Here is a 288,358-nt window from a genome sequence, read left to right as displayed (position 1 = left end):
GATGTTGCAGATGTACAAACATGTAATCCTTCCATATGTCACCCCTCACAACAAGGCTCTCTACAAAACACTGCTCTAACAGCTTTTCGTGGCAGATCAGCTTTTCTTTGCAGACAATATTGTCTACTTTATATCTATCCGAGCTGAATGCCTTACTGTGATGTAAAAGAAAACATTTAGATAACGTCTATTTGTGTACTCCGCAGCATTTCAAATGGGCCATTAAACCCCATCTGCGTTCCCCCTAGACTAAGGCTTGATTGTGACCGCAGTCATCTCAGGCCTCTATGTTCAGAATGTGCAACAGTTTGTGATGACTGTGATTGTTAGTGATGTGCACACACATGCACCATTAGTTGCCTGCAGATGTGTGGGATCAAAGTGATCACAATGTACACACACAAGTGCACATTCTCTAGGAGTCACATAGCTCTGCATGTCATTTCCCTGCTGTCAAGCCCCAGGGAAATCGGACTTAAGCCGAGCGTCCCATGACCAAAAGGCTGACGCAGCCATGCCATGGTAATACAGACGCTGCCGTCAGTCTGAGCCCTAGTACATGACACGACCCAAAGGGAGGCAGCAGAGAGGAGGACTCCAGCTGTCCGAGAGATCCAGCTAATGTATGTCTTATCGTGTCTGACCGGGGCTGTCTTGAAGGAAGAAGGGGAGTGTCTCAAACAGAGAGGACTGATGAGAATGGTCACTTCAGTAGTGATGTACTGATCACCCATTCCCTGAGCAACAAATAAGACCTGCCAGTACTTAGCGGTGGATTCCCAGTCCATCCTCATTCTGAGTGGATCCCCCACCGCTGCTCAATGTCAGTAGTTGTGTAAGTACTTATTATTGGAAACAGTATGCACGTTATCCTTAGCTGTCAGTTTTCAAAACGAAAGTTTAAAAGTGCTGAGACACAGGCAAAGCTTTTCCAGTGGACACTCGGTTGATGTTTGATGCATTTTCTCTTCAGTCCAAGTTTGTGACACAAGGCACAAGTAGCAGGAGAAAATCAAAAAAAAACTAACAATGAAGATGTATTTTGTAAAGGAAAAGAATATACTGTTACTGTAAAATGCACTTTAGAAAGTAAAATAAATTTTTAAGACAAAATTGGCAAAATGTCTTTAAGTCTGTGTGCGGACATTCGTTTTCAGGTAATGTAAAGGGTTTAAATGGGTTATACCGGTATATAGTTAGGTTTGTATTGAGTTATCAATGCCAAGTCAATGTACAAATGTAATTATTCATTCATTTAACCTGTTCCAATGTTTTAACTTCCAATTTTATTTTGCAGTCTTTGAAAAACAAAGTAATTACATATATAAAATGATTAACAAGAGTTGCACATTCTGTATATGTAATTGGTATTTAAATAACTTATTTTTTGGGGGCTTTTCATATCAATTGTAATTATTAACTGTACTATACAAATAGCAATACCTTCCTGCATATTGCTTTAGCTAGTGAAAAGCTACAGTGTGTATTGTAAAATAAGTGTACAAATGATTTTATTTGGTTTCAACTTGCTAATGATTGTCTATAAAGATTTGCTTGAGTATTGAAACATCTATAGCTATTTGTCATTCTGATATATAATAAAACCTTTTTCTTGCCATCCTTTGTGTGTGCTGAAACGACAGATTTTTTTAGTTTAAATTTAATTATCTTAGCAAATGGTCTTATTCATGTGAGTGCTTATTTTTCTACTGCCACAAACACATACATGCCTCCTTTGTTTGATGTAAGGGATGGGCAGTGAGTGTTACTGGACTGTTTATTGTGGCTAACACTTAAAATCTACCCACACATTATCCAATGCCAGCCAAATATCTTCATTATATTAGACCTAATTTTATGTGCAGATGATACATCTCAACATACAAAAAACATTATATTACCGGGCTTGAGTTCATTAGCACTATGGATTCAAACAACGAGGCTATTGAATTAGAGGCTGATTTAATTTCTCTGTGGTTTTGTATGGAGGAAAATGCATTTACTTTTTGACCTGTCTGGAATTGGGGTTTGTCTTGCAAGTTGAGTTCACGCCAGCCTGGGGACCAGACTTTTTACATAATATTATCATGGTGTATCATTTTATACTTTTGTGTCAATGTATTTAGCACAGAGTACAAGTAGTGTAAGATTAGCCAAAATGTGCTACATTTCCAATCTGGCCAACTAATAATAAACAGCTTGAATTGTTCCCATTCATTACCTCATCTCACTTTTGTAACTACAATGAATTGAATCACTGCTGGATAAGTGTCTAATAAATGACAATATGGTAAATATAAGAAAGTTAACTCCTTACAGGTTACATCAAGTGTGACCCATTTAGCTTCTAGCCAGAGGTGACCACTATACAGTTTCGGGGGAAAGGTGAAAAGCTAAAAAAATATATGGAATCTTCGAAACGTCTGTTTTTGTGCGTTCAAATAAACTCACCATGGGAGCATACCATAGGGGCGGACATGATTTTCTTGTTTACTTTACAATGTCTACCATAAGAAAATGTAAGAGGTCTTTTATACAATGTTTGTGTCAAGCTGCTGTGGTGGGTTACTGTATTGCCTACTGTCCAAATCTGGCTCCAGCTGTTGTATGATTACCATGAATTCTTGCAGTCAGGTCACGTGCTCAAGAGAAAGCTGGTGTCAGTTAGTCGGAGATGGTCACTACAGGTTGCGGTGGATGTTTCTACTGAGTCTTTAGTCCAACCCTGAGAGAGAAAGTACACTGAACAAAATTATAAATGCAACACTTTTTGTTTTGCCCCCATTTATCTTAGAAAGTCTTAGAACTCAAAGATCTAAGACTTTCTCTATGTACACAAAAGGCCTATTTCTCTCAAATATTGTTTTCAAATCTGTCTACATCTGTGTTAGTGAGCACTTCTCCTTTGCGGAGATAATCCATCCAACTCACAGGTGTGGCATTTCAAGATGCTTATTAGACAGCATGATTATTGCACAGGTGTGCCTTAGGCTGGCCACAATAAAAGGCCACTCTAAAATGTGCAGTTTTACTGTATTGGGGGAGTCCAAAAACCTTTCAGTATCTGGTGTGACTACCATTTGCCTCACACAGTGCAACACATCTCCTTCGCATAGAGTTCATCAGGTTGTTAATTGTGGCCTGTGGAATGTTGGTCCACTCTTCAATGGCTGTGCGAAGTTGCTGGAACACAATAGCGTATACCCCAACCCAGAGCATCCCAAACACGTTCAATGGGTGACATATCCGGTGAGTATGCTGGCCATGCAAGAACTGGGATGTTTTCAGCTTACAGGAATTGTGTACAGATCTATGCAACATGGGGCCATGCATTATCATGCTACAACATGAGGTGATGGTTGTGGATGAATGGCACAACAATGGGCCTCAGGATCTCGTCACGGTATCTCTGTGCATTCAAAACGCCATCAATAAAATACACCTGTGTTCGTTTTCCATAACACACACCTGCCCATACCATAACCCCACCGCCACCATGAGCCACTCGATCCACAACGTTGACATCAGCAAACCGCTCACCCACACATCGCCATACACGCTGTCTGCCATCTCCCCTGTACAGTGAAAACCGGGATTCATCCATGAAGAGAACACCTCTCCAAAGTGTCAGACGCCATCGAATGGGAGCATTTGCCCACTCAAGTCGGTTATGACGATGAACTGCAGTCAGGTCAAGACCCCGATGAGGACGATGAGCATGCAGATGAGCTTCCCTGAGACGGTTTCTGACAGTTTGTGCAGAAATTCTTTGGTTATGCAAACCGATTGTTGCAGCAGCTGTCCTTGTGGCTGGTCTCAGACAATCTTGGAGGTGAAGATGCTGGATGTGGAGGTCCTGGGCTGGTGTGGTTACACGTGGTCTGCAGTTGTGAGGCCGGTTGGATGTACTGCCAAATACTCTGAAATACCTTTGGAGACAGCTTATGGTACAGAAATGAACATTCAATTCACGGACAACAGCTCTGGTGGACATTCCTGCAGTCAGCATGCCAATTGCACGCTCCCTCAAAACTTGCGACATCTGTGGCATTGTGCTGTGGGATGAAACTGCACATTTTAGAGTGGCCTTTTATTGTGGCCAGCCTAAGGCACACCTGTGCAATAATCCCCCTCAGGTAATTCACATGTAAGGTCTAATTAGCATCTGTGCATCCTTACTGAAATTTAAGCTTGTTCGAGGTAGTCCAATCAATCACCATTTCCAAAGAATGTGATTCTGTAAACACAGTGAGGTACACAGTGTGAGCAAAAACTTTGTCTTGCCAGCAGAGGGAGAATAATTTTCTAATTCACGAGAAGTAGATGTACTAATTTATTGTTTAATCTAAAATGTTTTAGCGACAGTATATTTCGTGTTATTTGACTAATACTGCTCATGCACAACTTTTAAAATCCTACACTGTGTAGTAGCCTATTCTAGCCTACTTCGAGAACAAACCTCCTTAGCCTACAAGTTGCCTTATATAAATAAATGCCAGCAATGTATGATGTGTATGTGATAGTTCGTATTTAATTGTTAATTTATATGCAAATATGAGTGTAAATATGTTAAATAAATGAGCAAGCCTAAAATTGTAGTCTGTGTCTGTCTGTACACACGGTGACGCTGTTTTGCACCTAGACTCACTGCAATTAAAACAACCCTTATGTGCTGAACTTTTTCTTCCACGTTAAGTAATCTGACACCGTCGCTGGCTCACAAAAATCTCAGTTGAAGGATGGACGCGCAACTTCATTCGCAGAAATAGTCCGTCGAGAACGGGCGAGAGGGACCGAACGCAGGCGAAAACCAAGCAAAGAACTCGTGGCGGCGGCGGGTGGATGCGTTTCCGAATAGTGTCGGCTTCAAATGATATCAAAGCAAGAAGTGTCACTGTCCACAGGCGGATGGGTGACTACCGCTCTCGGCGGCGCTTTGTGAGGAGGAGATGATGAAGAATATCAGCAACAGTCCCTTTCACAACAACCAGACTCCGAACCACATTAGAGATCGGAACCACAAAAAGTTAGGCTTTCTCTCCGCGGTTCCGTTCCGTTTTTCATTGCGAGGTTATGGTTTCTGCATGGCTGCTCTTTTCCTCTTCTGTTTTGGGTCTCTGTTCTACCAGTTAAACGGAGGACCCCCGAAAATTCTGCTGGACATCCGACAGTATCTCGGTAAGATAACTTGCGCAGTTTTACATTTTGGTTTGGTTAATTCTGGTGTAGCCGATACTATTCAGCATGAAACGTGTAGGCTGTAATATGCCCCAGTATACATTTTAAGTTGCTTCGCGGGTCAAGACGGCCACACTCTTGGAGGACGTGTTACGGCAAGTTAACGGCAAGGTTAGTTAGTATGTTGTTAGCAGCCCTCACCTCTGGCAATGCATAGGCCTATTCTAACAATTTTATTTTGATACAGTCTGGTTCGCCAATGGGCAAACAGGGCTGTGTCAAACACACACAGACAGAGCCACATTCTTGCCAATTACTGAATTACGTAATTTCATATTTGTAACCTAATCTGGAAGTACATATTTGATTTAATAGGGAGGGAGATGTTGTAACCTAAAACAGACAACTTCAAATATTAATATGCTTCACTGTGCCAGAGAGACGAGCCACATGTATTCCAACAAGTATTGGGTTGTGCCGACTGATACGGCGACGGGTGCTTCTTTCAGTAAGCTCTTGTGGGATATGGTTACTTGACCCCGACAACTGATAGGCTACATTGTTTACCTTGGTGTTTATCTGGCAAGATGCGCACTTCCGACTGTCAGAGATCGCTGACGGGATGTATCAGGTCACACGCTGTATTCAAACACGAAGTCTCCGGACACTTTAATCAGTCAATCATTAGCGATCTGCTTAGTAGCCTATTCATCGTTGAGCAATTTCTTTCCAACAAAATTCGTTGTCAACAGACCACTGTGAAACAAACATTGGCACTTTACCCATGATGTGTGTGTTTATGTGTCTGGAGTGTTACATAAATGTTCAGCTTCCCATGGTCAGACTTGTGACTTGTTCGTTCTGTTGGCCAACAGCACCAGCCTCCAGAGGTGATTTAATATAATCCGGTAACATTCAAGCCTAGCACAGCAGCTGCCTGGAAGTGCCTGCTTGCCTGCGTTTGTGCAGAAGTGTAAAATGTACTGGAGTATTAGGCTGTGTTCCCCAGATTAAGGACGTTTATAATTAAGACCTAAATGACCAAGTTAAGGGAGTTCAGAACTAACCAGTTAAATAAATAAAAAGGGCAACTGTTGGTTATCTTTCCTGGTAATTTTGGTCTTATTTAGCAACTTCCCTAAACTGGTGAACACAGCATAGTGCTTCATCATTTACAAACATTTACAGCTCTGATTGAAAAACCTGAGAAAAGTAGTTTTTAACGTTTTTTTGGGCAGGTCCCCAATAGGAAAAATGTGATTTTCAGCTTCAGGGGTTAGGTGTATGGAAAATTGTACGATTTGGCATAGTGTTGGATTTGGGGTTACGCTCAGATTTAGGCATTACCAGTTAGTGTGAGATGTTAGGGCTTGGTTCAGTTTGGGCAAAAATTTGGCTATTGTGGTTAGGGTTTGGCTAAGGTTAGGTTTAGGGCTAGAGAATATGGCAAATTGATTTCAGGGTTAAGTCTGAGGTCCCCACAAGGATAGGAAAAACAATTGTGTGTGTGTGTGTATGTTCTGTACTACACTTGTGTTCATACAGAGAGACTGCCTGTTCTCTATGACGTTATGAACTGATAAACATCTGGAAACAGAACCAGAGTCACTCACCACACAGTCACTAATTCTTCTGGGTAGGATTGGTTTTCCTACATGTGTACACACACACACGAATACACAGACACAAAAACACACACTCAAAGACCAATGAACACAGCCACAAGGTCTTTCTTTGCACCCTTATAATCTGCAGACAGAAACATGGGAAAATTCTAAGGGCAACCTTATGAGAAAAGTCATGGTACTGAGCGTCTGCATGTATGTAGTTGTACCTAGGGGCTTGTCAAACACTGGAGCTAGTGTAAACGGAGAACATTATGTAATAGTGACATATCTACAGTATTATTACTCTAGGGGAATGAGTAATCACTTACTGGAAATCTGGATCATTCCTCTTAGTTGCAGGTGAGGAGTGTATTTACTGTTAATGCCTGCAGAGCGGTGGTCGAGGTGGGCCTCTACATGGATAGGAGAGAGTGGTGAACTCAGAGAAGGGAGTCGAGGAGAGAATGAGCATGAAGCGAATGTGTTAATTGTTTGATTTCTCTCCCCTGTCTCAATCTCTTTAGCTGCCTCTCTCCCTCACTCTTCCTAAGAGGAATGTGGAGCATGTTTTTCACTAGTAGATTGTTGGTACAGCCCATTTGATTTGTTGTTGTGGTAGTCACTTCTTCTAGTTACTCAGCTAAAAAGGATAGTGGAACCTAAAAAGCTCTTTCTGCTCTCAGTCCCCTTTTCTGTTTCTCCCCCTCTGTTATCTTCTTTCCTATTATTGTCTCTCCTTCTCTACCCAAATCACACTTGGTCTCTGTCTATTTCCCTGTCTCTCTCTTCTTTCCTTCCCTGTCTCTCTCCTCTTTCCTTCCCTGTCTTTCTTCTTTCCTTCCCTGTCTCTCTCCCAAATTGCTTTATTTAATGAGGATCATGTGTAAATAAAAAGAGCCAGAGCAGACAGTAATAAAACATACATTGATAATAATAATGAAATAATAAATACTAAACAAAAACTTACAATGAGAAAGCAAATTAGAAAATTATAGAACTAATCACTGTAGATTCTCTATATCCCTTTATGTTGGACAGATGCAATGAACTGAATCAGTTATGGTGAGCCAGGGAACCTATACTCCCAACCACCCAGGAGGGTATTCACGGTAAAAGCAGGAAATCTCTGGCAACAATGCATTCTTGTCTGGTTGTACCTCAGGATCCCGGAGTGACAGGCTGCCCAGCCGGCTTTTATGGGAGTCAAGCGATCCGGACGATTTATTTAGCTTCAGACACCCGTGTTACTTTTGGCCGTGCCATGCCGAGAGAATGAGGATTCCTGGTGGTATGTGGGTCTGTGTGTCTCCCTCACGTGGAGGTACTGTTGAAGGAACAGGCCCTGTTTTGTTTGGGCCAGTCATGGAGTTAGTGTTTGAGGGCGTCATTCAGCATATTGTGTACAGGTAGGCCCCCCGAACTCAGATTTACTGCCCTCTCTCCTCTCGTTTCCTTATATTAACATACACACTCACACACAAACACACACACACTCACACACACACTGAACATGGCCTCAAAATCCCCCTCGAATTGAATTATTTCCATGGAACATGACAAGGAGCCACCACAGATCCGCCCATTCTAAGGTATGTACGCCGAGGGCAGGAATACCTGTCAGGACATTTAGAAATGAAAATGAAGATGCAGATTAGATTCAGTTGTCCTTTTTTATAGACGATAATTAGGAAACATTTACCAAAGTACTGTTCATTTCACTCAGCAGAAGACAAATGTCAAACAAATGTGGGTTGTAATTAGAAAACATTTCAGGGATCAGAAGCAGAGTATCAGGGCCAGTGTTTGAACATTAGACTGCTCTTCATCCATCCCACTTATCACACAGAATTTTACCTGGCCTTTGTTCATATAGTCTCACTATACTGCTAAATAATATTTTAAAAGCAAGGCTAGTTTTCGCACTGCATGATCTCAGCATCTGTGAATCTGGTTACCCACATTTTTATAAAAAAATATGCCTTGATGTTGTTGGTCGTCAGACGGGATGCTGAGATCACACACACGTTCATTCACGTTCATTCACGTTCATTAGTGCAGTCAGATTGGGGTCACATGTCAGGGATGGCTACACATGCAAGCACACATACTGTAGACAGACTCAAGCAAAGAGCCTTGTTGGGCCAGCTGGTCACGTAAGTGTGATTTCTGGCACTGACATGGCCCTCTGCTTTCCACATATACACAAACTAACAGTCCCATTCCACACTTCCTGTCTAAAGATATGAAAACAATAAGGTGATTTAAAAATATATATATAATTAAAACTCATTTTATTCCCAGCAGACTGACACATTTAGTGTTAGAGCCTCTTAAAGTAGAGGGATGGTGTGCCATCCTGTTGGACCAGTATCTAAATGTTGGAAATGTAGAAATGGATTAGCCTAGTGGGTCACTGGTTAGGTCAGTTGCCACTGCTAGGTGTGGACGAGTATAGATTCTGTAAATGAGGATTGCCAATTAATATTTTCTTAATGTCCAAAGCAGGTACAAGAGACACAATACTGTGCCTTTTGGCATCTGCCTGTTCTTCTATTGTTTAAGCAGCAGCCCAGGCAATGTTGTTTATAAGGGAAAAGTAGAGTAGGGATTTGGCTACGGTTAGGTTCAGTCCGGAGGAAGTGTATTAAATATTGATTATAGCAGTACTGTACTTAAGGATTGTCTCTAATTTAGGAATGTGTGTATTTTAAACGTGTTTCTGTATCAGTTTCTGTGGCAAGCATCATTTTCAACACTTCGCAGAGCTACACTCAAGTCCATGGTCTGACAAAAATGCTACGCAATGCCCACCAACCTTAGTTTGTTCTCTGCTTTTGAATCCAAACAGACTTTCCATTTGAAAAAATTTATGTCTGATTGGTCACCAAAACTGAAAAGATTTGTCTGATTGGGTCCAGTAACAGATAAGTTGGGCCAGAGCATGTGTGTGTGTGTGTGTATACACAGTATATGTATATATATATATATATATATATATATATATATATATATATATATATATATATATATATATAGCAATATAGCTCCGGAAAAAATGAAGAGACCACTGCACCTTTTTCTTTCCTTTCCAAAAAAGTCAAAAAGGAAGGTTTTGAGTGAGGAACAGAAGGATTAAAATTTATTTCTACCCTGGCAGAAATGTTGGCATTGATTTTGAAAATATGACTGATCATGCATCATATGAAGCCATTATTATCACATAGTAGTTTGGCTTCTTTTTAAATCATTTTGATAATAGAAATCACCCAAATGGCCCTGATCAAAAGTATACATACCCTTTAATGTTTGGCCTTGTTACATACACACAAGTTGACACACACAGGTGAAAATGGCAATTAATGGTGAATTTCCCACACCTGTGGCTTTTAAATTGCAATTAGTGTCTGTGTATAAATAATCAATGAGTTTGTTAGCTCTCACGTGGATGCACTGAGCAGACTAGATACTGAGCCATGGGGAGCGGAAAAGAACTGTCGAAAGACCTGCGTAACAAGGTAATTAAACTTAATAAAGATGGAATATAAAAAGACATCCAAAGCCTTGCAAATGCCAGTCAGTTCTGTTCAATCACTTATTAAGAAGTGGAACATTTGGGGATCTCTTGATACCAATCCAAGGTCAAGTAGACCAAGAAAGATTTCAGCCAAAACTGCCAGAAGAATTGTTCAGCATACAAAGAAAAACACACCGGTAACCTCAGGAGAAATACAGTCTGCTCTGGAAAAAGACAACGCCGTTGTTTCAAGGTGCACAAAAATTAGCTGCATGGTCGACTTTCCAGAAAGAAGCCTTTACTGCACCAATGCCACAAAAAAGCCCGGTTACAATATGCCCGACAACACCTTGACACGCCTCAGAGCTTCTGGCAAACTGTAATTTGGCGTGACTAGACCGAAATAGAGCTTTATGGTCACAACCATAAGCGCTATGTTTTGAGAGGGCTAAACAAGGCCTATAGTGAACAGAATACCATCCCCACTGTGAAGCATGGTGGTGCTTCCCTGATGTTTTGGGGGTGTGTGAGCTCTAAAGGTAACATTTTGAAAATTCACCTTTGGTGTCAGTACTCTGGTTAGAAATTATCCAGTTGCTTGTTTACAGTTGTTTTGTGCACACTTTGATGTTAGCTGAACAATTACTGTAGAAGGTGTCTCTGGCTGAAACATGTATGTAGCAAATGACCTAATCTACATTAATGTTGTAGGTGAAACTAAGTACAATCAACTTTTTCCACATTTTGATATGTTACAGCCTCATACTAAAACGTATTATATTTTTTCCCCTCATCAATCGACACACAATACCTCATGAAGACCCAGCAAAAACTGGAATATTAACAAAATGTTAGCAAATGTATTATTACATATGTTTATAAAATGCAAATGTATTTTTTGTTTGTTTCCACAACTCTTTGGTAAATTCTTTGTTCAATTCAATTGACTGGACATGATTTGGAAAGGCACACTTTTGTGTTTATAAGGTTCCACAGTTGACAGTGCATGTCAGGTCAAAAACCAAGCAATGAGGTCGAAGGAATTGTCTGTAGAGCTCCGAGGCAGGATTGTGTCGGGACACAGATCTGGGAAAGGCTACTTCAAAATGTCCATAGCATTCAAGGTCTCAAAGAACACAGTGACCTCAAGCTGGAAGATGTTTGCAATCACCAACACTTTTCTTAGAGTTGGCTACCTGGCTAAATTTGAGAAATAGAGGAGAAGAACCTTGGTCAGGGAGATGACCAAGAACACAATGGCCACCCCAGCAGAGCTCCAGACTTCCTGTGTTGATAGGAGGACCTACTAGAATGACATCCATATCTGCAGCATTCCACCAGTCAGGCTGTAATGGAAGGAGTGGCCAGACTGAAGTTACTCCTCAGTAAAAGGCAGATGACAGCCCACTTGGAGTTTGTCCGAAGGCTCCTAAAAGACTCTCAGACCTTGAGAAACAAGATGGGGTATTGTGTGTAGATTGATGAAGAAAATGATTTAATCCATTTCAGAATAAGGCTGTATAGTCAAATGAGGGGAAAGTGAAGCGGTGTGAATACTTTCAGACTGCTAGGTTCTGCTGCAGTTTTTAGGCAGTTTTATGAATAAAATAGATCAAGGCATCAACCTGTGAAACCCCAAAGACTGCCAGATTTCCGATAAAGAAAAGTACCTGCTACCTGTAATAAAAACAAAGTTAGCTAACTCATTGAAAGTCTTTTTAAGACTGCTGTAAGAGAAAAATCTTAAAAGAAGTTGGTTTTAACTACATTCTGTGGCAACTTCTTCAGCTTGGGAAAACAACAAGCATCCCTCCCTACTGTGCAGCCATGCTGTTGTTTGTTTACAGGTTATTTAATGTACACGCTGCCTTGTTAACTGTGGTTAGGGGTCATCACAAAGGGAATGTGTTTCAAATCACTTGCTCTGGGCTGTGGGAGCTCCCGGTGCCCCTGCCAGAGACTAAGCGAGCCAGGTGTCAGTCTGGAAACCTACTTTCCAGTAATGGCCCACCCATTAGGCATTGTGGGCTGTGATTTTATATACATGTACACACACACACACCCTACCGTTCAAGAGTTTGGGGTCACTTGTTTTTGAAAGAAAAGCAAAAAAAAATGTCCATTAAAATACAACCTTGTTTCCAAAAAAGTTGGGACGCTGTGTAAAATGCAAATAAAAACAGAATGCAATGATGTGCAGATAATGTATCTCTTTATGTAATTGAAAATAGTACAAAGACAACATATCAAATGTTGAAACTGAGAAACACGTTTAAAAAATGTTGGGATCGGGGCGTAATATACCACTTCTTTTAAAATATTATGTAAGCATTTGGGAACTTATTATGTAAGTTTTTATGTGTTCAGCATTAATGGTGCCTTCACACATGTGCAAGTCACCCATGGCATGTGCCCTAATGCACCACCATACCATCACGGATGCTGGCTTTCGAACTGTGTACTGATAAGAAGCCGGATTGTCCCTTTCCTCTTTAACACGGAGGACACGGCGTCCATGATTCCAAAAAAATATTTCCACATTTTGATTCGTCAGACCACAGGACAGTTTTCCATTTTGCCTCAGTCCATCATAAATGAGCTCAGGCCCAGAGAAGGTAGCAGCGTTTCTGGATCTTGTTTATATATGCATGGTAGAATTTTAACTTGCATTTGTGGATGCACCGATGCAGTGATGTACTGTGTTCACAGACAATGGTTTTCGGGGATATCATTCATCTACGATAGGTTTCTCAAAGTGTTGGGTTATGGTTAGTGATGTCTACTACAGAATCATGTCTGTTTTAAATGCATCACCACCTGAGGGCCTGAAGATCACGTCCATCCAATATTGATTTACGCCTCATCCCTTGCGTAGGGAGATTTTTCCAGATTCTCTGAATATTGAAATTATATAATGTACTGTAGATGAATGATATCCCCAAACTATTTGCAGTTTTACATTGATCTTAAATCGTTGCACTGTTTGCCCGCATAGTCTTTCACAGAGTGGGGAACCCTATACTTCTCTATACTTCTGAAAGACTCATTATCTCTGGGATGCTCTTTTTATACCCAATCATATTACTGACTGGTTGCCAATTAACCTAATTAGTAAATTTTTTGTTTAGCATTACACAACATTTTCAGTCTTTTGTTGCCCCTGCGCCTGCTTTTCTGAAGCGTGTTGCTGGCATCAAATTCAAAGTGGGCATCTTTTTCCAAGAAACAATAAAATGTATAATTTTATAAGGCTGATTGATCATTAGAAAACCCTTTTTGTGGTTATGTTAGCAAAGCTGAAAACTGGTGTGCTGATTAAAGAAGCAATAAAACTGGCATTCTTTAGTCTGTATAGTCCCGGGATGCTGGCCTTCTTGGCAGATTTGCAAAGAAAAAGGCATATAACTAGCCAATAAAAAGACGAGATTAAGATGGATAAAAGAACACGAGGCTGCTCTCATTTTTGTGTAACGTTTCTCCCTGTATGCAATGCTTAGAATTGGAAACAGACATAGCTTTCTTAGCTTTTCTAAGGGGATGTCAGACTCAGCGAACACAGCCACGAAGTAGTGAATACATTCTCGTCTTGAATCTGCTTATGTGCTTGCACTAGTAATGGACGTTTGAAGAGGCGTGCTCTGGCTAACACAGTGCTTTTCCTTGTTCTTCACAAGGGCTTTATACTTAAGTGGTTGTCATATTTTCATGGGTCCAATCAATAGTATATTGACAGAATTTGCAAAGCAGCTTATTGCCTTACTCATAATACTCCTTTGGGTATTGCTCAGCTATAAATTTAGCTTAGGTATTTTTGACGACTTGGCTATCTTAAGCGGTGTCTTCGACATGTTTCTCAAAATGAAAGTTGTGCTGTGACATCAGAGTCCCACGCACGACACCTCCGCACTCCCCAAGCGAAAACAAAAATATTGATCTTGGCCTACTCATCTGTTATTTCACAATTATGAAATCATTTAGGTTACTACAACAATTAGGCCTACTTTTGATAATTTTTTATCAATTTTAGACAGATTCTGCTGAATCTGAAAATGTTGAGGTATTCCACATCTTGCGATTCCATCTTTTTTCCGCATCGTGGCAATCGTAGGGCCCTACTATTACTTTGCCGACATCAGCTCTGGCCCCTGGCATATTATTGACACTTTGATGTTAATACTTAAGGGAGTAATTAGGCTAGTATAGTTAACAGGACAACAGGGAATAGTCAAAGGCTTGGAAAGGAATGGTCAAAGGCTTGATAGTACCCAAGCTACTACTGTTAAAAGGGCTTTATACTGTAAACTAATTGATTGATACTAGTGGATGCATATCTGTTGATATAAATATAAAATTCTGCTACTGCTGTAACTGCCCCTAGCTCTCAGCCAATCAGTCAGGAGCCGCCATTGCTTCTTTGCCCAGAAGGATAGCAGAAGTCAGTTTTGTGCTTGTTTCCCCAAAAATTTATCTGACAGGTGTGAGAGTTTAGATGATAATAGCGCTGTGTCAAATTTTTCTGACTCAAAGAAAAGACAAAAAGAGTTTTAATCTAGATTGAGTATGACTAGGTTTCAGCATTTCACTACTAAGATCTTCCAATTCTTTCAGTGAAACTGACCTAAGCGTGGAAGCAGAATGTTATTTTTATCTGTCCACTGTTGTGTATGCCCTCATATAGGACTGGCCAGCTACTGGTCGAGCATGATGCTAACAAAACCTTGGTTGTGGATTTGATTCCCTGGGGAGACTAGTAGGACTATACTTGCACTGACTACCTTGTCTAGTCAATTTTGGTTTTGGGTATATGCTAAATGACTAAAATGGAAAAATTATGTTTTCCCTTCATAATCACATGAGCAAAATGATTTGTTGCTGCATGCCTCAACACCATTAGATAATTGGCATAATTATTTCACCCAATTAATGATTCTGCTCCCTGGAGGTTACTAATGCGCTCAGTGGGAATGTCATGGACCACTGGATCAACATGGTGATAACGTAGTAATAACACTCTCTTTTTTTATCCTTTCTGTACATTATGTTAATGGCTTGCATTGGAAAAGCTTCAGCCTCAGGTGTTATTGCTGTATGTTTTGATTTGACTGTGACTGACAGATCTATGTGGAACTGTGTGACTGGTTACCGCTTGAGTTGTAGTCCTCTAGTAAACATAAAACTAGTTTTCAAATTTGACAGTGCATAAATGTACGGTTGTTGAAAGTTAGACAAATTAAAGTTCTCTCAGTCTTGGCAGCATATTCCCCCAAAGTTGAAATGTAGTGCTCTACTCTGCTTCAGAGTGGCTTCCATTCAGCCAAGGTATGCCAACAAATTCTTTTTGGGGGTGATGAGACTATTTGGTGTGGTATTTTACGACCGCCAGATTCAAAACTCTCCGCTGACTATTCCTCAAGAAAAGGCTCCACACATGAAAAAGCTGGAAAATATTTTGGCCAAGGCAATAATCAGAAGTCACACCATGAAAAGGTATTTTTCCAAGGGTGTTTCATTCTGAAAACACCTCTTCTTACACCCTCAAGTCTATACCAGACAATGTAAACTTCCTCCCTCATTCTGGAACAGCAAGTTTTTTCACAATGTTTTTATGAAGGAAAGATTATGTGAATTAAACCATGAACATTTTCTTTTTTCTCTATCTCAGTTAAAACAACCTGAAACCCTTTGTAGAGGACACAGTGGTGGAGCGCAGATGGAAGTGTGGCTACGAATCAGAGCTTTGCTTGCTTACTGTGTGCTGGATTCTGGGGTTGCCAGGGCACTGATGACGCCTGGTTGTGGTGGCTTTAATAGGGGTGGTGGGTTATAGGGTGGGTGGCGACAGGCCTGCGGTGTCAGGGTGGGACCTGGCTGGCTGTGCCATCATCATTCATCACTTTACGGAAACAGCTGGGGTTCTGCTGCTTTACTGAAAAGGCCTTGACTGGCTTTATAAAAAAGGCTGTCGACATGTACATTCAAACATCCAGTATGGAATCCTTGACCGTGAGCTTGACAGCACTTCAGCAATGTTTTTTTTTTATCAAGGTCATTCACATCAAAATGACCCCCTAGCATTCAAAAGCACTTGTGTAGTAGTAACAAAACCTATTTGGGAAGTGTTGTTTACTCTGGCTGCCGTTTAAATGCTGTACATTCTTCTGTTTATAGCCATGAAACGACCACAACATTTGGAACTGATGTGTACTCTGTAGAACGCCACAGAGCAAGTTGTCAAACACTAGGTTCATGTCCAAACGTTTATCATTGCTGCCCGTTTCATTTCAACTTAAACATCGCATTCTGGATGTTTCGCCCTGGTCATCTATTTTTTAGAGGTTTTTAAAGGTTTTCCGAAACATAGCATTTGTCAGTTATATGACTTGTTAGAGCATTGTCGTTTTACTTTGTTCTAGGGTCTCTGCCTATCTTGGAGGCCTGGCATGATAACCGCAAACCCGGCTGCTACACTCGTTTTAATGCCCATGAAAAAAAAGTCTAAAATAGCAACTTTAAATATACAGCAGGGAAGATAGAATAGCAATGCCCAACCCATGTAGTTAAACCACTAGTTGCTAGTTTGGGAAAATGTTAAGCTAGGCACTTTTTATGTTTTATTTAGCCTGTCCAATCCGCTGTCTGTTTCTCTGTGAGATAGCCAGCCATGTTGATGTCCAGTATTCTTTGAACAAGTTGGGTGACATTTTATGTATAAATATTGATTTTTCTTGTGAGGAAACCCCTGTGAAATCATTCCATATTATGGCCAGTTCTGACAACTGTGGTGTTAATAGCATTGAACCATATCTGGAAAAGTCTCTATTTTAGTCTTCTATTTAAGTCTATATATGTTCAGGAACTTTCATGTTTTATTTGACTGGAAAATTCAGAGTTTTTGCGAAAAGAGCAATGGGGTAGATTTGAACTCATACATATTTTTTTTGTCACATTCAGTAGCAGGTCCACCATATCTACTCCAATTATTTATTCATCGGTAGAGCAATGGATTAATAGCCTATATTCTGTATATGTTCTTTTCTTGAAATGTCCATTAGCATTTTCTGGAGAACTAAGCATTTCACTGTTCGCTACAGCTACAACTGTTGTGAACAAAGGAATGTGACAAATCCAGCTTGATTTTGATTTGTTATGGCTGGAGCTCACTAGGCTGCATTTGTTGTATTATGCTCAATACAAGGCAGTTGAATGGGTCTTCGAAGCCATTATAGCAAAATCTCCCACATATTTTAGCCATTATTTTCATTTTCCTCAACATTCTCAACAGCAAATGTAAAGCATGTAAGATGCGTGCGGTTGCGTGCGTGTGGTTGCGTGCGTGTGGTTGCGTGCGTGCGGTTTCCTGTGTGGAGTTGCGTGCAGGAGTATTGGGAATGCATGTTTGAATAGTGTGTGTGTGTGTAATCCAAGTCACTCACTAATGAAGCAAAACTCTCTGCTGAGATTAAGGAAACATTGTTTAATGTTATTATGCAATGTTTCCATGAATCAGGAATGTTAGGAAATTGGGGAAAATGTGCAGCTCTAGACAGTTTGCCATTCCCTCCTTCCCTCCTCTGAAGACCAAACTGACTCTTTCAAACTGCAAACCAGTTCACCTTGCACAGTATACATTTTTTTTGTCAACTAGACACGTATCGCTTATTAGAAATGTTTGAAATGCACATGGAAAAAGTCTTTTTTTGCCAGACCCCATAAACGGAGCTGGCCAAGATGAGTGAATGTCACTGACTGACTGACCCTTGTTAAATAGCGTGGTGGTTAGAGACACAGTCCTGCAAAAAAACATGTCCCATGTTCAAATCTTGTCACAGTCAAAACAAATTATGCATTAGGATTAGTTCCAGATGCAAAAATAACTGTTTACAGTTATATTGCGACTAATTCTGGTGGATTTTCGAAGTACATATCCATGCATGCTTTTTGGGTCAGGATGGACAAAAACTTTGCTGGCAACAACCTTCAGTAGCTATGTTATAGTAAGCCTATACTAAAACGTTTTTTACCATGAAATGAAATAGCTTTGTCAGTGTATAGTTCATCTTCAGTCGCGCTAGCAATTGCTCACTTCTCATGACTATTTGAAGGTAGTAAGTTAGTAGATACTAATAAGCCTATTACTGGTTAATAAGCTGTTACAACGGCCAGTGGCAGAAGCTATATATTTTATAGATGCTATTTGCGGTGGAGATACTTTAATAAGAAAAGTTAGTCAGTTTAACACAGTGCTTAATGGTGTGTAGCGAAGTATTCAAACTTGGTGTGATGTTAATGCGTGATAAAGTTATCTAATGTCGAGATGCTATACCGACACACTCTCAATTGTCTCGCACCATGACGTAGTGGTTAAGGGCACAGCCTCTCACGTAGAAGACCTGGGTTCGAGTCCAGTGAGGGCAACAACAATTTTCGCTTTTAATTGTGGGCCGGCTGAACTAGGCTTGCCTGGTTCCTTTTCTGGTAAATCTACAGGACACAATTTCCTTTTGGAGTTTCTTTTGGAGAGATGTGATTGGTTGACTCAAATCCTAACCCTCACCTAACTCTAAACTTAACCAACTCAAAAAAAAAAAGGTGTTGTGTTTTCTTCCTTCAGTGCAGATCTGAAAAACATTATTTCATGCGCACACAATAATGCATTTTCCCATGTGAATGCTATTCTTTTCTAATAAGCAAAACCTTGAAAAGTGTATTGGTTCACCAGCCCAGAGAGACTTTCAGCTTGTTCTTTGTGACTGGGATATGTTTACAGTAGTATTATTCTTTGTAGACGCTCAGGTGCAGCCTTTCAATGTGATGTAGTTCTTTCTTCCTCTGTAACAGGCTCTAGCCAAGAGAGATTGCTGGCTGAGATTCTGGGTGGATTTAGCAGCAGACTAGTTCCTTGGCCACTGGCAGTGCCCCGGTGTTTAGTCTGAAAGCTCTTCTCTCCATACGCAGTGTGTTTCTGGCTCAATGCTTGGTGGTGTAGAGATGACTGCTTGTCCACTTACCTTTCTCTTTTACTTTGCCTCTCTTACTGTCTCTCACTAGATCTTTCTGGAATATTTCTGTGTCTCACTCGTTCAGTGTTTTTCTTTATGTCAACTTATTTTTAATTAGATTTTATTGGCATGATGTTTTAAAAAACATTGCCAAAGAACACTGTTACAATAGACAGTAGTTATTATCAATTGGAAATGACGAAATTTCAATCTCTCTTTCATATTCTATCTTTCCCTCTTTCCCTGACACACACACACACACACACTCTTACTCTCTCATTATTTCAATTCCATTTCAAAACATATTGCAGAGGTTATTACCAATAAAAAAAATTGCTCTAACACTCTGTCTTTCTATTTGTCTATTAGTACTGTTTTACCACTGTGTGCCAAATGTATTCCCCTTCTTGATCTCCAGCTGTTGGGCTGTTGGCATGACCAATTTCTTTGGCTGCTAGAAGACATAACATACCCCTAGGTTCTCTGTTTCAGTGCAGACTTTTCTAAGTCTCCTTTGTCAAGGTTTACTATCACATCATTTTTGAAAACATAATTTGTTTTGATTACGACTGTAAAATGTGTCTTAAGCCAAGCACTCTTACTAAACGCACGTGCAGCAGTCACACACGCAAGTATATACACACCACACACACACACATTACTCAGTCTTCCTCGTTTATCAGCAGAGAGAAACACAAACATTTTGTTGCTGAGTAGCTCGGTCAGACTGAACTATACTAACGACAGCTCTTGTAATCTATTGTGTAGTCTGAGAACCTCGTTGTGTAGTCACTTGGGTCATGTCACCCAGGCAAAGTCAGACCACGGGCAAAACTAAATGAAGAGGAATGTCAGAGAAATATTTAACATACCTATGGTGCAGCTCTACAACAGCCTTATGTAACTTTCTTTTAGCCTGTCAGTCATATAGCAAGCTTAATAACTGTTACTGTACAGGGCCCAAGGCATGGATCCCTTTATAAATTGGGCCAGAGGTCTTTTCCGGCTCCTAGAGCATCAAGGGTGAACCAGAGGGTTTGTTGACATCCCTTCACGGTTGAGAGAAGATAAAGATTGCTTTTGAGGATTTCTTGGAAAATCCTTGTGGGCCCACTGGTTGCTCAGACATCGAACTTTGGCACACATTAACCGCTTCTTCTTTCTTACACCCATGGCACTGACAAAACACGTCTCTGGGTTCCTGATCTTCATGGGTCGGCACTCTCATCTCAAGCTTAACCTTGACAAGACAGAGCTGCTCTTCTTTTACAGGAAGGCCCGTTCACTCCAAGACATGTCCTTCATGGTTGATAACTGCACAGATCGTGAAGAACCTTGCGTGACCTTCAACAACATGCTGTTGTTGTCTGCCAACATGAAGGCAGTGTCTTGCTCAAGGTGGTTCATGTCCTACAACATTTGTAGAATACAACCTTACCTCACTCAGGAAGAGCAGCACAGGTAATTGTCCAGTTTCTTGTCATTTCACGTTGCGATTATTACAACTCAGTCTTGGTGAGGCTCCCGGCGTATGCAACCAAACCCCTGCAACTCATTCAGAATGCAACACCCTGTCTGGTATTCAAGTTCTCCCATGTCACGCCGCTCCTTCCCACTCTACAATGGTTTCCACTTTAAGCTCAAATCCACTTCAAGGCTATGGTTCTTGGCTACGGTGCAACAAGAGGAGCTTCTCCCTAGGCAATGCTCAAACCCTACACTACCGATTCACTCTTCTCAAACTTTTCTCTGTCCTGGCTCTAACTGTATTCAATAAACATCAGAAAACGTACCTTTTCATAGAGTAATTACTTAAAGTTACACTGCCACCACCTCTGTTGTCTTTTGTTACGTTTTTGTTTAATGTTTATTATTTTTATGGTCTTCAGTGATTCCCTTTTATTGTAATCAGAGTGGCACTCCGCTGCTGCTAAATTGTGATGCACCACCACAGAAAAACAAAATAAATTGTAGCCATCGTCTGATCGACAACCAAATGTAAGAAGGTAGCTAGCTAGCTAACTGTCACATCTCAATAGTTACAATCGCCTACAAGAGATTAGCGTCATGCAGGCACCATTAGAGATTCTGAAGCAACAATAAGACCTCTGGTTTTCGTATTCTGCCTTCAAACTAAAAGTCTCTGGTGAAACGTTATATAGGCTACATTCAACAGCAACAATAGCACTTCCGATTTTCGTATTTTGCCTTCAAAATAAAAGTGTGCAGTGTATATGTAGTGTGATTTGTGTACGTTTTCTATGGAAAAAATATAAATGAAACCAAATTACTATTTAACCTTTTGGCGCGTACGATCACACCGGTGTGATCAATCTAGAGTGGTCCCTGAAGCGTACGCTCACACTGGTGTGATTAGAACGTCAAGTAACGTAACAATGGCTGGTCAGACCGCACTGTTATTTACTCACATTTAGCTCAAACAGTGTTTATAACTTTATTTCCTGATTGTAATTGTTTCAAGACCATACTCTGATATTAACCAGGTAGAAAGCATTCAAATCGGGACAAGAAGTGTTACTTACGTACCAACAGACAGCCAACACTAATACACAAAAATGAATTATATTAGCGACTACTACCGATCAAAACCATTGCAAAAACTTTCTAGAAGTCATGTTACCCGTTGTATGCATTTTATATAGTTTATTCATTTTCACTGCACTGAATTACTGGTCACGATTTGTTAGCTAGCGGGCAGCTGACGTTTGCTAGCAGTTAGCTGACGTTTTCTAGCTAGCTACAGTTATAAATCAACCAACTTTTGCAGCTCTTAGAATTCGAGTCAACGAGAGAAGCTTGCAATACAATGCATGTAGTGTTCCTTACCTAGCAAGGTGACTGTTCAAATGCTGGCGTGAGTTCAAATGCTGGAGAGAGTACTGAAGTCACATGCAAAAAAACGCACGCTGGGGGGTCGTTAAGGAATATTTGAAACTCACGCATGAAACGGTTAAGTAAAAGATATTTCAAGGTGGAGCACACTGAGAAATGATTAGAGCTTAAGTAAGTTAATGTAGAGAACATGTCTAATACAACCCCGTTTCCAAAAAAGTTTGGACGCTGCGTAAAATTCTAATCATTTATCCATATATTTAATTGAAAATAGTACAAAGACAGCATATGAAATGTTGAAACTTAGAGAGGTTATTGTTTTTGTAAATATACATGCCCATTTTGAATTTTATGTCAGCAACACATTTTAAAACTGTAACGCCAATTGTATCATATTTGCTGCATGAGATTCTGAGACCTCTACGTTGTCAAGCAATCATTTGTGAAAAGGTTCGCCAGTGGAAACGTTTCAAAATAAAAAATAAACTTGTGTATTAGCCGCACCCAAGAAATTTTTCTCTAAATCCTTTTATAAGCCGTGGTTTATAAATGGGAAATTACAGTAACATGTTTATAATGCTTAGAATTTCTTTACAAGCTCATCTTTCTTGTCTTATTTACAAATGCTTGCACGTTGTGTGCCAGAAATGAAGACCAAATGTTCAAAATCTTAAATACAGTACAACGCCTCTACTTCTACGACAACAGCACTTTAAAATCTGATAAGCAATTTTGAAAGAACAGATAATTGAAACACTGAGAAATTGCTGATTTACTATAAGTTTTCAACATACTGACACTCAACCAAAATATGTAGAGTGGTCTACTCTAAAAATGAAAGTGAATTATCAAAAATAATGCATTACATAATGTCTTGTATTCAGATAGAATTGAAACATGAAAAGTAATGCAGTTCTAGAAATAGCCATTAGCTGTTAGTGTTTTGAAATATGCTCCTCTTGGATAGAAAACATTAGCTAGTATTTCAACAGAATGATGAGATATTTAGTCAGGTTTGCTGTGTTTTGATAGTTAGTATATGTACATAAAGTTTTTTTTTCATTTTGAAATGAGATTTTGAGCAGAAAATTTACTATTTGGTTTGATGTGTGATGTAGGTGTGTTGCTATGTTAAGAGTTAAAAAAAATCTTAATTATACATAAATGCTTGTTAACATTGAAAAATAAAACTGTGTTTACTTACTGTATATCACACTGGATAAGGCCCACTGCTAAATAACTGAAATGTAAAAAATGTTAATATAACATTTGTTATACGTAGATTTGTTTTTAGTCTGTACTATTCGATTCTCTATTCCGAATAATAGTTTATTCATGACAGTTGGGTGTTAATCATCCTCCTTCCAGCTGCTAAATCCAAAGTGTGTATTTGCCTGGCACAGTGAGTGTCAACTTCTTAAAACTAGTCAGATTTAGGTACCCACTTCAGTACCACTTCAGTGCTGGGGCAAACAACTTATCTGGGTTAGGATTAGCTGTAGCATAACAAATCCAAATAAAATATGACTTGGCTGAGGGTGGATGATGATGTAATCAACGCTGCAGAAATGCAATATTTATCCAGCTTAATGGTAAATGGACAGTACCTTCTTGTTCTGGGAGGGAGCACGGAGACCTGGGGGGATTCTAGGTCATTTCTTATGGAATGTGGTCCTTCCCTGCGGAAAGCAAACTTCACATCTTAAACTGCCATCTCAGTCAGAAAATGTGCTCACAGCAGGCACACACGTGTGCACACCTGTGCTTACAGGCAAGCACACACACACACATACAGTTGCATTTGCGCGCAGTTGCAACGCAACACACACACACATCCAACACAGAAAATCCACCACTGTAAGTCGACTGAGAATGCACACATACAGGCTACAATCCTCACCCATTATCACCTCGGCCTGAAAACGTTCTGCTCTGTTGTTAACTCAGCTAGTCTCCGGTATCAGAGGGATGACATAACAATGCCTTGTTATGCCTTTCCTTCTCTAAGAATCTCTCCGAAACAGTTTCAAATGTAGAACTGATCAATTTAATTACAGTATGACAAACCTGTTTAGCACACTGCTCAAAAAATTAAGGGAACACTTAAATCACACATTGGGTCTCGATTCATTATATGTAAAAGATCAAAATCTTTACTGTACATTATGTAATTAATTGAGAACAAAATTATGTAACAACAGTCAGTGGAAACTAAAATCACCAACTGATTTGGGGCTGGATTCAAACTCACACCGAACATCTAAGTAAAAAATTGCACAGGCTGTTACAACTTGCGTGACTTTCATCATGTCAACTCATAATGTGACTCAGTAGTGTGTATGGCCCCCACGTGCCTGTATGCACTACCAACAACATCTGGGCATGCTCCTGATTAGACGGCGGATGGTGTCCTGGGGGATCTCCTCTCAGACCTGGATCAAGGCATGTGTGAGCTGTTGGACAGTCTGCAGGTTATTGTGAGTTTTTTATTTTTCCCCTCAAAGATTTCAGTTTGTTTTTTAATTAGATTGTTCATGTTATAGGTCACATTAAAGGGTGAAAAGGTTCTGACATGACTTATCTTTGTCTCATTCTTTTACATCACAAGAACATGGCATTTTAACAGGGATGTGTAGACTTTTTATTTCCACTGTAGATACATATGAGTGTAATATGCTTATGTACATGTAAAGGAATTTTCTTATGCCCATTAAATGTACTTGAAAGGACATTAGAGCACCTGGAATTTGTGATCAGTATGGTTACATATTCATGTGTGATCTGTATGATCGTGGATCAGTGTTGGTTGAGCCTTATGGCCTGAGGTGTTGGTTGAGTCTGGAAGTGCATTCTCCGATGCTCTGGTAGTGGAGCAGCTGCCATACCTGGCAGTAATGCAGCCTGTGATTGTGCAATGGTGCACCTGTAGAAGAGTTTTACAGACATGCCAGGAACTGTCTACTCAGGAACTAAAGTAATTTTTGGGTAGTTTTCAATGCTGAGTTCACTTGTCAGGACCAAGTGAGGTCACACACCGAGAAACTTGAAGTTCACGATCATCCGTTTAGTCTTACAGACGTTGAGGGAGTGGTTGTTGTCCTGGCACCAGGTCTCTGTAAGCAGTCTCATCATTGATGGAGATGAGACCCAGGATGTTGTGTCGTCTGCAAATTTGAGGATGCTGTTGGAGCTGTGTGTGACCACGCAGTCGTGCGTGAACAGGGCGTACAGGAGGGGACTAACTACGCAGCCCTGTGGGGCTCCAGTGCTCAGGGTCAGTGCAGAGGATGTGAGGTTACCTATCTTACCACCTGGGGTCTGCCCATCAGGAATTCTAGGATCTACACTAGCAAAACGCAAAACTAGAGATGAATCAGTCAGGAAGGATTAGGAGAGAGCAATTGTCTGTGGCCCCCACCTGCAAAACTTTTCCCTTTTTGGGGGTTGTCTTGTTGCCTCTCCAGGGCACCTGTTGTCACTTTCATTTGCACCAAAACAGGTGACAAGGATTCAAAATTGCTCATGCTTCCTAACTGGGACAGATTGATATCCCTGAAGTTTAATTGACTTGGTGTTATACTGTGACGATTACACTCCCTTAATTTTTTTAGCGTTGTATTTTCTGTTCTGTCTAGTAACATTTGTAAATAAATCCCAATTTTAACCTTCCTCCATAATACAGAACATCCAAGCCCTTGTTTCATGCCAAATAAAGCCACGTTTCTCCAGTTGTTTTCACCAGGACATTTTGAGTGCTGCTAAACTCTCATCCAAAGATAACACTGCTTTCTCCAAAGATGCACAAACGTCCCTGCTTCTAAGAAGCCACTTGCAGTGTGTTTGTAGGACAGAAGGTCGTGTCCCTATACTCACCCAATTGTTCAAGAGAGGGACCTGGGGTGTGTCTGGCACTAACTCAATCTAATAAATTTTTCAATCCAATGTATTTTATAAAGCCCTTTTTTACATCAGCAGTTGTACAAAGTACTTAAACAGATACTGCTTTGTAGGGTCAGAACCTAGGAAGAAACCTAGATAGGTGCCATACTCTGAGGGGTTGTGCCTGATGAAGATAATAAGAGTACATTACCTTGCTGGGTCGCATCAGTATTTTTGCATGTTCACAGGACCAGAGTCTGTAATTACAGGTGGGCTTTGTCCAGAGTCTTTAGAATCCAGATCACCACAACTAGATGGATAAAGACTGGAAAGACCAGTTGGGCAGTGATTGCAGGAATCGTCACATAAAATCTATGTGTTTCAGTAGTGCTCAACACTGAGTGCAGCACCTGTACTTGGCTGTTTGACTTGCAAAAGAAGCAAATTGGGGGGAGTTTGAAGGTGTGTGGGGGGTGTTTCAGTAGTGCTCAACACTGAGTGCAGCACCTGTACTTGGCTGTTTGACTTGCAAAAGAAGCATATTTGGGGGAGTTTGAAGGTGTGTGGGGGTTGTAATTAGGGGTCGTATTTTTACGACCCCTAATGTTATTTATTTTAAATTAGTCAGCAGAATGAACTCTTCACAAACTGTGGCATGAGCTTCTAGGCAACAACTAGGTTTGTCGCAATGATTACATAATTGCCTCATGTTTCCAATCTGAATAATGGATTTTGAAGCCAATGTTAGAAACATCTCAACAATACCATGCAAATTATGTCAGTTTGCATAGGATGTCTAGGCCAGGGGTGCAGAAGAGCGTTTGACAGCTCTGCGTGAAGTTATCGGCGGAGATCATTTACTGAAACTCGTTTGCTTCTGAATTTCAATATGTTTAAACTTAGTTTAGAATTGTTTTGCAGTGCACCATAATGTAGCATATATTTTCAAACAGTATTATTTAATAGAAAACGCATTTCAGTCTCTTATTTGTCGGATCAACTCTGATCTACTAAAGGGGGGAAAAAAACTCAAGCCTGTGTAAAATATTTTGACTAATATTGTAAGTCGAATTCTGTCATTTCCAACAGTAATATTTCCTAATAAGATAATGCACATGAAAGGCTATTTCAAATAGCTATTTCAAATATCACTTTTCTGTGGTCTTGCTGGCCCAGGGATGTCTGGTTCGCCTTGGACTTTTCGGAGTCTTATTTTGGTGTTGCTGCCGGAGTGTGCGGCTTTCGATTAGTCACATGCCACACTTAGTCACATGACCAAACACTCAGTAATGTCTTACTGAAACAACTGAGGCTCGCAGTTTTTTTGGCAACAGATCATATAGGTCACACAATATTAAGCTATTTAATATGCTATTAATCTATTTATTTGGCGTTTTTCCCACCGGACATTTTGGCCGTTGATATTTTCATCTGACCAGACAACTACATGTGACACCAGCGAAAAGCCGACATTTGCCAGCTAACGTAAACCCTGAGCTAAAGTTTTTTTTTTTATTATTCCCAATTAAATCAGTTATTTCAGTTGAGAAGTCTGAAATTTTATTGGAGGAAACAGCTTGTCGGCATTCTCTCCAGAAGGGCGGCTTCTCTTATATACGTTGGTAACGGAACATCCCGAAGTGTGATTTGGTGGATTACATCGTTGGAAAGAATTATGTTCTACAATGGGCAATGCTGTTCTGTGATTTATCATTGGCCAGGAAGGATTACTTCTGTTGCGCGTCCCCTTATATTGTAATGCCACTTTTACAAATTATTAATGTTCGTGCATATTTCCGGGGTAAGGATGATCCTAAAGTGTGCAGTTTAATTTAATGAACGGATAGTTACGTGCTGGAGTATTTGGAAGAGAGAATGCTACATTGGTAAGTAAAGTAAAAGTTGCTTTTCCTCCCTGTCTGCCTGTCTTCTATTGTGAATAAGGAACTGACAGTGTTGAGTTATATACAGCTCTGGAAACAATTAAGAGACCACTGCAAAATGATCAGTTTCTCTGGTTCTACTATTCATAGGTATGTGTGTGAGTAAATTGAACAGTTTTGTTTTATTCTATAAACTACTGACAGCATTACTTTCAAATTCCAAATATTTATTTGTAGAAAATAACAACTGGTCAAAATAACCCCCCAAAAAATCATTGTTTTCAGACCTCAAATAATGCAAAGAAAACATATTCATATTCATTTTTCAATAACAAAATACTAATGTTTTAACTTATGAAGTTCAGAAATAAATATTTTGTGGAAACACCTGATTTTCAATCACAGTTTTCATGTGTCTTGGCATGCTCTCCACCAGTCTGTCACATTGATGTTGGGTGACTTTATGCCACGCCTGGCATAATAATTCTAGCAGCTGGGCTTTGTTTGATGGCTTGTGACCATCCGTCTTCCTCTTGATCAAATTCCAGAGGTTTTCAATGGGGTTCAGGTCTGGAGATTGGGCTGGCCATGACAGGGTCTTGAACTGGTGGTCCTCCATCCACGCCTTGATTGACCTGGCTGTGTGGCATGGAGCATTGTCCTGCTGGAAAAAACAATTCTCAGAGTTGAGTTGGCGTCATCTCGGTCAGTGGACAGTCGTTTTCACTCTCTGCCAGTCTGTAGCTTTGTTGTCCTTATGTACTGACGTCTTAGACATTTTCAGGATGGAAGCAACCTGTATCCCTCTTCCAGTAAAGCCAGAATTGAACCCTTCTTTTCCGCACTCAAAGCTTTTCTTTTCAACTCTTTTGTCATGCTGCATAGTTTTATTCAAATTACTTTTGAGGTACTACTTATTGCAAGAGGATAGTGATGACCACAGCAGTGGTTTTTATACTTTTTCTTGTTAAATTAGATTTGGTTCTATGTAATCACCTAATCAGTACCTCATTAAGTAAAATGAGGTGTGCCTGTGTTGGAATTTAACAGACACTGAAAAGGAATGGCTGCCATACATGTAGAGATGCTAGTTTAAGAAGAATTAGGAGTCTCTTTTAATTTTATGGAGAGCTGTATAATATCAAAAGGGTACTTTTGTGGGGAGAAATATACTGAAAATTGATACTACTTGAAGGCCACTTGTGAGCTTTGCAGTACAATCTGCTTTTCCAACCTTTTCCCCAGGACCGCAAGGTTTAGCCCACGTTTTCTAACCCTACTGCCAGATTAGTGCGTTTAAGGTTTTTCCATGGAATGAAGAATTGCTTTCAGAGAAAAATATCTCTGATGTAGTCTACATTGAAAAACATAGTTTAAAGTCTGTCATGCATTTATGGCAGCCCCTGTCCAGCATACTGAGTGCCAGTGCTCATGTCTCAAGGATGAAAGAGGGCCATTATATGGGTCATTAACAGTTGTTTCGATTATTATCAGGGGTTAATCACATGCACACATTCTCAGCAAAAGTGGCCCCAAAATGATCAGATATGGCCATTTGCCCATAGTTGTGCTAGGCTTGCACTTACAGCTAGTCAAACAACCATGCCTGTTAGCAAAACAGAGACCGTCAGAGCAGCAGTTATCTTCTGTCTAATACATGAATGATGTCAGTCTATAACCAACAACCTTATCATGCTCATGAAAATGAATAATGCTGTTTTAACGTTAACTTTCATTTAAATCTAAATCATCTCAGGTACACAGTGACCATGTATGGAGTGTCACGCTCATCGCAAGGTGACATAAGTCGCAAGTCACCAGTAGAAGCTGCTCATCTATAGGCCACTATCGGAGCCAAGTTCTGCCGATAGCAATAGTTTGTAAAACGTCCTATAGGTGCCGATTTATTGGCCAAAGGGATCATCGGTCAACCTCTAGTTGTAATACCTGACAGGTGAGAAAGTGCATATGTCTGAGCCATAGACCTCCCCTTATGAACCACCTTCTTTCAGTCAGAAATATTGGCTCTTAACCACAGATCTGAGATCTGATTATTTTACTTCTCACATCTGTAGCTACAAGTACAGTATGAAGACATTTTTCCCCGTTTCAGTGTTTTGTGTAGAAAATATGCAAAAGACGTAATTTCACTGTGTATACCTCTTAAGTGTAATGTCTACCCTGTTCTGTTACAAACACTGAAAATTGCCTTTCATAAAAGTATTTTGAATGTACAGGAATGTTAGCTGAATTGAGTTGAATCTGTCCATTCGGCTCACACTGGGTGTGTAAGAACATTCATTGAGGTTTTACATTGTGGTATAACAAGAGGTTAAAGGTCATCCAAGGTGGTTTGGTGAACTTGTTGACCTCTTCACTCTGAACAATAAGCCATTATCTTGTCTGGCTAATATTGATCTGTATGACATGCTTTACTTGCTCACACCCATAGTCACATGCGCACACACACACACACAAACGCTCCCACAGCATTGCCACAAGTCTTGAAAAGCCATCAACATTTGTTTGGCTGAGTTTACTGGCTCTGATCCAGATTATGTAGCGTTTCCACTTGCCTCGTCCAGACGGGCCTGGCCAGGAATCACAGTCCACATTAGTACTATATTGACCGGCATGCATGCGTGGGCTAGACCAGGGACTATAACACTGGCTCTGGTGCCAGCTGGATTTCTCTTGCCTGTAAATTCCTTTATCCTTCTACAGCAAGTTATGTGAAAATACTTTGTGCTCTGTGCTTAACAGATCGTTTGCTTGTGTTTGCTATTCATCTCTGCTAAACAAATAGTTTGCTTGTATTTGCTATTCATCTGTGCTAAACAAATAGTTTGCTTGTATTTACTATTCTTCTCCAGTTATTAACTGTTTACAATGCTTACAAAGAAGAATCTTACCATTTTGCAGCCTTGTTTACAATATTTGCACATAAAAATATATATTTACTTTTAAAAAAGAACTTGGTTTTAGGGATGCGTCTTTACCCACATTTAATCAGCTGCTGACCAAATGTACATACCAGACATATTCATATATTTCCTAACATACAGTTGTGCTGATAAGTTTGCATACCCTGGCAGAAATTTGGATATTTTGGCATTGATTTTGAAAATATGACAGATCATGCAAGAAAACTGTCTTTTATATAAGGATAGTGATCATTTGAGGCCATTTATTATCACATAGTTATTTGGCTCCTTTTTAAATCATCATGATAACAGAAATCACCCAAATGGCCCTGATCAAAAGTTTACATACCCTTGAATGTTTGGCCTTGTTACAGACACACAAGGTGACACACAGGAAAATGGCAATTAAAGGCGAATTTCCCATACCTGTGGCTTTTTAAATTGCAATTAGTGTGTTTGTATAAATACTCAATGAGATTGTTAGCTCAGACATGCAGGCTAGATACTGAGCTATGGGGGGCAGAAAAGATCTGTCAAAAGACCTATGTAACAAGGTAATGGAATTTTATAAAGATGGAAAAGGATATAAAAAGCTATCCAAAAGCCTTGCAAATGCCAATGTCAGAACTGTTCAATCACTTATTAAGAAGTGGACCATTTGTGGATCTCTTGATGCCAAGGTCAGGTAGACCAAGAAAGATTTCAGCCAAAACTGCCAGAAGAATTGTTAGGGATACAAAGAAAAACCCACAGGTAACCTCAGTAGAAATACAGGCTGCTCTGGAAAAAGACAGTGTGGTTGTTTCAAGGAGCACAATATAACAGTACTTGAACAAAAATTTGCTGTATGGTCAAGTTGGCAGAAAGAAGCCTTTACAATGCCAATGCCACAAAAAACATGGTTTCAATATGCCCGACAACACCTTGACACACCTCAGCTTCTGGCACACTGTATTTTGGAGTGACGAGACCAAAATAGAGCTTTATGTCCACAACCATAAGCGCTTTGTTTGGTGAGGGGTCAACAAGGCCTATAGTGAATAAAATACTGTGAAGCATGGTGGTGGCTCACTGATGTTTTGGGGGTTTGTGAGTTCTAAAGGCACAGGGAACCTTGCGAAAACTGATGTTAAGATGAATGAAGCATGTTACCAGAAAATACTGGCAGACAATTTGCATTCTTCTGTATGAAAGATGTGCATGGGACATATTTGGACTTTCCAGGACGACAGTGACCCTGTGCACAAGGCCAAGTTGACCCTCCAGTGGTTACAGCAGAAAAAGGTGACATTTCCGGAGTGGTCATCCCAGTCTCCTGACCTTAATATCATTTAGCCACTCTGGGGAGATCTCAAATGTGCTGTTCATGCAAGATGACCAAAGACTTTGCATGACCTGGAGGCATTTTGCCAAGACAAATGGGCAGCGATACCATCTGCAAGAATTCAGAGCCTCATAGAAAACTATTACAAAAGACTGCATGCTGTCATTGATGCTAAAGGGGGCAATACACAGTATTAATGACTATGAGTATGCAGACTTTTGAACAGGGGTCAGTTCATTTTTTGTTTGTTGCCATGTTTTGTTTTATGAATGTGCCATTCTGTTATGACCTACAGTTGAATATGAATCCCATAAGAAAAAAAAGACATGTGTTTTGCCTGATCACTCATGTTTTCTTTATAAATGGAACATACAGCTCTGGAAAAAATTTAGAGACCATTGCACCTTTATCTTTCCAAAAAAGTTGAAAAGGAAAGTTTTGAGTGAGGAACAGAAGCGTTCAATTTGCAGTGGTTTCTTAATTTTAACTCTACTGTCACTTACTCAAAACCTTTCTTTCCGTAGCTGTATATTACCAATTCTCCAAGGGTGTGCAAATCTTTGAGCACAACTGTATTAACCCATGCCAGATTATAGCAGCACACTTTCCAATTCTCTGTAAATGTCCATGTATGGTAATCACTGGTGAGAAATTATAACCATATTGTCAAAACAGTGAGTGAAGTAACCTTGAACAGAGTTACATGTTTTGGTCTCCATATCCATTATTTACTTACTGAATATGTCATAAGGGTTCAATATCATTTTTCACGTATGTAGTGAAGAGCAGACAACTAATACCTATTCTGCGTGACTGAGCAGCGGTGGTGCTTAAACTGTTGGTGGTGGTTTCAAACTAGTGTGTGCAGTATTTAAGGTTCCCACTGGGAAACCCAAGGGTGAAATCATTACTCATAAACTGTTGGTTTTAGCATCTCCTTTTTATTACTTCATTGTAATAGAAGACCTAACGGGACAATGTGACAATCCAAGAGGACCTGACCTGAGCTTCCAAATGCAAATATCTCCTTAAAATAATATCTCACTTTTAGTGATATTACTAGTCAAACCACTCAAATCCATACAAGTCAAATTCATTCTTTGTTGAAAACATGATACAAACTTGCTGGCGTTAAAAATGTCAGTGAGAATAAAACCTTTGTTTCAGATTCACTTTTGTGTCTTCCAGGTGAGTTATTTCACAGACAGGACTTTGCAGTAGACCTTGGGGTTCAGGTTTTAGAGCCAGTCATCCAAATTGCAGTCAGTTTACCACTGACCATGCTGGAGTGTGATTAACACGGGCAAACAATGAAAAGAGAGAGAATAATGGAAACGCCACATGCAGAAGGACTGTTAATTTGACATAACTAAATTACAATTCCAAACTCAGCTGCAGAGTTCACATTAGGTTTGATTGACAGTTAGCAGTACATATGTGTCAGCCATAAAATTGGTCTGACAATTAGCGCTTTGATATTTGAGTTTTCAAAGCAACATGCGAGGTAACTAACAGAGTTCCATAGAGGCCAAATAGTTGGTGCCTGAATTGCAGGTGCTTTTCACAAAAACTGTGTTATTATTCAATGTGTCAGACGAACAGTCTCAAAAATACAGACGGAATATGCCAAACATGGACAAATTCCATCGGTAAAGAGGCTGTGGTTGCTAGTCATAGCTGATCAACAGGAATAGGAATGGATACTCAACAGGATAGTTGCTCAATGCCCCAGAAGTATCATAAAATTACCACTGAGTTGAATCAGCAAAACAAAAACTGTATGCTATGATCTTCACATTGGAATTTATGGTAGCGTTGGCAATCGGAAACTGCTTGTATCCATGGCCAACACAGAAAGATGTGTAAGTTGCTCAAATTCAAGAGTGGTTTTATGAACAGCAGGATGACCTGAAATGGCCCCAATAACCAGATCTGAGCCTTTATGGGAAACATTTGAAGGCATTTCTTAAAGATTGGTGCTGAATCCCCCTACACACGTTTCCGTACTTGTATGACAGAATTCCAAGTAGAAATGGAGCTGCTATGAAGGCAAAGGGTGGCCCTACTTCTTATTAGGTCTTTCATATTAATATATCGTTATGTTTTTCCATTATGTTGTCCACTCCCTGTAATAGCATGCATTTCAATGGATGTAGCTACGCTGTTCTTTTAGAAGGCCAATCTCTTCAAAACACACACACACACACACATGCTAACACACACTAACACACACGCACTGTACTCTGGTTGACTTGGCTGTTACTGCTGCATTAGATCTTCAGCATCTGGTATGCGTGTGTTTGTAAGGGAGTACATTTTTATTGTTGCACATTGTAGGTGTCAGTTTTATTTGCACGTTAGTTCAAATATGGTAACTTGTCTAGACCTCGCAATCCAAATCCAGCACTAATCTGTGTATAGACGGGTTGGTAATTACAGTTTATGCTATCTACGAGTGCGTATAATTAGTCTTAATGACAGTATGAAGTGTCTATGAGCTGTCCATTTTGTGACTGTTTGTTTGAATGGTAGATGTCTTGTCAAGTGGGGGAGGGAAGGAGGCCATATTGTGGTAACTTTGAGTGTCTGCTTACAGACTATACTCTGTGGAGTATAGATGGAATGATTGAAAACAACATACTTCACATTTTAGCACTTTAGTAGACACTCTTATCCATAGCGGCTTAAAGTTAGTTCATACATTTTAAGATGGCTATGTCAGAAAACCAAACACCTCTTTACTAGTAAGTACTCCTTATTCCAGGGCTGCCCAAACTTAGGGTAGAACAGTTCTCCAAACCCAGTTGTGACTAACCTGATGTAGCTTCTCAGCCAGCTAATTATTAGACTCTGGTGTACTAAATTTAGTTCTGAATAGGCTGCTTTGATGTGCCACCAAGAAGTGCATATAATGAAGGGGCTGTGCCCTCAGGCTTTAAAGCACCACCCTATGTTGGTTGGAAATACCCAGTTTTGGAATTTAATGTATCATGCAGTTTTGTGGAACGTCCTACTCAACTGTTGTCATCAATGTTCAGATTCTTCTTCTTGATTGGTGAAAATATCACCGTTAGACTCAATTTGTTCATTTATGTCAGTAAGTCCCAGAACACGCAGGACCTAGCTACCACAACTACAGTAGCTATTCTATGGCTAACCTGAAGTTGCGAAATGTTGGGGAGTCTTAATAAGTGTACAAGTTAATTACTTCTACACTCATTTATTGTCAACAAAAGCATGTGTACAATCTTTATGACCGCTACTTACAATCTGGGGGGGTTAAATGTGTTCCTTGCTATAAAAAAATATTATTTTTTTTCTCAGCTGGTGCGACCTGAGTGATCCAAGAAAACAGAATTATCCATCTTTTTTTGTACTTTGTGAATCCGTGAAACAAAAAAATGTACAAGATTAATTGAATTGCAAGCAGTATCAGCACTAGTATTATGTTCTTAGTATTATATTACATTAAGTACCCATTTATATGGGTGAGGCTGTGAGGGAGTCCATGTGTGCCCAGTATTCATCATGCAAATGTACTTATGCATTCAATAAATATATGGAGACGACACATAGCTTAAATGTTGTCCACACTCTAAGTAAATCGTGTCTGTTCTGCCCCAGTGTTTATTTGTTTATTCAGATTCCCATTTGCTCCTGTGGAAGCAGCAGCTACTCTTCCTGGAATCCATGTTATGCATGTGTCAGTTTTGTTAGGAGAGGGACCATTTGCAGTAGTTCATTGTTTTCCTATGTGATACCACACCCTAAATGGACAGATATAGTGTTGTCCTTTTAGTTGATTAAGAGCTCAGTTCAGAGAGATTGTACTACATTACGATGAGAGTTGACTAATGAAGTTAAACTGTCTACATTTTAATGTTACTATAAAGTGTATGTCAATAGTCTTGCCTTGAATGATTATATAATTTCTAACCTTTATTTTCTTTATTTCTCCCTGTGACAGGGCCATTTCTCTGTCTCTTTCTAATTGTTTCTACCTCCACTCTGTCTAGGGCTTCACAATTTTGAAATTTCCCGGTGCCACTTGCTAGCTTGAAACTCTTTTTTCTTTGCTAGTTGTTGCAGTTTGAACTCAAACCAAGACCGACACACCATCAAGCATTTGAACAAATTTAAATAGCCAAGAAACTGAAACACTTCCTGGTGGCCTATGTGGCTGATGTTTGCGTCATTGCATACAATTCAGGGATTAGTCCAGGAATTAAGGTAATGAGCAAAAAAACGTAGAAAACTGCTAAAACCGATTTCTGTCAAGAAAAACCGTACCCTACTAATATAACTCTTACCATACAACCAACACCTAAGCCAAAATCATACTTTTTGTCATCATGTGGACCGGCAAAATGTTACCATCGTTGTGGGGATTTTGGTACCGACCGGGATTGTAAAACATGTAGCTGCGCATACACAGACAAAACACACAAAGGTCAGTAAGTCCATGATTCTACTACCCACACACTCTGTGGGAATTAAATGAACTAGGTTAATCAAACATACACACACACACACACACACACACACACAAACAAGCCAAAGTGATAGGGTGTGTTTTGCTGCTTGTCTAAAAATATGTTTAAAAGATCTTAGTTGGCCAGCAAAATTAGGGTGTTGGAAGCTTGTGTGTGGGTTCCTCTTCCCGAACATTTCCTGCATAGCATTTCCGCCTGCAATGTTTTGTGAACTCTAAAAGCTTATAAGTATTCACGCTGAAAAGGTTTTTAGTTTTTTTTTTGCTCTTGTGTTTGTGAGAGATGGTCCCGGAAACCGGTTAACATGGCATGCCTTGCTGATTGCATCATTTTCTTTACCAAAATGATTTAAAGCACTTTTTTCCTCACCCTTCTCACAGCCGAAATGGTCTATTATTTTACCCTCATGAGCCTCAAGGAGTGTTCTTTCTATAATAAAAAAACAATCAATTCCTAACCTTTAATAGTGGCAATGACACCATACCAGGCCTTAAAGATTCCTTAGGTCAGGCAAAGGTCTAGTCTTTTTAAGAAAACCTCTTGTTAACTATAGTTAGTTTACTCTTTGATATGTCTGCTGGCTGGCCAGTTGTGCTTTGATTCTGAATCTATTCTTTCGACCACTACCGCAAAGTGTACCCTATCATCCTAATAGCTGGCAACATTGTAGAATTGTCACAATATGCTGGCAATAGTCAATCTTACAGCTGTATTATTATCACATTCCATAGTGTTCTCAGGGGAATATGTAAAGCCTCTCATTGAATTCTAAATTGTGATCATTCGAGTAAAGGTCTGCCCCTAACGGCTGGTATGTACTCTGACGTTACATGTGTAATGTCTCATAACCTTTGAAGACTTTCAAATGTGTCTGTTGTAAAAGATTAGTATCTTTGACATATAATTGACATATTCCCAATGTGACCTGTTTGCACATTCAAACAGGTGCTTATGGCCACGAGAAAACATTGTTGCAAAATGTATGCAGTCTAACAACTGCATAGCAATGCAGGGATGTATCAATGGGCACATTCGATTAGTAGAAAATTGCCAGAAAAGCTGCTCAACAGCTGTTTACAATATACATGCAAGTAATTTAGTAGATACTTATTAAGATAAACTTAATTTTTGTTTTCATGCCGATCATGAAAAGCCAAGTAATTTGTAAAAACAAATTAAAGTCTTTCAGCATCTAGATCTCACATTCATTACTCTGTTTGACAGAGCCTAGGGAGAGGAACCCAAACATGCTCTGAAAACACTTAACAACAATAATAATAGCAACAATAGTTGCAGTGAGCACTTCAAACATACAGCCATAATCAGACCAGTGAGCATGAGTCTACCAGCTGTTTAAAGTAATGCCCACAGTAATGCCACAGCTTCTGAAATAATTTTATGTATACATTTTTGCTAGCAATCTCTATTGAAGGTATATTTCTACAACTTTCTGGTGGTAAATCAATGGCCTTTGTTCATAACGTCAATATCTTGATTTGCAGTGGTCTCTTAATTTTAACCCTTCTGTTCCTCACTCAAAAGCTTCCTTTTTGACTTTTTTGGAAAGTAAATAAAAAGGTGCAGTTGTCTCTTATTTCTTTCCGGAGCTGTATATTATTTGTAAAAATCTGTTGAACTTCATGAAGATTTTCAAGAACTTTTCTGAAATTTTGGTTGATTGGAAGGAACCTTTGCCTGTTACCTTTAAATAACATCCTGTCTTGAATGCAGACAATGAATACGTGGAGGCGGATATATGAGGAGAAAATTATAGTTCAAAACTATTTCCAGTTGCACTAATTTCAAACAGTTTTTCTGTAGTTGTACTTTAAAACATTGCGGGTTTCCTGTCAGGACTAATTGTAGTTTTGTTCTCAACAACAACAAAAAAAAGCTATTGTCCTTTTGTAACTACAGTATGCTATCTGCTATTGTAGGCCAGTAAATATAGTGGAGAGATGCACAATAGCGAAGTAGATGATTATGGTAATTTCTGTGAAGGAGACAATTTTAAATACAGTCGTTTCCAGAAATACTTCTTCAAATAGCTCTCTAGAAATAAGTAAAACAATTTATGTATTTGGTCACACAATTCTTTTTTTCACTGTTAGTATTACAGAATATTTGTTGCTTGATTCAGAACTTAATGTATTTTAAATCAGAAAATAAAGAAAAATTGCATTGCCAAAATGTTAACACCCTAGACTCAATGTTTGGTAACACAACCAAAGTAGCTGTAATCACTCTTATTATCAGGCATAGTCCCAGGATTCTTTCTCTCCCAGTGCTGAGGGGGAGTCTGACCTATATGTGGGGGAGCTAAGAAAATAGCGGGTTATTAACGATTACATTTTTCTTTCTTTGTAAATAAAAAATACTTAAAAGCTTGATGGGGCTTAACTGGGGCTATGCATTTTAGTAACTTGGCTATAGCACTCTCTAGCCCCTGTGTAGCGCCATCCCTGCTTATTATGCAAACTTCTCCAGGTCTCCAAGTTTTGAAGTGTACCTCCCAACAGCAGTTTTCAGATACAATAGGGTTAAGATCTTGAATAATTGCCTGCCACAGAACAGTTCTTGAACCATTCCTGGGTGCTTTTCTAACAATGGGTTCGACATTGTGCTCCAAAGTGCCTTGTACCTGATTTAATGATTTCAGGCACACGTTCCAGCACCCAGTGCCAGAGACAGCAAAGCAACACCAAAACATCACTGAACCTTCCCCATATTTGACCAAAATACTTTTGAATTTCAGCAGTTTTCAAAGAATTGGTGCATTATTTTAATGAAGTGCAAGGATGCCAATACTTTTGCCACAACTTATATTATTAACCTACAATCATACCAATTTGTCAATTTCTTAATTGTCTTTTGTCAAGAATGGAGCACCAATCTAAATACCTGCTAGGGCATGAACATGTCAGTTATTTTTTTGTGGTTGCTGAATGGGGAGGTTATATTAGAGCTTGCTAGACCACATGTCTGGTATGATTAAGAACCAGATTTGCCTGAGGCTGAATTCTGAATACAGGGTATAAAAGCTACAGAACTTTGTAAATATAATTGTATAGTAGGCTGCATTTGACACGTTAATTACCAGTGCTTTTGAAATACATTAATCCATTATTTACAAGACTAGCATGTCTCCTGCTGAAACTTTGACCTTAGAACAGCTACAAGCTCCCAAAAGCTTTAGCCTACATTACAATAGCAATCTCTAGTTGAATGTTCTGCTCAGTCTTACTAATGTGTAAACTAGACTTATGGTTATGAACACTCACTTCAAATGAACAAATATTTCCCAATCTTAGCTTATGTACAGGTTATTCAAAAATATATCATCAAGATATGTTTCTGTGCATGCTTTAACTCAGTAGGATTGAACTGTGTATATTAAAATAATGTAGAAATGTACTTGACCAAACATAGATATTGCTTAATATTTCTGAAAACATTTGTAAGACTTTGGGATTCAAAGGGCAGATGTATCTACTCATACCAAGTCAGATGACATAAGATTTTTTTTTGGCCATCAGGCTTAGTACTTTGAGTCAACAATTGGATTCAACTGGCTTCATTCTCCACAGTAATTCCCCAGCAACACCATAACAAGGATCTTTTTTTTATGTACTCTCAAGGTTACAGGCCTTGTCTATTGCAGTTTTTTATAGATAGTTGGTAGGTTCAAAATGTATAAAAATGTTGTTCAAGCGCCCCAGAACCTAAATAATCACCAATTTGGGGAGATATTATTTTACCCTTCTATAATTGTAATGTATACTTATTGTTTAACAACCATGTGTAATTGCATGGACAAATGTATCTGCTATTTCCCAATGACTACACTTGCTTAACTGCATGAAAACTTGTCAGCTTATTTTACAACTTGGTAAAATAACTATGGTAGAATTGTGAAGACAGTATGACATACATTAAATAGTCAATAAAAATATAAGGTTCATGAAACAGTACATCAAATGAATTTCGTTGGTCAGACTGTGACCGTATGATGACGATGAATGCTGCTTTTATATTGTCCCTTTCCATTAGTGGTTAGTGCTGGGTCTCTTTCTTTTGGCCATTACCAAAGTACAGAAATCATTTTAAAAAAGTGTATTCATTTAAGTGTTTATCAATCATGAATTGAACACAACTGTCGTTCATTGCATTCAGTGGTTGAGTGGAAACTGTATGCAGGTACACGTTATACCTACTTTTTCATCTGCAAGCATTACATAAAGTTCTTCCCCATTGATGCCTATCAAAGTAGTTTAGTGAAGCCATACGCTTCACTAAACATTGCATATAGCTTACAATGTTGATTAACAAAAGTTTTAAGCACAGCTTTATGCACGGGGGTAGGGATATGCACAAATGTTCCAAAATGTAATTGGCAGCAAATGCGTACAGCATATTCTAGTGGTTGTATGAGAGAAATTCTATAAACAAAAGATGGAAATATCAGTTTGAAGTGTAACGAAGAGAGTATAACTGAAGATGTAAAACAATCACGAATTGCTAATATGACTACAAAAGTGCCTTTGGCTGCTTGACAATTAAATGTTTATTTTAAAATCGAAAGAACAGCATACTGCTCATAGGTGCTAAGAAAGTGTTTAGAAAATGTCCCTCTATATATGGTTGGATTATGGCATGTCATCCAATAAAACACAATCCTCAAAAAGGTCAGCTTTGCATGTCGACTGCGATGACCTCAGTCTCAAGGCACTTTAAAAGATGGGCAGAATGGCTGAGTTCACAACTGGGGCAAAACTTCTTGTAATTGAAGCCTTCTATACCAGGAGGAAGGTCCTAAAATAGTGAATGACCTAAGCCACTCAAACCTTAAACTATTTTCTGTACCACTGAATAGCTTGCACGGTATGATCCTACATCTTTTAAGCTTCAGGTGACGGACTTGTCCCCTGGTATACCCCTTTAGAGTTTCCTCATTAATGTGCATTTATTGTACACTCAATGATTGCAAGCCCTCCAGGCCTTGAGGCAGCAAAGCAGACAGAAACCATGTTCCTTCCTTCCACCATGCTTCACGATTTGGATGCAGTTTTAGTATGCTATGTTTTTCCTTCTCCAAAACAGTGTTATGCTTTTTATCTTTTTAGACCATTGTTCCAGTAGTTTTGTGGGACAACCAAGTGTTTTTTGGCAAACCTGAAACAGGCAGCAATGCAGTCTTGTTGTGGACTAAAGGAAACATTCTAGAAACTGGAAAGGATGGCTGTAGACCCTTACTTCTTATGTCTGGGTTCCTCTTCCATTATAGAACCTGTCCTTGCTGTGATCTTTGTTGGACTCTCACTCCTAAGGAGTAGCAGTGTTCCTGACTTTTCTCTATTTGTTTCACATCTCTATAATTGTTAACTGATGGGGGCCCAAGTCTTTGGAAATGCTTTTGTAGCCTTTTCTGGCCTTCTAAGCTCTATAGACCAAAAAGCTCAATTTTTGTCTCATCGGACCATATGACCTTCTCCCATTCCTCCTCTGGATCATCCAGATGGTCATTGGCAAACTTCAGACGGGCCTGGACATGCGCTGGCTTGAGCAGGGGGACCTTCCGTGCACTGCAGGATTTTAATCCATGACGGCGTAGTGTGTTACTAATGGTTTTTTATGAGATTGTGGTCCCAGCTCTCTTCAGGTCATTGACCAGGTCCTGCCGTGTAGTTCTGGGCTGATCCCTCACCTTCCTCATGATCATTGATGCCCCTCAAGGTGAGATCTTGCATGGAGCCCCAGACCGAGGGAGATTGACAGTCATCTTGAACCTCTTCCATTTTCTAATTATTGCGTTCTCACCAAGCTGCTTGCCTATTGTCCTGTAGCCCATCCCAGCCTTGTGCAGGTCTACAATTTTATCCCTGATGTCCTTACACAGCTCTCTGGTCTTGGCCATTGTGGAGAGGTTGGAGTCTGTTTGATTGAGTGTGTGGACAGGTGTCTGTTATACAGGTAACAAGTTCAAACAGGTGCAGTTAATACAGGTAATGAGTGGAGAACAGGAGGGCTTCTCAAAGAAAAACGAACAGGTCTGTGAGAGCCGGAATTCTTACTGGTTGGTAGGTGATCAAATACTTATGTCATGCAATAAAATGCAAATTAATTATTAAAAAATCATACAATGTGATTTTCTGGATTTTTTATTTAGATTCGGCCTATCACAGTTGAAGTGTACCTATGATACAGACCTCTACATGCTTTGTAAGTAGGAAAACCTGCAAAATTAGCAGTGTATCAAATACTTGTTCTCCCCACTGTAGTTGGAGTATTTGGAATACCACAATATGTTTTATGACTTACTATTCAATAAATTGAAGTGCCTGTGGGTCAAGTTGGATTTGCGGATGCTCCTTGTAGTCCTGTTGTCCTAGATGATTCTCCAGATTTAGAGGACCCCCTGAGAGGAGAGTGAAAACCAGTCAAATAGACAGAGTGAAAAGGAGTCTTACTGAAGTGACCCCCCCCCCCCCCCATTTCATAATTGTATCATATCAAATGGTTGAAAAGCAACTCAAATATTTCAAACAATACTTATTTTATTGAAAGGGTCAAAATCACCCCTCAAAATTATTATCTTCCACACAGTGGATATTTTAGACCCATATAAATGAAACAGATATTATATAATGGGTTAATTTTGACCTGGCATAGGTGTTCTTGGGGTGTAATGTTTACTATGCATCCTAAGGTTTAAGCTAATTGGTGTTACAGGCAGGATCAGACAGAGTTTGAAGATGTCAACACACCTACCAGCTGGACCCCACATGCTCTGTTTACATGCCTGGTTTTACATTCCCTACTTCATCCCTAGTTTGTGATGCATCCCCTGGAACATCTGACAAGCATCAGAGTCGGCATAGTAGGATTTGGTCTTAGTCCCGTTTTGACGCTTTCCATGTTTTATAGCTCATCGAACGTGGTGTTGTAACGTTTTGCTGTCAACGGATGGATTTGAGTTCTGCACGTTGAAAGCAGCAATTCTGACATTTAGCTGAACATTTAGCCTTTTACAAGTCAGTGGTGAGGATGTGTGCATATGATCAGTGTGGAGGAATGATACCAGCTGCTCTGTGTCCGTTATGTACACATGCTAGGGTGGGGTATCCCCTGCTCTCTGCCTCTCTCTGTCTCTAACTCTCTTTATCAGCAAATAGAGAGTTTGGCTTCGTATTTCTGCCTATATATTTTAAGACGAGGCAAAATCCATTTCTCCCAGCCTGAACACCAGACTGTCCAGACATCCTCATGGACGCCTCACTGACACACACACTGATTACAGAGCGGTGCCGGCTGACTGAATGACCGCGGCCCGTTGACCGTGAGCAACCGCTGTTGACTTTTAATGAGCACCGTTGACTGTGAATGAATACCGTTGATCCTGAAAGAAGCTTGCTGACCGTGAATGACCACGGTTGACCTCATCAACCAGTATAATGCATAGTAAATGGATGCTTTTGACCGTGAAGTTTCACAGAGAAATAAGGAAGTTCTGGGCTAGGGAGGCTTCTCGCTCTAACACTATGGCAGCCAGAGAAGTGTGCGCTTGTGCAAGTTTGCGTGCATGCGTGTGTTTGCGAGAGTCCACAGCGGAGTGTTTTCTAGGCCAATCTTATTAAAGAGAGTCAGTGTGCTTCACTAATGCCAGTCGTCTCTAAGGACCGTATTAAAACCCTGGTCGAAGAGAGACAGATTTAGCACCCTCTCTCCGCTGCTTCTGACCCACTACTCTTCCTCCCATTCCTTTGCTCTGGCCCAGAAGGGGAATGAATCTACTCTGTAGCCATGTTTTCTACTAGCTTTGGCGAGACGTGTAGCTAATCAGTTTCCTGTGTTTCAGCTGCTGGAGCCTGGCACCTTCAACCCCAGCGTTGTAGGTTTGACTCCCATGGTAGTCCAATGTGATAATGTTTGCTTTCACTGCTGTTGGCCATTTTGGATAAGAGTGCCTGTTGAAGGATGTCAATGCTAGAGATTAATATTTGCTGAGTATTTGGCTTTATTTTAGACCTCTCTAAGTGTCTTTTTCTCACTGTTTCTCAGTGCCTGTGTGTGAGAGCGGCAAGCATTTGAGTTTGTCTGGTAATTTTGTTAGATTATTATATATAAGTATGAATGGCAGTGACTGGACATGACTGTTGCAGTTTTATCTCTGCTTTCCCAACGTCGCTGTTTTTTCACTCACCACTTGCTGGAGTCCTGCTGGCCACCCTAAGGAAGAGGCTCCCTCTGTGAAAGGGACAGGAATGTGAGATTGAGAAATAGACGAGAGGAATAACAGAACAGGAACGGCACACTGAAGCAGAGGGATGAGCTGAGGGATGAGAAATGTTTTCCTTGAGGTTGTATTGGCTCAGGTGCGCATGTGAGAGAGAGAGAGATGGAGAGAATTACAATGTGGTCACATCTCTCTGCTGACGAATACAGCAGACTTTTAGATAGCTCCTGTTGACTGCAGCACTGGGATTTCTCTTCTTTTAAACACAACTTCATGCCTTACCCTGAGAGTATCTGTATGTTTCTGTAATGGCATTTCATACAATTCTCCTTTAAACATTAATGCTTAAAGTCCTATACTTTTGCTCCTACACCAACATGATTTACCAGCTTAGCGTTAAATGTTTTCATAAGTGCCCCACAGTACTGCTGCGTCATTGCGCCTAGGACTTTAAATCCTGGTCACGGTGTACCATAACAGTGCCGGGGGTCCCACAAAAGGTGGTACAATTTGGCTTAGTGTGGCCTGAGGTGGATGGGTGGAATGTCGGACAGGGCGGATTTGTTGCATCGAGCTCTAGTGAGTCATTGTGGTAAGCACTTGCAAGCTCAATTGTGGTGGTTGGTGGGGAGAAGAACGTCAGCTAATTACTAAAATGTAATTCTCATGATATTTACGGCCCTTTACAAAAAGACCAATATTGAAAGCTTGGATTCGGATCTTTTAACTGAAATGTCTTAACTTGATTCTACTCACTTAGACCCATACCTGAATCTCCAACTGGTTCCTTCATCCAGTGAACATTAAACTGGCAGATTTCATTCAAAGGGGTAGCCTTTTTTTTTTGCTCAAGAAATGGTCTCTCAGAGTAATGGTATTTCCTGTGTGGAACAGTTATGCAGGCTGGGGGTGTCTGTTGGTTACCTAGGAGATAAGAGGGCATTGTGGGAGCTGGAGTCATGAAGTTCAGAAGGATTTGTGGTTCTAACTCTACTATTCTGTTTATTCTGAGAGACTGAATAAACTGGTTTATCATATACACCGGCCTCTCTGAGTGCATTCTGTGGTAGTAGATACATTTGACATTTCTTCACCCTGTTGGTGTTTTAAACAGCATTTTAAACCTGCAGTTTAAAATTCTGTCTATTGTCTCTGAAAGTACGCAATCTCTCTTTGGTGCTCCTCTCTAAATGCTTCCATATGAAACATATGTCTCTATGAATATACATCTTCTTCTTCTTCCGCTTCATCCGGGGCCGGGTCGCGGGGGCAGCAGTCTAAGCAGAGATGCCCAGACACCGAGGCGTTCCCAGGCCAGCCGGGAGACATAGTCCCTCCAGCGTGTCCTAGGTCTTCCCCGGGGTCTCCTCCCGGTGGGACGGGACCGGAACACCTTCCCAGGAAGGCGTTCCGGAGGCATCCGAAACAGATGCCCAAGCCACCTCAGCTGACCCCTCTCGATGTGGAGGAGCAGCGGCTCTACTCTGAGCTCCTCCCGGGTGACCGAGCTTCTCACCCTATCTCTAAGGGATCGCCCAGCCACCCTGCGGAGAAAGCTCATTTCGGCCGCCTGTATCCGGGAGCTTGTCCTTTCGGTCATGACCCAAAGCTCATGACCATAGGTGAGAGTAGGAACGTAGATTGACCGGTAAATCGAGAGCTTCGCCTTGCGGCTCAGCTCTTTCTTCACCACGACAGACCGATACATCGACCGCATTACTGCAGAAGCTGCACCGATCCGTCTGTCAATCTCCCGTTCCATCCTTCCCTCACTCGTGAACAAGACCCCTAGATACTTAAACTCCTCCACTTGAGGCAGGCACTCTCCACCAACCTGAAGTGAGCAAGCCACCCTTTTCCGACTGAGGACCATGGCCTCGGATTTGGAGGTACTGATTCTCATCCCCACCACTTCACACTCGGCTGCAAACCGTCCCAGCGCATGCTGAAGGTCCTGGCTTGAAGAGGCCAACACGACAACATCATCCGCAAAGAGTAGAGACGAGATTGTGTGGTCCCCAAACCTGACACCCTCCGGCCCCTGGCTGCGCCTAGAAATTCTGTCCATAAAAATTATGAACAGAACCGGTGACAAAGGGCAGCCCTGCCGGAGTCCAACATGCACTGGGAACTGGGTGTCATGGCACCTGGACACCCTAGGCCGCAGGTCGATGATCGACTTTGTTGTCGTTTCATCTGACCTGCGGCCGTATGTCTTGGACACTCGGGTGAAGAGAGGGACGGAGCTGTCAACTGATCACCACCTGGTGGTGAGTTGGATCCGATGGCGGGGGAGGAAGCTGGACAGACTCGGCAGCCCCAAGCGTACTGTAAGGGTCTGCTGGGAACGTCTGGCCAAGTCTCCTGTCAGAGAGATCTTTAACTCCCACCTCCGACAGAGCTTCGACTGGATCCCGAGGGAGGCTGGAGATATTGAGTCCGAGTGGACCATGTTCTCCACCGCCATTGTCGAAGCGGCCGTTCGGAGCTGTGGCCGTAAGGTCTCCGGTGCCTGTCGAGGCAGCAATCCCCGAACCCGGTGGTGGACACCGGAAGTAAGGGATGCCGTCAAGCTGAAGAAGGAGTCCTATCCGGCCTGGTTGGCTTGTGGGACTCCTGAGGCAGCTGACGGGTACCGACAGGCCAAGCGGACTGCAGCCCGGGTGGTTGTGGAGGCAAAAACTCGGGCCTGGGAGGAGTTCGGTGAGGCCATGGAGAAGGACTATCGGCTGGCCTCGAAGAGATTCTGGCAAACCGTCCGGCGCCTCAGGAGAGGGAAACAGTGCCCTACCAACGCTGTTTACAGTAGAGGTGGGCAGCTGTTGACCTCAACTGGGGATGTCGTCGGGCGGTGGAAGGAGTACTTCGAGGATCTCCTCAATCCTGCCGTCACATCTTCCATTGAGGAAGCAGAGGATGAGGGCTCAGAGGTGGACTCGTCCATCACCCGGGCTGAAGTCACTGAGGTGGTCAAGAAACTCCTCGGTGGCAAGGCACCGGGGGTGGATGAGATCCGCCCTGAGTACTTCAAGTCTCTGGATGTTGTGGGGCTGTCTTGGTTGACACGCCTGTGCAACATCGCGTGGCGGTCGGCGACAGTGCCTTTGGGATGGCAGACCGGGGTGGTGGTCCCTCTTTTTAAGAAGGGGGACCGGAGGGTGTGTTCCAACTATAGGGGGATCACACTTCTCAGCCTCCCCGGGAAAGTCTATGCCAGGGTTCTGGAGAGGAGAATACGGCCGATAGTAGAACCTCGGATTCAGGAGGAACAGTGTGGTTTTCGTCCGGGCCATGGGACACATGTGTTTTGTGGATTTGGAGAAGGCATTCGACTGTGTCCCTCGTGGCATCCTGTGGAGAGTGCTTCGGGAATATGGGGTCCTGGGTCCTTTGCTAAGGGCTGTCAGGTCCCTGTACGACCGAAGCAGGAGCTTGGTCCGCATTGCCGGCAGTAAGTCAGACTTGTTCTATGAATATAGTTACTTGTATAGCATCCTGGATTTCAGTATGTCACCGCTTGACCTACAGTCTTCATTGCGTCAGTAAGCTTGTTGTGAGGTAACTAGGTGTTGAGGAACCTAACACCGTTTGGACTCACTGAATACATATTTAGGCTAGGCTTAGATGGCACAGACCCACTGATATCTGTGAGTAAAGCTATGAGAATCAGGAGCCAAGGCTAGTTCATGTACATACAGATAGCTAACCTGTTACTTAGATAAGTAATCATTCAATAATAGGATATGATATACATTCTACACATTTTCATTCTAGAAATAGGAATACAGGATACAGTACGAGAACATACATGGTGAAGGGTCAAAGATTCTCCTCTTTTGTCCCACGAATATAGGACACTAAATATTTCAAGACAGACATGTACCTAGAAAGCTATAATTCATCATCTGATAGAGGTTTGTAATGCATGCACAGTGTATTGCAAATGTTTCCACTTGATCTTTAAAAGTGGAAAACAACATAGGTATTGGACTAAGGTGGTCTTTTAATTGTGACCAGCTCTTCATAAAAAAAATTAAAAAAGTAACAAAACTGAAAACGTGTACAACACATGGCCTTTGAAGTGCACTGGAAACCCATAGTGGAGAGGAATGAGGAAAGCTCTGACCTTGTGTGTTTGGGTCACGGCGTGTGTGTGTGTCTTGTGAGGCCTTAGAAGGCTTTGCAATGCTGTAATTCAGCTACCCAGTCAACTTCAGTACATACGTATGATATCTTCTGGTATGTACTGTAAGAGACCTTCACACACATGCACACTCATGCCAACCCACTGTCCCTTCACTAAAACGTAGTGACCACGAAACATAGGAGTGCCTTACGGTCCAATTATGGTTTAACCTGGCACTGACCATCTGTCCTCACCAGAACCATGGTAACCGTGACAGTTGCTTCCGTCAGACCACTATTTATGTAAGACATGATGCATGCTGGGTAGCCAAGTGCCGGCTCTGCCCAGATCCACTGTGTAATTAGGAAGAGGCTTGGGGTTTCTGTGACTCAAACAACACATGCACACGTACATACGCATACACGCAAATGCTCTTACACTGGCACACCCAACATCACCCAACAGCTATGGGGTGTCCATTACTGGAATGATAACACTGGTGTCAGTGAGTCACAGTTTCAGGGTCTGACATTTGTAGTTATGGTTGGTGTCCAACATTTTACAATTTCGATTAATCAATCTGAACTGATGCAGCAGTTCTTGGTCGATATTAAACATTCGTCCAGTTCCCCAAAAGGTTGATCTGTGCCTGTGAAAACACTGAAAGTGCCACAGAATTTGCCACAGTACACATTTTGCCACAAAGGTGCCTCAGTACACCTGCATCTTAATGTCCAGGACTTTGGATTCTGGATGCAGCATAGCATACCAGCTCCTGGGACTCTATTAGACGGCAATGCAAATTGGGTTAGCGCCACCAAGGTTTTATGCTTGGAATTTTGGACAGACTGATTTGCCATGGTGCTTGGTGCATTCTAGCAACTCCTTGTGGTAGGTTGGGTGCCTGCAAGCTCAGACACGGTGGTTGGAGGAGAATTCGCTCTCCTGCCAACGCATATGTGCCAGGCTAATATTTCCTGGTTGAGCAAGCAGTGTGATTGGAAGCCAAATAGCACAATGTGCATTGGAGGACACATCTCAATCTTCATCCCATACCTTCTTTGGAGTTGTTGCAACGAGGCAAGGCCGTAACTGCAAATTGGAAATCACAGAATTAGACAAGCTATATTAGTAAGCTATATTATTGTAAAGTTGTCTTGCAGCATGCTAGGGGGTTGTGGATGGAGATAGTCAGAGCTGGCTCCAGGCATAAGTGACTGCTAGGCAGTCAAATTTTGCTTAGCGCCCCCAAATAGCTAGAGCCGGCATTGGAGATAGTGGATTGGTGTGAAAAGTAGGCTCAGAATCTGATGGTTTCATGTGTTAGACAAGTGCAAACCAAAACCAAAGTCAAACCCATCTTTATTTTTAAAGAATTTCACAAATTTTAGCCCCTATGAAAGAAAACCTAAACTTAACCCTATCCTATAGCTTATAACGTCTAACCATTTGGAGACTTAAAAGTAAAGTCACAGTTTGACAGATAAAATACTACAGATGAGATTTAGAAACATACAGATGTCCGATGAGTCTTTATTTTGCCTGTGTTGAGCCCCTTTTTCCACTGTGATATACCTGGGTAGATGTGGCACTAATATCTTAAATGGATTTACCTAGTATTTAAAAACATGTCTGTACAGCAGACTCAATAAATACTATGACAATAAGTGTATTTGCCATTCATGGGCCTATTTGAAGACTATAACACGTTCCAAAAGCTCAGGCACACATTGAATACAGTATATATTTTTCCTGTGGAAATATTCTACAATTTCTGCTCAGTTTTGATAAGACTGACAGAATTCCAATGGCTTGACTTTTTGGACTCTAGCTCTATAATTCCATGCTGTCTATTTATCTATCTGCCTCACACTTGATTTTTTTTGGAGGGGATTTCTTGTTTTATTACTCCTCTTTTCACTCTTGATTCTGTGCTCCTGATCTCTTCTCTTTAACATTGTCTTCTTTTTTTCAACCAAGATCCATATTTGGGTGAAATTCTGCTTACCTTGTGTTGTTTTTAAGGCCCATTGAGTCATTTTACACAACAAGCTGTTATTTACCTCTGTCCCAACTTGGAATTAGCATTATGATCATCGTCCAAATCTATGCGTCTGAGCAACAAAAGATGCATTGCAAGGAGAAATTAACTAAGAAAACACTGCCAATATATTTAGGTGACGTTTAGATGGATTTCTGGGTTAGGGATAGGTCTCAGGTCCCCAAGGATAGAAAAACAAACATGTGTGTGGGTGTCAACAACCCCACCTCCCCTTATGGAAGGACCCCTTTAGGGTGGATCAGGTTCTGGCTATATGTAGGCCAAGTCTTTTATTTGTCAAATGCACCGAATTACATAGCGACATTCTAAACAGTGAAATTCTTGTGACATGGCACACGATATCTACACTGTAAACGTTTAGAAAGATATAAAGCAACAATAATAGCAAAAATACATATGACAACAGAAACAGAAGTTCCACTTGGTCCAACTCCCTGTTTCCATATTGGGAGGTGAAAAATTAAAAGCCTCCATTATTGTACTGCATCCACCACATGAAGACACATGTAAGACTCAAACTCATGTACACCCACACACAAACCTTCGTCCTGATCACAACCTGCTGTAATGTATTTTTTTTCACATTTTCTTAAGGGGTCCAGGAGTGTGAACCATGCACTCTGTCTGGAAACTTTAAAAGCTACCAGTGTCATATACCACCCTCTTCATCATTCCACTGAAGTGTGTTATAGTGCTTTTGGCTGCATTACCCACAATACTAAGTGTCCTATATACAGAAGTATTGGTCCCTTTCATGAAATTGATCGAAAGTGAATGCAAAAAATAAACACAAGCAATACAAGTCATATTTTGGTCTGAAACATCAGGAATTTTATTTTGATCTGAAACAAACAGGAATTTCTCAAACAAAAAGTATTCAAAGTATTCAAAGTATTGGCACCCCTAATAAATATTTAAAATAAAATCTGAGTGGAATCTGAAATTCTGTACTTTTTAGTTGGTCTTAGACTCCAGGAACGATATTGATGTCATTTACTTGTTCCTGTTTCTTTGGGGTATAAATATCAAGCCCAACACATGGTCAACCATCACTAAGATGGACCCCTTTAGGTAAAACCAAAGAGTTGATCACTAACCACAGTCAGGGCAGTAATCAACATTTTTTTGAAGTCTGAAACTAATTTGTCAAGAAGAGCCCGTATGCGTATTGCCCCCACGCATGGTGAGGAAGATGGTGAGGGAGATGAAGAAGAATCCAAGGATCACAGTCTCAGAACTGCACAGTCTATTGCAAATTTGGGGCAATTAAAGACTAAAAATCTAATGTTAGATGCCACCTCCATGTTAACAGTCTGTTTGGAAAGGTTGCACAAACAAACACCTTACTGAGCCCAACCTAAAAATTTGCTAGCATTAATGGAACTACAATTGAATTGTGCATTGTGGACAGATGAGACAAAATGTTACTTTTTGGCCATGCACAGCAATAGCAAGTTTGGTGACAAATGGTACTGAATACAACAAAAAAAATGTGATGCCCTCAGTAAAATATGGTGGTAGATCATTGATGCTTGTTCGGGCTGTTTTGCTACTTGTGGTCCAGGATCTGTTTTTACACAATGGCATAATACATTCTCAGGATATTTTTGCCCAAAACCTGGTTGCCTCTGCCAGGAGGATTGAGATTTGGCTGTGGCTGGACCTTTCTACAAGACAATATATCAACATACATCAAAATCAACACTGAAAAGTTACAGGACCACAAAATCAAAGTTTTACAATAGCTCAGTCTCATTTGGGGTCTGAATTGAAGAGGGAAAAACTACAGTATATTGCCAATTTGCCAAGGGTATGCAAACTTTGAGCACAACTGTATATGTCTCCCACTCATGTTTTAGCCCAAAATACAACTCATTGTTTGTGTTATTTATTTTTTGCATTTACCTTTCTCAATTTCATGAAGGATGCCAATAACTGTTGAGTTGACTATAGCTCTACATCAAATTCTAGTGGAGTGAGAAGTATTGTGCTACTGTATCATATTGGCTAAAGAATTCCCTTTTACACTGGTAAAGATTATTATTCACTGATGGTCCTTAGTTGGCTTGGGACACAGAGTGGTATACGCTGCAGTTGTGTTTGTTTATCTGGTGCATGGCTGAGCACGTTTTGTTTTTGTGTTAACCCCTACTGTGTTTGGCAATCATGCCCAGCTTCAACATTCTTGATGAGAACTAACTCCGCAAAATATTTCCACACCCCTTTCAATAATTCTGTCTTTCTGTATGTGTGTGTGTGACTGTGTATGAAAACAATGTAATAGAATAATTTGGTTGTCTAGCAAGATATCTGTGTCCTCATTTGCACTGCATGATACTTTTGCAGGGCCACATGCCTACAAGAAGAATTTGAGAATTTCAATTAATTGCTTGTTCTCAATTTTTCTTTTTTCTCTTTCTTTCTCTCTTTCTCAATCTCCCTTTCTGTGTGTCCACTCATGCTGCGTTTCCAAGTTTTTTTTTTCTATTTCCATTGACACGGGCCAGGGCCAGTCGGCCACTACGCCATGGCCGAGTAACCCGGCTCTCACTTGGAGCCAAGCCCCAGACTTTAGGACTTAGGGCGGGGTTTGCGGATTGACGCTTTACGTGGTGTGAAAACGCGACATGTTGTTCTGTTCGAATGGCAATGTGTATTGTTTGCTTTAGGCTTCTCGTAATGTTTTCATCCGATCTAAGAAACAGATCTCTGATAAAATAAAATAAATAAAGGAACAGTACAGGGAAGCAAATACTCAGAATGGAAAGTGTTGGAATGACCGAAGGTGATACGATGCCATTGAATCAATAGAAAAACAGAACCTGCAGAACCTATAACAACACAAAATTACCTCAGAATTCTCACAAAACGAGTGTAGGTTGAGAAGGAGATGGTCGCAGGATTTTGAGGAAGAAATGTGTTTTATTACTTAAGTTCAAACGCCATATTGTAAACAAACTGATCATGGCGTTATTGTTTATTTTACTACCAGAAAAATATTGCCTTTTATTTTTTGTAACTGGAAAACCAAATTGCGTTGATAGTTCACTCCTCTCTCCCCAGGTGAGCCCTCCTTAAGTCCTTGGTACCAAATGTACATTAGCATAAATCACCGACCTGATACCGGCGTAAACACCAGTGGAAACCGGCATCAGTCTTTCTAAATACTACTTTATCTAATATCCAGAATTTTATTTGGTGAAATGGAGCTGTTGTAGTAAACATAATTTCCTGCTAAGCCTTGGAATTGCCATGTACATCACCGTTTTTGCAATACTTTAGTGCCAGTAGGATGTTTCCTGTCATGTTCAAAATGTTGCCTGTATAGTGGTTCTGAACTGGGAAATGAATATGATTGATTTAATGTAAAAAAATTGCTTACCATATGTCTGATTCAAAGGGACAAGAGGGAGCTAGTTTTGATCAGTCATGGATGTAATTTCTGGAATCAAATGAATAGCTTTTTTTAAAAGGAAGATTGAGAACATGTTTTGAAAAAATACAGAATAGAAGCCTAAATATTTGTGATATATTGTTCATACTATATAAAGTCACTAATTTAATTACAATTTCACAATTATAATTTCATTACATTTAACTGAATTAATATTTTCCTCCATCCCTAGCGACTGCAGAGCAGGAAAGCAAGTTTATTTATACACTGCGTGCACAATTATTATGCAAGTGAGTATTCTGATTGTATCATTATTTCTATGCACTTTTTCCAACTCCAAACCATATAAACCTGAATGCTCATTGGATTGAATAATTTTCAGGTGATATGTATTTGTGTAATGGAGGGAGGGTGTGGCAAGGTGTGCATAATTATTTGGTGTGCATAATTATTTGGCAGCTTCATGACCTCAGGTAAAATGGACCAAAAAAGAGATTTAACTGACACTGTAAGTCAACATTTTTAAAATGCTTTACAGGCGGGTGCAACACTCTTGAAATAGCTAACCTATTGAGGCGTGACAACTGGACAATCAAAGGTTTTGTTGCAAATAGTCAACAAAGTTGTAAAAAAGACAAATTTACTGCAAAAGGCTTGAGAATAATTAAATGTGAAGCTACCAGGAACCCATTATTCTCCAGTGCCATCATATTCCAGAACTGCAACCTACCTGGAGTGTCCAGAAGTACAAGGTGTCAAGTGCTCAGAGACATGGCCAAGTTCAAGAAGGCTGAAACACGACCACCACTGAATAAGATTTGAAATGTACTTTGTAATGAACTTCTCAAATGAGATTTACAGTCAGGGAAGACAATACACCTCTTTGAACAGCGTTTGGGAGGCTGTGGTTGCTGCTTCAGTGAAAGTTGATTGTGAACAGATCAAGAAACGGACAGACTCCATGGATGGAAGGCTCCATGGCAGTTATTGAAAGAAGGGTGGGTATATCGGTCACTGAATATTTTTGAAAGGACAAACATTTTAATTGTCTTTTTGTGTTACTTATTTGTTAAACCTGCTTTAAAAATTGAGAATAAACTCGTGAGTTGGGAGATTATTACTCTTTTTTAATTAGCTGCCTAATAATTCTGCACTCTTAAATATTCCCCTGAAAAAGATCAAAACTCACTTTTCCTTTGTTAAACATTCAGGTTTGAGGTTCAATTATATTTTGGATTGACTGAGAGCATTTTGTTTGTTCAACAATAAAACGAATCTTGAGGAATACGATTTGCCTAATAATTGTACACGCAGTGTATAGCACAATTCATACATAGAATACATTCAATATGCTTTACAAAGAAAAAGAAAAACATTTAACAATACAATTACATAAAAACAAATACTCAAATGAAAACATTAAAACAACATTATAATATAAAACACAGAATAAGAACAGAAGTAGAATAAAAACTGAAATAAAAACATAGGAAGCAGTAAAAGCTGTAAGACTAAACAGTGAGGTAATGTTTAATTGCTCAGTCAAAAGGCATGTGAAAAGAGAAGTGTTTTTAACCTGGATTTAAAAATGTATATGTTTGGGGCACGTTTAAGATCTTCTGGTAGTATATTCCAGTTGTGTGCAGCATAACTGCTAAACGCAGCTTCTCCATGTTTGGTTTGGACCTGACCTGTGTTCATGGATCTAAGAGCCCTACTCGGTTTATATTCTTCAGACATATCAGAAATGTATTCAGGGTTTAAACCATTCAGTGCTTTATACACTAAAAGCACCACTTTAAAGCTATTCTGTAACTGACTGGAAGCCAATGCAAAGATTTAAGAACCGGAGTGATGTGCTCTGTTCTCTTGGTCCCGGTTAACATTCTAGCAGCAGCATTCTGAATGCTGCAGCTGTTATACAGTCTTTTTGGGGAGTCCAGTTATGAGGCCATTAAAGTAGTCAACCCTACTAGAGATAAAAGCATGGATGACCAACTTCTTTTGGTCTTTTTGGGATTCTGGTTATATTTTTATCATAGAATGCTGTTTTGGTGACCGCTTTGATATGACTGTTAAATGTGAGGTCTGTGTCTATCAGAACACCAAGATAACGAACTTGGTCCCTGGTTTTTAGGGCCTGAGAATACAGCTGTTTACCCAATACTAGTTCTTTTATTTTTGTTGCCAAACACAATAATCTGTTTTATCTTGGTTTAATTGTGGACAATTTTGTTCAGCCAGGTATTTATGTGCTCTATACTGTGACATAGTGAGTCTATTGAATCAAAACTGTTATTTTATCCGAATCAGTATTCAGCCGTATATCGTTTAAATTTGTCTAAGAGACTGCTTGAGCTCACAGAATTGCTGAGTTGATTGAAGACAACCTTCTCAATGATCGTGGCTATGGGAAAGGGAGATTTGGTACAGGTCTATAGTTGTCCAGTATAGATGCATCCAGTATTCTCTTTTTTAATAGAGGCTTAATGGCAGCTGTTTTTTGAGACGTTGGGAAAATGCCTGATTGCAGAGAGCTAATAACAATTTGCTGTAGGTCCATTGTTATAGAGTTAAAAAAAAAAAAGAGGAAGAAGCACCTCTTCCTTTCTCTAACTCCCTTCCTCTATCTCTCTCTATCACTTCATCTTATTTTCGTTTAATTTCCTCCCAGCGCTGTATGTATAGCAGCTGTTTCTCCTCACTGTGTTATGTGTCACATGATGACCCCAAAGGGATTATGGGAGATCTGTGGTTATTCAGTAGTCATCTCTGATCCAGTCCGCATTTAAAACTATTCCCTCCATCCCCACATTCATTCTTTTCTTTTCCTTCAATTAGTGTAAACACAGACCTGGAACATCCCGTGAGGTAAGGTCAGGGAAGTGGGTTAAGGAGTTGTGGCTGGTAATGCACATAACATGCCACTGAAATATTGTGTATGTGTGTGTGTGTGTGTGTGTGAGAGAGAGAGAAGTGTTGTATGGCTCCTCTCTTTCCCCCTCTTCACTCTGGAGTTTTCCTGCCCAGTGCGAATCAGACTGAACCGACTGCTTGCAACAGATGGCGATGATGAACCAATGATTTATGAATGTTTATATACATCCCCAGCATGGCCTCATTTTCACTGTCACCAGAGGACATTTTCTTGAGTTGAAGTTATCGTGGAGAGGTTGTGAACCGCATGAGTCTGTATGTGTGAGCGTGTCATTATGTGGGTGTTAAGTGTTGAAGTCCGTTTGGGTCACCAACTAGTCTTTTTGTTATTTGACGTGTCAATTAACAAGATTTCTAGCTTCAACTAAGCTAATTAACCGGTCTGGACTGTAATGTTGCTGCACATCCCAATAATTCAACAATAATTCAGCACTTGGTCATTTTAACATTTAATTTCTAATAAATCCTTTCTAATAATTTGTATGTTAATAATTTCTAATAATTTCTTTAAATCCATATTTTGGAGAACTTACTTAATAGGCTAAACATGTGCACAGTAGGACCAGAATATGTCCGTCCCCTCATTCCCCTCCAATACACATTGTGAGACAGTTACATCTCAAAAGCCATGGGGTGTATCTGTCAGGACGTGTACCACTTCACATCAGAAAGGTTGAGGACAAAAATCAAGATTCTTGCCTGTTTACAAGATGTACAAATAATAGAAAATCTGGCCAAAAGTCTCTTTCATCTAGACAACTATTTTACGGTAAAAATGGTCTTTGATTAAATCAACTGTTGTGACAACAATTTAATTTCAGTAACATTAATATAATATCTAAATAAAATGTTCTATTCACATTAGCAACAAGAAACACTAAGGGTGTATGTATAGTAAAAGTGTCCGACGTTACCTTTACTTTTCGGTAATCTAAATAAAACGATCCCAGTTTAAAAAAAGCTTATAGGTACTCCCAGAAGAACAAAATTCAGTTGGTGGTACAGAAATCTAAAAAGCTTGGGAACCACTATGCTAAGGGGTCCTATAGAAACACATTTAATTTTTGCTTAGTTTGTACATTCTGCAAAACATTTACCAGGTAATCTGGCTTACAAATATAAAGTCCATAATCCTGTTATCCTCCATGTACATTATTTTATATGTAGTTTTTACAGTTTCACTCGTAATGCATTAAATTACATTAAAGTTTAGTTAACATGCAAAGACACAAACAGCCATGGTAACAGTTTTTAACTGCTTAAGAGAAAGAGTCTGTGTATTTTATTCTATTAAATACACATGCAACTTTGATTGAATGCATTTTGCTCAGAATTCAGTGTTTTTAGCAGTAGTGGCTGTTTGGCTAGGGTGCTCCAACAGTTTAACGCTGCATGTGTGACAATCTTACCAATAACAGAAAGCTGTCAGACCACAGAAGGTTATAAAACATAGCTTTTCAGCAATAGATGATGGGATATATATCTGAAAATTACTTTAAAAAATATGTTACTTTTTGTTCTTACATAAGCTCAAGCAAATAAATCTAATTATAAGCATCAGAAATACATGTTAAATAATCAAGATTGTATGAATCTTTGGCAAGTTCCATTGCTTGGTCACAGAGTTGCAGCTAGCATGCAGTATTTAGATGGGTTTTCCCGGTACATTTATCTTGATTGTACATTCAGTTTGACATGCTGCTCCGTGGGCAGTGGGCGCAAACACTGCAGGAATGGATGGAGCCAAACACGACCATTAACAAAATCAGTCTTGTTCCTATTATGGGTATTGATATGTTTTTTGGGGGGAACACTGTTTGAATCCATTATCTTACCTTTTATCCAGCCAGCTATTGAGGAAGGGAGACTGGGATGTTTTGGTAAATAGAATTTCTATATTTCAGAACATACCTGCTGTACAAGTTTGTAAAGAAAAGCTACTACAGGACATACTCTTCTAGCATAAGATGTCCAGCCCTATCTGTCAATGGATCACTGACTTCCTGACAAACAGGACACGACACGTCAAGATGGACTTTCTTCTGAATCCCTCAACACTGGAGCCTCGCAAAGATGTGGGTTCTAATCCCTCTTCTGCTCACTTTATGCCAACGACTGGACATCTAGCAATGCAAACTTGTTAAGGCCAAACATGTTCACAAATATCACCACTTTGATTGGTGTTGTCATGAGTTCATTGGGCTGGTGCCCTGGTGCAAAGAAAAGCATAGTTAATGTTAGACAACGTGTGGTTCAGAATTCACATTTCTATAGCCTAACCTGCACATGGTATAACTAGGACTGAGCAATGTAATCTTGCTCAGTTATATGTAATCTTTCCCCATGATGTAATCAATGAACTTTTATTTTGTAATCGAGAAATATTTTTCATTGGGAATATTATTTTTTTACTAATTGTCTTGGGAGTACTTTTATTAAGTAAAAACTTTCTTTAGAAGCCTTTTAAGTATTAAGGTGTTGGCCAGTTACTGGTACAGTAAGTCACCTTTGTATGTCAGCAGTTGGATTAGACCTTATATTTTGGGGTGAACTACAGATTGAAATGGCTTTTGAGGAAATGAGATTCCAGGATGGACTGAATAAACAGTCCAAGATCTAGGCATCGTGCAAATCCTGTCCTGGGGATGCAGACCAAAAGCAGAGGTCAACTAAACCAGGGTTTTGTTTACTGGCCCGTGGGCTAAGATTGTATGTGGTGGGGACTATGGATAGCGCAAATATGTAAGCCCCCCTTGTGTGCATTGTGTTCCAGATTCTGAAGGGAAAGTGTAGGACTTTTCATTGGTATGAACTATGGCAAGGTGATGGGGGAAAGGTTTATTTAAACTCAAATACATTTGAAGGCATCAAATTGGCCGTTCTCCAGTTTAGTCTTTCAGTCACAAGCTTTGTGAGGGAAGGTAGGGCAAGTGTGAATAGAAGGTTTTGCCATAATATGAATTACTATATTTAATATTATTTTGAATTGACTCATTGTTCTAATCCATAAACAGCTCTTTATACAATTTCCAAACATACATTTTTACATTGTGGCTTATTTAGAATTGAGCAGTTGAGTATTTTATTTTGAAAAGGTGTCTGCCAGTGGTTGATTGTTTTAGCCCTCAGCCTAGGGCAAATTACTTTAACTACATTTCTCCCGGACCGCATAAGAAGCCAAGAAGAATGCCTCCAGAATGCCTCCTACTGAGTGGGTGAGTGAGCAACTGACTGACTACCCACCCTTTGTTAAATCGCGTAGTGGTTAGAGATGTGGACTGACATGTAGGCGATCAGTGTTCAATCTTTGCCATGGACAAAACATTATGCATTAGGATTTGTTAAGGATAGACAAACTTGGCTGGCTACAACCTTCAGTAGCTACATTATAGTAAGCCTATGTTAAGTTCATCTTCAGTCTTGCTAGAAATTGCTCAATTCTTTTGACTCTTCCAAGTAGTAAGTAGATACTAGTAGGCCTAATTATGGCTTATAAGCTATTAAAACCAGTGGCAAAAGCCATAATGTTCATAGATGCTATTTGTGGTGGAAGTAAACTTAAAGGAAAGGTTCGCTATTTTTTCTGATTATCTACCATAATCCTGGACTGTGGATAATGTACACAATTCCTGAAGCTGAAAACATCCCAGTTCTTGCATGGACTGCATACTCACCAGACATGTCAACCATATTGTGAACAATATTTGAGAGAAATAGGCCTTTTGTATACATAGAGGAAGTCTTAGATCTTTGAGCTCAGCTCATGAATTTATGGGGGTGTTGCGTTTATAATTTTGTTCAGTGTAGGTTCTCGATGGCATTAGGTAGCAATAAATTTAACACAATGCTTAATTGTGTCTAGCTAAATATTCAAACTTGTGTGATGTTAATGCGCGGCAAAATGATCTAATGTCGAGAGACAAAGTTAAGAAGAGGTAGTATGTCCCAATCGGTCCCACTACTGGCATATTGGCTTACTATATACAAAACAATAGGGGAGAGCGGGGTATGTTGTCACACTGTGTAACGTTTACAGGGCACAATACATCACATTGCTATAAATGTTATTCCAAATGAAAGAAGGAAGTCTTGGGCACATATTTTCTATTCATTACCTTCCCCATATCTTCTTTCAATAGGGAGTTGTAAACCATTAATTACAAATGTTGCACTTGTGACAATTTGCCCCACCAGCAGGTAAGTTGTCCCACTATGTAGGGTAAGTTGTCACATTGGATTATCAACAAATAAGAACACAACTAATTCATTGTGAATATTGATTTCAAATTCAAATCAAATTAAACTTCATTAAAGAACTCAAAATGAAAACAATCTTGCCTAGAGAATCTGGCAAATCATGCCTGTCAATCAAAACAATAATGCTGGCATATCAACTGCAACTTCACCTGCCTCACAAGCTTTAACATTGTCAGGTGGTGTGCTGTCATTATCAGTCTTTCTTTTATAATTTCTTACAATCTTTCATCCTTCCCCTCTTTTTTTAATTCCTTCCTTTCTTCTTTCCTTCCAAAACACATTTCCTCATTGCAATTGCATATCCATTACAGTTTTATTACGCCCTCCTCCCTGTCTACTATCCTTATTTCCACAATGCAATTCATAACACCACACTAAATTAATGACACTGTATGAACTAATGTATGAGTGGATATTCTGTCTCATACAGTAGGCAAGTAGTGTGTTAGTAGACACACACATGCCAGAGCCTGACTTGTGTAGGCTAGTCCAGGGATATGTCAGCTGCTTTAAACTATATGTACAGTGGGGAGAACAAGTATTTGATACACAGCCGATTTTGCAGGTTTTCCCACTTACAAAGCATGTAGAAGTCTGTCATTTTTATCATAGGTACTCTTCAACTGTGAGTGACAGAATCTAAAACAAAAATCCAGAAAATCACATTGTATGATTTGTAACTAATTAATTTTCATTTTATTGAATGACATAAGTATTTGATACACCAGAAAAGAAGAACTTAATATTTGGTACACAAACCTTTGTTTGCAATTACAGAAATCATACGTTTCCTGTAGTTCTTGACCAGGTTTGCACACACTGCAGCAGGGATTTTGGCCCACTCCTCCATACAGACCTTCTCCAGATCCTTCAGGTTTCGGGGCTGTCGCTGGGCAATACGGACTTTCAGCTCCCTCCAAAGATTTTCTATTGGGTTCAGGTCTGGAGACTGGCTAGGCCACTCCAGGACCTTGAGATGCTTCTTACGGAGCCACTCCTTAGTTGCCCTGGCTGTGTGTTTCAGGTCGTTGTCATGCTGGAAGACCCAGCCACGACCCATCTTCAATGCTCTTACTGAGGGAAGGAGGTTGTTGGCCGAGATCTTGCGATACATGGCCCCATCCATCCTCCCCTCAATACCGTGCAGTCGTCCTGTCCCCTTTGACGAAAAGCATCCTCAAAGAATGATGTTTCCACCTCCATGCTTCATGGTTGGGATGGCGTTCTTGGGGTTGTACTCATCCTTCTTTTTCCTCCAAACACGAGTTGAGTGGAGTTTAGACCAAAAAGCTCAAAAAAGCTTGCCTATTGTCCTGTAGCCCATCCCAGCCTTGTGCAGGTCTACAATTGTATCCCTGATGTCCTTACACAGCTCTCTGTTCAGTTAATACAGGTAATGAGTGGAGAACAGGAGGGCTTTTTAAAGAAAAACGAACAGGTCTGTGAGAGCCGGAAATCCTACTGGTTGGTAGGTGATCAAATACTTATGTCATGCAATAAAATGCAAATTTATTATTAAAAATCATACAATGGGATATTCTGGGTTTTTGTTTTAGATTCCGTCTCTTCCAGATTAAGTTTACCTATGATAAAAATGACAGACCTCTACATGCTTTGTAAGTAGGAAAACCTGCAAAATCGGCAGTGAATCAAATACTTGTTCTCCCCACTGTATATATAATAATCAATTTACAGTAACATTTAATAATATTATCAGAGCTGATTAAAACGTATCACAAAGTTTTTTGAGCATGTTATATGTGTCTTATACCGGGGTAAGTTGTCACATGTGAAAACTTAACCCAAGGACATTAAGAGAACTTGCCCCAAACTGACATGTGTGTTAATGTTGGCTAAATCTAACGTTTAGCTCAATATAGGACTGCAGATAAAGCAGTCCTATCTTGATCACTTGTGAACAGGAAGTTGACCATAGAACTTGTAGTCACACAAAGTAGATATTTGATTTTTGAGAGAGCAGCTTTAGTGTTTGAGGTATGAGCAGTGTGACCACAAACCCGTGTGAAAGTTTAACCTGCTCTCCCCTACGTACTTCACCATCATCCGCGAAGTACTTGTACTATGGGATTTGAGATTCAGACATTGCTTTTGATTTACATAGTAGTTCACATAGTGTAGTGGTTGGCTATTCAACTGTCATTGTTTTCTAAAGAAACGAACCAGCCATGGAGTGATTGGTGTTATTGTTTTCATTACTGTATAGTTATTAGCTACAGTAATCTCTTTCTAATTTGTTGAATGTAGGGATGGAACGATTGACGATTTTAGTATTAATCGCGGTGGAAAATACTCATGATTTTGAAATTGTGGAGAAATTCCATTGTCGGGATTATCTTGAAAAAGTTCTGCCAGTCGCTGACTATTCCCTGACTGCTTGTTTTATTTTACAAGTAATCTCATGTTATACTATGCCACTGAACATCCTCTGCAATCGAAATTAAATTCTTAAATGTTGTTATGAGTTGGGTTTGTATAATGATATAAAGAATAAATTAGTTTTCCAAATCTTTTACAACAGTGCAAACCACTAAACTTAAAAAATAAGCTTCTGATCACGTCTCTACTTCCCTCCACATACAACCTGTCCATTCCATTACCACGGAAAATAAGCAGTTGAAACAATGTTGAGCTCAAACAAACCAATGATATCTTAGAAGACATGCAGCTACGATGCATACAGAAAAAAACCTGTTAACAAACTGCAAATTGTAGAAAATATACGCGTCTTTCGATTATACACATCTTTCGATTTTCTAATTATAATTGTGTTTCTATTGTAGGCTTATTGTTAAAGGTTTCCTACTGAAAGTGACAGGAGAAGACAAATAGAATATAATGTGTGCGGGCCAAAATTACATTGTCAACCTGCATTATCTGCACAATACATGATGCGCACAACGTAACTGGGAGTTGTTATAATGAATTATAAAATTATTATAAAGAATCGAGACATCAAATAGGACTATCCTTAGCTAGTAATGCACATAAAATGAGCACGGAAGTGCTATCAAAAATCTTCTATAGACTCTGTCATCCATTCCTTGATGCATAATCATTTTGTTTGGGTCTTGTTTTAGAAAAAAACAAATGTTTTATGGGAACACATTTTGTTTTCAAAGTCCTCAGTAAGGTGTGTGTCTGTTTAGGATCAGAGTTTAGTAACTGGGGCCAAAATGTTTCAAGTAAAGACCTGGTTGTGGGCTGTGTTAATAGGTTGGGTTGTAGTTGCTCAGGCTGAACTGCTGTTGTTGTACTCAGGCCAACCGTGTTTATATTAATATGTCTATTCTGGCATTTCTATCAAAGCCTGTTTGTTGGGTTTATTGTGCTGCGTGTGCTTACTGACATTAGTTCCAATTAAAATACTCCTTTCTTATTCAAACCATTTGCTATGTTATGCCTGAATAAACCTTAATTTGGTATCCTACACTCCTTTAAAAAATGCTTACAGGAAATTGGCTGACAGAGCTTGTTTATTATTGTATTTCATGGACATCTGTCTCTGATAGTCTAGCTGAACAGTGTTACTTTAGTCCAAAGAAAAGAAGGCAATTATTTTTTTTCAGTTTTAATTAGTTTTGTTCTGTTTTTGTGATGTCCATTTCACAATAATGGCCTTTTCCTGATTGCAGAACAACTCTCTGGTAGGTTTGAGAGAGTTTGAAAGATCCAGATTTCACACGTGCCTTGCACAACCAGAAAGTATATGCCTCCACTGGAAGGATGGCGTGTTCCCTGCATTCAGGAGTTTTTTTTGCTTTGCAGTTTCCTGGGGGCTGTCTCAATTGATTGGGTGGAGATGGCATTTCAAACAGGTTGAAGTGTCTATGACGACATTTGACTAGGGTTAGTGCTTATCCCAACCCTGAGCCTTAACCTTAACTGCAACCCTAACCCTTACCCTAACTGTTTTAAATTTGTACTTCAGTCGAGTAACTTCTAACTTGAGCTCCTACCTTAACTCTGCATTTCCTGGACAACAACCACTATTGTGCTTGCAGGTGCCCCGAGCTACCACAAGGAGACACTACTGTGCATGATGAGACAATACATGGTGTTGAGACTATTTAAACCTTCCTTCCAACCCCTGGCTGCCTATGTGTGATTTTGTGTTTGTTTTGTGTATTGGTGATTTTCACCTATTTGTGTGTCAATGACGGCATGTCAATGACAACCTGCATATCCAGTTGAACTGTTTGTCCAATTCTGTGCTCCACGGCTTTATGGCTAGATGTGAACATTCCCAAACTAGTTAGGTGCAAAGAAGCAGTCACCAGTCTACAAGTCCATGACAGATAGCAGGATTGGTCATATTCCCATGGCTCAACGTCCTCCCCTGTTTCTAAGCGAGATACAGGGAAAAAAAGGAATAGCACAAAAGCATGTCTTTGTGTACCTTTACTTTAATGGATAAGGGAAGTACACACACGTAATTCAGCCTTTGATAAAACCCCTCTAGGCTCCAGAATACGTCAACGGGCTGAACAGACCAGTGCTCTGTATCCTCCATATCCAGGAGTCACTTTTTCAAACTGCGGAATGCTTTCCTTTTTCCCTCTGATTTTAGCTCTGGAAACACCACTGCCATCACCTCCGGGCAGCAGGAGGGAGTGATAGAGTTCAAATACAGACCTTGTGTAGTTTGGTATTCAGTAAGACTTGATTCAGTTGTTTCAACTAAGTTGCCTTGACTTGTTTCATTTGACTCAAATTTATTCATTTCTGTTGACTTGTATGTTAAAATCTGGTCTGTGTGTCATCCTTCTTGGATGTTTTTTCTCTACAGCACCTCACATGACACTCTAAGTAATACATTTTGGCTATATCTCTCATTTCATCACCTCATACAGCTTACTGCCAAACATCATATTCATTATTAGTGCAGACTGTCTCGAGAAATTCCTTGCCTTTCAGCTCTACCTCATCGGTATTGATATTTCCCACCGGCCAGAAAAAGCAACAGGAGAGTGTCCAAGTCTGATTATATCTCCTCACTATCATTCCCCGTGTGCCTTGATCTGTCTTCCTCACCCCAAGTCTGTTTAAGCCTCTCAGTTCCTCAGAGATACACTTGATACGTCATTGATGTCCCTCTGTGTTACTCTGAGTTACTGACGCAATGGTTTATTTAGATCCTTACAATTCAGGGAACGTGGATTTTCCTTTAAAGCCACCAAAATCAACAACACGTTGCCATATCAGTCCTCATAAACCTAGCCAAACTCTGTCTATCTGTGTGCGCACGCGTGTGCGTGCATGGGACTCCATGGCAATCACTGGTATACACAAATGAGGTGAAGTGTTCTGAACGTGTGTGTGTGTGTGTACTGTGTAGCAATAGCCTCTTAAGCCAAACTCTCAGGATGATGATGTATGCTTCAGAAAAGGCACCTGAAATAACAAATTGTCCTTTCAGCCTAAAGAGACCACGGCTTCTAACACTGGATACCAGAGCAGCACAAAGTGGGTGGAGCACCAAATCCTTACCCTAACCACCCCCCCATAATTAGAGAGGTCAGATTGAGAGAAAGGTCTTATTGGGGGGCCACTCCCACGCATCAAATCAAAGGACTGGGTGGCTACACAGGCGTATATGCATTAATACACACAGAGGCAACCACGGATACACCACGCCACACACATATTGCTATATTTGTACTCTTTAAAAAAAGATTTTTTGGATGTATAGCTATCAACTTGCAATACACAGATGTTCGCTAAGGGTTATAACATTTAAGCATCTGTGTGTTTAACTAGTTGTATTTTATACTGACCACGCTGACTGCTTCGATGCATTGCTGTAAAATGTGTAATGCGTACACATTGAGTCTGACTGCTGCTGAACTCTGTATGAGGTAACAGGCGTGTGTGTGGAGGGGGGGCTGTGAAAGTGATATGACAGGTACAGCCTTCTATCAACCATTGCCGGCACTCACGCACACATGTAAATACACACACAGTGTTTGGTTTCGCTATCTTTGTGGGAAAAAACTTATGGAAATGTCAAGCTTTTTTGCATGTGGCCGCATGTTTTCAGTGTTAGTGTTTTTAGTTCCCCAAACGTATTGCCTTGCAAAGAATGTTGGAAAGGACAGGTTTTGCACTAACATATTGTTTGATAAACAATGGACTAGTTGCAAGATTTGCGTCGGGTGAACATTTTCACAGTGTAAATGGGGGGGAAATGTAAAGTGGCCCTCTTTACTTTCAAGTACTTACCCTCTTGGACTTTCAAGTACTTACCCTCTTGGACGTTTCCAAATTTCATTTTGTTCCAACATGACATCAGAGTTGATTTAATTTGTGTTTTTTGCCACTGGTCAACAAAAAAGTCCAAAATATGGAAGTGGAAAATGAAATCTGAAAATGTTTCTGAATTAACTGCATATGTAAAACAGAAAATAATTGATAGCGTAAGTATTCATCCCCCTTAATCAATGTGTGGTAGAGGCACCTTTGACAGCAATTACAGCCATGAGTCTACTTGGATAGGTTTCTGCCATATTTGCACATCTGGACTCATCAATGTTTGCCCATTGTTCTTTGCAAAGTTGCTCAGTCAAGTTGTATGGGGGTCTTTGGGGGTTCAACTATTTCCACATATCAGTGTTTCTTTTCTAGTTCGAAATTAGGCAAAGGCAGTACGCCGACCCCCAACACCCCGCTCCACTGGACGCCCCTCTGTGATATACTTTATATCTGGCTATACACTTTATAGTGTTAAATATGCCTTGTTGTCCATGTCTACTCATGCAGCAAATGCATTCTACAGTGTGCACCTTAATAGCAACCAAAATATACAAGCAATATATATATTTATTTATTTTAATATTAATTAATATTAATAAATGTTACAAATGTGATCTTTTTTTATAACGTATGTAGGTCTTCACCCTAATGTGTTTCTTTTTGTATTCTTCTGTCCAGGACTAGTAGACAGTTTGTTGGATTTAAGTTAATCCATCCTATAGTTTATGCTTGGGTGTTCAATAAGCACCCAAACACATTGGCTCTGCAATACGTTGGGTATCCTTCTCTCTTTTTATGTCCGAGCCACCCGAAAACATTTAGCCATTCAGCGTCAAAACCATGTTTACTAGTATATCTCTAGGAATCAAATAAAAAAGATTGAATCACGCAAAATTATTGTTGTCTATTTTCCTTGTTTTACTATGTTAATTTGACTTGCACAAAAAAACAACAGAGTTGTACAGTGTATGTTACAGCCTTGTCTCACTATTTTAGGATATTCCATCCTTGCCTTGACACCACATAATTGGCATATATAATGTTTTTGGGGACAGTACATACTCTTTCTCTTGAAAATAATCTATAATTCTACCAGAAGTCACCTGAAATGTTGCAGATTGGATGTAGTTTAGATATTTTGTTTTATTGAAATATTTTGACATGCTTGGGTGTAAAAGAACTAGGATCCACTTGTTTATCCGACATTACTCATCTCTTTGATATCAGGACCGGTGTGGTCCGATATGCAAGGTTGCCAGATTATTGACACTAAACCGCGAAACCTCCAATGGTCACATTCGCTGCAATATTTTGCTAGTGTTTAACACAGGACCACAACATTTTTACCATGCCAATTTCATTTCCAACCATATTTACTAATTATATAATGCACATTTAAATGTATGGATAAAAATATATGTTGTTCCATTGCATATTAAACGTTGAAACACGTTTTGCTATGTAAGGAAGGCTATTTCAAAAACCTAGGCTATTTTCAATAACAACGCTTTTCTGTGGTCTTGTTGGCCTCAGTCGCCACCATTTCTTCGGTTTTGTCTTCGCCTCGGAATCGTATGCTGGGGTTGCTGCCGGAGTGTGCGTCTTTTGAATCTGGCCACACTTAGTCACATGACCAAACACTTAGTAATGTCTTACTGTAAGAGAGAGTGGAGGTTCGCTGTTTTCTTGGCAACAGATTATATAGGTCACACAATATTGGGCAATTTAATATGCTATTAATCTATTTATTTATTCATTTGGCATATTTCCCACCAGACATTTTGGCCTTTCATATTTTCATCTACCTGACAACTCCACCTGATACCGGTGAAAAGCCAGCATTTGCCGGCAAACATAGACCCTTTCACCTTGTGTAATAGACTTCATTTGTAATGGATTAAATGTTTTGTCATTAATGTACAGAATACTCCATAATGACAAAGCAAAAACATGTTTTCAGACATTTGTGGCAATTTATTGAAAATAAAAAAAACTGAAATGACTCATGAACATAAGTAGTCAGATCCGATCTGACTACTTTGTCAGCCCATTTATTCAGATCAGAGCATCAAGTCCTCTTCAATGTGTCTCTACCAGCTTTGCACACCAGTATTTGGGTAGTTTCTCAAATTTTTCCTTGTAAATCCTCTTAAACTCTGTCAGATTAAATTGGTCTGGTTATTCTTATCAGACCAGAGAATCCTTTTCCTCATGAGTGGCATGTCATATGCCTTTTACTCAGGAGTTGCTTTCATCTAGGCACTCTACCATGAATGCCTGATTGATGGATTACTGCATAGATGGTTGGTACTTTTGATGGGTTCTTTAATCTTTGCAGAGAAACTAAAGCTTTGTTACAGAGGCCATTGTGTTCTTGGTCACCTACCTGACCAAGGCCCTTCTTGCCCTGTTAATTAGTTTGGATGGCCAGCTCCAGGAAGAGTCTTTGTGGTTATAAACTTCCATTCCATTTCACAGTGATGGAACCCACAGTGGTCCTGGGAATTTTCATTTATATAAAAAAAATGTATAACCTTTCCCAGATCTATGCCTCAACACAGATCTATGCCTAATCACAGTTCTGTCTCGGAGGTCTATGGAAATTACTTTGACATCATAGGTTGGTTTTTACTCTGACATGCACTGTACGTTTTATCGATATATACATCTCCGGAACACAATGTGGAGATAGTGAAGGGGTCCAAATACTGTCCGATGGCACGGTACATAATTATGTAAATGTTATTTAATTGGAATGGGCGTGACAAGAATTGTTGAAAATATGCTCCCAAACACCCCAAATCAACTCATATTAAATTTTAATGTCATTATTCATGATTTATCTGCGCTCAGTAATTGCTAAAATTAGCTTTAGATCAGATAACAGGTCCATTTAACTGATTACATTAAAATGTTTTCAGGCAACAACAAAAAAAGCCTTATTCTTCATGGGGACTGGCATAATGTTTCTTGCTTCACTATCCTTGTGAGATTCATGGGCTACACATTGTGTCTGTTTTGAATCCTTTCTAGCTGTGTTGTGGTTTCAACATTGCAAGGATCCAGCAAACAGTGCAGCATGCTTCTAGAGGGTTCCATGGCGGCAGTGTTCTGGAATGTTCTGCCACGCAACACTACAGACAGTGTCCGCAGATTGGATCATAAAGTAACGGTTGTTACCCTCTGTTCTATTTTTTTTTATCTCTAGTTAGCCTGTTTCCTGGCTTCTATTGCATTTGTCTCCCGCTTTGGTCTATTTCAGAATACCTTCCTTCCTAAGCCATACTTAGCTAAATCCTCATTTCCATAAAGCAAATGAAATGGTTTGTCGTTAAGTACATGTTTATGAAATTCCAGAACTCACTGAAGCATTCCTGACTGGGGACAGTAACACCAAAGGGAGAATTCCAGAACCCAGACGGATTGTTCGCAACTGTATCCGCAAATCTATTATTTTGCAGTGCTATGATTTAGATATGAACTTGTTTTGAAGTCTCAAAGGACATGCCTCTTTTTACTTGGTGATACCTGGTTATCTTGAGGCATGGAAAGGTTTGAAACCTATACAATCTCAACAGTTTGTCTTCTTTATCACCTTTTGTGTATCTCTGCTGAATTAGCACTCTCTAACATTTCACTCACTCTTTATTTATTTTTCTCGTTCTCTCAATTCCCCACTCTTTTCTCCTCTCACTTGAGTCTCTTCTGAACCATGCTAAACCTGTTTTTGACTGAAACCCATTACTCCAGAGTCTGTCTCACAGCAAACACACTACTTCTGCATGTTGAATTTTGCTCCTGTGTTGCTTTCATTTCCAATTATTTAGCAATTCCGTGGCACATTTCTGGGCTGCACACGACTCTCCCAAAGTCTGGGAATCTGATCTTTTGTCCCAGCCAGAAACCAGCTGTAGGAGAAGCTGATTAGTAGAGGTGTTAATTTGCTTTTACTAGGCACTAAGCTACAGGACCCAGGGACACGGGCCTGAAACCAAGCCAGTAATGGGTTGTTGCTGGCCGGGGAAGGATTGGCTGGGCACTAGGCCTTGTGAAGCCATGCTGGATCACTTTGACTTCTACCTATCTGTATGGATGACTGTGATGAACAGGGATCCATGTTGTTTGAAGCGCTCTCAAGCCCCTAATTGAGAAAGATATATACAGTAGGGAGAACAAGTATTTGATACACTGCCGATTTTGCAGGTTTTCCCACTTACAAAGCATGTAGAAGTCTGTAAGTCTTTTATCATAGGTACTCTTCAACTGTGAGTGACGGAATCTAAAACAAAAATCCAGAAAATCACATTGTATGATTTTTAAGTAATGAATTTGCATTTTATTGCATGACATAAGTATTTGATACATCATAAAAGCAGAACTTAATATTTGGTACAGAAACCTTTGTTTGCAATTACAGAGATCATACATTTCCTGTAGTTCTTGACCTGGTTTGCACACACTGCAGCAGGGATTTTGGCCCACTCCTCCATACAGACCTTCTCCAGATCCTTCAGGTTTCGGGACTGTCGCTGGGCAATACGGACTTTCAGCTTTTCTATTGGGTTCAGATCTGGAGACTGGCTAGGCCACTCCAGGACCTTGAGATGCTTCTTACGGAGCCAGTCCTTAGTTGCCCTGGCTGTGGGTTTCAGGTCGTTGTCATGCTGGAAGACCCAGCCACGACCCATCTTCAATGCTCTTACTGAGGGAAGGAGGTTGTTGGCCAAGATCTTGCGATACATGGCCCCATCCATCCTCCCCTCAATATGGTACAGTCGTCCTGTCCCCTTTGCAGAAAAGCATCCCCAAAGAATGATGTTTCCACCTCCATGCTTCACGGTTGGGATGGTGTTCTTGGGGTTGTACTCATCCTTCTTCTTCCTCCAAACACGGCAAGTGGAGTTTAGACCAAAAAGCTCAATTTTTGCCTCATCAGACCACATGACCTTCTCCCATTCCTCCTCTGGATCATCCAGATGGTCATGGGCAAACTTCAGACAGGCCTGGACATGCGCTGGCTTGAACAAGGGGACCTTGCGTGTGCTGCAGGATTTTAATCCATGACAGCGTAGTGTGTTACTAATGGTTTTCTTTGAGACTGTGGTCCCAGCTCTCTTCGGGTCATTGACCAGGTCCTGCCGTGTATTTCTGGGCTGATCCCTCACCTTCCTCATGATCACGAGGTGAGATCTTACATGGAGCCCCAGACCGAGGGAGATTGACCGTCATCTTGAACTTCTTCCATATTCTAATTATTGCGCCAACAGTTTTTGCCTTCTCATCAAGCTGCTTGCCTATTGTCCTGTAGCCCATCCCAGCCTTGTGCAGGTATACAATTCTATCCCTGATGTCCTTACATAGCTCTCTGGTCTTGGCCATTGTGGAGAGGTTGGAGTCTGTTTGATTGAGTGTGTGGACAGGTGTCTTTTATACAGGTAACAAGTTCAAACAGGTGCCGTTAATACAGGTAATGAGTGGAGAACAGGAGGGCTTCTTAAAGAAAAACGAACAGGTCTGTGAGAGCCGGAATTCTTACTGGTTTGTAGGTGATCAAATACTTATGTCATCAATAAAATGCAAATTAATTATTAAAAAATCATACAATGTGATGTTCTGGATTTTTGTTTTAGATTCCGTCTCTCAAAGTTGAAGTGTACCTATGATAAAAATTACAGACCTGTACAAGCTTTGTAAGTAAGAAAACCTGCAAAATCGGCAGTGTATCAAATACTTGTTCTCCCCACTGTATATATGCACACACTGAACAAAATTATAAACGCAACACTTTTGTTTTTGCCCCCATTTAACACTTTCTCTATATACACAAAAGGCCTATTTCTCTCAAATATAGTTAACAATCTGTCTAAAACTGTGTTAGTGAGCACTTCTCCTTTGCCAAGATAATCCATCCACCTCACAGGTGTGGCATATCAAGATGCTGATTAGACAGCATGATTATTGCACAGGTGTGCCTTAGGCTGGCCACAATAAAAGGCCACTCTAAAATGTGCAGTTCCATCACACAATGCCACAGACGTTGCAAGTTTTGAAGGAGCATACAGTTGCTGCAGTAGCATGCTGACTGCAGGAATGTCTACCAGAGCTGTTGCCTGTGAATTTAATGTTCATTTCTCTACCACAAGCCGAGAATTTGGCAGTACATCCAACCGGCCTCACAACCGCAGACCACGTGTAACCACACCAGCCCAGGACCTCCACATCAGCATCTTCACCTCCAAGATCGTCTGAGACCAGCCATCCAACAATCGGTTTGCATAACCAAAGCAGTTTGTCTTAACCGACTTGAGTGGGCAAATGCTCATATTCGATGTTGTCTGGCACTTTGGAGAAGTGTTCTCTTCATGGATGAATCCCGGTTTTCACTGTTCAAGGCAGATTTGAACAGTGTGCAATAATCATGCTGTCTAATCAGTATCTTGATATGACACACCTGTGAGTTGGATGGATTATCTCCGCAAGGGAGATGTGCTCACTAACAGATTTACACAGATTTGTGAACAATATTTGAGAGCATTTGGCCTTTTGTGTACATAGAGAAAGTCTTAGATCTTTGAGTTAAGCTCATGATAAATGGGGGCAAAAACAGAAGTGTTGCGTTTATAATTTTGTTCAGTGTATATACGTAACATTCAAACATTTTAGGTCACTTTGCTTTTTCCAGAGCGGATTTTCTGTCCATTAAAATATCTGGAGCATCAGCAATTGTGGACCAGAGCTGTATATATATAGATTTATTTAGCTGAAACGGGACCATTGCTGCATTTTGCATTTATAGTTTTTATTTGTTGTTATTAGAAAACCTATTGTGACTGTGGAAATTTGTCTGCTGAGAGCTGTATTTGGTGATTGAATTTTCCAAATGATGTAAATTGTTAATGTATTCTTACAATTTTTTCTTTTCTAAACACTTGTTTATCTTGGTCTTTTCTCATGTCTCAACAATTCTGGAAGAAAATTGACATTAAGGTTTGTTCGCAACTCATAACAAGTTACCCTTTATCTGTAGCTCAGCAAGTAACGCCAACGTGTATCTCATGACACTAATCCTAATAACACGTTGGCTACACACAGACACACACACACACACAGAAAAAGACACACACTCAACTCTTTGTAACCCCTGGTAGTGAGTCAGAGTTGAAGGAGTTATCTGACGGTCAAAAAACAACTGCTGTGTGAACCTTTGTCCTTACCCATTTTCTATCTCTGAATTCCTCCCCTAACTCTTCCTTCCTTCTCCCTCATCAAGTACAATAAAGGGTGAGAGGATGAATACCATAGATGTTTCTACTCCAGACAACCCTAGAACTTAGAATTTTGATGGAAGCATGGAACCACACACTCCCAACAGCATCCAATTAGGGTGCGTGGGCTGGTTTTAGTTGTGAATGTAGCCAGCATTGCTTATATTAAGGAGACATGAGTGTAGAATGAGCTCCTTTGGGTGCCGTGAAGATTCCACCGCTCCTGACGTTGTGGGTGGACGGCAGCTGTCAGATTCAAATGAGCTTGCGCACAGAAACAAATGAGATCTAATCCACGACGGCAAAGTGCAAAAGAGAAACGCGTTGGATAGCGGGGTTCCGCCCTGAGAATGAATGACAGGGAAGTGGCTGTCTGCCTGTCCTCTCCTTGAGACGACCTCAGATGACTCGGTACCGCCCGCCACCTACTTGGTTAGAACCCATATCCCGTTGTTTGTGTGGGCTTGTATGTGTCTTTTTGTGTATGTAGGGTGGCCACCTGAGTGTATGTGTGTTCAGTGCAGCTGTCTCTATATTCGCAGCTGATGAATGAATGTAAAAACTATGTAACTCTGACTCAGAAGCCGGCAAGGAAACTTGATGGGCTGTGTGTGTGTTTGTATGATTCTGACATCAGGTCACTCCTCAGAGAACTAATTGCCCCGATTTCAAACACCACGATCAGAAAGTGTAAACAGTGCACGTCATACAGCATACTTCCTATGCAAGTCTAGAACTAATGAGTCAACGTGCTGAAGCCAAAAGCAAAGGCTGTGGTAAACACAGCTCAGAGCAATGACTAACGAGCCTGTTCCTCTCTGCATTAGAAGCTGGTCTCAACTATTGCGCTCTCTGCTGTGTCGTCACTGTGTTATCACCAGAGTCTCAAGAAGCGGTCCTGACTTGTTTTTATATTTGAGACCAACCAAACATTCTATCCCTCTCTTTGTCCTTCTCCCCTCTATTTATTTCTATCAATATACACTCACCTAAAGGATTATTAGGAACACCATACTAATACTGTGTTTGACCCCCTTTCGCCTTCAGAACTGCCTTAATTCTACGTGTCATTGATTCAACAAGGTGCTGAAAGCATTCTTTAGAAATGTTGGCCCATATTGATAGGATAGCATCTTGCAGTTGATGGAGATTTGTGGGATGCACATCCAGGGCACGAAGCTCCCGTTCCAACACATCCCAAAGATGCTCTATTGGGTTGAGATCTGGTTACTGTGGGGGCCATTTCAGTACAGTGAACTCATTGTCATGTTCAAGAAACCAATTTGAAATGACTCAAGCTTTGTGACATGGTGCATTATCCTGCTGGAAGTAGCCATCAGAGGATGGGTACATGGTGGTCATAAAGGGATGGACATGGTCAGCAACAATGCTCAGGTAGGCCGTTGCATTTAAACGATGCCCATTTGGAACTAAGGGGCCTAAAGTGTGCCAAGAAAACATCCCCCACACCATTACACCACCACCACCAGCCTGCACAGTGGTAAAAAGGCATGATGGATCCATGTTCTCATTCTGTTTATGCCAAATTCTGACTCTACCATCTGAATGTCTCAACAGAAATCGAGACTTATCAGACCAGGCAACATTCTTCCAGTCTTCAACTGTCCAATTTTGGTGACCTCTTTTTCCTATTTGTAGTGGAGATGAGTGGTACCCGGTGGGGTCTTCTGCTGTTGTAGCCCATCCGCCTCAAGGTTGTGCGTGTTGTGGCTTCACAAATGTTTTGTTGCATACCTCGGTTGTAACGAGTGGTTATTTCAGTCAAAGTTGCTCTTGTATCAGCTTGAATCAGTCGGCCCATTCTCCTCTGACCTCTAGCATCAACAAGGCATTTTCACCCACAGGACTGCCGCATACTGGATGTTTTTCCCTTTTCACACCATTCTTTGTAAACCCTAGAATTGGTTGTGCGTCAAAATCCCAGTAACTGAGCAGATTGTGAAATACTCAGACCAGCCCGTCTGGCACCAACAACCATGCCACGCTCAAAATTGCTTAAATCACCTTTCTTTCCCATTCTGACATTCAGTTTGGAGTTCAGGAGATTGTCTTGACCAGGACCACACCCCTGAATGCATTGAAGCAACTGCCATGTGATTGGTTGATTAGATAATTGCATTAATGAGGAATTGAACAGGTGTTCCTAATAATCCTTTAGGTGAGTGTATTTGCACATTGTTGAATTGCTGGAAAGTAGAGCATCTCTGGACATGCTCTGCATGCAAATTGGAGAAGAAAAGGCCGCTGTCTGGAGCCTGGGCCTGGATTTCGAGTCCAGGCTGAAAGGAGTGCATAGATCCTCTGTGTGAAGCGACTTTAAAAGAGTCCCTTTGTCCGGGGATGAAACATTTACACACTGGCAGACTATATAAACTGGCCTTATGATGGCATTTCCACACTTGGTGTTTCTTAGGGGGATAGTGACCAGCCAGGGCGGGTTTTTGCTTTCACAGGGCTGCGTCAATCCTACTAAGCGATTCCATTTCTGTCCCCAAGAAAATAGAGGGTAAAATATATTCCAAAAATATTTAATTATGAGGGCAGCTAAACCCAAAAATATTTTAAAAAGGGAATTATATATATTTTGAAAACTTTTTTTCAATGAAATTAAGTTATTTTGTCATGTTTCAATGTGTTACGCATCCACTGAAAAATTTTAGGTGCAAAATATTAAATGTCTTCTCTCATACTTTTTTTTATAGCACTTTTCATACACAGAGCAATTCAAAGTGCTTTACATTAGAAAAAATAATTTATCTAATAATAGTTGTAGCATAAAAGACAAAGCAAACAAATAAAACATTTTATTTGTATGCTTTGTCTTTAGCCATTTTAGATGGCTTAAAGACTATTATAAGTTTAATAAAAGGCAGAAGAATACCAAGATTTAAGCCTAGACTTAAAAGTGGTCAATGTTGGACCAACTTTTTTCAGACAGTTTGTTCCCACTGTCTGCAGCATAATGACAAAACGTTGCCGCACCAGCCTTTATCCATACTCTTGGAATGGTTGCAGGCTAGACCCTGTTGACCCTGGGGGTTCTAGAGGGTTCATACTGAGAAATTATTTGGGCTTTAGTCTTAAGGGACAGTGTGTCAAGGTAATTACTGATTGTCAGCCTCTTGCCTTTGGCACCAAATACATTTATTTTAGTTTTATCTTTATTTAGTTGCAGAATGTTCTGGCACATCCAATCATTGATTTGGTCAAGGCACTGGCAGAGTGAGTCTATTGGACCATGGTCACTATATGTCTTCTGCATAATTATGATAATCAATTTTGTTGATTTTCATGATTTGGGCTAGCAGTAGCATATAAATGTTGATTAGAGCTTTGCAGAATTTGTCATGCATGTTCTCTCTGATACATAGTAGACAAAGAATTTCTGTCTTGTAAATAAGACTTGAATGCACTCGAATGCCGCACTAAGGTCAGATAACACCACGATTGACATTTTAACAGAATCAGTGTATAGACAAATGTCGTTTTAACTTAATAAGGGCAGTTTCAGTGCTCTGGTGGGTCCAAAATCCTGATTGGACAGTGTCAAAGTAGCCATTTGGGTTCAAGAAATAGCTTATTTGTTTGAAAATATTTTGTTCCATGATTTTACCTATGAAGGCTGCATTTTACAGCTCCGGAAAAAATTAAGAGACCACTGCAAATTGTACGCTTATGTTCCTCACTCAAAACTTTCCTTTTCAACTTTTTTGGAAAGGAAAGAAAAAGGTTTCAGTGGTCTCTTAATTTTTTCCAAAGCTGTTTATAGCTCTGTAGTTGCGGACTTCACAAGGATCTAGGCTTTTTTAACAGAGGTATAATGACTGATGCTTTCAGGGTCTTTGGAAAGAGCATCCAGGCAGCAGCTAGACAGCTTAAGATGTTGTACAGTTTACATAAGTGTTGTATTGTCAATTGAATTACGGCCCCTGATGTTTTGTTTTTTACCATTTGCGCTCAGCTTTTTGGCACTCTCTTCTTGGTTTTTACCACCGTAAAACTTTCTTTTTGCTTGCCATTAATAATGTTGTCCCTAGCAGATGCAATTGCATCAGAAACATTACAAATTGTAGAACAGAAGGTGTTTATAGAATGTAATTAACTTGGGCTGAAGTGCAGTTGTCACATGAGTTTGGTGACTATGAGATTGCCTTGATAAACAGTGTTTTAGTGTTCTCATCGATACAGTTTTTAACAGTATCTGATCTAATATGAATGTCAGGAATAATATACATGTCAAAGAATACAACAAAATCATTAAGTAAGACAGGATTAATCACAGCAACATTTGAAATATTAAGACCTTTAGAAATAACTACATCCAGGGAGTGTCCTCGATTATGCGAGGGCCCTTTCACATGCTGAGACAGTCCAAAAGTTTCTAAAGTGGTATAAAGTTCTTCAGAAATACAGTTGTGATGTCACTATATTTCTGTGCATTCAAAATGCCATCAATAAAATGCACCTGTGTTCGTTGTCTATAACACATGCCTGCCCACACCATAACCCCACCGCCGATCCATAACGTTGACATCAGCAAACCGCTCACCCACACAACGCCAAACACACTGTCTGCCATCTGCCCTGTACAATGAAAACCAGGATTCATCCGTGAAGAGAACACCTCTTCAAAGTGCCAGACGGCATCGAATGTGAGCATTTGCCCACTCAAGTCGGTTACGATGACGAACTGCAGTCAAGTCGAGACTTCGATGAGGACGACGAGCATGCAGATTAGCTTCCCTGAGACGGTTTCTGACAGTTTGTGCAGAAATTCTTTGGTTATGCTAATCAATTGTTGCAGCAGCTGTCTGGGTGGCTGGTCTCAAGTTTCTTGGAGGTGAAGATGCTGGATGTGGAGGTCCTGGGCTGGTGTGGTTATATGTGGTCTACGGTTGTGAGGCCGGTTGGTTGTACTGCCAAATTCTGTGAAAAGCCTTTGGAGACAGCTAATGGTAGAGAAATGAACATTAAATTCACAGACAACAGCTCTGGTGGACATTCCTGCAGTCAGCATGCCAATTGCACGCTCCCTCAAAACTTGCGACATCTTTGGCATTGTGCTGTGTGATGGAACTGCACATTTTAGAGTGGCCTTTTATTGTGACCAGCCTAAGGCACACCTGTGCAATAATCATGCTGTCTAATCAGCATCTTGATATGCCACACCTGTGAGGTGGATGGATTATCTTGGCAAAGGAGAAGTGCTCTCTAACACAGATTTAGACAGATTGTGAACAATATTTGAGAGAAACAAGCCTTTTGTGTACATAAAGAAAGTCTTGGATCTTTGAGTTCAGCTCATGATAAATGGGAACAATAATAAAGCGTTGCGTTATAATTTTGTTCAGTGTAGCTCACTATTGCTAACTCACAGAGATATTAGCACTTAGCTTTGACATTTTATTGAAATGTCCACCCTATTAAAAATATGTACATGGTGTAACATTTTCTTTGAAAATACAGTGGCTCTCCACATTATTCATCCCCTTAGACAACATAAGATTAAAATTGATTTAATACAGGTTTTTTTCTCCACCAGGTTTGCACATCTGTACAATATTCTCCCAGGTCTCTTGGAGACTTCAATAGGTTTTCTTCCAGGTTTTCTCTGTACTTTGCTGCATCCATTTTGCCCTCTATCTTCACAAGTTTTCCTGGCCTTGATGCAGAGAAGCACCTCCATAGAATGATGCTCCCACCACTATGCTTCACAGTAGGGATGGTGTTCTTAGGATGATGTGCGATGTTACGCCAAACATAGCACTTAGCATTGAGGACAAAAAGCAGTTTTTTGACATGACAGATTCACAATTGTGCCATATATTCACTCTATTTCTTAACAATGGATTTCACTGTACTCCAGGGGATATACAGTGACTTTCTTTTATCCTACCCCTGATTGGTGCTTTTGAAAAAACCCAAATGTGTAAAAATCAAAGAAGAGTGAATACTTTTGAGAGCCACAGTATATTCAATAAATGACTAATGTTCATATGTATTGCAATTAACATAATATATAAGTGTTTTTAAGAATGTTCTTTTCAGTTTTTTTTTATGGTTGGTTGTTGAGGAAAGACCTGGCTATTGATAATAGTTGCCTTTGGATATAGGTGTCTGTTACAGCTGGAGCCTGCCTGTTTTTTGTGATATGTTCTAGCAATGCCATTACCTTTGACAATGAACATGTTTAAGCACCAAGGCATTAAGACCTAATATACCATTTCTAAAGGCTGTTGCACAACCCAACATGGAGTGCCTGGACACAGCCCTTAGATGTGGTGTACTGGCCATATACCACAGATCCCAGAGGTGCCTTAGCAGAGGCTCTTATCCAAAGCGACTCAGTGTTTGCATTTTCATACTACCCCCCCCCCCCCCCCGCCCACATGGGAATGAAACCCACAATCCAGACATTGCAAGTGCGATGCTTTGACCAAGTGCGCTGCACGTTATTGCTGTAATAAACAAGTTACCTACAAAGTTATGACAGTAACAGTGGTATACCATCAAATATACCAGGTGTTTCTGCTAATCAGCACTCATGGTTTGAATCACCTTCGACAAAATTCAACATTAACCCTAATCTTTGTTCCTTCGCAGGGGAATCCACATACCTTGATGACCACGGACCCCCAACTCCCAGGGTAAAACTGTTACTGCAGCCATCTTTCCCCATCACTCTGTTTCTCTAAGTTCAACTCCGTTTGATCTCTCTCTTCCCTCTGTCTCCCTCTTTAGTTTTCTTTCTCTCCCACACCACAATTCTCTATGCCATCGGTCTGATGTGCTGCCCTGTGTGAGTGAGTTTGCCTGTCTAGATCAGCCAGGATGAGAGTGAAGTCTGTCTGGAAGGCACGTGCACACACACAGACACAGGGGCCTTGTGCTTGGCCAGCTGCATTTGTCTGCCTCTTGATCTCACTCTCATTCATTCTCACACTAATTTTTGTGTACATGTGAAAAATTTTCAGAATGAATTTTCTTTTACGGATTTTGAAATGGATTTTATGTGTGGCATGCATTTCTAAATGGCAGGGTTTATTAGACACTGTCTACACTATCCATTCTTCTACTCATGTAGGACATCTTTTAGATTTACTTCTCTGTCCTACATTCCTCCTCTCCTGTCTCTCTTCAGTGACAGGTCTAGTCCAACTCACATGTGATGATTACAGATTGGTTGCACCTTGAGACACATTTCTGTGGCATTCATAAACGTGGCTAGACTATCTAGCATTGCCTGTGTAATCAGAGTTTTATGTTTTTGTGTTTTTATGTGTACAGTGAATGTATGTAATTTAAATGTTGGTGTGTTAGACAAAAAGTTCCAGTTAGGGTTAGGGTTTTGAGTTAGATTTAGGGTTAGACATTAGGATGAGTTTGTATGTTAAAGTTAGGTTTTCGGGATTCTGGTTAAGTCATGATTAGGATTTTTTTAGGGGAATCCACTTTAATCTTCCCATTTACATTGCAAAGTTACTGTATATATGAGTGTGCTTATATGTGTGTCTAAACCACATGTCTGATAAGGAGCTAATCTGAAGGTCTGGCTTTTCTGATTAAGTCTGGAAACACTCCCCCATGTTAATGTCTTGACATGATCAGATCTGATGTAACTTTGCAAGCCCGGTTATTTTCTGTCTAGGTAGGGGCTAGCCTCAACTGTAGTTAAACATGCTGGACTGGGGCCATGAGTTGTGTTTAGTTCGGCCAATTGTTTTTCCTCACCACTTAATATGGTCACATGGACCGGGTGGCTAAGTTCATAGTGTTCCTTATACCCTTGTTAGCTTATACTGCATTGCTGTTAGCCACGTCGACCATTGCACCATTCTCTTAGATAAACGATGCTAATGCAATGTTGTCATCTCCAGTTGACCGACAACATAGCATGAATGTAATTTCATCCACTGCAAACCTTAATTCAACCTGCAAATTCTGCTGATTTAGTTTGGCTGTGAGTTACATTGCTCCAAGTTACTGTGCATTCAGAGTGTTACAGCTACTAGCTAATTAAAATCTTTGAGTTTGAACAAGTTGGCTTACTTCCACATTCGTAATACAATTTTAACCACATAAACCGTAAAAACTGCCATTCCTGGCCCTTCGGGGAACTGTGGTTCTTCAGCTCATCCCTGTGGTGCTGACAGAAACGTAAAACTGTAAATCCAGTCAAACATACAAAACTGGATGATGAGGCCATTGGGGATCTAAAGGACTGGCTTGACACCACATTTTGGGACATTGACAGAAATACAATGAAAACATCCTCAGCTAACACTGACAGGTTCACATCCTACGTTAACTTGTTAGGGTTTGATTCACAACGGATCAGCAGACTTGTTTAGGTTTTCCAGAATCCCTCCAGCCACAGATTATATCAGTCACTAGTGCAATGCAGTGTTGTTGCTGTTTCAAGTAACTTCTATCATGTTTCCACTTCCAAAAAACAGGTGTCCCTGCCTGAATGTCTACAGGACTGTAACTTTCATCTCGGTCATCATAAAATTGTTATTGTGCCTAGTCATGTCTGATGTCAAAACAATCAATAACAGATCTCTTGAACCATATGAGATTCAGTAAATAAAAACACAGACAAAACTGCAGTGGTAGTGTTAGGTTAGTTAATGGTTAAGAGTAAGAGAATGCAATGTATCCTGTCACGTCACTGCTATATTTATCAAAACTACTGAGAAGATGATAATGAAACCAATTTCTGCTAACAGAACTGAGAATGTTTAGGAAGAAGTAAGTACTGAACATGGTTGTGCTGTTTTGAAACCACAAAAAGCAAACCCATAATTTGACACCTTTGTGTTGCTGTGTATGCTCACATTGTTATTAGTAACTGACCTTGTAATAAAGGGAGCACTGTTAGGATAGTGGATAGTTAACATAATGAACTGAGGATTAAAATAAATCCTGTCATGTTGCTGCTATTTGTTTTAAAGCTGAAGTAGGTTAGAGTGTGTTTTGACTGTGTGACTAAGAAAAACTTCATTTCCTCTTTCTCTGTTGTGTACATTTATCATATTTTCTATACATTACTTTTGTAACAGGGTGAGGAGAGGGGAATGTATAAAACCCTGTGCCGGTGAAGGCTCCTAACCTCCCAAATAGGGGCTGCTGAGCTCAGCTGTTAGTTTGGCTGAGTTATTTTGGGTGCGGACACAGATTGCGAGGACATCTCCTGTGCACAGCCCTCTTCCGATCACCCCACAGATTTTCAATTTGATTCAGATCAGGGCTCTGGCTGGGCCATTCCAAAACGTTAATCTTCTTCTGGTGAAGCCATGCTTTTGTGGATTTGGATGTGTGCTTTGGATTGTTGTCGTGCTAAAAGGTGAACTTCATCTTCAGCTTTCTAACGGGCGCCTGAAGGTTTTGTGCCAAAATTGCCTGGTATTTGGAACTGTTCATAATTCCCTCCACCGTGACTAAGGCCCCGGTTCCAGCTGAAGAAAAACAGCCCCAAAGCATGATGCTGCCACCACCATGCTTCACTGTGGGTACAGTGTTCTGTGGGTGATTTGCAGTGTTGTTTCTGCGCCAAACATACCTTTTGCAATTATGACCAAAAGGTTAAACCTTGGTTTCATTGGAGGAAGTGTCTGGGGAGAGGGAAGTCTGGGCATCTCTGCTTAGACTGCTGCCCCCGCGACCTGGCCCCGGATGAAGCGGAAGAAGATGAATGAACATAACACATTTCCCCATGTGCTTTTGGGAGTTTTTGCAAACTTCAGCCGGGCTTGGATGTTTTTCCTTGTAAGAAAAGGCTTCTGTCTTGCCACCCTACCCCATAGCCCAATCATATAAAGAATATGGGAGATTTTTTGTCACATGTGGCACACAGCCAGTACAGCAACCAGATTATTGTTTATAGATTATAAGGTTTTTATTTTTCATTTTCCCACCTTGAAGATTTCAGTTTGTTTTTCAATTGATTGTTCACATTATAGGTCACATTAAAAGTAGAAAACGTTCTGACATGATTTATCTTTTTCTCATTCTTTTACATCACAGAAACCTGGCATTTTAACAGGGGTGTGTAGACTTTTTATATCCACTAGATTTTGGTTGTTATTTAGTCCAGGCCTAATCTGTGTCTGTGAAACTGGCCCTTAAAGTCTTAGGTCCTAGTCCAAAATCTATCCCAATCTCAGATGGAAGAACATCACAGTGATCAGTATGAAGCCTCACCAGTGGAAGAACCATTCGCAGCAGCTGAAAAGCTAAACAATGGGAGCATCTTTATTTCCATCTTGATCCAGCTTTACAGAAGTCATCCTCTATTTTCATCTGGTTTGGGTCTACCTCTGCCCTCTGCAGTGGTAAACTTCAAAGCTTTGTACAGTTTGCAGAAGGGGTCATTGGGTGCAAACCTCTGTCACAATGTTTCAAATTTCTCCTCTTCCAGTCAGTGAGCATGCCAAAATATTCCACCAACTTAATAGTTTCATTCATAGTGCTTTGGCACTCAACAACTGACCACCTGTCCCACATAGACTAATAAGACTATGCACTGTTCTTCTCCTTTTATTATACTTCAACTGTATATGGGTCCTTCATACTTTCCTTTGAAACATGGATGGTGGAAATCATGAGACCAGAGGCAAGAGTAAAGTTTGACCATCCATTGAACAAAGTGGTTGTTTTGCTTTCGTTTTGACAAAAAGGGATAATCCAAAACAAACTGCAAAAATCTGAAGAACAAGCAAATATTGTATGAACAAAATCTTCCAGTCCTGGACCATGTAAAAGTGCCAAAGTAACGGGTGGTTATTTCCAGGCGGTCGTAATGCACAATATCCAGTGGGATACAAAGAACCGCTAATCCTAGCGCTAGTGAATGAATGCACTGCTCATTCATTTGCAACAGTTCAGAGTTAGTTGGCATTTTGTTGGCAAGGTAGGCGTTGTGTTCACTCTCGACCTTGAGAGTAAGGTGTTTCACTCGCCCCAGAGAGGCTGAGTCAAGTGTATGCTCAACCAAAGTAGAGGGAGACACAAAGCAACCAGTTAACACAGCTGTAGTAAATTAGGAGAACCCTGGGCACCCATCCACTGGAGAGGTCACTGTTGAGCTGTTTACCTCCGGCTGGCCTCTGAAATCTAACACCATGTACAGTACATTATATACTCACTTCTTATGTTTTATTATCTTATAGAACCACCAACCATTGTATTTAATTGTATGTGAAATTAGTTTAATCAATCACAAGACTGCCTCTTTGGATTTTTGGGCACATGTATCAACGTGGCCATAATTGGCAGGAGCAAGACAAATAATAAGAAAAATAACCCTATGTGAAACCGAGCTGTGTTGACAGTTTTCGTGAATCACAATACCTTTTATTCCCCGCTGGCCGGTGCTGCATCAGCTTTACACATTTACTGCTCAAACATTCTCTGATGTGAGACGATGTACCATTATATCCGTGGAGTTCAGTGAATCCGTTCCACTCTGGGTGGGAGGATTGATAAGGAAGTCAGGCAGAGACAGACTGAGAGAAAGAGACCCTGACAAAGCCAGACAGGACACTAACAACAGGAAGTGTAGAGTATATCCAGCTTGTTCTGCCTGAGACCTTGACATTGGGAGCAGCCAGCAGTGATGTGAACACAGCACAGCCACACTTACTCAAAACAGAAATGTTGTACACTGTTTCCATTGTAAGTTTATGGACCTGCACATTACGTGTACACTCGGTCATAGTCAATCTGCTATTAATCTTCATCTGTTTTTTCTAGATTGTATCTCAGTCAAAAATTATGTTAATGTTGGACCTTTAGGAGTGTCCAGACTGACAGGCAGCACTGCTAAACATGTTCAACACAACACAACACAACCGTAAAATGAGTTCTCATATGGTTAGTCTCACTATAGTCAGATATTGGCAGAATCTGATTGCGAGGGCTTGCCAGCAACACTTATGGAAAGAAAGCCCCCTGTCAATGTTTTTGCAAAATAGAGGATTGTCGTAATAATAAATTTAGTTTGCACCGTTGATTAATTCAGGTATATTGTTTTATATAACTCATGCATATATAACTTACATAACAAAAAAATATACAAACCCTATTCCAAAAAAGTTGGGACACTGTACAAATTGTGAGTAAAAAAGGAATGGAATCATTTACAAATCTTATAAGCTTATATTTAATTCACAATAGAATAGAACATTTTGTAATGTCATGCCAAATATTGGCTCATTTTGGATGTCATGAGAGCTACACATTCCAAAAGAGTTGGGACAGGTAGTCGGAAATGTTTAATGTACAGATAAGGAACAGCTGGAGGACCAATTTGCAACTTATTATGTCAATTGGCAACATGATTGGGTATAAAAAGAGCCTCTCAGAGTGGCAGTGTCTCTCAGAAGTCAAGATGGGCAGAGGATCACCAATTCCCCCAAAGCTGCGGCGAAAAATAATGGAACAATATCAGAAAGGAGTTTCTCAGAGAAAAATTGCAAAGAGTTTGAAGTTATCATCATCTACAGTGCATAATATCATCCAAAGAATTAGAGAATCTGGAACAATCTCTGTGCGTAAGGGTCAAGGCCGGAAAACCATACTGGATGCCCATGATCTTCGGGCCCTCAGACGGCACTGCATCACATACAGGAATGATACTGTAATGGAAATCACAACATGGGCTCAGGAATACTTCCAGAAAACATTGTCGGTTAACACAATCCACCGTGCCATTCACCGTGCCATCCAGATGTCGTCTCTTTCAGGGAAGACCTTGCATTTTCCAACATGACAATGCCAGACCACATACTGCATCAATTACAATGTCATGGCTGCATAGAAGAAGGATCCGGGTACTGAAATGGCCAGCCTGCAGTCCTGATCTTTCACCCATAGAAAACATTTGGCGCATCATAAAGAGGAAGGTGCGACAAAGAAGACCTAAGACAGTTGAGCAACTAGAAGCCTGTATTAGACAAGAATGGGACAACATTCCTATTCATAAACTTGAGCAACTTGTCTCCTCAGTCCCCAGACGTTTGCAGTCTGTTATAAAAAGAAGAGGGTATGCCACACAGTGGTAAACATGACCTTGTCCCATCTTTTTTGAGATGTGTTGATGCCATGAAATTTAAAATCAACTTATTTTTCCCTTGAAGTGATCCATTTTCTCATTTTAAACATTTGATATGTCATCTATGTTGTATTCTGAATAAAATATAGAAATTTGAAACTTCCACATAATTTCATTCTGTTTTTATTCTCAATTGTACAGTGTCCCAACTTTTTTGGAATCGGGTTTGTATAAATACAATGTTTGTTTCATTTTTTCCATCCGGAATGTGTACAAACACAGCAACCATTAATGTCATTTGATTGGGATAGGCTGAAATGTCTGGTATAACAAATACAAAATGTTATGGGCTGTTCAAGAGGAAACTTTTGTCTTGCATTGACCCCTTACAACCTAATGTATTTTTATGCTCCAAGAATAAATACATGGCATTTGCATGGCATTTTTTATGTCTTATTTGTTTTTTGGGATCTAATTCCACTGTTGGGTGAGGAGTTTTGTTTCTTTTAGCACCAGACTCTTGTAGGCAGGCTTTGAGTGAAAACAGTATTATTGTCATACCTTTTTTTCTGTTAAATAAATTGACGTTAAATTGACCTCTTAATATAGCTGTGTGTTGAGGATAAGTGTGTCAACTCTGTGACATGACACAGACAAATGAATGTTAGTCAACACAAGTTGTCCAAACAAAGATATTCTAGGGGATTTTTCATTATCCTGTCCTCCTTCAAGTCAAAACCAAGCACATTTTTCTTGCCAACCATTGCCAAAGTTTTTCCTTCTCTGATGATTTCCTGTAACTCCAGTAATCTGTGCAAACAGGAAATACATAATTGATAAAGTGAAAGGTTGTCCTCATCGCCCCTTCGTGTCTTCCCTTAGCACAACCCTACTTCTCTTCCTCCATCCGGTTTCTATTTTCATTCTGCTCTGGCATACATTCAAAGAGTTTCTGTTTTTATTGTGCTCCTGGGAATAGGTGGAGATGCAGTTCAGGGTAAAGGAGGGAAATCTGTGTGTGTGTATGTGTGGATGTGTGAGTGGGTGGGTGTGTGTGTGTGGGTGTGTATGTTGGCCCTAACTGATGGGATTCGTCATACAAAACGCAGTTTTTATTTTATTTCAGTCCCCATTAGCTCTTGACGAATCAGCTGCTACTCTTCCTCAGATCCACAGAAAGGACAAAACATCACAATTGAAAACATTTTTTATACATTATTACGTTGATATACCAGGACAATTCTACATATTGAAAAACTGTATAGTGTGTTGTATCTGTTTAGGTTGTATTTGGCTCTGTTAAAATTGTATTTTTTTACAAAAAAACTAGCAGAGAAGTAGTCCACCATCTGCCAACCCTCAGCTAATGATGAGAAGTAAGCATGTCGTTAAAGCTAGCTTTACCTATGTAGTTAAAAGCAATGTGTGCTACTTTGTTTTGATTTAAATTGCTTCACTAGTTCCTTGGCACAACAGAGCGTAGTACTGGCCAGTAAATTAGAATATCGTGGAAAAGTTAGTTTTTCTGTAATTCAAATCAAAAACTGACACCTTCATATATTCTGGATTCATTACATATAAAGTGAAACATAAGCCTTTTTGTTTCAATCTTGATGATTACGGCTTTCAGCTCATTGAAATTAAAAACCCAGTATCTCAAAATATTAGAATAAAACATTTACAATACAGAAATGTCGACCTGAGAAGAGCTTTAATCAGCTAATAAAATCCCTGAGCCTTCAGTACACACAACCACAATCATGGGGAAGACTGCTGACTTGACAGTTGTCCAGAAGATACTCATTGACACCCTCCACGAGGAGGGGAAGCCACAGAAAGTAATTGCTGAAAAGGCTGGCTGTTCGCAGAGTGGTGTATCAAAGCATATTCATGGAAAGTTGACTGGAAGGGAAAAGTGTGGTAGGAAAAGGTACACAAGCAACAGGGATGAACGCAGCCTTGAGGGGATTGTCAAGCAAAGCCGATTCAAGAACTTGGGGGTGCTTCACAAGGAGTGGACTGAGGCTGGAGTCAGTGCATCAAGAGCCACCACGCACAGACGTGTCCAGGAAATGGGTTACAAGTGTCACATTCCTAGTGTCAAGCCACTTCTGAACCAGAGACAACGTCAGAAGCGTCTTACCTGGGTGAAGAAGAAAAATAACTGGAGTGTTGCTCAGTGGTCCAAAGTCTTCTTTTCCTTTCAAGTATAATTTGCATTTCATTTGGAAATCAAGGTCCCAGAGTCTGGAAGAAGAGTGGAGTGAATCCAAGTTGCTTGAAGTCCAGTGTGAAGTTTCCAGTCAGTGATGATTTGGGGTGCCATGTCATCTGCTGGTGTTGGTCCACTGTGTTTTATTAAGTCTAGAGTCGATGCAGCCGTCTACCAGGAGATTTTAGAACACTTCATGCCTCCATCTGCTGACAAGCTTTATGGAGATGCTGATTTCCTTTTCCGGCAGGATTTGGCACCTGCCCACAGTACCAAAATGACTGGTAACTGGTTTGCTGCCCATGGTATTACTGCGCTTTATTGGCCAGCCAACTCGCCTCACCTGAACCCTACAGAGAATCTATGGAGATTTGAGAGGTTTTGAGTGAGGAACAGAAGGGTTAAAATTAAGAGACCACTGCAAATTGAACGCTTCTGTTCCTCACTCAAAACTTTCCTTTTCAACTTTTCAACAGTTGCAGCAGACAGTGCAGGTAGTACCACACAATGTTCTAATGACTTCCAATGACTACATGCACTGTTGAGTGACTCTTTTCCAGTGTATAAAGACAACTGGTAGGAGCTCCATGCTCACAGGGCGTCTGAACTCACTGTGTCTGTAGACATTTGACATTCAGAACTTACAGACAGCTTAAGTTATGATGAGGTTATAGACATTTTTAAAACACCCTAGTCTACTAGCAAAGATGTCCTGGGCCCATAACAGGCAAGCAGTAACACAAAAAACAGAGAGTTACAAAAGAATTCAAGTTTATTGTCTGATTCAATAGAGATTATCTGGTTCAGTGGATAGAGATTATCTGGACAAATTGGCTTCCAGTGTCTCAAATCAAACTATTCAAAAACAACCATATTCCTTGACCACAACAGAATTATTCTCCCTTACAAAAACAGTGGCAAACATCTACAGTATACAGCCACCCCGTATATAGTCACTACTCACATCCTCAACACCTCAGCCAGTGGACAGGAACACTAGATTTGTAACTTGGATCTGGTCCTACCCAGCCTGTTTTCCCACACACTACCATCTGAACTCAGCCATCCACCTATTATCGCATCATACAGAACAATGAAAATGGTTTTATCAGGGCCGAAATGGAAGAGGCTAAATCATCTGCCCGTGCCACACAGAAACCGTTCCCACCAATACCGTATCCCCCACATTGGTTCCACCCACTTGGCTATAGTAAGCCTAATAATATTGTAAAAATTCCTGTGGTGGATCCGCTGAGGATTCTTCAGATTTGTGGTGTTTGCGCTTTTGAGCGCTACCTTTCTGGAGCAAATCCAGCAATTTGCCTCCTCCAGATTATTGGGCTCACTTCTTTCAATAGTCAAATGCGTCCCGAGCTTTGGAACTAGCCTACCACTAAATAAATGTTGTTTAACGACAGCTGTTCACAAAACGCAACTGCAAATAATGACAATAGCATTTCACTGTGCATCGTGACATTTCACATCTCGCTTCACAAATATTATAGTCAACACTTCCCATTTAAGTGAGGTTTTCAAAATCTCTCATCTCATCTTCATCCACTTATCCGTATTGGGTCGTGGGGGCAGCAGCTCCAGCAGGGAACCCCAAACTTCCCTTTCCCGAGCCACATTTGCCAGCTCTGACTGGGGGATCCCGAGGCGTTCCCAGGCCAGTGTATAATCTGTCCACCTGGTCCTGGGCCTACCCCGAGGTCTCCTCCCAGCTGGACGTGCCTGGAACACCTCCCTAGGGAGACGTCCTGGGGGTATCCTTACAAGATGCCCGAACCACCTCAACTGGCTCCTTTCGACGCAAAGGAGCAGTGGCTCTACTCAAAGTTCCTCACGGATGGCTGAGCTTCTCACCCTATCCCTAAGGGAGAAGCCAGACACCCTTATGAGAAAACCCATTTCAGCCGCTTGTACTCTTGTTCTTTCGGTCATGACCCAGCCTTCATGACCATAGGTGAGGGTAGGATGGAAAATTGACCGGTATATCGAGAGCTTTGCCTTCCGGCTCAGCTCTCTTTTCGTCACAATGGTGCGGTAAAGCAAATGCAATACTGCCCCTGCTGCTCCGATTCTCCGGCCAATCTCCCGCTCCATTGTCCCCAACACGCGAACAAGACCCCGAGATACTTGAACTCCTTAACTTGGGGTAACGCCTCATTCCCTACCCGGAGAAGGTACTCCGTAGGTTTCCTGCTGAGAACCATGGCCTCAGATTTAGAGGTGCTAATCCTCATCCCAAACGCTTCGCACTCGGTTTTCAAAATGTAAAAGTTAATTAGTTATTATGATTCATGTTATGATTAGTTACCATGACCTATGTCCACATATTGCGTAAACCATAGAGAGAATTTAGTGAATTGAATATTTTTTTAAGTGAACATTAAAACTGTTGTTATTCAGTATTCATTTTGTTTATCAATGGCATAGTGTTTTGAAACCATGTGTGTTCAGTGCTGCCTATTGCCTTCACTTATGTACTTTTAGCCTTTTAGCCATTTTTTGCACTCAGGAAAGCAGGTCAATTATCAGTATAGCAAAATTCTGATAGCGATAAATATTAGATTGATTTTGCAGCCCTAGATGCTTTTTATATCTATATATATATATGTGTGTGTTTCGGTTAGTGGTCCATGGGCCTTAGGTTTTGTTTCGTCTTTTTGCCGGACCACGTAAGCAGAGCCAGCTAAGAATTGCGAATGTCTCTTACTTAGTGACTGACTCACTGACTACCCCTTGTTAAATAGCGTAGTGGTTAGAGAAGTGGACTTGTGAACTATAGGTCCCGAGTTCTTATCTCCTCGCAGGCGAAGTGGAGTATAAATTTTTCCGTATAGACGTATACTTTGCTGGATAAAACCATTAGTATCATCATTATAGTAAGCCTGAAATAAAACAGTTTACGGTTATATTATGACTGTTTCTGGTGGATTTTCAAAGTATGCATCCGTGCATGTGTTTTGGGTCAGGATAGACAAACACATTTGCCGGTTACAACATACTGTAGTTACATTATAGTATGTCTTAACTGAAACTGTATACGGTTATATTGCGACTGTTTTTGGGATGGAAAAGTTCATCTTCAGTCTTGCTAGAAATTGCTCAAATCTTATGATTATTCCTAAGAAGTTAGTAGATAAGAGTTAACCTATTACTGGCTAATCAGCTGTTAAAACAGTTCATAGATGCTGTGGTGGAGGTAAACTTACAGTTTTTTACAGTCACTAGGACACATTTCCCAATACTTAGGTCACTTTTTCAAAAGTCTTTCACACAGTTCTCCAAACCAACTTTCAGCCACTCTTCTTCCTCTTTCAGCCACTTGTCTATTTCTGGCTGGGTCCATGTTTACATCACAATGCAAAACTCCTCAGCAGTTGTCTTCTTGTGTAATGAAATTGAAAGAGTAACACCTGTGTAGATGTTCATCTACAATGAGAATCAGCTGTGGTTGGTCCAATTGTTTTTATAGCATCTAATTTTAAGATTTAAAATATGTTTCATTGAAATATTCCTGTAGAATTGTAGCAAATTGCTGTCTTATTCAGTTTTGTATTATGTTATTGTTTTGAACTTAAGTTTAACAGTTTTGAAAACAGTATGTAAGCATGTGCAAATTGGCCTGTAAGTACACAGACTTTTGGCGGTTGTTGTGTCGAAGTGAGAAAATAATTAATGTAATTTGAAAGATGTAGTCATTGAATGCATTTTGTGCCAAAGCAATGATAATTGATCCTCAGTTTAGCCCAGTTATACTTCTGTTGTGCTCACTGTGTGAAGAGTTTTGAAAAAGTGACCTAAGTATTGGGAAATGTGTCCTAGCGACTTTAAAAAACTGTAATAAGAAACATTAGTCAGTTTAACACAATCCTCAATGGAGTCTAGTGACTACTGAAACGTGTAATGCAGTGGCGTAGTGGTTAAAGACAGTACCTCTCTTGTGGAAGATCTAAGTTCGAATCTATTGAGAGCAATGACATTTATTAATTATCTCTGGTAGATTCCACGATGATCTCGTCTTTTCACTTGATGAAAATGTTTGTTATCGTCACCTTTATTGATAGTTACTGTATAAATATCATTCATGAATGAAAGAAAAAAGTATGTTGTTTTGCCATGAAAGAAAAAAATATGTTCTTATGCCATGTAATGAAATAGCTTTGGCAGACTCACTAGCAATTGCTCAATTCTTATGAATTGTAAGTTAGTAGCTACCGGCAAAGCTTATTACTGGCTAATACGCTGTTAAAACGCTATTTGTGTTGGAGGTAAACTTAGTAAGAAACGTTAGTCAGTTTAACTGTATCAATGTCATTCATGAATGACCAATTAACTATTAAAATGGCCAGTGGCAAAAGAGGATTTATTCAGGATATACAGATGCCGGGTGTCAGTATAGACCAGAGGCTATACTGACAGCCAGAAAATGTATTGCTCCGTGATCTAGTGGTTAACGGCACAGCCTTTAATGTGGGCGACCCAGGTTCGAATCTCAAGATGGCAACACGTTCTATTGTGGGCCAGCTGAACTAGGTTTGCCTGGTTTCTTGTTTTGCCCATCAGTGATTTTGTCCTGCCCGGTCAATATTCAAATCCTGGAGCCGCCACTGGTTATGCATCATCCCGTTAACCTTAGTTATCTTGCAGTAGAAAAGTATTTCCTTAGGATTCATAGAATTCCATCCCCACGGGAATCTCCGCTGCCATTGTAGTCAGAGAATGCAGACAAATGTATCACTACTACAGTTTTCATTGGTAATAAAGCGACTTTTCCCTCTTCTTATTTCTCTGTATTTCAGAAGGATTTTCCTCACTCCTCAGGGGCTCCTGTAAAGGTTGCGATAGTTCTCAGGCTCTGGAATGTTTTTGTAAACATGTAAACATGCCATCTTCACACACAAATGTGTGCACAACTTTTTCCATAGATATTTTTGGTTGAAGATTTAGAAAACTGTCTTCTATCAGATGGTTTGTATGTTTAAGTGTGTGGGTGCATGGGACGGTAGTGGCCAGGCATCTGAGATCGAAGGAATAGAGCTCTTGGAAAGATGGAGACAAGAGGTAGGTTAAAGGTCTAATAGGAAATAGAAAATAGTTGAAGGAAAGGAAGGGTCAACCCTGTTGCATTTCCCTTTACTTATCTTCTTTTGTTTCATCATCTTAATTTTAAATATATCTTACTTTTTATCTGTTTTAACCTTCCAAAGGACAAAAAATTTTTTTCATGACCTTGTAGCTTATTGTGCTTGTTTTTTCCATTTCACTTACAGAAGCATGTGTTCTCTGTTGCTTCCCTCAATGCAGGTGCTTCCATTCCCCAGCCAGGTAGTTTATAACCGCGTGGGGAAGTGTGGCAGCCGGACGGTGGTCATCCTACTGAGGTTACTGGCTGAGAGACATCAATTCAACCTGGTCTCTTCGGACATCCACAACAAGACACGCCTCACTAAACATGAACAGGTAATCTAAGACACGTGTGGGGCTGCAGGGCTCCATAATAACCGTGGTCCCATGGCCCCGGGCCAGTAAAAAGTCAAGTCGGGACTAATCAAACTAGCAAGTCACTGTCCTGATCGGGCAACCGCAAAAAAAAATGAGATTGTAAAATAATTATCACATTATAAACTCGACATCCTCCAGTTGTTTCGTAATCTGGCACACGCATCAAAACTACCTTGCAGATCTTTTCACGTGGTGTTGACCAGTCAAGAGTTGAGCAGTGATTTGACATGTGGCTGTCTGGTATTGTTTTTCAGTAAAACATTAAAAAACTCACGCGAGTCACTCAACTGAAGAAGGATAACTATGAGCTCAAATGAAAGCAAAAAATTTTACCTTAGTGCAAAAAATAATTTACCTGTTTCAATGGAACTCAGATGCACTGTCGTCTCTCCTAATTTCCCGGCTAGAGCGGACAAATCTGGCTCCTTTTACAATGGTACTTGACAACATTCGCAAACAATCCCCGACCAGCCATTCCAATAGCAAACAGCACCTGGTCTGCATGACAGCCAAGCGGGTGGCTGGCAATCCGTCTTCAGGGCCCTTGGTTGTATCAGGAATTTAAATGCAACGGCATACCTAGTAACTCGGACCAGCCTGTCGCCTTGTTCCCTGGGGTGAATGAGTTAGTGTTTTGTTTGAAAGTAAAATTAGTTTTTGAATTATCTTTTTATTCATTTTTATAATAAGAAAGGTTATGAAAGAAATGAGTTGCGATCAGGTGCATCATAAACATCATCACAGAGAGGGGCATTGCGCCTGGTAAAGATGTTGTGCAGGACAATACAGGCAAGTGCTATATTGCACGCAAGTTCAACTTGCAAGTAGTTAAGGCATGCAAATCATCTCTTCAGAACTCCATTTAAACGCTTGATTGCACATCTTGTATTGCAATGAGCAGTGTTGAAACGTGCCTGCTCAGGTGTGGTTGCTGAAAGAAAAGGGGTCATCAGCCATGGTAGGAGTGGATAAGCACTGTCTCCTAATATTATGCCATCCGGTTGGTTGGTTTGGAGCTCTCTGTATAGAGCACACTCCCTCAGAATATGTGCATCATGAACAGATCCAGGCCACTTCACAACGCAGTTTGTGATATTGATGCTATGCCTCCCCTTTTGGTTAACATACTCCAACTCCCTCTCATGAGGTGCTTGTACATGCACATGAGTGCAGTCTATAACCCCAGTAGTATTGGGCATGTTCCCTAAAAGAAAAAACCTGCTCTTGGTCTGGGCAATCTGGTCATCCTTTGGAAATGAAACAAATTGATTGACCAGGCTGGCCAATGGGATTGACACATCTTTCACCTCATTCACTCAAAGTTGAATTGTCCACTCCTATATTGTCACCAACAACTTGGTAGAAAGTCCCAGATGCATAGAAGCGCAGAGCAACGAGGCACTGTTCATCCATAGACAAACTGTGACTCTTTCGGGTTCTGCATGGAAGTTGTGGCCTGACATGGCCTGCAAGGTACTTAATATCAGCATTCCCAAAGTGAAACCGAGCATACAGTTCCTCAGTGGTGTATTGCCTCAGTGGTTTTGTACGTTCAATGTTCACTCTTTGACGGTATCCTCTCCTACCAAAATAGTGATGGTGATGGACAGTACCTGCCATGTCAGTGCCTCTCTGTAAGTCCTCTGAGAAAGGCTGAATAAGATGGCTGTGTAATTGGTCTTTTCCAACACACCCACTGAACATCACTTAGCTGATTGGCTGCATGGCTTGTTTTCAATTAAATCAATCATGCGCAAGGCCTATAAAATCTATGTTCACTACACCAAAGAGGTATACATGGACTCAAAAGGACATAATTTCACTGTTGCAGAAACCCACGCACTGCTAGAGGGTGTTAGGTGCCACCATGCCTCAATAGTAGGACGTTTTAATTCAACTAAGGGTGGAGAAGTGACTAACCAACAGAAAAAAGACATTTGGGTTGAAATCACCCAGAATGTGAATGCCATGGGGTCTGGCCAGAAGAGCACCACAGAGCAAGTTACATTTAGATGGAAGAATCTGAAGGCCGGGGCAACAAAGGGCCATGCTGAAGCAAAAAATACCCAAACGGACAACATGCCCTTTAGGAGAGGTGATTGCATAGATGTGGTTCTTGACATTATTGGAGGTGAAAACTCACAAGCTCTGCGCGGGATTCAAGGTGTTGTAGGGGACAGTGAACCCACAATTGTAAAGGAAAGTGAGCCAGTTTCTCCTAATGCAGAGGAACCATTTATTGTGGATCTCAGCCCTGTTATTGAGGAAAAAGGTGGATCATCACAAGCTCAGAAAATAGGCTGGAAGCGTTCTTTGCCAAACAAAGAAGATTATGCCTATAATTCACTTCTTAAACGAGAAACTGAAAGAGCAGAAGCCCAGATTCATCTGGCAGAGGAAAAAATCACCCTTACCCAACTACAGCAAACCAAAGCCAGACTTCAGATCCGCCTCCTAAAAGAAGGGCTTCGAAAAAGCTGGTATTTCCACAAATGTAGAAGAACTCTGAATGATCTTTATTTTGTTCACTGTTGAACATTTAGCCTTCTTATGGTTTAAAACATGTGTTCCAAATATCCACAATGTATTTGTGAATAATGTACATTTCTTAGTTTTTTTCTATTTATTTGTTGTGTGTCAGAATGTTTATTAAAATAAATTGAAAATGGAAGGTGATGTTTTATTGTTTTATTGTGTTGTTTTCTGTCTCTTCAAATAAAAACACCTAAAGTTGCCCAACGCTGGCTATTCTACCTGTTGTTTTTATATAGCTAGTAGTGTACATTATCATATGTACAGGTGCTGGTCAAAAATTTGAATGTCATCAAAAAGTTGATTTATTTCAGTAATTCCATTCAAAAAGTGAAACTTGTATATTATATTCATTCATTACACACAGACTGATATATTTCAAATGTTTATTTCTTTTAATTGTGATCATTATAACTGACAACTAATAAAAATCCCAAATTCAGTATCTGAGAAAATTAGAATATTTCTGAAGACCAATACAAAAAAAATATTTATAGAAATGTTGGCCAACTGAAAAGTATGAACATGAAAAGTATGAACATGTACAGCACTCAATACTTAGTTGGGGCTCCTTTTGCCTGAATTCCTGCAGCAATGCGACGTGGCATGGAGTCAATCAGTCTGTGGCACTGCTCAGGTGTTATGAGAGCCCAGGTTGCTCTGATAGTGGCCTTCAGCTCTTCTGCATTGTTGGGTCTGGTGTATCGCATCTTCCTCTTCATGATACCCCATAGATTTTCTATAGGGTTAAGGTCAGGCGAGTTTGCTGGCACTGTGTGCAGGTGTCAAGTCCTGTTGGAAAATGAAATCTGCATCTCCATAAAGTTGGTCAGCAGCAGGAAGCATGAAGTGCAAGACGCTTCTGACGCTGTGTCTTGTTCAAGAGTGGCTTGACAAAAGGAATGCGACAGCTGAAACCCATGTCTTGCATACGTCTGTGCGTGGTGGTTCTTGAAGCACTGACTCCAGCTGCAGTCCACTCTTTGTGAATCTCCCCCACATTTTTGAATGGGTTTGGTTTCACAATCCTCTCCAGGGTACGGTTATCCCTATTGCTTGTACACTTCTTTCTACCACATCTTTTCCTTCCCTTCGCCTCTCTATTAATGTGCTTGGACACAGAGCTCTGTGAACAGCCAGCCTCTTTGGCTATGACCTTTTGTGTTTTGCCCTCCTTGTGCAAAGTGTCAATGGTTGTCTTTTGGACAGCTGTCAAGTCAGCAGTCTTCCCCATGATTGTGTTGCCTACAGAAATAGACTGAGAGACCATTTAAAGGCCTTTGCAGGTGTTTTGGATTAATTAGCTGATTAGAGTGTGGCACCAGGTGTCTTCAATATTGAACCTTTTCACAATATTCAAATTTTGTGAGATACTGAATTTGTGGTTTTCATTAGTTGTCAGTTATAATCATCAAAATTAAAAGAAATAAACACTTGAAATATATCCGTCTGTGTGGAATGAATGTATACATTATACAAGTTTCACTTTTTGAATGGAATTACTGAAATAAATAAACTTTTTGATGATATTCTAATTTTATGACCAGCACCTGTAGTCAAATTTAGAGTGCGGATAATTCAGATTTGGTAATCTTGAAAGTTTCGTATCTGGATAATGGTGATCCAATCCTATTTTGCTTTGAAAAACTGGCACAAAAGTTAGATGAATTTCCTGATCCTGGATAGAAAATGTTTTGAACAACTGCACCAGCGTAAGTTCTTATGATGGGTTTGAGGATTTCATCCCAGTACCTAACAGCAGTCAGGGTACCGTTGGCTAGCATATGGAGGTCTGTGCGACCCTCCAAGGATATGCCAACCCAGGCCATCACTGACTCACCACCAAACCAGTCATGCTGGATAATGTTGCAGGCAGCATAATGTTCACCACGGCATCTCCAGACTCTTTCACGTCAGTCACGTGCTCCATGTGAATCTGCTCTCATCTGTGAATTGAAAAGGGCGCAAATGGCAGCTCTGCCAATTCTGGTGTTCTCTGGCGGATGCCTGTTGAGCTGCACGGTGCTGGACTGTGAGCACAGGTCCCACTAGAGGACGTTGGGCCCTCATGCCACCCTCATGGAGTCTGACAGTTTGGTCAGAAACATCGGCACCAGTAGCCCGCTGGAGGTCATTTTGTAGGGCTCTGGCTGTGCTCCTCCTGTTCCTCCTCGCAGAAAGGCGCAGCTACTGGTCCTGCTGCTACGGCTCTGTCCCCCTCTCCTCGTGTAATGGCCCGTCTCCTGTTATCTCTACCATGCTCTTGAGACTGTACTGGAAGACACACCAAAATTCTTTGCGATAACACTTATGGATGTGCCATCCTGGAGGAGCTGGACTACCTGTGCAACCTGAATGAGATGCAGGTACCACCTCATTGTACCAGTAGTGAAATGGTTGATTCTTCTCTAGTTTGGCAAAAACGCAAAGATAGAGAAGAATCAGTTAGGAATGATAAAGGAGTGTGCAATTGTCTTTGGCCACCACCTGCAAAACCATTCCCTTTTTGGGGGTTGCCTTTCCAGTGCACCTGTTGTCACTTTAATTTGCTCCAAATAGTGACACTGATTCACAATTACTTATGCTTCCTAACTGGACAGATTGATATCCCTGAAGTTTAATTGATTTGGTGTTATACTGTGATGATTACATGTTCCCGAGCTCTAAAGGCACGGGGAATCTTGTGAAAATGTATGGCAAGATGAATGCAGCATGTTATCAGAAAATATTGGCAGACAAATATCATTCTTCTGTACAAAAGCGGCGCATGGGACGCTCTTGGACTTTACAGCACGACAATGATCCTAATGACAAGGCCAAGTTGACCCTCCAGTGGTTACAGCAGAAAAAAGGTGAAGGTTCTGGATTGGCCATCACAGTCTCCTAACCTTTAATATCATCGAGCCACTCTGGGGAGATCGCAAACATGCGGTTCATACAAGACGACCAATGACTTTGCATGATCTGGAGGCATTTTGCCAAGACAAATGGGCAGCTATACCACCTTCAAGAGTTTGGGGTCTCATAGACAACTATTACAAAAGACTGCACCCTGTCATTGATGCTAAAGGGGGCAATACACAGTTTTAAGAACGAAGGGTATGCAGAATTTAAACAGGGATCAGTTAATTTTCTTCTGTGTTGCCATGTTTTGTTTTATGATTGTGACATTCTGTTATGACCTACAGTTGAATGTGAATCCCATAAGAACTAAAATACATGTGTTTTGCCTGCTCACTCGTTTTTCTTTACAAATGGTACATTTATTACCAATTCTCCAAGGGTATGCAAACTTTTGAGCACAACTGTATTTGTATGAGTTCCGAGCGCAACTTAAGGAAATCCACTCAGCATTTATAGAGGAAGTGCTGCATGTGTTTAAAGCTGCATCCCTCAGGGACATGTTGAAATGCCAGGCTGTGCCAGGGAAAATGCCCAGACGATTGCCAGCATCAAATAAAACATGACTTAATGGCAGTCATTCGGAAGGAAGACTTCCTCTTATTTTCTCTCCATATTTCTCTGTCCCTCTCCTATTTAGTTTTATTTCATTGCACAAAAGAAAAGATGAACACTGCAGAACTGGCTGGAAATCCAAATGGGCTTATACTACACCAAAATGAAAAACATTTTAATAATAAAACAATGTAATAGTATTTCCCTTTATCTTTATAGCAATATTTTGAGTCTAGCAAGTGATGGCCATCACAGCCAATCTCCCAGACATTTCCAGCTAGCTGTTTTTACACAGTGCTTGGTATCGCCGGTGTCTGACCTGTACCAAAAAACATGTTTTATTTTTGTGCCTCAACAACTTTATCTTGCTTTCTAATCTGTAAGGGATTCTCACCAACCACAGGACACACAAAGTCACCGCTTCCAGATGGATGATGAGCTGTAAGGCCTTACATACCTCTCTCTTTGCGCCATCCACCAGCCCTACTCTGGGCGAACTCAGTGTTTAGGAAGTGGTCAGGAAGTTAGGAGCTGCTCAGGGACTATGAGGACTCACCTGGCAGAGTGTACTGTAGGTATAGATATTGCAGGTTTCCTGCGTTTTGGGCTGGCCAAATATTTACTGAGCCCACGTTAGGCAGAGTTTTTTGTCTCTCCATTAGTAAAGTAGTTTTACGGCCCTCCTGGAAGTCAAGAGTTTAGTCCACAGTTACCTGCCTTACCAGTAGGCCCACTCTATCCAAACAAGCCTGAGTGTGTATCACTACTAAGGCCTACCTTCCCACTAGGTCCACAGTTACCTGCCTTACCAGTAGGCCCACTCTATCCAAACAAGCCTGAGTGTGTATCACTACTAAGGCCTACCTTCCCACTAGGTCCACAGTTACCTGCCTTACCAGTAGGTCCACTCTATCCAAACAAGCCTGAGTGTGTATCACTACTAAGGCCTACCTTCCCACTAGGTCCACAGTTACCTGCCTTACCAGTAAGCCCACTCTATCCAAACAAGCCTGAGTGTGTATCACTACTAAGGCCTACCTTCCCACTAGGTCCACAGTTGCCTGCCTTACCAGTAGGCCCACTCTATCCAAACAAGCCTGAGTGTGTATCACTACTAAGGTGTTCCATGGAGCATCCAAAGACTGCTTTGTCTTATCACCTCCCTTTGCTCCCCCTCAAGTGTGTATGGAAATATATCATACAGTGGGATATACTGGGATGTACAGTATGTATTAGCATGAGACTTTAGAGCATCCTAAAGAAATTAACTTCATATTTATAAAGGAAGTGCTACATGTGTCTAAAGTGTCTAATGGCCCATTTTGTAGAGACATGTGGAAATGCCTAGCTGTGCCAGGTGAAATGCCAAGACATACATTTAAACATTACTGAATATCAGTCAATCTGAAAGATAGTGTATTTCTTTTTTTCACTTATTTTCTCTCCATATCTGTTCCTGTTCTTCTCCCGTTTAGATTTAGTTTTATTTATTTGCACAAAAGACAGATGGATAACAAGGCAGTGCAGGAGTGGTGGAAAACCTCTGAGGGCTTGTATGAGAAACTAGAGCAATGTCTGCTTTTCATGTTCGCATGTTGGTGTTTTTGTGACGTTTTGAATTAGAATGCTTCCATTTCAGTAGGTTGTATTGTCATAAATTGTCTACAGGTTCAGAGTTCAAAATTTGCTTTTTTGTTCTAAATAAAAGAGAAATCAATCAGCAATTGCTAAAATGTCAATGAATGAATAAAAAATGCTTCAATATGATTTATTTTCAACTTAATGATGTATACATGCTAGTTTAAATGTCTTAGTTTAAATGTCCTACCCCACTGCACCAAACATAATTTTTTTACTCTATAGCTGTCTATCCTCAAAACATGGTTAAAACTATCATTTTGTTAAATGCATGGTCGGTCATGGCATCCATAGAGTCATTGCATTTCTTCAGGCTACTCCCTCAGTTTCTAACCAAAACAGTGGTGGAGACCACTTTGTTATTATTTCAGCTGCTGATTGGCCCTTCAATTTAAGGGTTTAGGCATTTTTAACCTTTAGTGGTGAGGTTAAGGTTTAAGGTTAGAATGAGGCTTAAAAGCCCATTTTAAGAAGAGCATTTGTAGAAATGGGTGGGGTTGAGCCACATCTTGTGACTTTGTGGCAAAAGAACCCTGGATAGCTGACTGTACTGAACTGAGTTAACGAGGACCACCTGTCTCGTGGTTGGACCCCTTTTGGGCATCCTCCATCTATACCAGACCAATGAAATATGCCCTGAAATGCACTTTTATAAATTACACTTCCCGCAATCAGAAACCAGTCTGTGATTGATGGTGTATTGTTTCATATCCTCATAGGACCTTTCCATCCGTTTTGAAGCGCACTGGTAAATCTGTTCTGAAAGATAGACCTCTATTTCTGCATTTTAGTCATCAGAAGATGCAAAATATTGCAAAGCTGTTACTGACCCCTCGTATGTAAATACTATAATATTTAGCTAATATTAAAATAGGTAATTCTTCAACCCTAAAGTCTTGGCAGTACACAGTGTCTGAAACCCACTGAATCATGAAGCCATTGGGATAGAGAAAGAGACTGGGTCCACTAACACGGCCTCAGAGTTAATGTCTGTGTGTGTGTGTGTGTGTGTGTGTGTGCATGCATACCTGTGTGCTTCTATGGGTTCACTTATGCAGATCCAGATGCACTCTAAGTTAAATAGCTTAATAGCTCCATTCTGGCTGGGGATTGGAGATTTGGACCATTATCCATTGGCTCAGCCTGCGGCCTGCTAATGCATTTGCCCAGAACCAATGCTCTCAGCCAGGGTAACCAGTGTCCACTAGCCTCTAGAGCGCACACTGCATAGTGACACTGCATAGTGATACTGCATAGTGACACTGCATAGTGACACTGCATAGTGATACTGCATAGTGACCTGTCTGTCTTGCTCTCTAAGCGTGGTCACAGGCCCAAAGGGTGTGAAGTCTCTTTCCGTGTGCTCAGTAATGGCAACCCACCTTTTCTTTGAGTTTCTGTGTTGCTCTGTGATGCTGGATTCCATCTGTCAACAAAGATGTTTGAAAGCAGACAAATTCAGCGTACCTCGTGTACATGAATTCTAGCCCCATGGATTTACCCGGCTTCGAAGTTGTTTAAAATAGATTTTATTGGTTTACACTACCCGGAAAGTAACAAATGTGGGTTATCGGGCTGAGTTTTTAAAACCAATGTCAACATAATGCTGGGATTAGATGTTCTCCAAATGAAGTATTAAAAAAATAATATACAATCCATAATTTTGGGTGAGGTGGAAAGATGCTGGTGTGGAGCGGCGGGGTGGAAAAGGTTTGAAGGGAATGGGGTGTCAAAGGCTGTATGGAGTAGCGTTCTGTCTGTTTAGACTAGGTCAGTCGTCTGCTGAGCCCATCCAAGAGGCCTTCAAAGGTAAAGGGGTATAACCTTTCCCACTAATTAGTCTGGATTCATTTTAGCAGAACTAAGCTTATTAGGTGTGCTTGCCAAATGCAAAACACGACTCTGTTCTCTTAAACTCTTATTAGGTGTGCTTGCCAAAGGCAAAGCACAACTAAAGATTTCTGTCATAGTCTTATTATTATTATTCAAATTATTTTAGCCGCTTTAGAGCCTTGTGATTGCCGTAATTAGCATTAATTAACCCTAAATCAGTACCGTTCAAGCTAGAGATACCAATCCAACATTGCAGTATGGTTGCCACTGTGTGCTGTTGAACAAAGTAAAACCCAGCTATTAAACAAATTATTTGAAAACAGCTATGTCAGATTGTGTGTGTGTGCCAGAACTGCAACGTGCATACTCATATTTCAGGCAAGCTTTTGATGAATGAATAACGTTAGCCATCTCCAGCTCTAGGAATACGGGGGGGCAAGAAAGAGAGAGTAGAAAGTGGAAATGTACTGGGTTAAGACAGAATTGGCAGCCAAGCTCATGTGACTGGAGCCTCAGATGGTTAGTTTGTGTGCTTAAAAATGTTGATATCAGAGCTTATTGTAAACACTCCAATTCCATCTCAACATACAGTGAGACCAAAGATGCAACGTTATTGTAAACACTTTAATTCCATCTCAACATACAGTGAGACCAAAGATCCAACGTTATTGTAAACACTCATATTCCATCTCAACATACAGTGAGACCAAAGATCCAACGTTATTGTAAACACTCATATTCCATCTCAACATACAGTGAGACCAAAGATCCAACGTTATTGTAAACACTCATATTCCATCTCAACATACAGTGAGACCAAAGATGCAACGAAAGATGTACAGCTAGTATTTATTTTGTAGTTCTATAACCCATAACACTAACAAGGGATTTGATAAGAATTCACACTAGATAGCATGGCCTAATGTCTGTGATGTCATCCAAAGTTATGATGGGGTCAGAGCACAGTAGTTGCCAAAGGGTTGTTTGTTCTTGCCCCAATTGTTCCCTGGTCACACTTCCTCCCCCAAAGGGGCAGGGTTGAGTTCAACTTACAGTTAATGAATTCACCTTAAAGCGATAATCCACCCAAAACATCAAATTCATGTGATGTTACATAATGCAAATATATGATAACAGCATATGGTGTGTTAATGAGGGTTTTTTTCTGCATCAAGTTATGAGTTGTATGTTTGTAAGCAACAAGTGAAATTTGTGCCTAGGTAGCATAAAATCGGGAAAATAATACCAAAGTCAATATCAACATGATAATTATTTCTATACTCTCTAGAAAGTTAAGGTTAAAGAAACAAAAAAGGTTTTCACTGGGTTAAGCAGGAGCTGCCCTCCTATTGAATGTATGTGTGTGTGTGGGATGGCCAAGACACACTCAGGTAGTGGTGTAGGGTTTGAGCATTGCCTGAAGGGGGCGTCAGGGGTAAAGGTCTCTCGCTCCCCCAGGCTAGGACATGAAAGATAGTACTCGGAATGTTGATTCTTGAGATTATGGTTATGAACAGTACAACAAACGTGCCGTTGTTCCGATCAATTTTCTCCTCCCAGGGATTCACAGAATGAGTTTTTGGGTAATGTTTATTATTCAGACAACCCTACTGATAGCTAACATAAAGTGTGGTTTAATTTAAATTCTCTTGTTAATCTAATATTGGAATTTTAAGGGATCAGGGATTTCTGTCCAGCCTGCATGATATGAAATTCTGGCTGTGGTACGGGTGTCTCTAGAATAATCAATGTGGAATTAATGACAGATATTCCATCATCGCCAATAGAAATACACAAGGGCATACTCAGTGTTTGGTTCTGGTTCCATCCTAGAGAGAAAAGCTGTCAATCACTAAAGGTTGATGTGTATTTCAGGTGGACCTTATGAGGAACATCAGCAACATGCCTCAGCCCTTCCTGTACACTAGGCATGTCCACTTCCTCAACTTCACAAGGTAATTACAATGGAGCACTGCATGTACAACCACTAACCATCCATCCAGGGATGACAAGATGTCAGTGGCACACACAGCATTTACATTTGGAGCAAAGTTCTAATCAAAAGCACCCTTATAATTGACATTTTCACAAATGCCTTGACTGATGATTGTCAAGAGAGAATATTTTGTGTTTTATCTTGATCAATGTCAATGTAAGTCGGCTGTCCATCTCTGTATCAACTCGGTCTGGACTATTCGTCACTCTGAAAAAGGTGTGGACATGATGATTAGTTGACCGGAAGGATTCCACGTTAATAATTCCTTGTGTATACCGCACCATTCATTTCATAGCTTTGTGTGTATACAAACCAGAGTATTAACCACACCCATATATGAACCACTACCACTATACATTCTGGGGCGTTACTTCAACAAAAGCCAAGGTATGGCAATGTGACTTGACGTCAAGGACCTACTAGGCTATTGAAAACTGTTTCAACAGAAATATAGCTCTCTGTCACATTCACAATGCCTAATGCATGTAATGTGCAACTTAGAGAGAGCCATGAAAACGCAGAGGTCTAATTACCATTAGTCATTTGTTTAAACACAAAAAATTAAGAAATGCATTGAATTACATGCTAATTTCTTATGTAACGTGGTCACAAGCACACACATGCAAACACTCCAAACGTGCAATATTAATAGGCTCCAGTATGTAAGTTATGTCATCATATTGCGTGCACATGTCAGAAAATGATGAGCATGAAATAATGATGAGCCCATACATATTTGCAATCAGTTTCAAGGCAATACAAGTTGAATTTGTTTCTTATTTTTATTGTACAAAAAAACTGATGAGGGAGAGCGTTGGAAAATAATAGATAATGTGTCTTCCAGGTTCAGGATAGAGCAGCCCGTCTACATCAACATTATAAGGGACCCCATTAACCGCTTCCTTTCCAATTACTTCTTCCGACGTTTTGGAGACTGGAGGGGGGAGCAGAACCACCTCATCCGAACACCGGGGATGAAGGACGACGAGAGATACCTGGTAAGACTACTTATTTATTGAGACTGTCACCTCTTTATTTCTGTCCTTCATGTCAGGGCTCGTAGATCAGGGCCTGGCTCGCCAGGTATTTGTGCTGTTAGCAGCATCAGTGCAAAGGAATGAAGGCTAATGGTTCAGAATATGAATGAAGTTCAGCATCATTTTGAGTTCAACATTAACCGTGCCTGTATGACAGAGTTACTGGCTTGTACATACATATTCCATATCTCGCATCTGTTTTTAAGTCAGGCTGTGTAATGCTTCCATGATTCTCCTGGCAATTATGCACATGTTTTGTAGGCCTATTTTAAATGTGTTGAGGAATGCTACACGTCTCATTCTAGAACATACACCAAAAGGAAACTGAACTCAACAGCTCAGTCATCTGAATTATACAGTTTTCAACTGCAGGGATTCAATTCTACAAAATGTGTAATGCTTTTGACCAGGCCAGAAAGCCTGAGGTTCCCCTGATTTCATTACTTCAATGTCAAACGTTATCTCTTCAGCAAATGAGTCAGGCGGCAAAGCTTGCAGTGTCGGTTACAGGCGTATGGTAGTGCATTGAGGGAACCAATGAAAGAGGAACAGGTCAACAACACAAACAACAGGTTTAATTCTTATATGCACCAGGTTAGGGATATCACGATACCAGAAATGGTGTAGATACCAATACCAGTAAAAGTCCTCAATTCTAAATACCCAATTCAATACCACAGTAAAAAATACTCAAACAAAACAATAAGTCCCATGTGCTTAAGAAAACAGCAGAGGCTAACACACACACACCAGAGTGCAAGCACTAGTTTAAATTTACTGTCATGGTGACAGAGTCCGGAAATATTCATTTCAAACGCTAACGTTATATTCTGTTGACAGATGACAGACTGAATGGTAAGGACGGTAGCCTACTACTACGAGCTATGGTTACATTATGGTTACATTATGGTAGCCAATAGCCATTGCTAGTCTCGCAAGGCCACACCTCCAATCTCGACTGGCCTCCTTGGCCTCCTAGCGACATTCTAGGCCTGGTTTAAGAGGTTAAGCCATTGCAAACGTCGTATGAAACATAGTTGGCTAGACTACATAGCAATGCCAGCTGTTTCAAACACAGATAATGGTAGCGTATATTTCAGGATAAGAGTATAACAAGGATATTACTTGGGATACGTTCTTAATGTAACATGAATTGAAACTCGCTCACCTTGAATGATTTAAATAAATCTGCATGTCTGTCTTCAAGGTGCTTTGCTAAGTTGGAAGTGTTTTCTTCTTTAGTCTCGAAAGTTTGAAGGCACCTCCTTGCAAAGTATTCTTTGCAAATGTCTTACTCCCAGATCATCCGCCTCGAGCGCAACGAGGCAGAGCTGCCTCTACTCTTAACACCATCTGTCAAGTGTTGGATCCCTGGTACCTACGTTACTGTACAAAAACCAGTATGTCATGTTTTCACTATTTTGGCATTGATTTGCTACCGAAGTATCAGTTCTTGTGACCGGTTATGACATATTATGGCACAGTTAAGAATGAATAATTGTTTGCCTGTTGCCATCCATCCCTCCTTTTTACCCATTTGGTCATCATTCCCTTGCTCTCAACTAGGGATGTTAATGATTCATTAAAGATTAATTGTTGAATTTGATCAAAGGCCATGTATTTGATTTAGTATTAATTGATAACACAAAGTAACAAGTTGGGCAGAGAACCCTCTGAATAATCTACAGCGATATAATCCAATGAAAGATTAAGGCAGCATTAATAAGTGTGGCTTGTGAACATTTTGATTTAAAAAATGATCATGTTTACTGCAAATACTGTGTGTTAAAATAACACAAGGACTAGGCCTAAGATGTATAACTTGACAAACATCGTCCTCTCAAATGACCACTACATCGAGGTTCGCTAGAAATAACTGTAATCAACGGGCAGAGGATAGCACAAAAGATTTGCCAGGTAATAGAGAAAGATATGATGCAAACAGGGCTGTAGAATTAGAGGGGCCAGGGGGTCATGACCCCCCCCCCCCATCATTACAGACAGGTCAATGTGACCCCCCTAAAAAAGAGTGAAAATACTGGAATCCAATGAACTTTTTTAAAATATACTGTTTCCGTTTTTAATCCAGTAAGGAGGTATAAGAGCGTTGCGCTACTTTTCTGATTACTTGGTTATCTACATGGTGTCAAATATGTATATATATTATTTTTTTATAAGATTCATCGATTGATTGATCTTTTATGATGTTGACCGTTGATTAAGCAAAAGCCTTAACATTTGCAACCCTACTCTCAACCCAGAACAACCCAAAACCAAATTACAGACTTAGCCGGACCACATCAGACAGCTAGTTAGAGACCTGATTTCTGCCAGGCAGTCCACCATGTTTGCCCATGCAGGCAGCTACTGGTTGCTCGGATATTTGATGTGTCATGCTTGTCTAAATGCAATGACTGCTTTCATTTTCCTCTTGGTGATTTATAGAGATCCCAGTTGGAGTGAAGTTCAGACATGTTGTCATTGGCGGTGGGTTTAGATATTCTCTGTGTGGAGATGGTGTCAGTTAACCTTCAATGGGCATTCTCCCTATCGCTTTTCCAATCCAGCAAACGTACCAGCACATTAACCCTGTGACAGCGAGACGTCATCTAGCTGTCACAGGCCCTCACAGCCATCATAAAACACCTGGAGCCTGCAGACGCTCACAGTCAGTGAGGTGACATGGTGGCTGGAGTCTAACTGTGGGTTATTAGGTTCTGCTCAGCGTCCCATCGGACCCAATGGCTTATTCAAATGTTCATCACAAGGGGCCCACTTTCACAGAAAAAGAGGCTCTGTCACTGTGCTAGCCTGGCCGCATGGTCTGTCTATGTGTGTGGTTAGGTGCTTCTTTGGCCATGTTTTAAGCCAGTGTTTCTCAACCCTGCTCCTAGACCCCCCCCCCCGCCCTGCATGTTTTAGATCTCTCCCTGTCCTAACATACCTGATGTAGCTCATGAAGGCCTTGATAATGAGCTGATCATTTGAATCAGGTGTGACAGAGCAGGGAGAGATCTAAAACATACATGGCAGGGGGGCGCCCAGGAGCAGTGTTGAGAAATACTTGTCTAAGCCATAGATGGGTCTTTCATCTGTCTCCCCCTGCTGGACAGCAGACCAAACTGGGGTTGATTAAACCAACAGGTCCGTGCTCATAGCCACACTCTGCATTCACTTTAGGTGTCAGTGAAAGGACACTGTCGTTTTCCTCGCCCAGATCTCGGCTCCAATAATGCAGACGTTCAGACATTCCTGTGGTAGGCTTCTTACATTTTCCAAGGACCACACGCGCACACACACGTGGTCATTCTAAAATGTGCTCACCCTCTCTATGATACAGTCATGTGAACACATATGCACTCAAATGTGCTTTGGCAGCGAGTTATCAGGCAAAAGGGAATATGTGTCCCTTTGTACACAAGTTGAGATGGAGATTTGTCTTCTGTATTTTACTAAACCTCGAATTGGTGAGTAGAAGTGAGTTGACACGATGAGCGCCCAAGGGGCAGTTTGAGTTAAAGGCCTTGCTGTTTGTCAGAAAGACTGATTTGGGGAATGCTCTAACCACTAGGTCACCCTGCCGCCCCTTGACCCCTTTTGTAATTTGTAGTCAGACGGACCTGTTGAGGGAGAATGGTGTTACTGACAGAGCACTCACTAACTGTGGCAGAGCATGCCTAGACTACAATGCCCCTCCTTAACCTGGTTAACTCTGATGAAACACACTCTTCAGACAGGATGTCCTGGCAGGTACCCAGCGGATTTCTTGCTGAAGCATGCATTGCTAATTTTTTCTCAGAAACAATACTATAATTTACAGACTAGAAGAAACATGTTGGGCATGTGTCGAACGAGTCATTTCCTGTCCGTTCTCTCTCACCCTCTGCACTCACATTACCGCTGCTTCCCAGAAATGTTTGAAGAATTATTGGCTTTTTGACTGCCGTCATGGAAGGAAGAAAAGGGTTTTTGAATTGCGACACACATTTGTTAGAAGTCTTTATATTTTCTGTCCCTAGCATTTTCATAGGCCATTTCTTAGAAACATTGAATCAGAGATTAGAATTATCAAATCTATTCCTTTAGTTTTAAAATGAGAGAAAAGAGTAAAGAAGCGGATGTGCTTTTAGCCATAGGATGATACCAGGGTTCTCTCTTTGGTTCTTGGGGTGCCTTTGAAGCATTAACAATAGATGTAAATGTTTAGCAGATACTCTTATCCAATTTGACCCACAGTTAAATGACTGCATACACTTTGAAGCTTCCTTTTGTGTTGAATGGAATGTATGGAAGTGTCATGCTCTACCAATTAAAGCCTCTTCCAGTTGTTCTGGTTTCTGTTTTTTGGTAAACATGTCTGTTCTTAGTCCAAATTCAGAGCAACAGATCTGAGAGACGGTTCAGAGGCGAATCTGTTTGAAAAGCACTCTGCAAGATGTGATTTATTGGGCACTCATTATTTTAGCTTGAACTGATCTTTAATTTAAATGTCTGAAAAATATTGTGTCTCGCTGATTTTGGGGCCAGTCGGTCAAAGAGACAGACGGTCCCTATTTCTGATATTCAAGTGAGTCATATATTCAAGTGAGTCATTTGCGAAGGTTTAATCGTTTCAGTGGTCCATGAATTTTATAATTCAAGTCACAAGTGTGTACTTAGTTCATAGATCCCTGTGCCCCTCTCACTGAAAGTCACACTCTTAGTTTCATCAGCAACACATGACAGTGGAGGGCCTCTTCGGCTTGTCTGTAGAGGCGATGGGGCTGGTTTGAGAATCACAGTCAGCCAGAGAGGATTATGTCCTCCTTGTGGGCAGTATAGGGTTTACATCCTCGTCTACAAAAACGCCAAAAGACAGGTGTACATATCTCATGTTGTGTTGACCGCACTGTTCGTGCAGAAATTCGCTGTTCTAGTGGTGGAGAAATTGAGGGCAGCAGGTAAATGTGAATGGCAGCAGGTAAATGGTTTTCTTAAGACCCATCTCAAAGCTAATGTGTGTTTGTCTCATGTGCGCCACCTCTCTTGCATATTTCCTGCACTACCCAAGCAGGAGTCCCAGTGTCACACCGCTGAACCCAGCCAGCTGGGGGTTTTAAGGGGAACAACGGTCCCATGAACACCCAAAAGTGACCTCGTATCAGATATCTCCCCACGCATCCCAGTCCTACTGAGGGTCAGGGTTCTGGTGGGCAGCAGGTCAATCGGGGAAGGGGATGCTCTGATTTTTCTGAAATCTGTTGGCCCTCTTATTTTGTCCTGTTACTCAATCACTGGTTTGGAAAGTGGGACTTCTCAGATGAAAGGGGATTTCTTTCATGTTGTGTGTGTGTGTGTGTGTGTGTGTGTGTGTGTGTGTGTGTGTGTGTAGGGTAGTGCTTCCCTGCGAGTCTCAGCTCAGATTTCTTTGACTGGCATAACATGGACTGATATTCGTTATATGTTTAAAGGATCTGGCTGAGACAGAGAAAGGGAAAAACTTTACAATAAACAAAAAAACTGGACATGCATTTTTTACTGTATAGTGTGGTTTTAATGTGCTTCTCAGTGTGGGGCTCTTTTAAATCCATTTACCAAGTCCCTAGCTCCTACACACCTGGCCCCACACCTTTCAGAGTAGGTCCGGGCTATCTTTCTGGGTTCCGGGAAATGCAAGGCCTGGCCCTCTGGCTCCCTTGGTTTCCATGGCTTAGCGTAACCTTGGTGCTGTGGTGTCTAGGCTGGCACTGTCCAAAAATGCCTTTTCCAAGTAAAGCTGAGGACATTCTCACCTGTCAGCATGGAAACACTACACCTGTCAGCATTTAAACAACAGTACACCATCAATACCTCCTGTTTTTTTTCCTTACAGACTGGTACCTGTTTCTGCTGTGAGACATTATGTGTGTGCATGTGTGTCTTTTATGTGTTTTTGAGTATTTTCCAAGGCCTCGTTGCCGTCTATAAAGCTCACGTCACTTGACATGGATTTGACTCTTGAGTTAGTGCCAGAGAGACAGATTACTGGCTGACTTCATGCCTTTATGTGTTTTTAATTGCTCACTTTCTTCTTTTAATTTGGTCACAGTGAACCTCCCTCATTCGGCCCACTGGTTAAACAGAGGGGTGTAGTGTTTTCCAGCTCTGTTGTAGGGGCTCCTGGCCTAGGACACTGGTTTATTTATTTTTCACTGAGGTGGTGGGGACATTTTGGCATGAGGGAAAGAAAATAATTGGATTGGGATGTTAGTAGCATTGCTAATGTTATGTGGCTAGCAGAGACCAAAGGTTGCCCTTTCAAATAATTGTGCTTATTGAACGCTTGGCCTTGCTTTGGATAAAAAGTCTATAAAAAACCAAAATGTGCCACTTCTTTCTGTTTGGCCGGTCCACTACTATTTTTGGACAGATAATGGTAGCATTAACTTCTTAATTTTGCTTTCAAAGTAACAGGAGATACAATATTGTAATATTGTGTAGCAAGTTGCTCTCTGGTGAAAACTATTTGGAAATGCAAATAATCCTCCCAGTAAGGAACATACTATTTTTCCAGAAGATAATTTAATACATTGTCTAGAGTTATAAAAGGTTGTTAATAATTAATGCTTTCCAGAACTGGTTTGTAGCTAATGGATTTGTTTACAAACAACAACCTTGAGAAATGCAGTACATGTGGTAGAAGTGAAGCCTTAGTAAAGAGCTCCCCCTAGAGTCAGTAATGTAAAAGGAAAACCCTGTTTTCATGTAACATCATTCTTGCAGAAAAGTTATTGTCAACCTGAAGGTAATGTTTTGTTATTGACTGTGTTTTTGATTCTACCAGGGTTCATTTTTGTCTCCCTTTTGTCTAGGATATCAATGTGTGCATCTTGGAGAATTACCCAGAATGCTCAAACCCCAGACTATTCTACATTATCCCGTATTTTTGTGGACAGCACCCCCAGTGCAGGTAAATTGACTATATTGCAACAAATTAATCTCAAAGGAATGTAGTAATACTTGTAAAGTAATACTTCTAAATGTGTTAATACATTTTAAACTAGCAGTACTTAATCAGGATTTACAGTGAAGTCCTGAATTAATTGGACACTGACACACATTTGTTATTTTGTCTGTTTACCAAAATATATTCAAGTTACAGTTAAATAATGAATATGGGCTTAAGGTGCAGTCTCTCAGTTTTAATATGAGGTATTTACATCCAAATGGGAGGAAGGGTTTAGGAATTACAGCTCTTTAATATGTAGCCCCCTCTTTTTCAAGGGACCAAAAGTAATTGACTCAAAAGCTGTTTCATGGACAGGTGTGGGCTATTCCTTCGTTATTTCTTCCTCAATTAAGCAGGTAAATGGTCTAAAGTTGATTGCTGGTGTGGTATTCACATTAGGAAGCTGTTGCTGTGAACCCACAACATGCAGTCAAATGAGCTCTCAATGCAAGTGAAACAGGCCATCCATAGGCTGCAAAAAAAAGTCCATCAGAGGAGGAAAGAAGTGGAATATTCTGCAATGGCCGAGTCAGTCACCTGATCTCAACTCGATCGAGCATGCATTTCACTTGCTGAAGACAAAACTTAAGGCAGAAAGACCCACGAACAAACAACTGAAGACAGCTGGAGTAAAGGCCTGGCAAAGCATCACAAAAGAGGAAACCCAACATTTGGTGATGTCCATGTGTTCCAGACTTCAAGCAGTCATTGCCTGCAAATGATTCTCGACAAAGTATTACATGAACATTTTATTTATGATTGTGTTAATTTCTTCAGTTACATTTGAGCCCCTGAAATAAGGGGACTGTGTATGAAAGTGGTTGCAATTCCTAAATGTTTCATACAATATTTTTGTTCAGCCGCTTGCATTAAAGCTGAAAGTCTGCACTTCAATTGCATCTCGGTTGTTTCATTTCAAATTCATTGTGTTGGCATACAGAGCCACAGTTATGAAAATGATGTCAGTGTCCAAATATTTCTGGACCTAACTGTAACAGATATATTCATCTGATGTATTGTGTGTTTCAGGGAGCCAGGAGAATGGGCTCTAGAGAGGGCCAAACAGAACGTTCTAGAAAACTACCTTATAGTGGGGATCCTAGAAGAACTGGAAGATGTGTTGCTCCTTCTAGAGCGACTGTTACCTCACTACTTTACTGACGTTCTCAACATCTACAAGAGCCCAGGTACAGCAAGCCCTGGCCTGTATAGATATGCCACTATTGCCATGAACTAAAGCTTGTGATGTTTATTATATTAATTGTCATCCTTCCAGCACCGACATTTGTCGATAACTAATTACTTAATCATTCAAAGAGAGAAAGCGAGGAAAGGCAACTGAGAAATGGTCATTGCCCTCATGACAAAATGTGTATAATGGCAATATAAAACAAAAAAAAAGTATCTGCACCATAGCAAAATGTGTTGTAATAGGACAGTTGAATGAAGTTGGATGTTTTCAGGTCGGGGCCCCAAATGCAGACCTTAAAGTAACTTGATGGGAAACGTATCTTCTCTTCTCTCCCTGGACCATTTATTTTTCCGCAGATTACAGGAAGGTGGGGAACATGACCGGCACGGTCCGTAAGCACACGCCCACTCTGGAGGCCCTTCAGGTTCTGTACCACCGCATGAGCTACGAATACGACTTCTACAACTTCATCCGAGACCAGTTCCACCTGATGAAGAAAAAGATTGGTCTCAAGTCAGTCTCCCAGCCCCCAGCCCACCAGGCTTCCTTCCTAAAAGAGCTGGCCCTCCGAACCCCAGAGCCCCTGGACGAAGAGGAGGAGCTGGAGGTGGAGGCCGACTTGGAGGATGCCAACAGCTGGTTCGTCCAGCCCTGACCACCCTCGCGCAACTGAGGATCTTAACGGCAGCCATTTGGCAGCATGCGACATTAGAAGGTGGTAAGGGAAATATGCCCTGTCAGCATTCCCAGGAAGACAATTTGTTGGGGGTGTGTGGTTCCCGAATTCCCGTGTTTTTACGGGCTCTGTTTTCTGTTCGTCTCGGACTCTCTGCTCACCGCTGAGGACCTGGGGAGAGGGCGGATGGATTGATGGATGAAGTGCAAATAATAAAAAAAGACTGTCTAGAATAATGAAAAATAACATTTTGTTGGTTCGAGGCCTTTCTGCTGGAGGTATCTCCAGGTGAGATACGACAAGAGAAATGTTGACCTAAAAACTCGGGAAATAATTTCAACATTGAGTTAAAGCTTTGGATAAAAAAATAAATAAATCTAAGACAAAGGAGCGAGGTGTGAGAGGGCATCAACAGGGAAGGCAGGCTAATGAAATGGAACGGGTCATATGAGACGGCTTTTGGCCCGAGTCCTCGGTCGCCTCTCTTTATATCTCTGTCCGTTCACTCTCTCTCTCTCTGCCTGTTTTAGGGGCTTTGTGTTTAAAGTGTGACCTTAAAGTGCCAAATTTATCCAAGTGGGTTTAGAAACACTCTTTAGTTTGGGAAGTGTGTTTGTGTGTGTGTTTGTGGGGGGGTTGACTTGTTTTATCCCAAATGTGACAGTTTCCCAGATGTCAAAATTGTACAAGAGGGTCTAATGTAAAAAGAGCACCCAACTATGAATTCAGAGAATTCCAAATGTGTGTCTAAGACTGGCTTGGACAACAACATTTGTCAAACTGACAATGTATAAAGAGAAGTAAAATATTTTGGGACATATCTTGGGAACTTGTGAGAAAATATGACATTGGCAGTGAAATTTGAAATGGTATGTTTGTCCTCAGACATATCCATAGGACAGACAGCCCTAATAAATACAAATAAAGCTTAGGCTCAAACATTATAATCAAACGCTTTCCCCAAATTCGCCAAATGAAATGATTATTCATCAACTGTCTCAATACACCGCATGTGGTCTTATTCGAGACAGATTCTTGTACAAATTATGCTTTTTGGTTTTTTGAGTTCCCTCTCTCCAAACCCCATACTCACTCCTAGTCTTACAGAATTGTACAGTGCAGTCATGATGTTGCACTTGGTGTTGGCCATTTTAAGTAACTTAACACCAAGAGCAAAACATTGACATTACGTGCTCTTTCTGGAATTAGTACCTATGCCATAAAACATGCCAGTCCAATATATGTACCCATAATGTGTGGATGTAGTCATAATGTCTCGACGTCTTTAGTGTGGATTTTCCTTTTGACAGTTTAATTTATTATGTTTTCATTTGCATTCCATACAAGATTCTCAGGAAAAAAAGGTTTATTACATCATTGAAAAAAAAATTACTTTTGGGACTCCTACAGCTTTAAAGCTATTCTTGGTATCTGAAGATAAGTGAAACTTCCTAAATAAAATATATAAAAAGCTTTAAAAAATTGCTGTCCAGTTTGTCAGTAATTCTGTGGTATACAGTTCTTATCCAATCCAGGTTTGTGCTCCAGATTCCCACTGGTCTTGGGAAACAGAGCATGTTTCCAGATCTGAAACATGCTTTGCCAGAATATGCTCTGCTAACATGTTCTGCTACTTTATTATCACTCTGCTTGCTAGAACAGAATTCCATGTTTGAGGAAACGTGTTTGTGTTGTCCCTATCAATTATCAGTCATACAATAAACTGCAACCCAATTGATATCCAATCCAAGATGATTAGGTTACAATGTATTCACCTCACTCTGAATATGTGAAAGAGATGCAGTCCGCTCTCTGTTATGGCCTTTAGGCCCTTGACTTTTTAGCCCTGACAGAGCCATGGATTACCCTAGAAAATACTGTTACTCTCTATTAAACGTCAGAGAGCATCTGGTCATGGTGGTTGTGGTGGCACAGGACTCCTCATCGCTGATTTACCTGACTCCTCATCGCAAAGTGGAGGTTTTCTCTCTTCACCTGTCCTCACCGCTTTTAAATTCTATGCTGGGATACATCAAACATAACATCATCATCAATCGACTACCTGGTGGCTTTGTACTCTTCCTCTATGTACCTGAATCCCTTAGGTCATTACAGTTTTTCCCAATCGATTTGACAGATTTCTCCAAACTCAGGTAACTGCAACAAACAAACTCTGTTATTTGTTAAATGCTCTGTTGCAAATGGTTTGTTTCCAATCGGCCCCAAATTGATATTGTTAAGTGCAAATTTCCTAATTGTTTACACAGCTGTCTTAATTAAAACAACTAGAAAAGGGGAAAAGAAAAACAGCAAATAAGAATGAGATGCGGAAAAGGAAGAGGTTTAAGAGTGAGTGGCGGTGGACAGGGCAGAGGGAGAGGAACAGTTGAGGAGGTAGAATGAGATGACAGGAAAGGAGTAGAGTATAGGATGAAGAGATGGAGCAAGAGTTGAGGGTGTAGGAGAAGAATAAAGAAGAGCTGAGAATGTAGGAAGAGGAAAAGATGGAGTAGAGGGAGGAGTAGAGGGAGAAGAGATGGGTAGATTGAAGGGCATTGGTATAGTGGAAAGAGCAAGAGAAGAAAATATAAGAAGACATGGACAGAGAGGAAGGGGAGGACAAAGTGTGAGAGGAGAGAGGAGAGGTAGAAGGATCAGGTACAGACATGTTTCAAATGAAATCAGAGCCACCCTTATTGACCATGTCATAAATCATGGTCTCTCCTTTAGAGAAGTTGGGCCTAGAGTTCAGCCCAATATAAACAGATCCATAGTGGCTTCAATTATCTGCACATTTCAGTGGGAAAAGCGGTAAGTAACTATACCATTCTACTTCTACAGTGAGAGTCTATGTAGCCTTGTTTTATGTAGTTCTAGTTTTGTACTGTAAATGTCCCAGCCTGTCCAAACATTATTCAGAAGTGAAGTTCGAGAACATTCAGGTGGACGAACAAGACTGTTTTCAATTTAACAAGAGTATGCCAATTTTTGACATGGTGGTCCAGAACAACACCCCCCCTGCCTCAAAGAAATTCAGCAAAGAATAATGCAGGACAATAAACTATTCCACAATATTCACCAATGTAGTCTCTCCACAAGTGGAAAAATTACATCCGAATGAAGCAGGTATACAAAGGGCCCTTTGAGAGGAACTCCGTTAGAGTGAAGGAGTTGCGATTCCAGTTTGTTCAAGTACATGCAAGCCAATTACTGCACTTTTACTGTAAACACTATTTTATTTTTTTCCTGGATATTATGTATGTGTCCATATACTATTCCACTCTTAGTGAAAAGATTCAGGCATCTTTCTGCAAAGTGCTGCATCAAAGTGGGAAGATTTAGCAACAGTTTACAGTAGTATCAACTTTGCAATCAATGCCATTACTGTAAAAAACTAACAGTATTGTACCTTGTGTTCTTTTTACTCTAGAGAATGTTGGAGTTGGATAGCAGGGCAACTCATTATGAGTACCTGTATATTGACGAACCTGGCTTCAATCTTCACAACAAAAAAAAAGAGAAGAGGGATAAATGTGATTGGCCATTGTGCCACGGTCAATGTCCCTGAACAACGAGGAGGCAACATCACTCTACCACTGGTGGTGTGGCACACTCGGAGCCATACAAAACAGAAAGGCACCTACATTTTTTAAACTTCCTCAATGAAATTCTCTTTCCACGGGGTGTTCAGGAGCAAATGGAGCGGAATTTTGTAGTTGTTTGGGACAATGTCCAACTCCACCGTTCAGCACTGGTGCCAGAGTGGTTTGATTCCACTGGTGCCAGAGTGGTTTGATTCCACTGGTGCCAGAGTGGTTTGATTCCACTGGTGCCAGAGTGGTTTGATTCCACTGGTGCCAGAGTGGTTTGATTCCACTGGTGCCAGAGTGGATTGATTCCACTGGTGCCAGAGTGGTTTGATTCCACTGGTGCCAGAGTGGTTTGATTCCACTGGTGCCAGAGTGGTTTGATTCCACTGGTGCCAGAGTGGTTTGATTCCACTGGTGCCAGAGTGGTTTGATTCCACTGGTGCCAGAGTGGTTTGATTCCACTGGTGCCAGAGTGGTTTGATTCCACTGGTGCCAGAGTGGATTGATTCCACTGGTGCCAGAGTGGTTTTAGAATCACACACATTTCAGGATGGTGTTCCTTCCACCATATTCTCCTTTCTTGAATCCAGTTGGGGAGTTTTTCTTCTCTTGGAGATGGAAAGTATATGATCGGAGCCCTTACAACCAAGTTAGTTTTCTTCAAGCAATGGAAGAGGCCTGTGGAGAAACTGGGGCACAAGCATGTCAAGGATGGGTCCAGCATTCACAGAGTTTTTTCCCACGATGCATGACTCCAAAAAAGATATGCTGTGATGTTGATGAAAGTCTCTGCCCAGATGTAATTTAGAGGCAGGATCAATCAAGTTAATTGATTCAAAGATTGGAGTATATTAATTCATTAATTTACTTACATATTAATTTACATAATTATTCTTTTTTGGGGTCAAAAACTCATTGTTATACAACTGAACTCCTCATTAAGGAACTTTGCAAAAAACATTTATTTTCATTAATTCATTTGTGTATTTACAGCTGAATTTGTTATCAACTCAACAGAGAACATACTTGTAGTTTTGATGTTAGTGTTTATTTTTAATAAATGCATTACGAGAATAAAATGCAGTGTTTCATTATGCAGGGAATATTGACCTGTTTTGCTAACATAAGAGTGTGTTTAATTTGCTGTGTTAACTGTTTTGGGAGCAGTTACTTGAGTTTGGAGAAATATGTCACATCGATTGAGAAAAACTGTAATACAGTTTTTGCTGGACCGCGTAAGTGGAGCCGGCCAAAAAGAGCGAATGTCTCTTAGTGAGTGAGTAGTTTAGTGACTAACTAACCATAGTTAAATAGCATAGTAGTTAGAGTTGCGGACTGCCATGTAGGGGCCAGTGTTCGATCTTCGCCATGGACCAAATACAAACCCAATTCCAAAAAAGTTGGGACACTGTACAAATTGTGAGTAAAAAAGGAATGGAATCATTTACAAATCTCATAAGCTTATATTTAATTCAAAATAGAATAGAACATTTTGTAATGTCATGCCAAATATTGGCTCATTTTGGATGTCATGAGAGCTACACATTCCAAAAGAGTTGGGACAGGTAGTCGGGAAAAGTTTAATGTACAGATAAGGAACAGCTGGAGGACCAATTTGCAACTTATTATGTCAATTGGCAACATGATTGGGTATAAAAAGAGCCTCTCAGAGTGGCAGTGTCTCTCAGAAGTCAAGATGGGCAGAGGATCACCAATTCCCCCAATGCTGCGGCAAAAAATAATGGAACAATATCAGAAAGGAGTTTCTCAGAGAAAAATTGCAAAGAGTTTGAAGTCATCTACAGTGCATAATATCATCCAAAGAATTAGAGAATCTGGAACATTCTCTGTGCGTAAGGGTCAAGGCCGGAAAACCATACTGGATGCCCGTGATCTTCGGGCCCTCAGACGGCACTGCATCACATACAGGAATGATACTGTAATGGAAATCACAACATGGGCTCGGGAATACTTCCAGAAAACATTGTCGGTGAACACAATCCTCGTGCCATTCGCCGTTGCCGGCTAAAAGAAGCCGTATCTAAACAGGATCCAGAAGCGCAGGCGTTTTCTCTGGGCCAAGGATCATTTAAAATGGACTGTGGCAAAATGGAAAAGTGTTCTGTGGTCAGACTAATAAAAAAGTTCATTTTGGAAAACTGGGACGCCATGTCATCCGGAATAAAGAGGACAAAGACAACCCAAGTTGTTATCAGCGCTCAGTTCAGAAGCCTGCATCTCTGATGGTATGGGGTTGCATGAGTGCATGTGGCATGGGCAGCCTACACATCTGGAAAGGCACCATTAATGCTGACAGTTATATCCAAGTTCTAGAAGAACATATGCTCCCATCCAGACGTTGTTTCTTTCAGGGAAGACCTTGCATTTTCCAACATGACAATGCCAGACCACATACTGCATCAATTACAATGTCATGGCTGCATAGAAGAAGGATCCGGGTACTGAAATGGCCAGCCTGCAGTCCTGATCTTTCACCCATAGAAAACATTTGGCGCATTATAAAGAGGAAGGTGCAACAAAGAAGACCTAAGACAGTTGAGCAACTAGAAGCCTATATTAGACAAGAATGGGACAATATTCCTATTCATAAACTTGAGCAACTTGTCTCCTCAGTCCCCAGACGTTTGCAGTCTGTTATAAAAAGAAGAGGGGATGCCACACAGTGGTAAACATGGCCTTGTCCCAACTTTTTGAGATGTGTTGATGCCATGCAATTTAAAATCAACTTATTTTTCCCTTAAAGTTTAAACATTTGATATGTCATCTATGTTGTATTCTGAATAAAATATTGAAAATTGAAATTTCCACATAATTGCATTCTGTTTTTATTCACAATTGTACAGTGTCCCAACTATTTTGGAATCGAGTTTGTACGTTATGCATTAGGATTTGTTCAGGATAGCCCAAACTTTGCTGGCTACAAGTTTCAGTAGCTACATTATATTAAGCCTAAATTAAAAGTATTTTACGATTATACTGCAACTATTTTTGGTGGATTATCCTTGCATGCTTTTTGGGGTAATATAGACCACAGCCCCTTGTGCAGTAAAAGAGGAGGGGTTTCCACGATTCTCTTTTCTTTTCGCGTGATGAAAAAGTGTTATCAACACCCTTAATTGATATTTATTGTATCAATGTCATTCACAAATGAAAGAAAAATAAATGTTCTTGTGCCATGAAATGAAAAAGCTTTGGCAGTGTAAAGTACATTTTCAGTCTTGCTAGCAATTGGTCAAATCTTATGACTGTACCAAGTAGTAAGTAGATACTGGTAGGCCTATTACTGGCTAATAAGCTGTTAAAACGGCCAGTGGCAAAAGCCATACAGTTCATAGATGCTATTTGTGTTGGAAGTAAACTTCATAAGAAATGTTAGTCTGTTTAACACAATGCTTAATGGTGTGTAGCTAAATATTCAAATTTGGCGTGATGTTAATGCATGACAAAATAAATCTTAAATGGCATGTTCAAAGATGTCCAGTAAAAGATGTCCAGTTAAAAGATGTCCAGTCAACAGTGAAAATCGGCACCATGGTAAAGATAGTTTTATGTTCGATATTTGACAAATATTCAGACATTCAAAGCTCAATAGCTCGCAAACAATTTAAGCAACAAACCCTGGGTTAGTCTCGTTATGAAAGGTTGGACAACACTGCACAGGTCTCGTTTTATCGATTCCGAAATGCTTCCCTAAAATGTTGTAGGTGCTTAACTGGGAAACCAAAGGCTATGCAATGTGTGAGCACAGACTTTTGGAAAACTAAAGGGTGTGCAACATTCCGTATGTAGGGAATAATCTAACATCAAAAATGTCTCAGTCTCATGTTGAGAAAGCTATTGGAATTTTGAAATTTCAAATGCTTCTCTAAAATGTTGTAGGTGCTTAACTGGGAAACCAAAGGCTGTGCAATATTTGACCCTTCCCTTTGAAGATTGTAAGATGTATTTGAAGCATCTAGGCCACAGGTGTCAAACCGGTTCCACAAAGGGCCGAGTGTCTGCAGGTTTTTGGTTTTTCCTATAAATTGGTTCCTAGTTCATACCTACACAACCAGGTGGGGGTAGAAACTAACCAATCAGTGACCTAATTAACCAATCAAGTACAAGGAGAGAGCAAAAACCTGCAGACACTCGGCCCTCCGTGGAACCGGTTTGACACCTCTGATCTAGGCCATGTGATCAGGGAGCTATTGAATTTACAAGCACTTTTGTCATATAGTGCATTTAAAAAAAAATCGTGATCATATTTTGGGAATACTAAAGGGTGTGCAACATGCTGCTCTATGTAGGGAATAATCTAGCATCAAAATTATGTCTCAGTCTCATGTTGAGAGAGCTATTGAAATTTAGAATTTTCAAATGCTTCCCTAAAATTGTGTAAGTGCTTAACTGGGAAACCAAAGGTTGTGCAATGAATGAGCCATCTCTGAAGATTATAACAGTGCTTTGAAGGTCATGTGATAAGGGAGCTATTGAAATTCTAATCTGCACATTGTGTTTTTATGTGTTCATAGAAAATATATTGATATCTATATTATCCATAAAGGGTGGCTTGCCCACTTCAGGTTGGTGGAGAGTGCCTGCCTCAAGTGGAGGAGTTCAAGTATCTAGGGGTCTTGTTCACGAGTGAGGGAAGGATGGAACGGGAGATTGACAGACGGATCGGTGCAGCTTCTGCAGTAATGCAGTCGATGTATCGGTCTGTCGTGGTGAAGAAAGAGCTGAGCCGCAAGGCGAAGCTCTCGATTTACCAGTCAATCTACGTTCCTACTCTCACCTATGATCATGTCCGAAAGGACAAGATCCCGGATACAGGTGGCCGAAATGAGCTTTCTCCGCAGGGTGGCTGGGCGATCCCTTAGAGATAGGGTGAGAAGCTCGGTCACCCGGGAGGAGCTCAGAGTAGAGCCGCTGCTCCACCACATCGAGAGGGGTCAGCTGAGGGGTCAGCTGAGGTGGGCATCTTTTTCGGATGCCTCCGGAACGCCTTCCTGGGAAGGTGTTTCCGGTCCCGTCCCACCGGGAGGAGACCCCGGGGAAGACCTAGGACACGCTGGAGGGACTATGTCTCCCGGCTGGCCTGGGAACGCCTCGGTGTCCCCCGGAAGAGCTAGAGGAAGTGTCTGGGGAGAGGGAAGTCTGGGCATCCCTGCCCCGGATAAGCGGAAGAAGATGGATGGATGGATGGATGGATTATCCATAAAAAGGTTTAGCACTCCATAAAGACATTTCCATTTCTTCCTGAACAGTTTAAATTTGGTTTGAGGTTTACAGGTGATTTAGTCAGAATAGTTGAGATTTGAAAATGTTGATGATGCACTTTGTTGACGCTCCCTTGCGATGTGCTTTGGTTATGTGCAGACTGACCGCAATGTCGCCATTAAATGCCTCCCGCAATTTGAAAACGACAGTCGGAATAATGATATTGATTCTCATTTGATGGAATTCGGTATCTTTGCCGGCCTCTAGGGCCAGACGTCTCCAATGCCATTCGCCGGAGTAATGCGCTCATGTTGAGCAGTGTGCCGTGCTTTGCGTAGTACCTTTCGTAGTACTTGTTAATCGAGAAGTTACATCCGACGTCACCAAGTTACTCCTGAAGATACCTGGATAAGCCAGTTACCTCGCTTCGTAGTATACTCCTCTGTTCTGAAACAGCTCAGAGTCAGTCAACCCGGAGTTGGTTTCAAGTAGCTTTATACCGAATTAACCTTGTTTATTTTTTTCAACAATTACCAAATTATTCAGTCTAGAGAAAATAATATCACAAGCAAATGAATTAGGCTACAGCAATAAAAAAAAGTTATAGAATTCACCGTGCATGTTTGGTTTCTGTAGATAAGGAGCATGCACATCTTAGGCTGCAATGAAAACCATGTGATATCATATCCTAACGATGCATACTCGTTTACTGCAGAGTCGGAGGCACTTTCACTTTTGCCGGAAATCTTAGTTACCAGATTGTAAATAGGTTGAGCAGATCACCTCAAAAAATTTCATAAGCGGTCAGTCATCGTTGGGTGAGTAAATTACCTTTCTTTATTAATGCTGTCTAAGCTTGGATAGACACACGGAATTAATGCATGGCATAAACATTAGAATTTTTGAAATTTTCAATTAAAGAGTGTGTTTGTTTCTGTATGTGTGCCTGAGTGTGTGTTTAGGACTGACTACATGGTTTGGACATGGGCTAAGTTCATATCTGGTGCAAACTCGCTTCCTTCCTCCTGATCTTGTCTACCATTTCCAGACATGAGTCTTTACATTATTTTATAAATTCATTTTAGCTGTGTATTCCTTTTGAACATATTCCATGCTCTTTCTGTGTATGCGAGTTGTTGAACTGGTAGGACTACTATTTAAAAAAACACGTCAGTGATTTCATTGGTTATTTTATTGGTTAGATTATTTATTGGTAAGTGAGTTAGGCTGATAACATAAATGTAATTGGTTCAAATCCCAGAGCTGGCAAGGTGTAACAAAATCTGTTGTGGTTTTCAGCAAAGCATCCAACCCTAAATGCTCTTGTGTGTTGCTTTGAATAAAGGCATCTGTAAATTATACATGATTTTGCATCCAGATCTGTCAACCGTTGTAAGATATCCAGACAGAGGATCACTCACGACCTTAGAAGGTGGACAGAAAAAATCTGAGCAATATGTCTCTTCACTGTTTTAAAAGCTGTTTTAAAGTGGGACTACAATCACAATGTGAACATATCAGGACAAAGGATGTCCTGCAATCAGATATGAAAAAGGGGTTACCATAATATAAAATGGCTTTCAACATTTCATTATGTGGATGTAGAACTGAACAGCTTCACATTCAATTTCCTGCAGATCAGGAGGGGAGCCAATAAGCTGGGCAGTGTTAGGGAGATATCGAGTCTCAGAGGTGTCAGTCATAGTATAGTCAAAATGAAAGTGAAAGAAGACTTGAAATGGCTACGCAGTATGCAGAATACAAATCACCCTTATTTGCTACTACATTTACACATACACAGAAATGTACTTTGTGCAAGAATTAAGGTTATGTCAAGTGTTTTGCTAGTCAGGTTACCAAATTAACGGTAAAGAAATACGTTTGTTAAAGTTACACTAGCTAATTAAGCAACGTTAGCTACTATGGAATGCCATTTAAGTCAATATTATATAAATAAATATGGCTATGCAATAAATCCTGAAATAAAGAAATGAGGCAATAAATATATGAATAGAAATATATAAACGAGTCAATATATAAATAAATAGGTTTTAATTTCAAAATTGTTTTTCAGAGGACTACATTTATTTATTTCAAGTTTCTTGTATTACATAATGACACATTTCCATTTGGTATATTCAAATTAATGGGGCAACTGCTGCACTGAATCACTGAATTTGAATATAACGGGAAGGGAGCGAACATTTCTGGCGGATGGAAAGGACAGTAGGCTACATCAGAAAAGCAGAACTTAATATTTGGTACAGAAACCTCCATACAGACCTTCCCCAGATCCTTCAGGTTTCGGGGCTGTTGCTGGGCAATACAGACTTTCAGCTCCCTCCAAAGATTTTCTATTGGGTTCAGGTCTGGAGACTGGTTAGGCCACTCCAGGACCTTGAGATGCTTCTTACGGAGCCACTACTTAGTTGCCCTGGCTGTGTGTTTTGGGTCGTTGTCATTCTGAAATACCCAGCCACGACCCATCTTCAATGCTCTTACTGAGGGAAGGAGGTTGTTGGCCAAGATCTCGCCATACATGACCCCTCCCCTAAATACGGTGCAATCATCCTGTCCCCTTTGCAGAAAAGCATCCCCAAAGAATGATGTTTCCACCTCCATGCTTCACAGTTGGGATGGTATTCTTGGGATTGTACTCATCCTTCTTCTTCCTCCAAACACGGCGAGTGGAGTTTAGACCAAAAAGCTCTATTTTTGTCTCATCAGACCACATGACCTTCTCCCATTCCTCCTCTGGATCATCCAGATGGTCATTGGCAAACTTCAGATGGGCCTGGACATGCGCTGGCTTGAGCAGGGAGACCTTGCGTGCGTGGCAGGATTTTATCCATGATGGCATAGTGTGTTACTAATGGTTTTCGCTGTAATTGACCAGGTCCTGCCGTGTAGTTCTGGGATGATCCCTCACCTTCCTCATGATCATTGATGCCCCACGAGGTGAGATCTTGCATGGAGCTCCAGACCGAGGGAGATTGACCGTCATCTTGAACTTCTTCCATTTTCTGATAATTGCGCCAACAGTTGTTGCCTTCTCACCAAGCTGCTTGCCTATTGTCCTGTAGCCCATCCCAGCCTTGTGCAGGCCTACAATTGAATCCCTGATGTCCTTACACAGCTCTCTGGTCTTGGCCATTGTGGAGAGGTTGGAGTCTGTTTGATTGAGTGTGTGGACAGGTGTTAACAAGTTCAAACAGGTGCAGTTAACACAGGTAATGAGTGGAGAACAGGAGGTCTTCTTTAAGAAAAACTAACAGGTCTGTGAGAGCCGGAATTCTTACTGGTTGGTAGGTGATCAAATACTTATGTAGTGGATGTGAGTGGAGATATTGTTTTGTTAACATCTTTAAGTCCCAGTACCGTTGCAATGGGCCTTGTCTGTCCTTTGGTAGGCAACGTCAAAGATCTGAAAAACAACAAGATAAGACAATTGAGACTGTTGAGATGGACAGAAACAGTAAAGAGAAATAGAGAAATTTAGACAGGTGAATTAAATATGCTTTGATAGCCTATTTTACCACGTAAGTTGCCTGAGAACATTCTAATTTAGAGAATCAACCTGGGAAGTAGTTACAGGAGAAAGATCAAACAATTTCGAAGCTGGGGATGGTTAGGTACCCATGGTGTTATGATATGACATTTTGCCATCACACCAGTAAACATCCCTTCTCTTACAGTGACATGGGACCTATGGAGACCACAAAGTCTGGACACCCATTTACCATCCAATCCAAATCACAGCACCCTGTGCAGGACACTTAACCAACATGTAATCTTTAGTCCCATGACCGACCAGGCCCGACCTTGCTTAGCTTCAGAGGCAAAACCCAGCAGTGGGATGCAGAGAACTTCCATAGACAGCACTTCTTCAGTTTGCCATGTTTGACATTCTCACAAATATTCAACTAATCATATATTCTACAGTTATAGGTAAAGGAGAATCCAAGTCAATGCCCTTTCTTACTGCCTGACAAACACACCTGTAGTAAAAGAAATTGGAGTCTTGTCTGATCTCTCCCACAAAGCAACATTCATAATAAAAGCAGGACATACATTTTGTGTAAACTAAGCTTACACCGTAAGCCTCCATTCCTTATACAGAAGGGTTGGTGGTTACCTGCCATGCTGAACATTATTGCCTGTCACACCTCCAATGGTGCCTATGGAGCAGCTACAGTTAGTGGAAACCGCTTTTTCTTCACTTATCCTGGTACATCTATATCCTAGTGCCACTAGTAGTGGTGAACATAAAAATACAGAAATACATCTGTAAACTAGTCAGAAATTAAACCAATTGGCTAAGAATCAAGGCAAATTAGTCAATTTAGGCTATATCAAGGTACACATTACTGGTAGCATTTTTTATTACTAACAATTAGGTATGAGACTAACTTAGCAAACATGAGGTTACAGTACTGTTATTTAGTAAAAACAATTGCTAACAACACACAAGTAGTATCTAACACTACTGTGTACTACTGTATCTAACATTTTGCCATCACTCGTGTCCAGTGTCAGCATGATAATTGGTTTACATACAACATACATCTAGATAGCTATCATACATATAATAAAAAAGTAATAATGTTTACAAAGCAACTTTACCTAAAGCTCATACCTGAATCAAATGGAGTGCAAGACAGGCTGATTCAGTGATTCAGTGCTGCTGTTGCTTTAGTCTGAAACTGTGAGATAACCACGGCCCACTAATTTAAATATATCAAATAGAAATGTGTCATTATGAAATAAATGTGTCATTATGAAATACAAGTCACTTGAAGAATGAAAATGAGTCCTTTGAAAAACATAATTTTGAAACAAAACCTATTTATGTATTCACTCATTTATATATTTATTTCTAAATTTCTTTATTTCAGGATTTATTTCATAGCCATATTTATTTATTCATACATTATTTAACTTAAAGAATTTCCTGACAACAGAGCTGAAATCCTGAACGTTAGCAAAGTTGACATTACTTCTGCTAAACCTAACCACCATCATGTAAAAAACATAAAAAACAAATACATGCGAGTACTCTGTTATATTAATTATATATAAATTGTTACCATATGAACGCTAGCTATCTAGTCGCATTAGCACTGACGTTGTTACACAAAAATAGCACTGCATAAATAAACTCAAACGTTAGGGTTAGCTATCTTTCACTGCAACAAATATCATATGTGGCTGATTTGTTATGTTTGCTCTATTAGTTGTGTCCGGAAAAATCGCTTTCCAAAGTTTGTTTTTCTGCTATAGGCTACACCAGTTCAGGCATTTTCGGTGGAGTAGGCTTAGTCCACAAAAAATAAACTGGGTATTGTCATCATAGAAAAAGATAATTATGAGGCTGATGTTTGTTGGAACGTCAGTTTAGAGAATTGTGAAAGCAACGTCAGCATTCTTACCTCTCGTCTCAGCCTTGCATCTTTCTGCATTCTTCTTTCCCACGTCTTTCTCACAAATATGACATACAATGTTGATTGGCCAGAGAAGCGCATGTTAATTCAGTCTTTTATCAGCAGTTACATCAGACAAAAGAACGATTCCAATTATTGTAAAAAAGTATGAATATCGCATCCAATTATCAGCCAGTCGTACAATCGGTCGACCCCTAATATTCAGTACTACTACCAGCATTGCTGCTAATTTACAGTGTTATGTATATTATTGCATTATCCTCATGCTATATTTTTGCTGGGTGTACATTTTTCTTCGTAAATTCTCACTATGTAGCTGAACCATTCATAAGCTTAATGCAGTTATTGCTCTTCATATCCATCCATCCATTTTCTTCCGCTTATCCGGGGCCGGGTCGCGGGGGCAGCAGTCTAAGCAGGGATGCCCAGACTTCCCTCTCCCCAGACACTTCCTCTAGCTCTTCCGGGGGGACACAGAGGCGTTCCCAGGCCAGCCGGGAGACATAGTCCCTCCAGTGTGTCCTAGGTCTTCCCCGGGGTCTCCTCCTGGTGGGACGGGACCGGAACACCTTCTCAGGAAACAGATGCCCAAGCCATCTCGATGTGGAGGAGCAGCGGCTCTACTCTGGGCTCCTCCCGGGTGGCCGAGCTTCTCACCCTATCTCTAAGGGATCGCCCGGCCACCCTGCGGAGAAAGCTAATTTCGGCCGCCTGTATCCGGGATCTTGTCCTTTCGGTCATGACCCAAAGCTCATGACCATAGGTGAGAGTAGGAACGTAGATTGACTGGTAAATCGAGAGCTTCGCCTTGCGGCTCAGCTCTTTCTTCACCACGACAGACCGATACATCGACTGCATTACTGCAGAAGCTGCACCGATCCGTCTGTCATCTCCCGTTCCATCCTTCCCTCACTCGTGAACAAGACCCCTAGATACTTAAACTCCTCCACTTGAGGCAGGCACTCTCCACCAACCTGAAGTGGGCAAGCCACCCTTTTCCGACTGAGGACCATGGCCTCGGATTTGGAGGTACTGATTTTCATCCCCACCGCTTCACACTCGGCTGCAAACCGTCCCAGTGCATGCTGAAGGTCCTGGTTAGAAGGGGCCAACACGACAACATCATCTGCAAAGAGCAGAGATGAAATTGTGTGGTCCCCAAACCTGACACCCTCCAGCCCCTGGCTGCGCCTAGAAATTCTGTCCATAAAAATTACGAACAGAACCGGTGACAAAGGGCAGCCCTGCCGGAGTCCAACATGCACTGGGAACAAGTCTGACTTACTGCCAGCAATGCGGACCAAGCTCCTGCTTCGGTTGTACATGGACCTGATAGCCCTTAGCAAAGGACCCAGGACCCCATATTCCCCAAGCACCCTCCACAAGATGCCGCGAGAGACACAGTCGAATGCCTTCTCCAAATCCACAAAACACATGTGGATTGGTTGGGCAAACTCCCATGAACCCTCCAACACCCCGTAGAGGGTATAGAGCTGGTCTAGTGTTCCACGGCCCGGACGAAAACCACACTGTTCCTCCTGAATCCGAGGTTCTACTATCGGCCGTATTCTCCTCTCCAGAACCCTGGCATAGACTTTCCCGGGGAGGCTGAGAAGTGTGATCCCCCTATAGTTGGAACACACCCTCCGGTCCCCCTACTTAAAAAGAGGGACCACCACCCCGGTCTGCCATCCCAGAGGCACTGTCCCCGAGCGCCACGCAATGTTGCACAGGCGTGTCAACCAAGACAGCCCCACAACATCCAGAGACTTGAGGTACTCAGGGCGGATCTCATCCACCCCCGGTGCCTTGCCACCGAGGATTTTCTTGACTACCTCTGTGACTTCAGCCCGGGTGATGGACGAGTCCACCTCTGAGCCCTCATCCTCTGCTTCCTCAATGGAAGACGTGTCAGCGGGATTGAGGAGATCCTCGAAGTACTCCTTCCACCGCCCGACGACATCCTCAGTTAAGGTCAACAGCTGCCCACCTCTACTGTAAACAGCGTTGGTAGGGCACTGTTTCCCTCTCCTGAGGCGCCGGATGGTTTGCCAGAATCCCTTCGAGGCCAGCCGATAGTCCTTCTCCATGGCCTCACCGAACTCCTCCCAGGCCCGAGTTTTTGCCTCCACAACCACCCGGGCTGCAGCCCGCTTGGCCTGTCGGTACCCGTCAGCTGTGTCAGGAGTCCCACAAGCCAACCAGGCCTGATAGGACTCCTTCTTCAGCTTGACGGCATCCCTTACTTCCGGTGTCCACCACCGGGTTCGGGGATTGCCGCCTCGACAGGCACCGGAGACCTTACGGCCACAGCTCCGAGCGGCCGCTTCGACAATGGCGGTGGAGAACATGGTCCACTCGGACTCAATATCTCCAACCTCCCTCGGGATCCAGTCGAAGCTCTGCCGGAGGTGGGAGTTAAAGATCTCTCTGACAGGAGACTCGGCCAGACGTTCCCAGCAGACCCTTACAGTACGCTTGGGCCTGCCGAGTCTGTCCAGCTTCCTCCCCCGCCATCGGATCCAACTCACCACCAGGTGGTGATCAGTTGACAGCTCCGCCCCTCTCTTCACCCGAGTGTCCAAGACATACGGCCGCAGGTCAGATGAGACGACAACAAAGTCGATCATCGACCTGCGCCCTAGGGTGTCCTGGTGCCACGTGCACTGATGGACACCCTTATGCTTGAACATGGTGTTCGTTATGGACAAACTGTGACTAGCACAGAAGTCCAATAACTGAACACCACTCGGGTTCAGATCAGGGGGGCCGTTCCTCCCAATCACGCCCCTCCAGGTGTCACTGTCGTTGCCCACGTGGGCGTTGAAGTCCCCCAGTAGAACAATAGAGTCCCCAGTCGGAGCACTTTCCAGCACCCCTCCCAGAGACTCCAAGAAGGTCGGGTAGTCTGCACTGCCGTTCGGCCCGTAGGCACAAACAACAGTGAGAGACCTATCCCCGACCTGTAGGCGCAAGGAAACGACCCTCTTGTTCACCGGGGTAAACTCCAACACATGACGGCAGAGCTGGGGAGCTATAAGCAAACCCACACCAGCCCGCCGCCTCTCACCATGGGCAACTCCAGAGTGGTGAAGAGTCCATCCTCTCTCAAGGAGTGTGGTTCCAGAGCCCAAGCCGTGCGTAGAGGTGATCCCGACTACCTCTAATCGGAACCTCTCAACCTCACGCACTAACTCAGGCTCCTTCCCCGCCATCGAGGTTACATTCCACGTCCCTAGAGCCAGTTTCCGTGTCCAGAGATCGGGTTGTCTAGGCCCCTGCCTTCGACTGCCGCCCGATCCTCTTCGCACCGGCCCCTTATGGTCCCTCTTGTGGGTGGTGAGCCCACGGGAGGGCGGCCCCACGTCGCCCGTTCGGGCTGAGCCCGGCCGGGCCCCATGGGGGAAGGCCCGGCCACCAGGCGCTCGCATACGAGCCCCAACCCCGGGCCTGGCTCCAGGGTGGGGCCCCGGCTGCGCCATACCGGGCGACGTCACGGTACTCAAAATTTGATTCATCATTAAGGGGGTTTTGAACCGCTCTTAGTCTGACCCGTCGCCTAAGACCTGTTTGCCTTGGGAGACCCTACCAGGGGCATATAGCCCCAGACAACATAGCTCCTAGGGTCACTCGGGTACACAAACCCCTCCACCACGTTAAGGTGGCAGTTCTTGGAGGGGCTCTGATGCTCTTCATATGTATCTATAATATTCAATAACTCTACTATTTGCTGCTAGTTTACACTGCTATGTATATTACTGCCATTTTTGCCATATCAAAATGTTTTAATACGACCCAGATTGCAGTTATATCAATAATACTACGTAGATTGCTGCTAGTTTACAGTACTTTTGCTGTCATTGTACAGTGTTATATATTGTTGCTCAAATGTATTATTATTTTCTGTCTAGCTATAATTTTGCTCAAATATTCTTCTACTTAACTCTCACTACGTAGTTGTCAGGTGCCATGAGTGACATTGTGTTACATGTGTGACATAGGGCAGGTTGTTCGGTGCATTTGACAAAAAAACATTGAAACTATCCGACACCGCCATGTAGCGCCACAGACTGCGTTGTAACTTTCATTGTTACAGTTGATTTAAATTATTGATTGGAAATATTATTTACTTGTTTACATATTATTCATTTGATGTATTGATACATGGACAAGGACAGTAAGATAGATGTGTATGTAATGATTAAACTATAACTACATAATGCATTGCAAGAAGAGAAACAAAATGGCTTCAAGAAGAAGGTAGAGAATAACACGCTGATGTATTCAAGTTATAGTTCCCCGTTAATTAATTGCCTGGACTGTAAATGCAACATTGTTCACGAAAGTCCCTTACATCTTATATATGGCGTTGGAGTTGTTATTTGAGAAGCTACGTGTAGTTATATCAGACTGTCCTGGAGCTCACTGATGCCCTGATCCAGGTCTGAGAGGAGATCCCCCAAGACACCATCCGCAGTCTAATCAGGAGCATGCCCAGATGTTGTTGGTAGTGCATACAGGCACGTGGGGGCCATACACACTACTGAGTCACATTATGAGTTGCCGTGATGAAATTCACACAAGTTGGAACAGCCTGGGATTTCACATGTTTACTTTCATTTTCGGTATGAGTTTAAATCCAGCCCTCTATCGGTTGGTGATTATGGTTTCCGTTGACCGCATTGTTAAGTCATTTTGTTCTCAACAAATTACACAATGTACGGTAAAGATTTTGATCTTTAATATATTTTGCTCCCGATGTGTGATTTGTGTGTCCCCTTTATTTGTTGTACTATAAATAGGGTTATTTGCAGATTATTACATGATGTTTTTATTTATATTTTATGCAGCATCCCAACTTTTTGGGAGGCTTAGTCGTCTTACTTTCATTGAAATCTGGAGGTAAAGCTACATTTCTTAACTACCCTCAGCTACATACTTTGGTCTTTAGTACAGCCCTGGTCTTACGTCACAAGATTTTTATTCTGCCTATGATTTTTTCTTTCAATAATATGAACCATTTGTGGAAGCCCTTCACATTATAGCTGCCATCACACCCATTAAAGCTCTGCCTCTGAGAATGGTTTTATCTTCAAATTTGAGTAGCTTGACAGGTGTTGGTGAGTAGAGACGAGGTAATAGCATGCCTCCTTATAACACACCAGTGCTGATGGAAACAAAGACTGACATGTGATTGTCCATCTTTACGTATTCTGTCTTACACTCAAGTTATGTGGTAGGAAGATGTGTATTTTACTTTGTTGTTTGACTAATAAATATGTTTTCCTTGTTTGCAGAGCTACAATGGATTGTACAGGTACGTATATAACCGGTTGCAGGCCTACCACTTCTCTAAATCATGCATACACTAACGTTCAAAAGTTTGTGGTCACTTAGAAATGTCCTTGTTGAAAATACTCATGAAATTATTCTGAATAGGAAATATAGTTATTGACAAGGTTAGAAATAATAATTTTTCATTGAAATAATAAGTGTGTCCTTCCAACAATACTTTCATCAAAGAATCCACCATTTACAACTTTGGAGACCTTTGGCATTCCAGTTGTCAGTTTGTTGAGGTAATCTGAAGATATTTCACCCCATGCATCTTGAAGCACCTCCCAAAGCTCTGCTTTGGGTCATTGTCTCGTTGTAGAAGGAAATTGGCTCCAAAACGCCATCTACAGGGTATGGCATGGCTTTGCAAAATGCAGTGATAGCCTTTCTTCTTCAAGATCCCTTTTACACTGTAGAAATTCCACTTCCACTTTACCACCACCAATGCGCCCCTCAGACCATCACATTGCCTCCACCATGCTTGACAGATGGCGTCAAGCACTCCTCCAGCATCTTTTCATTTAGTCTGTGTCTCACAAATGTAGTTTTTTGTTTGATTTGAATACCTCAAATTTAGAATTGTCTGTCCATAATACCTTTTTCTAACCTTCCTCTGTCCAGTTTCTGTGTTCTTTTGACCATCTTAATCTTTTCTTTTTATTGGCCAGTCTGAGATTTTCTTTGCAACTCTGCCTAGAAGGCCAGCAGGCCGGAGTTGCCTCTTTACTGTAGATGTTGAGACTGGTGTTTGGCGGGATTTAATACAAATATAACGTAATTCTAAACATTTCTCTTGGAGCTAAATTAACTATGCAAATTTTGCAAACTTATTCAGCATTTTAAAAGTAGCTTTTCTATATAATTATTGTTGCAGCAATATGTTTTGACAATAGTTAAGCAGTTTTAGTCAAACATGAATCACAAGTGACATCTTAACGAAAGAAAACGCCCATCATCATATGTCCATAAGTACTAGCTAATGACACTAGAGTGATACTAGATTGTTCCGCCTTTTTTCTGAAACCCCTTGGGCAATTTCATTCTTCATAGATGACGTGCATTCCAGCCCTAAGGAGATCACCCTACTATATTGAAGATGTTCACCTAATTTCTGATAGCGTTTTAATTTGTGAAGCTGAGCATCCCTTTTCATCTTAGGCAGCCCGGAAAAGAGTTTCCATGGCCCAAAAATACCTGGCTGGGAGTAACACAGATGATGCCTTAGTAATAATTGGATATATCACAGAATTGACATTTCTTAAATGGATGGTAAATTCTCCCTTTTGAACACATTAAATAAAACAATTCTAGATAGTGTTTTATATCTCTACATTTCCTTTCGGTGTCTCCTTAGGAATGGTGACATTTTATGTGCATCGTTGGGGCAGAACCCTGGATGCAGAAGTGGATTTGGCCAGGCGTCTTGTCATTAAAGGAGGCTGTATTCAGGTGAACACAGTAGAGGAATGTGATTACGTCTTGGCTGTCTGCCCCATCGTCTCACGTGCTGAGACTGATATTGAAGAAGCACTGAGGAAAATACCAGGTATTTTAGTCAGGAAAGATCTAAAATAGATGGGAAAATAGACTAATAATTTACATCATAAATAGGTGACGTGTGCTGTTTTCTTTCTTACAGGTGATAAACATGTCATTCTGGTAGTGCTGCATCACACATACAATAAAGAAGAGATGGTCCCCGACAGTGGAAGAATTGTGACCAGGAGTAATGTAATACTCACAGTGGACTGTCTGTTCCATGAGAGCCAGAGAGGATTACTGGACTGTCATCGCAACGATGCAGCAATCAAAGATATTTGGAGAACTATATGTTTTCAGGTATTAAATCACCACATTGGTCTTTTGACCAATCACATCAGATCTTTTTCAGTGACGGTCAATTGCTCAAAAGAGCAGTTTGTGAAAAACAATGTCAGAATTGGGATGTTTCTCTGAAAGCTTGGATTAAGTTTACAAATCCCATTTTGCGAGACTCCCATGTTCTGTGCACTGTGAACAGGATGTACTGAAAATTCTGACGCCATTGTTGGTTTTCCGATTGTTTTTATTTCTAGGCGCCGTCTCATTTGAACTTCTGCAGCAACAATCATCGTAAGTCCATCATTAGCAAAACTACCTGCAACATTAACACAGTCATGTGAAAAAATATGTACAAACCCTGGTCTTTTTTTTCATGTTTTGACATGGTTGGATATGTAATCTGTATATGTAATTTTCAAAGAATATACTTTGCAATCAATTACTTCAAAATGCAATTTCATAGCCCATAGTTTTAAAAAAGGTACACCCCTAGCTTCTATAGCTGGTGTTGCCCCCTTTTCTTGAAATAACATAATGTAACCATATGTTATAACTGTCTATTAGTCTCTTACATCAGCTGGGAAAATATTTTGCCCACTCTTTTTTACACTACTTGTCCCATTATGTTTGAGGACTATTTGGTATGCACAACCCCCCTCAAGGCCTTCTACACTGCAATTCCATAACCCTCCATTTTCTTCATTTTGAGCCACTGTTATAGCTTCGCTCATGGTTAACTCAATGTTGACAAGTTTGCCAGGCCCTTAGACAAGAAAGTAAATTCTTTATGGTTGGTATGAGGTTCTTTTGTTCGAAGGCAGTGTTTCGTTTCGCCAAACAACTCTACCTTTGTTTTGGACTTTACCCAGGTTTTGTCTGGAAAACATTAGTTGTGTCTTGATTCACTTTTTTAAGAGCAAAGACATCTTCCTTCTTGACCTCTCATGTTGGCCAAGTTTGTGCAGTCTCTTTCTGACAGTTGACTTATGCACTTTAAAATTGACCTACAGTATACAGCTATCAGCCATAACATTATGACCACCTGCTTAATATTGTGTAGGTCCCCCTTTTGCCGCCAAAACAGCCCTAACCTGTCGCTGAATGGCTTCCACTAGACCTGAAGGTGTGCTGTGGTGTCTGGCACCAAAAAGTTAGCAGTAGATCCTTACATGCCCATTGTAGGTGCTTTCGGCTGTGGACAGGGGTCAGCATGGACACCCTGACTGGTGTGCGGCTACACAGCCCCATACACAACAAACTGCAATGCACTGTGTGTTCTGACACCTTTCTATCAGTACCAGCATACATTTTTTCAGCAATTTGAGCTACAGTAGCTCATCTGTTGGATCGGACCACACGGGCCAGCCTTCGCTGTCCACGTGCACCATGCCCCTGTCGCTGGTTCACCGCTTATCCTTACTTGGAACACTTTTGATAAGAACTCACCACTGCAGACTGGGTAAGGACACTCTTACCCAGTCGTCTAGCCATCACAATTTCACCCTTGTCAAAGTCACTCTGTGTCACGTTGTAGTGGGGGAGAGGAGGAACCAGGCGCATGCAGAATGGCATTCGATGTAGACTTTTAATATAAACAAACTCTGAATACAAAAACAACTGAATGAAAGCCAATGGCTGAAGTTACTCAGCAAAATGAAACTCACCACTGACAAGTGACATGTAGAAACAATAACCGACAGGTGAGGGGAGCAGAGGGGAAACCCTTAAACATATACTGATGACATAATTGGGACAAGGTGTGTGTGATGATGGGAGACAAGACAATGAGTCCGGAGTGAGTTCATGGAGTGACGGGAACCGGGAGAGCATGGCACAATGGCATTGATCATCACTGTACCGTGTCACTCAGATCCTTACGCTTGCCCATTTTTCCTGCTTCTAACACATCAACTTTGAGGACAGAATATTCACTTGCTGCCTAATATATCCCACCCACTGACAGGTGCAGTGATACTGAGATTTTCAGTGTTATTCACCTGACTGAATAACAAAGTCTCTAAGGACCCCAGGATAACATGATAACATATATTCCATAGACTGTAAAAAAAAATGGACGATGCCCCTTCGCTCTTTTACATTGTTGAGAACTGAAGCCGCCAGTGTCCCGATATGGCGCTGACATCTTGGACTTAAGTCTGCGCAGATAGCGATCTTGGGACCAGTACTGCGCAGTAGTTCTGCGCAGTAGCGAGCAGGAAGTAAAGCCGTAAAGCCGCGAAATCAACGGCCCCACCCCTGTGCCCCGCCTTCACTCTCCCTCGCAGAATGCATACCATAATCAATCGCAAGCACACGCTGCACTGCTTTGGAAGTGGAGTCCTGCTCCTGTGAACTCTGTCTGCTCCGTTCCACTCCAACCTCATTAAAATACGATATGTTATAGCCTAACTTACATCATGTTTAACCTTAATTTATGTCGTGTTTGTTACTAATAAAGAAAGACTCGACACAAGCGTCTGCTATGTACTTCACGTGTACATTTTTACTGAACCGGAACTGCACTCAAACTCGTACATACTAGATGTCACCACAAGGTGGCAGGCTTATCACAAGAATGATGATGCCCAATAGTACATACATTACACTTTCCTTCCCCAGTAGATTACTCATACAAAAAAAACTTAAACGCATAACTTAACATACTGCATGACATTACAGTTAACCAAACAGTGTTGCTAATTAAACATAGCTACAAATCAAGCTTTTGTGGGGGTTTTTTACATCTCTCAGGATAACGTCTCTGTAAGCCTTGGTGAGGTTCTGGTGCCACTGAACTTGTAACACTTGGCTTGTCTTCGTGTGATTCAGAGTCATTCACGTTTACTGAGGTAGAAGGGGTAGTTCCAACAACCTCAATGTCCATGTCATTTGGATCAGGGGCAGATAAAGGTGAGGATTTGGTCTGGCGATCCACCAATTGATCAACATGACGTCTCCATGTGTTATCTCCCACCTTCACGGTGTATGACAAGGGTCCAGTTCTAGTGGTAATAGTACCTGGTTGCCACTTGTCTTGTCTATAGTCGCGTGCTAAGACTTCTTGTCCAACTTGAAAGTTTCTTGTGTGCCTGTCATTCATGTGCGCAAATTGTTTGTTTTCCACATCACGTCGAACAACTGGTTTGATGAGATCCAAGCGAGATCTTAAGTTTCTTTTAAGGAACATCATCGCTGGTGTTTGGCCAGTTGTGGCATGTGTTGCATTTCTGTACATGAAAAGGAAGTTGTCTATTTTGTGTTGTAGTGAGATGTTGTCATTGTCCGTTGCCTTGATTGCTTTCTTGAAAGTCTGTACAAACCTTTCCGCCAAGCCGTTAGTGGCTGGATGGTATGGTGCGGAAGTGATGTGTTTGACTCCATTCAGCTTCATGAATTTTTGAAATTCGTCTGAGACGAACTGCCGTCCATTATCCGTACATATCTGCTCTGGCAACCCGTTCCTGGAGAATATTGTCCTCAACACAGAAACAGTCTTTTCAGATGTGGTTGTCTTCATTGAAATAACTTCAGGCCATTTCGAATGCGCATCCACGGCGATCAAAAACATGGATTCCTTGAATGGCCCAGCAAAATCGACGTGCACTCTTTGCCATGGTGTTGACGGCCATTACCAGGGATGTAAGGGGGCTAATGGTGGAGAGTTCTGGGTCCTTTGACATCCAGGGCAAGCCTTAGCTAGATCCTCAATCTGTTTGTCGATTCCCGGCCACCACATATAACTGCGTGCAAGACTCTTCATTTTTACAGTGCCTAAATGTCCTTCGTGCAATGTGTCCAACATCTGACTGTGCAATTTGGAGGGAATTACAACTCGTAATCCACACATCAGAGTTCCTTGACACACAGAAAGCTGTTCTCTCCTCACTGAAAATGCTGGATAAAGTGAGTTTCCATGCGCTGGCCATCCCTGTACTGTGATGTCATAGACCTTGGACAATGTTGGGTCATTACGGGTCTCTCTCTGAATAGTGGCATTTGTTACAGGTAGCTGACTCACGATTGTGGTATGAAACACATCAGCTGGATCCATAGCATGTGCCTCTTCCATAGACTTCAATGGAAGACGCGACAACCCGTCCGCATTACCATGTAGTTTAGTGCCCTTGTACTCAATATCATATTGGTGAGCACCCAAGAAGAGTGACCAACGCTGTAGCCGTGCTGAGGCCATCACTGAAACACCCTTCCGTACGTTGAAGATCGAGACCAAGGGCTGATGGTCTGTGATGAGGGTAAACCGTTGACCATACAGATAATGGTGAAACTTTTTAACCCCCCACACAAGACTAAGTGCTTCTCGATCTAACTGTGCGTAGTTACGTTCTGCTGCCGACAGTGATCTCGATGCGAAGGCGATTGGTTTTTCTGTGCCGTCTGGAAACTTGTGTGATAGCACAGCGCCGATTCCATACGGCGACGCATCACATGCCAACCTGATGGGCAGGGATGGGTTAAAATGTGCCAACACTACCTCAGAAGTTATGAGCATTTTGGTCTTTTGAAAAGCTTGTTCACAACTGTCTGACCAATTCCACTGTGTCCTTGTTTGCAACAGTGCGTTCAATGGATGTAACACAGTCGAGAGGTTCGGAAGGAATTTGTGGTAATAGTTCACAAGTCCGAGATATGATCCGAGCTGGGACACATTCTGTGGGTGTGGTGCATTTAACACAGCTTCAATTTTGTCCTGCGACTTATGAAGACCATCTTTGTCTATCACATGTCCACAGTAAGAAATCCGGGACTTGAAGAACTCACATTTTTCCTTGTTAGCTCTCAGTCCATACTCACACAATCGAGTCAACACTCGTTGTAAGTTTTGGAGGTGATCTGAATCATCCTTCCCCGTTACAATAATATCGTCCAGGTAACACTGCGTTCCCGGAATGCCCTGCAGCACCTGGTCCATCGCTCTCTGCCACAACGCAGGAGCTGAGGCGATTCCGAAGACTAGACGGTTGTACTGATAGAGCCCTTTATGTGTGTTGATGGTCAAGAACTTCTTGGATTCTTCATCCATTTCCATTTGGAGGTAAGCTTGAGCCAGGTCAATTTTTGAGAAGTGTTCACCACCAGACAAGGATGCGAAAATATCTTCAATGCGTGGTAAGGGATACTGTACAGCATGAAGCGCTGGATTAATGGTCACTTTAAAGTCCCCGCAAATACGCACATCTCCTGTTTTCCCTTTTTTTATTACTGGTACTATGGGTGTTGCCCATTCACTTCTTTCGACCTTGGTCAAGATTCCCAATTTTTCCAAATGGTCCAGCTCCGCCTCCACTTTGGGACGAATTGCGTATGGCACTGGGCGAGCTTTTAAGAATTTTGGAGAGGTGTCTTCTTTCAACTCCAGATTCCCTTTTATTCCCTTAAGTGTCCCTATTCCTTTCTGAAACACGGGTTCCACCGTTTGTATAATTTGCGCTAAAGTCATTTGTGTCTCTTTGTTTGCAATTTGTTGTGACACATCCAGGTTTTTTATGGCATGCCAATCCAGAGGTATTTTCCTCAGCCACTCATGTCCGAACAATGCAGGTCCTCCGTTTTCCAACACATACAGGTTCAGCTGCTGCTGATTATCTTCGTACTTCACAGTTACTGGTAACTTTCCTTTCGGAGACACTTTTTCGCCAGTATAAGTCTTTAATATCACTGATGTCTTTTGCAGTGGTATTTCTGAAAACAGTCGCTTGTAATCAGCTGCTGAGATGACTGATAAAGCAGATCCAGTGTCTAACTCCATTTTGAGTTTAACTCCTGACACTTCAGGTGTGAGCCAAATAACTCTTCGATCTGTCTCCTCAATATTATACAATTCCAGACATGAAAGGTCATCCGTACCTGAACTTGTGTTCTAATCATTTTCAGTTACTTGATGTATTATGGCGGGTTTGTGTTTCACTTTATACGTTTTGTCCTTGTGCATTTTCCTTTTCTCTGTTTTGCACACTCTCTCAATATGTCCCTTTTTATGACATTTTCTACATTCTTTATCTTTGAACCAGCAGTCATTTCCATCATGAGACATTTTCCCACAGCGATGACATTTCAGTTTTCTCTCTGATTTCAGTGACAGTTTATTTGCTGCACACTCTACTGATTTTTGTTGCAATTCCAATGCATCTTTTGCTGCTGTCTCCATGGATATTGATATGTTCAGTGCACGCTCAAGTGTCAAATCTTTTTCTGTCAACAGTCTTTTTTGTGTGCCTTCATTATGCATTCCACACACAAGTCTGTCTCTTAATGCATCTGCCAGTCCCCCTCCGAATTGGCAATGCTCTGACAATCGGCGCAACTCAGCTATGTATTCAGAAATGCTTTCTCCTTTAGCTTGGTTCCGTTTATGGAATCTAAATCTTTCCGCAATTACTAAGGGTTTGGGGTTCAAATGTTCACTTAGAAAGTTTTATCCGCCGGTTTTTCAGGGGTTAACAAACTACGAAGCAGTCCATACGTTTTCGCTCCCATCACGCTCAGCAAAACAGCAACTTTCTTATCATTTTCAACACTGTTAGCCTTGCAGTACAGCTCCACTCTTTCCACATAAGTTCCCCAATCCTCAGCATTAGTGTCAAATGCAGCGATAGTTCCGATCATTGACATTTTTGCTCAGTTGCACTTTCCTTTAGACATTAATTGGCTTTCACACTCTTTTCATGTAACTCACACGCTCTATTCGTGATTGATTACCCACATCCGTGGTTGTCGATCCAGACCTCGTCGCCAATTTGTCGTGTTTGTTACTAATAAAGAAAGACTCGACACAAGCGTCTGCTATGTACTTCACGTGTACATTTTTACTGAACCGGAACTGCACTCAAACGCGTACATACTAGATGTCACCACAAGGTGGCAGGCTTATCACAAGAATGATGATGCCCAATAGTACATACATTACAATTTAGAATAGGCCTAATACAAAAATAATTGGTAACTTCTAGCTAACGATCACCTGCTAGCTATTAACGAGGCTTGTTGTCTTTTAGCTAACGTTAGCTAGCCCATTACATTTATTTACTAATTAAATAGCTTATAAATTTAACTTCGGTTAGCACAATCTACTACAGAACAACCCATTATGTCCGTGTGAAATTATATCAATTATAGAAATTTAGAGATTAAATTTAAAGCTCCAATCTCCTTAGTCCTCCAAAGATCGCGAAAAAAGCCTGTTGGGGCTTCAGCGGCTCCTCGGCTCAGATAGCTGTCAATCACGATGTCACAGCACGGTTTTTAGAGCATTAAATAACTTATTTTAAAAACAAACTCTTGAATTTACATTAGCGTGATACAAACTACAGTAAATGACAAAAACCAGCTTCGGAAAAAAGATATTTGAAGGGTAATTTAATTGTTTAGTTGGTCTCGCGTCCCATTGAATAACATGGGGAGGCGGAGTTTATGATCTATACTGGGACCACTCACCAGGGGGCGATCGAGACGTTTTGGCTTCACTTTTCAGAGCTTGTGCGGCACGCTTGATATATACGTATCAACCATAACATTATGACCACTGACAGGTGAGGTCTTGGGCTGTATTTGGTGGAACAACCTGTCCTATGTAGATTCCAAGTGGACTGAGATTCCCTTCATTTCTACATGATCCACTGGACAGTAGAATTATGTACCTGAAAATTTGGTTTTAGCCATTTTATGTGATGGTAAATGTAGGGTTGTACTTCCTCAAAAGGAAATTATTTATTTTTATTGCATGAATGGTAACATTGTGTTTCGTATTTGTTAAATTGGGTTACCTTTATCAATGAATGTGGTTGGACTTTAGCTCAACTATCCATATGTCCAAATCTGTAAAAAAAAAGGTGTACTTCGTTTTTCACATGACTGAATCTATTCTCTTCCATAGATTTTGGGGCAGTGAATATGTTTTTATTTTTAACTCTATACTGTTATTACTACAGTATGCAGTTAAATTATACATTCTAATATTTTGTTTCGGGGGAAAGATTTGTACTGTATAGCTAACTAACAAAGTTTTTTACTTTAATTTTGCAGGTTACTGGATATTTGGAATTATTTTGGTGATTCTTCTTCTTCTTGTTATGCTTTTGGTGCTGTTTGTCATCCTTGAAATAGCTGACAGTAAAAATAAGACTTCTGGGTAGAGTGGGAATACAACTTTTGTTAATAGCCGGCAGCACTAACCCGATGCTGTTGGCTCAAATTCAGCTTGTGGTTATATTCCAAACCACTTTAAAATGGTTTCTTCGGTTTTGATTATTTAACTGTGATAATATCAACATCTTTGTTAAGGTTAGTGATGAGCAAAGACAAAGCAACTTTAAATATTTGAACTTATGTTTCTCCATTCCTGATTACATTTTCTATTTGAAATGTTGTCGCAACCACACCACATCATCTTGGGGAGAGTCAAAGTTTGAGTCATGTCCTCTGATGCTTGTCTTGTCAAACTGCTGGTCATGAAATTAAAATATCATCAAAAAGTTGATTTATTTTTGTAATTCCATTCAAAAAGTGAAACTTGTATAATGTATACGTTCATTCCACACAGACTGATATATTTCAAGTGTTTTTTTCTTTTAATTGTGGTGATTATAACTGACAACTAATGAAAATCCCAAATTCAGTATCTCAGAAAAATTCAATATTACTTAAGACCAATACAAAAAAGGATTTTGAAAGGATCTGAAAATTATGAACATGAAAAGTATGAGCATGTACAGCACTCAATACTTAGTTGGGGCTCCTTTTGCCTGAATTACTGCAGCAAATAGGCGTGGCATGGAGTCGATCAGTCTGTGGCAATGCTCAGGTGTTATGAGAGCCCAGGTTGCTCTGATAGTGGCCTTCAGCTCTTCTGCATTGTTGGGTCTGGCATATCACATCTTCTTCACAATACCCCATAGATTTTCTATAGGTTTAAGGTCAGGCGAGTTTGCTGGCCAATTAAGAACAGGGATACCATGGTCCTTAAACCAGGTACTGGTAGCTTTGGCACTATGTGCAGGTGCCAAGTCCTGTTGGAAAATGAAATCAGCATCTCCATAAAGTTGGTCAGCAGCAGGAAGCATGAAGTGCTATAAAACTTCCTGATAGTCGGCTGCGTTGACCGTGGACCTCAGAAAACACAGTGGACCAACACCAGCAGATGACATGGCACCCCAAACCATCACTGACTGTGGAAACTTTACATTGGACTTCAAGCAATGTGGATTCTGTGCCTCTCCTCTCTTCCTCCAGACTCTGGGAACTTGATTTCCAAAGGAAATGCAAAATTTACTTTAATCAGAGAACATAACTTTGGACCACTCAGCAGCAGTCCAGTCCTTTTTGTCTTTAGACCAGGCGAGACGCTTCTGACGCTGTGTCTTGTTCAATAGTGGCTTGACACAAGGAATGCGACAGCTGAAACCCATGTCTTGCATACGTCTGTGCGTGGTGGTTCTTGAAGCACTGACTCTACCTGCAGTCCACTCTTTGTGAATCTCCCCCACATTTTTGAATGGGTTTTGTTTCACAATCCTCACCAGGGTGCGGTTATCCCTAATGCTAGTACACTTTTTTCTACCACATCTTTTCCTTCCCTTCGCCTCTCTATTAATGTGCTTGGAGCTCTGTGAACAGCCAGCCTCTTTAGCAATGACCTTTTGTGTCTTGCCCTCCTTATGCAAGGTGTCAGTGGTTTTCTTTAGGACAGCTGTCAAGTCAGCAGTCTTCCCCATGATTGTGTAGCCTACAGAACTAGACTGAGAGACCATTTAAAGGCCTTTGCAGGTGTTTTGAGTTAATTAGCTGATTGGAGTGTGGCACCAGGTGTCTTCAGTATTGAACCCTTTCACAATATTCAAATTTTCTAAAATACTGAATTTGGGGTTTTCATTAGTTGCCAGTTATAATCATCAAACTTTAAAGAAAAAAACACTTGAAACATATCAGTCTGTGTGGAATGAATGTATACATTATACAAGTTTAACTTTTTGAATGGAATTACTGAAATAAATAAACTTTTTGATGATATTCAAATTTTATGACCAGCACCTGTACTGCTTGTTCAATCAGAATGTATTCATTAGCACGCATACTGAAGAAGAAGGCATTACCTAGCTAACAGAAAGATAGTGCTTTCATGCATTTGACCTAGCACAAGAAATACCTAGACCACCCCTGCCCACCATCTAAACCATTCATCATAATAAGCCAATTTGCACCACCCTAAACTGGCACAATTTTTTGCTGCGGCCGGGTGTTGAACACCAGAGTGCTTTAATCAGTATTTTTGCACTTTAGGAGACTTAAGTACACATGGACAAACATATTACTTGTCATGTTAAGGAGGCTTTAGTATAAAAAAAATTGTTAGCTGGGCTCGTAAGCTATACCGTTAAATGTTACTGTGAGTACAGCTACTACTCTTTAGCTTGTTAGATTATTATACTGATGCTCTGTTCACATGTGTTGGTTAATACACATGTCCTGGAATTTCAATAACAACTGGCTTTACTTGCATTAGAATATGGTTCTTAAATAAACTGTATCTCTCCCTATAAATCAGACAGTTGTCACATTTTCTCAACAAATGCAGACACTAAGTCACACAGATGCCAGGTTGGACACACACACAACACAACACAATGCACAATAATAATAAACCACAGGCTCTCTTTCAAATGACACTATAAAAGCCTTTATTGAAGTGACATGGGAGAGGATAAAAGAGACCGATTGGTTGTGGCTTGCAGCTGTCAAGTCCCTGCAAGTCTGGCCTGCTGTGCCAGTGGAATCCAATGCCCTCTCACCCTCATTTGTAAGAAGGCCAAGTGTTTGGGATTATTGGCCCAAATGTGACATTGTTCTGTTCTGTCTTGGTGAGTTTGTTTCTGTTTTATTCCATGTAAGTTATTTTATGAAACGTCCTCCGTTCTCCTTGGGCATGTGTACTGCCTCATCTCTGCAACATTACCGAAGCCTCCTTCTGTGTGCACAAAACACATCAGAGACATATAAAGAATATGAAGTCAATGCACATGGAAAAATGCATAAAGAAATGCAGAACGTCTTCAACCCATTGCATATTTTAGTGTTCTAAAACTGCGCAAAGGCCTCCAGTCTATAGACCAAAAGGAGTAGCAAAGAGTTTTGTTAGGAGGTACATTGATTTTGAGAGTATATGGTAAAGCTAAAATTTTTCAAAGAAGTATTAGTGCAAAAAATAGTCAGTGCATTTACAGTACAGGTCAGTATAGCTCTAGTCAGAATTCCCCATCCGTAAGGGGGGGGTTCATAATAAGGTACAACAACTGTTATAGTGAATACATCGGACAACCAATGGGTGCAACCAATGATTAGGTAGAACAGAAAACCAGCAGCCACTGGACCTTGGAGGTAAGAATTGAAAAGACCTGGGCTATACTTTATTAGCCAAGACCTAGAATGTAATGCCATTACAATGTAAATCAGAATATGCTCAACAGAGATACAGGCAGAACTAATTGCACACATTTTGAATTGTCTGAAAATATTCTGAATAGCCTATATCTGTATCAATTTTTTTTTTCTTTTAACTGTAAGAATTCACCCACACAAAAAAAGATCTGGAATCCGCTCAGTAGAGCTAGGTGATTGTTTTCTTTTAAATATTTGTATTGAAAATCTAGACTGAGGTTTCACCTTTTATCTGGAGATCTACAAAAGACTGAAATGAAGGACCTTCAGATCTACTCAAGAGAATTCCTTCATAGTTTTAAGAGCATTAAACAATTGGTTAGTAAGGAGCTTCAAAAGGACTCATGCAATGTTGCACAGGCGTGTCAGCCAAGACAGCCCCACAACATACAGAGACTTGAGGTACTCAGGGCGGATCTTATCCACCCCCGGTGCCTTGCCACCGAGGGGTTTCTTGACTACCTCTGTGACTTCAGCCCGGGTGATGGACGAGTCCACCTCTGAGCCCTCATCCTCTGCTTCCTCAATGGAAGACGTGACGACGGGATTGAGGAGATCCTCGAAGTACTCCTTCCACCACCCGACGACATCCTCAGTTGAGGTCAACAGCTGCCCACCTCTACTGTAAACAGCGTTGGTAGGGCACTGTTTCCCTCTCCTGAGGCGCCGGACGGTTTGCCAGAATCTCTTCGAGGCCAGCCGATAGTCCTTCTCCATGGCCTCACCGAACTCCTCCCAGGCCCTAGTTTTTGCCTCCACAACCACCCGGGCTGCAGTCCGCTTGGCCTGTCGGTACCCGTCAGCTGACTCAGGAGTCCCACAAGCCAACCAGGCCTGATAGGACTCCTTCTTCAGGTTGACGGCATCCCTTACTTCCGGTGTCCACCACCGGGTTCGGGGATTGCCGCCTCGACAGGCACCGGAGACCTTACGGCCACAGCTCCAAGCGTCCGCTTCGACAATGGTGGTGGAGAACATGGTCCACTCGGACTCAATATCTCCAGCCTCCCTCGGGATCCAGTCAAAGCTCTGCCGGGGGTGGGAGTTAAAGATCTCTCTGACAGGAGACTCGGCCAGACGTTCCCAGCAGACCCTTACAGTACGCTTGGGCCTGCCGAGTCTGTCCAGCTTCCTCCCCCGCCATCGGATCCAACTCACCACCAGGTGGTGATCAGTTGACAGCTCCGCCCCCCTCTTCCCCAGAGTGTCCAAGACATATGGCCGCAGGTCAGATGAAACAACAACAAAGTCGATCATCGACCTACGGCCTAGGGTGTCCTGGTGCCACGTGCACTGCTGGACACCGTTATGCTTGAACATGGTGTTGTTTATGGACAAACTGTGACTAGCACAGAAGTTCTCGGGTTCCCCCGCCTTCGACTGCCACCCAATCCTCTCCGCACCGGCCCCTTATGGTCCCTCCTGCTGGTGGTGAGCCCACAGGAAGGCGGCCCCACGTCGCTCCTTCAGGCTGAGCCCGGACGGGCCCCAAGGGGAAAGGCCCGGCCACCAGGCGCTCGCGTACGAGCCCCAACCCTTGGCCTGGCTCCAGGGTGGGGCCCCGGCTGCGCCATACCGGGCAACGTCATGGACCTCAAGATTTTTCTCATCATTAAAGGGTTTTGAACCGCTCTTAGTCTGACCCGTCGTCTAGGACCTGTTTGCCTTGGGAGACCCTACCAGGGGCATATAGCCCCAGACAACATAGTTCCTAGGGTCACTCCGATACTCAAACCCCTCCACCACGTTAAGGTGGCAGTTCATGGAGGAGCGCAGTGAGTGTATTGTAGGAAATGTTCAGGAGAGTGGATAGAGTAATTATATGCAAAGAAATCAAGGGGCACTGTGTATTTGGAATTGTTGCTGGTTTTTTACTCCACCAACCCCATTGGCCACAATGCAACTCAATGGATATGAGATATATATATTGCTCTATAAAAAAAAAACTGTTCTATATGCCGCAGTGAATGTATTGTAGGAAATGTTCAGGAGACTCTAAAGATTGATTATATGCAAAGAAATCAAGGGGCACTGTGTATTTGCAATTGTTGCTGGTGTTTTACTCCACCCAATTTTTTGTATTGGAATTTTACATTATTTGTAGAAGCATAATCAGACTAGAGTGCTTTTTCAACATATAGTCAAAGCAAATACACTTTTGTTTTCTATATCAATGCTTGAACCTAGTGCTATATCTTGATAAAATATTTTTAATGAAATCACATGAGATAAAGCTGTAACATTAGTTCTTCTTCCTCCATTAGCACACACAACATCATGACGTCATACCCATACATGACACCTATCGTTGAACCGCGTGTCAAACCAAGATGTCCCCAAACTGACCAATGGGCGAACATCAGTGGGCGTAACTTAATATTCAGTGGGCGTAACTTAATATTCAGGAACCCCCATATTAAGTATCGCCCCCAACTTGCGGTCTGCAGATATACCTTTTTGGTGTTAATCGGGAAGTTACACCCGACGTCACCAAGTTACTCCTGAAGTTACCTGGATAAGCCAGTTACCTTGATTCGTAGTATACTCCTCTGTTCTGAAACCGCTCAGAGTCAGTCAACCCGGAGTTGGTTTCAAGTAGCTTTATACCGAATTAACCTTGTTTATTTTTTTCAACAATTACCAAATTATTCATTCTAGAGAAAATAATATCACAAGCAAATGAATTAGGCTACAGCAATAAAGAAAAGTTATAGAATTCTCTGTGCATGTTTGGTTTCTGTAGATAAGGAGCATGCACATCTTAGGCTGCAATGAAAACCATGGGATATCATATCCTAACGATCAATACTTGTTTCCTGCAAAGTCGGAGGCACTTTCATTTGTGCCGGAAATCTTAGTTACCAGATCGCAAATAGGTTGAGCAGATTGAGCAAAATTTAGCACAATTATAAACGGTCAGTCATCGTTGGGTGAGTAAATTACCTTTCTTTATTAATGCTGTCTAAGCTTGGATAGACACACGGAATTAATGCATGGCATGAACATTTGAATTTTTGAAATGTTCAATTAAAGAGTGTGTTTGTTTCTGTGAGTGTATGTGTGCCTGAGTGTGTGTTTAGGACTGACTACATGGTTTGGACATGGGCCAAGTTCATATCTGGTGCAAACTCGCTTCCTTCCTCCTGATCTTGTCTACCATTTCCAGACATGAGTCTTTACATTATTTTATGAATTCATTTTAGCTGTGTATTCCTTTTGAACATATTCAATGCTCTCTCTGTGTATGCGAGTTGTTGAACTGGTAGGACTACTATTTAAAAAAAACACGTCAGTGATTTCATTGGTTATTTTGTTGGTTAGACGATTTATTGGTAAGTGAGTTAGGCTGATAACATAAATGGAATTGGTTCAAATCCCAGTGCTGGCAAGGTGTAACAAAATCTGTTGTGGTCTTCAGCAAAGCATCCAACCCTAAATGCTCTTGTGTGTTGCTTTGAATAAAGGCATCTGTAAATTATACATGATTTTGCATCCAGATCTGTCAACCGTTGTAAGATATCCAGACAGAGGATCACTCACTACCTTAGAAGCTGGACAGAAAAAATCTGGGCAATATGTCTCTTAACTGTTTTAAAACCTGTTTTAAAGTGAGGCTACAATCACAATGTGAACATATCAGGACAAAGGATGTCCTGCAATCAGGTATGAAAAAGGGGTCACCATAATATAAAATGGCTTTCAACATTTCATTATGTGGATGTAGAACTGAACAGCTTCACATTCAATTTCCTGCAGATCAGGAGGGGAGCCAATAAGCTGGGCAGTGTTAGGGAGATATCGAATCTCAGAGGTGTCAGTCATAGTATAGTCAAAATGAAAGTGAAAGAAGACTTGAAATGGCTACGCAGTATGCAGAATCCAAATCAACCTTATTTGCTACTACATTTACGTGTTTAAGTGTTTTGCTAGTCAGGTGACCAAATTAACGGTAAAGAAATACACTTGTTAAAGTTACACTAGCTAATTAATCAACGTTAGCTACTATGGAATGCCATTTAAGTCAATATTATATAAATAAATATGGCTATGTAATAAATCCTGAAATAAAGAAATGAGGCAATAAATATATGAATAGAAATATATAAATGAGTCAATATATAAATAAATAGATTTTTATTTCAAAATTGTTTTTCAGAGGACTACATTTATTTATTTCAAGTTTCTTGTATTACATAATGACACATTTCCATTTGGTATATTCAAATCAATGGGGAAACTGCTGCACTGAATCACTGAATTTGAATATAACGAGAAGGGAGCGAACATTTCTGGCGGATGGAAAGGACAGTAGGCTACAAAAGAAAACATTGTTTTCAGATGCCTACAATATCTGATAACCAAAAAAGATTCTCAACATTTTTGAGAGAGGCTGCCAACCTCCGTATGGACTCATCCAGGAAAGCCTGGCTTGAACATCCATTTGATTCAGGTAAGAATTTTCAGTCAAGTTGCTTTATAAAGTAAACAGCATCACTTTTGTATTATATGTATGTTAGCTCTCTAGATGTGTGTTGTATATAACCTAGATTAACATGAAGACACTGTTTGGACACTAGTGATGGCAAAATGTTAGATAAGGTAGCCTGCTACAGTCCTAATGTACAGTGGCCATTTGTGTGTGTTGATAGCAATTGTTTTTGCTAAATAACAGTACAGTAACCTCATGTTTGGTAAGTTAGTCTCATACCTAACCGTTAGAAATAACAAATGCAACCAATAACGTGTATCTTGTTAGTTAATTAAGCTAAACATGTGCAACCCTAGCTACCAATAAATTATATATTAAATTCAGACAGAGGTGATTGGAAGATGTATGACAGCCAGCTGCTTGTGAAAAATCTTTGTTAATGCCCTGAACTGCCCAATTTACAATTTAAGGGCTAGACATTTTAAATTCTTTATTTGTGATTGTTGATTTCTAACTTTGGCAATGTTAGTCTAATTAGATCAGGTGTGTATGCAGTTGAGTATTTCAAATACATGGAATAACTGGGGGTTCCAGAGCAGTTTTGACAACCACTGCAAAAATGACACAAGAGGGTGCAGAGGGAAACACTCTAGATACTTTGAGGGAACAGAGGACCAGACCAGGTCTGTTCTTTGTAATGGTCCCTGCCAGACGGGATTTTTCCGGTTCGTGTTTTCTGTGTGTTCTTGGTTTGTCATGTCCTAATTTGGTCTTTCCTGTTCCCAGTTCAGTTAATCCATTTATTCCTTTCACCTGTGTTTAGCCCTCATCTGTTTCTGTTCTCCTTGCTTGTCTGTGTATTTAGTTCCTGGTCGATCATTGTTGCGTTCTCCTGTCCTGTGTTTCGATGTATCGTTCTTTTGTATCTGTAGTGCATGGCACTCTGTTTGGTTTTCCTGTTGTTCTTATTAAAAGCTCCTTCTTCAACCCTGCATTCGCCCCCATAAACGTGACATTCTTAGGCACAACATGACACAGAACGCCTGGATACAGTTCTTTACATTGCATATCCGCCATACACCTGAAATGTACTGCGTTCCTACTATTATAAATCTGTAGCTAACTTGTACCAGATCTTACAGATAATCAACATTTAGTATATAAACAACCCTGTTTATAATTATATACTACAACAACATTAAGATCTTACTTTCATCACTAATGTAAGTAACTCATTTCACACTAAGTACTAAGAGGGTTTTAATTGTTCTGCTACAGTCTGACAATGTTTCTGATGTTAGATTCTAAGGAAAAGTTATTACCCAAAAATGAGTGTGTTATACCGGTCCAGGCATTCATGTTTCATGTATATAAAAAAAAAAACAGACTAGAACATTAATAATTTTACTGGTTGTTGAGGGTCAGGCTGGTCTTCTGTTGAATCAGAAATTCTGTCAGGCTGTCCACCCAATGCATTTCTGGTAGGTTTTGTTCATGTACTGCTTGATAGATTGTCAGCACTCATTTCAAATTGAACACTGATTTTTAGGGGTCCTCTTCAGCTGTGCTGGGTGATATTTATAAGAATACATGACCTTTTTGGGCCAATATTTTTGCATGTTCCAATAACTGGCTGGTCAGTAAATATAGGTGGGCTGAGTGTTTAGGCAGAATGCAGATCAGCTGCACAACCAGGTGGACAAAGACAGGGGTGACCAGGTGGCCAACCATCACTGTGTAGATCTACAACACAACCAGGTGGACTTTGAGCAGGGACAGCTAGGAGACATCAGGCCAGGTAATCCTAAAACACTGTCCAAGGACTTAGGTTCTCTTAAGATTCAGCAGGACCCCACAGTAATTAGCAGGAGCAGTCCTTAGATCCAAAAGGATACCTAAGAATTAAGACTGACCCTTGTCCCCCGGCACAAACTAGTGCAGCATAAAAACTAAGGACTGTGACAGGGTGGTATTGGAGACTATGCAGTATCCAGGCAATGTTAAGGAATATTTAAATATACAGATGCATGTTTGGTATTAGTAGAAGGACAAGTGGCATGGTTCTTTGAGGATGTTTAACCCAGAATTGCTCTCCGCTGTCAGGACCCACAGTGAAACATCATGATCCCGAACACTGATTGCCAGAATTGTGGACAGCGGGTGGGGCTCCAGGCCAAACTGGAAAGAGGTTGAGAGAAGAATGGCAAACACTGAGACAGACGAGTGACAACCAAACTGAAAGAGATACTGTACAGTTTGTCTGGTTATTACTTGTTTGTCTGGTTATTACCAAATTTCCATAAGCAGCAAGGCCCTTTTTATTTGGCATTCATCAACCCACCCACCGTTAATCTATGCAAATGTTTAAATTTCAGTACTTTATCAGACACTACTATGCAGAGCCATTTATAGTAGTATTTAGGATTAGGTACCTCACTACATGTAAAGTGGGGAGAACAAGAATGTGACACACTGCCGACTTAACATAGGTACTCTTCAACTGTGAGTGACAGAATCTAAAACAAAAATCCAAAAAATCACATTGTATGATTTTTAAGTAATTCATTTGCATTTTATTGCATGACATAAGTATTTGATACATCAGAAAAGCAGAACTTAATATTTGGTACAGAAACCTTTGTTTGCAATTACAGAGATCATAAGTTTCCTGTAGTTCTTGACCAGGTTTGCACACACTGCAGCAGGGATTTTGGCCCACTCCTCCATACAGACCTTCTCCAGATCCTTCAGGTTTCGGGGCTGTTGCTAGGCAATACGGACTTTCAGCTTCCTCCAAAGATTTTCTATTGGGTTCAGGTCTGGAGACTGGCTAGGCCACTCCAGGACCTTGAGATGCTTCTTACGGAGCCAGTCCTTAGTTGCCCTGGCTGTGTGTTTCGGGTCATTGTCATGCTGGAAGACCCAGCCACGACCCATCTTCAATGCTCTTCCTGAGGGAAGGAGGTTGTTGGCCAAGATTTTGCGATACATGGCCCCATCCATCCCCCCTTTAATACGGTGCTGTCGTCCTGTCCCCTTTGCAGAAAAGCATCCCCAAAGAATGATGTTTCCACCTCCATGCATCACGCTTGGGATGGTGTTCTTGGGGTTGTACTCATCCTTCTTCTTCCTCCAAACACAGCGAGTGGAGTTTAGACCAAAAAGCTCTATTTTTGTCCCATCAGACCACATGATCTTCTCCCATTCCTCCTCTGGATCATCCAGATGGTCATTGGCAAACTTCAGATGGGCCTGGACATGCGCTGGCTTGAGCAGGGGGACCTTGCGTGCGCTGCAGGATTTTAATCCATGACGGCATAGTGTGTTACTAATGGTTTTCTTTGAGACTGTGGTCCCAGCTCTCTTCAGGTCATTGACCAGGTCCTGCCGTGTAGTTCTGGGCTGATCCCTCACCCTCCTCGTGATCACTGATGCCCCACGAGGTGAGATCTTGCATGGAGCCCCAGACCGTCATCTTGAACTTCTTCCATTTTCTAATAATTGCGCCAACAGTTGTTGCCTTCTCACCAAGCTGTTTGCCTATTGTCCTTTAGTCCATCCCAGCCTTGTGCTGGTCTACAGTTGTATCCCTGATGTCCTAACACAGCTCACTGGTCTTGGCCATTGTGGAGAGGTTGGAGTCTGTTTGATTGAGTGTGTGGACAGGTGTCTTTTACACAGGTTATGAGTTCAAACAGGTGCAGTTAACACAGGTAATGAGTGGAGAACAGGAGGGCTTCTTCAAGAAAAACTAACAGGTCTGTGAGAGCCGGAATTCCTACTGGTTGGTAGGTGATCAAATACTTATGTCATGCAATAAAATGCAAATGAATTATTTAAAAATCATACAATGTGATTTTCTGGATTTTTAGTTTCTGTCTCTCACAGTTGAAGTGTACCTATGATAAAAATTACAGACTTCTACATGGTTTGTAAGTTGGAAAACCTGTAAAATCGGCAGTGTATCAAATACTTGTTCTCCCCACTGTATACCTTGATACCTAGGGAATCTTAACTAGCAAACAACTGTAAAAACCAGCCTACTCTCTCCCATTTCCTCCAAATACTGGGTGATGTTAGCGGATATATTGTTTTGTTAACATCTTTCAGTCCCAGTACCGTTGCAATGGGCCTTGTCTGTCCTTTGGTAGGCAACGTCAAAGATCTGAAAAACAACAAGATAAGACAATTGAGATTGTTGAGATGGACAGAAACAATAAAGAGAAATAGAGAAATTTAGACAGGTGAATTAGATATGTTTTGATAGCCTGTTATTTTACCACGTAAGTTGCCTGAGAACATTCTAATTTCGAAAATAGTCACAGGAGAAATAGTTACAGGAGAAGGAGAAAAGATCAACCAATTTGGAAGCTGGGGATGGTTAGGTACCCGAGGTGTTATGATATTACATTTTGCCATCACACCAGTAAACATCCCTTCTCTTACAGTGACATGGGACCTATGGAGACCACAAACAGTCTGGACACCCATTTACCATCCAATCCAAATCACAGCACCCTGTGCAGGACACTTAACCAACATGTAATCTTCAGTCCCATGACCGACCAGGCCCGACCTTGCTTAGCTTCAGAGGCAAAACCCAGCAGTGGGATGCAGAGAACTTCCATAGACATATAGACAGCACTTCTTCAGTTTGCCATGTTTGTCATTCTCACTAATATTCAACTAATCATATATTCTACAGTTATAGGTAAAGGAGAATCCAAGTCAATGCCCTTTCTTACTGCCTGACAAACACACCTGTAGTAAAAGAAATTGGAGTCTTGTCTGATCTCTCCCACAAGGCAACATTCATAATAAAAGCAGGACATACATTTTGTGTAAACTAAGCTTACACCGTAAGCCTCCGTTCCTTATACAGAAGGGTTGGTGGTTACCTGCCATGCTGAACATTATTGCCTGTCACACCTCCAACGGTGTTAGAGTACGTCTGACCCAGAACGCAGAGAGATCACACAGACCACGTAAGGTAGATTCAAAAATAAAGGTTTTAATGGAGAGCCAGGGTTGTATGAGAAAACAGTGTAGGCAGGTCCGAAGCTGGGGGAGAGCTGACGGTGAAGGCTGGGTGGTGAGGCCAGGAGCTAGTAGGCGCAGCAGAGGAAGCAGCAGGTCTGAGCAGGTAACAGGAGAGAAACACAGGGTAAGTACAAACACAGGGAACAAAGGCAAAAAATGGAGCACACGGATGATAATAGCAAGTAACTAGAACTAAGAGCCAAGTACCACATGGGTAGTAGATAACGAACTGGCGCCGAAGAGGTGATCAGCCCGGGTTTAAATATTGCTGGAGTGAATCATGTGGATGAGGTGCAGCTGCGAAGAATGGCTCTGCAGTGAAGACTCTGCCACGCCCCTTGCCCTACTCAACACACCCCCAGCACTCCAGGTGGAAAAACAAAACAGGGACCGAACCACCTGACTCAGGGCGGAGGGGAAGCAACCCGTAACAGGACCCCCCCCTCAACGGACGCCTCCCGGCGTCCTTCCAGGCCCCGGCTTGCCAGGGTGAGCACGATGGAAGTCCCTCACCAGCTGCAGATCCAAGATAAGACTCCTGGAGATCCAGGAGCGCTCCTCCGGCCCATAGCCCTCCCAGTCGACCAGATACTGGAGCCCCCTACCACGCCGCCGAACGTCCAGAAGGCGGCGGACGGTATAGGCCGGGTGGTTGTCGATCATGCGAACGGGAGGCGGAGGGTCCCCAGGCGGGCACAAGGGACTGGAAGAGACCGGTTTTAGGTGCGAGACATGGAAGGTGGGATGACACCTCATAGCCCGCGGCAACTTCAGCCGCACAGCGGAGGGATTAATAATCGAGTCAATGACGAATGGGCCCAGATACCGGGGTGCAAGCTTGCGTGAGTCAGTCCGCAGGGGAATGTTCCTGGAGGACAGCCACACCTCCTGCCCAGGCTGGTACTGGGGAGCCGGGGTCCTGCGACGGTCCGCCGACCTCTTGTTCTGCTCCGTAGTCCAGAGCAACGCATCCCGGGCGTCGCTCCACACTTGACGACACCGACGTAAGTTCTCCTGGACCGAGGGGACAGCCAATTCCTTTTCTTGCTCAGGGAACAGAGGAGGTTGATACCCCAAAGAAGCCTCGAAAGGGGACAGACCGGTAGCAGAGGTGGTCAGGGAATTGTGGGCGTACTCGATCCAGGGAAGATGTTTAGCCCAGGAGGATGGATGCTGAGCCACCACGCAGCGAAGAGACGCTTCCAGGTCCTGATTTGCTCTTTCGGTCTGGCCGTTAGTTTGCGGGTGGAATCCTGAGGAGAGACTCACAGTAGCCCCAAGAGCAGAACAAAAATCCTTCCAGACTTGAGAAACGAATTGTGGGCCCCTGTCCGAAACAATGTCCACAGGTATTCCATGGGGACGGAATACATGTAAGACTAAGAGGTCCGCTGCCTCACTGGCAGTCGGTAGTTTTGGTAATGCAACATAGTGAGCAGATTTAGAGAACCTGTCCACAATCGTGAGTATTGTATCATTACCTTCGGACACGGGGAGACCAGTGACAAAGTCCAGGGCTATGTGGGACCAAGGACGACTTGGAACCGTCAGAGGTTGTAGCAGACCCGAGGGAGACTGGTGGGATGCTTTCCCTCGGGCACAGGTGGTACAGGCTGCCACGAAAGCTCGGACATCAGCTACTGCTGATGGCCACCAGAAATGCCTTTTTAACAACGTAAGGGTACGCTGCCTCCCTGGATGGCAGGCGAAACGGGATGAATGGACCCACTGCAACACTTCAGACCGCACGGATACAGGGACATAGAGCCGGCCAGGCGGCCCGTCGGCTGGTCCGGGGTCTGAGTCTTGGGCAGCCTTGACCAGAGACTCAATCTCCCAGCGAACTCTGGCCACTACGCAGGTAGGGGGCAGGATGGACTCCGGTACGCTGGGCTCCTCAGAGATGGAGAACTAGCGGGACAAGGCATCAGGTTTAACATTGCGAGAACCAGGACGGTAAGTAAGAGTAAAGTTGAACCTGCTGAAGAAGAGAGACCATCTGGCTTGGCGGGAGTTGAGACTCTTTGCAGACTGAGCAAAGGCCAGGTTCTTGTGGTCGGTCCATACTATAAAAGGCTGCTCCGCCCCCTCCAGCCAATGCCGCCATTCCTCTAGCGCCAGTTTGACGGCCAACAATTCACGGTTACCGACGTCGTAATGCCTCTCGGCTGGAGACAACTTCCTAGAAAAAAAAGCACAAGGGTGGAGTTTTTGGTCCGTGGGGGAGCGTTGCGACAGCACCGCTCCAACACCTGAGTCCGAGGCATCCACTTCCACAACAAAAGGTAAAGAGGAATCAGGGTGGATGAGCACCGGGGAGGTGGAAAACAGTCCTTTTAGGGTACACATGGCTTGGTCAGCTTCAGGAGACCACACAAACGGAACTTTAGGTGAGGTGAGTTTTGTGAGGGGAGCTACTACCTGACTAAAGCCCTGGATGAATCGCCTGTAGAAATTTGCAAAACCAAGGAAACGTTGTAGATGTTTGCGAGACTGGGGAACGGGCCATTCAGTTACTGCCTTAATCTTGTTGGGGTCTGCCGAAACCTGTCCCTTCTCAATGATGAACCCAAGAAAGGGAACAGACTCACGGTGGAACTCACACTTCTCAGCTTTAACAAAAAGCTTGTTTTCCAACAGACGTTGCAGGACTAGACGGACGTGTGTGACATGTTCAGTGAGTGACTTAGAGAAAACCAGTATATCGTCCAGGTAGACGAAAACAAAACGATTTAACATGTCTCGTAAAACATCATTTACCATAGCTTGGAATACTGCTGGTGCATTCGTGAGACCAAAGGGCATTACCAAATACTCAAAGTGTCCAAGTGGTGTGTTGAAAGCTGTTTTCCACTCATCTCCTTGCTGAATCCTGACGAGATGATAGGCATTGCGCAGATCCAGTTTGGAGAAGACCGTGGCACCCTGCAGTGGTTCAAAAGCAGAATTGATCAGTGGCAAAGGGTATTTATTCTTTACAGTGATGTTGTTCAATCCACGGAAATCAATACAGGGGCGTAGCATCTTGTCCTTTTTCTCCACGAAAAAGAACCCCGCCCCTACAGGTGATGTTGAGGGGCGAACGATGCCTGCAGCCAGGGACTCCCCGATGTATTTCTCCATAGCCTCTCTCTCTAGTCTGGACAGGTTGTAGAGTCGGCTGGCAGGCAAGGGGGCTCCTGGAAATAGTTCAATCGCACAGTCATAGGGTCTATGGGGTGGCAGAGATGTGGCTTTCACCTTGCTAAACACTTCCGATAGATCCAGATAATCCTTGGGGACAGAGGACAAATCGGGCAGGTTCTCTGATGCAGTCGGGGTTTTCACGTTGGGAGGGATAGCCGAACCGAGACAAGTGGAATGACAAAAACTGCTCCAACTACTGATGGTTTTGTGTTGCCAGTCTATGTGAGGATTGTGTAACTTTAGCCAAGGAAAACCGAGAATGAGAGGAGATGCGGAGGCAGACACAACTTTGAGGGTGATTTCTTCTCTGTGATTGCCGGAGAGAATGAGAGTAACTGGAATGGTTTGGTGGGTAACCGTAGTCAAACACTGATCGTCAATGGTTGTGACTTTGATAGGGGATGGGAGTGATTCGAGGGGAATGTCAGCCTGTTTAGCCAAATTCAAGTCAATGAAATTATCTTCCGCCCCCGAATCGATGAGGGCCGTCAACGGCAGTGATAACATACCTAATTGGAGTGTGGCAGGGAGTGACATACGAGGGGATGTGGGTTCGGTTACAGGGATGGGGCTCACTAGTGTACCCACTCTCACTAACGAGCCTCCTCTTTTGGGCGTACAGGACAGGCAGCAAGGAAATGGGAGGAGTTGCCACAGTACAGGCACTCACCTGCCTGTCGGCGTCGTACGCGTTCGGCTGGGGATAGCCGAGCCCGGCCCAATTGCATGGGTTCCTCTTCGTCCCCTGCAGCGGAGACGGGTGCGGCCGAGGGAACACTGTGTGGGGGTGATGAACCGGGCCTTGGTGCCCTGGAAACCCTAGTAGGAACGGGTGCGTGTCCGCTCTTCTCCCGTCTCCTTTCTCGGATCCTGTTGTCAATCTTAATGGCCAAGGAAACAAGACCGTGCAGGTTGCTAGGTTCATCGCTAAGAGCTAGCTCATCTTGAACTGAGTGATTAAGTCCATGCGTAAACACTCCCCGTAGTGCCTCGTCGTTCCAGTTTGAATCAGCCGCTAATGTCCAAAAGTCAATAGAGTACTCAGCCACGCTCCGTGTACCCTGTCTAAGGTCCAACAATCTCTTGGACGCGTTTCCGACATGGTCTGGGTGGTCGAAAACGGTACGTAAACGTGTGGAAAACTCAGAAAAGGTTAACCCGGAGAGGTGTTGATTGGTACACATAGCTTCTGCCCACACTAGTGCCTTTCCCCTGAGTAACCCCAGTGTGTAGTGTACCTTAGATGCTTCTGAGGCAAAAGACAGCGGCCTTTGTTGGAAGACGAGACCGCATTGAAGCAGAAATCCTCGGCACTTGTTCAATTCCCCAGAGAACGGCTCGGGAGACGTCACCGGGGGTTCCCGGGCATGTGGTGTAGCATCCACGGCTACGGAAGCTGGTTGAGAGGGGGGAGAACTAGGAGCACTGGGAAGAAACAGAGTGGCAATTTGAGAAGAAAGCTGAGCAACTTGCTGGCATAATTGTTGGTTGGTCTCCAGTAATTTGTGGATCAACTGGTCGTGTTGTCCTAACAGAGCTCCCTGATTTTTGATGGCTCGAAACATGCCTTCATCGTCTGAAAAACGTGAATCCTCTGCAGGGTCCATGGCCAGTTCGTTCTGTTAGAGTACGTCTGACCCAGAACGCAGAGAGATCACACAGACCACGTAAGGTAGATTCAAAAATAAAGGTTTTAATGGAGAGCCAGGGTTGTATGAGAAAACAGTGTAGGCAGGTCCGAAGCTGGGGGAGAGCTGACGGTGAAGGCTGGGTGGTGAGGCCAGGAGCTAGTAGGCGCAGCAGAGGAAGCAGCAGGTCTGAGCAGGTAACAGGAGAGAAACACAGGGTAAGTACAAACACAGGGAACAAAGGCAAAAAATGGAGCACACGGATGATAATAGCAAGTAACTAGAACTAAGAGCCAAGTACCACATGGGTAGTAGATAACGAACTGGCGCCGAAGAGGTGATCAGCCCGGGTTTAAATATTGCTGGAGTGAATCATGTGGATGAGGTGGAGCTGCGAAGAATGGCTCTGCAGTGAAGACTCTGCCACGCCCCTTGCCCTACTGAACACACCCCCAGCACTCCAGGTGGAAAAACAAAACAGGGACCGAACCACCTGACTCAGGGCGGAGGGGAAGCAACCCATAACAAACGGTGCCTATAGAGCAGCTACAGTTAGTGGAAACCGCTTTTTCTTCACTTATCCTGGTACATCTATATCCTAGTGCCACTAGTAGTGGTGAACATAAAAATACAGAAATACATCTGTAAACTAGTCAGAAATTCAACCAATTGGCTAAGAATCAAGGCAAATTAGTCAATTTAGGCTATATCAAGGTACATGTTACTGGTAGCATTTTTTATTACTATCATTTAGGTATGACACTAACTTAGCAAACATGAGGTTACAGTACTGTTATTTAGCAAAAACAATTGCTAACAACACACAAGTAGTAGCTGCATTAGGACTGTAGTATAGCTACTGTATCTAACATTTTGCCATCACTCGTGTCCAGTGACATGATAATTTGGTTTACATACAACATACATCTGGATAGCTAACATACATATAATAAAAAAGTAATAATGTTTACAAAGCAACTTTACCTAAAGCTCTTACCTGAATCAAATGGAGTGCAAGACAGGCTGATGTGCAAATTCAGTGATTCAGTGCTGCTGTTGCTTTGGGATAACCACGCCCCACTAATTGTGAGATAACCACGCCCCACTAATTTGAATATACCAAATGGAAATGTGTCATTATGAAATAAATGTGTCATTATGAAATACAAGTCACTAGAAGAATGAAAATGAGTCCTTTGAAAAACATCATTTTGAAACAAAACCTATTTATGTATTCACTCATTTATATATTTATTGCTTCATTTCTTTATTTCAGGATTTATTTCATAGCCATATTTATTTATTCATACATTATTTAACTTAAATAATTTCCTGACAACAGAGCTGAAATCCTGAACGTTAGCAGAGTTGACATTACTTTTGCTAAACCTAGCCACCATCGTGTAAAAAACATAAAAAACAAATACATGCGAGTACTCTGTTATATTAATTATATATTAATTTTTACCATATGAACGCTAGCTATCTAGTCGCATTAGCACTGACTTTGTTACACAAAAATAGCACTGCATAAATAAACTCAAACGTTAGGGTTAGCTATCTTTCACTGCAAAAAATATCATATGTGGCTGATTTGTTATGTTTGCTCTATTATGCTTTCCAAAGTCAGTTTTTCTGCTATAGGCTACACCAGTTCAGGCATTTTCGGTGGAGTAGGCTTAGTCCACAAAAAATAAACTGGGTATTGTCATCATAGAAAAAGATAATAATGAGGCTGATGTTTGTTGGAACGTCAGTTTAGAGAATTGTGAAAGCAACGTCAGCATTCTTACCCCTCGTCTCAGCCATGCATCTCTCTGCATTCTTCTTTCCCACGTCTTTCTCACAAATATGACATACAATGTTGATTGGCTATGTACTTGATGTATAAACAATCTAATTAATCTGCGGGTGGGACATTGAGCAATACAAGCAGAAACCTTTCAGAGAGATGCGGCTGCCAGAGAAGCGCATGTTAATTAAGTCTTTTATCAGCAGTTACATCAGACAAAAGAACGATTCCAATTATTGTAAAAAAGTATGAATATCGCATCCAATTACTACTACCAACATTGCTGCTAATTTACAGTGTTATGTATATTATTGCATTATCCTCCTGCTATATTTTTGCTGGGTGTACATTTTTCTTCTTAAATTCTCACTATGTAGCTGAACCATTCATAAGCTTAATGCAGTTATTGCTCTTCATATGTATCTATAATATTCAATAACTCTACCTTTTGCTGCTAGTTTACACTGCTATGTATATTACTGCCATATTTTCCATATCAAAATGTTCAAATACGACCCAGATTGCAGTTATATCAATAATACTACCTAGATTGCTGCTAGTTTACAGTACTTTTGCTGTCATTGTACAGTGTTATGTATATTGTTGCTTAATTGTATTATTATTTTCTGTCTAGCTATAATTTTGCTCAAATATTCTTCTACTTAACTCTCACTACGTAGTTGTCAGATGCCATGGCAACTAACTGCAATAATTGAGTGACATTGTGTGACATTTTGCAGGATGACAGTTGTTCGGTGCATTTGACAAATAAACATGGAAACTATCCGACACCGCCAAGTAGCACCACAGACTGTGTTGTAACTTTCGTTGTAACAGTTAATTGAAATTATTGATTAGAAATGTACTTGTTTACATATTATTCATTTGATGTATTGATACATGGACAAGGACAATAAGATAGATGTGTATGTAATGATTAAACTATAACTACATAATGCATTGCGAGAAGAGAAACAAAACAATGGCGTTGGAGTTATTATTTGAGAAGCTACGTGTAGTTATATCAGACTGTCCTGGAGCTCACTGATGCCCTGATCCAGGTCTGAGAGGAGATCCCCCAAGACACCATCCGCAGTCTAATCAGGAGCATGCCCAGATGTTGTTGGTAGTGCATACAGGCACGTGGGGGCCATACACACTACTGAGTCACATTATGAGTTGCCATGATGAAATTCACACAAGTTGGAACAGCCTGGGATTTCACATGTTTACTTTCATTTTCGGTATGAGTTTAAATCCAGCCCTCTATCGGTTGGTGATTATGGTTTCCGTTGACCGCATTGTTAAGTCATTTTGTTCTCAACAAATTACACAATGTACGGTAAAGATTTTGATCTTTAATATATTTTGCTCCCGATGTGTGATTTGTGTGTCCCCTTTATTTGTTGTACTATAAATAGGGTTACAGTTATTTGCAGATTATTACATGATGTTTTTATTTATATTTTATGCAGCATCCCAACTTTTTTGGGAGGCTTAGTCGTCTTACTTACATTGAAATCTGGAGGTAAAGCTACATTTCTTAACTACCCTCAGCTACATACTTGGGTCTTTAGTACAGCCCTGGTCTTACGTCACAAGATTTCTATTCTGCCTATGATCTTTTCTTTCAATAATATAAACCATTTCTGGAAGCCCTTCACATTAGCTGCCATCACACTCATAAAGCTCTGCCTCTGAGAATGGTTTCATCTTCAAATTTGAGTAGCTTGACAGGTGTTGGTGAGTAGAGACGAGGTAATAGCATGCATCCTTATAACACACCAGTGCTGATGGAAACAAAGACCGACATGTGATTGTCCATCTTTACGTATTCTGTCTTACACTCAAGTTATGTGGTAGTAAGATATGTATTTTACTTTGTTGTTTGACTAATAAATATGTTTTCCTTGTTTGCAGAGCTACAATGGATTGTACAGGTATGTATATAACCGGTTGCAGGCCTACCACTTCTCTAAATCATGCGTACACTACCGTTCAAAAGTTTGTGGTCACTTAGAAATGTCCTTGTTGAAAATACTCATGAAATTATTCTGAATAGGAAATATAGTTATTGACAAGGTTAGAAATAAAAAAATTTCATTGAAATATTAATTGTGTCCTTCCAACAATACTTTCATCAAAGAATCCACCATTTACAACCTTGGAGACCTTTGGCATTCCAGTTGTCAATTTGTTGAGATAATCTGAAGATATTTCACCCCATGCATCTTGAAGCTCCTCCAAAAGCTCTGCTTTGGGTCATTGTCTTGTTGTAGAAGGAAATTGGCTCCAAAACGCCATCTACAGGGTATGGCATGGCTTTGCAAAATGCAATGATAGCCTTTCTTCTTCCCTTTTACATTGTAGAAATCTTCCACTTTACCACCACCAATGCGCCCCTCAGACCATCACATTGCCTCCACCATGCTTGACAGATGGCGTCAAGCACTCCTCCAGCATCTTTTCATTTAGTCTGTGTCTCACAAATGTAGTTTTTTGTTTGATTTGAATACCTCAAATTTAGAATTGTCTGTCCATAATACCTTTTTCTAACCTTCCTCTGTCCAGTTTCTGTGTTCTTTTGACCATCTTAATCTTTTCTTTTTATTGGCCAGTCTGAGATTTTCTTTGCAACTCTGCCTAGAAGGCCAGCAGGCCGGAGTTGCCTCTTTACTGTAGATGTTGAGACTGGTGTTTGGCGGGATTTAATACAAATATAACGTAATTCTAAACATTTCTCTTTAGCTATGCAAATTTTGCAAACTTATTCAGCATTTTAAAAGTAGCTTTTCTATATAATTATTGTTGCAACAATATGTTTTGACAATAGTTAAGTAGTTTTAGTCAAACAGGAATCACAAGTGACATCTTAACGAAAGGAAACGCCCATCATCATATGTCCATAAGTACTAGCTAATGACACTAGAGTGATACTAGATTGTTCCGCCTTTTTTCTGAAACCCCTTGGGCCATTTCATTCTTCATAGATGACGTGCATTCCAGCCCTAAGGAGATCACCCTACTATATTGAAGATGTTCACCTAATTTCTGATAGTGTTTTAATTTGTGAAGCTGAGCATCACTTTTCATCTTAGGCAGCCCGGGAAAAGAGTTTCCATGGCCCAAAAATACCTGGCTGGGAGTAACACAGATGATGCCTTAGTAATAATTGGATATATCACAGAATTGACATTGACTTTTCTTAAATGTATGGTAAATTCTCCCTTTTGAACACATTGAATAAAACAGTTCTAGATAGTGTTTTATATCTCTACATTTCCTTTCGGTGTCTCCTTAGGAATGGTGACATTTTATGTGCATCGTTTGGGCAGAACCCTGGATGTGCATTTGGCCAGGCGTCTTGTCATTAAAGGAGGCTGTATTCAGGTGAACACAGTAGAGGAATGTGATTATGTCTTGGCTGTCTGCCCCATCGTCTCACGTGCTGAGACTGATATTGAAGAAGCACTGAGGCAACTACCAGGTATTTTAGTCAGGACAGATCTAAAATAGATGGGAAAATAGACTAATAATTTACATCATAAATAGGTGACGTGTGCTGTTTTCCTTCTAACAGGTGGTAAACATGTCATTCTGGTATTGCTGCATCACACATACAATAAAGAAGAGATGGTCCCCGACAGTGGAAGAATTGTGACCAGGAGTAATGTAATACTCACAGTGGACTGTCTGTTCCATGAGAGCCAGGGAGGATTACTGGAGTGTCCTCACAATGATGCAGCAATCAAAGATATTTGGAGAAAGATATGTTTTCAGGTATTAAATCACCACCTTGAATCTAACTCATAATACTATGGCTGCATTTATACAGGCAGCCTAATTCAAAGTTCTTTACTAATTGGTCTTTTGACCAATCACATCAGATCTTTTTCAGTGACGGTCAATTGCTCAAAAGAGCAGTTTGTGAAAAACAATATCAGAATTGGGATGTTTCTCTGAAAGCTTGGATTAAGTTTACAAATCCCATTTTGCGAGACTCCCCTGCTCTGTGTACTTTGAACAGGATGTACTGAAAATTCTGACGCCATGTTGGTTTTCCGATTGTTTTTATTTCTAGGCGCCGTCTCACTCGAACTTCTGCGGCAACAATCATCGTAAGTCCATCATTAGCAAAACTTTATCCTGCAACATTAACACAGTCATGTGAAAAAATATGTACAAACCCTGGTCTTTTTTTTCATGTTTTGACATGGTTGGATATGTAATCTGTATATGTAATTTTCAAAGAATATACTTTGCAATCAATTACTTCAAAATGCAATTTCATAGCCCATAGTTTTAAAAAAGGGACACCCCTAGCTTCTATAGCTGGTGTTGCCCCCTTTTCTTGAAATAACATAATGTAACCATATGTTATAACTGTCTATTAGTCTCTTACATCAGCTGGGAAAATATTTTGCCCACTCTTTTTTACACTACTTGTCCCATTATGTTTGAGGACTATTTGGTATGCACAACCCACCTCAAGGCCTTCTACTTTGCAATTCCATAACCCTCCATTTTCTTCATTTTGAGCCACTGTTATAGTTTCGCTCATGGTTAACTCAATGTTGACAAGTTTGCCAGGCCCTTAGACAAGAAAGTAAATTCTTTATGGTTGGTATGAGGTTCTTTTGTTCGAAAGCAGTGTTTCGTTTCGCCAAACAACTCTACCTTTGTTTTGGACTTTACCCAGGTTTTGTCTGGAAAACATTAGTTGTGTCTTGATTCACTTTTTTAAGAGCAAAGACATCTTCCTTCTTGACCTCTCATGTTGGCCAAGTTAGTGCAGTCTCTTTCTGACAGTTGACTTATGCACTTTAAAATTGATAGTGGCAAGAGACCTACAGTATACACCGATCAGCCATGACATTATGACCACCTACTTAATATTGTGTAGGTCCCTCTTTTGCCGCCAAAACAGCCCTAACCTGTCGCTGAATGGCTTCCACTAGACCTGAAGGTGTGCTGTGGTGTCTGGCACCAAAGAGTTAGCAGTAGATCCTTAAATGCCCATTGTAGGTGCCTTCGGCTTTGGACAGGGGTCAGCATGGACACCCTGACTTGTCTGCGGCTACACAGCCCCATACGCAACAAACTGCAATGCACTGTGTGTCCTGACCCATTTCTATCAGTACCAGCATAAATATTTTCAGCAATTTGAGCTACAGTAGCTCATCTGTTGGATCGGACCACACGGGCCAGCCTTCGCTGTCCACATGCACCATGCCCCTGTCGCTGGTTCACCGCTTATCCTTACTTGGAACACTTTTGATAAGAACTCACCACTGCAGACTGGGTAAGGACACTCTTACCCAGTCGTCTAGCCATCACAATTCCGCCCTTGTCAAAGTCACTCTGTGTCACGTTGTAGTGGTGGAGAGGAGGAACCAGGCACAGGCAGGATGGCATTCGATGTAGACTTTTAATATAAACAAGCACTGAATACAAAAACAACTGAATGAAAGCCAATGGCTGAAGTTACTCAGCAAAATGAAACTCACCACTGACGAGTGACATGTAGAAACAATAACCGACAGGTGAGGGGAGCAGAGGAGAAACCCTTAAACACATACTGATGACATAATTGGGACAAGGTGTGTGTGATGATGGGAGACAAGACAATGAGTCCGGAGTGAGTTCATGGAGTGACGGGAACCGGGAGAGCATGGCACGATGGCATCACTGTACCGTGTCACTCAGATCCTTACGCTTGCCCATTTTTCCTGCTTCTAACATTCAATTTTGAGGACAGAATATTCACTTGCTGCCTAATATATCCCCCCCACTGACAGGTGCAGTGATACTGAGATTTTCAGTGTTATTCACCTGACTGAATAACAAAGTCTCTAAGGACCCCAGGATAACATGATAACATATATATGTATCAACCATAACATTATGACCACTGACAGGTGAGGTCTTGGGCTGAATTTGGTGGAATAACCTGTCCTATGTAGATTCCCAGTGGACTGAGATTCCCTTCATTTCTACATGATCCACTGGAGAGTGGAATTATGTACTTGAAAATATGGTTTTAGCCATTTTATGTGATGGTAAATGTAGGGTTGTACTTCCTCAAAAGGAAATTATTTATTTTTATTGCATGAATGGTGACATTGTGTTTCGTATTTGTTAAATTGGGTTACCTTTATCAATGAATGTGGTTGGACTTCAGCTCAACTATCCATATGTCCAAATCTGTAAAAAAAAGGTGTACTTCGTTTTTCACATGACTGAATCTATTCCCTTCCATATATTTTGGGGCAGTGAATATGTTTTTATTTTTAACTTTATACTGTTATTACTACAGTATGCAGTTAAATTATACATTCTAATATTTTGTTTGGGGGCGCTGTATCTGTATAAAAGTTGGTTACACAATGTAGAAATAACAACACTTTTTATAGAATGTCTCCTTATATTATGATACCAAAAGTAGAATAATTGGCTTCACAGGTGTTTCTGGTTAGTCAGATGTTTTGTCACATTCTTGTGTGTAGGTATTTATGAGGGCTGTAAATGTGTAGTGTTTATTTTATTCTAGGCTTAGCATTTGCCTCTGCTAGTGGTGACTGTCAACAGACCAAAAAAAAAAAAGCGTTAATTAGGCTGAAAGAATCTGAAAAAAATGAATGTAACAAAGCTAAAACCTTAGGTATAAAAAAAACGAGAGTTTGGAACATAATTGAAAAGAAACAAAGCATTAAGGTTTTCAATCTCAAATGGCTGGGTAGACCAAGTGAGAGCTGAAGAGTGGATGACCAAATAATGCTTACTATAATGAAAAACCTTCAACTGCCTAAAAGATCAGGAACACTCTATTTTAAGGTAGATGTATCAGCCACCAATATCTGCAGAGAAAGTTACAGAACTCCTGCATAATAACATGTTCCACCTAACATGAATATTTATATCAATTATATTTTAAAGGCATTTTTAAACTGTCAACAGTGTGTAAATTCTAGGAAGATGTGTAATGAATGGGGAAAGGGAGAGGGAGAGAGGCTGGTTCCAATCACGGAGCAGGCGGTTTATAAGGGAGACTAACTCCAAGTAGGGCAAGGCGAAGGACGGTCGTACAGGCTAGGGTCAGAATCACGAGATACGAAACAATACAAAATCACATGGCTAGAGACGAAGTCGAAGAGCAGATCAGGCGATGGTCAAAACACGAGAATCAATATCAGGATAACACTAGGCAACGGCGAAAAGAGAAGGCTCAGTAAGGAATGATGGATTGACAAACAATACCTCACAAAGGGCAGGGAGAACTGAACCAAACTAAATAGGGGCATAAACTAGACACAGGTGGAGGCACAGGTGCTCAGAATGAGGGTGATTGGGATCTGATGACTGGGGTGTGTTCGTGTGCTGTGGAGTTAGGGGTGCGTTCATGAGAGGTGGAGCGCGGAAGCGGGTCTACGCCGGCGGAGGACGTCACAAGATGTCAAACTTCTACAACATTATTTTACTCTTGTTTTCTTTAGATATGGGAGGGATTTTCTATTTATTTAAAACTACATTGGATATAAAAAAGTCCACACATCTTTTGTGATGTAAAAGAATGAGACAAAGACAAATCATGTCAGAACTTTTTCCACTTTGAATGTGACCTATAATGTGAACAATTCAATTGAAAAATAAAAACCTTACAATAACCTGGTTGTATAAGTGTGCACACCCTCTTATAACTGGGGATGTGGCTGTGTTCAGAATTAACCAATCACATTCAAACTCATGTTAAATAGAAGTCATTACACACCTGCCATCATTTAAAGTGACTCTGATTAATCACAAATAAAGTTCAGCTGTTCTTGTAGGATTTTCCTTACATTTTCTTAGTTGCATCTCAGAGCAAAAGCCATGGTCCGCAGAGAGCTTCCATAGCATCAGAGGGATCTTGTGGTTGAAAGATATCAGTCAGGAGAAGGGTGCAAAATAATTTCCAAAGCATTAGATATAACATGGAACACATTGAAGACAGTCATCATCAAGTTGACAAAATATGGCACAACAGAGACATTACCAAGCACTGGATATCCCACCAAAATGTATGAAAAAAGAGAAGAAAACTGGTCTAGGAGGCTTCCAATGTAACAACAATCTCCCATATTCTTCATATGAATGGGCTATTGGGTAGGGTTGCAAGATGGAAGGCTTTTCTTACAAAGAAAAACATCCAAGCCCGGCTGAAATTTGCAAAAACAAACATCAAATCCCCCAAAATCATGTGGGAAAATGTGTTATGGTCTGATGAAACGTTGAACTTTTTGGCTATAATTTTAAAAGGTATGTTTGGTGCAAAAACAACACTGCACATCACCCAAATAACACCATACCCACAGTGAAGCATGGTGGTGGAAGCATCATGCTTTGGGGCTGTTTTTCTTCAGCTGGAACCAGAGATGGGTGGAGGGAATTATGAACAGTTCCAAATACCAGGCAATTTTGGCACAAAACCTTCAGGCGTCCATTACAAAGCTGAAGGTGAAGTTTATCTTTCAGCAAGACAACAACCCAAAGCACACATCCAAATCCACAAAAGCATGGCTTCACCAGAAGAAGATTAAAGTTTTGGAATGGCCCAGCCAGAGCCCAGACCTGAATCCAATTAAACATCTGTGGGGAGATCTGAAGGGGGCTGTGCACAGGAGATCTGACAGATTTGGAGTGCTTTTGCAAAGAAGAGTGGGCAAATATTGCCAAGTCAAGATGTGCCATGCTAATAGACTCCTACCCAAAAAGATTGAGTGCTGTAATAAAATGAAAAGGTGCTTCAACAAATTATTAGTTGAAGGGTGTGCACACTTATGCAACCAGGTTATTATGAGTTTTTTATTTTACCCCCTCAAAGATTTCAGTTAGTTTTTCAGTTGAATTGTTCACATCATAGTTCACATTAAAGGTGGAAAAAGTTCTGACATGATTTATCTTTTTCTCATTCTTTTACATCTCAAGAACTTGGCATTTTAACAGAGGGGTGTAAAGTTTTTATATCCACTATTGCTATTTATCTTTTAAATTGAACATGCATGTGCTTTCTCAGATAGGTTGTTTGAATTTTAAAATGGAATAAATGGAATAACTATTTAACTAATGTTTGAACAGAAACAAAGATTTGTACTGTATAGCTAACTAACAATGTTTTTACTTTAATTTTGCAGGTTGCTGGATATTTGGAATTAATTCGATGATTCTTACTTCTATTGTTATTCTTTTGGTGCTGTTTAGTATCATTGACATAGCTGGCAGTAAAAATAAGACTTCTTAGTGGGAATAAAACTTTTGTTAATAGCCGGCAGCACTAACCCGATGCTGTTGGCTCAAATTCAGCTTATGGTTATATTCCAAACCACTTTAAAATGGTTTCTTCGGTTTTGATTATTTAACTGTGATAATATCAACATCTTTGTTACGGTTACTTATGAGCAAAGACAAAGCAACTTTAAATATTTGAACTTATGTTTCTCCACTCCTAATAACATTTTCTATTTGAAAAGTTGTCGCAACAACACCACATCATCTTGGGGAGAGTCAAAGTTTGAGTCATGTCCTCTGATGCTTGTCTTGTCAAACTGCTGGTCATAAAATTTGAATATCATCAAAAAGTTGATTTATTTCAGTAATTCCTTTCAAAAAGTGAAACTTGTATATCATATTCATTCATTCCACACAGACTGATATTATTTCAAGTGTTTTTTTCTTTTAATTGTGGTGACTATTACTGACAACTAATGAAAATTCCAAATTCAGTATCTCATAAAAATTTAATATTACTTAAGACCAATACAAAAAAAGGATTTGGAGAAATTTTGGGGCTCCTTTTGCCTGAATTACTGCAGCAATGAGGCATGGCATGGAGTCGATCAGTCTGTGGCAATGCTCAGGTGTTATGAGAGCCCAGGTTGCTCTGATAGTGGCCTTCAGCTCTTCTGCATTGTTGGGTCTGGCATATCTTCCTCTTCACAATACCCCATAGATTTTCTATAGGGTTAAGGTCAGGCGAGTTTGCTGGCCAATTAAGAACAGGGATACCATGGTCCTTAAACCAGGTACTGGTAGCTTTGGCACTGTGTGCAGGTGCAAGTCCTGTTGGAAAATGAAATCTACATCTCCATAAAGTTGGTCAGGAAGCATGAAGTGCTCTAAAACCTTCTGATAGACGGCTGCATTGACCTTGGACCTCAGAAAACACAGTGGACCAACACCAGCAGATGACATGGCACCCCAAACCATCACTGACTGTGGAAATTTACACTGGACTTCAAGCAACGTGGATTCTGTGCCTCTCATCTCTTCCTCCAGACACTGGGACCTTGATTTCCAAAGGAAATGCAAAATTTACTTTCATCAGAGAACATAACTTTAGCAGCAGTCCAGTCCTTTTTGTCTTTAGCCCAGGCGAGACGCTTCTGACGCTGTGTCTTGTTCAAGAGTGGCTTGACACAAGGAATGCGACAGCTGAGCAGCCAGCCTCTTTAGCACTGACCTTTTGTGTCTTGCCCTCCTTATGCAAGGTGTCAGTGGTTTTCTTTTGGACAGCTGTCAAGTCAGCAGTCTTCCCCATGATTGTGTAGCCTACAGAACTAGACTGAGAGACCATTTAAAGGCCTTTGCAGGTGTTTTGAGTTAATTAGCTGATTGGAGTGTGGCACCAGGTGTCTTCAGTATTGAACCCTTTCACAATATTCTAATTTTCTAAAATACTGAATTTGGGGTTTTCATTAGTTAGCCAGTTATAATCATCAAACTTTAAAGAAAAAAACACTTGAAATATATCAGTCTGTGTGGAATGAATGTATACATTATACAAGTTTCACTTTTTGAATGGAATTACTGAAATAAATAAACTTTTTGATGATATTCTAATTTTATGACCAGCACCTGTACTGCTTGTTCAATCAGAATGTATTTATTAGCACGCATACTGAAGAAGAAGGCATTACCTTGCTAACAGAAAGATAGTGCTTTCATGCATTTGACCTAGCACAAGAAATACCTAGACCACCCCTGCCCACCATCCAAACCATTCATCATACTAAGCCAATTTGCACCACCCTAAACTGGCACTACTTTTTGCTGCAACCGGGTGTTGAACACCAGAGTGCTTTAATCAGTATTTTTGCACTTTAGGAGACTTAAGTACACATGGACAAAAATATTACTTGTCATGTTAAGGAGGCTCTAGTATTAAAAATGTTGCTAGCTGGGCTTGTAAGCTATACCGTTAAATGTTACTGTGAGTACAGCTACTACTCTTTAGCTTGTTAGATTATTATACTGATGCTCTGTTCACATGTGTTGGTTAATACACATGTCCTGGAATTTCAATAACAACTGGCTTTACTTGCATTAGAATATGGTTCTTAAATAAACTGTATCTCTCCCTATAAATCAGACAGTTGTCACATTTTCTCAACAAATGCAGACACACAGATGTCACACAGATGCCAGGTTGGACACACACACACACACACAACACAACACAACGCACAATAATAATAAACCACAGGCTCTCTTTCAAATGACACTATAAAAGCCTTTATTGAAGTGACATGGGAGAGGATAAAAGAGTCCGATTGGTTGTGGCTTGCAGCTGTCAAGTCCCTGCAAGTCTGGCCTGCCGTGCCAGTGGAATCCAATGCCCTCTCACCCTCATTTGTAAGAAGGCCAAGTGTTTGGGATTATTGGCCCAAATGTGACATTGTTTTGTTCTGTCTTGTGAGTTTGTTTCTGTTTTATTCCATGTAAGTTATTTTATGAAACGTCCTCCGTTCTCCTTGGGCATGTGTACTGCCTCATCTCTCCAACGTTACCGAAGCCTCCTTCTGTGTGCACAAAACACATCAGAGACATATAAAGAATATGAAGTCAATGCACATGGAAACATGCATAAAGAAATGCAGAACGTCTTCAACCCATTGCACATTTTAGTGTTCTAAAACTGCACAAAGGCCTACAGTCTATAGACCAAAAGAGTAGCAAAGAGTTTTGTTAGGAGGTACATTGATTTTGAGAGTATATGGTAAAGCTAACATTTTTCAACGAAGGCCGTATTAGTGCCAAAAATAGTCAGTGCATTTACAGTACAGGTCAGTATAGCTCTAGTCAGAATTCCCCATCTGTAAGGGGGGTTCATAATAAGGTACAACAACTGTTATAGTGAATACATCGGACAACCAATGGGTGCAACCAATAATGAGGTAGAACAGAAAACCAGCAGCCACTGGACCTTGGAGGTAAGAATTGAAAACACCTGGGCTATACTTTACTAGCCAAGACCTAGAATGTAATGCCAATACAATGTAAATCAGAATATGCTCATCAGAGAGATACAGGCAGAACTAATTGCACACATTTTGAATTGTCTGAAAATATCCTAAATAGCCTATATCTGTATCAAATAATTGTTTCTTTTAACTGTAAGAATTCACCCACACAAAAAAAGATCTGGAATCCTCTCAGTAGAGCTAGGTGATTGTTTTCTTTTAAATATTTGTATTGAAAATCTAGACTGAGCTTTCACCTTTTATCTGGAGATCTACAAAATTTACTGAAATGAAAAGACTTTCAGATCTTCTCAGATCTACTTCATAGTTTTAAGAGCATTAAACAATCGGTTAATAAGGACTTCTGCAACTTGGAATCCTTTTGGAAAAAGGCCAAACATCGATGAAGATTAAGTGGTAAGAAAATAATAAAAATAATTTTCTACAAAGTTCTGTTCATTGCCCTCTCTACTGTACCAGCTTTATGCAATGTAGAATCTGACTGACTTCAGCAAGTTAAACATGTCCATGTTCCATCTCTAAATCAGTCCCCTTTAAGACTGGCACTGTTTAATGCGCAGTCTCTAACAAACAAAACTCTTACCTAGGACTTTCTGCTTGACAGAAACTCGGCACAGAATTGATGATTTCTACATTCTAAATGAAACATGTCCATCTGGCTGTTACTATCTCCTATTACTATCTAGAAAAGGGCCTGTCCATGGCAGGGGTGGTGGTCTGGCTGTTTTCCACAAAGATAGTTTTTTCCTGAAATGTTGCCTGTCCTACCTGGCTTATCATTTGACTGAATGGCTTTTAAATTGAAGCCTTTCACAGTTATACTTATCAAATGCTGTCTCATAACTTCTGAGTTCTGAGCTAATCACATTTCTGTGTTTTCTAAGTGACACCTGCTACTATTCTGGAATTCATATTAAAAATGAAATCTTCCAGCGGCCCTCTTGACCCTATTCCAACATCACTATTTAAAAAAGGCTCAGCCACTCTCATTGATTTTGTTACTTGTTTGTTCAAGTCCCTGCACATTGGGCAGGTGCCGTCACTTTTCAAGATGGCAGCAATCTCCCCCTTGCTCAAGAAACCTTTCCTAGACCCAGACATCCACATCTCCCCCATGTCTGTCTAATGTGGGTCTTAAAGAACATATTTTTTCACCCAAAGAACATTTCTGATGCAGAAAAGCTGATCCATTCATTTGTTTTCTCCAGAATTGATTATGGGACTACAGTACTAGGGGGACTGCCAGCAAATAAAATTCAGCAAAACAGTGCTGCAAGGATCCTGAGACAGTCAAATAAATCTGCCCAAATCACACCTCTCCATGCTGACCTTCATGGGCTTCCTGTCCCTCAAAAAATATACTTTTAGTGTATGAAACTATTAATGGTATGAGACCTGTCTACTTACACCAATCAGCCATAACATTATGACCACAAGCCTAAAATTGTGTGGGTCCCCCTTTTGCAAAATGGGACGTACATAATACTAAGCAGGTGGTCATAATGTTATGGCTGATCACTGTATGTTGCCTTCTATACATTTGGGGCAGTGAATATGTTTTTATTTTAAACTATGCTCTTATTACTATTCTATTACATTCTAATAAATTTTCTTGGTGGGAGGTGTATCTGTATACAAACTTGTTTCACAATTTAGACCCTCTCGTTCACCGGGGTAAACTCCAACACATGGCGGCAGAGCTGGGGAGCTATAAGCAAACCCACACCAGCCCACCGCCTCTCACCATGGGCAACTCCAGAGAGGTGAAGAGTCCATCCTCTCTCAAGGAGTGTGGTTCCAGAGCCCAAGCCGTGCGTAGAGGTGATCCCGACTACCTGTAGTCGGAACCTCTCAACCTCACGCACGATCTCAGGCTCCTTCCCCACCAGCGAGGTGACGTTCCACGTCCCTAGAGCTAGTTTCCATGTCCAGGGATCGGGTTGTCTAGGCCCCCGCCTTCGACTGCCACCCAATCCTCTCCACACTGGCCCCTTATGTTCCCTCCTGTGGGTGGTGAGCCCACGGGAAGGCAGCCCCACGTCGCTCCTTCGGGCTGAGCCCGGCCTGGCCCCATTGGGAAAGGCCCGGCCACCAGGCGCTCGCGTACGAGCCCCAACACAGGGTGGGGCCCCGGCTGCGCCATACTGGGCGATGTCACGGACCTCAAGATTTTTCTCATCATTAAAGGGTTTTGAACCGCTCTTAGTCTGACCCGTCATCTAGGACCTGTTTGCCTTGGGAGACCCTACCAGGGGCATATAGCCCCAGACAACATAGCTCCTAGGGTCACTCCGGTACTCAAACCCCTCCACCACGTTAAGGTGGCAGTTCATGGAGGAGCGCAGTGAATGTATTGTAGGAAATGTTCAGGAGAGTGGATAGAGTAATTATATGCAAAAAAATCAAGGGGCACTGTGTATTTGCAATTGTTGCTGGTGTTTTACTCCGCCCACCCCATTGGCCACAATGTAACTCAATGGATATGAAATACATATTGCCCTGTACAGAAAAAACTATTCTATATGCCGCAGTGAATGTATCGTAGGAAATGTTCAGGAGAGTGGATAGATTGATTATATGCAAAGAAATCAAGGGACACAGTGTATTTGCAATTGTTGCTGGTGTTTTACTCCACCCACCCCATTGGCCACAATTTTTTGTATTGGAATATTCCATTTAATTTTACATTATTTGTACAAGCATAATCAGACTAGAGTGCTTTTTCAACATGTAGTCAAAGCAAATACACTTTTGTTTTCTATATCAATGCTTGAACCTAGTGCTATATCATGATAAAATATATTTAATGAAATCACATGGACTCTGAGATAAAGCTGTAACATTAGTTCTTCTTCCTCCATTAGCACACACAACATCATGACGTCATACCCATAAATGACACCTATCGTCGAACAGCGTGTCAAACCAAGATGTCCCCAAACTGAACAATGGGCGAACATCAGTGGGCGTAACTTAATATTCAGTGGGCGTAACTTAATATTCAGGAACCCCCATATTAAGTAACGCCCCCAACTTGCAGTCTGCAGATATACCTTATTGAATAAAAAGGTGTAAATAAATATATCAAAATAGGCAAAAGGTGCTGGACATAGTTGATACTGTTCTATTTTTGAGAGTTGTTCAAGTTCAAGTAAATTTATATTTTTCTTATTTTTACATTGTGTTTAAATAACAGTTTTTTGTTGTTGTTTTTACAAAACAGGGCCAATAGTCTTAACAGCAATGTAGTCAGAACTGAAAAAAAGGTTGATATTTGAAAATCTAGTCAAATTATGACCTAACAATTGAAAGTCAAATCGAATTGAGGATTTGGGGAATAGTTACACCCCTAACTGGCAAATATTGACTGGAATGATGACCACTGCACCACCGTTGAAAGCACCTACAATGGGTATGCGAGCATTGGAACTGGACCTTGGAGTAGTGGAAGGACGCCAGGTCCGATGAGTCCTGTTTTCTTTTCCATCACGTGGATGCCCATGTACGTGTACGCTCTCCAACTGGGAAAGTTATGGCACCAGGATGTACTGTGGGAATACAACAAGTAGGTGGATGGAGTGTGTCAGGGAAATGTCTTACACTGATGTATTCTTACTGATTAAAGGACTGAGTCCCCATGTTTAGATAAGTAAAGGAATGTAGGTAGAGTGGGGTCTGGTGTTTGTCTCGGGGAGACATCCTTGAACAGCATCCTTGACGGGCACTAGTGAATTAGTTACTCATAAATTAGTTAATCTGTATAACACTTTTAGGGTCTATCCTTGGGTGTCCAGACATTATGGCTCCTAAAAGGTAGAAAAGGTTTACTATGTGAATGTGTTTTATTGACACACATCTTATCACACCCCTTTTTCCTCCTTTAAATGAGGATGCTTGTTCTGTGTTACTTTAGAGATTATTCATTGTTACTTTGTAACCTGTGTATTCTCTCCTTGCAAGAATAAACTGTTTATTGTGCATTTGAGTTTTCCTCTGTCTTACCTACCATTTTCGTAAATTGTTTGGACTTTAGAAATTGCCATCACAAGTGAAAGACACTCCAGTGAAGGACGCTCCGGTCCATGTTCTGCTGGGAAATCCTGAGTCCCAACTTTCTTGTGGACATCAATTTGACGCGTGCCACCTACCTAAACATCATCGCAGACTAGGTACTCCCCTTCATGGAAATGGTATTCCCTGATGACAGTGACCTCTTTCATTAGGATAAGGCACCCTGCCACTGTGCACACATTGTTTGGGAATGGCTTGAGGAATATGGCTTCCAAATTTCCCAGATTTCACTCCAATTGAGCATTTGTGGGATGTGCTGGACCGACAAGTTTGATCCACAATGAGTTCTGATGCATCCTATGTCCTTTGATACATTCTTGAGATGTCTCTAGAACTGTGGCAAATTTAAAGTGCTACATATTTGAAAGATAAGGTAGTGCTCATCACTTGGCTAATACCATCCCTAAGGTGAAGCATGGTTGATGGTATGGGGATGCTTCTCAGTGACAGGGACTGGTCAGGATTGGGGAAGGATGAACGGTGTATCACCTACCAGCCCAGAAAGGGTGGAAATAAAGCCACATGTAAAATGTATGACAACCCCTTTAAACAATGTATTCGTTTAAAAAGTAACATTACTGATGAATGTTTTGTAAGTCCTTAGAAAATCCACACTTCACAAATGGTGTTTAAACAAGAAATAAAGGTTTCATCGCAGATTAAATGTTTTCATAGCAGTTTAAAAGGACTAGAATAATTTAACTCTATTTTAGAAGAGGTTCTATAGGTCTCCTAAACCAGAGGAAGACTCTCCAAATGCCAGAAATTTCTGCAGCTTAAATTCAAAGTCTATGGCATGCTCCTGATGATTTTCTTTCATCCTGGTAATAGCGGAGCCCAGGTAGGGGATGAGCTCACAATTCTCCTCAAACGATGCCAGTTTCTTCTTGTACATCTGACGGATGTAGCTTGAGTTCCTGGGGTTGAAGGCTGCAAAACAGGAAAGACAATACAATCATAATCATTACAATCTGAAAAGAATAAACTGCAAAGACTTAAACCTAGTTTTGTTTTTTTAGTTTATAGCAATGACCATGTGACATTATAACCATGACATAAGCACTGGGTGTGTGATGAACACTAAGGCTACCCTCTGAGATTTGTGTATACCTTTCAAATAATATGCAACATATTGGAGAGCTGATCTTTTCATACTGAGATAGGGGAACTTCGGTTTGAGACATCCGACGGCCGTCAGAGCCTTGATGAGCGGTTCCGCCATACCCTGACAAGGAACGTAAAACCTCTGACGGTTAATATACAGTATGCAACATGCAGTATGGTGTATGCAGAGACCACCAATTTATTTTGAATTCAGAATCAGTCACTTCTGCATTTACATCCAGACCTCCTGGTGTGTTTGAGCCCCAGTCTCACCTGTTCCATGTAGCCCAGCATGGGCAAGGAGGTGAGCTGAACCGGTTCACTCATAGGAGGCAGTTTGTCAGGCAGCTTCTGGTTGGAATAGGTTTCAGGTGACCTGAGGGAAAGAGTTTGTGGAACAGAATTGGTTTGGCTTTCTAGGAAAAGACAACCTAAGATCACACCAGGATGCATTATACTAGAGTCCCATCCTGACCTGAGAAACAGGTCCTGTTTCTGTTCATTCTGAAAAATGTAGATCCGTTCTTGGTATTCCACAGCATACTCGATGCTTCCACGAACAAGGGCCTCATACCTGAGGAGAGTTTAAAACTAAAAGTATACACATCACAGTGGCGCTCACATGGAACAGCATTAACTGTGGGCTGATGTCAACAGGTCCTCAAGCACAAGACGTTTGCTCTGATCAGGTTTTTAAATAACTACGCTCAAACACTTTCATTAAAAGTAAAATAGATGCTTCTCTATCTTTAAAAAAATATTAACAGTGAATATGTCACAACATTCGGGAAACTGGGCTTATGTCGCATGTCACTTTTCAGAAGAGCTGTTTGTACACTGAACAAAATTATAAACGCAACACTTTTGTTTTTTCCCCCATTAATCATGAGCTGAACTCAAAGACTGGGTCACGCTGTCAAAAACGCTGATTCAGAGCATCCCAAAAATGCTCAATGGGTGACATGTCCGGTGATTATGCTGGCCATGCAATAACTGGGATGTTTTCAGCTTCCAGGAATTGTGTACAGATCCTTGCAACATGGCGCCATGCATTATCATGCTGCAACATGAGGATGGTTGTGGATGAATGGCACAACAATGGGCCTCAGGATCTCGTCACAGTACCTCTGTGCATTCAAAATGCCATCAATAAAATGCACCTGTGTTCGTTGTCTATAACACACGCATGCCCACACCATAACCCCACCGCCGATCCATAACGTTGACATCAGCAAACCGCTCACCCACTGCCATCTCCCCTGTACAGTGAAAACCAGGATTCATCCATGAAGAGAACACCTCTTCAAAGTGCCAGACGCCATCGAATGTGAGCATTTGCCCACTCAAGTCGGTTATGACGATGAACTGCAGTCAAGTCGAGACTTCGATGAGGACGACGAGCATGCATGGATGTATTGCCAAATTCTCTGAAACGCCTTTGGGGACGGCTTATGGTAGAGAAATTAACATTCAATTCACAGACAACAGCTCTGGTGGACATTCCTGCAGTCAGCATGCCAATTGCACGCTCCCTCAAAACTTGCAACATCTGTGGCATTGTGCTGTGTGATGGAACTGCACATTTTAGAGTGGCCTTTTATTGTGGCCAGCCTAAGGAACAACTGTGCAATAATCATGCTGTCTAATCTTCATCTTGATATGCCACACCTGTGAGATGGATGGATTATCTCGGCAAAGGAGAAGTGCTCACTAACACAGATTTGTGAACAATATGAGAGAAATAGGCCTTTTGTGTACATAGAGAAAGTCTTAGATCTTTGAGTTAAGCTAATGATAAACGGGGGCCAAAACAAAAGTGTTGCGTTTATAATTTTGTTCAGTGTAAGAAGAAAAACATATTCTGGGACATTTTGTATTTTTTGCAGAAATGCCTTCTTGAAGATGTGAACTGTAATGTGACTTAATAACAACTAGTATGCAAAGTGTAAATGCAATTTAAACTAAAACCCTTGTTTAACCTGCGGAAAATACAGGAGTCTCAAAATGCTGACAGACTGAGTTCTGATTGATCTGTCATGTAAACAGCTTTTCTCATAACTCAACTACTTGGTCAATCGTTGTGGTCCCGGAATTTTCAAAAACAGACAACTGCGATCCCTTGCTAAGCTGTGAATCACATCGCTACCTTGAATTTTGCTGGTGTTATCAACAAAGTTGTGAGATACTACTTTCTGGAGTACAATAATGCCATGACTAAGTAGATGAATCGGATGACGATGAGTAAATCCCAAACTTTGATACTGTTCAAAACATTCAGGGAAAATTGAGGCATTTCATTGCAGTGCCAATGGTGGAAAGAAAACGCAAGCTCTTCTTGTATAAAACAACTGTCTACGGATTACATTTACAAGAAAAGGACAATCATGGCAGTTATGATAGCGACAATGAAAGATGCATAGAATATTGGAGTATTGAATGTCTTGAGTGTGAATGGTAGTGAAAAGACGCATTGTAAACAACGTTAACAGACTAAACGCAAACAACAAATGACTTTGTACGTAATTAGAGGATATATAATTGTTTCAGACTGCCACAAAACATTCCTACATGTATACGGGCAAGTGTAACGTTTGCAAAATAGTTACAGATAATACCCTTTCAAAAAGTCGTTTGGATTGCTGTTTATATAGCTATAGCTACTGATGTTACTGTTAACATTAGCTAGCTAGGTAACAACACTGACTTACCAGCTAGCTAACACTTCCTGGTAGCTTGTGTGTGATTATGCTTAGCTATTAAGTTTGCATAGTCTTCACAAAAGTGAACAAGGCACTTAGCGTGATAATAAGTTATCTGATTGACCAGTCATTCATCCAGGTGCTTGTGATTATGTCTAATCTATAACTCTATAATGGCTTAGTGGCTGTCCACCTGCACTCAAACTATCTGCACTTACATTGCCGCTACTGTTTTTAATTAATCCTGCTGCTAAGCAACTTTACCTTTCACTGTACTGTTTATATGTTATGTATCAAGTCCATGTGAAGAATTTGGTTTGATATATTATGTGCCCATGGTATTACTGTACTTTGTTGGCCAGCCAACTTGCCTGAACTGAACCCCATAGAGAATCTATGGGGTATTGTCAAGATACACCAGACCCAACAACACTGACAGCTGAAGGCCGCTATAAAAGCAACCTGGTCTTCCATAACACCTCAGCAGTAGTAACTTGTGCAAAAAAAGCCCTGACCAAGTATTGAGTGCATAAACTAACATACTTAGGAAACCATTGCAGGTGTTTTGAGTCAATTAGCTGATTAGAGTTAGTTTCAGATCTATATTTCTGTTTTATAAATGTTTTATTCAAATATTTTGAGATACTGGATTTTTGATTTCCATTAGATGTAAGCCATAATCATCAAGATTGAAACAAAAAAGGCTTGAAATGTTTCACTTTATGTTTAATGAATCTAGAATATATGAAGGTGTCACTTTTTGATTTGAATGACAGAAGAATATTCAAATTCTTTGAGATGCACCTTTATATAAAAATGTAAAGCCAATGTTTTTCTGGTAATACCTCTGCCTTCCGTCCAGGTATGTGACCGGGCAAAAGCCCTTCATCTCGACTTGCTGGGGAAACCTGGCCTTCACCTGGCTGGCTGTCATCTTCTTGGGCAGCATGCAGACTGGGGGGAGACGGTGAGGGCACAAAGGGATCACAAACTTCTCTGGATTCTTCAGGAACAGCTTTTGTCGAAAGGGAAGACAGGTCAAAGACACAAATCAATAAAGACATGGAATTTAACAAGAAACAACGAATGTTCTAATAAATCAGTGGGTACGAGACCTACCTCCAGGTGCTCCCGAGAGCACATCTTGTAGTAGGGTCCCCTAAACTCTGCAGCTAGCTCCAGGGATGTTGTGAGAGAGCAGTCCACCAGGTGGCGATGGAGGGCAAGGCTGATAGGGCAGTACTGACCAAACTCACCAAGCCTAGACCGCAGCTCCATCGGGGTGATGCACAGCCTGTCAATGCTGGCCGCATGGCCTGAGGAGCCCGGGGTCAGATCAATAATCAAGTTTTTAAATAATGAGAATTAGCCAATAGAAAAGGCTTTTTATCTATTTTCTCTAGACTAGTGTTTCTAAAATCTCTCCTTGAGTTTCTCCAGCCAGTGCACATATTTGATATATTCCACACCTAGCAGAGCTAATTTCACTAATGAGGGTCTTCATAATTAGGCAACCATTTAAAACAGTTCTAGTTCTGGGAGTCATCAAATACAGTATGGAGACTTGCTCATGGTGCCCTTTTTAAAATGCTAAACAGATGATTCAAATGATGTACTGATCATCAGGCTATGAGGATTTCAGTCAGCTGTGTAGTGATGGGGCAAAACCATAAAATGTGCACCCATTTTGGTCCCCAGGACCAGGATTGAGAACCACTGCTCTAGACTGTTAATTACCAGTGCGTATTCTCTGCAGGTAGGTTTGGATGTGCCTCATGCTCAAGCTGGTCTCTTCCAGGACTCGGTTCCAGACCCACCACTTGGATTTGTATCCGTCCACAGAGACCCAGTTCTGGTACTGATGCTGATAGAGCTCCCTCACCCTCTCAGCCTCACGCCTGAAGTTGGAGTTACGGATGTTCAGGATCTGGGGGCTGTCGTGCATCAGGTATGGTCTGCCAGGAGAGGTGGGACACCAAATTGAATATCGACCCCCACCATACAAAGAGAATAACACAGGTTATGGTCAGATTGAGCCACATGCCTACAAAATTAATTGGAAACACCGTCCTCATCTATTCATTTCATATGATGCCATTACACAGTAACTCTCTAGCCCACTGACCTGTCAGGGTTCATCTTATCAATGAGGCCTCGCTTTAGCACCTCCACTGTGTCCAACTGTAACTCCACAACGCGCATCGGGATGATGCCCCGAGCCTCCATGAGATCGGCCTGACTGCGCGTCACAGGGAAGCCGTCCAAGACGTACCTGAGACAGTGGACACGCGTCACAGAGACAGAAGTCAACCTTCTGAGTGATGATCAACTGTCGCTTTTGCTGTGGTTAACAACACAATGTTTTTTTCAAACCTTCCTACGCAACAAGCTACCAGCGAGTGCCTTTCAGTTTTACGATACTGTTCAGTTCTAAGTCAGACAGTAGGAAGGGGGAAAGTCAACAGCGCCTCAGTTTTTCCGATACTGTCCGTGTCAATAATTTCTCCATCCTGACGTCAGTGGCCTTACTCACCCTCTGGTGCTGCAGACCAGATTCATGAGGGCCACCTCCAGGCACTGGATGACCAGTTGGTCTGGCACCGTTTGGCCCTGCGAGAGGTGCTTGAACATCTGACCAGCCAGCTCTGTCTTTCCCTGGCTGGCCAGCACTGTCTGCATCACGTCCTCGATGGACAAATGGGCCAGGCCATACTCACGGGCAAACTTGGTCGCCACTGTGCGACACACAAAGAGACGGGTGCTTTCATTGTTAGGGTTGATATGCTGTACTGCTAGAACTGGCCTAATTAAATTGTACATTGTTACATTGTTTGTAATAGAGAATAACAAATTGCTTCACAAGTTACACAAAAGTTAGTTCAGCAGGAACATAGGTGATGAAGCAATGAGGCATGAAGAGGGTTTGGTATAGGGGTGTTCCCAGGCACTACACAGAAGGGAGTGCCTGGATACACCACAGACATAGCGTATTGGCTATATTATACAAACCCACAAGGTTGCCGTATTGCTGTTAGAAACCGGTACCAAAGCCAGGGGCTCTAGCCCTGGGTGTTTTGGGTTCAACCCAAGTGTTTTGCGAACTGACATGAACGCAGCTGGGATGGTGTTATAAAGTGGGTGCCACAAATGCCTACGAGTGTTTTTCGTTTTCACGCTGTGCCACACTGTTTGAACAGCCCAGGGTTGTATGGGTACATGGATTTCTTTCAGTTTAGGCAGTCTGACCTGTGGTTTTGCCTGACTTTGGGGGGCCGATAATGGCCAGTTTGATTGGCAGGGAAGGGTTGGGTTTGGGCTGCTTCAGGTACTTGATGGGGTTGATAAGGAAGGTGTCCCTTGTCTCCTTGGAGGTAAAGAAGTAGATGAACTGGTGGAGGAGCACGGGAAAGGTGGGGTTCCAGGGACCTTGCATTGGCTGGATCAGATCTCCCTCCATAAACTAGAAGAGGAACACGTGTGTTATCGGTCACAGCGTTACACACAGGGATAAACACAAGGTTAGCAGAGGGTGGATCCTTTCAATTACACCATGTAGACTAACCTAGTGTGTCGGACAGCCTCTTGAGCTTACATTCAACTTGTGGCAATAACAAGGAGTGGCAAGAGCTGGAAATGTAAGCTAAAATATCTGGTACCCGGACTAATAAAGACGTCCATTGAGATGTGAAAGAAACAGAATATGAGAGAGACAGAGAGAAAGAGAGAGAAACTGAAAAAGAGACAGAGAGAGAATGAGAAAGAGAGAGTGGGATGCTAACCTTGACAGGGTCCCACCAGCCAAAGGAGCTGTTGTACTTGTAAGAGTTGCTGAGCATCTTGCGGGCAGTAGCGTAGCTGATGGTTTGGCCTTTGTGGAAATGAGCCTCCCTGTTGGTCACCAGGGGCTGGACTTTAAACAGGAGCTGAGAGCGCACATTCCTGGGCTTACGGCCAGCGTTGATGGACAGCTTGGGGATCCGGTTGTCATTCAGGAGATCCTTGAACAACCCAACCACTATGAGTATCAGACAGGTATTGAAACGCAAGCAAAGGTGCAGGGGGGCATAAATAAATAGTGAGAAGGTGAAATATAAATTGTATCAACTAAATGGCCACGTATCTTTTATTAGTACACATTACAGAGCGTCTCTTCACCGTGATCATGTTGAGGCGAGCCTCATCCGCCTCAAAGCGCACCCCGATCTCCATCTCGAGCCTGTCCTCGGCGGCCGCATCTGTTTCCTCATCCTTCCCGTCATCCTCCTGGTCCGGGGGTAACTCCTCCCTCAGCATGGCCTCAATCTTCTCCATCCCCTCGTTGAACTCCTGATCCTCCTCATCATCGTTGTCTTCGTCCTTCACCTTGGGCAAATGGTGAGCCAGCGGATGAAAAGTCCTTACTTCTAAGGTTCTGTTCATGGACTCGTGGAAACAGATATGCTTTCATCCTACATATTCCTAAACTTATATGGCACAGACCCACAACTGCCCCAAACAGTCACAGCGCCTGGGTTGGCAATAATTCCAGACTACCTTGACAGCTGGTGGATTTATGAAGAACTCTTTCATAAGCTCAGCTTTCATCTGGGCGATGTCTTTCTCCTGCATCGATATAGTCAGACAGAGTTTTTGTTACAATGCGTAAAAGGCAGAATTTAATGGTATTGGTTAACTTAAGATGCCTTGTAGGGAGACCACTTGGAAATGAGTGAATTTAAGTTGACATTTAAAACAGTTAGCGATATAGTTAGGTCATGGTTATGGTTAAAGTTAGGGATTAGGTTGGAGACAAAGACTTAAATGTCCTCCCAGAGCATTCAGCCTGTTTGAAAATGCAATCTCTGCATCTCTCCTTTAAGTCAACCACTTGAATTCCTTTCCGCCATCTTTGCTCTAAGACATGTTTGGGTAAGTAACACCCACAGGCAATGTCAGAATACTGCACCCAGGATTTGAACCCTTGTTGCAATGACGCGGCTGAACTGCAAGGCGGTGACTTTACCAGTGAACCATTTATTTTCCTAAAGTTGTGATGAACAGTATTCTTGAACCCACGCTGTATTGAATGCATCCTGGAGGCAGCATCAGCCAGACCAACTGAGACCTAGACCCACTCTGAGTCCTACAAGGCATCTTGTAATAAATTCTGCCCTGATCTCCTCTCACCCAGATTTTGTGGCGGAGCTCTCTGACTTGACTCATCTGTTCTCTCCTGCGGTTGCGGCGTTCCCTCCAGCCGGCCAGGCGGGGGGGCAGCAGGCGCTGGACGACATCCCTCACGTCCACCGCCATGACCACGGCGGTGTCCGGGTACAGCCGTTGTTCCACCATGAAGGCGACTTCCTCTGGGTTCTGGGGGAATCCCTCTAGGATGAATCCTTTAGACCTAGTTGAGGGAGTGTTGGAGGGACAGAGGGAAGGGCATCAGAGGGTCAGGGGTCAGGGAGTGGTTCCTGCGTGCTAATGTGTGTGATTGTGAGGCATTAGTGTCAATACTTGTATGGCTCCTGGTGCCAGAACCGTGCCAGCATCATCTCCATTATATCCTGAGGCAGAGGTACTCCATCATACAGATAGGATTTAATGGCCTCCTCGTTGTTGCTCAGCTCCACCTCCAGCTAATGACACACGCGCACCACAAACAGATAGCCCTTTATAGCTTCAGTCTCTGATCAAAAAAAGCTGCCACAACGCATCATAAGACATAATAACTGGACGTGAAAGCTGATATGACCACCCCCTCACCTCTGCTGCAGGGGCTTCCACTGGGGACCTGCCCTCCTCGCTGTGTTGCCCCTGGTTATCAGCAGAGTGTGCCGTGCTGCTTTGACTTTGCTGTGTTTGCAGCAGCAGGGTGTCCAGGTCCACCGGGGGCTCCTCGGGGGGCTCCACCTCATCAGTGTAGGGCACACGGGCCTGGGTCTTGGGCAGGAGCCTCTCCTGGAGAAGTTCCCTGTACTGGATGTGGAACACCCCCAGCTGCCCGGCCAGCCACTTCCCGTGCTCGGTCTTACCGGAGCCCCTTACGCCCAGCATGAAGATCCTCGGAGCTGGAACCTGGGTTTAGGATTGAGAAGAAGAAAGTCAGTGACGGTGAGCATCAGCGTTATCAGTTCAAGTATGTTCCAATGCTATTTTAGAGGATGTCACAAATAGGACTTCACTCCTTCATTCCTCTCCTGGCGGCTGTAAGAAACTCTGACCTGTAACAGTTGGGTGTGGGAGACGTATTCCTCGGGGCTCAGCAGAAAGCGGTCCCTGGCCTCAGTACTGGAGAAGTAGTAGGTCTTCTCTCTGTACCTGGCAGCATAGTCATCCAGACAAGGGATCAGCACTCCGTTGTCCTTCAGGGCAATGGGACAGAAATGTTGTGTGTCACCCAACCCCCTCCTAAACCCCGTCTCCTCCTGGACACAGCAGGGAGATGACAGAGGGGAAGGATACGAGACAGAACAGACACATTGCCGAGGACAGAAAGACATTTTGCAGTAATTTATCATCAATAGTATGTCATATGTTTTACAAATAACAATCATGTTTTGCGCTGAAAGTGTAAGATGATGTATTGTACATTTGTGTAATATATAAGTAAAATCCTTATCACACCTCTGTTTCCTGCTCCCCTTCTTCCTCAGGATCCTCTGGTTTCTCCAGTTCAGCCATAGCTTGAGCATCCTCCTCTTCCTCCTGCAGCTCTACTCCAGAGACCTCCCAGCTAGCGTACTTAAAGGGCTCTGGGGCAACACACAACAGGATAATTAGGTATCTAACTAGCAAGCCCTCTGGTTGAGCTAGAGGGTTTTGTCTCCCAACCTTATACACGGTCATTGTTAATAACCAGGGTACCCTGACAATATATATATACACTTTACTGACCTGATATATACTTTACGAGAATCACGACACAATGTTATTTCAACAAATGCATTCAATATTATGTCACTCAATCTGTGTGGAAATCAGAGGGAACTTCTAAGACAACAAAGATTTATTTTGACAATGACTCGTCAACCTGACATGGGCCAAAAAAACTCACTCTCCAACTGCATGACCATCTCCTGGAGGAGATCCTGAGGAGTCTTGCCAGGGACCTCCAGTATGCTGTGGCTTCCAGTGTAAGTGGAAGACATGTGCTGCCAGTCCACTACGAACTGCTTCAACTGCTGCTTAAAAGGGTCCATCTCCGGACCGTCTGGATAACCCTTATCCCACACTGCAGGCAGAGTCACGTCTAGTGAAAGAAATGGGTGGGGAGAGGCGAGAAATAGAGAAATGGGGGGGGTAGAGGGACAGAAACGGGGGGTGGGGGGGTAATGGATGAATGGAGCCAAGTGACACTTAGTATCAGAGAAGTATAATACTACAAATCACATGATAAAACAAGAAAACAAGGTGTCATTCGGCACTTGATGGAGACAGTCAACCCTAACTGCTCCAGGGTCACGGTCAATTACAGCAATGCCTTGGCTGTTACCCCACTCTTCAGGGTTGTTTCAGGGGCTGTGCAAAAAACCCAATCCCTGTGTATAATTGACCTTCTATACGTGTGAAATAGGATATATAAGATATGTAGGCACCTACATAATAACTACTATCACAACATGAGAAGTCAGGTACTGTATGTTCATGAGGATCGTGCTAAAGTTAGAACAGTACCCTCTGCCTCCTCTTGCACTGCCTCCAGTTTGTCCTGGGGATCTGTAAGCTCCTCTTCTGTGTGCCGTTGCGTAGGGTTTCTACAGAAGGCCAGAAAAACACATAAGGAAAGTAACTAACCAAACCATCCATGTCGGCTCCAACTACACACAACTCCCCCTCTGTATTAGCTCTCCTCACAAGGTATCCAGAGCCTCCTGTTTCTGCCCTAGTTCAAGCCTCTTGATTATCAACGCATCAACCTCCTCCCTGTTCCGTTCATACATCCTCTTCAAAACGACGCCACCTGCAATAGAAACACTCTATATTTTATGGAACTACAAATATGTCTGTACTTGACTAATGAGTGAACAATTCATAGTAATTTCTTATGACACATTTCTAGTTCTAGGGATTTGTAGTTTCTCCCACCTTCCCCATTGCTGTCTTTCAGGGAGAACAGGATATCGGGTACAATCTCAACATGCAGATCCTGAATAGTGGCCCACTGTGAACTGTTCCTGGGGAAGTTGTCCAGCACCCACCCCCTCTTTGAGTCTGAGTCTGCATCGGCCATCTCAATCTGTAATTTCACAAGGCAGTGGAAAGGATACTGTAACACTTTCAGAGCTGCTATTTTCACTGTAATTTACTTGACTATGCAATCCACATGTTAATAATAATGAAGTAGATAGAAATGACTTTCATTCTGACGAACCTCCCTGATGTGTTTCTCCAGCACGTCTGCGTACAGGTCCAAAGGCGGGGTTTCAACCTGCAGCGTCTCCTTTAAAGCCTTGTTTACAATGGCTAGAACATCTGGGTGATCTGCTGTCACCATAACTGCAGTGTCCCAGCAACAAGATCAGTAACAACAACAACAACAGCTTAGCAGACAGTGAAACTGAATGTGTGGTGAGTGTTTGCTTGTGTGGCTTACCTTCATCACTGTTGGAGGAGTGACTTGTGGTTGTCTCTGTGGGATCACATATGAATGATATCACCAGTTAGACAAACTGTCTGTCATGTAGGCAGTAATCACTTCCGTTTCTGGATTCAGTTTACTCACCTGAATCATTTTCATCATCCTCCTCATTGATATTGGATCTCGTGTTTACTGCAGAAAATACACATTTTATTCATTATTTTTTTTGCTTCGCTTGACAGAGAGAGGGGGAAAAAATAGGAGGTTTTGCTGAAAGGGCAGTGGACTGGAGTCACACATATGCTGTAGAACAGTGGTTCTCAAACCTCTCCTCAGGGAACCTCAGCCTGTCTGGGTATTTGAACTACTCCTGAGCTAGCAGACCTGATTCAACTTGTCTACTAACACTCAAGCACTTGATTAGTGAATCTATTGTGCTTGTTCAGGGCTACAACTAAAATGTGGAACCTCTGGGGTTCCCTGAGGAAAGGTTTGAAAACCACTGCACATGAGGCTTAGACCAATGTTTCCCAATCCTGGTCCTGGGGACCCAAAGGGGTGCATGCTTTATTTTTTGCACTAGCACTCAAACGCCAGTCAAATTAAAGACTTGATGATGGACGTAATAAGCCTATCAAGTGTGTAAGTGGCAGGGCAACATTTGAATCATGTGTGTGAGTACACGGGCAAAAACTAAAATGTGCACCACTTTGGGTCCCCAGGATTATGATTGGGAAACACTGGCCTTAGATCACTGAACCCCCCTAGGCCACGGTAATACACAGGTAGCCGCATATTTGTACTAAGCTGTGAATGATACCACTGGACCACGTTAGTACATTAGTTCATAAAATAATAAATTAATAAGTCATAATTAATTAGCATTATTTCCAACACCTCAAACTATTGATGTTCTGCCTGTGAGAGGACAACATAAGAAAAAATAGCAGGTTTACCAACTATTTCACTACGTTACCACCATTAATCCCATCACTCACTGGATTGGTGTGTGGCGTCCAGATCCATCTGGGCCTTGACCATATTGATGGCCATGAGTGTGGTTTCTCTCCTGACCCTCTCCAACATGTCCTGATTGACTTTGGCAAGGACGGGCTTCATCAAGACCTCTACATCCACCACCACAGCTCCGTAGTGCTGGGCCAATAGGGCACACAGCGTGGTCTTCCCCGAGCACGGAGGGCCAATCACAGATACCTTACAGGGTGGCCGCGGCATGGGGGGCAGGAGGTAACGCCGTGGATTCAGCATGAACTTCCCATAGGCCTCACTGGACGACAGGACATAGACTTTATCCAGAAACCTGAAGGAGGGCGGTGGAACATGTAGAATCAGCAACAGAGAAAGTTCCTCACTCACCAACCCACACACCCTTCCACCAACTCTACAGAGAACTCAGGTTTGCCATGGTGATTCCTCCCTCCCACAGAAGACTCAGGTTTGTCTTGGTGATCCCACCCTCCACCACTCACCCCACAGAAGACTCAGGTTTGTCTTGGTGATCCCACCCTCCACCACTCATCCCACAGAAGACTCAGGTTTGTCTTGGTGATCCCACCCTCCACCACTCACCCCACAGAGAACTCAGGTCTGCCCTTGACCATCTTGCCTTCCTTCAGGGCTACAGGACAGGCTCTACCCCAGCGGCTCCTCCTCCACTTGAAACCAGGGACCACCGTCTTACAGGAGCAAAGGGTGGGCAACAGCTCCTCCTGAGAAAGGACACCACAGACGGACAATTGAAAGTCACCTTCACCATAGAACTGGGTTAAATTTGGCTAAACTGTTTGTTGCTTAAAGAATACTGCTTCCACTGAGAATAACAATCTGTTTAGGTTTTTTCACCCAATCTTCAGTGAGAGGCAGAAAAATGCCTGACCGGATCAATGTCATAATACTCGTCCATCGGGAGAAGCCGAATAGGGACAGCGGCCCTACGCACTGACATGGACTCCAGGCGGGACACCACCGACTACACCGGGCCAAAACAAACAATGATTTGGTTAACCAGTCATAATACAGTAGTCAGGCTTTATTTAGACTGTTGCTAGTTGTAGAATGTACATTACAACTTTTACCATAACTACTCTGAGCTTACCATGAATAGCTCCTCAGTGTTTTTATTGCCATCCAGCTCAAACAGGTGCAGTGAATCATGGTCCGCCATGAAGTCCTGTAAACAAACAGCATGATGGTAACCATGATGCTTCATCAGAACAGTATCTGTCTAGGAATGCATCTCTGATTAAGACGGGTGTTGACGAGTCAGCAAAGGATGAAGGCATTTACAAATGGAGAGCTTTTAACATGACAGCCACTGTGCCAACAAGTGGACGCCCTTCCAAAATATCCACAAGAAAAATAACAAATCAGGTTAATGCCAACCCAAACATACTGTAACATCTGGAGCATCTCAGGATACTGTGCATACTTCAACAATAATAACACTGACTTGAAATGGCATTGATGGGAGGATAGCTAGGAAGAAGCCTCTGCTGTCAAATTAATGACCAAATTGCCCAACTTAACTTTGCCAGAGACCACCAGGACAAACCTGAAGGGTTCTGGAAGTTCCTAGACATTTTTTGATCACAATGAGAAACCCTATATTTGGCAAAAATCACACACTGCCTACCACCAAATGAGCCATTACCAGCAGTCAAGCATGGTGGAGGGATATTTTTGATCAGGGGCTGCTTTTCATCAAGTGAACCTGATTGACTGGACATCTTTAAGGGAACCATTTCTTCTGAGGTACTGTATACCAGGAGATTCATGAAACAGACTGTTAGGCCATCAGTCAAGGAGCTATAAAGTTGGGCCAAAAATGGGTCTTCTAAGAAAACAGTAACCCAAAGCATTCAGACAAATCTAAAAAAAATGGCTCAAGAGAAAGATTTGTGTTTTGGATTGACCAGGTCAAATTCCTGACCATAATCCAATCGAGACGCTGTGGCAGGACCTGAAGTGGGCAGCATCTGCCAGATACCTCTCAAACCTCACTTAATTGGCAACGTTATCACTGCTAATGGAGGTGTCACAAGGTATTGAATGATGAGTTCACATATTTTGCACACATGAAATCTGTTTTTATTAAATAAACCAGTTTAGTAAAATGAACAATGACAATATATCATTTGCTTTTGTTTGTGTCCTTTGTTTGGAATGTCTCTATTAAGAATTGGGGTTTGGATAAGGATTTTATGAGTTTATTTTAATAATCAAGCTCATCCTGGAAGCGGGGAAATATTTGGAATGTTCAGAGGCATTGGCCATGCTCTGTACTGTACGTGACCTCACCTCTAGAGGTCGAAGCAGGGTGTCTTTATACAGGAGGATCCTGCGGTAGGCATTCTCTGGGAAGTTGTCCTGTGCTCGCACCAACTGGCTGATCATGTCCTTATGTAGCTCCAGCTCCTCCACCTGATTCATAAAATAAGCAGCCAACTAAAGAAACCACAAAAAAAACATTTCCAGGAGTAATGTTGGAATAGCTAAAACATGTGAAACCTATGAATGGCTTGAAAGGTTAAAGAGAAACATTTTAAGGGATAATTATGCAATTTATATTAAATAATAGTTGCAGTTCTGCCCGTGGCCACGCCTTCCTCCCCCCGCAGCCTCATCGGTCCTTGTTGCCAGCCTACTAGCTGCCATGGCCCCAAGTCCCATCTACACACAAACATATCCCTGGACTGTCTTGTGTTATAGTGCACCTGTCCTCCTTCCCTCAGTAAGTGCATTGAAGATGGGTCGTGGCTGGGTCTTCCAGCATGACAACGACCCGAAACACACAGCCAGGGCAACTAAGGAGTGGCTCCGTAAGAACCATTACAAGATCATAGGTAATTATGCAAATTAGGCATGTTAATAAAGAGATAGTTGATAAACATTTAAGAATTTTGTTGGAAAAGCCTAAACAGGTTTAACAAAGTTGGTTTGGTCACTCTAGCTTGAACGGTTCAAGAGATACTACTTTAGGGTTAATTATCGCTAATGATACACATTTGGTTAATTAATACACTCATAAGTTAAAAATGTCTACTAGTTCAAGTTGAGAAAACTAGTTTAAGTTGATAAAATGAATGCATTCAGTTTGTTCTCTAGCTTGTACAGTTCAAAAGATACTGTTTTAGGGTTAATTAACTGTAATAATATAAATTAACCTAATTAATATTAACAAAGTTGAATACTCTTAAGAATGATAAGCTGGGATAGTGATGTGATGGGATGTGAAACAAAGTTGGTTCGGTCTCTTAAGCTTGAATGGTTCATGAGATACTTTTTAAAGGGAAATTAATGTTAATTATGCAAACTAGAATAGTTAATGTAAATATAGTTGATAACCATTCATGGATTTTATGTTCGACAGCCTAGGTTTCATCCCTCTAGCTTTAACGGTTCAAGAGATACTATTTTTGGATGAATGAACACTAATTATGCAAATTAGCCTAATTACCATGGTCATAGTCAAAGAAAAAAATGGTCCCCCATTTAAGTCTATGCAAATGTTTTCACATTGAAATGCATTAGAAGATCACTTAAATATTGCCATGTAGCTTATAAATATTGCATATTATAACTTTAATCGTTTAGGTTCTAGAGCATGTGTAAGAAATTGGAATAATAATAATAAGACTGTAAAAAATCTAGAGTTGTGATTGCCTTACAGGCAAGCCTGCCTAGTGAGAATATAACAACACGTCTAAAAAAGCCAATAAGAATAATATGTATTTGTGTAGGATTGGCTGCACTTCATTTTCCTCCAGCTGCTCCTCATCATCCTCCTCCCCTTCCGCCTCCGTCTCCATATTCTTCTTGGTAGTGTCCTTCTTCGGCGGGTCCCACTGATCCATGAGGAACACCCTGCCCGTTTCGGGGTGCTGCCTCTGGCCCGCCAGGCGGTTGGTTAGGTCCCTGTCCGGACACTGGGTATGAAACACCTCAACCCGTTACAAAATTTCACGTGCCATAAGTGTATTGTAATGGTCATAATAACTAGCATTAAATTATCAGATTTGAGTCTTCCAGCACAAGGTAAAGTTAGGTAACTCAAGGGCTAAGAAGATAACCTTGATGTTTATGATGAAATCAGGTGCCAGTCTGAGGTTCTTGATGAGCTCGATCTGTTCCTGTATCTTCAAGTACTCCTCTGACATGGTGGGCATGCAGCTGAGCACGTAACCTGCCACACGACACAACACCAACATTTACAATCAACTACTAACACTTCAAACACATTAAACTGGCAATCTTGAGAGAACAGTATAGTCAGGGAAGGAATTGTGTTGAAGTACCATAGTGTTCAACCTCTGGTGACTTGAGCTTCTCAAGAATCAGCTGGACCATCATATCTTCAGAGATACTTTTGCCTTGAGTCAAAATCTCGAGAAGCTGAAGCAAAACAATGTAGTTGAAAATGAATGAATGTCCGTCTACTATTACACTACAGAGAAAAGTGTCTTCACATTCACAACTCACCTCTAATCCTTTTTCTGTTTTATCACTGATATGTTGGTTGAGCAATTCTGTGTCTAGAATGAATGCATCAAAAAAATAAATTGACTGGGAGAACATGACATGACATAGAAAAAATAGGTTGAGAAACATACAACATATTTACCATCAATCAAGACACAATTCCAAAACTTGGCTAATTTTCTGGCAAGACAAGATTTGCCAACCCCCTAGATAGATTAAGAATACAGTGTGAATGTATTTGTCTGTGTATAATCCGCGTCTGTGTAAACATGTACCTCAAAGGAAAGGTTCGCTATTTTTGAACCTGGGGCCTTTTTTCAGATGATCTAATATTTTCCTGGACTGTAGATACTCAGAGGTGTAAAAAGTACAAAGTAAAAGTACTCAACTGGGTTCGGCGGTGTTCACCACTTTTGGGAAGTATCTAATTAAGATCTAAATAACCAGGTAAAGGGAGTTCAAAACTAACTAGTGATCAATTAAATAAAAAGGAAGAGTTATAAAATAAGGACACTGATGAGTTATGAACTCTGTTTACATGGTCATTTAACCCTTTTTTAGGAACTTCCCAAAACAGGTGAACACAGCCGAGTACTTCTACTTTTTACACCCCTGTTGATACATTACTTTTTGGTTGTGAGGTTGTTTGATTTATTAAAGGAAGCCTATCTCTGTGAACGGGGTAACCAATAAAGCGTTCGAAATTATATTATATATTCGGTTTTCCAAAACGGGAAGGCCAAGGTAAATTGATATAGGTTTCCGTACTGCGGTGAAGTTAGTTTTAGATTGGACATTCGGCTCCTCAAATGTCAATAGCTCTTTAATGAAGTATTCGTATAATCCAATATTGGTCTCATTGTGATTACAAAAGTGTATACGATGTTACACAGCCCTTATTTAACCATATTTTAACCGAGCATAAAGTTAGCGAGCTACAGACAACTAACCGCTGTGTAGCAGAGACGAAACCGAAAAGGAAGCGATCTCTCTACTGTTGGAGCTATTGAAAATTTGAAACTTCAGATATTGAAAAAATAAAGGGTGAGCATTGTTCCTCGCCCTCCCCTGATCAATAATATATACTTTTCATAGTTATTGTATACTTTTTGTAAGAGCTATTGAAACTAGAAGTTTGAAGAAGATGGCTGCATTTGTACACACTTTGAACGCTCCCACAACCAGCACCGGCCGGAGATCGCTTGCTTTTCGGTTTCTGCTATGATAGACAGCGTTTAGTTCTATGTGGCTCGCTAACTTTATGCTCGGTTAAAATATGGGTAAATAAGGGCCGTGCAACATCGTATACACTTTTTTAATCACAATGAGACCAATATTGGATTAAATGAATACTTCGATAAAGAGCTATTGAGATTTGAAGAGCCGAATGTCTGTCGAATGTCCAGTCTAAAACTAAATTCACCGCAATGGTTTCCGTGTGTTCTCCTAATACAATTCGCGCAAAAAAGCAGGTTAATAAACAGCGAACCTTTCCTGTAAGTCCCCAAGATAGGAAATATAAGTGGGGACTGCTAGAAAAACCTGACAAAATGATATAAAAAGCATATGTGTTAACCATTCTGGTACTCACCGGCTTCCCAATAATAATGAAGCAGGTGGGTTTGGCATGAAGAATCTCAAACTCTGCTTCATCCTCAATGAGGTTGTCAACGTAAGTTTCCATGACTGGGCTTTGCAGCTAAACTATAACACTTGAAGATGCGGAAATATTAAATGAAATGTCAAATAGTCGTTAGAGAGTAAAATAATTGTAATAATGATAATCTGACACATCTGCCACTGCCACAAGCAAACCTAAGGCAATGTAGTTAACTTGATGTAGTTATCTACCGGTAGTAGTATAACCCCTTTATCGGCATAGCCAAATGCAGTTTCGAAATATATCTTCTTGTATCGATATCATAGTCTTCACTCAAGTGTTTACAATAACCTTATAGTTACCTTTCATGCTTTCTGGTGAAGAAAAAGTCATTACATCTGATCACTTTATATGTCTTGTCTGTTGCGCAAGTCGAATTTCACGATTTGCAACTCGTCTAAACACATTTCCATACATGCATTTTTTTTTAATCTCAAAAAAGATATATTTAATAGCGTAACACACTGTTGTTTTTTTGCTGCATGAAACCGCCGATAATTATGGGACATTGTCAGTAGACGGTTTGTTAGCTGTCAGTAGACGGTGAGTGGTTTACAGTAATAATACATCTATCTGTACAGTTTTTCCTATTTTGCGACATTCAAAATTAGAATTTACTTACCATTTACACACGTACCAAATGTATAAAAAGTTTACATTAGACAGCGACTACATTTTTTTTATACCTGCTGGTTGTTAGCGAGCAAACCGTTAAAATAATCTTCTCAGATTTTAAAGTTGATCGAATGTAACCATAGTAACAACAGGCCGTGCGAGGCCTTTTTTTATTTATCGCTTTCCGTCGTAGTTCTTGACCTTCTGAGGAGCCGTATCAGCTGTATTTCGTCATCTGATCGAATTAAACGCATGATCCGAAGTAGCGTCATGCTGGCAACATTAGAGATTTCGTAGCAACAATAAGAATTCCGGTTTTCGGATTTTGCCTTCAAAATAAATGTCCGAGGTAAAACGCGATATTAATAATACTAAATTAATCTATTTTGCTACTTTACTTAGTGTATAGTGTAGTGTATTGTAAAAATGTATTGTAGAAAATGTTCAGGAGAGAGAAAAGAGTGATTGATTATATGCTAAAAAATCAAGGGGCACTATGTATTTGCAATTGTTGCTGGCATTTTACTCCACCCGTACCATTGGCCACAATGTAACTCAATGGATATGAAATACATTTAGACTCATACAGAAAAAAATATTCTATATGCCGCAGTGAAGATTACTGCCCTGTAGCACTCTCACCAATCATCATGAAGTGCTTTGAGCGGCTAGTTAAAACACACATCACAGACTCCATGCCTGCAACACTTGACCCGCCTACAGTTTGCCTACAGACAAAACAGATCCACAGAGGACGCCATCGCTCTGACCCTCCACTCTGCACACTCTCATCTGGACAAAAGGAACACATATGTGAAGCGCTGTTCATTGAATATAGCTCAGCCTTCAAAACCATTGAGCCCCACAAGCTGGCGGTTGAGCTCAGGGATCTGGGTCTCGACCGCACTCTGTGCAGATGGATCCTGAACCTCCTGACGGGCAGACCCCAGGTGGTGCGGATGGGCAATGCCACCTCCTCCTCACTGACTCAGTACTGGTTCCCCCCAGGGCTGTGTGTTGAGCCCGCTCCTGTACTCTCTCTTCACCCACAACTGCCAGGCAACTCATGTCTCCAACACCATTGTTAAGTTTTCCACCATCATAGGCCAGATCTCTGATAACGACAAGTCAGACTATAGAGACGAAGTAAGGTCACTGAGTTTGTGGTGTCAGGATAACAACCTCTAGCTCAATATCAGCAAAATGAAGGAGACCACGCCCCCATACACAACATTGTGTATTTTTTGTTTGTGCATTTAATAAGTCTATAGAGTCTCCTGAACATTTCCTACAATACATTCACTGCAGCATATAGAATATTTATTTCTGTTTGAGTGAATATATATTTCATATCTATTGAGCTACATTGTGGCCAATGGTATGTGTGGAGTAAAATGCCAGCAACAAATGCATATACATAGTGCCCCTTCATTTTTTGCATATAATCACTCTATAGAGTCTCCTGAATATTTCCTACATACATTCACTGTTGCATGTGTAATAGTTTTTTGTCTATAGGGCAATATGTACATGTACAGTCTATTATAGTGTTTTGCATTGGAGCCTAAAGAGGGTATGGAAAATATTGTGTTGCTAGATGTAGCACACCATTCTCCACGATTAAACAGGTTTGTCTTATTCTACACAGTCTCCTGAACATTTACTATATTGCTTTCTCTGTGGAATATTCAATAGTTTATGAGCTATGAGGCAATATGTTTTCCATATTCAGTCATTGGCATTGTCAGAATTTTGCCCTTGGAACGTGTTTTTATACCCTTTTTATTTGGAATTACTTTTAAATATGATCAAATGTGAATTGTTGTCAATGTTTTGAGAGGTACATTTTCTTAAACAATTAATAAACGCAGTTTGTCAGTTTTGAAGTAATACGTTGGGCTGTTTTATTTAGAAAATGTCGTAATTTTTGTGACCCGGAAGTGTTTCTTTAATGTTGCTCACAAGACGCTGATATGATTCGAGTGCATTTGTTTGTTGTTCTTTCTTTTTGTGTCATATCAGGGCTTTGAAACAAGATTTTAAGCATCTATGTGCCATGCATCGTATCAGCTAACGACTTTTGGTGAGTCATACAGCAATATTTGGTATGTCAGTTAGCTTGGGTACAGGCTAACTTGGTCGTGTCTGTATGTTTGGCTAGCTAGCTCGAGATGTGTCCACTGCAGTCAGTTTCAGTGTAACTGTCACATTGGTACTGTAACTTGAAGCACACGTTTTGTTCTCTCATGTTTCTTCCACAGTTTGAACTCTCCAGAAAGCAGTTGCCAGTGTCACCCATCGCCTTTTTGGTACTATAAAGTTGCTCTTCGTCACATGATCACCATGCCTCTGTCAGCATCCATCATCAGTGGAGTACAGAAATTGGTTCTTTACGAAACTAGAGCCGTATGTTTCAATTAATTATTTTCAATGAATGTGTAATAGAGCTTTTAGAAAGAGATTTCAAGGTATACCAGGCATACTGTATCTTGGCCTGGTTCCATTCCCCTGTACTAGTTATACATCGATTTGTTGGTTAACTTGTTTTTGAAGCAGATGATCCACAGGACAAGTTATCCTTAATCGATAGTTGGTTCTGTAGGTAGTGCATTGATTGCGTCACAGAGAAGTCCATGCATCCTTATTAACCAAGACCCCTCCAAATCAGAAGCAAACTGGAGAAACGTATTAAAGGTTGTCCGCTCAGGCCGATCACCATTTAGAAAAGGTTAGTTGCAGCCCTAGTCTGCTTAACAGGATCAATCAATCAATCAATCAAAATTTATTTATAAAGCGCTTTTTACAACAGCAGTTGTCACAAAGTGCTTTACAGAGACACCCGGCCTTAAACCCCAAGGAGCAAACAACAGCAGTGTTGAATTTCATGGATGGGTCCATATAATCAAAAGATAATGGAGCTGGATGTGCTTGTTTATTCCCCCACCTCTGATTAATGCTTGCAAGCAAACTTTTCAAGCAACTTCCTGTTTCTAACAACACGCTGCTCAATTGCAAGGCTGACGGTCTAGATTTACTGCCATTAATCAAAGACTTGTTTGTTTGATTTATTGGGGTTGTGTAATAGTTACTTGGGCGCTGTCCGAAAGACAGCACTATCTACTCATTCAAAATACCATCCTCTGTGGGCTGCAAGAACACGTACAGCAGCTGTGGTGGCATAAATATCAACTTGGCTGAATGTTTAAAAGCCAGTCAAGTGGACTGTCCTTTTGGACCACCACATATTTCAAAAGGTAGTTATAGCTCTGATCTAGATCCCATTATTTACTTATTTAAGACCTTGTTATGTGGAATCTGATGTGCCAGCTCTGCAATTGATCAGGTACGAATGTCTGGAAGTTCCAGAGAAAATGTTTGAGAACCCACTTCTCTAGAAAATAGTAATATTATGACCTTCTGTTGTTAAAAATACATGAACACTAGATGGCAGTATCAGTAAAAATGTGGCATAGCCCTGATAAGTAGATTTTTGACAACACAGAGCTAAAACACTTTCCAATACAGAGAATGAAGGACCACATTGTTGTATGCAATATAAAAGCCCAGGTCTGACACAGCTGATTAGACCAATCATATCCTAACCAAGTTATTAGTTGAATCCTATGTGCTGACAATGGGCTAGAAAACATTTAAATAGAATATAATATGTACCAGTTGTTCTCTGGGAAGATCTGGTAATATAGTTTGCAAACACTCTCTCTGCAGTAGGACCATAGGCTGAGGAACTTTTTTTATTTTATTTACGAAAAGTTTCTTGTTCAGTCCTGCCACCTTCATTGGTTAACTGTTCTTATGTGAACTACACATAGCGGTGTAAATAAATGGTAGAGGACAATGTTGTCATGCCGTATTATCACTGTGAAAATACTGGACGTACCCTCTACAAATCTCACACCAATATCCCCTTATTGGTTGGTGGAAAGAATTCTAACTGGCCTATCAATCTTGTTCCTTAGCTAAGCGTGTCCTGTATTAAACCCCAGTTTTTTTTTTAAATACTTCTCTTTCATTTGACTTATATTTACCAATGCCCATTGTCGAGTTAGGCTCAATGTGTTAACACTGTATTTTGAGAGCCCGAAAAATGTGCATGTAGATGTTCTACAGTTAGTAGACAATCTGTAACATTTTAACTATCTACTAACCCTTACCCATTTCCTAACCTTTTTTCTATCCCTAACCTTAACCCTTACCCTAAACCTTATTCTAACCCTCATCTTAGTTGTTCAATCAATAATTTGTTCAAAGTTTGTTCATAGTACTACTATCTATAGAACATCTACCGATTGACATTGGGACTCAAAGTGTAACCCTCAATGTTTCATCCAGGAAGTACTGTAACTACCACACTGTTTCATTATTTTCTTTATTCCAGAGGTATTTTCTTGTGGGGAGCAATCATGCCCAAACCAAACACCGTGTTTTGAAAATTGACCGCACTGAGCCAAAGGACCTGGTGATTATTGATGATAAGGTGAGTTGCTGCTTTACAGAGGCCCAGATCATGGCTCTTATGTAACCCATCATGCCTCCGGGTACAATCAGTCCACTGATGAGGGCTAAGAGCCCGAGCTGTATATTAACACACTTCCCCGCATTCGCCATTACCGCTTTGAATGTGAGTGGAGGAGATGGATTTTGATTTCATCATCAGAAAGATTAGGAGTCTGATTGGTTTGTTTTTACAATAGAGCGTGGTGACTTGTGAGCTCCCTTTGCATTAATCATGGTCCTTCTAATGTTCCCATCCAGTAGATATTACAGCGTGGAGGGGGTAATGTGCAATGTATTTACATTTGATTGGTTTAAATGCCCTGCTAAATGGTCACTGCATTGGGTACCCTAGCTGGCTGCTATGGGAATGTGTAAAAATACTGGAGTGGATTGCTTCAGAGAATCATGGATTAGGTTCTCTTCTGGCTATATGGGATATTATGTGTTGATCAATATACCGCTGTTGTGATGTTAGTGGTAATAAAAGAATTAGCAATGTCTCTTTAAAAAAATTAAGATAATTGTTAAATGTTTTTGTCTTCTAAATGCTAGTTTATGAAAAAAACTAAGCAGGTGTGAAATTCTGTGATGAGCACCTTTTTTTCACTGCTTGCACCGGTCTTTGAAAGAATCAAGTAGCAGGAAATTCCTTTGCCTCTTTTCTTCAGCATGTTTATAGCCAGAACGAGGTCAGAGAGCTCCTGGGACGCCTGGATCTCGGCAACCGCACCAAAATGGGCCAGAAGGGCTCCTCAGGCCTGTCCAGAGCTGTGTCCGCCTACGGCATCGTGGGTAAGATAGTCCTCCTAGGCCCTCAGTTATTACCATTTCCTCTCCCCAACCAATTGCTTTCTGAGCAACTATGAGCCTATCACGGCATGTCTTGTCTAGTGAGTACTGTACATGAGGTTTATGGCTGAGATGTAAAAGCTACCAGGACTAAGGTAATGAGAACAGATCATGAATCTGTTGTAAGGGGCAGAACATCCATTTCCTGTCCGCCGTGTTTCAGTGGGAACCCATTTTCAGAGATTACACACACACAGTTTGGACTCCTAGCGGACTCTTTCATAAGCTCAATCAATACTGTCACTGTCTCTGGGGGTTGGGCTACTGAAGTTACCTAATAAAGAGTTACATAATCCACCCACGCTCAAATTTATTTTCGGTCCAGAGACAAGGCATGACTTTAAGATGTCTTGAGATGTCTTTAAAATCTCCCTGTTGCAAATTTAAAAGATTTAATGATTCAGAGTGGTGCACACCTGTCTGTATAATAGGGCTCGGTATCGGTGCTGATCTCCCAATTTGATTTCAGTTAACAAGGTCCTGATTCGATTCCAATTCAGTCTTTATTTAATTTGGATATAATGATAATTACAATACCAATAGTGCCTATAAGAGATTTGCTGAGGATGAAGGCTTTGAGCTGCACAAGGAAGCATACATAACATGGTAAATCTTATTTATAAACAACCATGAAAATAATGTCAATTTAGCAAATTAGCTGAACCCTGCAGATTAGTGAGGTTTCCTACTGAGATGTCATTGCAAATCATCCATTTGTTATTTAAGAGGGATGGGTTGCAGTCACTGCGGTTGCTACATTTAGAGATATCATCTCCAACAATGATGAGACCGCTTACAGAAAGGAGGTAAAGAACCTGGCTACATGGTGCCAGGACAACAACCTCTCTCTCAACGTCTTACAAGACTAAAGAGATCATCGTCGACTTCAGAAAGCGGCAGGGGGGTCATGCCCCCATACACTGATGGAACTGTAGTGGGGAGAGAGTCTCCAACTTCAAGTTTCTTGGTGTGTTCATCAAAGATGACATCACTTGGTCCAGAAATGCAAACTCAGCAGTGAAAACTGCCCAAAAACTACTATACTACCTGAGGAGATTCAAGTTTGGCATGTCTGTAAAAACTCTCACCAACTTCTACAGGTGCAACATTGAAAGCATCCTCTCAGGCTAGTGTACTGACTGGTACGGCAGCTGCTCCTCTTTTTCAGGGGATCAAAAGTAATTGGACAATTGTTTCATGGAAAAGTGTGGGCTGTACCTTCATATTTCTTCATCAATTAAGCAGGAAAGGGGTCTGGAGTTGATTCTAGGTGTGGCATTCGCATTTGGAACCAACATGTGGTTTAAGCAGCTCTCAGTGCAAGTGAAACAGGCCATCCTTAGGCTGCAAAAACAGAGTTTTTTAAGGTAAAGAAGTGGAATATTCTGCAATGGCCAAGCCAACCCCCTGATTTCAACCCGATCGAGGATGCATTTCACTTGCTGAAGACAAAACTTAAGGCTGAAAGGCCTACGAACAAAAACAACTGAAGATGGCTGCAGTAAAGGCCTGGTAAAACATCACAAAGGAGGAAACCCAGTGTTTAGTGATGTCCATGGTGATGTCCAGTCTAGAGGTCTTCACGGGTCCAAAAAGGTGGATCCGTTCTGAATTTAACCAATACTTTTCCCACCAGACCCGATTTTGCATAAATAAATAAAACAAATGTTAGACCCATTCTGAATGGACCCGAAGAAAAGCAGATCGGTTCCAAAAAGGATTGTAGAATAAAACCGACCCATGCTCGTCCAGATCCGTGATCTCAGTTCCGTAGCGATTGTAGAAATAGAAAGAAGCCTCAATATGGTGCAGCACCCAGCCAGTGCCATCAATAGCACAAGTATTATTGGCAAAATTAGCAAATTGTGTTAAACGTCCTACAACTAATTACATAACCTACGAGTACAAAACGTTTTATTTACATTTATTCCATTGCCTAAAACAATCTGTCCAACTCTGTCCTAGTTCCTAAACATTCATTCACTGCATGCAAGTCCATAAATATATTTTTAAAATACTTTTAAATGAAAAAGAGAAGTGTGCCTATAGGGACAAATATACTGCTGACATTTTCTTAAATCCAAGTCTGACATTAATTCAGATATTCTTGTCGGTGTGTTCCTACATATTGCCCATGTCCTTAAAAAATAGACAAATTTGTTCAAAAGTATTATTTCTCCACTTAACTTTGGGGTGCTGATTGCAGAACTATATCTTAATAGCAATCTGAGTTGGGTTCCCCAAAAGGCGCCCATTTCGGCAGCGTGACTGACGAAGGAACGCAAGCAGCGGGGAATAGCCTACAGTACCAAAATGCACCACACTCTGTGGCTACACACCTGCTTGATCCACACCACACTGATGGTTCAGGTGGAGATTTGGGGGCTAAGGGCATTCAATGCATGAATATAAGCCTATAGAATAGGGATTTTTACAAATAGATATAAAGTACTCTGCGAGCTTGCTGATATACCGGTGGAGTGTTCCCAGTCTATAGCCACACTTCTTATTTAGCCTGTCCTTGTTCTGTCCTTGGCTACAGGGGCAACAGGCTACATGAACCTATAGTAAGAGACTATAATATGTTCAATTATAATTTCAATATTTTAATAAAGAAGCATTACATTGTTTGATTACAGGTCAAACTTTAAGACATTCTTCTTCATCTCAGATGAATCAAACTAAGTCTGAGAGGAGTCAGTGCCCACCACTGCAGCTGATTAATAGGAATATAGCCACACCTTTTCAGACATTTGTAAACTTCATTAAAGATAAATAAATTGAATTAACTATTACAGTAATGAATCATTATAAAACCAAAGGAAAATTAAATAAGTTCGAAAATACGAACTTCACATTATACAAGAACCAAACAGTTGACCTGGCTTAAATAGCCCTGTCCAACTAAGGGGGAAATATGTAACAATATAATTAAACAAAACAGTGTACTTTTCCTCTTCTAGCTTTCTTTTTATCAAGAATAGATTATAAAAATCTATAGCCTCATACTTTTTCTCACTCCGGCAGCAGCCAGTAGCAGGAGGTGTTCGCGTGCATACAATTTTAGTTTTAAAAATGAAAGATATACTTGCTGTTATGTTAAGATAACAACAGCTGCCTTTATATCAGAAATGTGTTACTTATATTTATTGCATAATGGATGGTTCTTATCGGTCCTGTCAGTAAATACAATATTACTGCAGATACCAAAGACCTGTCACAAAGTCAGACCCGACCCAGATCTGAGAAAAAAGTACAACTGTTGGAATTCCGGGGTTTGGTAGACCTCTATTCCAGATTTCAAGCTGTCATTGCCTGCAAAGCATTCTCGACAAATTATTAGAAATTACCATTTTATTTATGATCCTGTTAATTTGACTGATTGCATTTGAGCCCCTGAAATAAGGGGACTGTGAATGAAAATATTTGCAGCTCCTAAATGTTTCATAAAATATTTTTGTTTAACCCATTGTATTAAAGCTGAAAGTCTGCACTTCAATTGCATCTCGGTTGTTTCATTTCAAATCCATTGTGGTGGCGTACAGAGCCAACATTATGAATATTGTGTCAGTGTCCAAATATTTCTGGACCTAACTGTATATTATTGCTATATTTTTGCTTCATTATTGCTACGTAGATGTTGTGTGCCATGTCATGATAATTTAATTGTGCAGTATGATGGTTATTTGGTGCATACATTAAATAAACTTTTGACCTTGAACAATTAGTGATCGATTACCTGCATTAATTATTGCCACCGAAGACCAATAATCAGCTATAATCATGTATTAAAAATGTTGCCTGGCTTGATCTATTTTTTCCTGTGATTGTAAACAGCCATAGGTCAGAGCACTTAACTTGGGGATCGCAGATGAAACCAATGTGCTAAAAAATCTGGAATTTGGGAGGAGTGAGGTGAAGGTGCAGATGGTGGAATCGTGTCATTGCTACAGGATGTAAAATCAAAATAATGAAGGCTGCAATGCACCTCAACCAACCAAGCTAGTGTGATTTTGGGAATTTTGTGAGCAGCTTGTGAGTCTAACTTTAAGCAGCTCCATCAATGCCATAACATGTATCATATTAGCCGGAATGTACATCACGATGGCTGGTTCTCCAAAGAGAAAATGCATAGATTTAAAAAATCTATTTCTGGATTTTAGATAGCCCAAATAAGAATCTTAGTCAGAAAATGTTCTTTTAGCTAGCCTTACTACATAAGGTCCCACACTTCAGTGCATATCAGAACAAGAACCAAGCCAGGAAGTCCAAAGAAATCTCTGTAGACCTCTGATATAGAATTGTCTGCACTGGTCTGAGGTAGGTTATAAAACAATTGAACTTTTGTCAAACTTCTTATAGCCTAGGCCATCTTTATGTAGAGCAACAATTATTTTTTTCAGATCCTCAGAGAGTTTTGCCATGAGGTGCCATGTTGAACTTCCAGAGACCAGTATGAGGGAGTGTGAGAGCGATGACACCAAATTTAACACACCTGCTCCCCGTTCAAACTTGAGACCTTGTAACACTAACGAGTCACATGACACCGGGGAGGGAAAATGGCTAATTGGGGCCAATTTGTACATTATCACTTAGGGGTGTACTCACTTTTGTTGCCAGCAGTTTAGACATTAAGGGCTGTGTGTTGAGTTATTTTGAGGGGACAGCAAATTTACACTGTTATACAAGCTGTACACTCACTACTTCACAAATGTGAAGTGTATATTAGCAGGTCACCTCCGCCCATGATACAGTATTATTTGATCAGCCCCACGAACACCTGACCTGGTCTTTGCTGAAATTGCAGCTACGTAGGTAACCCAGCATGATATGACATTCAGCAAACATTTCTCATAAGTCATCTCCGTTAAGCTAGATGGCGATCTGGTCACGCCGACCCAGACGCACCCTAATTTTGAGGTCTGCTACTCCGTCAGTAAAAGTGGACTTGTTATGTTCTACTATTTTTGCCCAATGTGTCTTGTGGTTTCAGGAACAACATGAAACATGTTGATGTGTCACAGACCAAAAATTAGTGGCAGTGATGCTGGGAAATTGTTTAGGGGGTCGTTGTACAGTGTAATGAGTCACTCTACACCAACCCATTTATACAGGGCGACACAGTGCTGCTAGTAGTCTATTCTTGTAGGTTTTTCACAACTCCCAAGACCTCACAGAGGAGATGAAAGTGAAAGAGCCTGTTTAATATGATTGAAAAACACTAATGAGCTCTCTGTGAAAAAACAAATTGGATTTGCAACCCTGTGAATAAAGAGTAAGTGTAAGTGAATGCCCAATGTCTGAAAGTGTATTTTGTAATCAAAAATAGGATTTGAGAGTAAATTTGATTTTTTTAAGGCTATCATCAATTATGTAAGGGCTATGAAAAGACTGAATTTGAAGTGGCCGTACTGGATGGAAAAACTAAATCTGTATCATGAAGATCTCCACACACACACACAAACATGTACTTGTTTAGAGAAGGATAGTTCTGTAAATGGACAAAAAGCTGCTTTTCCCTGTGATTTCTTTTTACGCTACAGTTATTAAAGGCTTGTTTGTGCTGCTTAATTTAATTCTTCATAGACTTTCGTTAAACCCTTTTGTTTATAGGCCATTTTCATAAGCTCATCAGTGTATCCGTTTTCCTGGTCTTGCAGGTTTCGTACGATTCCTGGAAGGCTATTACATCGTCTTGATCACCAAGCGGCGGAAGATGGCCGACATTGGCGGTCACTCCATATACAAGATTGAGGACACCAACATGATATACATTCCCAACGACTCTGTGAGGCTGACGCATCCTGACGAAGCCAGGTACAGTCGGTCAACAGGCGGTCACACCTCGCCGGAGATGTTCTCCTTTCCCTCCGTTTCCATTCAGTTTTTCTCTTCCCTCCATTTACACAAATACACACACACACACACACACACTCACACACACACACGGCATCCTAAGTTCAGTGGGCAATTGAAGTGTTTCACACCTGGGGTTATGACCGCTGTGCAGGATGATGACTGCACTTACCTACTAACCAAGTGCGATCGGATAAGGGTCAAGGGGTCACTGGGTACACCAGTCTATGAAGCCTGCAGTGCACCGAGAATGTATTTTCACCTTTGTAATTGAGGAAACATGCTCTGGACAGCATGTGACGTGCTCTGATTACTTTCATTTCTCTTACCCTCCAACACTACACAATGTCTCCAGGAGTCATGTTGTTTCCTGTGCAAAGCGCACAGGGACAAAGTTACTTGAAAAATAACTGCTGCCTCTGGTATTTATCATTTGGATTTGGTTTGTTTCTCTTCTTTTAGATACGTGAGAATCTTTCAGAACGTGGACCTTTCCAGTAACTTCTACTTTAGGTAAGCATGTGGTAACAGCGTTGGGGTGTGTAGCAGGAAGAATGGGTAGGAAGGTTTGTGTGTGCAAACTAAACGCCAAGTTCTCCTGTTGGCCTACTGTCACCCCTGGGCCACAAATGGCTGCGAAACGTCGATGTCAGCAAGTTGTCTGCCCGAATTGGGCAATCTTTTCTCATTAAATTTCCTCAAAAGGTTATCTTCTATTTCTGTTTTCATTACGTGTCTTGGTTAAAATAAATCAATTTCTTGTTTAAACTCCTCACTTAAAGTGGAAAATAAAAATCAAATCAACTTCTCATATGCTTAAAGGAAATAATTGTTATGTAACATTGTTCAGTTAAAAAAATATTTTTCCTAAATCAAAATTGAAGATGCAGCATTAAGGTAATGTACGTCTATCCACTTTGTCCCCCTTTACTGTTCTGTCTTTTACATTTTTGCCGGCAAAGAAGAGCGAATGTCTCTTAGTGACTGACTGACTGACTGACTGTGACTACCCCTTGTTAAATAGCATAGTGCTTAGAGAAGCGGACTTGTGAACTATAGGTCCTGAGTTTGTATCTCCTCGCAGGCGAAGCTAAGTACACATTATGAATTATTCCGTATAGATGAAAACTTTGCTGGCTAAAACCGTTAATATCTACATTATAGTCAGCCTGAAATAAAATAGTTTACGGTTGAATATATTGAATGTTTCTGGTGGATTTCCGAAGTATGCGTCTGTGCATGCGTTTTGGGTCAGGTTAGATAAACATTTGCTGGCCTAACCTACAGTAGTTACATTATAGTAAGCCTTAACTGAAACTGTATATGGTTATATTTCGACTGTTTCTGGCATGGAAATGTTCATCTTCAGTCTTGCTAGAAATTGCTCAATTCTTATGACTATCCCAGTAAGTTAGTAGATACCAGTAAAGCTTATTACTGGCTGATACGCTGTTAAAACGGCCACTGGCAAACGTAATACATAGCCGCTATTTGTGGTGGAGGTTAACTTAGTAAGAAACGTTAATCAGTTTAACTGTATCAATGTCATTCACAAATGGCCAAATAATTATTAAAATTGTCAGTGGCAAAAGAGGATTTGTTCAGGATAGTGACAAGAGGCTATACCTAGCAAATGTGCAGCTCTGTGGTGTAGTGGTTAACAAAGCAGCCTTCTATGTGGGTGACCGAGGTTCAAATCTCAAGGTGACAACACTTTTCTATTGTCGGCCGGCTGAACTAGGCTTGCCTTATTTCTTGTTTAATTATGGGAGTAGCATAATGACTTACATATTTCTATAACGTCATTATTTCCAATAGCTTTAATACGTCGTAAAATTATATTGGTTGATGGACTGTGTTATGAACACACAGCAAACCTTGTATCGGTTGATGGGAGACATTGAGTTAATACACAATACACTTCAATGACACATCAATACAAAGTGAACATAAATCCCAACAATTTTCCTGAAATAGTATTTCAAAAGTTAAAAGGAAGTGTTTGGCAGTCATTCTGCCTAGGTGATTAGTATGAAGCTCAAAGTATTGTTTTCCCATTCTGTTTAAAATCGCATCCCAATGTAATATAGGCACTCCATCTAAAGCCTGTATTAGCAGCTTGTGCACTTGACTCTAAGCTTTTTGTTTCACATGTACAGGCTATTTTAGCTGATGGAATTAAATCTACATTTGTTGTAACCCACAGAGGAGTTCCACAGGGTTACATTTTGGGTCCTATATTGTTCACTCTATATATTAATTAATCTTCAACTCTTGTGCATTTTATTTTTCTCAAGCGGTTCCCTTTTTTTCCCTGGCAACAGGGGAGATTCTCATTTAAACCCTACCTTTTTTCGGGATTAAAAAGTGTGTAAAGAATCTGTCAAGAATACAATGTTTGCCAATAATGATAATGACCAAAATATATACAATATAAATAATAAAAGAAGCCTGGTGTTCCTGGATTCAGCTCTTATTTGCCCGTGGTATATATGGACAAAAGTACAGTTGTTCTCAAAAGTTTGCATACCCTTGGAGAATTGGTAAATAAATTACCATTATTAAAGAAAACCTGAGTGAGCAGGCAAAACATATTTATTTTACTCAAATTCAACTGAAGGTTATAACATAATGGCACAATCATAAAACAAAACATGGCAACAAAGAAAAAATGAACTGACCCCTGTTCAAAAGTCTGCATAACCTTAGTTGTAAATACCTTGTATTTCCCCCTTTAGCATCATTGAGAGCGTGCAGTCTTTTGTAATAGGTCTCTATGAGGCCCCGAATTCTGGCAGGTGGCATAGCTGCCTATTCGTCTTGGCAAAATGCCTCCAGGTCATGCAAAGTCATTGGTCGTTTTGCATGAACCGCACGTTTGAGATCTCCCCAAAGTGGCTCGATGATATTAAGGTCAGGAGACTGATGGCCGCTCCAGAACCTTCACCTTTTTCTGCTGTAACCACTGGAGGGTCAACCTGGCCTTGTGTATTGGGTCATTCTCGTGCTGGACAGTCCAAGAGCGTCCCATGCGCAGCTTTCATGCAGAAGAATGCAAATTGTCTGTCAGTATTTTCTGATAACATGCTGCATTCATCTTGCCATACATTTTCACAAGATTCCCCGTTCCTGTAGAGCTTACACACCCCCAAACATCAGTGAGCCACCACCATGCTTCAAGTATCATCATATTATGGTCCTTGAAACTTTTTCCAGAGCAGGCTGTATTTCTCTGGAGGTTACCTGTTGGTTTTTCTTTGTATCCTGAACAATTCTTCAGACTGTTTTGGCTGAAATCTTTCTTTGGTCTACCTGACCTTGGCTTGGTATCAAGAGGTCCCTGAATTTTCTACTTCTTAATAAGTGATTGAACAGTACTGACTGACATTTGCAAGGCTTTGGATATCTTTTTATGTCCTTAATTTCCATTATCTTGTTACGCAGTTTCAACAGTTTTTTTTCTGCTCCCTATGGCTTAGTATCAAGCCTGCTCAGTGCATCCACGTGAGAGCTAACAAACTCATTGACTATTTATTCACAGACACTAATTGGAATTTCAAAAGCCTCAGGTGTGGGAAATTCACCTTTAATTGCCATTTTAACCTGTGTGTGTCACCTTGTGTGTCTGTAACAAGACCAAACATTCAAGGGTGTGAAAACTTTTATTTACGGCTACTTTGGTGATTTCAATAGTTATTATGAATTAAAGAGGAGCCAAATGAGTATGTAATAATACATGTCTTCATATGATCACTATCCTTAAATAAAATAGTTTTTTTGCACGATCAGTCATATTTTCAGAATCAATGCCAAAATGTCACATTTTCTGACAGGGCGTGCAAACGTATGCACACAACTGTATAAGGACACACATACTAATAATTGAGTTGTTTCAGCCACCCATTGCTAACAGGTGCATAAAATACAGCACAAAACCATGAAATCTCCATAGACCAACATTGGCAGTACAGAGGGTCGTACTGATGATGTCAGATCTGAAAGGAACCCAAACGCAGACCGGATGAGTGCGGTGAAAATCAATTTAATATGAGAGGGTAGTCGTGGGCAAGCAGAGGTTCGGTACACGGGCTGGCGGCAGAGGTACAGACAGGGAGTAACAGAGTAGTCGTGGGCAAGCAGAGGTTCGGTACACGGGCTGGCGGCAGAGGTACAGACAGGGAGTAGGCAGAGTAGTCTTGGACAGGCAGGAGGTCGATACACGGGCTGGTGAAGGTTGTCAGGAGATTCCTACAAGCACAGGGAAACAGAATTAGCGGGATCGACAAGCAAGTATCTCAGGGATTTGGTTGTGAGCCGTGACACATACGGATGTGGATCAACGATCCGGCAGGGACGGGTCGTCAGGGCTCCTCAGATATACAGCCGGTGATGAGTCAAGCGGGAACAGGTGTGTGATTGGGGATAGGGAACAGCTGGTACCGGCTCTATTCAAAAGAGTGACGCCACGCCCCTCAATGCGTTGCCCTGACAACCTGGAGCAACCAAGACAGAGCACCTCAGGGAAGGGAGGACATGACAGATGAGCTCCGTGTCTTTAAATGTGGCACTATCATTGGATGCCACCTTTGCCACAAGTCAGTTTGTGAGAAGCAGACTTGCCCTACTTGAAATGTCTGCCCTACTTGATCTGGTCTACTGTAAGTGCAATAATTGGGGAGTGAAAACCTCTAGGAGCAACAACAGCCCAGCCGGAAAGTGGTAGACCATGTAAATTTGCAGCATGTGGCCTGAAGTGTGTAGCATATCAAATTTGCTGCATCACTCACCACAGAGTTTCAAACTCCCTCTGGAAGCAACATCAGCACAAGAACTGTGTGTCAGGAGCTTCACAAAATGGGTTTCTATGGCTGAGCAGCTGTACGCAAGCCTCACATGTGCTGGAGTGGTGTTAAGCTAGCTGCCACTGGACTCTGGAGCAATTGAAATGTGTTCTCTGGAGTGATGAATCACACTCCGCTGTCTGGCAGTCTGATGGACGAATCTGGGTGTGGCAGATGCCAGGAGAATGCTACCTACTGTAAAGTTTGGTGGAGAAGGGAAAATGGTCTGACGCTGTGATTCAGGGTTTGGGCTAGGCCCCTTAGATCCAGTGAAGGGAAATCTTAATGATACAGGATCCAAAGACAATTTAGACCACAGGTGTCAAACCGGTTCCACGGAGGGCCGAGTGTCTGCAGGTTTTCGCTCTCACCTTGTACCTGATTGATTAATTAGTTCACTAATTGGTTAATTTCTACCCCCACCTGGTTGTTCAGGTCTGACCTGGGAACCAATTTAAAGGAAAACCCAAAGACCTGCAGACACTCGGCTCTCCGTGGAACCGGTTTGACACCCCTGATTTAGACCATTGGGTCCTTTCAACTTTGTGGAAACTTTGTGGCACCACTTTGGGGAGGGCACATTCCTGTTCCAGCATGCCTGTGCCCTTGTGCACAAAGCTGGGTCTATGAAGACATGGTTTTATGAAATTGGTCTGAACTTGAGTGGCTGCACAGAGCCCTGACCTTCAACCCCATTAAGCACCTTTAGGATGAATTGGAACTACTATTGCGAGCCAGGCCTTCTTGTCCAACATCAGTAACCTCACAAAAGCTCTTGGCTGAATGGGCCCAAATTTCCACAGAGACACTACAGTTAAATCCCACAGAGCGACCTACAGTTAAATCATACATTTTAAGAAGCTAGGTAGAACCATCATGAAACTCAGTAGTACACTCTACTCAATTAGATACCTGTCAATGCTGGAAAGAAGACAGTACAAATAATAAACATTGCAGGCATTAGTTTACAAAGATTGTATAGACATTTTAGGTATTAAATTTCTGTTTTATTAAACCAGCTTCCAAATTAATTGGTACCAATATGATACATTTATATTGTCAGACCTGTAGTATACTGTCTGCTATACCACAGGTTTAACCAAATGGCATTCTGGTTTTAAACAACCCAGATTATAATATTCTTTGTGTAATTAAGCTACAAGGCAAGGGGGCGGGGTATGTGACCAATATACCACGGCTAAGAGATGTTCTTAGGCACAATGCATTGCAGAATGCCTGGACAGAGCGCTTATCCCTAGTAAATAGGCAATACATTATTGCTCTTAAACGGGTTAGGGACATAATTCGAGCAGTATAAATGCCGATGGTGTCTCATTTACCACAACTACAAGCCAATCAGCATTCTGGACTAAAACTTTATAATGTACATATACATACTTTATAATGCTTCTTGTGCTTCATTACGTAATTTCATCGGTTCTTTATCATTCCTCCATCCATATGGATTCTTCCATCAATCCTGTCTTCATCCATCTCACCCATTTACTCCTATAAGTGACTGTACGTCTCGCCATCCATGTTGACCCTTTCCCCTTTGAACCCCCCCACAGCTACAGCTATGACCTGAGCCACTCCCTGCAGTACAACCTGACACTACTGAATAGTCCGTGTTGCCCGGGCGACGAGGTGACGGTGCACCCCCACAGCAGCAAGCAGGACAGCTTTGATATCTTCGAGGACGAAGGCCTGCCCACTCAAGGTCAGACAGCACCTGCCCTCTCCACCTACATGAAACATATCATCCATTGAATGTGATGCACTTTACATACATGAAAATGAATGATCTCAATACTGGAAATCGCTCTGAATTCAGAGCCTTTGCTAAATGACTGAAAGGAAATGAACCCCAGGAAGAGCAGCATATGCCCAGGCCTCAACTGAGATCCTATAAACAAAAAATAAAGGGTTAGGGTTACATGTACTTCCTCTCCTTTTTTTTACAATTTCAAATAGTGCTTTTACACAACTTGAACAGCTTCTCTTAAAACCATTTACCTGCTGGACACAGTTGTTAGGGGCATCATTCCTTTCACAAAGCCTTTTTTTTGATGATCTATCATTCCTCGATGCTGTTTCCATGTTGTAATTTGTTATATCCTTGATAAACCATGCCATCGGCCTTAATCCCATCCATGTAAGATGATCTGGTTTTGTTTTGTCTTCCTGTCATGGTTCCATTGCAGTAGTCCACGGCCTCCGGAACGAGCCATACGCCAAGTACGTCTGGAACAGCAAGCTCCTAGAGCGCGTCAAGGACATTGTGCATCCTGATTGGCTCATGTATATCATCCATGGTTTCTGTGGCCAGTCCAGTATCCTTTTCCTTCCACCTAGTTACGACCTGGAAAGTAGAATTACATTACGTTACGTTGTCCCGAGCGACATGCTGCAATTATGCACAGGCTGTGCCAGTGTGTGCAGGTGTTGGGACTCGGTGCCTTTTGCTACGTTCCAGGTGACGATGTCCTAGTGTTCTATGTCCTTGTATACCTTGATATTTCAGTGAATTTGACCAAGTAAGCTGTCATGTCCTTTACTCTCAGACCCTGAATTCTGAAGCGCCTTTTTAATGTGCAGCGCAAAGAGCTATAATTTTCTCTCTCTATCAGTTTCTTTGTTTTGTTTTTCTCTTTGTGTTTCTTAGGATCTCTTTCTCTCTTTTTATCTCTATGTCTCTATATCCCTTGTCTCTTCGCCCTGTCTGATGATACCTGCAGGCATCTGCCTTCTACGTCTATCTCTGTCCAATATTAATAACCCAGTCCTCCTGTGTGTTCTTTCCCTCCACACCCCCATGTCTGTCTGGCGTAGCGCGTCTTTCTGCCTTCTTGTTCCAAAACACATGGAATAACCAGTGAAGGAGCTTGTGCTTCCGTACTCCTCTGCATTGATAGTCTATATATAAACATAAAGTTGTCAATTAAGAAATGGTTATCCGTTATGTAAACAGTGCAGTGTTGACTTTAGTTGACCATCTGGTGTTTTGCATATTATTTGATCAGATTACCTACTTCAAACCAAACAAATTCCCAGATTGGTTATATCAATGCATATTTTGGGAATATTTATGCTTATTTGAGAGGGGATGCTTGGGTAGAAGAGCTGGGCAATAACTAAATCTGAATAAAATGGTTTCTCAAACGAGGGATATAAATATGGCTCTCTTTTAAGACAGACATCTTTAAGCAGACAATTAGAAATTATAACTGTTCACTGCAACACTTTATATTGATAGGTCGTTGCTGTTGCTATTGACCTTTTAATATGCTTGTTTTAATTGTTGGATCTGTCCTCCTAGTCACCTCCCTGTTTCTCCCATGGACTGAGGGATGAAAGAGGAATGTGATAGTGTCTTTGGCACACAGCAAACATTGCTAAATTGCATGAAGCTTTGTGCATGTGTATTGGTAAAATGTCTTAGGCTGGTTTCAAAAGGTAGGTTTCCCAGAATCTTCTCTCAGGGGGCTTTTTCCCGAAAGACCCCGGCAGAGGAAGACTTAGAAAGAGCCGAGGGAGGGGGTAACAAAGACATTAGAAAAAGGTATTGACAAAGGTAAACCAGACAACTGGGAGGTTGGAGAAAAGAAGGTGGGGGTGGGAGTGTTGTTAGCAGGTTTGGGTTCATTTCCATTTCAGTTCAGCAAATAGATTCACTGTTTGATTTGTTTTGTTTTTATTATTGTATTATTTGTTTACGTCTGTGTGGTCCACCTTAACGTCTGCGTGAAGAGCTGTTGATCTACGGCCGTCCGGTTCACATCACCCTTATTGCCAGGCGCTCCAGTAAATTTGCTGGCACCCGCTTCCTCAAGAGAGGAGCCAACTGTGAGGTACTATCCTGCCTCACCCCGTTGTCACAAAACCAGGGCCAAAGACTTGATCTATTATGATACCAGCAGGGAGGTTGTGGGGGATTAACGTTATTATGGTGTGTGTGTGTGTGTGTGTGTGTGATGCCGGTGTATCAGTACATGAGGAAACCAGACGTCACCGAAAAGATTATACAGCCTGAAAAATAAAGGTCCCCACAAGTTCTTTTTTGGGGCTAATCTCTAGGGAAAATATTATTTCAGAGTTACGGCGTTGATACTGTAAAAGCGTAGCGTTGCCTTCGGGTCAATGTGACATTCTATCTGCTACAGCAAAAACTCACCAACATTTTTTTCCCTTATTTCCATTCACTGGACAGAATGAACATGTCTGTCAGCCATTGACCATTAAAACTCTGTAATTTGGGAAGTTTGGACGCTGCAATTTGCTGTGATACAACACAAGTAGAATATCAGCTGTTATTTATTTTGAAGCAGACAGTCCTTAATGGCTGATGGCATCACCGACGCTCAATGGCTGTAGTTTAGCTTAAGCATTAGGGGTTAGGTTTAGTGGGAATTGTACAACTGGGCATAATGTTAGAATTGGGGTTACTGTTGGGTTTAAACATTATGGGTTAGGTTTAGTGATGAGTGTTATGATTAGGGGATCTGTCGCTGGTGTACAGTACAGTACAGTACAGGAAAAGTGTGTAGAGCCATGTGATTTTGAATTATGCCTCCTTTGTTTTGGTCCTTTCATTTGCAGGGCAATGTAGCGAATGAGGTGGAAACAGAGCAGATCATTCATGATGCGTCAGTGATGTCATTCGCAGCGGGGAGCTACTCATCTTACGTTCAGGTCAGGGGTTCCGTACCGCTCTACTGGTCCCAGGACATCTCCACCATGATGCCTAAACCTCCCATACGACGTAAGACACTTGTTTGATTCATTTTCTTTGGTTTCTGAGGAACCTGTATTTGTTTTATCGAACAGACTGGTTCTGTATTATTGATAATCAATAGTGATGATAATAATGAATCTTTTAATATAGTCCTTCACAGCTGAGTATTCATTTTGATGATAGTGGAGTGTTAAGGGAATTCAATCTATTCATGTATTATTCTGGTGTTTGGAAATACCTGTATTATCCAACTTACAAAAAATATACACGCTCAATGGCCACTTAATTAGGTACACCTTGCTAGTTTTGAGTTGGACCCCCTTTTGCCTTCAGAACTGCTTTAATTCTTCATGCATCGATTCAACAAGGTGCTGGAAACATTCCTCAGAGATTTTGGTCCATATTGACGTTATAGAATCATCCGTTGCTGCAGATTTGTTGGCTGCAGATCCATGATGTGAATCTCCCGTTTCACCACATCACAAAAGTGCTCTATTGGATTGGGATCTGTTGACAGTGGAGACCATTTGATTACAGTGAACTCATTGTCATGTTCAAGAAACCAGTTTGAGATGTGAGCTTTGTGACATGGCGCATTATCCTGTTGGAATTAGCCATTAGAAGATGGGTACACTCTGATCATAAAGGGATGAGCATGGTCAGGATCAATACTCCGTTAGGCTGTGGCATTTAAACAGTGTTCAGTTGGTACTAAGGGTCCCAAAGTGTGCCAAGAAAATATCCCTAACACCATTACACCACCACCAGCCTGAACCGTTGATATAAGGCAGGATGGATCCATGCTTTCATTTTGTTTTTGCCAAATTCTGACCCTAGCATCTGAATGTCACAGTATAAATTGAGACTCATCAGACCAGGCAATGTTTTCCAATTTTGGTGGGCCAGTGCAAATTTTTTGCCTTAGTTTCCTGTTCTTAGCTGACAGGAGTGGCACCTGGTTTGGTCTTCTGCTGCTGTAGCCCATCTGCTTCACAGTTCGACGTGTTCTGTGTTCAGAGATGCTCTTCTGCATACATTTGTTGTAATATGTGTCTGGCCATTCTCCTCTGACCTCTGCTATAATCAAGGCATTTTTGCTTAGAGAACTGCCGCTCAACAGTATATTTTCTCTTTTTTGGACCATTCTCTGTAAACCCTAGATATGGTTGTATGGGAAAATCCCAGTACCTCAGCCCAGAAATATTCAAACCAGCCCGTCTAGTACCAACAACCATGCCATGTTTAAATCAATTTCTTCCCCATTCGAGTTGCAGCTTCGTGATTAGCTGATTAGATATCAAATCAAGTAAATATACATTAATCTCAAGAAGTATTTACGCCCTTCATGAAATTGAGCGGAAATGAATTCATAAAACAATGCAAACCACTATTCATATATTAGGCTCAAACATAAGGGAGATCGTATACTTTTACTTCTACGCGATAATTTCTCAATCGGAAAACGTGTAACAAAATGAATGGCATCCCTAAAATCAATATATTCTGAAGCGGAGTGGATAACAGCACTAATCTGCCTCCTGTAAGGTCAAGGACAAAGTGGGTGCACAATTTTTATGGGAATTTGGACCACTCCTTCATGCAACACATTTCAAGATCCTTGATAATCCTAGGTTAACACTTGTGGACTGACCAAAGGTTTTCAATTGAATCCAAGTCCGGAGACAGAGATGTTATAAAGCATTGATTTTGTGGTCCTGAAAAAATTTCTGGGTTGATTTTGATTAGATTAGATTTCGATTCAACTTTATTGTCATTGAACAGTACCAGTATTGTACAACAAAATGCAGTTTGCGTCTAACTAGAAGTGCCAATAGAGGAAGGCTGAAAAATATTATTTTGTTACAGAACTGTACGTATACTTAAGGAACCACTGCATAATACACTACATAATACTTAAATACCTGTAAATTTTCTGTACATTATCCACTGCACATTTAGAATTGCATTTAGAAATGCAATGCATTTGCATTAATTGCACATCTATACATTCCGTTTGTACATAAAGCCCCCAAAAAATCAGGAGACCTTCAATTTGCAAATACAAAAGCACCTTGTTCTTTCCTTTCCAAAAAAGTAGAAAAGGAAGGTTTTGAGTGAGGAACAGAAGGGTTAACATTAGGAGAACACTGCAAATTGAACGCTTCTGTTCCTCACTCAAAACCTTCCTTTTCAACTTTTTTGGAATAGAAAGAACAAGGTGCTTTTGTATTTGCAAATTGAAGGTCTCCTGATTTTTTGGGGGCTTTATGTACAAACGGAATGTATAGATGTGCAATTAATGCAAATGCATTGCATTTCTAAATGCAATTCTAAATGTGCAGTGGATAATGTACAGAAAATGTACAGATATTTAAGTATTATGTATGTACAAGTGGGAATAATTGTTGTGCGGGTACCAAGTGGCAGTTCTCAATGGCATCTGAATTTGCTAATTTAAGGAGTAGGGTAGTATTTACATAATTACATATAATAGCATTTTCATTAGTTCCGGTAGGTTGGTCTTGTACATTTCTGAAATGTCCAGGGAAAAATAATGCTACCGGTCACGTTGTCCAGCAACACATTTGCTGCAAGGAAAACCTGGTGTCATGATAAGTTGGGCAAGTTTAGGCCTTGGATTCATAGAGCCAAAATGGTAAATGTATCCTAAGAAAATTTCTCAAAAAAGTGAGTTATTTGTGAAGGAACCGAAATTGTAAATTGTATGTTTATTTACATATTAGATTCAAGATTAGATTACATTCAACTTCATTGTCATTGAACAGTACAAGTACAATACAACAAAATGCAGATAGCATCTAACCAGAAGTGCAAACAGAGGGCAGAAATGTACAAGTATTATGTACATTACAAGTGGAATGTGTAGATGTACAATGAAGGCAAATGCAATACAAATGGCAATACTAAATGTGCAATTAAGGCAAATAGAGGAGGGCAGAAAGTTCACAACTTTTAGGTATAGTGAAAGTTACAAGTGTGATAATAGTTGTTCGGGTACACATGGCATTCTAGATGTGCAAACTAGGCAAATGAAGGAGTAATGTAGTAGGGTAGCATGAGCTGCAGAGATGGCAGCACTAAGGTCCTTGAGGTAGATGTGTGTGTAACAACTGTACAACTGCAAGCACAATGGCAATTCTAAGTGTGCAAAATGTAAATGTGCAAAGAGGCAAATTGAATGTGCAAGGTGCATGTGCAACTGAAATGCAGGGATAGCAGCGATGAGGTTCCTGAGGTAGACACATACATGGACACTAAAATGTTTTGTTGCGAATAGTCAACTGGGGTGCAAAAAATGCATGGAGAAGAAAATACGCGAATGAACTGCAAAAGACTTCAGAAGAATTAAACGTGAATCTACCAGGAACCCATTATCCTCCAGTGCCACTATATTCCAGAATTGCAACCTACCTGGAGTGTCCATGGGTGTGAAGGGTCCCTGATGATCCCGTGCACCCTGCGCAGACACCGTTTGCGCTGGAGGTCTGCGATAGCAGGAAGCTGGGCCCCAGTGATGTGCTGGTGGTTTTCACCACAGGAATGCAGTCGTGGGTGAAGGAGTACATCAGGTGGGGGCTCAGCACACAGCCTTGTGGTACACCAGTGTTCAGGATCAGGGTGGAGGAGGTGACGTTGTCTAACCTGGCAGACTGGGGTCTGTTTGTTCGGAAGTCCAGAGTCCAGTTGCAGAGAGATCCCCAGGTCATGGGGTTTGTTTACCAGCCTAGAGGGGATGACAGTGTTGAATGCTGAGCTGAAGTCTATGAAAAGCATTCTCACATAGGTGTTGGTTTTTTTCAGGTGTGTCAGGACAGAGTGTAGAGCTGTGGAGATGGCGAGCCACCAAAAATGCATTGATTAGGGCAATGAGCGTTACTACTTGACCATGAGACTGGGGTCGTAAAAATTTTGTAGCATAAATTTCAGAAGATTGACTCACATTTTAGGAAGAATCATGCAGCTTTTACGAACACATCTGGCACATATGACTGAAACCCTTGTTCAACCCCACCCCTTTTACCTGTTAAGGGCTTTGGGATACCCAGTACTATAATATTGTAATTACATTTTCTTTGTATGATAAACTATTGGTACAGATGAAAAATTGGTGCAGAACCATGACATGTATTGACCCCCTGAGAGACCTCAGGGGATAAAAGAGGAATACATGCATAAGAGCTGCTGCTGGTTTTACTGAAGGGCTCTCTCCCTGTGAAGCATTGTGTAGGAGATGAGAGATCCCAGGGTGCATCCCTCTCCTTCTAAAACCATTTCTATTCATCTTCCTTTCTCATTAAAACTCAAGCGTGTGTGTCCTCATTTTTCTCTCTCTGTGAGGACACAAGTGAAATAAGAAACATTTGAGGACATTTGCCCGGCATTTACTTAGACATTTTTACTTAGACATTTTTCACACCAGGCTTGGTGTGAAGTCTAGGGTGACGCGTTAGGTGTAGTTTAGGGTTAGGGGACGACTAGTTTTGGATTTGTTGTTCGTGTTTTTGGGGTTAGGGTTTAGATCTGCATACGTTTTTGGTTAGGGGATTATTATATAATCTAGATTATATCTAGACTGTTTCTTTTTTTCCCTCCAGGTTTTTCCTTTCTTTAAAACATTTTACCCAACCTTTACCCCCCCCCCTAATTAGATGTCCAATTTGCACTTAAGACCTACAGTTAGGTCCAGAAATAAGTGGACACTGACACAAGTTTGGCCATTTTGTCTGTTTACTAAAATATATTGAAGTTATAGTTAAATAATGAATATAGGCTTAAAGTGCAGTCTCAGCTTTAATTTGAGTGTGTTCACATTCAAATTGGTGGAAGGGTTTGGGAATTACAGCTCATTTATATGTAGCCCCCTCTTTTTCAAGGGACCAAAAGTAATGGGACAATTGACTCAAAAGCTGTTTCATGGGCAGGTGTGGTCTATTCCTTCATTATTTCTTCATCATTTAAGCAGGAAAATGGTCTGGAGTGGATTCCAGGTGTGGCATTCTCATTTGGAAGATCCCACAACAAGCGGTCAAAGGAGCTCTCAATGCAAGTGAAGCTGGCTATCCTTAGCCTGCAAAAACTGAAGAAAATCCATCAGAGTGCTAGCAGGAACATTATAGGAGTGGCCCAATCAACAGTTACGTACATTCTGAGAAAAAATTAACACACTGGTGAGCTCTGCAACACACAAAGGCCTGGATGTCCACAGAAGATAATAGTGAATGATCGTAGGATTCTTTCCATGGCAAAGAAAACCCCTTCACAACATCCAGCCGAGGGACGAACACTATAGGAGGTAGGCATATCATTATCCAAGTCTACCATAAAGAGAAGACTTAGATACAGAGGATTCACCACAATGTGCAAACCATTCATAAGCCTCAAGAATAGAAAGGCCAGATTAGACTTTTCCAAAAAACATGTAATAAAAGCCAGGCCAGTTCTGGAACAGCATTCTTAGGACTGATGAATCTAAGATCAACCTGTATGAGAATGATAGGAAGACAAAAGTATGGAGAAGGCTTGGAACGTCACATGATCCGAAGCATACCACATCATCTGTAAAAAACAATGGAGGCAGTGTGATGGCATGAGCATGCATGGCTTCCAATGGCACTGGGTCACTAGTGTTTACTGATGATGTGACAGATGACAGAAGCAGCCGGATGAATTCTAAAGTATATAGGGATATATTTTCTGCTCAGATTCAGCCAAATTCAGCTAAGTTGATTGGATGGTGCCTCACTTTACAGATGGACAATGACCAAAAACATACTGCGAAAGCAACCCAGGAGCTTTTTAAGGCAAAGTAGTGGAATATTCTGCAATGGCCGTGTCAATCACCTGATCTCAAATCACCTGATCGAGCATGCATTTCACTTGCTGAAGACAAAACTAAAGGCGGAAAGACCCACGAACACACAACTGAAGACTGCTGCAGTAAAGGCCTGGCAAAAACATCACAAAGGAGGAAACCCAGCGTTTTGTGATGTCCATGCATTCTAGACTTCAAGCAGTCATTGCCTGCAAATGATTCTTGACAAAGTATTAAAAATGTACATTTTATTTATGATTGTGTTAATTTGTCAAATTCCGTTTGAGCCCCTGAAATAAGGGTATTGGGTATAAAAATGGATGCAATTCCTATTCTGAAACCTTCCCCAACAACCCCCGGCACATGCTGAGACAATTTGCAATGTCGAACATGCGAGACCCAATTTGTTACCTAAACCCCCAACCCCAGATGGGGCTGGCCAATAGCACTGCCCTCCGTGGGACCACAAGGAGCCGGATTTGAACGATGCACTCCCAGCACGAATCATTACCTCTCATTGTAATGGAGTATCTTGAGTCTACCCCTATTAAAACCCACATCTGAATCATGATGTTGGCCTTAAATATCCTTCTGCTAAACAATTCACCACATTATTGATCCAGGCACAAACACATCCAAATGCCCATAGACACAAAGATGTCCAGTTACATGCCATTTCCTGTTTAATTACAATGCATATCTGCTGCAAGATTTTCGTCTACTTGTGAAACCAGGCGAGGTGGGTAATCAAGTACGAATTGGGACCCTAGTGGGACAAAGCACAAGGTCTTTGCACATAGATGGTGTTAACATCCCAGCATATTCTCAGTCAGCCATGACAACAAAAGGCAAACTGCTGTTACACAAGCCTCCCGATGAGAGCGAATAGCTTATCAGTGAAGGATGACAAAGAACGTGCTTCTTTGTTTTTGGCAAACAATGATGAGGGTCTTCATAAAATGTTGTCAGTAAACCCCCTCGCTCTGAATACTCCTGGTTACTGCTGGACTAAATGATCGGATGTATAGGAGCGATACTCCTGGTTATCACTCCATTACCGCTGGACTAAGTTATGGGATGGATAGGTTTAAGGAGGATCTAGTGAATAGCAAAGAGGTGCGTGCATGTGTGGGCGCAGGGTCCTTGTTAACTGACCGTGTTATCATGTCCAGCTGACCCACATCATTACATCCCTTTGATTGGCTGAACAGTCCACGGTTGCTGCCGTGGAGATTCGTGTTATGGCCTCATGCAGTCGGAACATCGAAATAAAAGATTGTCTAAGATGGGAAGGAGGAGATGACACCCAAACGAGGTTGCCATTATTTTAATAGTAGTTACTGTGGAATAATAATCCTATTATTGTTAATGCTGTTCCGATATGTAGTAATAATTATTACAGGATAGGTTGTGTATTCCCAAGGACCTAATGTTTCAAGAAAGCATTCTCACGATACAACAGGGTCCGGTCCGAGAGGTGTTTCGATTCTTATGGTATTACATTTTGGTTTTCTACTGCAAGAAAATACTTTAATTGCAAGAGATAACCGTTGTAAAACTAGTTTTGACCCCTCATGGAAAGAAAACAGTATATAATCAAATACAATGACTGTTACTAACTATATTTTACCCACTTTTAACTTACTTCCCTCTCTGTGTCTTTAGTGGACCAGGCCGACCCGTATGCCCATGTAGCCGCCCTCCATTTTGACCAGATGCTTCAGCGGTTTGGTTCGCCTATCATCATTCTCAACCTTGTTAAGGTAACAGCACATCGCTTAGTAATGGCCATTCGAGGCTTCATTACCGTTTTCTAGCAGCTGGAAATCATGCTAGCAATGCTAATCCAGATTCTTTAAAAAAATATAAAAGCCATCATTGAAATATATACATCAATATAGTTATCAATCTAGTCGGTACATTTTATGTCTAATGTTAAAAAGTTGTTCTTGTCTGTTCTTTTTTACAGACTAGATTTTTAACTATATTGCCTTATTAATTGGCTTTTATTGTGATGAAGAAAATCTGAGTGCATTATATCCTGCTCCTAAAATAACGCCAATGAAGCCTTGTTTGGCCATCACTAACTTCGCCTCACTGCACTGTGTTACTCATCAAACAGCACCTCAGACCGGACGTGTGCCTCACTATAAATGTAACCGATGTTACATCAGTAGAATCCGCTAAACGGATGAGACCCATCTTTAGGGGGCCCGATAAACTGCTATTTATTCTGTGGACCGACAGGCTTTGGTGGTATCATACCTTCCTATATGTTGCTGCTCTGATTTCAAAGTGGAATTCCCTTTCTCCACAGAGCCCCCTTTTTTTCCATTTTGTAATTTATATAAAACCTCCGATTATATAATGTGATTACATCAACCGATGTCCCACCTAGTCAATTACTTCTCCATGAAAGTCCAAATCAATTACTCCTCAGTGATGTCTTAGCTCAGCAAAGATATTGCATTAATATCAGAGTTTTCTTCCTCAGACATTTTAGAGCTGTTTTTTTGGGGTAGATCATCACAGATCATCATATGTGTGTATGTCCATCATATGCAGGTATGCGGTGTATAGTGATACTGACCGAGAAAGAGCAGTAGTAAATGGATGTTAAAGCACATGTATGTCTCAGCCCTGTTGCTTCCATCTCTTTTTCAAGCAAAGGTATCACTCCTAGTTTTTGGCGTTGCAAAGTGTGTAGAAGGTATTGGACTCTTTCCAAAGCTTTCAAGGAACATTACTCGCTTAGGGGTGAAGCAAATTAAGCTTTCTAAACAGTGCAAAACTCACCAAACAAAGCAGACCGCCTACCCACCCCCACATTGGTTGGCTTATTAACCATTTGCACGCACTCTTGACTTTGAGGTTTCAGTCTTTAATAAGGCCTCGCTCATGAAGGTTTCACATTGTCAGTTCATTGAAAATAACAGTTGCTGTGGTTACTCAATTACAATGAGGAATATTGGAGGGAAGAAACTGGTTAGGCGCTAGTGATTGCAATCTCTTCAACAACCACCGTCATGCAACAACCACACACACACACACACTCATAAACCCCCCTTGAAGTTGAGCCCCCGAGTCCAGACCTGAGCACATTTTCACTCAAAGGGGAGCCGGGCCAGAAACAGCCAATCACAACCCTCTGTTTCCTGCACAAGCTGTGGCCACGTGCAGGCATGGGACAGAGGGGGGGGTATGCTGGTCACCCCTTATTCAAATTCATTCCTCCTGTCTGATTGGAGAGAGAGGGAAGAAGAAAGAGGGAAGGAGAAAGAGGGATGGAGAGAGAGGGATGGAGATAATTGTATTTCTGTCAGTGGGAAATTCGCTTGTTAGAGTCTTTCTTTAGCAGGTTACATCTGTGCGTTTACACACTACATTTGCATGACGTGAAGAGCGTGCACTGTGCTGCATGTGCTTGGCTTGTTGGACCATGCTCGGACAAGTGTTTCCGTGCGTGGGTGCATGCCACTTTGTGCGACACGTGTGCATGAATTCGCCTCAGCTCAGAAGGCGGCAATTTGGCTGGTGGTTTGACACACATGGAGGACCGTATGTGTTATCAGACGAGTGGCTGAATGCTATGAGTGCGAGAGGGTTTTAAAAGGTCTAACGAGCTGGAGGGATGAAAGGAGGAGACTGAGAAGCAGAATAAAGGGGAGAGACAGTTTCCCGGCTACCCTCGCTCCAGACAATCGGAATGCCAAGTTGACGTACAGAATTGTGCAAAAGTCTCAGGCATCTGAGAGTCAAACTAAGGCCATTTATTTGGGTAGTAAGTGTTGTAATAAAAAATAATATATATATATATATATATATATATATATAGATATAGACACATGGGTGGGTGACATATGAGACTGAAAAAACCTTTTTTTTTACCTCAAATATTCAGCATGGAATTTGAGCTGTCTTAGATTTACAAAAATATATGTGGTCTTTTTTATTTGTGTCTGACTAATTTCTTGTATTAGTGTCTAAAATTGTCATATGGTGTGACATGAATGTTATTGTAGAAAAATTAAGGGAACACTTAAATCATCGGTTCTAGATTAACAAAATATATTAAAGATCAAAATCTTTACAGTACATTGTGTAATTGATGTAATAACGGTCAGTGGAAGCCAAAATCACCAACTGATTGAGGGCTGGATTCAAACTCACATAAAAAATGTAAGTAAACAATTGTGTGCACTCGGACAACGTCTGGGCGTGCTCCTGATGACATGGGATGGTGTCCTGGGGGGTTCTCCCAGACCTGGATCAGGCCATCAGTGAGCTCCTGGACAGTTGTGGCGATATTTGGCTGCGTCGGATGCACCAATACATAACGTCCCAGAGGTTCTCAATTGGATTCAGAGAATGTGAGGGCCAGTCAATGGAGAACGTGAGGGCTAGTCAATGGCATAAATTCCTTCAGACCTTGGGCCACGGCGGGGCAAAAGGGGGCATTGCCCCTCCAGATAGAATGCCCCCTCAGTTTTGTTTCCCCATAAACACTGCAAATGGTATATGAATTAGATATGCTCCCTTATTTTTTTTTTTAAATGTCCCCTTAGTCATTTCATCCTGCAGCTGGGCCAGAATGCTTTTGTCATCCAGGAACTGTCTACACACACTAGCCACATGAGGTCGGGCATTGTCCTGCACCAGGAGGAACCCAGGGTCCACTGCACCAGTGTAAGGTCTGGACGATGGGTCTAAGGGTTTCATCTCGGTCCCTAACAGCTGTCATTGTATCATTGGCTAGCACGTGGAGGTCTGTTCAATCCTCCAAGGATATGCCTCCCCAGACCATCACTGACCCACCACCAAACCGTTCATGCTGGATGATATTGTTCCTTGCATAATGTTCACCGTGGTGTCTCCAGACTCTTTCACGTCTGTCACGTGTTCAGTGTTGCCTGCTTTCATCTGTGAAGAGAATGGGGCACCAATGGCGGTCATGCCAATTCTGGTGTTCTCTGGTGAATGCCAATCGAGCTGCTTGGTGCTGGGCTGTGAGCACAGGTCCCACTAGAGGACGTCAGGCCCTCATGCCACCTTCATGGAGTCTTTTTATGACAGAGAAACATGAACACCAGTAGCCCGCTGGAGGTCATTTTGTAGGGCTTTGGCAATGCTCCGCCTTTTCCTCCTTGTACAAAGGAGCAGGTACTGGTCCTGCTGCTGGGTTGATGCCCTTCTATGGCCCTGTCCAGCTCTCCTCATGTAACGGCCCATCTCCTGGTATGTCTCAAAGCTCTTGAGACTGTATTGAGAGACTCAGCAAACCCTCTTGCGACGGCACGTATGGATGTGCCATCCTGGAGGAGCTGGACTACCTGTGCAACCTGATTGGGCTGCAGTGTACCGCCTCATGCTACCAGTAGTGACAAGGGCACCAGCAGAACACAAAACTAAAGAAGAAACAGACAGGAAGGATAAGGAGAAAGCAATTGTCTGTGGCCACCATCTGCAAAACCATTCCCTTTTTGGGGGTTGTCTTGCTGTTGCCTCTTGAGTGCATGTGTTGTCACTTTCATTTGCACCAAAACAGGTGACATTGATTCACAATCGCTTATGCTTCCTTACTGGACAGATTGATTTCCCTGATGTTTAATTTACTTGGTGTTATACTATGATGATTGTGTGTTCCCTTAATTTATTTCGAAAAATCTGTTTTCAGACCTCAAATAATGCAAAGCAAACTTGTTCAGATTCATTTTTCAGATTATTACCCAGATTATTTATCACAGCTTTCATGTGTCTTGGCATACTCTCCACCAGTCTGTCACATTGATGTTGGGTGACTTTATGCCACTCCTGGAATCCTTGCTGAAACATCCCCAGTTTATAATCGATCCTCCACCAAATATCACACTGGGTGCGAGACACTAACCCTAACCTTTCCAGGTCTCCATCTTACCATTAGACGCCCAGGTGTTGGGCCAAGCTGCAAATTGGACTTGTCAGCGATGACGACCAGACTCCCAATTCCTCTACGATCTTTATGGTCTTTTGCAAACTTCAGCCTGGCTCTTCTTTGCTTCTCATTGATGAATGGCTTTTTTCTAGCTTTGCACGACTTCAGCCCTGCCCCTAAGAGCCTGTTTCAAACTGTCCTCACTGTGCATGTGACCCCAGCTGCTGTTTGCCATTCTTTTTGTAGGCCACTTGATGTCATCCTACGGTTGTTGAGTGAAATTTGAATGAGTTGACTGTCCACTGACCGAAATGACCGTAATTTTCACCCTCTGCCAGTCTGTAGCTTTGTTGTCCCTAATGTCTGTTACTTGACCTTTTTCTTTTGTCATGCTGAATAGTTATTTCATTCAAATTACCTTTGAGATACTACTTGCACTGTTTTTGCCATCCAGCTGGTGCTATTACCAGAGGACAGTGATGACCACAGCAGTGGTTTTTATACTTTTCAGGTTTGGTTTTATACTTTTCAGGTTTGGTTCAGGTAATCACCTAATCAGTACCTCATTAAGTAAAATAAGGTGTGCCTGTGTTGGAATTTAACAGGCACTGGAATGGAATGGCTGCCATACATGTAGATATGCTGATTTAAGACAAATGCTTGTGTCGATTGCTGATACTATTTTACATGTGTTCCATTGAAATTTCTATGATTTATCACTAAGAAAGCCTTTCTTTGGTTTCAGTTCTGAATGTCACATCAAATGATATATACTGTCACACCATAGGATGAACCACACCACACTACAATTTCTCAATGCATAAACATGTATTATATTATATTATATATAAACATTCAACAAAAATTGTTTAAGAGCAATCACACAAAGGTATGAAACAATTGTGCCACTAAACATTGTATAGCACTTGACTAGTGAACAACCATATTTCTAGTGCGGAACACTAATAATAAATAGTATCACAAGTAATTGTTTACAGTTAAGTCTGTTGAATATTAACTACTGGTAAGTATTGATTACTCATCTAACCCCTAAGCAAATCAGTCAAATTAATTGACTGAGTTGGTCAAATGAAAACAAATTAGGCTAGTAATGAGTAAGAATGACATGGTGTAGCTACAGTCTTCATCAATGGGTGCTAAAGTAAAATAATAGGCTACTTTGACTTTGAGGGCCAGCTGAAAGAAAAATCATAATAACACTTGGATTATCAAGGCGTTTAAGGCCAGTGGTGGAGATAGACAAAAAAAGTGTTAATTTCATCTGTCTTCATGGAAAACCTGAAATAGTAGCAGTGGGAATGGGAAAGCACCCCGGGTAGCAGGTGATATTTGGCTCCACTTTGTTGCACAGCATTTCTACTTCAACCCACATGAAGGTTGAATAGTTCAGCCAAGGCTGAATAGTTCAGCCAAGGCTTATGGGAAAACCGACTTTTCGTGCATTGCGCAAGTGTATTCTTTAGGGTGTCCTTCCTTTTTATTAAATCAATAAACGTTTGTTGCATCATTTGAAAGTTACTTTTTGACCGTAAAAGTTTGTAACTTAGAAAATGGATCATACATCTGAGAACCTGATGGTTGTTTCCTAGAGCTCTACGTGATGACACGATGACCACAATAGCCACAAGTTTTTAAATCATGATGATAATTTCCTTCCCAGGTGCCATAATCTTTTCTAATTTATGCTCCATTTTCTTTTGTGGTAGAAAAAGTAACTTTATATAAAATGACGTTCTTGTCCTACTTTGTAAATTACATAACATGTTGACCTCTTTTTAAAACAATCATGTGAAAAGAGAAATATTTTGGTTAACTATAGCAAAATAAAAGCTTTAACTATTAGTTGGGTCTGGATGGATTGGATAACCATTTTTACACCCCCCCCCCATGGTAAAAATGTTAGCCATTGTAATACCTGCCGATTCTTTCATCAAATGTGTTACATTCAAAAAATATATATATAAACGATGCTTAAATCCTCCAGGCCGGCCCACAAGCTAGGTGATGCTAGCGTGGCTGTCCAGTTTTGCCTGTAATGTAAACACAGCCCAACGGAGACACACATAGACACAACAACACAAGCAACATGGAGACAGTGGGAGGATACACCCACCGCTGAGGCCATGTGAGCAGATATTATTGCTTGGTAGCTGGGTTGTGACTCACTTCTTGTTAAGTGTTTTCTAAAGATTCTATCGAAAACATGGAGCCAAAGAAATGGTTACAAATGGATATCATGAGAGGCCCTTTGTTGCTTGGATGGAATAAAATGAGACTAGAATGCACTAGGTGCTGTGTGGAGGAGTAGGAGGAGGATGTAGAGGAGCAGTGGTAGGTGTGGAAAGAGCGTTAGTAGGAGGAGCAGTATAAATGGCAATAGGATGAGAAGTAGGACGAGGAGCTTAATTAGAAGTTGAGGAGTGTTAGGAATACGAGGACCGGCACTGGTAGTAGGAATAGGAACAATAATAGTATGAGGAATAATAGGAGTTGTAGGACAAGCTGTAAGACTGGAAGGAGCAGTAGTTTACATGGGTAGCTAACAGATTAAAATGTAAAAAGAAATAATGAATAATGACAGTGGTAAGAACATAGTTTCTCAGTCGAATAACAAAGTATCTTCATGTGTCTGTGTGTAGAAACGAGAGAAGAGGAAGCACGAGAAGATTCTCAGTGAGGAGCTCCTTCCAGCTGTTAACAACCTCAACCAGTTCCTCCCTCCAGAACACTGGATCGACTACATCGCCTGGGACATGGCCCGTTACACCAAGATGTATGGAGGAACGCTGATCTAGTGTCAGCTTACATTTCTCTGTTTTTACCCTTTACGGTTTAGAGAGGAACACAACACTTATATTGGATGCATTCTACTCAACAGGCTGCTTTAGCTCAGCTCCAATCAGTAAAAAAATTAAATAATCCCAGCCACACAAGTTAACCCCTAAGCCAGTTTTGTGCAGAAAGCTGGATAGTTGACTCCATACACTACATTTTATATGCCACTCTGTTTCAGGAATGGCCATTTTCTTTAGTCTTCATTACTGTAGATTTGTCACATCTTGTTCGTTGTCCACACTGCAAATACGGTTATTATCTCATTTTCCTCAAATTAATTTCTACTACCTTGGTACTCATAGACCGAAGCTAGCTTTACTCACTGACATGTTAAACAATAGAGAGGAGTTGTTATCGCTCCCTACAGGAAGATATACAGTACAGTTATATGAAACTTTGAAAAGTTGTACAACACTAGTTTAACTGATTCTTTCACCCTCTCTGTCTCTCTCACTTTGTCTCTGTTCCCTTCTCTTTCCATCCCTCTTTCAGTAAGCTGTGTAACGTGCTGGACCGCCTCAGTATGATTGCAGAGAACGTGGTCAAGAGGACTGGCTTCTTCATCAACCGCTCTGACTTCTACTGTCACACCCTCAGGCCAGATGAGAGGTGGGCCTAGCCCCAACACACACACACACACACAGTCCACACCCTACTGGGGCAATATTGGCACAAGTGGCCACTGACATATTCACTCCACCCTTTGATGTGCTGGATGGGTTGCTTTTAACTCATAACGGTTTTTAAATTGTGATATATGCAGTTTGTGATATAAATTGTGATATATGTTTGTTTCAGTGCATTTGGGTTGAACTGTCTGTCAGGAAGCTGTGTCAGTGTTTCTTCTACTTGCGAATTATCTTTCCAAAATGTGCATTGATGGCAGTTAAATTTTATGTGCCCCTTCCGATATGAGTTCATATCCAGTAATCGGTAAAGGATGGGTGTTTTGACGGGAATTTGTCCTTCTGAGCAGATGAAGTTCCATGCAGGGTCTGGGGTGGGGGGCCTTCATACAATGTCTGCATATCTTAATCACATTACATTGACATTTCCTTCTGGTTACATAACTTGTTGGGCATGTTTTTTAATGTCCGTATTTATTAGCCTTATGTTGCATTATCAAACACCCTCCCCCTCGCTGGCTTTTCTTTTATGCATGCGGGCTCATGAAATGCACGCACACACGCAGCCAGCCCACTCTCCATCTCCGGCTGGGTTGTTGAGTTCAGTCTCTGCACCAGAGGGGACGTATTTCCCTAGTTCTTGTTCGCTTTTTTCTTCAATTCTGATTTCTCCCTAACTTCCAAACATCTGCCATTCAAATTAGCTCTCGGTTTCTCACGTGGTGGTGCTGTTCTCCGAAAGGCCAGCCTTCTAAGACGTACTCAGTGGGTTGTTAAAAGTGATTGAAACCTGTGTCGTGATGTCACCATGACCTGTCATTTGTATCTGTTATAAGGCTTGTACAGCTAGTCCTCAGGTTGCACTTTGAATTCAAATCCATCATGTGGATAGAATAAACATTAGCCTTATGGGGCTTTGCGTAGAAGAGCCTGTGGTTAGAACTTAGGTTGAAACTATCCTATAGTGTCTAAATTGATTTTCTGATACAGTGGGGAGAACAAGTATTTGATACACTGCCGATTTTGCAGGTTTTCCTACTTACAAAGCATGTACATGTCTGTAATTTTTATCATATGTACACTTCAACTGTGAGGGACGGAATCTAAAACGAAAATCCAGAAAATCACATTGTATGATTTTTTTATAATTAATTAGCATTTTATTGCATGACATAAGTATTTGATCACCTACCAACCAGTAAGAGTTCCAGCTCTCACAGACCTGTTAGTTTTTCTTTAAGAAGCCCTCCTGTTCTCCACTCATTACCTCTATTAACTGCAACTGTTTGAACTCGTCACCTGTATAAAAGACACCTGTCCACAATGGCCAGAGAGCTGTGTAAGGACATCAGGGATAAAATTGTAGACCGGCTACAGGACAATAGGCAAGCAGCTTGGTGAGAAGGCAACAACTGTTGGCGCAATTATTAAAAATTGAAGAAGTTCAAGATGACGGTCAATCTCCCTCGGTCTGGGGCTCCAGTGCTCTGTAAGAAGCATCTGAAGGTCCTGGAGTGGCCTAGCCAGTCTCCAGACCGGAACCCCATAGAAAATCTTTGGAGGGAGCTGAAAGTCTGTATTGCCCAGCGACAGCCCCGAAACCTGAAGGATCTGGAGAAGGTCTGTATGGATGAGTGGGCCAAAATCCCTGCTGCAGTGTGTGCAAACCTGGTCAAGAACTACAGGAAATGTAGGATCTCTGTAATTGCAAACAAAGATTTCTGTACCAAATATTAAATTCTGCTTTTCTGATGTATCAAATACTTATATCATGCAATGAAATGCTAATAGAATCTTACAGTAGTAAAATAAAAGAGGAGACCTGTTTTGGTGCTTTTTTGACGCTATGGAAATTCAAGCTTCATTCAGGTTAGAAGAGGCTGAATGAAGGTTCGTTTCAATTCACTTGCTATGGAGATGTGCTAGCGTTCCAGCTCAGCCAACGTTCTTTTGCCGTTTTTGAGGCTAGGGAGAATTTTTTTAAAGCGGATGTTCGTCCATACGCTTGTGCAAAAATTTTTATCCCTCATGTCCTTACACAGCTCTCTGGCCATTGTGGAGACGTTGGAGTCTGTTTGATTGAGTATGTGGACAGGTGTCTTTTATACAGGTGACGAGTTCAAACAGTTGCAGTTAATACAGGTAATGAGTGGAGAACAGGAGGGCTTCTTAAAGAAAAACTAACAGGTCTGTGAGAGCCGGAACTCTTACTGGTTGGTAGGTGATCAAATACTTATGTCATTTTAGATTCCGTCCCTCACAGTTGAAGTGTATATATGATAAAAATTACAGACCTGTACATGCTTTGTAAGTGGGAAAACCTGCAGTGTATCAAATACTTGTTCTCCCCACTGTAGTTCTAGGGCTACAGCTAACAACTATTTTGATAATCAAAACAATCTGTCCATTGTTGGCAATTTCTCCATGAATCGGATAAAGAAAATATTAAAATGCTAGTTTTTTTCCCTCGCCTTGGAGTGTTCTTTTTAAAACAACCAGAAATAAATGTATATAACAAATATAACAGTGTAAAATACTGTACTAAGGTACCGGTAAATATTACACTAAGTACTGTACATATGTACATCATGCCCATAATTAGATTGAGTTTGACAGGGAAATCCTTTTTTCTCACAATTTCTATGACAGTCATGACATGCTCCAACACAACTGTACCGTGGGGAATGCTTAACTGCGCGACTGTAAACCAACTCCTTACGCAGAAGTAGCCCACCAGTTTAGTGGTGCAACTGCAAACGTTATGTTAATGTATCTCATTGAAAAAAAAAATTCAGGTCAAAATACAACTTGTGGAAAGATGCCAAGATGCCTCTATGAAATGTAGACACCAGAGTAGGTTATGGTCCTGTCCATCGCGGTCTCTATCTCTCAAGGCTTTTGAGTGAAATTTGGTGTCCATCATTGATGTCCGCTATTTAGCTGTTGGGACATACAGATTGCTTTCTGTTTCACAAATCTGAATTTCTTTTTGAATGGTTCGAGTTGTTCAATTTTAGTTCTCTTTAAACAAAACGTAATATTTCCCTCAATGACAATTAAACTTTGTAGGATACCTTAAAAGGATTGTGACAATTACCGCAATTTAAAGCAATGCACATTTCTTTCCTGTACGCAATTATTTTCATGGACATCCAACTACTATTTTGATGCAATTGACTCACAACAAACCATAGACCAAAATCTTTTGTATTTTAATATGGTTTGTTTTACAATTTGTGTGCTATTTAGGTGTATTTTTTTGCCGGACCGCGTAACCGGAGCCGGCTAAGAAGAGGGAATGTCTCTTACTGAGTGACTGACTGACTTCCCCTTGTTAAATATTGTAGTGGTTAGAGAAGCGGACTTGTGAAATATTTGTCCTGAGTTTGTATCTCCTCGCAGGCGAAACTAAGTACGCATTATGAAGTATTCCGTTTAGATGAAAACTTAGCTGGCTAAAACCGTTAATATCTACATTAGAGTATATAATATTCGGTTATATTGCGACTGTTTCTGGTGGATTTTCAAAATACGCATCCGTGCATGCATTTTGGGTCAGGATAGACAAACACATTAGCTGGCTTAACATACAGTATTTACGTTATAGTAAGCCTTAACTGAACCTGTATACGGTTATATTGCGACTGTTTCTGGCACGAAAAAGTTCATCTTCAATCTTGCTAGCAATTGCTAAATTCTTATGATTATTCCTAGGAAGTTAGTAGACACTAGTAAGCCTATTACTGGCTAATAAGCTGTTAAAACTGCCAGGGGCAAAAGCAATACAGTTTAATAGATGCTATGGTGAAGGTTAACTTAATAATAAATGTTAGTCAGTTCAACACAATCCTCAATGGAGTCTAGCGACTGCTGAAACGTGTAATGCCGTGGCGTAGTGGTTAAACAGTGGAAGGTGTAAGTTTGAATCTATTGAGAGCAACAACGTTTGTTAATTATTACCAATAGGTTCCATGATTCTGTCGTCTTTTCCCTTAATGAAAAAGTTAGTTATCGTCACCTTTATTGATAGTTACTGTATAAATGTAATTCACAAATGAAAGAAAAAAGTATGTTGTTTTGCCATGAAAGAAATAGCTTTGGCAGACTCGCTAGCAATTGTTAAATTTTTATGACTATTCCAGTAAGTTAGTAGATACCGGTAAAGCATATTACTGACTAATACATTGTTAAAATGGCCAGTGGCAAACGGTATACATAGACGCTATTTATGGTGGAGGTAAACTTAGTCAGAAACGTTAGTCAGTTTAACTGTATCAATGTCATTCATGAATGGCCAATTAACTATTAAAATGGCCAGTGGCAAAAGAGGATTTGTTCCGGATATACAGATGCCGGGTGTCAGTATAGACTACAACTCTGTGGTGTAGTGGTTAAAGATGCAGCACTGGCAACACTTTCTATTGTGGGCCGGCTGAACTAGGCTTGCCTGGTTTCTTGTTTAATTATGGGAGTAGCATAATGACTTACATATTTCTATAACGTCATTATTTCCAACAGCTTTAATACGTTGTAAAAAATGAAATTGGTTGATGGACTGTGTTATGAACACACAGCAAACCTTGTATCGGTTGATGGGAGACACGGCAAACCTTCACCTGTTTTCACTTTTTCAAAATGTTTGACAAATGCTCTGGATTAATAGGCTGTCTGTTTATACATTATGAATGTGTTCCGATTCAGAAACTTAAGCTGTTCCATCTCTAGAAAATGAGTTTGAATAGCAGGAATATATTACAGTAAACACTAATTTGATTGGTTTTTATTGTTCTCTTCACAGATGGGGAGATCTTGGTGGGAGTCTTACTTCAAGTGGGCGTGTCCAGGTATAGTACTTATGTAAACAAACGCGTAGCTGTAGGACATGCTAATTCCAATACGGAAATACAAGACATACACAGCTTTCAAACTTGCTGTTTTCTTGCAGCCTGTTTGCTCTTAGAATGGCAGCTGTGTTTTCCTTAACTGTTTTGTGTCTTATATATAAATGATAACTAATTGAGTAACGGATGTTATCTTGTAATGTTTACAGATGTTATCTTGTAATGTTTACCGTGCTGTGGATTTGGGTCAGGGGCTTTGGGAAAGTTATTGAACACCTGAGCCAGCAGTGGCTGTTGACATGGAAACCCCAAGACAGGGATGATGCTGGTCTTTTATCAGCGTCTCACTTAGAAATTATGTTGTTGGATCCTCTCTTCTCTATTCTTCTGTCTCTCCTCTCAGACAGGTGTGTTGAGGACTAATTGTGTGGACTGCCTAGATCGTACAAACACTGCACAGTTCATGGTGGGGAAGTGTGCTCTGGCCTATCAGCTCTACGCCCTGGGCATGATTGACAAGCCCAAGTTGCAATTCGATACAGATTGTGTCCGGTAAAACACCCTACTCTCACCACCAGAAAGTCATTTTGACGTTACCTGACATCAACCTCCGATGTTCCCATGAACTATAACTTCAGCTGTTTGTTCTGAACTCTGGGGTGCCCCCATTTGACCTTTGCTCCCATGCAGGCTGTTTGAGGAGCTGTACGAGGACCATGGGGACACTTTATCTCTGCAGTACGGGGGCTCCCAGCTGGTGCACAGGGTCAAGACTTACCGAAAGATTGCCCCCTGGACACAGCACTCCAAAGACATCATGCAGACCCTATCACGCTACTACAGCAATGCTTTCTCAGGTACCCCCCCACATACACACACACACAAACACACACTTCATTCTTCATCCATGTATACCTGGTCTGTCATTAGGACACCAATGGATGCTCGTCTGCTGGGGACTCCTCTCCAACCCGAGGTTTAAACACTTGTTACATAACGTCTGACTCCCCCAACCCTCTCACCTCACAAACACTTTCTCTTTCCCACTCTTCCCCTCTCCATCCTTCTCTACCTTGGGCTCACACACGCCTCCCACACAATCATTGAACCATATCTTCCACTGCTTCCTGCCGTTTTCTGTCACTTAATCTGAGCCACCCCCAAACTCATCTTTTTGACCTTCCACCAACATCTGCCCCCCATGAGCCTTTTACCCCTCCCCCATTACTATGGAAACTCAGATTTAATCTGTCGTTACATAAGATCCGCTTCGTCCCCCATCCCCCCTCACTGTTTTGTCTTTCGTTTGCTGACAGGGTTACATTTCAAAGAATGTCAATGATGAGTTTTTAGGCTCAGTGGGTGGAAGGTGCCCAGCTTTTAATAATGCCATCCATATAGCAAGCTGGTCTCTTCCTCTTGCCATCTCCTATACGTTCTCATTCCCCACTGACTCTCTACTACCTCATAAATCAACATAAATATAAACATGTCCATTGAGTTCATGTACTGAATATTTACCGGCTGTGTGTATATACTTAAACCAGTTTTTCGAGAACACATTTGCATTTCCAGCTGCATTGTGGGTAGGAGTTACAGACTCAGGTTATGCTCATGTATCCATTCATAATTGTGTGTGCTACCCCCACCCCCCTGCCCACATTTGCACACATACTAATTAGGCCTTCATAACACGAGTCATCCGTGGTAATGACATTCGCCCTAGTGTCTCATTCAGTCTGTCGTGACCACAGGACCCATTTCTCCCATCGCCGACACAGTAGTGCCTTAAATGTACGACACCGTCTGTCTTCCTTGACTAGAGCAACACGCGCTGTCCTGCCCAAACTTAAGTGAGGGAAGCGACTCTTAAGCGTTACATTGGGGGCACATCTTTTGAATTTCATCTCAATTATGGGACTAGTCAATGCTGTTAGGCATATTGGGAGAATGAAAATATTGGTTTATGGATTAAATTGTTTGTTTGGATTGAATTATTGTCATTAGAGCGTTGCTGTGTTTCGTTATTGTAGCTGTTGTCCCTGGGCTTAGGTTGTCATTTTAATTACACACATATAGACTGGGCTGTAGCATTACACCATAGTTCAGGGAACTGATGTAAAGCAGAAACTCAGGAGTCCTGTAGATCTGCAAATATCCACAGAGATTTTGTCAGGTTTGGCTGGGTCACTGAGAGGCCAATAACGGTGATCAGAGGCCTATGCTTTTCAGCATAAGACATGGTAAGAGGGAGTCTATGGTGCGAGGTGTTTTTCAGACGTGTCTGTGGGCATTAAACATGAAAGCAGGGTTCAGTGTCTGACCTAAGAGACAGGAAAGACCATATGTGGTAGTCTGGAGGTTGCAGGAGTTGATGATGTACTGAGGGGTGTTGAGCTTTATGTGTGCAGTGCTGATATCCCAAAAAAGATGCTGGCCTTGCCCACAGTAATGCATGTTGCAACGTGGGTGTCGGAATAAAAAATATTGTCATCATCATAGCAAGAGGCACCATGTGAGGACAGACCCAAGTAAATTGGTGTGCGGAGAGAAAAGGAGGGTTTGTGTAACCAAGCCCTGGACAACACTTGCAGTGAAAGCCTGCATGCACTGATCCGCTCCACGTCACCTGGCAGAACCTGCCAAGCAGCAGGAAATCCAAGGCTGTGCAGAGACGAAGATGCCCGGCTCTGAGAGGATGGAGAGGAGGGTCTAATGGTTCAGGATTGAAGCTAGCAGATGGAGCTTGAAGGACGAAACAGGCAAACGGTGTGTTAGGGCACTGTGATGAGTCTCTGTGACAGAGAGTGGTCTTGTCTGAGTGTCCTGTCTTGATGCCCGACCCATTCACAGCTTAGGCCTGCTTGGGTCAGTGACATTTCTCGACAGCATTCCTGTGCCAGATTCAAAAGCTTTGGAACCCAATTGGAGTAAGTAAGGCTTAAACCTCCATCTTATTTCAGGTCTTTCAGTTAGATTTGCGGTCAAAGATACGTCTCATTATTATTTGTGTGTTTGAAATTGATTCATTTCTATTAATTTCACTCAATCCTTCATCAGTCACTCTAATAACGTTTCTTGTCCGTTGTCAGTATTGCAAAGCAGTAAGAAATTAGAAAAAGAAAATCAGAAACTGCCAAACTGTACCACTCAGGAAGGAGACCTTGCAGACTGTCTGCTGTCACAGTGCCCTTTTGTTGTTGCGAGGGCAACAACTTCACCCATTTCTCATGATTGCCTTTCCTCTTCCTTTTGTGTTGCACCTTTGCCATCACTGATGCTAAATTAGCATCCCTCTATTACCCCTCTTAACCAAGAACATTCTGTCTCCTTTTTATCCTCCACTGGAAAAGAAATGGCTATTTTGAGGGGTTTTATTCATTCGTAACCCTATACTAAATATTTGCCGGACCGCGTAAGCCATGCCACTATCAATAAGAATTTGTTTTTAATGACTTGCCTGGTTAAATAAAGGTTAAATAAAAAAATAAAAATAAAGTGAGCCTTCTGCCTTAAAATCCACTTTAAATAAGCCTTGCGAGAATAGACAAATGCTTATCCATTTGTTCCTCAACAGGATAGATCACATCTGTAGTTTATCCATTAGCTTAGTTTTATTGTTTTTCCCGGACCGCATAAGCGGAGCCAGCCAAGAAGATCGAATGTCTCTGACTGACTGACTGACTACCTCTTGTTAAATAGCATATTGGTTAGAGAAGCAGACTTGTGGACTATAGGTCCCGAGTTCATATCTCCTCGCAGGCGAAGTGAAAGTACACATTATGAACTATTCCATATAGACAAAAACTTGTAACTGTATACAGTTATATTGCGACTGTTTCTGGCATGGTAGTTCATCTTCAGTAATAGTTCATCTTCAGTATTGCTAGCAATTGCTCAATCCTTATGATTATTCCTAGAAAGTCAGTAGTTACTGGTAAGCCTATAACTGGTTAATAAGCTGTAAAAATGGCCTGTGGCAAAAGCTATACAGTTCATAGAGACTATTTGTGGTGGAGGTTAACTTAATAAGAAAAGTTAGTCAATTCAACACAGTCCTCAACGGAGTCTAGCGTCTGCTGAAACGTGTAATGCCATGGCGTAGTGGTTAAAGACAGTCCTTCTCTTATGGAAGACCTATGTTTGAGAGCAATGACATTTATTAATTTATTAATTTCTGGTAAATTCCACAATTCTCTTGTCTATTCACTCGATTAAAAAGTTAGTTATCGTCACCTTTGTTGATAGTTATTGTATAAATGTCATTCACGAAGTTTGTTGTTTTGCAATGTGAGAAAAAAATATGTTCTTATGCCATGAAATTAATTTGCTTTGGCAGACTCTCTAGCAATTGCTCAATTCTTATGACTATTCCGGGTAAGTTAGTAGATACCGGTAAAGCTTATTACTGACTAATATGCTGTTCAAACGGCCAGTGGCAAACGCAGTACACAGAGATGGGGACAAGTCACACATGGTCAAGTCAAAGCAAGTCTCAAGTCTTAACCATCAAGTCTCGAGTCAAGTCTCAAGTCACAGTTCAGATAAATCAAGCAAGTCAAGTCAAGGGTTCACCCTAAGCAAGTCAAGTCGAGTCCTTATAAGTTTCAAGTCAAGTCAAGTCACAGTACTAAAGAGATGAACACACACACACACACACTGTCCTCTGTTTCTGACGTGCGCTCGGTGCGAAGCTCGATTTCAAAATCAAATATTTTTCTCCTCCTTGGTACAATTTTTTGGGGGGACGAAGCAGAGGGATCTTGAATCAGCCAGAAGGGGTTGTATTCGCTATAACAACCGCCTCGCTATACCTTATCCCGCTTATTACATGGCTACCTACTAAATAAATCAATAATTTGACACAAAATATTGATTTCAAAAGGAATGTATTGATTTTAAAACGATTGTATTGCTTCCTCTAAAGAAAATAGTCCATTCCGTCTCTGTTTAGAATCCTGCTGCGTCCATAGCAACGCGCAGTTTTTCATGGCAATGGTCTGTTATCAAGAAATAACACGCATTCTGCACTGGAATTCAGCCAATCCATGTAATAAGGGCTAATAATAACCTTATAAACTAATTATTGTGACTGAAAAACTGCTTAATATGTTATTACGCTGTAATTATTCTTGTCTGTATGAGTAAAAAAACAAAACTCTTCGAAATGTTTAGGTGCTAGTAATCACATTGGCGCCTCCATGTTAGCCTTTCATGCAGTAAAGTTAACTGTTATGGTGTAAGCACAATGCTTTTTAGTTTCCACACGCAGTCCACAAACACTTGAAAATGCGCACATTTAATACAGACATTATAGTCTACGTTTAATAATATACATGCCCGCTCATTTTAAGATGCCCATCAACATTAAAATTCAGGCTATGCCACTATTATAGTCAAATGCCCTTACATCTATTTACCAGACGTATTCAGTAATGATAATGGTCACATTTCTAACAAGAAAAAAATAAATAAATATGCAACTAAGGCCAAATTATGACAAACAAAATATTAATTCATTACATTAGTAACTTAATCGTTATAGATCTTAGTGAAACTGAATATAAAGAGATTACTTTCTTACCTTTCCTTGTGGTTCTTAAAATGACGAATGAAATTTGACGTTGTTGCATATTTTGCATCTGGCAAATCTTTTTTTATTCACACGGTCCAGTTAAAAGTCCTTGTATCCAAACGATACTATTTGTGGAGCTCGACTAACGTTACTGTCCGCCATGTTTGGCGCGGTTTGAATTGTGCAGCGTTAAAGTCACATACGCTGATGTCACAACATATAAAATAATTGTATTGCTGTTTGTTTATTATAAGTTCAAGTCATTGTCGAGTCTTCCACTTCAAGTCAAGTCAAGTCTCAAGTAACTTGTTCTCAAGTCAAAGTCAAGTCATTTTCATACTTTAATCCTGCAAGTCACAAGTCCTGAAAATTGTGACTTGAGTCAAGTCATGTGACTCGAGTCCCCCACCTCTGGCAGTACATAGCCGCTATCTGTTGTGGAGGTAAACTTAGTAAGAAACGTTAGTCAGTTTAACTGTGTCATTGTCATTCACAAATGACCAATTAATTATTAAAACGGCCAGTGGCAAAAGAGAATTTGTTCAGGATAGAGACGAGGCTATACTGACACCAAGCAGATTTACAGTTCCGTGGTGTAGTGGTTAATGACACAGCCTTTCATGTGGGCGATCCGGGTTTGAATCTCTAGGTGGCAACCCTTTCTATTACGGGCCGGCTGAACTAGGCTTGCCTGGTTTCTTGTTCTAAGAAGATTGGACTCTAACTGATATCAAAATTCATGTTGAATTAAATTATTTTAGAGGGCATATAAGCCAGAGAGTGTTGGAGAAAGCTGTTGCTGTTTGCTTGGTGGCTACAGTAAAGAAAGTAAAATTTTAAATGTAAATATGTCTGCAGTTCTACATGGCACATCTTTTTAACAACTTTAGCTGCAGTCCAATGATGTTCAGAACTCTAAATAATTTGTACCCATTGAAAACCTCTGTAATTTGATCAAGAAGAAGTTGTATGGTCACAAGCCATCAAACAAAGCTGAGCTACAGGCGTGGTATACAGTCACCCAACAGCAATGTGACAGACTGGTGGAGAGCATGCCAAGACGCATGAAAGTTGTGATTACAAATCAGGGTTACTTCCCCAAATATTGTTTTCTGAAATCTTCCTAAGTTAAAACATTAGTATTTTGTTGTTAAAATATTAATATGAAATTATTTTGACCAATTGTTATTTTCTACAAATAAATACTCTAAATGACAATATTTTTATTTGGAATTTGGCAGTAATGTTTTCAGTAGTTTATAGAATAAAACAAAACCGCTCAATTTACTCAAACACATACCTATGAATAGTGAACCCCGAGACACTGATTATTTTGCAGTGGTCTCTTAATTTTTTCCAGAGCTGTACTAAAGAATAGGACCTATTTCTTTCCAAAACTTCAAGGGATTTTTCATTGCAGAAATGACACTAGCTAATTCATTTGTTGTTGGGGCATCTTTTCATGGCATCTGAGACCCGCAGGATAATTCATAGCTGACTTGGGTCAAACAGAATCGCAAGGACATCGGAGAAGAGATCATAGATTCCACACCTGTAGCTGCACAGGGCAATGTAAAAACACAGGGCAAAGCAGTGCAGTTTGTCTTTTGCAGTTTAACACTCGACACTCAAATACCGTAGGAGTGGTTTTTCCCTATTGGGAACAGGAGCGACATTGGTCTAAAAACAAAATTATACATTTTATTCCAAATACAGTGTGTGTAATAACTGTGATTTTAAAGCAATTTCACCAGACTCATATGAAACTTGGAAGATGATCACAGTGCCAATAAAAACGAGTGACCTTCCTCACACTCTGTCCAAAGCCAGCTAGGAGGGGTAGAAGCTTTGTCAATTCATAACATGACTGTGTGGTTAGTGGCCCAATAGTAGTGGCCCATTAGTAAGATATGCAATTGTGGGGATGTAGTCTTTTACAGTTGTCTTTTACCTACAATATACTTTGTGTCTTTTGAACCCCGACGGGTGATGGTTCAGTCTTGTTTATAGAAGGACATGGGTATGAATAATTTTTAAGTTGAATCTTTAAGGTTAACTCTGAGAATGTTTTTATTATTTTTTTGAAGATTTTACCTTTTAAAATCTTAGACATTATTGTCTTCTAGGCTACCCTGCTGTCCCTAAATATAGAGAGAATCTAGAGAATTAGGCCTTCTTTCAATGTAGCAACTTTCAGTTGGCACAAATGCCAATATCTGTCCTCAGATGCACTTCTCGCTAAGCTGTTCTGCTTTCTCAACCCAGAAGTATTCATCAGAACATATGCGCTTGAAGGATAATGCATTCAACGGCAAACAACCGCAATTACATTTACAATGCAGAGGCTCACAGCAGAGACTTAACTGCCCAGTGCAGCTGAACAATTCTACTGTAATTCCTGTTAGGACACAATCCTCTGCTCCTTATCCTTATCTCCTTGTTTTGCAGATGCAGACCGGCAGGATGCCATCAACCTCTTTCTGCAGGTTTACCAGCCTTCAGACTCGAAGCCTCACTTGTGGGAGCTGCCTACAGACTTCTATCTGCACCAGAAGAACTCAATGGCACTGGCCCACGACAGGCGCAGGTATACACACACAGAAAGGTGTATTTTGTGAGAAGGGTGTATTTTGTCAATTTTAAGAATGTGTTACATCACCATGTTCTGTAATAAATCCCTCCCCATCAGAAAATCCACATAACAAGCCATTATTATTTTGTTCACTGTGTTTAGCCATGTTTCTAATCACAGCAGGCATTTTTATTGGATTCCCTGCTGTGATTAGAAAAAGGCAATTTTTATTTGATTATTTTCAAATGTTTCTCTTGCATAGTAATATACAGCCTTCACTTTCCCCACATTTATTTTTGTTATGGACTTAATTCATAATTATAAATAAATTGATTGATTTACACAATACCCCATAATTACAGCACAAAAACATGTTTTTTGAAATTGGTAACAATTGATTGGAGAGAAAAAAACTAAAATATCTAATTTACATAAACCAAACTGAACTCCGATGCATCCTGTAACCTTCGTTGAGATTAAGATCATCATTGAGATGTCTTTAGACGGTTGTTGGAGTCCATCAGTGGCAAATTCATTTGGAACATAAGAAAAAAGATGCTAAGATAACATGAATAGTAGTGGTGGGAGCGTCATGCTGTGGGGATGCTTCTCAGCACAAGGGCTATGAGACTGGTCAGGATTTAGTGTAGGATGAACTGAGCAAAATATAGAGAGCTCTTTAAAGAAAACCTGATTCAGAGCACACAAGGCCTCAGACTGGGGTAAAGATTCATCATTCAGCATGACTATGACCCAAAGCACTGAGCAAATCCAAACCTGGAGTGATTTCGAACAGGGTTCTTGTGGCTCCTTAAAAAATTTTAAAGGTCTTAAAATCAGTGAAATTAAGGTAATAAATTGTCTTAAATTTACCGTACATCTGCTGTAGGTATTACATATGAAGATGGTGCGTTGAAGGCTGATTGGTAAAATTTTCACACACTGTGACACGGCAGGTAAAATGTCTAATTTGTGCGTATTTGTTTTTGATTGTTTGAACTTAGAATTAGACAACAAGAGACTCTGCCATTAATATACGTTTTACGTTACATTAGCTAGCTAAAAACGTAGACATCTGGCTCTGTCATCTTTTTGTTGTTATTTGTAGTTGCCACTGCAGATAGGGATGAGCCAAGATGAGGAGATGCAAATTTAATGAAACATTTTTAGAGGAAGAAACGTTTTGGGGGTGGTTGGTGAGTACGAGGCAAGATGCAATTTGGAGGACCCTAGACCATGACATTAAGAGACTAGCAGAGCAACGCCACATATTGTGAGGAGAGTTTGGGGTGGTGTTACGAAATAATGCTGGGGTGATATTGAACGGCTTACGTAGGAGCTGCCTTACAGCCATTGAGCTTTCAGCATTGCCATCTGGTGGCAGCGACCAAGCTTCTCGAAATGCTGAGGTTCAATTATTGATGGGCTAAGCTCACGTTCATTCTGTCTTGTGAATTAACCTAAGAAATAGATTGGGGTCAGATTGGGTGTATTAATTAACAAGAAACCAGGCAAGCCTTGTTCAGTTAGCCCGCAATAGAAAGCTTTGCCCTATCGAGATCCCGGTTGCACACGTGGAAGGCTGTGTCGTTAACCACTACACCACAGAGCTGTACATTTGACAGGTGTCAGTATAGCCTCTTGTGTCTACCCTGAACAACTTTTCTTTTGCCACCAGAAGTTTTAATAGCTACTTGGCCATTCGTGAATGATATTGTTACAGTTAAACTGACTAACGTTTCTTACTAAGTTTACCTCCACCACAAATACCATCTATGAACTGTATGGCGTTTGCCACTGGCTGTTTTAACAGCGTATTAGTCAGTAATACGCTTTACCCAGTATCTACTAACTTACTGGAATAGTCATAACAATTGAGCAATTGCTAGTGAGTCTGCCAAAACTATTTCATTTCGTGGCATAAGAACATCTTTTTGTCTTTCATGGCAAAACAACAGACTTTTTTCTTTCATTCGTGAATTACATTTATACTGTAACTATCAATAAAGGTGACGATAACTATAAATGTGTTTGTCTATCTTGACCCAAAACACATGCACGGATGCATACTTCGAATATCCACCAGAAACAGTCGCAATATAACCGTAAACTGTTTTATTTCAGTCTTACTATAATGTAGATACTGAAGGTTTTAGTCAGCGAAGTTTTCATCTATACGGAATAATTCATAATTGGTACTTTGCTTTGCCTGTGAGGAGATATGAATGCAGGACCTATAGTTTACAGGCCTGCTTCTCTAACCACTACGCTATTTAACAAGGGGTAGTCAGTCAGGCACTCACTCTGTAAGAGACATTCGCTCTTCATGGCCGGCTCCACTTACGCGGTCCGGCAAATTTGATACAAATAATGGTAACTCATTTTGACCTATTATGTAAGGAACATTTTCAGATTTGCAGCATATGTTTGTTTCAACTCTCTGGGCTTCTGGCATTAATTTTGTCAGGCTGTTTTCTGGACTGATGTTTTTTGGAAGATGCCACTGGTCAGCTGATGCACCAACCTTGCTATGGTAAAAGTTGGATGATTGACAGCAAATGAATGATCATTGAAGTGGAGAAGTATAGGTTTTGTATGTTCCAGTTTACCCCTAAGAAAGACAATACCGTGAAGGAGCAACTTAATAATTGTAAAAAACTTAACAAGATATTTTAATTACCATTATTAACAAGACACCAGGCAAGCCTACACTTTTGCTTTATAAAGCACATTGAATTACTTCGATGTATGAGTTGTGCTATATAAATAAACGTGCTTGCTTGCTTACTTACACTGTAAAAATAAAAATGTAAAGAATACAATGTAAAAAAAACTGTAAAATGTACTCTTACAGAGTATTGTTGAAAGAAGAGCTGATGCAACACAGGTATACATGCCCTAGCCCCAACTTTTTTGAAACGTGTTGCTGACATCAAATTCAAAATGGCCATGTAATAACATTTCTCAGTTTCAACATTTGAAATATTGTCTTTGTACTATTTTTTAATATTATATTATAGGGATAAATTATTTAACTTGTACTTTGTACTGCCTTTCAAAAAACATGTATTCTGTTTGTAATTATGGGGTATTGCGTGTAGATTGATGGAAGAAACATAAATTGTATCAAATATATTTTCAGTCTATAACAATACAATGTGGAGAAAGTGAAGGAAATCTTTTTTGAAGTCACTGTATTCCTAATACCTAATCAAATTGCCAAATTATCCATGATCAAATGTTTTAAATACCCTCCTACGTGTTTTCCTTTCTGCTGACTTTGAAAGGGCTGGCGGGAGATCACTCAGACAAGATTACCAGCAGCGCCTGTGTTTCTCTAACAGCTTCTACAGCAAAGGGCTTACAGGGACTTACCTGCAGCACTGATGTGTGTTTACGTGTGTGTGCGTGTGCGTGCTTGTTTGTGTGTGCGCGCATGTGCGTGCATGTGTATGTGTGTGAGAGAGAGTGAGTGCTCCCACGCACAACCTTCTGAATGTATGGGTGCAAACGTGCATACGGCTGAGAGATGTGTACTGTATGCATATTGACCTTGGTGTAGAAATCTCTGCCACCATTGGTTATGAACTTTTGTATGTTTCAGAGCAGAGAAAGGGCCGGTCTTTTCTAGCCAGGAGAGTGGAAAGAATCCACGCTGAAAGGAAGCAATTATTTCCCAAACCGGCTAACCCTGGTTCATCTCACTGTATTGGCCTTGCATTCCAGCTCAACTTTTTTTATTTCCAGTTTTTATATTCCATCTGCAGTGCTGCGCCTTTCTTTCAAATGTTTTTTTAGTAGTCTCTGTCTCTCTCCTAGATGCCTCTGTTCACTTTTACTCTGTCCCTCTTTCTGCCTACCTTTTTCTCCATCTTATCCAGCCTTGCTCTGTTAGGATTCTTGTCAGTTCTATTGCTGGCCTATTGGCGGACTATTATTGCTGTACCCACTCCATCATTCAAAGGTTACAACAGCACTTTGATTATTATAAGAAATGAACATACCTGGCAACAGCTACTACCTAGGGTTGGGTATTCGAGAGCTCTGCAATAGATACATTTTTTATCAGTTATAATACATTAAATGTATTCATGGTAAACTTCATTGATAAATATTCACAGGTAAACTTCATTGATAAAGGCAACCCAGTTTTACAAGCCCCACAATTTCTTTGCTCCTATAACATTTATGGGGAAGAAAATAATCCTTGTATATAAAAAGTTTGTGCAACTACAGAATAGCTAGACCATAACGTAAACTGAAGTTAGAATATGGTGCACCAGAACAGGTACACATTTTTGAAAATTATTAGAGAGTAACTTGGGAGAGTTTGTTCTTAACCATATGGATGTGTAGTAAGACCTCACACCAAAATCAAAAGTAGGCACCAAAAAGAAAAAATATTTGTGGGGCCTTCTGTTTATTATGGGATTCACATTCAACTGTAGGTCATAACAGAATGGCACAGTCATAAAACAAAACATGGCAACAAATATTTTTTTTTTAACTGCCCCCTGTTCAAAAGTCTGCTTACCCTTAGTTCTTAATACTGTGTATTTCCCCCTTTAGCATCAATGACAGGGTGCCGTCTTTTGTAATAGTTGTCTATGAGGCCCAGAATTCTTGCAAGTGGTCTTGGCAAAATGCCTCCAGGTCATGCAAAGTCATTGGTCGTCTTGCATAAACCACACGTTTAAGATCGCCTAAGAGTGGCTCGATGATATTAAGGTCCGGAGACTGTGATGGCCACTCCAGAACATTCACCTTTTTCTGCTGTAACCACTGGAGGGTCAACTTGGCCTTGTGCTTAGGGTCATTCTTGTGCTGGAAAGTCCAAGAGCGTCCCATGCACAGCTTTCGTGCAGAAGAATCCAAATTGTCTGACAGTATTTTCTGATGACATGCTGCGTTCATCTTGTCATCAATCTTTACAAGATTCCCTGTGCCTTTAAAGCTCACACATCCCCAAAACATCAATGAGCCACCACCATGCTTCACAGTGGGGATGGTATTCTGTTCACCTCGAACAGGGCATTGACATTGCTGTAAATGAAATTCAAGATATCCATAGCTTTTCGCGCATACACTAACTCTGCAGTAGTCTGATGTTTTGCTTCACAACCACCAACGTTGTCAAAGAGTTGCAAAAGCCCCAGACACATGAATGTCATTTGCAATTGTGAACACCCGCACACAAATACATTTTACCCGCTTGAACATAACCTGCGATTATTAGGGCCACCAGCGATGGATTTTTAAAATGTAAATGAAATAAATAAACTGTGATTATACACCTGCACTCTGATCTTAAATTAATTGCGGTTAGCAGCCAATTATAACCAATAAAAACATTTTTCTGAGATGCAAAGCAAAAGCAGGATCACATGGCCTACCTGTATGGGTGGAGTTGAGGTGGCTTCGTCAAATGCAAATCATCATCCTTTGGCAGAGTGCTTCCCAATACCTTTTCTCCCCAAATATTGGACAATGGACTGAATATGAAAGTTGAATATATGTTGATCTGGTAGGGGGGTTGTCGGGCTGAGTCATAGTTTTTATTCTGGGCTACAGAAGGAAGATACTATTTTGGTGTGGATATGGAGAACCTTGAGGGGCCCAATCACAATGTCATGATATTGGTTTAAAGTTGACTAATCTAATTATTTGATTTTTCCTTTAGCTACACTTACTGGTGGTCTGAGGGGATTCTATCCTACCTACCTGTACCCTATGATGAAGGTAATTATTTGACACTTCTGGGTTGGAAAATAAAGTCTGTGACATAAATAAATAAATGAAATACCCTCTTGATTTGATGATGCGTGTCATTCTCTGTGAGAATACAAGTGAGGCATGTGTGTTTCCAGTTCCCTGTGAGGAGAATATGAAAAAGGTAGCAGTGAAGAGGGTGAACCGTTACGACGAGAGCACAGACACATACACGGAGTTCTTCAAACCCTACGAACTCACCTCCTTCGATGACACCTTTTGCATCTCCATGACCAACTCTGCACGGTACCCCAACCTTCACAACCGTTACTCTACTGTTCATGACGTTATATGGGTCACAGCTCAGTTGCTAACTATTTATTTTGTCAATTTTGCTACCCAAATACATATAACTTTCTTAATATACTTAACAGTATGTAGTGAATAAGTAAGCCCACTTTTTTTAATGTGAAAATTGGGAAGCATTGGTGACAAAAAAGTTTAGAACTGCAACGAATGACTGGTATATCTGATTTCCCTTTCTACTGCTCAACTGTTCTTAAAGAGGGCTGGACTAAGTTATAATTTGTTGTATAGGTCCTCAAAAAACAGACGACCTCACAGTGTAAAATGACTGACTGTTGCCCTTGTATTGACTGACAGCAATTGATCTTGAATATGTTTTTCCCTGGGGTCATAACATGGTGAATGTGTTCTCCGGGGAGAAGGGAGTTTATGCCAAAGACTGTGGGAGTGGATCCCAGCCCCTTCACGGTCCGCAAGCCAGAGGAGACGGGGAAATCTGCTGTTACTGGGTGAGTGTAACTTTTAGCGTACCATGTTCTGTTGTACACATGCTCTTGTGTGTGCGTCCAGATATTGCTATTGGAGCATTCGCATATTTCTGTCTCATTCTCATTGCTGAATGCACCCAGAAGCCACCGGCTCAAAAACATAAAAACAACACCAACTTTTTCCATTAGCTGACTCATTCATGTGCTCAAACACACACAAACACGCACTCACACACACTTGGAAGCCTTCCATAACACCTAATTGTTGAGCTAAAGGTTTGGGTTTTGGTATGTATATTTACCTAATGAGAATGTGCACGTTTTACTGACCTCACGTTAACCGTGTGTGTTTAATTTATTCATCCAAACAGAGTAACAACACTCACTAATTCATCATGAAGTGTCCGGTATCATTCTCTCACAGAGTGTTGTGTCCTTTAGGTAGCCAGGCTGCACTTGCCTCCATCTGTTGGAGAGTGACTCTATTCGAGTGCTTTGTTTACACCTGAGATTTGTCTGTGTCAGCAAGCCTCTAGCTGCCCTCTACCTTCTTCCCACCCCTGCCCTCCAGCTTAACCCCTTCCACACGTGCTGGTCAGTCTCAGCATCTCAGCTTTCTCTGCCAGTTCCAGGCATCTCTCATGCATTGTTTGTTTTCAACACCTTTACCGATGGCTAGAAGCACACTTTTCAAAAAACAAGTCATGACCTTCAAGGAACTTTCCATTGACCTCTGAGGTCATATGGTGTTGAAGCGTTGATCTGGGGAAGGTTATAAAAATCATTGCTGAAGCACTGAAAGTTCCCAGGAGCAACGTGGGCCCAACCATTGTAAAATGGAACATGTTAGTAACCATCCATACTCTTCCCAGAGCTGGTCGTCTGGCCAAACTAAGTATCCGGGTAAGAAGGGCCTTTCACAACTATCTCTGCAGTACTCAATCAGTCAAGCCTTTATGGTAGGGTGGCTATACAGAAGCCTCTCTGGGTAAAAGGCATGTAACACATCGTGTGGCGTTTGTCAAGTGGCACTTAAAGACACAGAGTATGAGGGGGGGAGGGAATCTGGTTTGATGAGTCAGAAAATGAAAGTATTAGGCTTGAATGCCAAGCGTTGCATCTGTCAAAAACAAAGTACTGCTCATTATCTTGCCAATACTGTCCCTGTGGTGAAGCATTGTGATGGGGGCATCATGCAGTGAGGATGCTTCTCAGCTGCAGGGACCATGAGATTGGTCAGGATTGAGGGAAGAATGAACGGAGCAAAATACAGGGAGGTAAAAACCTGATCCAGAGCGCACCAGACCTCAGACCAGGGGGGTGATTAATCTTTCAGCACGACAATGACCCAAAGCACACCGCCAAGAGATAACTGGAGAGACTTCAGGACAAGCATGTGAATGTCCTTGACCCAGCCAAAGCCTTGACTTAAACCTCATCGAACACCTGAAGTAAGAGCTGAAGATCGCTGATGCTCCCAATCCAATTTGACAGAGCTTGAGAGGATCTACAAGAAAAATGGGAGAAGCTGCCCAAAATCAGGTGCACAAAGCTTTATTTATTTTTTTACAGGGACAGTAATCAATGTTTTAGTACCCAGCCGGCTAATTTTCAACCGGATTCCCTGGGCAGGTGGCTTGCTGGTAGAGACAAAACCAAGAGAATACTCAAAGCTCTGATCGCCACCAAAGGCACTTTCACAAATTACTGAATAAAGGGTGTGAATACTTATGTGCTTGACATGTCAAAAAAATTATAATCTATAAATAGGCACACATTTTATCATTATGCAGTATTGTTTCAAACATTGATTGCAAAATATTCTACAATGCAACAGAATGTGGAGAGGCACTGTATTTACACATCAGTCTTCGATTTGTTTAATCTACTCAAGTGAAATGAAAAAATACCCATGCCACAATCACATGGTTCATTACCATTGAAATTATTGCATCACAATGCCAGGCACCCTTTGTGAGTGGATCCATTTGTTTACCAGTCTTAATGCAATGGCTATACATAACCACAGTTTCAGTTGGTTTTGATTTCCAAAACGTGTGTCCTACTGCTGTGTGTGTGTCTGTCTGTGTGTGTGTCTGTCTGTGTGTGTGTCTGTCTGTGTGTGTAGCTCTAAGAGTAGTAAGGAGGAGACGGTGCTGCAGAGAAAGACAGCAGCTAGTGCCCCCCCGCCCCCCAGCGAGGAACAGCTCTCCAGCAGCTCGGAGGACGACTCGGAGGATGACCGCGATGATGACGGATCGGTATCCCAGCGTTCTACCCCTGTGAAACTGCTCACGGAGTCTGGCGAGAGCGTCCGCACTCAGGAGGTACGGGATGACACGTACAAACACACAGAAACAGGTAGCAGACTTCAGAGTTCAATATCAGCCAACACGCCAAGTCATCCTCGGAAGAGGGACGGCACCAACGTGAGATTAAGGATTTGAGGGTTTCCGTCATTCAGTGTGGTGCCGCCGGGACCAATAAGTAATTCTCTGACAGCTTTGGTGAAGCACTCTAGTCTCTTCTTCAGAATGACTTTTCACTTTACTTACTCTTGCTCCCTTCTATTTTGGTGTGTGTGACCTTCTATCACTTCCACTCTTTCTCCCTTCCTCATTCTTTCTCCCTGTCTTTCTCTGGCCAAATTTCGGAGATGACCTCAAAGAGTTAAGTTATTGTCTGGGGCAGTAATGATCGTATAATCAATCAGATTATGAAATCTCTTTTGAAAATGGTTTTATAATGTTTTTTTCAAACTCCCCAGGATAGTTGGGATTGGTTTGACCTGATGTTTATTTTTTGACTGTAGTGCAGTATGTTCAAGACCAGGTGTCAAACTGGTTCCACGGAGGGCCGAGTGTCTGCAGGTTTTTGGTTTTCTTTTAAATTGGTTCCAAGTTCAGACCTAAACAACCAGGTGAGGGTAGAGTCTAACCAATTAGTGACCTAATTAATCAATTAAGTTCAAGGGGAGAGAAAAAACCTGCAGACACTCTGCCCTCTGTGGAACCAGCTTGATGCCATTGTTCAAGACTGTAAATGCCAGTGTTAGAAGAAAAGCTTTAGAATTGCTATGTACCCCTATGTCCATTTTAACCAGATACAATAACAGTTGGTTTTTCTGACACATTGTACCATTAAGATTGCATTGGAGTGAATCACGAAAATCCCTTTTTCCTACGCGAACATGTGCCCTCCACAACAAAATCGAGCGCTCTCGTCCCTCGAGTGTGACTCAAGGTCTCTGTCCGTGTTGCTATGACAACCAGCCTGCCTGAATATTCTCCATAGTGAGAGCAGAGGGGGAGTCACTGGGAGTCATATTTTGAACAGGATGGCATATAACTGCTGCTGTGCACGTGTTCTATTCTGCAGCCTATTCCCTGTGTAGTGCCCTAGTTTTGACCAGAGCCTTGTGTTTCTTCAGAAGGGTTTGACCTTTCACTCTGTTTTCTGCTCCACATTTACCTCACACAGAGCCCCAGCCTAAAGGCAACCCAGTAGGAAAATATAGCATGCGCACTCATGAATAGATGGCCGAACAAATATCAACGAAGAAAAGCGGTCCCTTCAATGGGGCTAATTTTCAAGAGCTGATACCCAGATTATCAACGACCTGTTGCCATAGCAAGGAGTCTGTTTCCCACATTGGTCGTTGTCGTCTGTAATGTGGGTGTGTGAAAACGGTAACCCTCGTTGAGTGAAGACGCAGTGAGGTTAGCGGCAGTCAATCATTTTTCCCCCCCAAGTGATGACAATCTGCCACGAAACACTCTACAATTGAGAGTAATGGCTTTCTCCGTTTTAAAGTCTTGAAAGAAGCATTTAAGCGGAGGGCCATTTCTTGCTGTCTACATGTCCGTTACCACAGGGATAACCTCTCATCTCCGCCTGTCAACACGTGAGGACAGAGCTGGCGATGGAGAATGCAAGGGAAAGAGTGGGATAGAGAGGCTGAGGAAAGGACAGAGAACGAGAACGATCGCCTTGCACCACTGACCTTATTTTCAGTCACGTGTAAATTTGCATGCTTCTAGATGTCTGCACGCCTTCGAACACCTATGTTAATTTGCCTCCTGCCATGGCTTTTCTGATTCATTCTATGTTCTCCCACCAGAATCTGTCCTGCAAGGGTTACTCATCCTGACATTCCTGACATAGAAAAACAGCAAAAAAGCCAATGAATTAAAGATTTTTTGTAAATCAGCAGCTCTCTGGTTTTCTTCCTGCTTATGGTTTTGGGTCTGTTGTGTAGCCCGGAGGTGGTCATGAATATTTTGGGGCGGACTGTTAGCTGTTTGCTCACGTGTCGACGCCGCACACACACAAACCACTGTCTCGTGTCGCTGCCTGTCAGCTTGTCCCCAAGACTGGATTACAGTGTCACCAGAAAAGCGAAATACTGATAAAATATTTAAACATCTGATCATTACCTTGCAGCTTTCTGTGTGATTACACACACTAACTCAGTATTTGCCCCTCTTTTTGCGTGGGCACTTGTTTCTGTGTGTTTGCACAGCTTTACTCTGGTTTTCAGTCGCATCACTCCACTTCCAATTGTCTCTTCTCTTGGGCTCAATCCATGGGGCCAGACTGAATCAATACACTGAGTGGAAATTCAAATGCGTTGTGTTACACCTGTCTCTGACCAATCGCCTTAGTATGAGGAGGCGTGACGCATTTATGCATGCCTTTCTAACACCTCTGCATGGAAGCCAACCCACCACCTCAAGCTCAACCTTGATAAGACAGAGATGCTCTTTCTCCGGGAAAATGCTAGACTGCTCCAGCCCCCTTAAGCATGCAAGTTGAGTGTGTGGTGTACACTTCATCTCTATTGTGGTTCAAATTGAGTCTCGTTGTGATAATCACAGCTGTGATTCTACACAGGACTTTCTGGAGCATCCCATGAAAGAGACCTATGGACTCAACCTGGCCGTACTCCCTGCAGAGGACGACATGCTCATATATGAGAGGTAAGACCACACACAGACCGTGAAAAATGGTCTCTCCATTTCCAGGTAAGTCTATGATAGTTGACAGTATGCAATACAAATCTTTAATCTGCTGTTCCTGGGCATCAATTGTCAGCCTGAGATCTAGTTCAGTGGAGACATAACTGTTAAAAGCATGTCATGATGGAGCCACATATAGTTGCCTTGTGGTAAGTGTTCCCTAAGAGATGAATGGGACTGATCTCCCAGCAGACCAGTCAGTCTGTCAGCAAATTGTCCGTTTAATTGTACTCTTTTTCTCTGAAATTATAATCAGGATGTAAACTGCCATGACCTAAGGCAAGATGGGAACAGGCCTTCTCACGTCACTGTTGGCGCTCTGGTTATTAGGTTGATTATGAAAAGGACTCCACCAATTGGAGCTTGTTTGGTGGAGAACAGCACACCAGAGCCCATCTTTGTTTCCTTTTCTCCCCCTTCCCACCCTGCTCTACCATTAACGTGCAGCCACTGTTCGTTCTTGAACACTCTGTCCAACCAACCGTTTGGGTTGTTTGCTAGTCCACATAACAATACCCACCCCATACCAGTTTCCCGCCCACAGACTCTCAAAGGACTGTGGGTAATTGGAGTAATGCCTGCTGAGTGCAGCAAGGTGTGACCCAGTCCACACGCCCTCTTAGCTCCTCATTCAAAGTTAATAACACGGCTAATGAATACTGATGAAAACACTCAACAGCTAATGTCACATGCTGTGGAAGGATGGAAATGGCTAGGCCAGGGACCCTCAATCATAAGGACCGAAAGGGAAGGCCTGGTTTTAATGACAAGACGCGTCATTCACCCCAGTTTAACTGGAATTGGCTAGAGAAGATGTGATATACTGCTTAAGGGAAAACTTGCAATTGATCATAGTGTAAGAATTGGGGTTATATTTTGCATTTGGCATTACAGGTTAAGGTTAGTAGTTAGGGCTAGGTTAAGTTTAAGCATTGGGTTTGTAAGGAACCTGAATTCTTCTCAGCACATTGTCTAACTCCACTCTTTCCTCTCTAGCTATACTGTCAAACACACATACAATAAAAAACTTACCAGTGTTAATGTCTGAACAGCATACAATAAATACCACACTAATATTAATGTCTGAACATGCATATAATAAATACCACACCAGTATTAATGTCTGGAGTCCATATATGACATTTTAGTCATTAGCTCAACACTCTTATCCAGAGTAGCATATGAATAATTGCATGAATTTCGTCACTTTGGCACACATTTTATGAAAAGGTGGGAAGGGGGGGGGGGGGGGGGGTGAGAAAGTCATCTTGGAAGCTGTGGATAAGTAGGTGGCCATGATGACATGTGAGCCAGATTGGAAATGTAGCCACCACATCAGGGTTGCCACACGTACCATTGAGATAACTGCCATGGGATCTCTGGTGACTACAGAGAGTCAGCACACCCGTTTAGTGCCCCGTCTGAAATACAATGTCATGTCCTGTTCACTGCCCTGGTGCATTGTGTCTTTAGTCAGATCATGTATATAATCCCCATGTACCACGTCAGACTGTATGGTTTAGTGGCCACCATGGACTGGATATAAACACAGCGAGGTAGCTCTTGTAAAGTCATCTTGTCCTCAACAGACAAGTCGTTCCTTTGAAGCTTTTATCCTATTTCCCTCTGTCCTTCTGATTCTCAACCACTTCAGTATCACGTGTCAGTGGGGATAAACACAGCCATTGTATACTGCTGGGCGCTATTATAGGAAGAACATTTCATGTCACCTTACTTTTAACATAAGCATGACTTGAAGGCACCCTATACGTTTTATTTTTTACGTCTTATTTACTGTAAAGTAGCACTTTTGATCATAGTCTTATGATACCATTCTTCTGCAACCACTGTTTTCGGTTTGAGTTTTTTACTCATTCCTTATATTCACACTCTTTGTGGTGATCTGCAGTTTAAGCAGGTGTTTGTCCATGTGTGTTGTCCTACAGGTTTGCCCATCTGGGCCAGAACCAGCACAAGGTGGAGAGAACGGAACCGTCAGCTCTGGAGAATGCCATCAATGTGTAAGTCTATCCTGGAACACACACGGACTTACACTATTTCTTTGTAATCTGACAGCCACAGATAGCAGCTTTTTTTTAACACCTCTGGATAAACCGAAAAAAAGAGTGGTTCCAAAGTGGCTTGTGTGCCACATTTCTTAACACTCTTCTTATTTCTAATCCACATCTTCACTGTCTCTCGCACCCTCTGTCTCTCTTTTGCTCTCTCTCTCTCGCTCTGTCTCTCGCTGCCCCTCTGTCTTTATCATGCAGTGAAATAAAATGTACATTGTTGCGACTTAAAGGAGTTGTCCTCCAGCAAACTGAGAAATGAATCTTGCACTCTCACTTCATGTTGAATATAGTGAATAGGGAGTGTGCATGTGACATGCATGTCTGTTTTGGCTTTGGTTGGTGAGAAAAATTGGTGTTGGAAGTTTTAGGTGTGTGAGCGTGTGGGTGTCTGTCAGTTACATCACTCTGAAAGCCTGCAGTCTTCACTGTCATTGGCCATGGATTCAGGTTAATGAGTTCACTCTATCAAACCTTTCCTAATTACTTCCCAAATCCATCTCTTATTAGTGAGAGAATGTTAATTAGATCTGTGTGTCAGAGGTGAAAGGGGGTTTTCTAATGGTTCAGTCCCTCTTTAGCCTCTCCCACTCCCACATTCTAAGTGGCCTTCTGTTTTTGCTGCGCGTAACAAAGAAGCCTTTCTGCACTCTGGGAGACACACACATTTAAGGAAGTGTACGTGACTGAGACTGCGAAACATCAAGGCCACCAGCCCACAACCATACCCAACCCTCTCAGGGAGGGGCCGGTATTTAGAGGGTGACAACAGTACACAAACATTTAATTGGGCCAGTCCCTCATTCAGGGAAAGCCCGTAGGAGATAAACCCCTAGCTGTTTCAGTACCCTCGCTGCATCGCCACTGCATCGCCATTTGCCACCTTTCCGATGCATATTCTGTTACTGGATGTTATTGGGTCTACAACCAACATTTTAATATTAAATCAGAGGTCCACGAGGGAACAAATAAGACAAATTAAGGATACATATTTAAGTGGCCGTATGTAAGATTTTCACTGTATTACTACCATGGATACAAGCATACTGTAGATGACTAGAAGACATCTGCATTTAATGATTTAAGTAAATGTTTGAAATAAAACTTTGGGGATGCTACATAAAATGTGAATAAAATTTGCATGCAAATAAAATTCCTATTTTTAATTGGAAATAGTACAAAAACAACATATCAAATGTTGAAACTTTTTTTTTGGGGGGGGGGGTACATTTTGAATTGGATGCCAGCAACACGTTTCAGAAAGGATATGACAGGGCCATGTTTACCACTGTGTTGCATCACTTCTTTTTTAACCACTACTCTGTAAGCGTTTGGGAACTGAGGAGAAAGATTGCTGTAGTTTTGAAAGTGATATGTATTTCCATTCTTGCTTGATATAGGATTTCAGCTGCTCAACTGTTCGGAATCTCTTTTGTCGTATTTTTCGTTTCATAATGCGCCATGTTTTCAATGGGTGACAGGTCTGGACAGCAGGCAGGCCAGTTAAGCAGCCACACACTTACTACGGAGCCATGCTGTTGTAATACAGTTGTGCACATAAGTTTGCATACCCTGGCTGAACATTTTTGCATTGATTTTGAAAATATGACTGATCATGCCAAAGAACTGTCTTTTATTTATGGATAGTGATCATATGAAACCATGTACTGAGCTGAGCTGGACCCAAGAAATGAAATAATATAGTTCAAACACCCCTAAACTGAACATGCCTGCCTCAAGAACCGCTTGGCTAACTACTAACCAATACAAAAATACAGTGCGTGGTCCGTTCAGTTCTAACTAGTGTTTTTAGACCTAGTTTTCCTACGGGTTGTGTATGCCCAAGGGCGACTTGCTATAAAACCCCTTTTCCCAGGGTCACAGGGACAAAAAAAAAAAAAAGGTTGAACAAGGACTAAACAACAAACAATTGACTAGACAAAACAAAACATGACAGCAATACATACATGAAACAGGACAAAGTGAGATGTATGTGCTAAACTAAGTGATGTATGAATGAAAGTGTCTGTCTATCAAAAAGGGTGTGTATCTCAAGAGTGTCTATGTCCATGTGGGTAAAGCAAAAGAGTCTCTCTGGGAGAACCAACTGACTGGGTTTTTAAACCAGGGATGTGTGATGCGATTGGGTCAGGTGGTGCAATTAGGAGAGGTGTCCACTGATTGGTCCACCTCAGCAGTAAGGCGATGCACTCATGACTGCCAGGTGGGAAACACCAACAAGCACAATCAGGAACATAAGGGACACCTGGGGAAACGGCAGGAGGGGAAAACACAAACGCACATACAGGATACCTGCATGCGTAACACTGTGTATAAATAGTCAATGATTTTGTTAGCTCTCACGTGGATGCACTGTGCAGGATAGATACTGAGCCATGGGGAGCAGAAAAGAACTGTCTAAAAACCTGCATAACAAGATAATGGAACTTTATAAAGATGGAAAAGGATATAAAAAGATATCCAAAGCCTTGCAAATGCCAGTCAGTACTGTTCAATCACTTATTAAGAAGTGGAAAATTCGGGGATCTCTTGATACCAAGCCAAGGTCAGGTAGACCAAAAAAATTTCAGGCAAAAAAGAATTGTTCGGGGTACAAAGAAAAACTCTCAGGTAACCTCAGGAGAAATACAGGCTGCTCTGGAAAAATACGGTGTGTTTGTTTCAAGAAGCACAATACAACGATACTTGTGTGGTCGAGTTGTCAGAAAGAAGCCTTTACTGCTCCATAGCCACAAAAAAGCCTGGTTCCAATATGCCGGACAACACCTTGACACGCCTCACAGCTTCTGGCACACTGTAATTTAGAGTGACGAAACCAAAATAGTGCTTTATGGTCACAACCATTAGCGCTATGTTTGGAGAAGGGTCAACAAGGCCTATAGTGAACAGAATACCATCCCCACTGTGAAGAATAGTGGTAGCTTGCTGATTTTTTCAGGGTGTGTGAGCTCTAAAGGCATGGGGAATCTTGTGAAAATTGATGGCAAGATCAATGAAACGTTATCAGGTAATACTGGCAGACAAATTGCATTCTTCTGCACGAATGCTGAGCATGGTACGCTCTTGTACTGTCCAGCATGACAATGACCCTAAGCAGAAGGCCAAGTTGACCCTCCAGAGGTTACAGCAGAAAAAGGTGAAGGTTCTGAAGTGGCCATCACAGTCTCCTGACCTTAATAATGACCTGGAGGCATTTTGCCAAGACAAATAGGCAGCTATACCACCTGCAAGAATTTGCCTCATAGCGTCTATGGACTTTATTGCTTTTGGCTCTGGACGTTTTGACAGCTTATCCTGTAGCATCGGGAAGGACACTTCTAGACCACAACCACTCGCTGTTCATTCAAATAAACTTACCCACTAATCCATAACCCTGATTGTTACCCAAATGCATATGTTTACCTTAAAATTCAGGTATTATCAGTTGAAAATTACCTTGTTACTTGTGGAGACTGGCAAAATATTTTTTAATTTTCCTTGCGTTACTACCCTAGTTTATTTGGACTTATAGTAAAAGGTGAACATGTAGACACCTGCAGGCACTAACTCTCGGAAGCAGGGATAGTTATCTCCTCTTCCCTATGACTCACGTGTTTGCGATATGATTGATAGTTTAACCCCTCATGGAGGGACACGTGTTGTCCTTGGTGGGAGCACACTGTTTGATGCTGTTAGCGAAGCATCTACACAAAGCTGGCCAGGCCTGTGTTCTCTACCGAGCTCTGGTCAACTACGCCTGGCGGCCCCCAGCGTGAGTGGCTAGGGAAACATTACCCTTTATTGGCCCCTGTCTTTCTCCAACTCATGCTTTTTGTCCCTTTATCCCCTCCTGCCTTCTCTCTCATGTCATGTCCACGGGTTCAGCAGGTGTGCTTGCTATTACATAACAAGTGTATTCTCAGGCATGTTACCCATCCTCCAAACATGTTTTTCTTGTTTTTTTAACCCCTCTTTTGTTTTATTCTGACTACATTGTTTTGGATTGGCTTTTTCTTATCTGTTCAACCCATCATGCGTTGGTTTAGGTGAATGGAAACAACAAAAAGAAGAGACAAACAAATAATTGGCTGATTGTTGGGAAGAGCAGAGTGTGCCAGAAAGGTCATGTCTTTATTTGCAATATGTGCTTGTGTGTCTGGATGTTCACCTCACATGTGCTTGATTTCAGGAACTGGCCTTCAGGTTCCATTTTTCGCTCCTCAGCTACCACTGTGCCACTCTTTAACTGTCAGTTCAATACAATTCTAAGCCGGTTTGATGTCTTTAACACTCTATACAGCAAGTATACAGTATATACACTACTGTTCAAAAGTTTGGGGTCACTTAGACCATTAAAATATTATCAAATTGATCAGAAATACAGTGTAGATATTGTTAATGTTGTAAGTGACTTTACCTTAAGTTAAGTAAGAAGTGCCCATCAAGCCAATCTAGTTTGTGGGAGGTGCTTCAGGAAGCATGGGTGACATCTCTTCAAATTTTCAGCTAGAATGCTAAAGGTCTGGTTCTAATTGTTCTAAGGCTATAATTGCTGAAAATGGGAGCAAAGTTCGAAGGACACTATTTCAATTAAAATATTTTTTTTCTAACCTTGGCAATGACTATATTTTCTATTCATTTTGCTATAGTTCCTATTCAGACTCATTTCAAGTACACCGATCTGCCATAACATTATAACCACTGACAGGTGAAGTGAATAACATTTATAATCTCATTATCATGGTACCTGTCAGTGGGTGGGACATATTAGGCAGCAAGTGAACATGCTGTCCTCAAAGTTGATGTGTTAGAAGCAGATAAAATGTGCAAGCGTAAGGATCTGAGCGACTTTGACAAGGGCCAAATTGTGATGGCTAGACGACCTGGTCAGAGCATCTCCAAAACTGTAGCCCTTGTGGGGCGTTCCCGGTCTGCAGTGATTAGTACCTATTAAAAGTAGGCCAAAGGAAGGAAAATCGGTGAACCGGCAACAGCGTCATGAGCGACCAAGGCTCATTGATGCATATGGGGAGTGAAGGCTGTCCCTTGTGGTGCTATCCAACAGATAAGCTACTGTAGCTCAAATTGCTGACATTGTTAATGCTGGTACGAATAGAAAGGTGTCAGAAGACACCGTGCATCATAGATTATTGCGTATGGGGCTGTGTAGCCACAGACCAGTCAGGGTGCCCATGCTGACCACTGTCCACTGCCGAAAGCGCCTACAATGCAAGGCACGTGAGCATCAGAACTGGACCACAGATAAATCACATTTTATTTTACATCACGTGGATTGCCGGGTGCGTGTGCGTTGCTTACCTGGAAAACGCATGGTACCAGGTTGTACTATAGGAAAAAGGCAAGACAGCGGAGGCAGTGTGGTGCATTGGGCAATGTTCTGCTGGGAAACCTTGGGTCATGCCATTCATGTGGATGTTTCTTTGACATTTAACACTTGACCCAGGCATTATTGGAGACCATGTGCACCTCTTCATGGCAACGGTATTCCCTGATGACATTGGCCTCTTTCAGCAGGATAATGCTCCCTGCCACAAAGGAACACAATTAGTTTGTGTTTACTTGGCCTCCAAATTCCCCAGATCTCAATCCAATTGAGCATCTGTGGGATGTGCTGGACAAACCGGTCCGATCCATGGAGGGCCCCACCTTACAACTTACAAGACTTAAAGGATCTGCTGCTAATGTTTTGGTGCCAGATACCATAGCACACCTTCAGAGGTCTAGTGGAGTTCATGCCTCAACTATTTTTGTGGCAAAAGGGGGACCTACGCAATATTAGGGAGGTGGTCATAATGTTATGGCTGATCAGTGTATGTTTTCATGGACAACAAGGATGTTTCTAAGTGACCCAAAACTTTTGAATGGTAGTGTATACCGTTAGGTAAAATATTTGGACACTGACACAATTGATTTTTGCTTTGTACGCCACCACAATGGATATGAAATGAAACAGATGCAATTGAAACAGATGCAATTGAAGTGCAGACATTTAGCTTTCATTTAAGCGGTTGAACAAATACATAGTCCACTTATTTCTAGGGCTCAAATGTAATTGGAAAAATTAACACAATCATAAATACAATTTTCATTTTTATACTTCAAGTAGTCATTGCCTGCAAAGGATGCTTATCCATGCGTCTGGAACGCATGGATGTCACGCTTGGTGTCCTCCTTTGTGATGCTTTGCCAGGCCTTTACTGCAGCCGTATTCTGTTCTTGTTTGTTTGTGGGTCTTCAGCAAGTTTTGTCTTCAGCCAGTGAAATGCATGCTCGATTTGGTTGAGATCAGGTGATTGACTCGGCCAGTGCAGAATATTCCACTTCTTTGCCTTAAAAAACTCCTGGGTTGCTTTCGCTGTATGATTGGAGCCATTGTCCATCTGTGAAGTGAAGTGCCGTCCAATTAACTTTGCTGAATTTGCCTGAATCTGAGCAGACAATATATCCCTATACACTTCAGATTTCATCCGGCTGCTTCTGTCTTCTGTCACTTCATCAGTAAACACTAGTGACCCAGTGCCATGGGAATCCATGGATGGCTATGCCATCACACTGCCTCCACTGTTTTCCAGATGATGTAGTATGCTTCAGATCATGAGCTGTTCCAAGCCTTCTCCATACTTTTTTCTTCCCATCATTCTGATTCATCAGGTTGATCTTAGTTTAATCTGTCCAATGATTGCTGTTCCAAACCTGGGCTGGCCTTTTTTAAATGTTTTTTGGTGACATCTAATCTGGCCTTTCTGTTCTTGAAGCTTATGAATGGTTTGCACCTTGTGGTGAACCCTCTGTATTTGCTCTCTTAAAGTCATCTCTTTATGGTAGACTTGAATAATGATATGCCTACCTCCTGGAGTGTTCTTCACTTGGCTGGATGTTGTGAAGGGGTTTTTCTTTACCATGGAAAGAATCCAACAATCATCCATCACTGATGTGTTGCCGGGCTCACCAGTGCAATCTATTTTTCTCAGAATGTACCAGACTGTTTATTTGACCACTCCTAATGTTCCTGCTATCTCTCTGATGGATTTTTATTTTATTTAGGATTTTTTCATTTTTTGCAGCCTAAGGATGGCCTGTTTCACTTGACCGCATGTTATGGGTTCACAGCAACACCTTCCAAATACGAATGCCACACCTGGAATCAACTCCAGACCTTTCACCTGCTTAATTGATGAAGAAATAACTAAAGAATATTCCATAGCTTTCCATGAAACAGCTTTTGAGTCAACTGTCCAATTACTTTTGGTCCCTTGAGAAAAGGGTCCTGGTGCTGGTGTGACGTCTGTTCATGGGATACTCTAAGAAGTTCAAGATGACGGTCAATCTCCCTCGGTCTGGGGCTCCATGCAAGATCTCACCTTGTGGGGCATCAATGATCATGAAGAAGGTGAGGGATCAGCCCAGAACTACACGGCAGGACCTGGTCAATGACCTGAAGAGAGCTGGGACCACAGTCTCAAAGAAAACCATTAGTAACACACTACACCGTCATGGATTAAAATCCTGCAGCGCACTCAAGGTCCCCCTGCTCAAGCCAGCGCATGTCCGGGCCCGTCTGAAGTTTGCCGCTGATCCAGAGGAGGAATGGGAGAAGGTCATGTGGTCTGATGAGACAAAAATAGTGCTTTTTGGTCTAAACTCCACTCGCCGTGTTTGGAGGAAGAAGAAGGATGAGTACCACCCCAAGAACACCATCCCAACCGTGAAGCATGGAGGTGGAAACATCATTCTTTGGGGATGCTTTTCTGCAAAGGGGACAGGACGACTGCGCACCGTATTGAGGGGAGGATGGATGGGGCCATGTATCGCAAGATCTTTGCCAACAACCTCCTTCCCTCACTAAGAGCATTGAAGATGGATCGTGGCTGTGTCTTCCAGCATGACAACGACCCGAAACACACAGCCAGGGCAACTAAGGAGTGGCTCCGTAAGAAGCATCTCAAGGTCCTGGAGTGGCCTAGCCAGTCTCCAGACCTGAACCCAATAGAAAATCTTTGCCAAATCGGCAGTGTATCAAATACTTGTTCTCCCCACTGTATTACCAATTCTCCAAGGTTATGCAAACTTTTGAGCACAACTTTAAAAATATTAATAAAAATGTAATAACATGAAATACAATTGAATATAACATTTAAAATACACACATTAAGAAATGCACAGTGGACAATAAAGATGGGAGTTAGGGTTACATTTACATTTAATTATGGACACAAGAACATCAAGGTCAAGGCTACTTTGTACGACATGATTGGGTGCGTAAAAGCCAGAAGCAGTTCTTTCTAACTCTGATAGCTTGCGCTATCTCAAGGACTAGCCGGTCTTGTGGGCAAGTTCGATACCTGCAGGTTTTTCTTTGTTTATTTTTAAGGTAAGATAATGTTGATGTTTTTCTGAGATACAGCCTTATATACAAACAATAACTAAAACTTTGTCCATTCAGGATGACAGGGACTCTCAGCCAAGTATACTTAATGTTTTGCTGCCCTGCAAAGGACAGATTTTTCTGATTCCCAGCCTAGATCTCATCATAGTCGTCTCAGTGATCACTGTTTTGCGTCTAGCATTTCTTTAGACAGATGGATATTCCCATGAAAACCTCATGCATAGCCACATGCAAGCTCACTAATTCACCTTAATGTTGTTCCTTTCAGAAATCGAAATATTCCAAAACTGTTTCCTCCTCAGTGCTCACAGAGACGACTCGAAAAACCTACTCATGCAATGGAAAACCTGAGACAATGGAAAAAAGCTACATTTATCGGTTGTTTTCCAGAGTGACTCACAAAAGCAATTATGGTCACCTGTCATGCCCAAGGACAGAACGACAGATTTTTTTTATAAATGTTTGTTTGCCAGCTCGGCCAAACGAATGGAGATAACTGTTCTCTCAAGTTATTTTATTTAAGTGGCCTATAAAATGTCCTTTGACAGCTGAGGGAACTGTGACTTGTTCATTTTATGAGCTATATTCTGACAGTGCTTTGCTGCGACACAGCCCCACGCATTTTGACAGTCAGGAGACACTTTCCAACTACCATACACTTTCAAACTACAAGTCCAACTACCTTACATCAATCCCACTGAAAGCTTCACTGTCTCTTCAAGCTTACAGCCCACATCCGCTATCAAATGTCCATGTGGTACTGGGTCGTGTTTGATTGTCATTTCCAGTTAACGCTAAGAGAAAAAGAAGCTCTTTATACAAGGGGAAGGGAAGCCTTTAGTGGCTTCCAGGAAGGCACTGACACGGCGCACCGCCAATGACTGATTAAAAACTATGTATCAATCATGAAAACACTTGGCCTCACAGCCAACCCCATTTCTCAGCACTGGCCTTTCACTAAGTGCTTGTCTTTGCTCTGAACAGGCTGTGGTGCTTCTAAATAGTTTATTGGGGCAGCTAGAGTTTATTGCTTTAATGAACGAATATCCCAAAAGACAATGCCTGGCAGATTAATAAAGTTGCTTAACTCCTATCCACCAGTTGTTGTGTACTCAAGTATGGGAAATCTCAGATTTTGGTTCTCTGGGTCAGACCGCTATGTATAATGCTACCAAGACCAGACGGGAAAGGGCAGCTCCAACAACGGTATACCTCCCGCCATTGTTACTTTTAGGCCTTCTACTGTCATAGCGACATTTTTTTTTAAACCCTATTTTTGCCCCTGCCTGGCATATGTAAGCAAGCATGTGCGGCTGATGGGCAGTTTGGCGTGGCAATCCTTCTAGAGGACGATGCGAGGAAATGACTGTTATCAGTCATGCTGATGACGCAGAACACAGTCAGGGCTCTGCTTCAATCCACAACTTATTATTGGTAATTACAAAAAATTCACATTTGGCCTTCCTCTACATCTTTATCTCTGAATATTTCTTAATGCCCAATTATTGCTTTTTTTGTCACAGTTATAAATGATTCTGTATCTTCCCTCAGAACTCATTTTTAGCTTAGTCATCATACCAGTGATTCAGTTCTACCTGAAATTGCGGCACAACAGTAACTTCAGTGTGAGTTAACATTTTCTTCTCAGCTCAACTCCTTTTTCCCCTCTCTCCCTGCTCAGGGTTCCTGTGTCGTGCTTTGCAGTCGACAGTATCTACGAAGTGTCACCTCCTCGGGTAGACAAGGAGAGCAGGGAGGTCTTCGAGGGCCACGTGCTGACCGGGCTAGGCCAGGTTCGGGCACTGTGCCGAGAGGACACGCTGATGTACAGAGAATACATCAAGAACAGGTACATGTGATGCGGCGGAAGGAAAACCACAACTCAACCATGGAGCAACCACACCTCAACATTGGATGAACCAACGCCCTCTGGCCAAACCTCTACAGTTATATGTTGAAATAGAGCTCTTATGATATCTCACCAAAGCACCATTGTATCGCCTGAATTGGCAGTGTTTAGCAAATTCCAGACCCAGCCATTAATATGTTGATGTGTGTGTTACTTTTGTTTTGGGTATGGCATCAGTGCTGGGTTTGCTATCAGTTAGAATGCATGAGCAGAAATATGGTGATTCATTTTTGATTTTATAGGCCTGTTAACACCTGCAAGTACCCGGACTGTTACCAAAAACCTGATCACCTTGCCGAGGAGGTTCTTTTAACAAGACAGTAACCCAAAGCACATAAAAAAATCCTTAACTGTCTACAAAAATCAACATTGCAGTCTTTGGACTTAAAGACATTAAGTATATATGAACTGTGGAAGATCCATCTGAATGTGTTCTCCAACTAAATATATTCATAAAAGTCCATGTTTCCGTTAACTTTGTAATGTATTGAAAGTCTTTGAAAATCACGATGTCACTCATTATTGTCTTACTCAACAAAATCTTTCTGCAAGTAATTATGTTTGTCTAAAATAAGCCATTTGTTCTATATTTTATTTTATACATTAATTTTTATTCTTCAGTGAAAGTGACAATAGTTTTTAACCTACCAAGGTTAGCAAGTGCTCATTTTATTTTTATATGATTTTCTCTCAGGCATTTTACACATGCTTTCCTGTAAAATACTGCCTTTGACTTTGAAATTAATTTGTTGGATAGCATTGTCTCGTCTTTTTTGGAAGGATGTTGGACAAAAGAAACATTATATAAATACAACATATAGTTTTTATTTCAGTTTTACATATAAAATGGAAATTATATTATTTACATTATCACTTAACTTTTATTTGTGGTAATGTATTTTGTTTAAGATAACTGCATTATTGTAAATAATTTCCATATTAAACATGTATTTATTACATGTAATCATTTTAGGTTTGTTTATAAGTGACAGGTAAGGAAAATAAAATTGCAACTTACAAACAGCTTTTGCATTAAGAATAAGACCAAGCCACTTCGTCATAATCTCATGTCTTATTCCTACCCTGTACTCCTTTTCTTGTTTCCATGCCGCTTTTGCTGCAAAATTACTGCACATGAAAGAAATCCACTTTTGCAGGCAGTATTATTATGTCCATTTAAAATTATTTGTCTGGTGGTGACACTTTGCCCACCCAAGGAACAACCTGAATAAAAGAGTGGAGAAACATAAATGCAGATGCTTCTGCATGATATGATGTTAACTGCAATTCCCATCATACCAGGCTCTGGCATTTCTTACAACGATGAGCAATGTGAAAGTGATGTTGACAGAGGGTTCATTAGTGGGGCATGGATGATACTGAATGGCTTGATGAGTGTGAAAACTATGTGAATCAAATGCTAATGAGGAAATATCTTTTGGAAGAATACTGGAGGGATGGAACAGCGGAGTTCAAGACACTCGCACCTATGCCAAGGTTCTTTGAAGCTATATTCGCAGCTTGTGGTGGATCTTGCACCCATAGATGCTTCATGATGGTTTTTCTTCTTATTTGTCACCCTTCTGTAAGTCTGTCTCCATCAATATCCCTCCCTCAATCTATCCATCAGTCTGTCTTTTCAACAATGTCTGTCTCTCCCCCCATCAATCTGTCTCTTCTACAGTACTGTGCAAAAGTCTGCAAAAAAGGCACTTTAAAGTTGAAGTAAGCCATTTATTTGGGTGGTTTGTGTGTTGTCTGTCTCCACATCAATATATTTCTGTCCATCTATGTCTGTCTGTATCAATGTCTGGCTCAATCTCTGTGAATGTACACCAATCAAACCGATGCATCTCAGTTTGTAGCGTAGGGGCTGTGTGGCCGCTGACCAGTCAGGATGCCCATGTTGACCCATGTACTACTGCTGAAAGCGCCTACAATGGGCACGTGAGCATAAGAACTGGACTACGGAGCAATGGAAGAAGGTGGCCTGGTCTGATGAATCACGTTTCCTTTTAAATCACGTGGATGGCCAGGTAGGTGTGCATTGCTTACCTGGGGAACACATGACACCAGGATGCACTATGGGGAAAAAGTCAAGCTGGTGGAGGCAGTGTGATGCTTTGGGCAATGTTCTCCTGGCAATCCTTGAGTCCTGCCATTCATGTGGATGTTACTTTGACACGTACCACCTACCTAAGCATTGGTGCAGAACATGTGCACCCTTTCATGGCAACGGTATTGCCTGATGGAATTGGCCTCTTTCAGAAGGGTAATGAGACCTGCCACAAATAAAATATGGTTCAGGAATGGTTTGAGCCCTTCGGGGGAAGAGTCACTGGCTTGTTGTTGACTCTCTATTGCGCACTTGTGCAGTTGGGCTGTACGCTGCTAGCAATACTCGGCCCTCATTCAGGGGGGTTGCGGTTGGTGGGTGTCCCTTTGGTTGATGCCTGGCAATGTGGTTGGATTGATTTCCTGCCTGTTGGGCCCTGTCCGGGGCCTCCCCCGGGTAGGGCCACAGTGTCACCGGACCCCCCCCCGTCTCAGTTTCCAAGGTGTTACGCTGCTATATTATTGTGCTGGGGGACATGAGGGATGTACTACTAACTTTTCTCAGTTTCCTCCAATTTTAAATTTTAGAAGGAGATGAGGTCCTGGTCCACACCGGCGGATTACCTGGTTTGGGGGGACCGTTGCTGTTCCTGTCCTTGTCCACCTGGTCATACTTCTGACCTAATCTAAAATCGAATATACTCTGGATTTAGCCAAGAGAAATTTATTTATTATTCCAATTGGACTCTTAATATCTCACCCGGCACAGCCAGAAGAGGACTGGTCACCCCTCTGAGCCTGGGTCCTCTCTAGGTTTCTTCCTAAAATTCGACCTTCTTAGGGAGTTTTTCCTAGCCACTGAAATTCAACACTGCTGTTGTTTGCTCCTTGGGGTTTAAGGCCGGGTGTCTCTGTAAAGCACTTTGTGACAACTGCTGTTGTAAAAAGCGCTTTATAAATAAATTTTGATTGATTTTTGATTGATTTGAGTAACACAACAACAAGTTCATGGTGTTGACAGCACTTCCCCAGATCTCAATCCAATTGAGCATCTGTGGGATGTGCTGGACAAACAGGTCGGTTCCATGGAGGCCCCACCTCGTAACATACAGGACTTAAAGGATCTGCTGCTAACGTCTTGGTGCCAGATACCACAGCACACCTTCAGAGGTCTAGTGGAGTCCATGTCTCGACAGGTCAGGGCTGTTTTGGCGGCAAAACGGACCTACACAATATTAGGCAGGTGGTCATAATGTTATAGCTGATCTGTGTATATCTCTGTCAATTTCTGAGCCTCAATTAATTTGTCTCCCAATTAATGTCTATCTCTGTCAATGTATATCTGTCTCTTTCTCAATAAATGTCTGAGAGGAAATGGTGTAAGGAGGAGTGCGGGAAATGAGCGACTGCACAAGGCTGCTTGTGGGAAAAGCTAACATGTCATATGAAGTTGCCCTAACTACTGTAACACTGTAAAAATATAGTAACATCATTGCTGTGAGGTATGTATTACTTCAGGTCATGGTTATATGGTTGTGACAGTAAGTTATTAAGGAAGGTTTTCCATGTGTAACTACATTTTTCTTATTATGTTCCACTATGTAATATTTGGACTTGCCCATTTTAAAGTCCACTATTTAATCAACATACTAATGTAAGGACTACATTATTACTTCAGTTATTACTGTGGTAGTTACACAGCTATTAATTATTCCAAATTAAATCATTCATATTTATATGAGAGTCTGTTTGATTATGTAATTTCAGGAGACACGTTTTTCTATCCACATGCATACTCTCGTGGGCATTGTCTGTTAGTAATCACTGTTGCTAGACTTGTAATCACAAGAAAAATTCACAGAAAGCTGTAATGGTTATCGTTTGTCTCTGGTGGCTGATTAGCTATTCTTATTTCTCTGGCAATGCATCATAATCCTGTCAGTACAATGTTATTTTTAATTGTTATTTCAAATTGCTTTAATCTGGTTTACATAACAGCTAAATGCTAGATGTGCCCTACCTTGATTTAGTGTCTCTCCTTCGTAAAAGTTTGTATTAAGTCACCTTAAATGTGTGTGCGATTTATTCATCTTATGGTCAAGTGCCATATTGTGGCCAGTGTTATGACCTGTCAGTTGTAGATCGTGGGCCTGTAACTGGAAAGGTTGCAGGAGGGAATCCCTGAGTGGTGATATGTCTTAATGCACTTGAGCAAGGCACTAACCCTAATTGCTCAAGGATGCTCTCAATAATGCCAGACTAAGTCGTGGTCCAGTGGTAGTCGTGGTCCATCTCCAACCACAATCATCCATCACAAGCATTTACCTACATCTCTATCCCCTCCATCTCCAACCACAAACATCCATCACAATAATCTACCTACATCTCTATCCCCTCCATCTCCAACCACAAACATCCATCACAATAATCTACCTACATCTCTATCCCCTCCATCTCCAACCACAAACATCCATCACAATAATCTACCTACATCTCTATCCCCTCCATCTCCAACCACAAACATCCATCACAATAATCTACCTACATCTCTATCCCCTCCATCTCCAACCACAAACATCCATCACAATAATCTACCTACATCTCTATCCCCTCCATCTCCAACCACAAACATCCATCACAATAATCTACCTACATCTCTATCCCCTCCATCTCCAACCACAAACATCCATCACAATAATCTACCTACATCTCTATCCCCTCCATCTCCAACCACAAACATCCATCATAATAATCTACCTACATCTCTATCCCCTCCATCTCCAACCACAAACATCCATCACAATAATCTACCTACATCTCTATCCCCTCCATCTCCAACCACAAACATCCATCACAATAATCTACCTACATCTCTATCCCCTCCATCTCCAACCACAAACATCCATCACAATAATCTACCTACATCTCTATCCCCTCCATCTCCAACCACAAACATCCATCACAATAATCTACCTACATATCTATCCCCTCCATCTCCAACCACAAACATCCATCACAATAATCTACCTACATATCTATCCCCTCCATCTCCAACCACAAACATCCATCACAATAATCTACCTACATCTCTATCCCCTCCATCTCCAACCACAAACATCCATCACAATAATCTACCTACATCTCTATCCCCTCCATCTCCAACCACAAACATCCATCACAATAATCTACCTACATCTCTATCCCCTCCATCTCCAACCACAAACATCCATCACAATAATCTACCTACATCTCTATCCCCTCCATCTCCAACCACAAACATCCATCACAATAATCTACCTACATCTCTATCCCCTCCATCTCCAACCACAAACATCCATCACAATAATCTACCTACATCTCTATCCCCTCCATCTCCAACCACAAACATCCATCACAATAATCTACCTACATCTCTATCCCCTCCATCTCCAACCACAAACATCCATCACAATAATCTACCTACATCTCTATCCCCTCCATCTCCAACCACAAACATCCATCACAATAATCTACCTACATCTCTATCCCCTCCATCTCTAACCACAAACATCCATCACAATCATTTTCTTTTTGTTCTTTTTGCTCCTCTTAACTACCTTTCTCTCTTGAACCTCTCAACTGTCCACATTTTCCCCTCCTTTTATGTATTTTGTTTATGTATTTTTCTATTTTTTTCACTCTAAAGGTCTGTAGGCATAAACCACCTGAAATGAGGTAAACAAGGTGTTTTTTTACCCAAACGGCAGGTGTCAAATATCACTCATATGTTTTGGTCACACACTGCTCACACCTGAAATGTATGAATAATCTGCAGCTAGCTACCTGTCATGGGTTAGCAATCCTGACAAATGTCAGTCAATTGTCAAATATTCATTGGTTGGCTAGTTGACCACTGGAATAGTGATCATTCTACATGCATGCTTCTTTCTAAAGGAGTACTCCTGCTGTGGAAATTACATAATCAATAGGGGGCTGTATAAAAACGACAGTAATATCTTTTTCAATCGCTTTGTCCCTGTCCTTCCTCTACTTATTACACCCCCCTAATTGTGGTTGCTTGGCAACCAGAAGACCTGTAGTGGTTAAACTAGATACCAATGACAGATGTGCCCTCCTCCATCTCTCTCACATTTTAGAGATGTAGCATACATTGTTGTCCAGAGTGACTTAGAGGAAGTCTGAAGATTCCAAATGGTGATTGAATTGCAGTGACTTTTGTTTAGAGTGCATTTCTGCTGATATCAGGGGGCCATTTATTTATTTGACCATTGTCAAAACCAATAGCTATCATTACGGTTGTATGAATGGTTATCAAAATGTGCAATAATAGTCACTTGTGTCCTGTGTAAGGTCCTGTGTAATAGTCACTTGGTCTCATCTATGCTTGTCTAAATAAATGGTCCCAAAAAATAACCCTTTGTAAAGTAATTGTGTGAAAATATAGAGTGTAAGCACATAAACAGTGAATGACTGTTGGAAAAGAGAAAGAATGACGAACTTGGGGAATTGAATTATAGATGGTGTCTAGGTACAGCTGGTATATTCCCTGGTCTGGACATACAGCTGCAATGCTATGGTATGTACGGTACTAACCCCTTGTGTTGGCTTCAGGAGGTGTCGAATGACTTGGTGTTATTCATTCGTTGATGAGTGGTGCTTTAAGCTAGCCACCGGGTGGGAATATTGGTTACCACAGTTGTTATTTAAATTGTGTTCGTAAGCACCTGGAAATGGATTTGCCCCATACGATAAGGAAAATGTAGTCCCCCCACCCTCCGAGAAACATTTTAATAACATCAAATTGATCAGTTTAGACATTGTTGAAGTTGTAAATTACTATTGTGGTTGGAAACAGCAGATTTTTTATGAAATATCTACATAGTGTACCGAGGCCCATTATCAGCAACCAACAGTCCTGTGTTCCAATGGCACAGTTGTGTTTGCTAGTCCAAGTAAATCATGTTAAAAGGCTAATTGATCATTAGAAAACCTGTTTGCAATTGTTAGCTCAGCTGAAAACTGTTGTGCTGATTAAAGAAACTATAATTGGCCTTCTTTAAACTAGTTGAGTATCTGGAACGTCAGCAATTGTGGGTTTGATTACAGGCTCAAGATTGTCAGTCTATTGTTGTTCTGAGAAATGAAGGAATCTGAAGATCTTGTACAACACTGTGTATTTCTCCCTTCACAGAACAGCGCAAACTGGCACTAATAAGAATAGAAAGAGGAGTGGGAGGCTCTGGTGCAGAACTGAGCAAGAGGACTAATACATTAGTGTCTAATTTGAGAAACACCTCTCAAATCCTCAGCTAGCAGTTTCATTAAATAGCACCCACAAAACACCAGTCTCAACGTCAGGGGTAAAGAGGCACCTCTGGGATGCTAGGATTCTAGTTGCAAAGAAAAAGCTATATCTCAGACTGGCCAATAAAAAAAAGATTAAGAAGGGCAAAAGTACACACTGGACAGAGAAAGATTGCAGAAAAAGTAATACGGACAGAAAAATCAAAGTTTGAGGTGTTCAGATAACAAAGAAGAACATTTGTGAGACAAAGACCAAATGAAAAGATGCTGGGGAGTGCTTGTCAAGCAGGGACGTAGCGAGGCCTATCTTAAGGGGGCTATAGCATTCAATACACATGCCTCATAGGAGCTGGAAATTACACGTTACTAGTTCTTATCCTAATTCACATAGAAAGACACAGATAAATGATTTTCAGCACCATGGATAGCACACCAACAACTACTGTTTATTCCGACATTCTGTCACACGCAAACACACGCATGTACTGGTTTGTTTAATATGGACAACAGGCACTGGACTGAATTATTGCAATGTTATTGAGGAATGTGGAATCAATGCACCGTTTTATGCCATCTCCACAAAATCAATCTCATTTATCGCCTATAATATCCCCAGGCAGGGGCAGCGGATTACTTGGAATAGTATATATAACGGTCTTCCTGATATCTAAGAAAATATTTTAATTATCCTTTCAGTTTTTTTTTTTATTAAAACAACAAGAATTATTTTATTAAATAGTGTTTTTTCCAGATGGTCTGTTGTTTCGCTGCGGATATCTGAGCGGCGTGCTGGCAAGTCTCAGGGGAGAATAGCCCCCGTTGGGTCTGGGCTACATCATGTCTACACATGTTCTACCTTGAGCATGTAATCGGGAGGCGGGTCTTTATCTCTATTTTCTTTATCTATCTCCCTCTCCATGTATCTTTCGCTAGCTACAGTTGGACCTGACGTCACTGGGGTTTAATAGCTCTCCACCGCTTGAAGACACCAGTCTTGACGGTTCTGGCTATTGCGCACTAGTTCATATCCCCCTCGCCGGTCAATGCTTCTATTCGCACCGGCCCTCGGTGTTTCACTCATGCGAGGAAAACGGAACAAAGACGAGGGCTTTACCTGAGTGGTTCCGAAGACAGGGTCAATTGTGATTTGCTGCTAATACGGTTCTCAGAAAGTCGTGTGAAACGGTATGTAGCCTTTATCACCATTTTATATGGAAACTAAAACTTGTTGAATTAATGACATGCTATACTATTGAGAAGTGTCAATTTGTTTCAGTATTTAGAGGGTTTTTGATTGGACAAAACAATATTTTATAACAATACAACATTGTGTTGTCATGGGTGTATTTGTTTTTATCTTGTCCCCGGTTGAAGCGTGTAGCTTACTTGCTCGTGTTTCAGAACCATGGATAGCTCCTACTTTGGCGTAATAGATTTTGGCGTTTCCATGGTGCTGCTTAGGAGTTGCACAATTTTCATGTCACAACCCATCTCTAACTTAGGTGAACCACTCACTTTCGTATTCTTTCTTCAGGAGAAAACAGAAGACACGTGCGCAGACATGAACGATACTTTACTGGGTAACGACACATCGGCGTCAGCCGCGGTGGCTGCAGAGTCGCTCGCTTGGATGGAGGCCGACTTTCCAGAGCGCAACGGTAGCCTGGAGCTGTCCACCTCGCCGCTGGACTTCCAGATCAACCCGTGGGACATTATGCTTTGTATGTCAGGCACCGTTATAGCGTGTGAAAACGCCATCGTTGTGGCTATCATCTGTTACACACCTACCCTGCGAACACCCATGTTCGTGCTTATTGGGAGCCTGGCCACCGCGGATTTACTGGCAGGCATGGGATTAATTCTCAACTTCGTGTTCCAGTACGTTATCTCCTCAGAGACTATCAACCTAATTACCGTTGGTTTCCTAGTGGCCTCCTTCACAGCGTCCATCAGTAGCCTGTTAGCTATTACAGTGGACCGCTACTTCTCTCTTTATAACGCACTGACTTACTTCTCGGAAAAGACTCTCCACTACGTTCACCTGATGCTGGTGGGAACGTGGGGTGTGTCTCTGTTCCTGGGTCTGCTACCCGTTCTGGGTTGGAACTGTCTAGATGACCCAAGCTCGTGCAGCATTGTGCGGCCACTCACTCGCAGCAATGTGATGCTGCTGGCGGTCTCTTTCTTCGTCATCTTCATACTCATGCTGACCCTTTACTTTAAGATCTGCAAGATTGTGTGCCACCACGCGCACCAGATCGCTCTCCAACAGCACTTCTTCACCACGTCGCACTACATGGCCACCAAGAAGGGCGTGTCCACGCTCGCCATCATCCTCGGCACCTTCGGTGCTAGCTGGCTGCCCTTTGCCATATACTGCCTGGTGGGAGAGCGCGAATACCCGTCGGTGTACACGTACGCGACGCTGCTTCCTGCTACCTACAACTCCATGATCAACCCTATCATCTACGCCTACCGTAATGCCGAGATCCAGCGCTCGCTTTACGTCCTTTTCTGCGGCTGCTTTCAGACCAACGTAGCCTACCGTTCTAGGTCACCCAGTGAAGTTTAGAGTGGTGCTGAATGAGAAATGTAAGACTGTGTGCGTGTGCATGTGTGTTTACCACCGACAATTTGCTTTCAGTTGACCGTAAATCCTTTGAACCAGAGGACTCGGTGCTCACATGTATTTTAACAAAAGCATCAGCACTTTATTGCGACTGAAGGCAAGGATACAGTCCGCCTGAAATGCTGTGAACAAGAACTATTGTGACAAAAGTACTGCATTATGTATTTAAACGAGAAAAGAATGAAAAAAAACAAGCACTTTATTGGATGTATTTGAAAGGCCAAAGCAGTATTGCATAGGCCTATATATGTTGGAGTTATCGGCTACTTTGTATGTGTCCGTACTGTGGGTCATTTTCTATTTTGTAAAGTTGTCTATGTGATTGTACATTTTATACGAGATGAGTATGAATAAAATGAAAAAAAGCGAGAACTTAACCAGTGCACCCCCTTCACATGTTTGTTTGTCAGATGTTTTTATGAAAGAATCGTCATATCGTTCGGCACTCGGGTTGTTTTAGTTTAACAGAGCTTCTTCACGGTCTTATTCCTCTCCCCGGTGTCTCCATCCGAAGCCCAGATGAGCCTTTGTTTAAACAGGCTAATGGCACAGTGACTCAGTACCGAAGAATGGCTCCTATTTGCACCCATTCGTATTCAGAACGTGGCTCAAGTTATGTGTGGGGGAGAGAAAGTGATCAGAAAAAACATGCATAAAACTTTGCATAGATGGAGGTTAACTTGTCAACCTTTTTAATCCTACACACCGCTTGCAAAGTCTTCATATTCTGCCTTAAAATGTAGTTTGAAAAAGTATTACATTCTAATATCCCCCTACCAATATGTTACCTAATTGACAAAAACAATAGAACACCTTCTGAATTAATTACAATCATATCTTTACATTTGGGCTATATTTATGGTAGGCTATATTTAATAGAAGCACCTTAAAGGAGCTACTGCAACTCTAAATAATTTGAAAGATTCCACCAAAACTCTTTTCATGTCTCCAATTTTAAATAATCTCCTAAATCAGGGCTGAGATAGCAAACTATCACAGGGTTAGGTCTTTAAGAATATAAAGATGGGTTAAAACCTAGACCTTCACATTGATTTTGTCTGTGACACAGTCCTCAGTCCCTGCTGGTTACGAACATAGCCACAACAGTATGCGTGTATTGAATTAAACCCATGCATGCAATATCAAAATCAAAGCCAAAAGGCTAACTAATTTGGTTACTTACTTTTACACAAGCTTCCTTATTCTTAAAAACAGAGTCATATATAGCCAATGCAGTGTTTTAAAAAAATTATCTTAACTGGTGATTACCTAATTTTAGGATGTAGTTCTTTGTAGCCTGTAAATTACACATGTAATATGTCAAAAACAGACAAGAATGGCTTTTCAAGTATGTGTTCAGTGTTACGGAGTAGTCCATTAGTTCAAACATTTAATGAGCTTGTGTAATTTTGGCAAAGATAATGAAAATGTGTTGCTCTCAGAGTAGAACCATATCCAGACAGTCTGATATCCATCAACATCAGTGAACATTAGAAGAGATTAGATATCAAATCTTAGCTGTTAGACTGTTGCAACACAGTCTCACAATAAATTCATACATAAACATGCAATATTTCAGGCCTTTTGTATGTTTTTGTGCATTTTAGTGAGATTGTATGTGAAAATGCACAAATTTAAATCACATATTTTGTCCATTATACACATAATCATGATTCTTGAGCACATTAGCCAAAAGGTTGAAAGTGTAATTAACAAATTATCTATACTGAAAGAACTGCATGTCAACTTTCCATTATATAAGTCTTTACCACATTGTTTAGACACACGCCCTTTGGTTTAATGAGATGATATTAGCACAAATACCAGGAAATTGTAAAGGTACATTTACATAAATACTTTCACAGACAGGCCCAATAAGTTCAACAAATATATAATCCTGTTGACTATCTGGCACGTCAAACATTTTAATATTCACAGTGAACTTGAAAGCCTAATGATAACAACCTGAACCGGAGGTAATCTCACTCCCTTCCTATTGATATGCTGGTTATAAGGCTGTTCATTTGGGGCATCACTCCTTTAGGACCAAACCAAACAGATGTCTGCAGCCTCAAAATGGTCATGCACAGTGGTTTACCTGCAAGCCTGTTTAAACAGACATCCATCCCTCTAGATGATGACGTCCTGCGAGGCTGTTTAAACAGACATCCATCCCACTAGATGATGACGTCCTGCGAGCCTGTTTAAACAGACATCCATCCCACTAGATGATGACGTCCTGTGAGCCTGTTTAAACAGACATCCATCCCACTAGATGATGATGTCCTGCGAGCCTGTTTAAACAGACATCCATCCCACTAGATGATGACGTCCTGCGAGGCTGTTTAAGCAGACATCCATCTCACAAGATGATGACGTCCTGTGAGCCTGTTTAAACAGACATCCATCCCTCTAGATGATGATGTCCTGCGAGCCTGTTTAAACAGACATCCATCTCACTAGATGATGATGTCCTGCGAGGCTGTTTAAACAGACATCCATCCCTCTAGATGATGATGTCCTGCGAGCCTGTTTAAACAGACATCCATCCCACTAGATGATGACGTCCTGCGAGGCTATTTAAACAGACATCCATCCCACTAGATGATGACGTCCTGCGAGGCTGTTTAAACAGACATCCATCCCTCTAGATGATGACGTCCTGCGAGCCTGTTTAAACAGACATCCA

General features: G+C 41.4%; 7 protein-coding genes and 1 long non-coding RNA gene across 25 annotated transcripts in view; 5 read left to right on the top strand and 3 right to left on the bottom strand.

Moving 5' to 3' along the window:
* The window catches only part of sash1a (SAM and SH3 domain containing 1a), a 219,166-nt gene extending 217,548 nt beyond the window's left edge, over window positions 1-1,618 (top strand). For all 8 annotated transcript variants that reach the window (XM_020056233.2, XM_010865708.3, XM_020056232.2 and 5 more), the window contains one exon: window positions 1-1,618. This exon is cut by the window's left edge and continues 1,189 nt beyond it. The gene's annotated coding sequence lies outside the window, so the exon portion shown is untranslated.
* A 3,090-nt stretch (window positions 1,619-4,708) lies between these two features.
* On the top strand, window positions 4,709-118,805 carry usta (uronyl 2-sulfotransferase a). The gene is made up of 8 exons (XM_010865707.4): window positions 4,709-5,178; window positions 81,823-81,866; window positions 95,799-95,954; window positions 107,331-107,410; window positions 108,296-108,449; window positions 115,319-115,416; window positions 116,485-116,642; window positions 117,004-118,805. Exons 1-8 carry the CDS (start codon window positions 4,950-4,952, stop codon window positions 117,300-117,302), a joined length of 1,218 nt encoding a protein of 405 aa, XP_010864009.1. The 5' UTR covers window positions 4,709-4,949; the 3' UTR covers window positions 117,303-118,805.
* Window positions 118,806-126,496: 7,691 nt separating this feature from the next.
* On the top strand, window positions 126,497-175,861 carry LOC105009559. 5 transcript variants are annotated; one of them, XM_034287761.1, is made up of 7 exons: window positions 126,497-126,954; window positions 136,875-136,894; window positions 138,269-138,460; window positions 138,554-138,753; window positions 138,990-139,026; window positions 146,776-146,801; window positions 149,638-149,747. In XM_034287761.1, the coding sequence occupies exons 2-7, from the start codon at window positions 136,882-136,884 to the stop codon at window positions 149,743-149,745; spliced, it is 576 nt and encodes a 191-aa protein (XP_034143652.1). In that variant the 5' UTR covers window positions 126,497-126,954; window positions 136,875-136,881; the 3' UTR covers window positions 149,746-149,747. The 5 variants fall into 5 exon arrangements, with proteins under 5 accessions (XP_034143652.1, XP_034143656.1, XP_034143655.1 ...); XM_034287762.1 differs by lacking the exon at window positions 126,497-126,954 and adding an exon at window positions 135,425-136,697; XM_034287765.1 differs by lacking the exons at window positions 138,990-139,026; window positions 146,776-146,801; window positions 149,638-149,747 and adding exons at window positions 170,340-170,376; window positions 175,429-175,861.
* Window positions 164,512-164,995, bottom strand: LOC117593291. Its single transcript, XR_004574731.1, has 2 exons — window positions 164,768-164,995; window positions 164,512-164,655 (listed from the first exon to the last, which is right to left on the bottom strand). It is a non-coding gene; the product is annotated as an uncharacterized LOC117593291 (long non-coding RNA).
* A 5,714-nt stretch (window positions 175,862-181,575) lies between the features above and the next one.
* Window positions 181,576-198,801, bottom strand: ak9 (adenylate kinase 9). Of its 3 annotated transcripts, XR_004574716.1 has the most exons (31): window positions 198,307-198,801; window positions 197,105-197,179; window positions 196,886-196,978; window positions 196,579-196,718; window positions 195,987-196,309; window positions 195,133-195,180; window positions 195,004-195,039; window positions 194,782-194,906; window positions 194,496-194,646; window positions 194,265-194,370; window positions 194,085-194,164; window positions 193,465-193,659; window positions 193,035-193,162; window positions 192,632-192,835; window positions 192,174-192,485; window positions 191,925-192,046; window positions 191,595-191,814; window positions 190,962-191,030; window positions 190,584-190,790; window positions 190,208-190,426; window positions 189,675-189,888; window positions 188,962-189,163; window positions 188,554-188,700; window positions 188,166-188,383; window positions 187,548-187,744; window positions 187,274-187,443; window positions 184,205-184,303; window positions 184,003-184,105; window positions 183,736-183,850; window positions 182,561-183,555; window positions 181,576-182,102 (listed from the first exon to the last, which is right to left on the bottom strand). XR_004574716.1 is itself a non-coding variant. In XM_034287654.1 (30 exons), the coding sequence occupies exons 1-30, from the start codon at window positions 198,436-198,438 to the stop codon at window positions 183,347-183,349; spliced, it is 4,659 nt and encodes a 1,552-aa protein (XP_034143545.1). In that variant the 5' UTR covers window positions 198,439-198,801; the 3' UTR covers window positions 182,530-183,346. The 3 variants fall into 3 exon arrangements, 2 of the variants coding, with proteins under 2 accessions (XP_034143545.1, XP_019911836.2); XM_034287654.1 differs by lacking the exon at window positions 181,576-182,102 and having other exon boundaries at window positions 182,530-183,555; XM_020056277.2 differs by lacking the exon at window positions 181,576-182,102 and having other exon boundaries at window positions 182,530-183,555; window positions 196,852-196,978; window positions 198,307-198,394.
* On the bottom strand, window positions 198,798-202,942 carry LOC117593285 (adenylate kinase 9-like). Of its 2 annotated transcripts, none has more exons than XM_034287655.1 (7): window positions 202,770-202,942; window positions 202,079-202,199; window positions 200,630-200,693; window positions 200,488-200,540; window positions 200,304-200,400; window positions 200,079-200,191; window positions 198,798-199,934 (listed from the first exon to the last, which is right to left on the bottom strand). In XM_034287655.1, exons 2-7 carry the CDS (start codon window positions 202,169-202,171, stop codon window positions 199,689-199,691), a joined length of 666 nt encoding a protein of 221 aa, XP_034143546.1. In that variant the 5' UTR covers window positions 202,172-202,199; window positions 202,770-202,942; the 3' UTR covers window positions 198,798-199,688. The 2 variants fall into 2 exon arrangements, with proteins under 2 accessions (XP_034143546.1, XP_034143547.1); XM_034287656.1 differs by having other exon boundaries at window positions 202,834-202,942.
* Window positions 202,943-204,714: 1,772 nt separating this feature from the next.
* Window positions 204,715-276,188, top strand: fig4a (FIG4 phosphoinositide 5-phosphatase a). Of its 4 annotated transcripts, none has more exons than XM_020056278.3 (24): window positions 204,715-204,845; window positions 205,024-205,168; window positions 207,159-207,257; window positions 207,946-208,069; window positions 213,787-213,943; window positions 214,445-214,495; window positions 220,395-220,543; window positions 221,031-221,156; window positions 222,574-222,674; window positions 223,423-223,585; window positions 231,057-231,154; window positions 237,963-238,096; window positions 238,651-238,767; window positions 243,583-243,628; window positions 244,029-244,177; window positions 244,316-244,482; window positions 251,649-251,787; window positions 257,453-257,511; window positions 257,640-257,787; window positions 258,210-258,296; window positions 260,404-260,602; window positions 263,169-263,254; window positions 265,240-265,314; window positions 275,454-276,188. In XM_020056278.3, exons 2-24 carry the CDS (start codon window positions 205,097-205,099, stop codon window positions 275,629-275,631), a joined length of 2,724 nt encoding a protein of 907 aa, XP_019911837.2. In that variant the 5' UTR covers window positions 204,715-204,845; window positions 205,024-205,096; the 3' UTR covers window positions 275,632-276,188. The 4 variants fall into 4 exon arrangements, with proteins under 4 accessions (XP_019911837.2, XP_028970275.2, XP_034143698.1 ...); XM_029114442.2 differs by having other exon boundaries at window positions 221,028-221,156; XM_034287807.1 differs by lacking the exons at window positions 260,404-260,602; window positions 263,169-263,254; window positions 265,240-265,314; window positions 275,454-276,188 and adding an exon at window positions 259,612-260,394 and having other exon boundaries at window positions 221,028-221,156.
* Window positions 276,189-278,937: 2,749 nt separating this feature from the next.
* Window positions 278,938-286,052, top strand: LOC105017469 (G-protein coupled receptor 6). The gene is made up of 3 exons (XM_010882118.3): window positions 278,938-279,238; window positions 283,974-284,225; window positions 284,575-286,052. Exon 3 carries the CDS (start codon window positions 284,602-284,604, stop codon window positions 285,610-285,612), a length of 1,011 nt encoding a protein of 336 aa, XP_010880420.1. The 5' UTR covers window positions 278,938-279,238; window positions 283,974-284,225; window positions 284,575-284,601; the 3' UTR covers window positions 285,613-286,052.
* The last annotated feature ends 2,306 nt before the right edge of the window (window positions 286,053-288,358 follow it).

This window comes from Esox lucius, chromosome 18 (genome assembly GCF_011004845.1).
Source record: "Esox lucius isolate fEsoLuc1 chromosome 18, fEsoLuc1.pri, whole genome shotgun sequence".
NCBI lineage: Eukaryota > Metazoa > Chordata > Actinopteri > Esociformes > Esocidae > Esox > Esox lucius.
This window is presented reverse-complemented; position numbering and strand designations above follow the sequence as displayed.

What these genes read in the sequence shown, in the direction of transcription:
- fig4a (XM_029114442.2), top strand. Translation starts at nt 205,097, where the DNA reads ATGATCACCATGCCTCTGTCAGCATCCATCATCAGTGGAGTACAGAAA. An exon ending in AGAGAGGAGCCAACTGTGAG is followed by an intron (nt 222,675 to 223,422) that starts GTACTATCCTGC and finishes TTTCATTTGCAG; the next exon opens with GGCAATGTAGCGAATGAGGT. An exon ending in TTCGATACAGATTGTGTCCG is followed by an intron (nt 244,178 to 244,315) that starts GTAAAACACCCT and finishes GCTCCCATGCAG; the next exon opens with GCTGTTTGAGGAGCTGTACG.
- LOC105017469 (XM_010882118.3), top strand. Translation starts at nt 284,602, where the DNA reads ATGAACGATACTTTACTGGGTAACGACACATCGGCGTCAGCCGCGGTG.
- usta (XM_010865707.4), top strand. Translation starts at nt 4,950, where the DNA reads ATGATGAAGAATATCAGCAACAGTCCCTTTCACAACAACCAGACTCCG. An exon ending in CACTTCCTCAACTTCACAAG is followed by an intron (nt 107,411 to 108,295) that starts GTAATTACAATG and finishes TGTGTCTTCCAG; the next exon opens with GTTCAGGATAGAGCAGCCCG. An exon ending in GGACAGCACCCCCAGTGCAG is followed by an intron (nt 115,417 to 116,484) that starts GTAAATTGACTA and finishes TGTGTGTTTCAG; the next exon opens with GGAGCCAGGAGAATGGGCTC.
- LOC117593285 (XM_034287655.1), bottom strand. Translation starts at nt 202,171, where the DNA reads ATGGAAACTTACGTTGACAACCTCATTGAGGATGAAGCAGAGTTTGAG. An exon ending in AAACAGAAAAAGGATTAGAG is followed by an intron (nt 200,401 to 200,487) that starts GTGAGTTGTGAA and finishes GTTTTGCTTCAG; the next exon opens with CTTCTCGAGATTTTGACTCA. An exon ending in ACCAGAGGTTGAACACTATG is followed by an intron (nt 200,192 to 200,303) that starts GTACTTCAACAC and finishes GTCGTGTGGCAG; the next exon opens with GTTACGTGCTCAGCTGCATG.
- LOC105009559 (XM_034287761.1), top strand. An exon ending in AGCACTGAGGAAAATACCAG is followed by an intron (nt 138,461 to 138,553) that starts GTATTTTAGTCA and finishes TCTTTCTTACAG; the next exon opens with GTGATAAACATGTCATTCTG. An exon ending in GGATATTTGGAATTATTTTG is followed by an intron (nt 146,802 to 149,637) that starts GTGATTCTTCTT and finishes ATTCCATGTAAG; the next exon opens with TTATTTTATGAAACGTCCTC.
- ak9 (XM_034287654.1), bottom strand. Translation starts at nt 198,438, where the DNA reads ATGAATCAGGTGGAGGAGCTGGAGCTACATAAGGACATGATCAGCCAG. An exon ending in ACACTGAGGAGCTATTCATG is followed by an intron (nt 196,979 to 197,104) that starts GTAAGCTCAGAG and finishes GGCCCGGTGTAG; the next exon opens with TCGGTGGTGTCCCGCCTGGA. An exon ending in CTCGCCTCAACATGATCACG is followed by an intron (nt 190,427 to 190,583) that starts GTGAAGAGACGC and finishes GGGTTGTTCAAG; the next exon opens with GATCTCCTGAATGACAACCG.